At 41.9% G+C, this 288,358-nt stretch overlaps 7 protein-coding genes and 1 long non-coding RNA gene across 19 annotated transcripts; 3 read left to right on the top strand and 5 right to left on the bottom strand.

Annotated features, from left to right (window-relative positions):
• Positions 1–7,272: 7,272 nt before the first annotated feature.
• Positions 7,273–38,339, bottom strand: CRISPLD2 (cysteine rich secretory protein LCCL domain containing 2). Its single transcript, XM_074881758.1, has 15 exons — positions 38,184–38,339; positions 33,843–34,168; positions 28,433–28,551; positions 26,295–26,427; positions 26,055–26,170; positions 23,966–24,066; positions 22,223–22,381; positions 21,312–21,372; positions 20,646–20,712; positions 19,541–19,671; positions 19,349–19,392; positions 18,363–18,435; positions 17,592–17,667; positions 12,755–12,888; positions 7,273–10,698 (listed from the first exon to the last, which is right to left on the bottom strand). The coding sequence occupies exons 2-15, from the start codon at positions 34,083–34,085 to the stop codon at positions 10,644–10,646; spliced, it is 1,512 nt and encodes a 503-aa protein (XP_074737859.1). The 5' UTR covers positions 34,086–34,168; positions 38,184–38,339; the 3' UTR covers positions 7,273–10,643.
• An 8,036-nt stretch (positions 38,340–46,375) lies between these two features.
• On the bottom strand, positions 46,376–101,061 carry USP10 (ubiquitin specific peptidase 10). 2 transcript variants are annotated; one of them, XM_074881141.1, is made up of 14 exons: positions 100,932–101,061; positions 80,101–80,169; positions 76,978–77,023; positions 71,150–72,175; positions 65,233–65,324; positions 63,616–63,725; positions 63,096–63,151; positions 61,568–61,671; positions 60,704–60,803; positions 59,250–59,430; positions 55,501–55,666; positions 51,006–51,150; positions 49,770–49,835; positions 46,376–47,460 (listed from the first exon to the last, which is right to left on the bottom strand). In XM_074881141.1, exons 1-14 carry the CDS (start codon positions 100,950–100,952, stop codon positions 47,273–47,275), a joined length of 2,370 nt encoding a protein of 789 aa, XP_074737242.1. In that variant the 5' UTR covers positions 100,953–101,061; the 3' UTR covers positions 46,376–47,272. The 2 variants fall into 2 exon arrangements, with proteins under 2 accessions (XP_074737242.1, XP_074737243.1); XM_074881142.1 differs by lacking the exon at positions 49,770–49,835.
• A 5,529-nt stretch (positions 101,062–106,590) lies between these two features.
• On the bottom strand, positions 106,591–206,629 carry KLHL36 (kelch like family member 36). Of its 4 annotated transcripts, XM_074881310.1 has the most exons (8): positions 206,528–206,629; positions 188,804–188,897; positions 145,388–145,477; positions 127,195–127,320; positions 122,321–122,402; positions 117,427–118,500; positions 116,425–116,582; positions 106,591–110,003 (listed from the first exon to the last, which is right to left on the bottom strand). In XM_074881310.1, the coding sequence occupies exons 5-8, from the start codon at positions 122,378–122,380 to the stop codon at positions 109,448–109,450; spliced, it is 1,848 nt and encodes a 615-aa protein (XP_074737411.1). In that variant the 5' UTR covers positions 122,381–122,402; positions 127,195–127,320; positions 145,388–145,477; positions 188,804–188,897; positions 206,528–206,629; the 3' UTR covers positions 106,591–109,447. The 4 variants fall into 4 exon arrangements, with proteins under 4 accessions (XP_074737411.1, XP_074737413.1, XP_074737412.1 ...); XM_074881312.1 differs by lacking the exon at positions 188,804–188,897 and having other exon boundaries at positions 206,528–206,594; XM_074881311.1 differs by lacking the exons at positions 145,388–145,477; positions 188,804–188,897; positions 206,528–206,629 and having other exon boundaries at positions 127,195–127,442.
• Positions 127,701–149,425, top strand: COTL1 (coactosin like F-actin binding protein 1). The gene is made up of 4 exons (XM_074881313.1): positions 127,701–127,886; positions 128,157–128,239; positions 138,257–138,414; positions 148,057–149,425. The coding sequence occupies exons 1-4, from the start codon at positions 127,810–127,812 to the stop codon at positions 148,165–148,167; spliced, it is 429 nt and encodes a 142-aa protein (XP_074737414.1). The 5' UTR covers positions 127,701–127,809; the 3' UTR covers positions 148,168–149,425.
• Positions 206,630–207,691: 1,062 nt separating the features above from the next.
• Positions 207,692–220,322, top strand: MEAK7 (MTOR associated protein, eak-7 homolog). Of its 4 annotated transcripts, none has more exons than XM_074881331.1 (9): positions 207,692–207,816; positions 208,133–208,229; positions 209,424–209,600; positions 212,448–212,678; positions 213,407–213,551; positions 214,180–214,620; positions 215,900–216,018; positions 217,224–217,403; positions 218,399–220,322. In XM_074881331.1, exons 3-9 carry the CDS (start codon positions 209,433–209,435, stop codon positions 218,525–218,527), a joined length of 1,413 nt encoding a protein of 470 aa, XP_074737432.1. In that variant the 5' UTR covers positions 207,692–207,816; positions 208,133–208,229; positions 209,424–209,432; the 3' UTR covers positions 218,528–220,322. The 4 variants fall into 4 exon arrangements, with proteins under 4 accessions (XP_074737432.1, XP_074737435.1, XP_074737434.1 ...); XM_074881333.1 differs by having other exon boundaries at positions 207,698–207,827; XM_074881334.1 differs by lacking the exon at positions 208,133–208,229 and having other exon boundaries at positions 207,694–207,816.
• A 1,298-nt stretch (positions 220,323–221,620) lies between these two features.
• ATP2C2 (ATPase secretory pathway Ca2+ transporting 2) lies at positions 221,621–250,604 on the bottom strand. Of its 2 annotated transcripts, none has more exons than XM_074881329.1 (27): positions 250,395–250,604; positions 243,660–243,770; positions 242,212–242,328; positions 239,658–239,747; positions 239,540–239,575; positions 239,386–239,447; positions 238,086–238,194; positions 237,857–238,006; positions 237,695–237,763; positions 236,556–236,631; positions 236,244–236,310; positions 234,870–234,994; positions 232,789–232,886; positions 231,960–232,061; positions 231,059–231,148; positions 229,519–229,620; positions 228,786–228,942; positions 227,220–227,390; positions 226,508–226,605; positions 226,377–226,427; positions 225,723–225,889; positions 224,999–225,067; positions 224,800–224,916; positions 223,956–224,103; positions 223,262–223,357; positions 222,817–222,958; positions 221,621–222,118 (listed from the first exon to the last, which is right to left on the bottom strand). In XM_074881329.1, exons 1-27 carry the CDS (start codon positions 250,491–250,493, stop codon positions 222,006–222,008), a joined length of 2,832 nt encoding a protein of 943 aa, XP_074737430.1. In that variant the 5' UTR covers positions 250,494–250,604; the 3' UTR covers positions 221,621–222,005. The 2 variants fall into 2 exon arrangements, with proteins under 2 accessions (XP_074737430.1, XP_074737431.1); XM_074881330.1 differs by lacking the exon at positions 250,395–250,604 and adding an exon at positions 244,533–244,649.
• Positions 250,605–252,246: 1,642 nt separating this feature from the next.
• Positions 252,247–274,925, top strand: LOC141948629 (uncharacterized). Its single transcript, XR_012630521.1, has 3 exons — positions 252,247–252,311; positions 253,685–253,898; positions 274,605–274,925. It is a non-coding gene; the product is annotated as an uncharacterized LOC141948629 (long non-coding RNA).
• Positions 255,243–270,487, bottom strand: WFDC1 (WAP four-disulfide core domain 1). Of its 4 annotated transcripts, XM_074881337.1 has the most exons (7): positions 270,007–270,487; positions 263,572–263,767; positions 262,895–262,978; positions 261,080–261,220; positions 259,828–259,869; positions 258,908–258,982; positions 255,243–257,986 (listed from the first exon to the last, which is right to left on the bottom strand). In XM_074881337.1, exons 1-6 carry the CDS (start codon positions 270,151–270,153, stop codon positions 258,924–258,926), a joined length of 669 nt encoding a protein of 222 aa, XP_074737438.1. In that variant the 5' UTR covers positions 270,154–270,487; the 3' UTR covers positions 255,243–257,986; positions 258,908–258,923. The 4 variants fall into 4 exon arrangements, with proteins under 4 accessions (XP_074737438.1, XP_074737437.1, XP_074737440.1 ...); XM_074881336.1 differs by lacking the exons at positions 255,243–257,986; positions 258,908–258,982 and having other exon boundaries at positions 259,836–261,220; XM_074881339.1 differs by lacking the exons at positions 255,243–257,986; positions 258,908–258,982 and having other exon boundaries at positions 259,836–261,220; positions 263,572–263,738; positions 270,007–270,142.
• Positions 274,926–288,358: the final 13,433 nt, after the last annotated feature.

Below are 288,358 nucleotides of genomic sequence, written 5' to 3'. Positions count from 1 at the left end.
TGCTTCCTCTTCTAATAGTTTTCTTGCCATCCTGCTCTCCCAGGAAAGATTTCCCCCACTGTTAACGTGACAGCGTACTCTGAGCACAGCCTGTGTCTACAGATTGCTGCCACTGCTGCCCTCCATGCTCGACACAGCCCTGCCTGCCCCTCTCTGCCACCGGGGAAGGGAGAGGCGGAGGGTGAAAGTCCCAGGGGTTTCTGGTCTGTTTTTAATTAAAGGTAGAGATCACAGACGACTAGACTGGTCGGTGTGATAATAAGAAGGGACGGGAGAGCTCAGCACAGAGCGAGGCTTTGATGAGAAATTCACATCTGCCAAGATTACTGTGCCCAGAGGGCTGGTAGGTAAAAGGTGTTGGTGGGAACAGGATTTCCCTCTGTTTTGCACACTCTCAGCTGTGGGAATGACTCCTTTACCCATCTACTAAAAACCAAGATGCTCCCACGGATGGGATGCAGTTTACCAAGACACAAAGCCTCGCTGCACCCCAGCAAGGGAGCAGAGTAGCATGCCTCAACACATGGATGCTTAAACCAGGCCTACAAAGGGAGTATTTACAAGGGACCATCCACTTGTCAGTGATCAAACACAAAAATAATGATATCTGTCACTAGTGTAACAGCAGAATTTGGGCTTTTGTCCAGCTTGTAATCCTCGGCAGTTTTCCAGATTGCATGTGCCATTTGACCAGCTGAGCTAGCTGTTCCACTTCATTTTCTCTGAGGAAGGCCCACTGGGAAGCCAGTGATATGAAGAGGTAAAAACAACAGCCGTGTTGTCTGCCCACCCACTGAACTGGAAAGCCACCCGTTAATTTCCAGAACGCCCAAACGTTAGCTCAGGAAAAGCTAGGCTGCTTGTGGCTGCCCCTTCCTAGTGAGAAATTTCCTTTACATTTCTTTTAGCTAGAAGAGTATCACAATCTGGTATCTCACAGAAGATGGATTTCCTGGAACAAGGCAAAGCCAATAGTGGTACTCTTCCACATGCTTTTGGGGGAAGGGTGAAGGATGTCCTCAGCATTTTTGGACAATTTCAGCATCATGTGAGAACTTCCAGTACAAACTGTCTTGAGCAGGTTTGCAAGACACGGATTTATCTCCTACACCCCTGAGACACTCAGGCTAAGAGGAAAGAGAACTGGCTCCATGTGTAATCTCAGTTTAGTAAGCAGTATTTTCCCTAGAGCCACAGTGTGCCTTTTCTCTTTGCATTGGATCAAATCCAGGGTTAAAAAGCAAAATTTGAAGAGGAACATCCATTCCCAGAAAGGGACTTCCACCTGCACTGACACACAGGACCAAAGAGCTACCACCGAGAGGTACAGACCTTCAAGCTAACGTGTGTGCTAATTAATGAATCAACTGCTCAATGCAAAAAGCTCTCACAGAGTCCTTGTAAAGTTGGGGTTTGGCTTAAAGGGGCTGAGGAACAAGAAGCAAGAAGTAATTTGGGACCACCTAAGTGGCAGCAAGCTCCCCACTGCTGCACTGGACCAGCCTCGGCAGGATGGGCTGCAGAGCCAGAGCACAACATCGTGAAATTAGGCACCGATGATGAAACTGAGTCTTTCATAACTGGCAGAATAAAATGCTTTTCTTTTGGGAGGAAGAGGAAAATGTGTTTGTGGTGGTTCAAAACATCGGGATCACCTCATATACTGACTTCCACTCACTTCCTGGTTTTTGGGGACTGGCTTTTGTTCAGTGTCCAAGGCAAAACTGCCTCAGATTTTAAAAAAATAAGGCATTAGACTCCAGTTTGAGTCTTTATCATAGCCCCTTTTGACTCCAGTTCAAGTCTTCATCATAGCCCCTTGCTCTTCACTCCTTTTGCTCCATTTCTCTGAGAAAAGCCTTTCTCCTTCACAGTTCTGACCAGAACATCCTTTTTTTTTTTTTTTTTCTCAGTTGACACTCCTTTTCAACTTTAAAAAAAAAAAAATTGCTCCCCTCTTCACCCAGGCAACACCTCAGTCCACCATGAGCCAGCAAATGCCGGTCATACACCATGGGTAGATAAAAAATAAAAAATACTGATTAAAATTTTCCATTAATGTTTTTCAGTGCCAACAAAATTTCAGAAATCATGCTTTCAAACATGAACAGAAATGACTGAAATAACTGCAATTTCACTTTTTAAAATGCTGATTTTTTTTTTTTTCATTTTGATCAACAAAACCACTTTTCACTTAAAACCATCTTGTTAGAAAAATGAAGGGTGGCTCTTGCTCCATTTTGCTCCTTAATGCGACAAAAGTGCTTTGGGGGATTGGGTGGTTGCATAAACTTTGCATAAATGTGGTTGGTTTGGGGTTGGTTTTTTTTTCCAGAGATCAGTCTGGTAATGAAAAAAGAAATCCTCGTTTATCTGTAATTTTCAAGAATGGAGTCAAACCCTCCAATTCCCCAGGAGTGCCCCACTACCAGACAAGGAACGCTGCTCAACACCCTCCCTGCATGGGTCCCTTCCAGGCAAGTTGCTCCTCTCGTGGGACTTAGACACCAACCAGCTTTGCTGACCCAAGACCTCGGAGTGGCTCCAAACCTGCATCTCAGACGTGAAAGGTTGGCACACACAAGACCAAAAAAAAAAAAAAAAAAAAAAAAAAAAGAGAAATTCATACCCAGTTCTGTAATATTGCACATAAAAAATGCCTTACAGATTCTGCTAATATTTCTGTTCCCAATATATGAATTATTAATATTTAGTATCTGTGACTCACTAATATTTGCTTTAGGAAGTATTTTTATAAAGTTTGACTGGTTTTCTCAACGTAGGAGCTAATGGAGGCTCCTGTTGTTAACGGCCAGGGAGCCCTCCCTGAACAAACTTTTCTGGTCACTGTTTAAACTGGGTTGCTGGGCTCTTTTATGGCCCTGAACCTCTAAAGCCCAGCACTGAGGCTGGCAAGGATCGCTGCCGATGGCTCTGCTGAGACACAGCTAATTTTAAATCTGGATCTCAAGGCAAAGGAAAAACCTCTTTTACTGGCAAAACTGTCACAGTCAAACGCAGTGTTCAGATTACGGGAAGAGGCTGCGAGAGCACACACAATCCCTTTTTTGGGTACTTGGCATTAATTTTATCTGAAGTCATGGATTATATAAGAGAAGAGCAGAGACCTCACACAAGTTTCTCCTGCGTCAGCGTGGGACACCCAGAGGGGGCGGGGACCCCCTCCTCACCAAGCCCTCACCATCACGCCGCGCTGTGCACATGGCCAAGGGGCCAAGGCTTGACCATTTTTCCAGTAACTCCTCAAAAGAGGATCACAAGCATTTTCTGGAACTGAATCCTGCACTGTCCACAATATCAACTAGAGTTGGCTCTTTAAGTTCTTTTCTTCATCTAGACTAGGGCATTTTGAGCTCATCAAAACTCAAGTGTTTTCATAATTTTATTGCTCTTGTTAAAATTGTTAGTGCCCAAACAAATTCCAGTTTAGTGCTTTGGATTGACAAAAATCATTGTTTTCTGATAAAGAAGCTGTTCCCCAGAAAAGCCTTGACCAGCAGTATGCTACTTCGCTCCGTGCATCTGTTTTGCTGTAACAGTTTAAGACAGCTTGACTTCACTCATGTATTTGGAAAGGCAAATGCAGCCTGCTGAGCTGGCCAGCTGCCCCCAGACGCCTGAGATTGTTTCATGACTCTGCAGATGAGAAAATTTCCATGGTCTCCATCTTCCCACCAAAAGCCTGTCCTCAGATGGTGCTACATGCCTGGCACTGGTATGAGATGCCTCCTCCGCATTTCAGTGGTCCGTGCTGCTCTCCAACAGCCAACACTCAGTTTATATTACTCTGCTCAGTGACATCCCTACAGGGATGCCCTAAATCAGCCCTTGCCAGCATTTCAGATCAGCATTTTTCTAGGGTTGTCTCCAGTACTTTACCTCAGACGCGGCAGGAGATCCACGGGTCCATCTGCAAATCCACCTCAGGATCCCACAGGATTCATTTGTCTCCCAGAAGATCTACAGGGGAAAAAAAAAAAAAGTCTGAACCACAGTTGGGAGAGCAGTGACTAGTTTTTGTTATCTCAATCCATACTGTCATGACGCTGAGCACCTTTGCCTAGGCCACTTCTACTAGAAGGTCATCATCTGTATCACCCAGGGGACAGTGCTGATCCGTGATTTTGCACCATCCTGGTCCAAATAGATGATAACACTTCCCATGTCATTTCATGTTTCCTTTAGCCTTGAAAATTACAGAAATTACAGCTGGGAGGGCCATCAAGACATTTTCTTTTCATTAACAGCATGAAGCAAAACTGAAAGGTTTCTCACATGTGTTGCAGACTGTGTCCCTCTCTGCACATCTGAAATGACATTTATCTCCTTGGCAATAATGTGATGTTTTTGACTTTTTTATCTCAGTTGGGCTGAGTTACTGCCTTACTGGTTGGTCTCCATCTTTTAGTATTCCTTGTATTTCTCTCTCCTGAGTGCTGGCTTATTTTTGCAGACTGTTTCTCCAGCTTTTAGAGTGATTTTTGTTTTCCAGCCTTACCTTTCAACATACATTCAGTCCTTCTCAGCTCTGTGCCATCCACCCCTGTGCAGATGTAATAAGCATATTCTCTGTTACACCACACAGATTATTAATAAAATTATTAGATTTAAATAGATGAAACAAAACAGATATTAGCTGTGAACAATTGAGAATTACTCTCCAGACATAGTTACTGATCCAGTTTTGGAGTACCCTTGCATTCATCTAAACCATATTTTGCTTAAAAGCACAGTAAGTGAGATGAAACAAAAAGCGCTCCTACAGTCAATCTGTATCAGGTTTTACTGTTGCTTTTTTTTTTTTTTTTTCCCTACTCACAAGGCCTGTTAAGCTGGTAGAGGACATTAGACTGCTTTTAAGATTTGTTTCTGACAAACTTGTTCTCTGGCCCCTTGGCACAGTTCACAGATTAAAGATGGATGTACAGAAATAAGCCTTGAAACAGCTACTGAAATAAAAACCTGAAGATCACTGTCAAGCACTTCTCAGGACAATGTGTGTGTTGCAGGTTCTCTCCTGGGGTCGTGGTCACCCACAGCCCCTAAACCAGAGGAGCCTGAAGCCTGTAAGAAGGAACACTTATAAGTAAGGCATTCTCAAGCACTGAATTTAATTTACAAGCTTGTGCTCCCATCTCCTTCAGCTTTCAGCTATAATATTCCACTCGAGGCTCCTGACTTTTAGCCTGCTATAAATAGCCTTGTATTCAATTTGACACTTAATAGCACTACGCTGTGCTGGGCTATGCAGTGGATGAGGGAAACTCTGTATAGCCCTTGCCTGCTCACATGGTACGAAAGGTGAGGAGCAAACACTGCAGAGAAGAGTGCTGCATAAGGGAGACCTTGTCTGTTGATTTAACTCCATAACCCTATTTTAACCACTGTCAACAAGATATAAGGGTGGTTTCTGAGGCTTCCTTACACTGCTCTGTCCACACCCTAAAGTGGCATAAATGTCTTCTAAGTGCCTTAAAGTAGGTCCTTAGTATAAATGAGAACCAACCCTGTCGTTTGCAAAATGGCTTTGAAAACATTACCCGGGTGCATCCTATAAATGAATGTGGGTTTTTGGAAGAACACCCATCCCAAGGTAAGCCCATGCTATACATAGCCTCTGATGAGCTCAGCATGGGATGAGGAGCAGGCAGCAGGAGGCAGAGCAACAAGCAACAAGACACCTGAAACAGCAAGAGGGAGAGCCCTGCATCCTGCTGATCCCAGAGGATTACCAGCAAAGTGAGAAAAAAGGGTTGTCAGGTCTGCTCCTTTTGTAGACTGCTACCTTCACTCAGATCCGCGTGGGTTTCTCTCTCCTTTCCACTCTATTTATATTCAGGCTTCCAGTTTTTACATCCTCTTCACTAAAACATGAACCTGAATCCCACACCTATCTGGGGGGAAAAAAAAAAAAATTTTTGCTCCTACCTCTTTGAGTTGCTCTAAGTCTTCACTCACCTGATTTGCACAGCTGCTGTATGGAAAGAAGACACAGCTTTTCCTGCAGCATTGCTCACACACAGCACTCCTGATAACACCATTTTTTTGGTTGCCAAGCTTAGGGTAAAGCACATGGCTTGAGCAGGAAGAGACAACAGTTGGCAAAACCAGAGCCAGAACCAAAGGGATGAAAGCTAACACAAAGGATGGGAATATCAGCCTTAAATTTTGGATATTATACTGTTTTCCTCCCTGTGACAACGCAGACCTAAATTTTGCAATGATATTTTGAGACAGTTTGTCGTGTTAGCAAATAGGAAGTCAAATAAGTGTTGCAATTAATAGAATGGTCTAAGCAGCCTCAGCATGACCATGAGCATTAGTCTCAATACCCTTCTCTGCTTACTTTTAAGCTCATTAAAATCTTCTCCAACATTTTCAGCAAGGGAGATATTCAAATGAGCAGTTTATAGCTGGAGAGCATGCAATAGCCATGAATCTTTCCTTCTGCAGAAATCATTGGCAGCTCAATACCCATGTTACCATGTCAGTCCTTGGTTTGGGTTTTACAAGTAAATACCATTCAACCATAACTGTATCAGACCAGCCTTGGAATAATGCAAACATCTCTGCATTTTATGTTGATCTTGTTGTATATGTAATGGAAAACATAAAATTTCATGGCTGCCTTGTCAATCAGGACTCCCTCCCGTGGCTCAGTCTGCATTTTTGGTCAAAAGCCATATGGTGCTCATTGCCTGGAGGCTGAGTTGTAAACCTCCTTGTCATGTTGCTCTTTAACCAAGATGGTGTTGAATTACCATGAAATAACTTGGTTTGATTTGTGATGCTGTCAGCAAGTATGAACTTGGAGAAAATTTTAAGGGGAATTTAAAAAAAAAAATCTGTATACTTTTCCCTTCAAAAAAACAAAGGTACGTTTAACAACAGCCTAGTCAGGTGAGGAGGAGTTCATCTCAGTCGTATTTTGCACCACTACTTCATAAAACACTTTTTCCAACCTATCAATCTACTTCAGCCCTTATATTGCAAGGGCTTAAGAGACAAACACTGATTTTCCCTTACTCTCAGGATGTTTCAGGGAAAGATACATCTTATTCTTGATGGGGTGAAGGTTGACTTTTAATGCTTCGGACCTGGGCAGTTCTATTTTTTGTTTGTGGAACAGACTCTGCACATCCCGATCTCACTGGGGCTCTCCAGGGGATACTCTAGTCCCCAGGAGTAATCCCAAATAGCACTTCTAAATACAACCCCAGCTCTGGCTGAGCATTAAAGACAAGGGAAGCATTCATTCTGGGAAGGTTTTATTTCACAAATAATTCAGAAATCAAAAGAAAATGGGGGGGGGGGGGGAGATATTTTACAATTCCGTATTTAGAAAAAAATTATAGTTTATAAACAAACACACAGCCCCTTGAAAAACATGCAAAGGCACACAAAAATTTACAAGAAACTTTTATACATAGGAAGTAAAATACATCATTTTTCATAGAAAAAAGCAACTCTATGAACTGGCCCTAAATATTTAGACTGCACAACCGACCAACTGGGGACTCCTCAATCAGCTGTTGGCTGAACATCTTAAAATGAAGAAATGAATGGAGCCAACAGACCCGACAGCACACCGGCAGCTGCGGAAGCGCCGTGCTTCAGCTTTCACACTGGTTGTGTTTTCTAGAGATTTGGCTATGCTGAGCCAGATGCTCTGCAATGGCAGTGTCTGCACTGGCAGGCTTGGTTTCAAAAATAAATTTATTGGGAAAGAACAACCAGGCAGCATCAGCTTTGCCAGGGGTTTAACCAAACGCTTCAGTAAGGCTACACTCAGGTGCTTCAAGTTGGCACATGGTTACTAATCTGCTGAGCTGGGGTGTAAGGAGAAAGGGATCTGGTGATATAAAGATGTGCTGCATCTTTAAGCTGCACTGAAATATATTAGGCTGAGAAATGTTTTGGTATCAGAAATAAAATCAGCAAATATTTGGCTAAAAACTGGTACTGTCCCACCTATATATGAATAGCTAGCACACATGATTGCAAGTACTTGATATATCATGACTGCCTTGGAGGACCTGATCGCCCCTAATTCTGGTGGAGGTATGTTTAAATTAATAGCACCCAGGACCTCGAATAATATTTGTGTAGTAAAGTCACAATTTCTCTTTTGTACAACAAATACAAAAATAAACAGATACAGACTTAAATTAACATCAGTTTCTAAAAATCCAAACCAGTTGGCTGAAGATAAAAATATGCAATTGTAACTTGAATTAAGCATTTTAGGATATTTCTGTTGGAATAATAATTCTTCCCTCGCTCCCTTTTCATCAGGTACATACATCCCAAGCTGTTTGGATTTTTATGTGCTCATGATAATCCCCTGGACTTTCCTCCATGAGCCTCACAATTTTTTCCATCATTTTACAGCGTATGTAATTATCATGGACAGCATATTAGAGGTGGGATTCTACGTTAGCATCGAGGCATTTTATGTGCTCTTGCAGTCCCCATACCTGATTGCATCTCTTACACTTTCCAATTCAATAAATAGCACTGTGGCTACCATTGGCCCACGGTGGTCATAGATTCATGCTGCAGTATTCAATGGGCTTGAACCAGACCATGTATAGCATAATTATTCACAGTGGGCAGAGACAGGGAAGCCTTATCTTACTGCCAAGATCTCTAGCACTTCCAACCACCAGCTTTTCTAAGATTTGTTCCAGCTGTTTTTAATATCAATTTACCTAGTAAGAAAAAAGTCATTCCATTTTCTTATCTAAAGCAAATACTGTACAGCTTGAAAGACAATACTATATCAACAACGGCAACACAGAGTCCTTTCTCTCTATCCACCCCAAAGGTAGGTTTGCTGTGCAGCACTTTTGGAGACCATGCAAAGCAGCTCCAATTTCATATTTTACAAAAGCTCTCTTACCAAATTCAGATTTCACAGAGAAAGAAGCCCCATTGGTGGGACAAACTGAGTGATAAAAGTTACTTGCTTGATGATTTCATGGTGTTTACAGAATTAAAGAAGTGCTTAATCATATAAACATTTTTGGTCTGTGTTTTGAAACAGCTTGAAGAGATGGCTTTTATATCTGTCTAGATTAAACCAAACATAGGCTGAGCATAAGAGCATCTATGAGACATCTGCCAATTTGAGGGAAATATTTTCCCATTTGTTACACAATATTACAATCAAGTTATTGAGCAGAAGGACTATGCATTTATAAGAACTGAAGAACTAGTTTACGTTGCCTTCTCATGACTAATGAAGTTACTGGATGTGTGTGCATCAAAAGACAACCAGATTTGTGTTTAGACCAATTCTAAAAGTTCACTTCCAATATAAAGCAGAAACTACTCTCCTGCCTTAAAAGAGCTGGACATGCTAGGCTCTTCTCTTGGCTTTGAAATGCCTTTGGATGCATGTTGAGACATAAATAACAAAATATTAAAACAAATCATTACAACACCTATGCATTTTGCAGAACATACCATCTGGGATACCAAATGCTCATGGGTACAGCATTTACACTGCAAGTGGGGATCTGTTAGTGTTCCAAATTGAACAGGAAAAAATTTGTCTACCCCAATTTATGCCATAGCTTTAAAGTCTCAGAACTACACACACCAAAGGGCTTCACAAAGGTGAATATGCTTCCTATGGATGCAATCATTCCTAGCAGAAATAAGATTAACTTTATCACTACTTAACTACTATAGATAAAACAACCAGCACTGCTGTATGAAACAATACACTGCATTTAACTGAAATTTTATTTGAAATGGCATGTAGTATAGGATGAGATGTGCCAGCACAGGAGCCCTGATTCATGGACTTCTCATAGGTTGCCAGATTTGCAAAATACCTGGAATGTTTGACCAGCAAACACTAAACCTGCTGTTTTGATTATCTGGTGGCCTCATTTTCTGCAGCAAGGATCTCTGCCACCATTTCACGCCCTACTCCAATCCCCAAAAAGTCCAACAAGAACATCCTCTCCCAAACGTGACACCATCATACAACGTAGCCTAGCATGATGCCCCAGCAGCCTTACACAGCAGTGCCACCTTGTTGGGAAAAGACCAAATTTTCTCTTCTTTTTCACAGAAAACATCAAACATACACAAAACCACTCTATCAAAGCCCAGCCTCTCCCCAAAAGATGCAACTTTTAGAACAGTTTCTCATTTCAAAGGGTCCAGTGCCTGGACAGTCGCTCACTTCTGAGTCTGCTCGGCAGTGCACGTCCTCACGCCCATGCTTCACACCCTAAAAATGCCATCCAGGGCCAGGCCGAGATCCCTACATCTGCTGTACATTGAGCCACCGCCGTTCTGTGTAGCACACCTCCCCCATAAATTGAAAGTTAGAACAGTTTATCATTGCTGAATGCCCCTAGAGAAACAAAAACATGAAACGAAAAGATACAACGCTGAACGGGTGCGATGAGATGCGAACAGCTGAGTCAGAACCTGGTGTCTTTTTTTCTTTTTTTTTTTTTTTTTTTTTTCCCTTTTCTTTTTTAATTCCCTGAAAGAGATCAGCAAGGAGGGTACAGTCAGAGCTGATGCTGTCAGAGGAGCTTTCCTGTCTCTGGACATCAACAGAGCATGCTCCCAAAGAAACCTGCACCTTCCCTGGGAATTTACTGCTTCACAGCAAAAATTCGGAAAGCGTTTCCATCTGAAGGATTCTTCAAGCTGAAGAAAAAAAAAAAAAGAAAGAAAAAACACATGTAATGAACCAAACGCAGTCACTGCAGGATTCAAATTGCAATAGACCTACAGGCAACTCCAAATCTCTTTGGAGTGCATTGCTTCAGCACACTGGCTCTGTGCTGATGAGGCCCTACCAGGAGCAGGAGAAAGATAAAGGATGAAAAAGAGGAGGCACAAATCCACTAGTTCACCTTTGGTTTATGTTTCTGGTCCAAATCTACAGTGCTAATGCCAATAAAAGGAGCTGGGAAGCAACAGCCTCGCTTACTGTGCTAGCTTTTATCCAAGGAACACTGTGCTCCTTTATGCAGAGATTCAGGCATAAAGAGGAACGTTTTCCTAAAAAACAGTTGTCAAACAGGCTGGCAGGTTCCCAGGGCCTGTCTGGCCTCTCTCCTAGTGCTAGCTATGGGAGTAGCCAGATCAGCTCATGTTAAATGACAATAACTATGGATGCTCATTTTCAACCTGCAGAGGTGTCCCCAACAGCTCTGACTCCAAGCTGCTGGGGGTGGCTGTGTGCATGGGGACAAGGGGCTGGTTTGGTTCCAAGCCCTTATTTCTTCAGTCCTGCTGGGCTGCAAAACCCAAGGAAAGAGGCAAAATTTCATATTCCTACAAAATAAACATTCCAACAAGGGTAAAGTCTCAGTAAATCTTAAAGGCAACCTTTTCCCATACCTGTTTGGGTATGTATCTTTACTGAAGGTTATTTCCAGTGTCCTAAAGGGTAAGGTTTTCATGTTAATGTTTGAAAAGTTATTTCACTGTCCAGTGGATCTCACAGCATGAAGGTGCTCCTTATTGCTAAGTGTAAATAACACTTTCTAAATCTTCACGCTCATCCCTGCTTGCGAGAACATCTTTGGTTTCCCTCACCTCCCAGAACAGCACCTGGTGCTCATATTGCATGTCACTGCTAGTGGTAGGGTTTATTCTTAGCTAGGGCAGAGTTTGCCATCCAAGGAAAAAGTTGTCTGTTAGCATAAAAGATAAGTGAAAGCAAGGCAGAGAAGAAAACGCATACAAACAGGAAGTTTGTGACCTAAATCCAATCTACCAAATTGCAAATCACACAATTACAAAGTGTTGTCCCTGATAGATCTATACTAAAAAAGCCCATATTTAATGCCTATAGCTTTCCTGTCTTAGTCTATTTTTATTTTCTGAGTTGCTCTACAGCACTCTGGGATATCTATTATTAGAATAAAGCCAGCAAATTTGTTTGGATTTCTTATCATAATTATAAAAGAAGAACTACATAGAGCAGACAGAGCCACATTAGTAGTGACAAAAAAGTCCCATAATAGTGGGAAATTCTATGTTTGCAAAGATAGCTCTGAGAAATCAGTACTATCACACCAATATCTGAAAAAATACATCACAGACTGAAACAGAAGATTCAAATTAGAAAGGACTGAGTGGCCTGCGACTTGATCATTGCGATCATCCAGAGGTGCAGGATTTTGGAAGTACTGATTTGCAATTGTTCACTGAAATCAGCAAGGTTGGCCTAAAAGAAACTACAAAAAAAATTTCAAGGGTGGCAAATCCATCTTTAAAAGCTGACCATCTCTCAAGAGGTTAATTTACTCATGCTTCTTTCCAAGAGAACTGAGGAAAATAGTTAACAAGTACAAATGCAAATGCATCCCACACACCAGAATTGAATGGAAATCCCAATTATAAGCCTCAAAGCACGACCCAGGCTGAAAGCTGCAGAAATAACCACGCTTAACTTCTAATGTGTTAAACACACACAACAAAACATTAATATGGACTCACACTGCAATAAAATAAAACAATCCTTAATAACAATATTTCATACCGTTCACACCAATCTGAAAGCAGCTCCTCACTTGTGGAAGGTAAGAGTAGGACAACACGCTCTATTTGTTTGGGTCTCAAAATTCCCAGTGACACTGTTAAGTCACATATTTCTAACCCACCAGCTTTTCTAGCTGATATCTGCTGACTTTGACATAAAGCTGAACACACAGTTAAGAACAAGAAGAAAGTACAAAGAAAAAAATCCCACCTCTCAGACTGAACTCCATTCTTTAAGGAGCCAACATAAGTTTTCTTCTTTTCTACAGGCATCACATCCACAAAACCACCACTTTCATCTGGAAGGACTCCTGCATGCACTGCAGTTTTGCAGATACTGGAGCTCTGAAAAATATTTAATTATTTTGACTTACAAACTGCCTGTGTTTTATATCTGGAGATTTACCATCTCCATAAGCATCAAGGAAAACCAGGGAATTAAAAAGAAAAAAAAAGAAGAGTGAAAAAGCTGTGAAACAATTCTGTCCCTCTTATGGACAGACCAGGGATAAAAGATGTCATGAACCAGATCTTGCAGGTTTGTCATAAGCCCCGGCTGTAAGAAGATCCACCACCTCTGCAGAGGACAAGAAGCCCTTCCACCACTCCTGTCTGCGGCAGAGCTGTGCCTGGGAGATTATCCAGGGCCAAAGCTGAATCAAGGACAACTTTCCAGCCAGTGCCTCTTGGGTCTGCACCAGAGAAACCGCTGTGGTAAAACTCTTTGCTAGTGACCAGCCACCTCAGCAAAGTTTATTCACCCAGTTGCTTGAAAAACAGACGCTTTTCCTGAATTAAGGTAAATGACCACCATTTATCCAGGACGGTTCATGTCCTTCTTTCTAGGAAAAGCGGGAGGACTGCATCCATTGAGCGGTGTAGTTTTTGGACAGGCACTACCCCATAAGACAACACCAAATATGGAGGGAGATTAACACTTCTAAAAAGACTAAAGTTTCCCTATTGCACGTTGCGCCGTTACCCTGCTCTCCAAGATGTGCAGAGTCAGAAGAGCTGGAGGAACACAAGACACTAACAACTGATGACTAAGCTCCCAAAGCATCCAGAAAACAGAGCAAAAGCAGAGAGGGCTTAGGCATAGTATAAACTTGGCCATCAGCTCTCTAGAGGATTTACATACAGCAAACTGGAATAACAAAAAGCAAAAACCAGCTTTGCAGAGGGAACTGCAGCAGGTGAAAATCCCAACCCCATAAACTCCCTGATCGCTAAAAATCAAAGCGCCACAAAACCACTGCCAAGGGCAAATATTCTCATCGCGTACGTACAACACGGACCGTGCTGTCTCATTCTCGCAGCCATATATGGGAGGTTTGCCTTGTGCCCTATATATTTATCACTTTGGATGGCCTATCTCTTGGCAGCTCTCAGAGTTTTGAGTGCCACTTTGGTATTTTGCTTCTATATATGGTCAAGGGAGCAAGGGAACGTCGCGTTTGGAAGACATGCTGTGAATTTGCCCTACTATGCGGTGGGAAATCTGTAAATCTAAAATTGGCTCATAAAATTAAGCTGTCCTGAATCAATTTGCAACATTCTCCGCTGGGAGACATCCTAAACAATGTTCTTTTCAAGGCATTCCTGGTTTTTTCCAGGACTTGCTGTTCTGCCGCTTACTCAAAGCTTTGACCAACAGACTTTTTATTGTCTCACCCCAAACCTCCTCTTATCACTCTGTTGGATTAGAGCCCTCTTACATCCCAAGCCAGGCTTCACTTTGATGAATTGATTGCAGAGCTTTTGGAAGATGACACATTATGAGAATAAGGCTTTCCCCCTCAAATTCAGAAATACAACAGCTGTATGGACAACACAACGGCTTTCCATAGGATGCCTGGGAGTATTTCCTAACAAAGGGGACTCTGAGGCATACACCATAAAATGACACTAGTTTTTATAGTGGGCTATTAGCAATAGTCTGTGACTATGAGTTTAATCACCCATAATTTCCTCATTAGTATGACTGGTTTAATCATTAAGTTTGTATCTCCTGAGAGCAGAGCAAACCAAGTTGGGTGGCTCTGGTGATAAACACCTGCCTCCTTATTTCAGTGATCTATCCTCCTCCAACTAACTGCTGCACAACTATGGATAAAAGACCTTATCTCAAGACCAGAGAGTTGTTTTCCCTCCCAGCTCCCGAGCAGGGATGGGGATGGGGTTTCCCTTGCAGCCTTGTGTCACACTAGGAGCCAGGCAGAGTGACAAATGTCAGTGTATCCTGAAACTTAGAAGCTCTTTTACAGTCTCGATAAAGACCCCTGGATGTTCACACAGTCCCTTATCACCCCAGAACTGGTCCTGTCCACATTTGCAAGAGCTGAGTTCTATTTCCTAGGCACAATCATGAGTTCATAGAATTATTTTTTTTTCTTCCCATTTACATGGCAGTGTAAAGAACTTTGCTGTAATGTGCCACCAGGGAAAAGAGGCAACAAATTTTCTGTTCCCCTGCCAGCTGCTTCTTGCTACTAATTTCAGCACTGGGAAGATGTTGGATATGTTCCCCCGTGTCCCCACGTGACACTTCAATCTGCAAACCCTGCATGCAGGCAGCAAGTCTCTCACCGAACAGTAATGCCGTTCAGTGGAAAGACCTGGGATTTGAGCATCAATTTTTCCTATAGCATATTTTCTATTTTGTTCATTCACCCCAAAATTTAAGGCTCCTCTATGTCCCTGTTCCACAGTCTTACTAATTTCACCAGGAACAATTTCTTGCACTGATTTTTCAAGCAAAGGCTGCCAATATCTCTTTGTACTTTAAGCCACCAGGAGTACCCAGGAGATAATCTTGCAAACACACAATCCAAGATAATTTTATAATGATGAGTAAAAAAACCCACCCAATCTGAATGCATCTAAAGCGGGTAAAAACTCCTTAACTCAAACTGAGATAGTGGCGCCTATGCCCCCTGAATAACAACCAGACTCATCTCATAAAAAGTGCCAATTCTTCATGTTACAGCTTTGTTCTTCATGGCAAAACAAATTTTCACATGCCTTCCTGGGATCGTGTACACGTGAACGCTATCTCAGGCCAAAAGCACAGCGAATCAGGTCGTTACACAGACTAGCTGAGCATTTTTGTCATCACAGCTTGGATTATCAACTCCTTGCCTGCCAGAGCATTTAGCAAATGGATGTTTTGGAGAAGGTGCTAAAAGGCCAGAGGGCACCTTGCAGGGAGTGCAGACTGGCAATGAGGCAAAATGCTTCATTTTCTTTTAGATAACTTATTTAAGAAGACACAGTTGGAGCACAATTCCCCCCAGGGCAACGAAGGTGCCACTCTAGAGGTGAAGCCAAAGAGCCCTCCCAGAAGAGCAGGACTTGTCTCATCCAGCTTTTTGCCTGCTTTAATTACTTCTCGGCCGCGGGCTCGGGTTAATTCACAGCATCCCCTCCTGGAGAGCACCCTGCACAGCCCACGCTCCCCGGGAAAAGCCTGTGCCCAATTCTCCCTGCTCGGCATGCCTGCTTCTCTTCACAGCTTTCCAGCCTGAGCATTTCTCGGCATCAACCCCTGTCCCTTTGTAGCATTTTCACAGCTGCCTCAAACTTTTTTCCCGAGCTGGTTTCACCTGCTTTTCTACCAACTCACACTCTCATAAAAACCTAAATGCTTTCCTTATGACACCCACACCACCCTCTAAGTACAGTAGTCCAGAAGAAGGTTAACTAAACCCTCTAGGAGTGGCCAAATACATTTTTTTTTTCTTCCTATTTTATTTCTCTCCCAAATCACAGTCCATGGCCCCATTTATGAAACAATACCCAGGGGGTACAGTAGGAAATGGAGTTTGCGATTCATTAAAGGACACTAATCCTTTTGCGTCAGTACCAATCAGGACACAATGCCAGCCTGGGATGCTGGTCCTCGCCTAATACCTTTGCAATCGCAGGCCCTGTTCGGGGGTAATCCGAGGTAGTTCTGCCCTCAGTAAATGAGAGAAAACTATTTCCCATTTCCTGCAGGTTGGAGCATGCACAGAGGCAGGTGTAGGGTGGCAGCTGCCCGATGAATTTGCATGTGAGCTAGTCTAGGCTAACCTGTTTGTGCAGCTCTACCTTTAAAAAAAAAGTAGTCTCAAGTAAAATAAATTAGGAATTTTTTTTATAAATTGCTTTCAGAATTGCCTGCTCCAAATTGTTGTATGATTTCTGCAGGATGTTTTTTCTCAGGAGTCTGCAAAACTCCACGGTGATCCCAAACTGCAGGTCGACAGTCTGCCAGCTGCTTCCCCTTGGCCTTCAAAAAGCACGTTTTTACAGGCTACACACCAGCCAGGAAGCTGGCATTTCCCAACACAATCTCCAATGAAAAAAAGAAAAAAGAAAAAAAAAAAGAAAAAAGAAAAAAAAAGAAAGAAAAAAGAAAAAAAGAGAAGAAAAAAAAGAAATAAGAAAAAAAAAAAAAAAGAGGCACCCGCAAAAGGAAAAACTTTGAAATCCAGGTTTTAGAGGCCTAATATTAAGAGATTTCAAAAAAATGACTCTGCCTACTTTTAGCATCAAGTCTCTGCTCATCCCCATAAGCAAAGTTTAGAAAAACAAACCAATAAAACCAACTTGCATGCTTTCTTTCCACTGCTCTGCACTGTGTCCCGACTGCTCAAAAATGCTGGTTTGCTCCCAGAAAGAGGACAGGGGAAGGAGGCCTATTTTTGCCAACTATATAGTGCGATAGTATTTAAGAAAAGCCCTTTGGTGCTCATTTGTAGATCCCAAAACACTTTGCAAAGGCAGATAAGCGCTACCATAGGGGCACGGAGTGGTTAAGTGACATGCCCAAGTACATAAGAATAAGTCAGTGTCAGAGAGTGGAAGGGCTCCCCAAGCCCATTGACCTCAACCTGCTGCCATAGCTGTTGGTGCTACTTCTTCCTCCATCCGCATTTACCCCATCCCCACATTGCAATGTTCATGGAGACTTTGACTGCCTTCTCTAAATCGCAGAGCATGGCCCCGGCTCTGCGATACAGCCAATGTGATACACGGGTCGTTGGGGAAAGGAGCATACTCACATCTGCATAAACGTTTGTGCCAAACACCGGTGCCCAGTACGATGGCTCATCTTTACAGTGGGCTGGGCAATAAATCCTAGAAAACAATGTATTCATATTTATTCTCTATATCAAGGCTCAACAGGAAAGCAAGCTGCATTCTTGGGAGATTTCAAGTGCCTGCATCTGGTCTACAGGTGGCAACAGTGAATTTAATTATTTGTTCCCCTCAGATGACATTTGATAGTTACTGCACAACTGCAGATAAAGGGGCTTAGACCTGTAAAAGGAGGATTGGTCTGTTACAATATTTTCAAAGGGGAGTACCTATATTTTTTGCACAACGTCGTGCACATAATTATTTACACATTTGTGCCTCCCTGCCCTGCCACGACTTACACCTGCACAAAGTAGCTTTCAAGAACACACTTCCTCCATGTTTTCAGGTGGAAAGGAAAAACCACATCCAAAACCCAGCAAGTGCAGGAGAATAAAGGCAGAGTGCGAAGGCACACGCTCATACGTAGGGGTGTGCTGAAACAGAATCACATAGCCTGACTTAGATGTTACTGAAGCGGTTCAAAAACTTAACATGAATTTTCTATCGTGATGCCAAGAAAAGCACGGTGGCAGGAGGAAACATGCCGTTCCCAACTCCCTCCTCCAGTTAATCTGGTAAAATCGGTTCCGTTCCTGCGAGCCCTCAGATTTGGGGACCTCAGCATCCTCCGTTAAGCTGTCCCTGCTCGGAGCAGAGCGGGTTTAAGCTGAACATAAGCAGGCTCGTGTTACCTGGGGCAATGGGTCGCCGGCTTTTTGAACTGGCACAGCTCAGCTACTGTAGTATAGCAATCCAACGTCTGTGCTGCGGAGATAAATACGGAAAGGCAAATTACCAGACCTAATAGCTCAGGCAGCTGCAGAAAACACAAGTCACAGTCACACAAAGCAGCTGGTGAGACCCACGTCCAGCTGAGGGCACCAGGAGGAAACCTGCTCGCTCCTTCACCAGCAGCATGCACCCAGGAGAGGGCTGACCCGCTCTCCAGCAGAAATCCTGCTACCATACTACAATGTGGCCTTAAAAAGGTCACAGCTTTCAAAAGAGAAAAGCAGCTGATCCACATGATGGTGTATTTTTGCTACAGTTTCAGATGTGGAGTCCAAATGACCTGACACCTATAGTTTTCCCTAAAAATGGCTCAAGTGGATTTAATCAAAATTATGATTATATGTAGGAGAAGAAAAAATATTCAGAAAATGGGGATTGTTTAAAAAGTAGAACTCCACAGTATTTATTTATATACTCATCATAAATATGATGACTGACTGTTATAAACTGATTTCGTATGTATTATGTGTTTCATTATACTATTGCACTATGATATTAGGTACCTTTTTTTTTTTTATAGTATTCACACTAGATTGAGGCTTTCATACAAGGATGGCTCATCTTCCATCACTTTACTATCAGCAGCTTGTGACACTGCATTGATGTTTGGACGGACTGTGATCCATCATTGGGAGATGCTGCTGGAAATGGCCCATTATCACCTTTTTCTGTACCTTCCTCTTAGATCTCCACAGAAAAATGAGGTGGTTGATGGTGGAATTGCCCATAGCGGGTGATGGATCACCACTCTAGGGTTTAGTTGTGGTACTGAACCATTTGACATGACCACTTAAAATGAAAAAGAGCACTGTAAGGAACGATGATGTTTTCAAGTATCCCATAAAACTCTAGCAACAATGGTTTCTTCCTGACTTTTAAAACTTACTTGTGACTTTGGAAACCATGAATGCATTTGAAGGCTTACTTTTCCTGCAAAACAAGCAAACAAAAACTTTTATTAAAAAAATAAGCATACTAGAATTACTTGAATCACTATGTCTACCTAGGAGTAACAAAGATGACTGAACATCTGCTTACATTTAAAGCAAATACAAAAACTTTTTCATGAAGGTAGTACCTAAAAGACTCCACACCGTTCCTGGTAGACTTCACAAAAACTGGTGTCCTCCCCTTCCTCGTGATATCAACCAGTCCTCCTTTATTGTCCAGGATGCCGTAATGAATCGCAGCACGACATATGCTTGATGACTGACAAGAGCACAAACACAAATAGTGTGTGAAGTAAATCTCATTCACAGAGCAACACCGACCAACCACTGTGCAAAAAATGAAGAAGAAATGAAACCGCCACCAAAGCTCCAAATGGAAAATAAGCTGAGTACACTCCTTTGGAATCTGGTTGTTAAATCTTACTCTCCCAACACAGCCGTATTCTTTTATTATTATTATTATTATTATTTTAAGCACTGCCTGGTTGAATGGCAATCTTTTTTTAAATAACAAAACCGTACATTTAGATACAATTTAGAAGAAAAACAGCATTGGAAATTAACAACCAGTATGAAATATTTCCAGTTCTCAACAAAATATTCAAACCCAAAATATTTCTGCTGAAACCACTTGGAGGAGGCGGCTGTCTGCAATCACAGAAGTTGCAGGGCAAATATGTATCATGGGCGATACAGTCATGCACAAACAGTGAGAATGGGGAAAGCAAACATGCTTTTACACAAAATCCCTTTTATCTTCAACCTTTCTTCACCCCAAAAGTAGTTTTGATGGGAAAACAGTGCCAGGCTTTCTTTATAAAATATCTTGCTAATTCAAGATCCAGCAAATCAGCCCAAAATATTTAGTTGCAACATTTAACAGTGTTTTTTGTATGAAGTTTCTGTTCAGCATGACAGCTGCCCACACTAAAGAAGAGATCTTTGTAAGAACTGTCTATTGATCCCCATCCCTCACTTTCCATGGTTTCATTGCACATCAAGGGCATTCATGATAAAATCATGTCTGGAATCACTTTGCCTTTCCAGACTGCTTCTCTTTTTTCATCACCAAGATGAGGAAAATATAGATAATCTTTATTAGCACCATTTTACAGCACCACAACTGGAGAATACGAAATGCCAAATTACACTAGAATTGTTGGCATTTCCCATTTCTGTTATTACCACTAACTCCCCACAAATTACATCTATGAGCTATTAAAAGGTACTTACACTCTCATAATAAAATGTTCCAAAGATCTTTCCCTTACTGTACAAGCAGCCAGCTGGGCACAAATACCTAATAAAGATATATATCTTTGAGGGTGGCGAAAAAACAATTCAAGAAAAACAGATTTTGACTCTATTTCATTTAATAGTCATTCCATTCATTTCACGTAACTCTTCCATTTAAAAACAAGATTGCAAAATAGCTACTTTTTAGAACAGTTTCTCCACCCTCCTTAAAAGCCTGACCAATATTTAGATTCTGTGGATTTGATTTTTTTCCAAGTGATAAACTGTCCTGTTCTTTGCAGAAACCTTAACCAGAAGTTCTTGACTGGCTGGGAGGGGACAAGCCATGAATTATTCGTCTGTCTTGGACAGCAGTGGAATGCATGAAAAAGGCTCAAAAATTACTCTGCCAAAATTTATTAAATAATTTTGGATACCTGAAACTGTGGGTCATCGTGGCTGAGTAAAATAAACTGAGTCATCTTATTGCTAGGCTTGGCTGAAGGGTTTGTATTAAGGCTTTTTTTTTTTTTAGAAAAAAAAAAGAGATCTACCTAGATAGTCACGAAAAATAGTGTAGCCTATACTACATTTGCAAGAACTAGGCAACTTTTAGGCCGTTTTTTTCCCACAGCGCTCCAAGAGATATCAATGAAACAGTACCTGTTGCACGTTGAGCCTCTGCATTTGTCTCTCATCTTGGTTTCACAGGTAATAACTTGTGCTGGGGAGAAAAAAGAAAATAAATAAATATTTTAAAAAGGAAAGAGACTGCCACAGCCTGCTCTCAAGCTACGGAGATGAGCAACCACTGTGCGTCTTTCCTGGAGGTCTTTGGTGCAGCAAGATAAAATCTTATCACAGACCAACCCAGCCTGGAGCAGTTCATGGCTCTTTAGCCCTTCACCTGAGACAGGTGTCTTTGGAAATAACTGCAAGGAAGAAACATCTGACAGCTGAAGGCTTTGATTTACAGCCCCAGGTCTGCAGCCAGAGCTCTCATTCTCCATTTAATTACAGACTCTCCAGATGCTGGTAGATAAACTTGAAAAGGATGCATTGGCTTGCCTCACCTTGTTTTCACAATAAGTCTCTTTTAATTAACAGTGATTAGAAAACAACTGAGGAAGTACTAACAGCTCCACAACTAACTGCAGAAATCTTCCCAGGCAAGAAATAAAAAGCAAATCATCTAAAAAACCCAGAAATGCTGCAAAGCAGGTAACTGCTGAGTGTGGAGTATTTTAAATGGGAAATAAACCAGTATTTCCTAAACTGATTACTCATCAGGGGACCTTTGGTTCATCTATACATCCTTGAGATGGTTTAAAAAACCCAATAACTATTGCAGATTGACACGCAGAAGGCACGAGTGGCTTTTGAAAGCTTTGTTCCCCATATCTGGCAGGCTTCTGCTATAATTAAGAGCGAATTTTCACACATATTATCTCCCCCTCCACTCAAACATCCTCCCAGTTGTTTTTTCCCCTGAGCCTTCTCATGGCTTTCCCCACCTTTTCCCATAGAGGTTCTTTAAAACTTATAGGAGCTGAAAAAGAAAGAGACCATCTTACTCATGTAGGAGTCTGGGATGATTTTCTTGGTCTTGATGGATTTGCTGGGCTTGCTTTCCGGAGGGTAGAACCGCACCGGCTTTTGCTCCGCCACCTGCGAAATCTCCACTTCGTTAGTCTCATCCGTCTCGGTGATGATGGGATCTTCATAACGATAATCTTGTTAGAAGAGGGGATTAAAAATAATTACAGCATGTTCACATTGATGGGGAAGTCGGACGGGTTCATATTTTGTGAGAAGGTGATTTAGTTTGACAAGGATCTGCTTTGTAATAGTTGGAAGCCCAGAAATGCTGGGGCTATTGCCAGGGCAGGTACAGCAGCGGGAGGGGACACTGCTCCTCTCCCACTCCTCTGTGCACGAAGTGGCATTTATAGCATCTTACAAAAAAATGTTTGAAATGATCCCCACTAATTAATGAAAAAAAGTGCTGACGTTTCTTCATCTGTTTCACGTACAGCTCTTTCTCTCTGGAGGAAAACACAAATTTGCTGAAGGGCACGTGCAAAAAGAGGGCCCTAGTGTTTGGGAAGGTGGCTGACACCTTTCCTCCTCCCACCTGGGTTTGCTTCTCCAAATCACCCCACGAGCACAGCTTCATCCCATCCTCTGATAAAGCACGGGTGCTGCTGCAGTGTGATCCCGGCTGTAGCACCTGCAGCGGGTTTATCCCTCGCTTTACCTCTGCTGGAGAACAAGCTGCCTGCTGTTGCAGCCAGGCAAAGGGATTTGGTGCCAGCAAATTTCATTCCTCTCACCCAGTCGTACCCAAAACGCTGCACCGCTCTTGTCCTCTGAGGAGAGGAACGATGGAAATAAAGGGATGATGGATGGTGGCTCTGAGAGGGCTTTTTCCCTCTTGCTGTACCACCGGGGCATCCCCTCCCCTCTCTCTTCTGCAGCCCACCTGCACCCTGGGGTCCTGCCCCCAAACCCCACAGGCTAAAAAATGATAAATGCAACGTTGCAGCAAGATAAGCCTCTGCTTTGGGCAAGTCTCCAGGGAACCTGCCTGTTTCTAAGAGCCCAGTTCTCTGTGAAGCAACACACATGGGAGAAGAAAAATGCCCTTAATACATGACCCCAGAAAATCCTGTGTGCCATGGGGATAGCACAGCTTTGCTGGAGGTTTCAGTATTAATAATATTTTTCACGCTATTGATCTCTATTCTGAGAAAACTCCACAGATCAGGAAAAACTGTCCACGATCCCCTCCTCTCCTCCAAGAGACACGAATCACTGTATTCATTTTGCAGCAGTGAAAACCAAGGTGGGGAGAGAGGGAAACGCTCCGTCCCTGGCCCCCGAAGGAGCGGGGCAGGCGGCCAAGCTCTGCCCACCCACGTCGCCTCTGCTAAGCGCTGGAGAACATTCCCTTCCCAAACAAACCCCGCGAGGACGGGATCGCTCCTGCCCGCAGCCTGCCAGCACTCAAAATCCCGCCGGAGTTCCCGAGCCAAACCCATGTAAGCTCAGAGCAGCTTCCCCCTGTCCAAGTGCTCACTCTTATTTTCACCAGGGAAAATGCGCCGAATCCGAGCTCCAGATTTTAAGCATTTCAGGGCTTTTTGGTTTCAGCAGCAGCCACTGATTTACCGCGTGTCATGATGTCGAAATATTAAGGATGACTAATTAGAAGGTGCATAATGCTGCGGCTGCTTCTAATTAGAAGTTTCCCAGCATAAGTTTGCTGCAGCCTTTTCCCCCACCCAGGACGGTGCCCCAAGCCCCCCACCACGTACCTTTGTAGCAGAGGTTGTTCTGGCAGCCTCCTCCGTAGCTCGGCGGGCACTCGGAGCAGGGGCGGCCGGTCTTGTATGGGGCTTCTCCTATCCAGTTGCCTCTGCGAGCACAGGAGCAACATGCACCCATCAGACACCCAAATACTCATCCAAACCCCAAGACTCCCTGGCACTAAGGGAGTGGGGAAAATGGGTGTTTCTGCTGCGCTCATCCTTGGATGGGGGGCTGTAAATGGGGAAAAGATGACCTGTCCCCACTCTTTCCATCCCCACTGTTGTTCTCCAGTGATAGCTCAACAGCTTTCTGCCCTCTGCCTCTATTTGCCTGACACTTGTCTTCACCTCTCTTGTTCATCAGAGTCACAAGTCTCCCACCATTTTCTGCAACACCCCCAGGAGCTGCCCGGGACAGGCTGAAGCGCAGCTCTTACCCTTTAAAAGCTGCTCCATTTTCCACCTGGAACCATTTCCAAACAGAAAAACACCAGACTCTCACTCATGCCCAATCATCTGGGAACTGGAGCAGCACTTTGCACTCTCTCCTCACCCAATCTGGCCATCCTCAAGTCCCCAATTTTGCCTCTGAGGATGCAGAACCACCATCCTGGCCCAGAGCAACCAAGCAAATACTAAACAACCAGTCTAGGAAAGCCTTTTAAGAAAAATGTTCCTCCTCATTTTACCTCCAAGATGACATTTTCAAGGTTTTACTTAAATAAATTGCGTACAATATCGCTTTTACATTAAACTCCAATATAAATACTGTGATCTTATATAAACAGAAGTAAGTCAATGGATTACTGCATTTTTCTCAAGAAACTACCCAGAAACAAAAGCCCTGTTTGGCGCTGTACGGCAAACTTTAGGGGCTGAGAAGGTTGAAGGGGCCGGAGTTCAGGCCATGGCTATGAACCCTTTGGTTATTGCTCTTTCAGCTGTCTCCACCTATAAGGCTAGATGAGGACAACGTGCACTGATGCCAGAGCAAAAAGATTAAGCAGAAACTGCAGAAATAGAGTATTTTTCCATCCAGCAACCCTGAATGGATGATGTGCAAATAGCCCAGCCTGCTGCAGGAGCTCCATGAGAGACAGTGCGATCCCATGCAGGAGCAGGTTATTAAATCCCACTAAACCACAAGCAGAACATGCTCAGTAGTTAATGTGGGGAGAGGGGTTTAGACAACCCCCCCGTAGGGCTCTGCCTGGATCATGCTATCAGCTGCCAGCTCTGTACCTGCACACCTTATCTCCCTGCATTATTCTGCCCTATGATCTCCAGAAGACAGATGCTTCCCAAGCCACTCCATTTATATATAGTGATTTCCCTATTTCACTTTGTTGTTAAGATTCAAATCACCAAGGACTGGGAACGTTTCTCCTATTAGCCATTAAAGCAGAAAATACTAATTGTCATTGCCAGGGAGGAAACTTCTCCTGGATGTAGTAGTCAAGAAATGGGATTTTCACTTTGAAATTTAATCCAACCATTAAGTTAACTGCATCAGTCAAGATTTAGCTATTTCTTTTCTTTTTTTTAAGAATGGGGAGCTCGCTGGGTCTGGGATTTATCTCTTCACAGCTCCTTGCAGCGGGCCTCAGCTCGCTTCGCTTCCACCAGCAACTGCTGCAGGGCTGGCTTTGCACGACGCAGTGGTGTGTTTAAACCAGCAGATTTAGCAGGGGGAGGATGAAGACATGTCGTGATACGGCAGCCTACCTGGCTGAGCACAGAAGCTGCTGCTGGAGCGGTGCTGAGCAGCATTAATCACCAGCCCATCCCCTCCCACCCTCCGAGCGGCAGAGAGCGAGCAAGCCTCGCTCGGCAGCCACGCCAGCTCTGTCCTGGCCATCTGCTCCTCCTTCCCATGGCAGCAACATCAAAGCTCCAGCCTGGCCCCAGCCCCTCATTCAGTTTTCCAGGCAATGCTCAGAAGTCTTGAACTAGCTCTGCGCTGCCGTCTAAAGAGAAAATTTAAAGCCACAACCACCAGTCTAGACTGCCTGAAATCTCTTCCCCAGATCCCGGGCTAGTTAAGCAACCTGCCAGTTTTAGGAAAGCTGGAGAGAGTCCAGCTCATCTGCCTTACTTCGGCGAGTAGTTGCAGACCAGGTAGACAGCATTCTCCCAGATTTCTCCCCAGACATTCATCTGCTTGCAGACGTTCACAGCACAGCCAATCTTGTTCGTCGTGGCCCAGACTATCTGCAAGTGCAACGCAGTTATTGAAAATAAGGAAACTACCCCACTGTGGGCACACGTTGCAGTGACAACCAGGACATGGGGGGATGCAGAGATTATAGGTACAGAAGCCCTTCATCTCCTTTACCTGGGTGTAATGTGTGCACATAGAGCCGGTGCATTTCTCTGGGCACCACGGGTTGCACTCGTGAGGATACGGGTATGTGTAATCTTTAACTTCATCATACCAAGACTGGACATGGAAAGCTGGAGACCGATACCTGAAGGAGGAAAGACAGTTTAAATCACAAAGTTCTGGTAGGAGTTTTCAAACAATACCTGTAGCGTCCTGCCATATTGGAAGCCCAGATTTTTTTAATACAGGTTTTGCTAATTTTTATATGTTTGTTAAGGCAAGTTCCATTCATTGAGAAGCTGTTGCTTAAAGAACCGAGTAACATGGTCTAACAAACAGGGAAAAAAAAAATCTAATTGGAAATGTTAAAGATTACTTTTTCCCTAAGATTCACAGCCTGGTCTGACTTTCTGTATTATTTATAGGTTTGACATGTCTTTCAAGCGCCGCTGACCTGAAATGTCCTCCTGACTTTTCCACACAGCTACAAAAAACTTCTAGTTTGGCGGAAAGTTGTATTTTGAAAGTAAACAGAAGTTAAGGTTTACCAAACATCTTAAACCAAAAGCCATCGTGTACCTATTTTACCACCAGGCAATTTGCTAAATCTGGAAGTACACTAGCAGTTAATACTGTAAGACCTTTGAAAGGCAGTGGGCTTCTTCACCCTCACATCACACCAAGAGTTAGTGCACTACACACGCCCCCCACCTTTTATTGCAGCAATTTCCCTCTGCACCAAGACCCCGCTGTGTGGACTTTGTGCAAACTGTGCACCAGATATTGCAGTCTGTGGCAGCCCTGATGCTACTTGTGCTGTTTGGGGGAACACGAAGGGTGATAAAACTACCTGTAGGAACTCAGATGCATTTTGCATGCTACGTACACAGAGAGCAAACAGAGCGATCTGCAAATTCTGTACCAAAGCAAAGCAGCGCTTCAAACCCACTACTTTTTATTGCTTTCAACAGCTCACATGAAGCAAGCAGCCAGAAATACAAATGATACCATTACCAACTGGAGTTTGTTCTTTCAGCCAACTCTTCATTTAGAATCATTCATTAGAGGTTATTTTAGAAACATTAATCTCATGATGTCATTAAGTGAATACTTTCCGAATCCTATTTTACAGGAGAGGAAATTGAGGCAATCAAGTTATGGCCCGTTCCTGAAAAAACTGAGATAAATGCGATTTCTTTTTCCTCTCGGTGACTGAAAAGGGAACGAGATTGGATCTACTTCCATCAGTAACCCATGGCCATCTTGAACACTTGTAGGAGAGCCAAGAACAGCACGATCTTTTGACTTTGTTTCCAATGGATTAACCATTCTACTTTCCAATCATTATTTAATCCTGCCAACAAAGATGGGCCCGATTTTTATATCGGGCTAATTTCACACCAGCAGATTTCCATTGCTTTCAACCAAGTTCTACCTGATTTACAACAAACATAACTGCATTTCCACCCATTAGGGCTCCTGAGCACGTACAAAAAGTTTACTGTACAAAGCAGGCTTAACTTATAACAGGTTTAACAATAAACAAATTTCACCATGAGATGGAGAGGGAAATCCATTTGGAAGCCTTAATGTCAGCTTTCCTAGCTGGGTTAACAGCTCTAGGTTGAAAGCCTTCCCCAGGAAGTTGAAAAAAAAAAAAATCTGCAAAGTGTTTTCAGTAAACAGAAATTAGGAGCTGGATAAATATTTATGAGAAATACAGCAAGAGATAATTAAGTTCTGAACTAGCAGCTGAGTCCAGACATTGTTCCTGAGAAACTTCAGCTTTTAGCCGGTTCTCAGCATGGTGCCAGAAATCCCCCTGAAACCACAGATTTAGGAGCTGGGGTTATGACTTCTATAACTGTTTCCTTAAGGAGTAAGGGTGACCTTGAGCACATTAAAGCTGCATTACCCAGAGATACCAATAAATGGAGCAACCCACATCAATGTTGGTTTGCTGGGAACAGTCAGCTGAAGGTGGCTGCAGATGTTCCCGCTATAACCGTTTCACCACAGCAATAGCAATTCAGCTTTTCTCCTGTCTCCCCAGTGCTCTAAGCATCAGCAAGACAAACCTTTCCAACTGGCTGTAAAGAAGGATCAGTGAATTGCTCTTTGCAATGAGTTTGTAGCACCTCAACTCTTACCTGCCCCAGTGAACCGCCAAGTTCTGTCCAATTGACCTGATGAGGGCGCTAGGCCCATGGTCCCAGATGCACTGCTGAGCCCAAGCGTGGGCTGATCTTTCCAGCTCATCATCCCAGGTCTTCAGGGTGTGGGGAGAGAAAAGAACAGGTTATTCATCATCTAATGCTTACTAGATCAAGAGACTCAACCAACAGCAGTTAGCAAAGAAAGATTAAATTGCAGCTCACCCCTGGTGTCTGGCCTGTCCTTGTGAAACCAGCACATCTCAATGATGTGCCCTAACCCAAAAGCAAGTTTCTCAAGATGTCCCCCTACCATGGAAATGCAGGGTACTAAAGGGTCTATTATTTTTCCTCCTTGATGCCATGGTTCTTAGGAGATGCTTTGCACAGGTCAGCAGAAAACATACCTGGGAGGATCTTAAGAACCCATCTAGACTATCCACCCTAAAGCACAAGATACTCTTAGCAAGTGCTTTTCTAATCTGTTCAAAAAAAAACAACCCAAAACAACCAAAAACATCAAGGGTGGAGATCCCAGCACTTCCTCATAACACCTATTTCAGAGATCCGGCATGCAGTCAATGCTCTGATGTAGTTCAGCATGATTTTCCATCCATTGTCCTTCCTATCAGGACACTTCCATCATGGGGAACTCCAGCAGTGGATGTGCTCCTGCTCTCCACTACCAACACATCTGGAGATTTTTTTGCCCAGCCTTTTAATCAAAGGGTGTGGGTCTGAGCCTCCTGGTCCCATCTCCCTCTCTCCTTCCAGAATAACTGTTGAGTCCACCAATGGATCCAGTCAAACTTAACAGAGGTGGCAAAGTCCCAGAGCTGTTAAGCCAATATCACTCTCACTGAAACACACATCAGGTTAGAAGTGACAAATCCCATTTATGTTTCCACTGAGGGAAGGACATTGGTGTGAGATCAGTCCTCATTGAATATCACTCAGCTGTAAGCCAAACAAGAGCTCAAACATGATACAAAGGCAAATAGGAAAGCAGGTTTCATTGGCTCCACTGCCCAGGAGTGTACTTGTTTGAAAGGCCAAACTTGTTGAACCCAGTAGACAGTGCCCTGAATTCATTGTGTAATTACTGACGGCTGGTCTATTCAGAACAGTCCTTAGAGAATAACTCGTTGGGATTAAAATATTATCGCACATTCCTACAAATAAAACCAAAAGGAAAAGAGGTCTTGTAATGTGTCTCCAGCCCATTCACGTGCCAGCGCAAGATTATATCCCCTTTGGACACTTACCATCACAACCAGCTGGTCTTTCCAAATACTGTCCTCTCCAGAAGAAAAGCAACTTCTGATCTCAAACATATCAAAGGACCTGTCAGAGCCCGTTTGGAGAACTAGAGGGCATTTAGGCTTTCAAACACATTTAAAAAACGTCATGGGCTCATTCTGAGTAAGTGTCTGAACACAGTCTCGGGCAGTTATAACTGGGATGGGGAGGGACTGCAGGTCCCTGGCTAAGACAACAGGAAAACGCAGATTCTCCTGGAACTTGGTGTGTCTACCCTATCTTCGTAAGGCAAACATGAGCTCATCTAACTGCGCTAACAGCGCAGACCTCCAAGAACAGCTTATCATCAAGCATGTTCAGCAACACAAATTCCAACATCCCAGACCTGCTCTGACCTCATCAGCTTGGCTTTGAACTGACCAGTGGCCAAGCAAATTCATGTCAGTCTGCAAAACCCCGTGCAGACACAGCTCTGACAGAGGGAATAAAACCATTTTCCGACTCAGCCCTCCAGCTCCTTGAAGGTGTATGGGATCTGACCCACCACACACACATTTCCAAACCTCTATTCAAGCAGACTATTGCAATTGTGCCTAGACACACAGCTTTTTGTGGTCTCCCACTTTCTGCACTAGGCAATGACCAGCCACAATCCTCCTTCTCATCCAACGCATAAGCCACAAAACCTCTCCCAAGACGTTATGCGCTGCTCGTACATCAGACTTCATAGCAGAGCATTATTCCCTGCAGCCTCAAAGGAAAAGATGTTCCAAATCTCCTAATTTAATGCAGAGATATTATGAGCAATAGACCATTAAATGAAAATTGATGTGAACATATGCATTATATCTTCCTTTGATGCCTACGGATAAAATAAATTAACTCGGACAAAAGATACTCAACAGGCAATTGGGAATGAGCTACATCTTTGCATGGCTTTGTGTTTGATGAGTAGAGAAGCTCATTTCTGCAGGTGTCAGATTACAAAGCCTTCCCATTTAAATTAGAGCAGTTATTTGCCTCTTGCTTCTCAGACATGAATGTGGTCAGGAGGCTGGAATTATTTCAGAGCAATAAACATATTAAAAAAAAAAGATATTTCGGACTTTCCCAGCTATGCTTGCAAGAATTCTTTATGCCAATATTCAAAGCAGTATTTAGGAAGACTACTGAAGCCAGAGAGACAGTGTACACCTATGCTCAGTTTCCTTCTCAAGCAGAGATTGAGAAGCCTTCAGGTATGTGGGATTCCAAGTGATTTAGCACATGGACTCTCTTTTTCACTCCTGCAAATTTGTAATGGCCTTTCAAACTACAGTATACACTGTGTATGTAAAATACATGCATGGATACACACACTATGCTACAATTTGTAGGTTCAGATTTAATAATAATATACCCCACAAGGAATCTACTTAGCCTAAATAGTTTGTAAACCTAACCCCAGACACCTGAACAGTGATCAGGTTACTCACTCATTTTTCTCCACAGCTTAGACTTTGTGCAATACTGGCAATTTACTTTTAAAAGCGGCATGAGAGTCTAGGACTGACATGTACTGGCAGAAGCTTGGCTATGCTTTGCTAACCCACACAGAAATACCATCCCATCCTGACAAGGAAAGTCACCACCTTGCAGTTTAGAGGAAGGATGCATACCTTATACATGAAAACTAACTATTTACCTTCCAGCAATCTGTACTGAGAACGACTTAGTTTTATCCAGCTGTCTTTGAGGCCTCCACAAGAAGAAAGATTTCTGCCTTTCATCTCTGCTGAAAGCCATCTGACTAAGCCATCTTAACAGGTCAAGATGTCTTAGGAACTAATATGTCATTTTTACTCTGGATTCATTAACAAAGAGTTTGTTTTGGTCTGGGCACCCATCCACTGCCATGACTGCTGATATGAAGTCCCAACACACAGTGAAAATGTCGGCCATAAAGCTGTTAGAGGGGTTAAGGTAATTCTGTATTTGACCAACTTTGTCAGGAAGATGTACACTGCTCACTCAGCTTCCATTAACACTGAATACCTGTGTTAACTTTCAATTATACAAACCCAGCAGCAAAACTCTTTGTTTCTTAATTTCTTCACTTTACCTTTATCCCATATGTTCCTAATTCTTTTGATCTCCAGATAAGTCATGGGACTTACTGTGTTATTGCTTTCCTATTAACAGCCTCCACCAACTGATGTTCATCCTGTAGTAGATAAATATCTTCCTTTCCTGGAATACATTAGATCACTTAAATATGTCAGATACGGAGCTGGGAGAAAGGACTTTCACAAGGCAGTGTTTGGAGATTGATGGGCAAGAACAACTTCTACCTACTTATCCACAGATTAGCACCACATGTTGCCTGTGACTCTCCACACCGGCACCAAAGGAAAAGAGAAAAGTTTATCTACAGTACTAAAGACAGACCATCCTCTTACACGAGTCCAAATGAGAAATGTCCTATGCAGAACAAAGGATTAAAGTGAAATTCACGTTCAGAATATACACAGCATTTCCAAGTAATACTGGGTAAACACGAATACATGAAAGACTGATTATAGCCTTTCCAAGTAGCACCATCTTATACTCAGCTTCTTTCTTCACAGCATATAAGGCCCTTTCATTTACCTTCAATCGCCCATAAAAACCACTAGAAAAGCACACTGAGCAAAGCAAATATAAAAGCATAACCACGCTGCAAGTGTAAACAGCAGTTGGCCAGTGGACAGTCCTCAACGGCAGCCCTCTCAGATCCTCAAGCCAGCCAAAACACATTTGGCTTTCTCAGGCTTTGTGTTTACTTTTCTGGAAATTAATCAAGTCACCTCTTCTCTGGCAGTACCTTGCCTGAAGGATGGAGTGAGAGCCCACTGAGAGATACACAAAGCACCGGTTCTTAGAAAGGCATGCCATTTCTGACAAAAGTGGGATGAAAGACCAGCACTGTGAATGCTCGTGGCAACCAAGTGATGGACACTTGTCCTTCCTTATGGTCTTCTGCCCTCTCTTTTCTTTTCCCTACAGTCACAAAAGGCAGGTTTTCCATTTGCAGCACTGATTTCAGCACAGCTGGCAAACAATTTTATACTACATTTAGCGTACTTTTCTTCTACCCTTTTAAACATGATCTTAACAAATCATTAATCGTTTAATCTGTCAGCAGGAGCACACAGTTGAAGTCAGACTAGTTTCAGTCATAACTATATTTGCACATTGGGAAAAGGCACACACACAAAAAATTATTTGCCTACACCATTTTCTGGCCCCGCAATATTTTGATGGCACATCAAAAATAGCTCGAAGTAGGGTCTCTGGCATCAGGTGAAAAAAAACTATTCATCTGAATTGTTGATGGTAAAGGCATTTTTCAAACTCATACTTTTAAATTCTCCCTCTGAAGTGGGAGAATACATTGACCAAACTTTTATTTTGGTTTCTTGAACTACAAAAAGCCAGTAACATTGACCCATCCACGCATGAACTCCCAAAGTTTTTCCAGCTATTTCCAGTGATTGAAATTCTTTGCAGATGGAGCCACATTCCTCAAGCCCTGTTTCTCTAAGGTCCTGAGCAGATTCCCAGCAGCATCAGGGATGCTAGGCTCGCATTGTTAATCTCTAGCAATCAGTGTATGACAAAAGGGCAGATGCTACCTCCAGCACTAGGTGGTAGCTGATGGCAACTCAAAGACCATTAGAAGTTTCTTGGAGCAGACTGTGGTGTCCCAAAACACCAGTCACAGCGGTCTGAAAGCTTTCACAGGGAGAACGTGGGTTAAACACTAGGGAAAATTTGATGCTTTTATGACATTAAGGTAATGGAAGAACCTGCTGAGGCAGACTGTGGAATTACCATCACTGGAGATGTGTCCAGGGCTGGGCCAGACGCTAGTTTATGAATAATGGAACCAGTCCTGAAACTATGCAGCGGATGGACTCAATGACCCATTAGTGGCCCTTTCCAACCAAAACAGTCCAATGATCTAAAGCATCATTCACTCTGGAATGAAACTGTTCCAGGAAACCTCTTGAGAAAAAATTACTTTAGAGGAAATTTGCTACAACTCTTACACCGTAAGGAAAATTAAAATAAAATTTGAACAAAAAAAAAAGTAATAATAAAGTTAGGTATCAGGAGCTAGACTCACCATGTATTCCATATTAGAGGCCACTGGGTACACCTGACCTCTCAGTTTATTGTGGAGCATCAGTATCTCCTGTCTGTCTGAGAATAAAATTGCTCTCTTGGATCTGGAGTGAGCTTCCCCGTCCTGATATTTACTCAGAATGCTCTCCAAGTGACTCGAGTTGGGCAAGATAAAGCATTCAGCTGCCTTTGTCAGGAGCAGTACACATCCAAGAGGAAGGATCCAAGGCAGGGCAGGATTCATGCCGCCTCCTCCACAGCCAGCAGAAGCGGAGATGAAGATGACTGTAGGTTTTCTTGCAGGGTCTCCTGTGGCTCAGCGCGGGTCTGGATTTTGGGGAGAAAAGGCAGTCGGATTAGTGCCAGAGAAGCTCTCAGCACGTATGTCCCCCAACAATGAAGCCACACAACCCAGATTTTTTGCTTGGAAAAGAGCGGTGCCTACAGTCTAAACAATTATCGTTCACCCCAATGACAGGAAGACCTGAACACCACCATAAGTGATGGGAACTCAGTTTACTACACCAGGGAACTCCACCGACATTGTGTCAGGAGTGAGCATTACCCAGGCACAGCAGTGGATGCCTTCTCCTCCAAAGATGCCAGGGTGCAAGTGTCATCCAGCAATGCCCGGCAGCTCTGAATAATCCCAGCTCCATCCCTTCACATGCAGGAAGGGGAGACATTTGAAGCTATTCACCCAAGGAGCATCTGGTAAAGTGGAGAACAGATAGGAATAAAAGGGAAAGTAAAATTCCCAGCAAGCTGGATCACAGAGGTCAGATATCAGCAAGAGCTATTTTGGAGGCCCCCGCTCTGCCAATAGACTCCAGCAGAGCAGCTGCCAGACTCTGTGAAAGCAGCTGTTTATTGGAAATGTCAGCGTAACGTCGAACAACCAAAATCCCCGCTGGTGAATGACGCACCGGGGTGTTCTCGCTGACGCATCGCTTTACGGCGGGCGGGAGCGCGGCCAGCAATATGAATTATGACAGATTAGGAGAGGAGCCGGAGCACCCGGCCTCCCCCAGCCAGAAGATTAGGTGTTCCCATGCACGCTCAGTAGCCATCAGCACTGAGGGCTTGGAGAGATGATCTTGATTTGGTCATTGCTGGGTTTGAATGGCTTCATTTAATCCCCGTCCCCTCCCCTGCTCCATGGATTGCCAAACTCTTCCTCCCTTCCTCTCCCCCCTGCCCTGACTTCTCCATCTAATGAGCCTTGCATGTCTTGGCTGATTTTATTTAGATCATGAGCTATTCAGGGAAGGAAATATGTGCTGCTGCATGGCTCTGCAGCACCTAGCGCTCTTCAGGTGGGGTCTAAGAGCCACTAGAGCAGAATAATCCATCGGGGCAATAAACATCGTACAGACGGTGCAAACACAGCATCCTCTCTCCTTAGAGCTAAACTTTGAAAGAAAGCTTCCTCATCTGTCTTCAGCACCAGGCAAGGATCTGGTTTTGACAGCACTGTTAAAAGACACGCTTGAAAGCGTTCTTACGCAGCGTCAGGAAACAAACCCCAGATTAGCAGGAACTATCCGAAAAGATTCAGACCAGTGACATGGGATTTGGGCACACCAAGACTGGACAAGTTGGAAACCATCCAAGGCAGGAAGCTCCCAGCTGGAAAAGCTACACTTGAGCACAAAGTCCCAAAACCCTGTTCCCCAGACTCAGCACAACAGCATCTGCAGAGGACAGCCAGCAATCACAAGGTGCTTTGCACAAGTGGAGACCCCCCAATAAAAATCTCTGAGGCCATTGAGAACCCCTGAAAACTTCTTTGCTCTCTACTCAAAAGAGACAAAGTCCCTATTTGAGGCTTCTTTCTCGTACTATATTAAGGCATATGAAAACCATCTGCCCCCAGCCTCTCTCCAGGCAGAGCAATAAGCCTTTGCCTCAGTAGAACAATGCAGAAATGTAATTTGCTCAGTTTAGGTAACAGCTTCTCATTATTTCCTGCTCTGCAGAGCAAGTCGAACACACACGCCTTGTCCCCAGCTTCAGGCTCACCTGAAAGACAGGACGTTCGGTGGCGTCTGGACAAATATTGTTTTAACCTCATCCTCTTCTCAGCCCTGTTTGTTGGCATTTGCCCCCCACCCACCCACTCCCCCCCGAAGTAGAAGCCCAACTTTCTAACCCAGCTAAAGAGTGGTAGGGGATGCAAAACGAGCTGTTGCTTTTGTAGACTGTCTGACCTAAATTCAGGGAACAATTCCTACTTTGAGGCACTTCCCTAAGAGTTTAAAAATAGATGCTCTGCCACAGCCGTTTACAATGTGACCATTTAGCACAGGCAATTTTAACTGCAGCCTGCCCTGTAGGTAGAGCAGGCAGGAACACACAGCTAATATACGCTGCAGTTGTACCCCTTCATTTGGCCGGGTGCCCTTTGCAAAATAGGAGACCGTATCCACCACCCATTTAAGGCAAACACTGAACTTACAGAAAGGGCAGCTTGAAAAAATCAGCTGTAACATCTGAAAGGCCAGAGGAGCTGCCCCACTCACGGCTACGCAATGAAGCCAACACGTCTGGCTTCGTGATCCAGCCAAAACCTTGCAACAGATGGTGCATTATTCCTCAGGATGTTCTTCCCTGTATCCCATTTGTGAGCGAGGGGATACTAGCACCTCTCTAAAATTAAGTCACTTTGGCACTGTCTTCTTTTTCACTTGGTGTGTGAAGGTCCCTTCCTCTGCTTTGGCTCGAGGTGGGGAGTGCTGAGCATCCAAAGGAAGGATGAAGTGATCAGAGGGGGACAGGGAGCAAAGAGCTCCCTGACCAGATTAATTGAGAGCAGCAGAAAGATGCTCACATTTCAGCAAGCACTCATTGATTTCAGATGTCCATCCATTAATGTCCTCGTGCCCAGGTGCAACAAAACACTCAGACATGTGTTAAAGCTCAGCCCAAGTGCCCTGCAGAGCTGGGGCAATGCCTCCAGGCTGCATCAGGAACTCCTCACCAGGGAAGATTGAAATGTTGCCTTTGAGTTGGGATTTATTTGGAGAAAATTATCAGCTGACAGTCAGCTGAGGAAGTCTCTGCTGTTGTTTTCAAGGGTTCAAGAGGAGCATTAGAACAGCCTCCCTTTAAACACATCAGGCCCTTGATACTGGTGCCAGGTAAACATCTGGGAGCAATCAGAAACAAGTGAGTCAGCAGAAACCAACCTCTTAATATGCTGTAAAGCCTGTCCAAACTGGGGACAAAGGGGAGGCCTTCTTCTGGGGTCTGAGGAAGTTAAAAAGCAGCACTGGACTTTGGAAAAGATTATTTTTAGAAAGCTATTTCCCCAGCTAATGGATGGTGTCTGCATTTCACAGAAAGCAGAAGAGCTGGTAGCATTTGAAGCCTGGCATGCAGCACTGCCTGCTAAAGCCACATGCAGGCAGACTTCTGTACTTCATTATGTCCTCACTTCACCTTATTCCTTATGGCTATTGATCTTTAACTGCCTCCCAGGTAAAATATACAAGTGGGTGTCTACTCCTTGATTATGGATGACATTTGCAGCTAAAACATCCCAGGACCTGCAGAGTTATACATGGAACAAGCTGACAAGGCAGGAAAATGCAAGACTTAGCAGGGGATACCAGCAAAGCATCTGAAACAGCAAAGCAGAAACAGCTTTTAACCTGTACAAAGAAATCCAGTGATAAAGCTACAACACACTTAATGCATTAAACACCAGGTCATCTGTTTAACCGAGATACACACGCTTCAAGCTTTGAAGAATCGTGTTGGCTTCAAAAGAAAAGTGGGATGACAAGTTCCTTGACACAGGACATAATGTTGTCTGCACAGAACACACTATGCATTCAGCCTCTTCGTGGGCCAAAACATCTGGATCTTCCATCACAATCCACTCCCACAGAACTGAAGTGGGTGAGTTTCTACGCAAAACCACATGGAAAACCCACTGGTAACAGACACAACATGTGGCAACACTGAAATTCCTTTTAGGCAGAACTTTAGAGCAGAGTTGCATAAACACAGGCTTCCTGGAGCAGACTAGGTGTGCCCATGGGTTGTCAGCTATTGGGGACTGCTACAGCATCCCTTGGATATTTTCTATTTGTGTGGAAATCCACCCTTGTACTTGCAAACTCCTCCCATTCATTCAAGATTAATGTTTATTAATCTTGCATTAACCTCTGCAAAGCATACCTAAGGGAAACTCAGACAGCATTGTGCTATTCTATACCATTCAGGCAACTTTTTGGAGAAGTTACTAAAATTGTGCCTTCTTAATAGAGACATTTCTTGCACACACCCCCACCCCTCAAACCACAGTTCAGAAGCAGGGACCAAAGCTTACACTTACCTCGTCGAGTATTTCCTGGGGACTTGGAAGTTGTAGCTCCTCCAAGCCTGCTTGTGGAAAATAAATTATATATCTGAAATATTTAAACTAGGAGGAGGGGAAAAAGGATGAAATAAGCCTTAGGAGGTGCGAGGAATGCAAGGTCTCAGCTCAGCAGCTCGTACCAACTGCAGTCTCACAGAGCTCCCCAGTGGTATTTATGCTCTCCAGGCAAAAAGGACAACCCTGGATCATCCTGTTTGGCAAGGGGCCTGTAGTTATAACAAAAAGAAGGGAGGGGGGGGGGGGACCAACACGAAAAGGAGGCAGGAGCAAGGAGGAGAGGGGTGTCGCTTGGGAGCTCAGCAGTTTGAAGATAGTCATTGGGACTCAGAAAATTAGGACCATCCTCCCAAAGGCTGTAACGCAACACCCAGGGAGGGGGAGAGGAGGAGGAGTGCAAGCAGATGATCATATAAAAGGTTTTGCTTTGCTTTCCCCTGCAGTCAGCTCTCAGGCAGAGCTCGCAGCCCGGCGGGGTCCCAGGGCCACAGGAGCATCCTCCCTGCTGCCAAGGGGGGACCGCGACACCTCAGTGAGGGGCTCTGGAGATGAGGGAGGGAGAATTCAAGAAAGGGGTTTTTCTGGAAGAGGCTAAAGCCAGCTGTTTCCTCTGAGCTGCCAGGTCAGACATTTCCCGCTCCCCCCAGGAAAACCCCACAGCGCGTCCCGCTGCTCCAGGGCTGAGACAGCTCCGCTGGACCCCACGGCAAAGCGGGGTCCCCAGCTCTGGCAGTGGTTGCTGAGCTGGGTTCCAGCTGTGGTCCAGCCCCTGGCAAACCCCATAGAATCCCCCTTTTTTCCAGAGCTGGGCGTTTGCTGGGAAACAGGAGATTTATCACTCTCTGCCATTTGTTCCCAAAGCTCTCCCAGTGCTGACATTCCCCAACTACATGCACGGTTCAGCCCTGCTGCTCTGGCGCCACAGCAGGAGTTTCAGAGAATAAAGAAAATAAAAAGTTAGTGAGACATCTCGGCAAGGCTCACCTCTGCCGCTGCACAACTGATGCCCAAAAAGCCCAGCTTTTGCATCAAGCTCCGTGCCGGAGTCCACTGTTGAAACACGGTTTTATTCACTGTGAAAGGAAACGATTGAGCAAAAGACAAGCTGAAAGTTCCTTTTTTTTTTTTTTTTTTAAGTAAACAAACAGGAAAAAATAAACCAGTATCATGAGTAACATAAGCGTACTACAGCACTTCTGCTGCAGCAGCCACCAGCCCGCAGCAGGATGCTGCGGTGCTGAGCGCCCGGAGTGAGCAGGTCCAGGCATCACCCCCCATGGCAGTCCCGTGGGGTCCCCAGCCGGCAGCGCTGTGGGGTCAGCACATCTGGTGGCACACACCTGGAGTGACCCAGCCCCAGCCCGGGGTGTCCCCCCATGGAGGGGGCACCAGCGATGGCCCAGCACGGAGGCGGGGGAGCACCCATCTGCTGGATTTGGCACATCCAAGCAAAGCAGTATGAGTTTTCAAAATCCACTGTCTAGTCCTCTCTCCAAAGTTATTGGGAAAATAGTCCTTCCATAAACAGTCAATATTTATTTTGTTGAGCAAAACACCATCCACTTTTATTTACTGTTTACAAGAAGGGAGCTTACAAGATATTCTGCAGCTGAGCAGCTTGTTTAAACCCCAGCAGTGCTCAAAAAGCAGAATGACATTTATCAAACTTGTTCAACAGCACGTGAGCAAAGCAGCAAATATTGGCAGTGAAGAGAGCAACTCCACTGAGCAAAGAAAACAACCCCTCTGAAGTCAGCTCCAAGACATTATCTACTGATTTAATCTCTTACGCCATTTTCCTAAGAGTTTTTCGAGAAGTAGCAGATTCTCATCGTTTGGGATGTATCTTCAGCACCATTTCTGGTCTGGGTCTTTTAAACTGAGTTGTAGCTGATCACGGGGGAGACAGTCCTCGCCAGTCAGCCCCAGTCCTGCAGTCTGGTACAGCCACGACACCCTTTCTGGCTGCTCTTCCCCCCTGGCCACGTTTCTCCCAGCTGTATTTACAAAGAGTTTCTATTTACTTCAAAACAAACTGTGTATGTGAACCGACAACATATGGGCCATCATTTGGACCTGGCACTTCTACCCTGCTAAGAGTGATTCAGTGCAATTTGGGCAGCTCGTGCCCAAAAAGGCTCCTGTGCTGCCACCAACATGAGCAATTCAGAGACCACACAGAGCTGGGCTGACAGGAGGTTCTGCACGGCTTTACTTTAAAATCACTGTATCCTCTTTTTTTTTCTTGCTCCTCTGATTCACTCTGGATCAATGAATTTGCTGTATTTACAAAAGGCTTATTTCATCAGCTGAAAGATGCTGCAGGCCCCAGCTTCCTAATTTCCCTGAATAACGAGGGCCAACAGTGGTGAACCATCGTGCCCCCACACAGGCTGCCACCCCAAAACCACGCAGCTCCACAGCCCTGACTCATGGCCCTCAGAAGGTGTTGTTCATTCCAATTACCAGAAAGTTGAATTAACTCATTTTAAATCTCATGAACCGACATACAGATGATTTCCAGATCTCAGAGAAATTCAGTATTCTGTAATCTCCACAAATGTTCCTATGGGAAATTAATCCCTGTAGGATGGTTTGGGCTGTCTGACTTCTCCATCAGCCCTGCTGCTTTACAAAGATTTGATTTATTTTCTTTTAATATACACCAGTACGGTGTGCTTAGGGATGAGCACAGTCTGGAAGGAGACTTTTTATCTACCTCATTTTGTTTCGAGTCAGCAGTTTCAGGTCATACATTTGACCAAAGCCAAAACAATCAGAAGTTACTTTTAATCATTCAGCGTTATTACCGCCTTGATTATAACGTCTCCATTTCATATGTGGTAAAAGCCACATAAAGCAGGCTGCATATATAAGTATATATTAGGAGAGAAGGCTTTTAATGTAATAGCCAGTGAATAGGAAGAAACACAGATTTCACTATGCCCTCCTAATTGAACAGGCAGACAGCATGTCTTGATTTTCAACTTCAACTGAATTCCCCTTTATTTCCTATTCAAATAGTAGCTCAGTAGTAACAGCACCAAATCTGAGCAGGGGCAGAGCGAAGAACAGGGCGAGAGACTCAAAGCCATAGTGCCAACTCCTGGTACTACCTGGTTTTGATTCCTGCTCCAGAACAGAGGGTGTACAAAGGGGATAATAGGGATGAAGCAAACTGGGTGGCAATAGGAAACACACGGAAACTTGGCTGTAATCACTTATGACGAGAGAGTGATGGAGACGACCAGCAGCCCATGAGCGACTCCAGACGGGCACCGGGCAGGCAGCGGCACGGCTCGAGTTTGGGGGCACCATCCTCTGCTTTGCTGTCTACTTACATTTCCCCTCCTGTCTGGGCTTTGTCTCTACTGGAGGATGATGCCACGGGGTAGAGGTGGCCAAGAAGCTGCTACTGTGTCTGTCGTGCCCTCCTGCAGGGACAAGACGAAGATGCCACGAGTCTCTTGACCGCAGGGCACGTTGCTGCCTTGGCATTGCACAGCGGCTGCTCCAGCAGATGAATTAACAGCATGGGGATCCTGAATCACTGGAGTGAAAGGCAGACATTTACAGATTTACTCCTCAACACAACTAATGTTTGGGCACTGTGAACCCCTGTTTATTCTTTCTTGCTTCTCTCCTTGGGGCAGCCTGGACTGTGACCACCCAGGTTCATTTGCAGCTTCTCTTCCTCCTTCTCGTAACAAAGAACATTTCCCCAAACGTTTAATCTGCTGATGATACGCAAGAAAACAACTCCCCACAAAACTTCCCAAAGCCTGCGCTGTTTCGTGAGTGCCCAGGTGAAAATTGAGGTACAACAAGGAAATAAGCACACAAGCAGGAGTAGTTTCAGAAAATGCTGGGGACACCACTGATGGCACTAAGTGAAACGTGAACCAAAAACTACAAAACCCCTCACCTTGTTATTGCAGCTCACCACATTTCCTGGTTACATCTGCAGCGAGAAATGTAGAAACACACTTTTTTAATACTAAAGCAAGCAGTACAGATGTGCAGACTGAAACAGTTAAGAAATATTAAGCCAACACTCATTTTTGAAGATTTCACTCCCGAACAGAGAAGGTGAATTGCAATCACAAGCTCTGCAGCTGTTACATCTGGTTATTTGCTAATACAGATTTTCAAAATCCTTTGGGTCAACAGAAATAGCCTGGAATAAAACCCACAGTTGCACGAAACTCTGAACATCTTGGTAACACCCACTGCATGTCAAAGGTGCACTCTTCATTCCTATTCAAACCCAGAGAGATTTAGAGTACATTTATGGAGATAAAGCCCTTGCCGACAGCCCGGGAGCTTTAGAGCTGTAACACCACAAAACTCGGGTGTGCTGCCACTGCCCTCTGCTGCAGCGCGTCCCCGGCCCAGCCCGCCTCGGGAGTGACATCATCTCGGGGGGATTTTGTGGAAAACAGTACACTTTCTTAACTAAAAAAACCACACAACCCCCACCCCACCCCAAATACCTTGTGCTTTTGATAATCTTTCTCCCCCACCCCATCAAATCATCCCCCATGCAGACCTGGCTTACGGTGTAAGATTTTTCTAACAGCCTTTTGGTCTTGCACATCCAAATTTTCTAGTTTTGAAAACTTTACGTCTTAATGTGCGTTTTTTAAAAAAACATTTCTTAAAACCTGATTTAAAACACCAGCAACCAACCACCAGATTTATGGTGTATTGGAGGGGGAGGATTGTCTTGGGTGCTGTTTTTTTTTTTCTTTTACATAATCACTCACAGACAAAGCAAATAATCAAAAGGCTGCAAAATCTTTGTTTTGCAACAATGGGAGGAGTTTAATATAGAAAATAAAAATTGTGGTTATGTGCTCACATCAGACTGTTGCCACATACTTTTTACTCTTCTCTCCTTTGAGTAATACACTGCAGAAGACAGATTTTGGCAACAAGTGCATTTGTAATATCCTTAGTGAAAAATCAAAAAATGAATACCATCTGAACAACTTCCATTTCAAACTAAGAGAGGATTTCAATACTTGCTTTTTAAACAGGCAATTACTCATTGCCATGTCTTTAAAATAACTAATAACACTTGTAACCTGTTCATGTTAAGCGAAATGTAGAACTCAATACACAGACTGAATTGCGTTTTTGCAGCAGGAACTCCTCTCATCTTCTCTGATCCTGACAACTTCTGTAAGATGTCTGTATAGGTCTTTTATGAACAGGAAAGGTCTAGGTTGTACACCAGAACTTGAATTGTGGTATAAACTAATTTTCTATTCTTTCACCTGAGGGGATAATGCTCAAGACATAGGAAAAGCCCTTGGAGCTCCCCTGGCTGCGAAGGAACACAGCACTGCTCAACACCAAACACACCTATAGCAAAAGATGTCAAATAGGATGTTCTTAGGACCAAGCCTAGATTAGGTAAAGCTGTATCAGGTGATTAAACTGTAATTTAAATACTGTAATATTAATCCATCACATATTCAGCAACTCTAAGCAAACCTCAGCAGAAGCGCAAGCACAGCTAAATGAAAGAATACTAAAATCTCATTAATTGTACACCAGTTCGTTCTTTCTCATCCTACTCTTCATTTCTTCCTCTCCTCCTCACTTTACCCTTCTTAAGCTGTTTCTGCTGTGCTGGACTCCACTCAAAACTGCCCACCACAGGAGGGTTCTGCTCCAGGTCGAACACTGTCATTTCTGAAGGTGACATGTCACCCATAACCAAGACGACTCGTTTTGTTATTCATAGGAAGACAGACTAACACAGTGTTTCCTTTCCAAAAAGATAATAAAATGCAAGATTTCAGATAGCAAAAAGTTAAACTTCATTTCAATGCACATTCCTAAGCCCCAGGAAATCCTTGCAGGGCTGCTTGCAAACAGCAACCATCCCCCAAAATAAAATGATTGTATTATACCTGTATTTTTAATACACCTGTATTACAAACCCATCCACAACTGGTTAAGACACCTGTAAAGAGCAAGAGCTTAGGAAATCCCTCGCCATTAGTGCAAGAGTAGACCAACAAGGGGTCCACTTTGTTTCTACTAAATATAATGTCCTACCTGCAAACTCAAACCTATAATTTTTGAGTAACGTGGGCCAAAACTCATCAGCCAAACATCTTGTCCAGTCAAAACCAAAGTTCATGGCAAGGACCCAATATCAAGTAACATATTGATTACTGATCACCTGCAATTTTATGGTAAGACTACACTACCAGCAACACACCTTTTCACAATTCACTGGAAGTACAGGTAAACAGTCAACACAGCCACAAGAGGGGAAAAAAACCCAAAAAAACCCGATTTCTGCAATACAGAAAATTACTTCAAGCAGGATGCAGAAACAGGACATGAATAATAACCAGTACAGAATAGTAATTTCAAAATCCGCTTTCCTATTTGGAACAACCCCCGCACCCTCCAGATTTCAAATTCAAAGCAAAACCAGTGTCTCACCAGCACTAGCTCTGGGGTAATTCCCAGCATGGGCGGCCCTGCATTGGGAAATGCTGGAAGCCCCGGCCCTTCGGCAGCCCCCTGGCACGTTGTCTTGGTAGCCCCAGCTTCAGGGCACCCTGCCCAGTGAGCAGCCAGGAGTTTTCCCTGCAACTGGCCAAAATCAAAACAAGTTTTGGATAGAAAATTGTTTTGGAGTTGGTGGAAAGTCACCAAAATCAAGAACAGTGTCTCAGTCACAATTTTCAGATCAGAAAATACTAATAAAATTTGCTGCTCACTGGAAAAGTAACTATACATTTGGATATCCAAACAACTGACAAAACACTCTAACATCTTCTCAGCATCAAGATCGTGGCATGATACAGTTAACACTGCCTTGTAATTCAAGAAGGAAACAGAAGATCATCCAGCTGAAGATCACCCAAGATTGAGCAGGAAATACAGGACCACCCCAAACAGCCTCACCCCAGCGGTGCACTCACTCCTGACACAGGAACAGCATCACCAGGAGCAATTCAGAGGCAGGAGAGGGCCAAATTCTCCACAATCTGATGAGAGGGTAGAAAAGTCAAGAGGGCAAACCAGGAGGACTTTCTGCAACAGGTCTTACTGCTCATCCAACACCCGGGCAAGTCGCAGGGATTTTGTTTCCGTTAGAGGAGCCGCGCATCCAGCACGAGCACCCCGCGCAATGAAATCAAGCAAACCGCAGTCATGACTTATCACCTCCACCTCTGCCTCCCCCCGGGAAGCAGCCACGAATGACCTTCCCATCTTCCGTGACGTGACTAACTGCTGACTGACTTGGGCAGAACACACAAGAGGGAAGCCCGTGCCAGTGGGCGCGTGCAGAAACCCGAGGCATTTACAGGGCTACTTCCTTCTCTTGAAAAAGCTAACACCGTTTCCCACCAAACACCTGCACCTGGACAGATGTTCACAGTAAAATGAAATCAGCAGTTTAAAGAAATTCTAAAGGAATTTATTGGAACACGGTACCTGTAAAATTAATGAGGCTAACTGTATTTCCACAGCTTTGCAGAGAAAAACTTTTTTTTCCCCTCCCTAAATGTCACCTTTAAACATTGACCAGTATTTGGTCACAGTACGTGCAGTTTAACCTTTTATTGACAATCTGTGCTAAAATTAGCCCTGTTTTTATAACACTTCTCCAATGATGCAATAAGCACATAGCACCACTATCATCAAATTAGGGATTAAACTAATAGGGGTTTTTTATCATCTGCAGCAGCAGGGAAGGCAACAAGAAGCTGATCAAGGGAATATTTTACCAAAGTTTTCAATGAAAATGTCAACCTGCTAAAGAAAGGAATGTTTCAGTCAAAGGCAAACTAAACAACATCCACCTCAAAGAACAACCGTGCAGGGATTTCACATAAGACAAGGGAGGGATCCGACTCCCCTTTCTGGCTGATGGGTGCTCAGCCCCACGACCACCGCGTCCCAGGTGCAGGCCCTTTCCCTCTCCCCTCAAAGTTCAGTTCCATTTCAACGCCAAATGGGAACACTTCTGAAGTTTCAAGAAATAGTAAAAGAAAAAAATCATCTGCCCGTCATCTGGGGAAGTCCATCTACACCTTGTCAAAGTGCTACATAGCAATTCTATGAGTTTCCAAGGGTAGAATTTACACTGGAGGGAAAACAAAACCCACACACACACCTTAAACCAACTTTGTGACTTTTATTGATGGGCGACAACTTTATACTTCTAGATATCACTAAACTGTGTACAATTAGGAACTCAACATTATAAGAGAGCAGACAGCAAAATTAAACAAAGCAGACTTAAAGAAATATCAATCTTAATTATTTTGCCCATTTTTTTAATTTCATGTACACAGAAGCATAAATGCAGCTTGAGATTTCTTAATAGCAATAAAGTTACAATCACCCATCTATATAGACTAACATCTTAACTCCAAGTATTTGATCTGCAATGTGTACTTAAGCAGTTTCTCATCGCACAATTATTAAAATGTGTCTTCCTATTAGGAACCAGCAACTCTGCATTTTGTACGTTTGTACATTTTTTGAAGCACATAGGACCATTTCCATCTCATACACATCGGCTCATATTTTACCACTTATCAAAAACTATTGGGGAAGCAGAGAGCGCTTTTTATTTTTTTTATTTTTTTATTTTTTTACTTAAGTAAAGATAAAACATTTTCACAGAAATCTACAAGTTCTGTTGCTGGTGCAGGGTTTTCTTCTACTATGCAATTAGAAAGTGGGAATCAAATGCAAATCCCCTTTTATTATCTTAGGATTCAGCATTAACTCAGATTAATTTTTTTTTTGTATTTTTGTGATTCGTGAGACAGTCTTTCAACCAAGTGACTTCATTCTGCAACGTCAAAAGTCAACACAAACTATGTTGTGCACAAACCCAAGGTAGTTTCCTTTATCACTCTATCCCATAGTTGCAAGGGAAAAAAAAAAAAAGGAAAAAGAAAAAAAGATTCACTCAAAAGAGCATTTACAGGAGAAGAAAGTTAGTGATAGTTGGCGTTCTACAAAGCAGGTATCTTGCACACACAGCGTAAAAGGGAGAAGTTTCACAGCAGGTCAACTCGGCGGTAGTACAGGAGGTAGGCTGTGCGTTCTGCAGACGGCTTCACCACCTGGTACTGATTGATCACTTTGACGGCCTGGTCATCGATGCGTAACCAGCCGTTTAGACCAATTTGGAAGACGTCCGTAGTGTAATGGCCACCAGTTGCGCTGTTTCCATGATGATAGACAACTGCAAAGAGAAATTCGTGATGCACATATACACTATGCATAGATCTATATCCACTGAAAAAGTAAATAAAGAAAAAATGTCACATATTGCTTTCTTCATAGCATGCTCGTGGTTAAGCCAGATGATGTGATCTGGCTTAAGCAAGAACCTTTAAGCGTTGAATGCTTGCTTGCTTACGTTTGTTGCTATGTAAAATTAGTAATGTTTCTCCAGCATACAAAATCTCACGATTCTAAAAGAAGGCTTAAGTAAATTAATAATCAAAATTGCTTTTTTACTTCACAGAGGATTTTCTGGGAAGGATTTGCCTCACAAAGGCCATCTGCAACGGTGCAGCACGTCCTTCAGAGCTTCCAACAGGTACTGCCATGCTTAGCGAGATACTCTAACCTACATTCGCTCCGTCTGCTGATGACAACCGTATTTTACTGAAACTATTAGCAAAAAAAAAAAAATCCAGTAAAGCTATGTAGTCTATAAAAAAAAAAAAAAAAGAGTCAGGCAAGACTTTTCAGACTGTATTGATTACAAATATTCCCCCTGTAACCTGTGACCATTGTTTTCATTTTGTCTTAACTATCATTTTATTCTGAAAATAGGTTCTATGGAAGTACCAATCCACAAGTTTCACATTTATTAGTGAATAAGATTTATTAGTGAATAAAAAAACCTTAAAATTGTGAACTTCTGATTCACTTCTAATCCTGCTACTTCCAAGAGAGAATCAAACTGGCTTCTTCCCTCAACCATCTCTGTTGTCGGAAGTGTTCAGCTCTCCTTGCAGAAACCAAACCCAAAGCTTAACGCTGAGCTCTCAGTGCTCGGTGTGACAACCGCCTCCAAACAGAAGAGATCTTTCATGTACGTAATGCTAGAGATGTATGTAAGAAATTGCATTTAACTCCTTCTAGGAATATATGAGTCCTAACCATATATTTAACAAGGACAAATGAAAAACAGAAGGAATTGCCTTATTTGACACAAGAGCAGAACTATATAATTATGGAATTGTGTACACTCTTTCAGACTAGAGTCACACTTCAAGATGACTCAGATTTTCTTCACACTTCTATGAAAACAAACATTTTAGAATAACTTAAGCAAAGCATAAAGGCAGAAAAAGTATATATATATCCCCATCTATACATTCTGGGGAATTTCAGAAAGAATTTTTTTACAGTGCTTAAACTTGAATTATTGATGTTCTAAAGTTTACTGTTAGATAGTTAGGCAAATCCTGGATATATGAGACTTAATTCTTCAAAAGCTTATTTTAGTAATTCAAAGTTCATCTAACAAGCTCAGTTTCTGTGGATGAGAAGTCCCAGACTGACAGAAGACTGAAGTATTGTACTTTTCCATAGGAGTTAGAAAAAATTACAGCTGTACTACATTTTTCTCAAGCCACCTTAAATACACTGCCTAAACTTGTCCCATGAAAACCACTATCAATTAAAAAAAATGTACACTGCCAGAAACAGTCCTGAAGTTCCACAAGAGACAGGTATGTTATTTCCTTCTGTAACCTCAGCGGTCACAAAACTGGATCCAAACCACCAAGTCACATAAGGCCACCAGTACTGGCAGAGATTTGGTAACGCAGAAGTTAAGATCTCCGGTCCTCCAGTTTATGATGTTCTCCTGACACCAACATAAATAAGCAGGTGCAAATCGTAAACTGCGTAGGAGTTTTAAAACTTCAGGAAGTTCATTACTGCCCAGACACTGTTTTGTTCAATATTAAAATGCTGATTCTGAATTCTTACATGAGCTTCCAATCTTAACTAGCAGTTTCAGTGTTTTGTATACATCACACACACTCTTAAAAACATCATTTCCTCACACACAAATCATCATCTCCTCCAAGTCAAACTTTTCCACCTACAATATGCCATTCATACCCTGCCAGCAATACTCATCTTGAGGGTTCAAAGGGATGCAAAGCCAGCAAGCAGCCATTTCAAAAGACATTTGAGACATTACTCTGAGAATATATGGTGTATTTTAGGAATAGTTATATTACAGCTGTATTGCAGCTTCTGCTGGTATTTTTCAGCATGGATCTGTTACAGAACTCTGTTTTTGCTCTAGCTTCAAGCTGGATCAAATATATAAAGATATAGCAATATATGTATACATACACATATGCAAGAAATCACTAAATACAAAAATTTGAAACCCACAGGTTACTTCAGTGTAATTTTAAAGAAAAATATTTTACATAATCCAGGAAACTCTAGTGTTTCTAGAATTCTATATGCAGAATTTGTATTTGCAATACAGGAACTAGAGGCATCTAGATAAAATACCTGCAAAGAGCCGGTAGGTTCTTTGGCCTTTAAAAATTTTACTTTTCACACCAGGAGATAGTAGCTCTGGAGGAGGGAAAAAAAGTCACAAAAGCAATAGTTAGAAAATTTAGAAATTCAATTTCAAAGGGATCAATTATTTCTAAGAGAAACTAACACTACCATAATTTAATTAAAATGTCTTCTGCAGCCTTTAGAGAATGGTCATGGTTCTCATACTTGGTTTGCTGACACTAACATTTACGGAAGGTTTAAAACTACCACAAAAAAAAAAACCTCAAGAAAAAAAAAGAGGAAAAAGATCAGATTACTTATTTCTCTTCCTTGCATCCCGCTGTCAATGACAAAAATCAGTATCAGATCCCATGTCATACTACAACCAGCTTTGTCAGTCAAAGCAAATTGAACTAGTTCTACAAATATCCATTCTTAAGAATCTTTAAAATAAAATACTAAGTAAAATAAAGGTGTACTGTCTGACAAAGTATGTATTTCACCTAAGACATGAGTAATCATTATTTTTTTTTTCCCATTTGAACTACTGGCTGGTTAACAGTCAATTTGTCAGATCAAAACAAAATGCATTTAATTTGGCAAACTTCAGATGCTGGATTATATGAAAGTTTTCACTCTTTGTAAAATCGGTATCTGTTAAGGTATTTGTTAAAAGAAACAACTTTGTTGTTTAACCTCTGAACTACAGCTTACTTGTCTGCCTTCAAGCTGCATTTTCTATAAAATGCACTTTCCTTTCATCAGCCATTGTTTATAACAATGATTTGCTACTTGTTTGAATGAAGTCTTGAGATAAAAAATCTAGTATTACTTGGCAACAGCCTTGTATAGGGACATACCCCTCATTCAATAGGATCACTTCCAGTATCTGTCCTCAGCTGTCTATAACCTTACTCCTTAAATGTGCAGGAAGTTCTTACTTGGCCAGCCCCATGTCTAGGATGTGCCAATTGCCATAATGTTCTTTGCAAAATGGATGCCCAAACTCACATACAAGCAATGTCAGGTTCGGCCAGACTGAAGCCAGAAACCCAAATATATTCTTTTTATGAAGGAGAAAAAAAAAAATACGCATACAAGATACTTATCCAAATTACTAAGTTTCCAGATGACACTGGAAAAGTCCTGTGCACAAGAAGAAAACTGAAATACAGATACCGCTGGGAAATACAGCATTATCGTTTCCCTAAAGAAGGGAAAATTCTGTTCTAAAATCTTTACCTTTACTAATTTCCAGATCAACAGGATACTCAATATTCTTAATAAGTTTCTGACATCCACCAGTCTTCTCATATACAAACCGCTTGAGGTGTAAAACAAGAACAGGGGGGAGTTCTTCTAGTGTCACTCTTCGACTGATCTCCACCTAAAACATACATAGAACAAAGATGAAGAAAAACTCTGATTTTTTGTTAACTGCTCAGAATTACTCCTCTAAAAGAGGAGTATTTCATTTTAAATACACTATCAGAAATAATACATATTTTAAAAATTAGTAGTATATAAAAACTGCAATTTATGACTTAAAGCACATTGGATCTTCAATCAAAATGTTGTCTTAAAGGAGAACACCAATACCTTCTAGTAGAATGCAACGTGTTAGAATGAGCAGATATTTAGGTACTGCAGTACTAAAACCAGCTTGCCGAGGATCCCCCAGGAGAAACTACTCATGACAGTTTAGTGATTAATCAATTCTTAGCAAGCTATTAGACTCTAAAGAAAGGTCAATAACTTGTAACGCATGTTGCTGAATTCAGAGAACTCTGAACAGTAGAACACAACAGCACACACCTCAATACCCGAGGCAAAAGTTTTCATTTCTAAAAGCAGACATGTTTTTACAAAAAAGCTGAATAGAAGGAAAAATAAGAACTAATTCAAATCACTTCTTAATTTTCAATTGGTAAATTAATTATAAGCAAAAAAGAATCCCTATAAAACAAAGGCAAACTACAAAAATAAAAGATTTTGGTGTAAACACCTAAAGCTACATTTATCTTGAGAAATTTCATTGAATGCTCCAGAAATACTGATTGAACTGCAAAAGCAGTATTGCAACTACTTTGCTAAAAAACTGGAATGCTGTGTTGTTTTAAAGAGTGTCCTGAGCATACCTCATAATTCCCCACTGAAATACCAGTTTCTACATCAGACATCTCCAGTTTTAACTGGTACTATCTTTATTCCCCCCCTTCTCACCAAAAAGAATCCTAAAAAACTGTTGAAAAACACCTTCTCACAATGGTATCATTAAAATACAAACCTATTCACAGGGAGGATAATAATGATTAATACATTAAAGAGATCAGTATTGCAACTGTTCAAAAGTTTTCTTGCATGAACTAGAAAATATTTGTCGTAGAAGTTGTTCCTCAAAAAAACAAAGTGAGCTGTTATGTAGGCTTGTCATCATGACAAGCTGTTATGGAAGAGTTTGGTAATTAAAGATTTTTCTTTTTAAAAACATATGGTGAGTTCTTTAAATGGTTCTGAAGAAAATTCAAAGAGAAAAACATGTGTTATAACCTGTTTCCTACCAAATATTGATTTTTATATAATTATAACCAATCTGCAAAGTTACTGTCTGAAAACCCGAAATTGAACTCAGAATTGCAGAAAAAAAGAGGTTTTGGCTTCCTAGAAATTATGACGTAAAAACATTTCTCCAAATAACTGCTTTACGTTTTTCTGAATTTTTTTACTGAGAAAAAACTCTTTTATTGTAAATCATCAGCATATTTTTTTTCAATACAGGGCCTCATTCTGCTGGAACCTATTAAGTGTGGAATAGAAATTCATGGGGAAAAGCTATTACCTCTTTCCAAGCTTGAAAAGTAAAACCTCTTAGGAGACCGAAGCAAGCAGATTTTGTAGGGTACTTGATTTCCTCATGGATGTGAGCTGATCCAATTTACAAGAAGTAATTCTACATTTGAAGCAGAAACAGTCTCTAAAACTATGTAAAACTTCACCTGCATCTTTAGGGTTCAAAATATGCCCCTTCTGCATCCAAAACCCATCATAGCCCTGGCAACAGCAGCAGCTTCACTGAGCACTGAGAGGAGATTTTAGTGGTTTTGGGGGGTTTTTTGTGTTTGTTTTTTTCTTAAAACCAGCAAGCCAAACAGGACCCTATTCTTTTCCATTCAACAAGTGCCTGCTGGTGCCTGCCTCCAGTATTTCCAGGAAGTAACATGCGGAATAAGAAGTTAGAAGGCAAACCCTGAAAGTAAAGGTGACAACACAAGGTTCACACAATTCTCCCATGAACTCATGAGAGAGTGGATCTCCCATGTATCTTATCACGGAACAGCTTCTGCTTTTAGGGAGCAAATCCAGAAAGGCTTTATATAGGGAAAAAAAAATATACTTGATTCACCCCATTACTACTATCTCAAGATTTTCCTCTATTGAGCCTTCTAAATCTCAAATCTGAAGTCTCTGAATTCAGAGTTTTGTGCAAAAAGAACTTAACAGCTCCCAGCCCAGACCAGGAATAGAGGATGCTGAAGAACATCATCAGAGTGGTTTAAGCAGCTGCCATTCCCCATCCTCAGTAACCGACCTGGCGTAGTGGTCCCTATGCCAGCATCTCAGCTGCACGGCTCCCTGTTTGCTTAAACCACAGATCAAAGCAGTTCTGTGTTACAGTGCCAGGCTGAAGAGCAGCAGCTGAGGAATAAGCACATGTTCTGCTGTCCTGTGTGAAGGGGCCCTGATTTCTGGCAGCAACATTACCGGCTAAAAGTGCCACAAATGTTTGTTTGGTGAACATGAGTCACAGTCCCAAGAAAATACTTGTAAGATCCTCAAGGAGCAGTTTGAGAACTCCAGGGGATGTGAAGACTCCTCCTAAGGAGCATGTGGAAGGTAACCTGGGAAAGTAAATGAGGTAAGGCTAGTTTTGTTACTCAGAGTCCACTCTTGTCAGAAAACATGAGCAGGTCTGCAAATAAGAACAAGAGACTGAAAAGAAAATCACTTTCGTGAGGACAGAAATTAAGCCCTTTTAAAAAAAAATTAACTGTTGAAATAGTCAAGATTTAACAAACTGATATGCAAGACCAGAAGGAACCAAACCAACTTTTTTCAAAATGCTAGGGAGAAAGTGAAATTGAGTCAGAAACAGGAAGAAAATGCCACTCCATTTTAAACACCTATTTTAACTTAAAATGCCTAATTATTTTAAACACTGCATGAAAATCTGACTGATATCCTGTTTATATTAATACAAATATAAAAGTCAAAATCAGCTCAAAGTCATAAAAAAAAAACTTTAAGAGAAATCATTCACATATATTTGGAAGATTATTTTTGTCATATCTATTGTTTATGCCCACAACTTGTAAAGAATACAATCCAGATTAAAACAACCTGAAGACGGTAATAATCTTTAATTATTATACAATTTTTAGCTTGATCAGTAGTCCTGAATTCCCCTTCTGTAAAATAGAGATGAAATAGTTCTTTGCAATACATTTTGAATATTACTATCTGCAAAGTCCTACGCTTGTTCTACAGTCAGTGTGTCCAGTGTTTTCACTACAATTTTAATACAAGAACAGCTATTTCAACGTGAATTTCTGTTGAAAAAAAGATCTAAAAGACACTGTGAATGCTCGTATTTCTATTGAGACTCTAAAATATAAGCCAGACCAAACATCCAGCACCTCATTTGAACACCCATTTCTTCCAAACCCCGTAATTGAACACTGGGTTGTCAGTGAAGAAGTTAAAACCATCTGCAGTAAAACCCAAAAAATGAATGACTAGCAAAACAAAATCTATGTGGTAAATCATGATGAGCTTGCACTGCAGATGTTTCTTTTACATGGAAGACAACTGGAGAAATAAATGTTCTCTAACATTCCTACTGGCTATACAAGGCAGACAAATTTCAGCTATCCACCTTTAGCTCTTCAAAGAAAAAGGTCCATCCTTTCTTTATCTAACCATATTCTCATTTGGGAGTATTTAGAAAACTTACAGATACAGAAATGAATGTCAGAGAGAACACCTACGGCTCAAGAGCCTCTTTCCATCCTGGCCTATTGAAAGAAGTTATGAACACTGTACACAAAATTTCCATCTGAGCAATCCATGCACACCAGAGATGATGTTCTTTACCAATGCACACCATAACAAGCAACGCAATACCTTAGTGTGGAAAAAGTTTAATTTGTTACCCTACATCACAAGTTCTCAAACCATAACGCCAAAAGCATGCTTTTCTTCCTATGAAGTATTTTTCTATTGCAATTATTACTATTATATATTGTGTTATTTGAAAAGTAAGATAAAAATATTTGTAGAGCTGCGTGAGAATACAGAATAAAATGTCCCAGCACTTAAAGTGACGGAGAATCAGTATGTAAAGACCAGCTAAAATCTATTTTACTCATAATAGTATGTATTATTACTACAGCTCATCCTGTTAATTTAATATACACGCCAGTAAAATCTCTAACCAATTACTACACCAACTCAGAAAGCAAATATTTACAGGCATGGTTTTAAGAGTTAGTTCTCTTCCTTTCAGTGTATGTGTTCAAGTGTAGTATGTTTTCTGCTGCAGGACACTTTGAAAAGGTTAGTACATCTCTTGTTAACATAAGTAATAATATTCAAGTAACTATTTGTAAAGCAAAAGCTGTATAAAAACCCTTTTAAAAAGTTTAGTATTTGACTGTAAAAAGGGGTCAACAGAACACACCTCTTGTTTGGTTTTTGTGGTATAACCCTGGACAGACTCTCTTGCCACCAAACTTTCCAAAGCATCCTGAACTGTGCGTATCTTGTCTGACTGGATATCCAGTTGCAGAGTGAAGAAAGGTTGCAGTGTAGCAGACTCCTTAGAACTCTGCTGGTAAACAACAGATCTATGGAAACACAGAAGTTAAAATGTAATAAAGCAGAGTGATTTTCAGCAATATAGAACCTTCAAGTAAGAAAGAACTGAAGTCTACTTTAGTAACTCAATTTATAGTTAATCCAAAACAACACAAACACAAAGGTTAGGCATAAGTTTCAACAATTTGCACTCACTTTACTGCAATTTAAATGATTTTCACCTCCACTTAGAGCATACCAAATGGGATTATATGTATTTTATTTATGCAGGGATTAAAACAGTTATTGGATAAGCATCAGAAGTTTAAAGAAAAATACTGAAATTTTTGATAATGCATTTAAAGATTCACCTCCGCACTCTTTGTATTAGAGTTTTGAAATTATGTTTTCCAAAAGATCTTCAGAAGTGCAAAATACTAGTGCTTATCTAACTGTACGTTCTACTGTAAAAGTTACAACTGATTCCAGATTCTCCAATAAAAATACACCGATTTTTTAGTCACTTCACTAAGACCAATTTCACAGTGATTTTAAACTGTTTGCTTAAATCTTGCCATAGGAAATATAAACTCTGCTCCATCCAAGACTGGCATTTCCTTTTCCTCCCATCATTTTCTGTGACCAGACTTTGTCCATGTACTCCTTTGTACATAAATTGGAGTCTTTCAGAAAACTGGCAGGAGTAATGACCTAGGGCAGGAGAACATGCTTCCTGGTTTTATTTTTGTTTGAAGTGTATTCAGTTGCAGACTTTAAGTAGCTAGGTTTGGTGATCATTGTTCAGTGCAATGAGACAGTACAATCTTCAGCCACAGCGTCACTGCACTAAGAGGACTCTTCCTGATTTTCATTTTTCTTAAACTTTGCTGAAAACTTAAAACCATCAAACATGGCACAAGAATTTTTTTTATTCTGAAAGCAGTATTTACATTAAAATGCTCTAGATGCTACAAAAATGTGGTTTTATACAGCCAAAGAAATAATTCACTTATTATATTGCTACACTTGTTGCAGTGCCTTACAAAGCTTGAAATTAGTAAGATAATTAACACAGTTCTAATCCACGTAGCCATGCTGAAATTTCTCTGGGTCATGTACGAAATGCCAATGCACAGGTTTAATGCCTGTACTGCAAGCTCCAAGAGTTCCTTTGACTCAGGCAAAGCCCTGAAGCACCAACAGAAAGCCAATGCAACTTTATATTGGCAAATATATATCCTTTAGAGGAAGTAGAGCGTATGAAAAACAGTAGCATCTTTATTTCATTTTAACACTTCCTCTTTGGCTATATTTAAGGACAAAACCCTCAACACATGGCAGGCGTAGTGTTTCAATAAACAAACCCTTCACTGTGTAAGTCCTGCTGCTTTTGGATCCACTTCCCAAACCCTTTTTAAGCTAACCATTATTTAGTGCAATAATCAACAGAAAAATGCTAACAACTCTAACTGTCTTCAAGTCCATGTATTAAAGATTTAATTAATAATACCAATTATATTCTGAAAAGATAACATATGGGAATTTTTTAATTATTAGAAATTAATGTGTAACATTTCTTCAAAACATTTTCTTCAAAAAGATATGCTTACATTGATTTGATAGCAAAACCTTTGCTGGACTATCATTTTCTAGAACTGTATCACTTAGTAGAATAATTACACATTTCAATTGGTTAAGGGAAAATGCAGCATTATCAATGAATAATTACTCCTGGGTCCTGTAACTCTAATCTTCTTACTCTACAGTAAGAATTTTTCAGGAAAATGGGCACTGCCCACTGCTACCCTGCCTAAACGACAACAATGTAATTGATGTATTTTCTTTTAAAATAACAGTGCACTTGAAGGGAAGTTCGTACTACTTACAGAAATATTTAGCAGACTTCTAACTGGCTTGTGAGCTAGCCTGCATAACAAATATCTGAAATCCACACAAGCTGAAAGTCAAAAGGGACTCTTGCACATGAACAAACCAGGTCCTAATAGAACTGTGTGTCTTTGTACTTATGCATTTAAGTCTCACATTGCTTAAGGAGGACTTTTTGGTATTTTTTTTTTCTTTTTTAAGCAGTTATGCCTAAATAGGCATTTAATAGACAATTAAAGCCTCAACAGGATAGCCTGAAGTTTCCCAAGCCAAAAGATGACCATTCAAACCACGTTTTCCTAGCTGCTTTTTCCATTTGATTTTTCCAATTTCTGATGCTTTCACTTAGTGGAATTCTACTGGCAATTCTGTATTCAATCCTTCCTATCTCCACCCTCAGAGGATGAAGCTTTCCAACATCACAACATGGGATACTGTTTCTGTGGTAAATTGTGTGACCTTGTTTGGAGGCTGAATAAAGTGGGTGTGGTGACAGCAGACAACAGATGTTGGATTGGACACTCTGGTTCTGCTGCTCAGCACATGTTTTTGCCTTTTTTCAGTATTACCTTTGCTTTATGTCATTTTCTGTGGACTTCCACATAAGACTATACTCTCTTGGTATTTTTAATTTAAAAACTAATGGAATCATGCAGAGGACTAAACAATTCTGACCACAATAAATATACTAATGGTATTAACAATACCTTGCGTACATGAACACAGAATTTCATCAATGCATACAAACATCTGTCTGACAATTTCTATGGAAAATATCTTTTTATTTGCCAGCTGTCTGACTCAAATCCCAGAAGAGTAATTTCAGTGCATGTCACAGGCAGAAGGCACTAGCCCACATTATTCACACCTCTAGACTGAATACCTGGCAACACAGGCAGTCAAGCACTAGCAATTAAGTGTCTGTCTCCAACTTAAAAATAATTCTTCAAGTCTAACATTTTTGTTTTGGAATATGTTTTTAGCAAGTGTTTACCTTGCTTTCATTTTAAATTACACATTTCTCCAAACAAGTCATGAGGCTTCCTTTCCAAAAAATATTCTTTCAGTATCTACTTTCTGCCTTCATCTGGTATCAGACCTGAATATAGGTAACATCCCACATTCTCTTCTTTCCTGTAACATCTTGCAGAATTTACATTTTCCAAACTTCTTTTGCCTTTAACATTTATTAACTATTATACATAACTTTCCTGCCTCTGGGAAGCATAAGTGTTTAAATAACAAAAAGTTTACAATTTGTTATTCTATTTCATTCTACTGACCAGATTTAACTCTTTGCAAATCTCACTATCCCTTAGCATCCTTATTTACAAAATGAGTCAAGAGTCCTCAGAGGTCACAAAAATAGGTAGTTCTAAAAGTTATTTGGAATTCTTCATACATTAATATACAAAGCACACATATTTCAAACACCTTCTCTATATGCAATTCAGGGCTTTTGTTCTCTAAACAGTCTATTCTTTTAAGATGTTTAAAAAGATTCAGACTCCACAATAAGTCACAGAATCATCTGATCGTTGATCAATCCCTAGATCATTCCAGTCCATCTTCTGAACTCTCTCTTGCATAACAAACGCTTCATGGTAGAATGTTCACCTGTCCTGGCCTGAACAAACTGTGTAACTGTCTCTTCCATCCAACCATCCAAAAATGGCAGAGGAAAAAGTTATCCGTAAAGGTAAAGCAGCCTACGGTCTCAGGAACTTTTATGGACAAGTACTATACCTTATATGACCACCAAAAATATCAGTAATTGGAGTCTGAACAAAGTCAGCCTGTCGAGTGACTGATGATTTGTTGCGAGGTCCCACTTGCTCCCATTCATCCTCACTGCCTTCCCCTTGTTCATCTTGCTCCTCTTCTTCATGAACAGTCTGAGCCTCTGGGCCATTGGAAACTGAGAGTTCTTAAAGTGAAGAAAAAAAAAAGGCATTGATTTTTTTACAAATAAAACATGTATACAGATAAAGAACTTGAAAAGAAAAAAACCCTATACAAATAATTTTCAGAGAAGTGTTTTCATAGATCATAGATTTGCGAAAGTAAATAAGAAAAAGTATACTCCAGGCTCACTCATAGTTGGACACATCCATGTATTAACAGAATGCAGCTGATGACTGTATGTAAACAGATGTAGTTTTCTAGCAAAGTTTGATATACTTTTAGTAGTAAATTTATGGGGTAGAAAAATTAGAAAGTCAAGAATTATTCCGGAAGCATAATTATGCCATTATTAAAAACAACTCCTTTTCTGCACAGGTATTTTACAGGGAACCCAAGGCTTAGCAAATATTTTCTTTGCAAGTGCCAGTCAGGAGGCTATAAACTGCACACAACTCAAGAACAAAATACGGAATTATCACTGTATCATAAAAAATTTACCCTACTAAAGAGAAATCAGATAACTAGTGATCTTGATTCTATACTTGGCTAAGACTAACAGTGTTTTGTTTCATTTTTAATAGGGGGCCCAAAGATAAAGCTAGTGTAAAATAAAGTTGCATTTACTCTGCATACAAATTCTAATACTTCTTCCAAAGAAAATTTTTCTCCAACTTCGTCAATACGAGTTTTAAAATAATTTAATATGTTCTGTTTTATATTAGATATAAATCAGCCATTAGCCTAGAAGTTTCCACTTCAAAAAAAGATCTTAACAGCGGTTTAAAGATCAGTGAAAAAACACATTGATGTATTTCTGAACTACCGTGGGGAGAGCCAAAACCCCAGTAAACAACTGACCTTGCAGGTATTATGAATGGCAGGCAAACATACCTACGCTTAAGACAAGACTAGTCAGCTTGAGTTAACCTGAAATAATGCTCAGATGAGCTCAATAAAAATTTGTAATACAGAAATTTGTTGTTTAGGAGGACCAGGTATATGACATTATTACTGTCATTCAGAGTATTTACAGAATGATAATGCTTTTCCAAATCACATCTAAATCCAAATACCCAGTAACACTTCAGATCCTATGTAAACTGACAGAATGGACTAATTTTATCCTTTGGATAGATTTTAACACAAGATTATTTGTTAAAAATTTGTTAAAAAGATGGCATTCTAACTCTACCTCAACATTATTCCAAACGTTACTCTGTATTGCAGAATCACCACAAGAAAATGAGAATATCTGAAAGAAATTAAGTTTGCTACCAAAAAAAAAATCCACTAACTTTCATTATGTGGAGAGAGAAGTTTCTTTAGGGTCAGCATTTCTTCATGTAGTCCATTAAGAATAAATCCCAAGTATTCTTCAGCATCCTCTTGCCTGCCCTGAATAAAATAGGTTTTTTTCAGTTACTTTATGACATTCTCATATTTTCATTTTATCAGAAGTTTTATAGTACTGAACATGTAGCTTTTTTCTATTAACTCAATTACAAACTACTCAGTCTAAGTTCTAAAGCTAAATAAAGTTTAAATTTTACTGTAACAACCCCTCATTTTTAACCAGTTCAAAAAGAGCCAACACATTAATTGGTAACCTGCTGTAAAGCAGCAAGTACACACATAAGCTTCACCTAGATACAGGCATTTCTGCATTCTTCTCAATACAAATTTGATGTATCATGTGAGTTGATTTTTTTTTTGCTATTTCTTTTAAAAGTAGTATTAAAAGTTGCTGTTAAACCACAGCCAAATCAAAATATGGTTTCAACAATTATATTTTCTTCAAACTGAAACTAAACCTGAAATAGTATTTTGAAGTATCAGTGCACAACCTTCGACCATTTCAAGCTGAATCCCAAGCAGAAATGAACTGCTCATTTCTTAAATATAAATCAGTAGGTATCTTTACAAAAAGAGATGTTCCATTCCAATTGTAATTTTTCCATTATTCTGACATATCAAACTGCCAAACTTAGAGAGATGTTAATTACAAGTCCCAAGACCATTTAGCTTCATTATAATGAGCTATCAACTGGCTGATTTTAGTGGTATTTAGGCACAGAACCTTATGTATGCCTTTACATTACTTTAACGACAGTGACTACCTTGCAATGCAATTATAAAAGTCAAAGATTTGTAAGTCACACCTTTTCTGACAGACTTGACTTTATAACCGTCAAAAGTCTATAAATGTATGTAGGTTCAAAGGCAGCTCCTGGTCGGATGTCTCTCACAATTTTATCACCTAAAGCTGCAAGGCAAAAGATAAGTACATATAATAACAATATATAGAAGCTTTTCTACACTATACCTTAACATTCTCTTCACACATCACTAGGATTTTGGAATCCAAAATTATTTTTTATTAATAGTTTTATTACAATTTTAGTGACTCAAGCTCAAAATTCATAAGATACAACTCTCCTATCCATAAACTTTTTTTCAAAACATCTTATGTCATCCTACATAGACTTACAGATTGGTCTGGAAAAGTTAGTACTTTTTATAGTCGGCACTCTGAAGCCTAACAAGAATACCCATAGCCATCATAAAAGAACAATTCTAGTTCTATTTAAATTTTTGTACTTCTTTTGTATTCAAAGAACACTTCCTTAAATCTTTTATATATTTGTAATTCTAGGAGATCATTTTTCCTCACTGCAGAATCAAAACCAAAAAAACAAACAAGAAACAGTTTGACTGAATATTCAACCTAATGGAAATACAAGGCCTCAGAAACTATATTTGAAAACTACACAATACAATAAAATGACCTAGAAGTATAATAAGTTGCATAAGACAGTAAGATTTGTTTTACAGAAACAAAACTTAGGCAGCAAACCACAGAAATGTCTGAACTGTTTGGAAATCACTGGAACAACCAGCTCCTCATGATATTTTCTTATAATGTTACATAAACACATTCCTGAAGCTGTTTTTTATTTCTATAAGTTTGTAATACAACAGATTTGGAGATTTAAAAAAAGAAAAAAGAAAAAATCAAAGCTACAAAATAATTTATTTGTATCAAAAAATGTTCTATTCCTCACTACAAAATCATCATTGATCCTAAATATATATTAGCAAGCATCATACACTTTTAAAGTTTTCACATGGAAATAGTGCCTAGGATGGGGAGGAATTAAAAGCAATGATAACATGCCTGCAGGCACTCTCTAACTGCTAGAGACACCTATTATGGCCCCATTTTGTTCTGAATGAATAAGTGTTTTGTATTTAAGGATGATAGAAACGAACAAGTTGACAAAACAAACGGCTGGAAATATGTAAGGAAGGAAGTGGAGTAAAATACAGTGAATATCAAATTATTTTGTTAGAAAGGGCATGTACTCAGAAGACATCTTGACGATTAAGCTAACCTTCAACAAAAACTATTCTTATTGCACTTGTACTTGGTCTAGCAAATAGAAGAAAAAGATATAAGGTGCAACACCTGTGATTTCTTGACATGAATCACTAATAAGGAAAAGCATAACGCTGACAGAAAAGCAAGAGCACACTTTTATTTATCAAGAAACCCCAGAAGTCCAGAGAGCCACGAAGGGGATCGAGCACTAGTATTTAAAGTCCTTAAGTACATCACACAAGGCAGATCCTTACCCCAAAGTCTTTTTATCATGGTTTTAAGACTTTTCTCCCCCTATTCCCACTCACCTTGTTTTGCTTTAGGAGGTACAGGCATATTAGTGAACTCATTCATTAAACGAACACTGAAACAGAATGGAAGGAACAACTAGACATGAGCAGCAAGTTAAGACTTTGAAGGACAAATCATAACATCAGATCACTGTCATTATCGACTGCCAATAAAAAAACAAAACTGAAGAATATCATAATGAAGTCTAAGTAATTTTCAGACATGAAAATTAACCCGATCATTGCTAATGAAACCAAGGTGTTAGGTTAGTTCCTGCAGCTGTCATGGTTCATTTTTGCATATTAAACACTATTTAAAACTGATATTCCTCAGGCAATGGGACGTATCTTCCTTGACTGGCAATTATAGAATACCAAGTTCATTATAAAAGCCATATATCACCAAAAACACACATTAAAAAAGACTTCTGGATACGTATCAGCTTTCAACAATTGCAGCAAACAAACCTTTGTTAGGTATTTCTGAATGAGCTTAAGTCAGATCACAGATTTTTATTACTTTTAACAAGCTACTTACAAACTGTCTATCATTGGTGTTGAGGTACACGGCCGCTGCGATTTTGAATACATTGGAATGGACTTCATTAAATGATACATTGGAGGGCAAGCAACCAAGGCTTGCAGGGTCTATGCAGTGGCATTAAGGAAATATTCAGAAAATGTAATTTGCATATTAACCAACTATTCAATTATATTTAAAATTATATGCAAAACAAAGCTAGCTCCTTATTATGTAGATCAATCCAATAACTAAATAGGAACAGATGAATGGACTTTTATCACATTAACTACTAATGCACAGAAGTTATACTAAAAAACCCCAGCATCTTGTAACATGCAGCAATTTCACTGACATTTTAATAATGTCAAAAACTAATTAAAACGGAAGGAAACAGTCTAGGTGCAGGAGAGAGAAAGAACTTTCATAGGAAAGACTATAAAATTAACAATTTGAAAGTTGGCAAGTGATAACATGCAACATGTTTTCTAAAGAGAACAGTAGTAGTCAGCTGACATGTCAAGTTAAAGGTGATGATTCACCCCCATAACCAAACCAAAAAACCCGCCATGATGTGAAACATTCTGCAATGTAAAGATGAGTTTGGAACAACCAGTAAAACTACAGTCTATGTTGGGAGAAAATACTTTAAAAACATTAAAAGCTGTGCTACTTGATGAGAACAATGAACAAAGTAAAAAGATTCTGGAGGGGCAGGGAAATGACAAAAAAGGCAGCGATCTCAACAGCTAGAGAGATATATTAACTTGACCCCTACAGTGTGCAAAACTTGAGTAACAAGTTTTAAGCCTGAAAAAAATCAGAGCTGATAACATACAATCAGATGAATGCAGAACTGGTTATTTAAGATAAAAGCTGAAGTTTAAAGCACAATCGCTGGTCTTAAAATAGGTTATTAGGTTCTGCAATGATCAGTCTTGAAACTGGTCTTAGTATTTTTTACTTGCAGTGAGCCACTACTAACAGAGGAGGTACAGATTAATAATAATTTTTAAATTAATATATAAAACTATCATAATACAGCAGTGAAGAAGGAAGATTTCTGTTACCCAAGATAAAAATTATTTTTACAGGGGAATACAATTCTAAAACATTAAAAGTGAGCTAATCTTCCATCCCGTTGTAAAGGATTAAACACTGCACTTACACAGATGATACAATAGCGACAGTCTGCTCAACAGAAAACCAAATGACCCACTTACCAAACTGCCAACAAAAAAGCCTAAGAGTAAGAATAGTTACTTCAAGTACAAAACAGAAATAACAACTTACGTTGATACAAAAAGAGTCGTGAGTAAACTTAACCAGAAATGACAAGAAGGTTTTTAGTCATGAGAAAGTTACAGTTCTGAAATATTTTGACAGAAGTAAGAGACAAATTGTGAACAGGATTGTACAACCAGCTGCAGGGAACCCTGGACACCGCGTTTAATGATCGTATAAATACCCCTGGATTCCTAAATGCCACCCTTAAACAATTTAACTACAGTAGTAGAATGTGGGAAGACAAACACTTTTATAAAATACTTACCAGAATAATCCAGAAAAACTTTTGACAGATATAACATACAAATTTTAACTTAAGTGTATTAATTTTTCCCAAGGTAAGGATACAGCATTGATGTAGCACCAGTTTCCTTTGTTGATCAGCCCTCGCGGTTGCAAAGACACTGGTTTATGTATTAGCCTTACATTTTCCAGTATTTCTGCAGAATGAGAAACAGTAAATTGAGCATCAACAAAATGCACATGTAGCCATCAAAACAAATATCTGTTGATGCATTACAAACGAATGAAAATCAATTAATAAGATTCCCAGAAACTTCAGCAAATCATTTTCGCCCCATTGAAACACTGCTCATACTTCAAAACAGGCACATTTCTTCAACTGAAGACATCCAGGAATTTCTATCAGGAAGATGCTGGTACAAGAACTATCATTGTAATTTCAAAACTGAGAAGACCTGTTTGTTTTTATGTTTTCCTAAAATCAGATACTTTTATTTATATACAGAAAGACATATATAAGTATAAAATCCCATTAGCTGCAATCCCTTGCCACCAATTTAGGAAGTATTTCCCAAATTATTCTGCTCTGAAGAGAGATGAAGTTGATGTAGCAATCTCAGCTTACAAGTTTCAACATGCACTATCTTACAACAAAAATATCTTAGTGCAAACACGACAGAGAGATGTTAACATGGTCTTCTGAACAGTGTGTTTTATTTACTGGTTTAAGACTTCCAAAATCTACAAGATAACAGGCTTACATAATATTATGCCTACTGTTTTCCTGCCTTTAAAAACTTCAGCAATGGCCCAAGTTTAAAAATTAGAAACCACTGCACATACATAAGTCTGTCTCAGTTATGAAACTGAGAGCAACAGGGGGAGTTTTTCCAGGAAGTCTGACCTGTTATTTAGGTACCTAAATGAAAACTGTTTAAGGAAAATATTGGATCTGGTATATTTTAAATTTGTGAATGAATGTCAAGACGTATACAAGACAGAATAAAAAGAATAAAAAATGCAAATAAACATAACAATTGTCTACCATGGAGACTACTTATTTTTATAATAAATGTGAGGGCCTCTAAAGCCCTTATATGCTACATTGCATAAACTTGAACAAGTCTGAGCTGTTGACTAGAAGGACTATCTAAACAGACAAAGTAACATGACAAGTGGAAAAGCAGAGGCCCAAAGCCATAACTAAGCAGAGGAAGTGGCAGAACTGCAAACAAAATCCATGTCCTTCTACTTCCAAACTTTACCTGTAAGATCCTATTTCCTGCTGACACCACCAGTTCTAACCAAATAAAAACATGCCAAAAAATATAAACTATTTAAATCAGTATTCTATTACATAAAAGAACCTGACACCTGAAAGGGCAGACAGCAAAAAGATGTAAAAGGGAAGACATTAACACCTAGCACAGATGCAGATGAAAATTATTTTGTGTTAAAATATGTGTTATTATATTATTAATGCTCAAACATTTCAGAATATATTGTTAAAGCAGCAAAGTTTGAAACATGTTCTGCACACATACAATCTTTCTGTTAACTAAGCACTGTTGAAAATTAGGATAAAAATAATGAAAAAAGTATTTATGTTTATGCCTGTCAGTAACTTTTTATGTTAACTGTATTTTTCCCCATTTTTGTTTCATACTAAAAAATATTATTAGGACCTTTAGCATCCTCTTGTGGTCATAAAACTGCTTTGTAAACAATGTCTAAAGCAATTACAGTGAGTTTTCTTTCTTTTAACATAATTAGTTTTGTGTACAGCAATTACATTCAATACCACATTTTCATCTAACATTTACAAAATAACTAAACGAACTTTTACAAGAGTACCAGAAAAAAAATGCACTTACAACCATGAGAAAACTTTCTTAAAATTTCAAAACCTGTTATAAAGCACACACCATTAACCAGAAATAGTTCACATTCCCTTTGGAAGATACTGACTTGTGAAACACAGCCTTGATTTCAAAACATACCTAGAACAGTATTATCATCTTTAGAAATTTCTGTTGGTAAACAGAAAACATTTTGCTGAAGTTCATTCACCAGGTGGTGTTATTACAAATTTTTAAAAAACGCAAACCAGTAACTGCCTAATCAATGCAAGTCCAAAGTTTATCACAAGAGAAACCATGTGGATATGGTCTCCAAGCAGAAGAGAGACGTGTTACAAGTTCACAATTTAACACTTCGCTTGAGACCATTATTTGGCAAATATTATTTATATCACTCAGATCTTTCTTCAAATCTGAACAATGATAAAAAAATGCCAGGACAACACTGCTGAATAACCCTACACAAAATCAGTTTCTGCAAGAATGCTGATAGCACAATGGGCTAAATTTCTGAAGTTTATAAAAAAACTCCAAACCTCACATGACTCCATTCCACAATTACTTGCTCCAGCACTTACCTAGTTTTATCAATAAGAAAAAATTTTCTACTATGTAACACTGAAACATCTTTGTTACAAATTAAATTACGTTGTTCTTGTCTTGTTGGCTAGTCTTGGGACAGCAGTGAATCGCCATTTTTTTTATGAATTTGTTTTACGTATCTGAAGTTACATCCATGATCACTCCAACAATCTCATCTGAGACAAAGTAAATCCAAAATCTCCACTTCCGCTGAAAAAGTATGGTTTTCAAATCTTCTGTTTTTGCTGCTGCACTATTACAACTTCCTTGAGAAGTAATGCCCAAAGACTGGCAACAACAACAGAATTATAGTTATCTTCCAACTCTTCCATGTATATTGGTACTAACACACACTGGAAAAAAACCTGTCTTCAGCTTTAGTAAGGACCCTTTACTACAACTTTACTAAGGACCTAGAACTTCCAGATCCTTTTATTCTCTAATATTATTACCAACCATTTGTTCTTCATACTGTATGCTTGCATTTGATTTCTGTTCTGGTATATCCTTCCATACTTGCATTTACTGGATTCCCTTCCTTCTAATTTAAAATCATTCCAGATTTAGTCAGACCTTAAATGTTTGCGTTCGATTCATCTGAAATCCTGCCTTTTGTAAGCAAATTTTACGTGCACTGTTAATTCCATCATCCACAATGAAAACGCTGCAGAAAAAAAAAAAAGATTCAGAAAACCTTTTTTAGACTCTTCCTTGAAATTCTTCCTAAAGTTACCAAGGACAGTTAAAAGACTACTCCGAATTGCTAGTATTCCAATTACTTATATCCCTCGCTTACTTAGAACATTACATAAGGCATTATTAACTATTATCAGGTTATGCATCAGAACATAACTGTGAAACGTGGCAAGTGAAGCCTGAAAGTCACTTTTTTACTAATATGGACCATTTGTAACCTTACTATCCCTTAGAAATTAATTACTAAAATGTTTGTCCTAGCATCTAAATTAGGCTAAGGTGTATAATTAGTACAGTTGTCCCTTTCTAAACATGCAAGTGCTGTAGCTGCGCTTCTCTACCATTCTGATGTTATCTGCCTCGAGTTTTGCAAAATAAATATCAATGGTTCCCAGTTTGCTTCAGAAGTTCCTTTAACTTGTTCACTAGTTTTGCCAGTAAAGCTTCTCAACCTTAGCCACTTGCTAAAATTAACTTCAGTATTTTTTTTCTCATCAAGATTAACATTAAATTTGTTTGTTTTCTTTATTTTCTACTCCTATCTTCATATTTCCTTATCTTGTGTAGCTTTCATTTAATTTGAGGACTAAGAAACCACAGACTTTTTTTGCAGGTTAAATCAAGTAGCATTAAACTATCTTCAAGGTTCCTGGGAATCATTAACCTCCCTTGTGAAATTAAGGCACAAACCAGCAAGTTGTCCCTGGAAAAGTAACTTCTCTTCTTGTGTCTTGAGCACCTGTTCTAAATAAAAACTGTACAGAAGGGGCTCAGAGCACCAACATTGTCAGGATATTTGCTAATTTTGCTTGCTAAACTTGAGATGCTTTAGGTCTAGATTTTACTTGTGTTTAGCACCCTATGGCACTTATGGTCAAAAATTCATTCTCATTGGCATGAGTTGAAACTGGTGAATTCCCAGCAAATCCAACAGGATCTCAACTTGGCCACACAGAAAAAAGGAACACAATCAGCAGCTACCTATGAAAAACATACAGGATTGCTACATACCCTTATTCAGTGATGTTCACCTTGGCAGAAGATTTGAAATGAAATACGTATGGACAGAGCAAATGATCTGACTGAAAATCATAAATTGAAACCCGTGTAATGTGTTTGAGTGTGAGTGTATGAACAAAGCACTAATGTATCTATTTTTCCAAACAGGACAGAGAACATTAAGAAAACAGACAGTGAAGAAAGTCACCTTATTCCACAGAGCAAAGCACTGACTACACGGCATTCAGATCTTCAGGTAAACATTTTATACCAAAATCAGCAGCATCTGAATTACAGGAATTGCATCAACAGAACTCCTACCTAAATCAGCTAAACTGAGAAGATTAATTCTTTTTCACTGGAAAAGGATCTATACTCAAGACTACTCCTCTGCAAAAATAGATAGCTGATAGTGAAGGTGCAGAAGAAAACTTTATCAAAATTATATTGCTATTTTAATGCACTAAGAGACAAAACAAAAAGCTCTGCTCCCACCTGGTGGCAAGAAATAGTACAGAAACAGTAAAAGTCTAGAAAGTTAACTTAAAAGCTGAAGCAACTAGGACAAGATTAAAAAAAACCTTTTGCACCTACAGCAAGCAGTTCCAGCTTTACAGTTGTCACAAAACAGTTTTAAATTAAAATTCATTATCAAACAATAGCTTAATTTCAGAGTACAACATACTCCACGTGGATGGGTTCATACAAACCATAATCACCTGCTTATATATATTTAATACAGTCAACTGCGTTTGTGACACCTAAGTGAAAAATACACAGAAATATAAATTATTCTGACAGTTATCTTCTCAACAGACAATTTTAAGTAATGAAACCATTACTGAGTAAGGAGGGGATGAGAGGAAGGCATATACTTCTAGGTATTCTGAACAGAAATGTCCATCAGCTTCTGGTTAGAGTAAAAAACTTGAAGCTGTCACATACAAAACAAAACACCACTGTACTTGCAAATTAGCCTGTAGCATACATAGCAGGATTTTGCATAAGTCTTTTCATATAGAGGCTACTTCTCAGATTTAAAGTAATTATTTTTGCTCCAACCCCCATGAGTCAGTGACACAAAATGTAACCAACTGGATATTTGTCTTCATGTTTTCTGACTGAATCTGCAAAAACAGTCTTAGACACACTCTAGTATTTCTCAGCAGAACCACAAATATGACAGGACCGACGGTCACAAAGCCTTTACATCAGGCACTGCCTTTCCTGATGGACCCGCTGGACAGTTTCTTATGGTTATTCTTGAACAGGCAATAGCTAGCATTGCTTCTGAATAAAATAGCACTGTTTTTAATGGTTAAGGATAATTCTTCAAAATTTGGAAGAGAGACCTCTTAAAGAGCAAATCAATAAAAACTATTTCCTAAATCAGAATTTCTGAAGCAAGACCTATTTAGATGTCAACTTACGCTACTGTAAGTGTCCAGGAATTTCAGCTACTTTGGCATAAATATATTAATACTCTTCCCTTCTTCTAACGGAATCCATTACAAGATTGTAAATACTGGATAATATAACACACCATTTTCAGAACAAACCTTTCTAATATATTCTCCTTATCACAACAGCACACCGGAATGCAAGCAGTCTATTTAAAATCACTGATCACTCAAACATACTGTTTGACAAGTAGCAATAGTTTTACCGCATCTGGGATAATGACATGGTAATGTCTCGTTGGAATGTTTACTCAGGGGGATACAAAACTAGCTTATTTAAACTACATCCTTCACAGCAGTGCTTGAACAGTCATCCTATTAAGAACATTAACAGAGGAATCTTCTCTATCGATACTGCACACTCCTGTTTACAAGCAGAGTTAATACCCTTCCAGTGTAACATCCACTCGTGTGTATTAACTATACCTGCAATCTTTATGGCTACAGGATCCTCTGAAACTGGAACAGGTCCCTCTTTGACTTCAACCTGTTTTTCAGGGACCAGAGTAGATGTGGCAGGAGGGGTATACTTAGTCTCAACATAGACCACAGATGTGGAAGCAGAGGGCTTGGAATTGTGAAAGAGACTAGCCCACGATTTTGCAGGCTGATTAACAGGGACTGATCCTGCAACCGGGACTGTTGCCTCAGTAGTAGGTGAAGCTTCCTCAGGCTTAGCTTGGTCTGAGTCAGTGCTTTCCACAGTGTGCAATTCTACCCCATTGGCAGCTGTGTCCTCACCAGAGGATTCAAGTGTTTGTCCATTAGTAACGCCAAGATTTTCAGTAGTATCAGTACCAGCATAAGACTGTACAACAGCTGTCCTTAAAGGGCTATCTCTGCCAGTCTCTGAGGGGATGCAAAACTGTTCAGAATTAGTAACACGGCATACCTCAGGCTGCCCTGCAGTCCTGGTATTGTCTAGTGCGCTAGAAACAGAATCATCAGAGACAGCTTCATTAATGAAGTCCACAGAGTTGTCCGGGCTGTTGCAAGTCCTTGGTGTGGCCAGGGAGGGTATGTCTCCCGTCAGTTCCGTATCCTCTGTGCTTATACTGTTCAGTCCCGATGAATTTGCATGGCCGTTCACAAGAGCTTCTGTGGGAGCGATGCCGTCACTGACATCTTCCAAGTAACTGTAGTATCCAGGGGGCCTTTTTTTCTTCTTTTTACGCTCCCTTTGTCCAAGGCCTCCAGACAAGCCATCGTTTTCAGCGTTAGAACCGCTGTCCAAAGCGAGGGTCGGATCAGTGAACTGGCAGTCAATGGAGTTGTAGTTTGTTTCACTGAGAGTATCATCAGGGGTTTTCTGAGCAGGTGCACAACTGAGAATGAATTCTGGAGCCTGAGGATTCAGAGTACTTGAAATACTGTAGTCGGTGTTATTTAGTACAGACGACTGTGTCTCAATAACTTCATTAACACCAAATTCAATTCTCTGATACTCTTCCCCTGGACAAGAGAAAGCAAACCTGAGTTAGTGAATGACATCTAATCAAAAAGCTACAAAATCAAGGAAAAAGCACCCACATTTTCCTGCAACTCAGAAAACAAACTACATCCCCTCAAACAAAATAATTCTTATTCTCTATCTCAATCCTGAAGACTATTTCAAAACATCATTTTCTTAAAGACAACAGAGTATGTAATTTTCCAAATCACTGCACAGTTCCTGCAAATAACACCTATTAAATTCACCTATTGAGAAAAACTATTAAAGCCCAGTGACTTTAGCAACAGTCTGCATTAAGTTAATTACTGGGTAATTGCATATAAAATATGGTGCAATATTTAACTCCACGCTTCTTCTAAAGCCAGTGTTTTCCACTGACAATTACAAAATCCAAGCCTTCACCTGTTTAACTTTTAAAAATAACCTCTACATGTGGAGGGGGGGTGGGGTGGGGTGGTGGTTTTCCTGGCATAGAAAGATTTATCATAATCCTTAATAACTGAAAAATATTTTCATTAATTCATTAATTGTATGGAAACACTACAATTACAGCTTTTGAAACTCTACTCATTAATATGTTATTTAATTTTATCACAGTTGAATTTATTACTATATGAGAATATGATACATAGGACTATATGATTTTATGACAAGAAATACAAGAGATACACCTCAACATAAGTAGGTGTTCAACTTGTACATACAAGCAATATTAACAAATTTATGAACAGGATTGGGTTTGGGGCTTCTTTTTGTTTTGAGTTTTGCTGGGTTTTATTTATTTATTTATCTTGGAACTTTGATATCCTCTTTAAAGAAACACTGAGAAATATTCTCATGGCAGGCTGCAGTATCACAAAACACTGTCAGTCGCAGAGTAATGCAATTCCATGGCACTTAATTTTATAATGTGTGCATTGTAACTAGTAACACCGAATACTTAGTTACAACTATTTCCGTAACTATCAAATAAAGAGATAAAATTAATGAAACTGAATCTCAGGAATGTTAAAGGTAAACTTAGATTTTAGTACTTGTAAGCCTTGTAGGTCTTTCTATATGTATGTTACTGTCTCAAAGACATTAACCTTTATATTTTCTGTTTCTTCAAAGATGAGGGGCTAAAAAAAAACCACATTTCAAATTTTTAAGACTGTTACTAGAGACCCAGACAACACTAGATACGATTTCCAAAGAAATATAAGTGGATACACCAAATTAAAAACTTTAAAGATTTTGTGCAACTTGCATTTGCTGACATGTGGTACATAATGTATCTTTTCAAGTATAACACAGACACTCACTAAAAATGAAGTGGTTCGTTGTTTTTTGTAAAAAAACACAACAAAAAGCAAGCAACAGTTCCTAAGGAAAGTAAGTTATTCACACACCTAAGGAAATAATCCTATAGGAGGACAGAGTCTAGTGGAGAATGTTTTGATACGTAACTGTCCACCTGTTTTGAAACTGTCCAAATACTGTCTAGAGAAGTCTGCTGACAAAAATTTTAGCTTTAGAAAAATGTGAAAGAAACAAGAATTTACACGGTATGTATTTTTTAACATCAAATGAAGAGTAACATTCAGTGTGTGTTGAGGTCTGACTTGCACATGCAATACCAACGTATTTGGAATTAATGAACAAAAGATATGTAATACAGATGTTAATTGCTTTTTCTGTTTTGATCAATTAACCAAACAAAATGAGAAGTAAACACATTTCAATCTTGCTACCAGTCAGACTAAAGGCAACTTAACAAAAAGAGAAAAAAGTCTCCATACACATCTAATTTCTCTCAATCATGTTAACAAGAGCCTGAATTTCAAGTTTTCTTCACCTCTCCCCTACACCCATGAGAAAGCATTTTATAACACCATGCCTGTCAATCCACCATTCACCAACTACTTCTGCAATCACTGACTAGCTATCACCAACCAGAAAAGAGGGCTTAAGTTTCTTTTAAAAAAAAAATCAGCAGCCTAGAGACAGGGAGGTGGAAAGCTGCTGCCTGATCCCCACTTAAAGAGGGAAGGGCTGGGAGATCTCAGGCATCACCTAACTGTTTAGCGGCAACACCAACTGGCTATCAGGGCTATACATGATGACCTGTCAGACACACACAGCTCAAAACCAGACACAGCTTGATTTGTTTGCAAATGTAGAGCATGGAGTTTTAAGGGATATGGGACACAAATCCACAACAAAACTACTCCTCGGTAGTTCATCTGCTTATGGAGCAACTTGTTAGTTCAAGCATGGACCAAGAGCTAGTTCTTTACCCTTTGTTACAACAGTAAAAAGCACAAGCGACAACTGGTAACATGTAATATTCCTCCAACCGTGATAAGAATGAATTATTGGGCACATTTCAAATCCCTACCAGTTCCAAATAATTGGAGACTTCTGCTTCTTTTCCAAAACCCCAGTTAAAAATAATAATTAGTTTGAAACAAAGAAGGTGGTTTCCCTTTGTGGGTGAGTTAAGTCTACCACAGCCAAAAGTGAGAGTTCTCACTTCTGCACTCCTGTCCTACTCCTCTACGCTCCAGCAAGCTTCCAGCACTTGTGTTACCAAAAGCTAACCTAGCCAAGAAAACCCAAAAATCCAAGCAAGTTGGGGTTTTTTTTCCTGATTTTTGGTGAACTTATCAGCTTACTGTACACCAGACAATCACAAGAGCCAACTGAGGGCAGATGGGGAGCAGAAAACAAAACACATCCCTTACAATTATGGCACAATGGTAATTTAGCTGAAGGTGCAACATGAACATTGTAGGCTAAAATCTTGCCGAGAGCATAACTGATATTCTAGCATTTAACAGACAAATCAGGAAGTTACAGCTGAGGAATTAAACTTTACACCTTACAGCAGGATTAGAATAATAAATACCAGTAGCTACTGTATAGTTAGTCTATGGAATGATTGGCAGAAGCTCATTTGCCATAAGATTGCATCAAGTTCATCTGAAAAAAAAAGAGAGATAATTTTTTCTATTTGTTTTGACTTCCCACTTTGCTTCTGGGCATCTTTGTTTCAATCTAGTTCACAGTGCTTTTTCTGAATGGATTGAAACAGATACATCTGTCATTAACAACATGACACGCATATTGAAACAAGTATCAACAGATGCTCCAAGGACAAAGTCTATGTACAGTAACAGAAGCTGTGAATACACAGTACTAATTAGTCTATACAGAGTTCTGCATATTAGAGCTTCAGCCATGATTTGATTATTCCTAGTAAGTATTAACAGGTCTTCTAATTTCGTAATAAAGTTAAATACTGAAGATAAGTATAGAAAAAAATTAGACTGTGGGGAGTGACAATATGGTCAGTGTACGTCATCTTATTATAATTATAAATATTCTGCATAAGCATAGCATTCCATTTTAGTTTCCACAGCTTCTTATGCAGCCATCACAGTGATCATATGCATGCACAGTACAGTGCAAGCTTGTTAAAGACATTTTTCAGGCAAAACCTAATTTGCTGTCATTACCTAATCTCAGGGCTGGGAGGGGTTCTCTCAGGGTCTAGGAATGATCTGAAAAACATTTGTACAAACCAACTTTCTGTATGGCTTGTGAACATTAAAATCTCAGTCTTAAAGAACAGAATTTAAATCCATAGTTAAGACAAAGCAATATATGACTGGACACCCCTGTCATCAACAACAGACAATTCATACCATATGGTCCTTTTAAGTAGGAGTTTGAAAAGTTTGTTAAAACTACTCAGGGACCTAAAACTGGTCTTGTACTAAATAAAGCTCCTGAATTTTCAGAAACGTTGCATATCTGCTTTCAAATGGGACCTGTTGTCCTTCTTTATGACTGGCTATCTTATCTACCTTTAAATGCAAGGCCAAAGTCGCTAAGCATAATGATCAGGTGTTCTTAAACATTAATATGTGCATTTTGGTCCTCTTAAGTACTTTTGAGAAATGTTCAGTCAGACACTTGCATTATTTTGAAGTAGATCTGGATATCATTTGTATCATTCTCATATACATCTGGGTAAGTCTCAGCTTCCTTGCTCTTCCCTGGTTCAGGGAAAAAAACAAACACTAATTTACCTGCTGCTTAAAATACTGTGAAAGTTCGCTTTAAACTATACAGAGTGAAGATCATGTGCAACTCCTACTTAACTGTCAACTTTATATAACTATGAAGTAAGGCCAGGTTATAATGTGCATGGGTTGAGACAGAGTAGACGTGTGACTGTTACAGCTTTTAAAACAGGAACCCTGTAATGCATTTTTACATCAAGAGTCATACTTTCACCAAGGGGGGGCGGGGGAAGGATTTTCCAAAAAATAGCTGAGCCAGAAACAAGAGTCAATGGGAACACTGAACAGAGCACTGCTTGCAGAGCTGTCTTCAGGTTGCAACTGCCAGAAAACACTTATGTAGTGGCTCTTACAGGAGGGCCTGCTGAACACCACACTAGCTACTTATTTCTTCCATACAAGTTCTCTAGCAAACTTGAGCCCCCCACACTTTTACAGCTACATCCTGCAATATTTCCGCAAGACATTAAGATTGTGTGGTAACACAATCAAGGAGTACGCATGTCCATGCTAATTAGCTGAAGTTGACTGCAGCGTTTTCTAACACTCTCCATGGATCTCATTCAATAAAGATGTTTAAAAAAACCAATCTGCCAGATATATGTATACACACCTGCTGAACGAGTTCTAAAGATTAAATTTAAACAGAAGTTGTAGTAAACCTAAGGAAAGTGTCACAACCTTTTAAGTTGAAAAATATGGATGTCAATTCTTACCATTGTGAAACTTACCTGTGGACTTAATACCACATGAAACTGTTTCATTGTATGGAGGGAGCTGTACAAAAAAGAAATGAAACTTATTTAAAGACAAAGCAACTCCATTAACATTCAGTACCAGTTTCATTTGAAACACCTGAATCCTTTAAAAATAACATCATTATTAAGGTTTGATTTTCTGAGAGTATGTCTTGAACTCACGCTTCTATATTTATCAAATCCCACCCTGTAGCTTCAAGTGTCCTTGCAGATTACCACAATTACTGAAAGATAATCTTGGTTACACACCATAGGCTCATCAACTTCTCAAGCAATTCACCTCACAGCATCAGGATCTTCCTTCATCAACAGTAACTCATCATGATTTTAAAATGAGGAACATACCCTCTTTTTAGACAAAAATGCAAGATAGACCAAACTACCTGTGAAAGGATGAAACAAAGTTTTGCACAGACAACAGTCACACCTAAATCTTTTGACTCTCACCCTGGTTCAGCTGTAGTGTTGCCCATGAAATGTTTAGCTGAGGTGTATTCTTAATCATATTTCACAAAAACATAAGGGTTGTTTTTTTTTTAACATTAGCGTAAGCATGATGGAACCACAGCATACAGTTTCCATCTGGATTGTAAGATGTCTGGTGTAAAACACTGCCATCATTTTATGGACTCTGGTTGACAGAACCCCTGCTATTGGGTAACCACAGGTGGGCAATTTCTAATCCCTCCTTGTCTGCCCCCAAACTCCCCCAGCAGCTGAAAGCCTTCTCGAACTGTGCCTGCATGAACTGGGAGCCATTGCTACACTGCAGTCCAGCAGCTGCCTGGAGAACACCTGAACTGTTTCTGCAGTGGGAGACAAAACATTGGGAGTATAGCCTAGTTTTGTAACACTAGTCTAAATATTAATCGCAATGGTGTAACAAGTATCAAAGACTTCTCCACTGAAGTCTTCAGTTCTCTAAAGCTACAGATACTTACATATTGCCTTCTTAAAGCACTGTAGACAACAGTGCGTCAGTGGCACAAAAAATATTCCTAAAATTCCATTATAAAAAAGTACATGAAAAGAACACATACTGTAAAATCCATTTACAAACCATAATACATCTTAATACATCAACTTTCCAGGTCAAAAATGAGAATCAATAGGTCAGAAAGAGGCTCCAGGCTGTTAAGAACCTATTATCCATATTAATATTGAACACAGATTTGATACAGTTTAATAGTTAGAGGTAAAAATGTTACTTTAAAAGTCTACAGTCAACAGTTTATGATAAAACTTGTAATTCTTGTTTTTCTCCAATTCAAAGGGCTTAAGAAAATACAAAGTGGGGGGGGGGGGGCGGAAGTAGTCCACCTATTGGTCCCCTACATATCTGGTTAATCAATAGCACCTTTGCAAAGTATAGATTTCTGAGTTGACCTGTTTTGTACAACTGGGTCATCTGAACCATCTCAGTCAACACGTGTCTGACAACATGTATTAAAGATCTCATGTATAAAGAGACATTCTAGACAGCTTTTAGCTTTAACCAGTGCCTTGCCTCAGTCCACCCTTCAGTCTATAGGTAAGGGACTTCAGAGGACACCAGCATCAACGTATGCTGGCACTCCCAGAACGGGCACTGCCCCCAGCAGAATGTGTGTCAAACACCACTGCAGTACTATCATCTCAGTCTCGTCCTTCTTGAATTTCACTGTTTTTTTTCAGACCACTTTTCTCTGAAATATCTGCACAGTGTAAAACTCATAAGCATAATTTTTATTTCATCATCCAGATAATTAAAAAACATTGAACTGAACCAGATCAAGGACAAACTTAAGGAACATCATTCAACACAGTTTTTTACTCCGACAGCTAACCAGTAAGTAGTACACTTGAGACAGTTATAAAATGAAGTAAGACTGGTTCTAATGCTGTACGTTCATGCTTCCTCAACATACCTTATGAGAATAGCTTTACAGAAGTCAAGATATGACATTTTCATCTTCCACAAGATAAGCATTAGGATAGCTGATGAAGGACACTTAAGGTGACAGTGCTTCTACTGCTTTTAATGGTGGGAAAACAGCAGTATCATCAGAAGAAACACGTATTACCTGAAGATCTATTCTGCATGATTTCCCACCTACCAGAGAAGATACAAAGCTACCCCTAAAGGCAAGTAGAAGCTATCTTTTTCTTTCTAAACTTCCCCCACTCCACCCCATTCCCTTCATGCACTTTTACTGTTTAGCAGTATACTATACTAATTATACTTGGAAAATTAAGTTACAGGAAACTAAGTTGCATTAACAATGGTCGTCAGATTTGTAAAATGTGACAAAAGGATTTCCCCATCTACAGTTGAAGTGTTCATTTCCTTTATGCTGAGGGGGGAGGACAGAAGCATGACTACAATATTTGAATGGAAATGTTTGGAGGAAAAACATGGAAATTGACCTAGAGGAAAATTATTTTGCAAGTCTGGAGATCAGGACAATGGCATAACTCTTTCCTACAAAGGAAAATGGTTTCCTCAATCTCTGTGAAGAACTACAGAAAATAAGAGTCTACAATACTATCAGTAGTAAATTATGAACTCAAACACACAAAGACAACTGTTTCCACTCTGTGGTTCTCACTGCCACTGTAATTAGTTCATTATTGATCCACTTCTTATTTCTCAGACCTGGCACACAGCCTTCCTTGTAAGCATAGCTTTGATGGTTAGCAGTGCTCCGCCTGTCAAAAAATACTAGGAATCCCTGTGCTTCAAAAGGTTCACAAGACTCAGAAGTCCACCTTATAACCAAGAACACTGCTGAAAAAGTTTTTTCTATATCCACCTCTAAAAGAGAAAAAGCAATCAAAGCTGCAGTAATAGGGCTGGACAACTCACTTTCAACATCCTATTACTACTATTCCAGCTCTGAAAGATGACAAGTAGAAGGTGGAATAATTAATTTATTTCTAAAAATTGACTTAACATCCACATACACAGGAAGAAGACTCTTCTTCAATATCTTCAGTTTGTAAATTAGCAAGCTAACAGAATAATTAAAAAAATAACTGTATTGTTATATTTCAAATACACAAAGAGATGACGCTTTAAAATGTTATTTCTAGAAGTAGTTTAAAGTAGATTCTTACCTCAACAGAGCATCGTGGAGTCACAAAGAACTGGTTAAATTCATCAGGGCTGAACTCCCCAAAAATATACTAAAAATAAAAAACAAGGTTCTTTGTTAAAGGAGGATTTCTATTCAATATAATTAATAAATTCATGATCAAATCTATTAAGATACTAACATTCAAGACGACCTGTATGTTGGGAGCCAGAAACTCACCTGTTTGCATCCCAACTCTCACCTTAATTCCTTCCCAAGTCCTTAGCAAAGCACTTTAGGCTCTAAAACTTTATACAATCCATTTTCCTTCAAATTCCCACTAGAGATGATCACAGCACAAACTGCAGCTCATCCCGTGACCAGTTTTAAACCAACATGTAGGGCAAGAAGTTGCATCAGAGTGTGCATAAGCCCTAGACACAAGCTGGTTTACCTTCTAAAACAACACAGATACCTACCCTTCACAACAGAAAAAACAATTACTTTTCCAGAGTTCTGCTAAACTAATGGGTTACACAAGACTAATGGTACCACACAAGCACAGAACTGAAACTGCCTAGGGTGTAGGAAAATACACAAGATCTAAATATCATCAATTTTGGTACAGCTGCTCTTATAAATTTTGTTACCCGTGTGCCTGAAAAACTGCATAACAAACCTAAGATGAAACATCTTTTCCCAGCATTAACTTCCTGCACCCTTTTAGGTATTTTGCATATGTATTTCTATGACAAAAAGACAAGTACCTAAAATGACTCCCAAAAAAACCCCACCCCACACTAAAATGAGAGTTTATATCCAGTTTACAGCAAATGAAACACTCCCAATAAAAAGACCTGGTGTGTTGGCATTTCCTAGCACCTGGAAGCTTCTATAAAATTCCACCGCCAGTTGCAATTAGCTGAATAGCACCTGAACATTCAGGACAGCAGAGAGATACTGGGACAGAAAAGCTGAACAAGGAGTTGAATAAACTGACAAAATAGACAAGAGAACTGGAAAATACCACTAATAACACATTCTTGGCATGTGGAAGGGATATTCACATTAAGAGTCACTAGTCACAAATATTATGGCTATGGATAAAAGCAGGTCGGTTTGGTCCAGCGCTTTACAGCTTATCACTCTCATTCATCTTCAGCATACTCTGATGAGCATTTAAGACAATTCTTTGCTATCCTCCACCCTTCCACGAGAAAACCGCATCAGACACCAGCTTTTCCATCAGGGCCAAGTCTTGCTCATGGTAAATCCTTAGCTTGGCTCAATCAAGATACAACTATTGGGAACTGAACCATAGAAAGAAGTTCTCAATTTGAAAAATCATCTCTAGTGAAGTACAGGCTTTTGCCACAAGCTGTAGATACAGTAATTCAATCACAGGTTGGGTTTTGGGTTTTTTTAGACTTTTAGGTGGTTTATTCCAATAAAACTCATATACTTGCTGTTTGTATGACTCACAGCCTTCTACATTCATAAATTTCAAAGCTTAAATTTAAGCTAAATTCCACAGCAGTTACAAAATGTAGTTTTCTTACACAGAAAGTGATTTATACGTATATCGCTTTGATCTGTGGAGTTTAACCATTTTAATGGCCTTCAGTGTTTTTAAACAAATATTAATATAATCTTGTTTAGTCAACAAACAATTCTAACAGTCAAAATAAACCAGAACATTTGTGATACAAATGTTTGAAGCACAGTGAACAGTCAATGCATTAAAAAAACCTTCACATAACCAACTGCCAACTACTAACTGCAACAAGTACAACACCTGAACAGAACAGGATCCCTAAATTGTACTTGAGTGAATGGCTTCACAGTTCTTGGCACAGGACTTAATCTTGGCTTATGCTCTCAATATAACCAAGTCATTTTTATTCAGTAACATAACAGCTTGAATTTATCATATTCCAAAAACACGCCTAAGAAAAACACTTGCTGAATCATAACTAAATTATCTTTTCAGGACATAATTTTTGATACAGTCATGCAACAAAACAAAACAATAATCTCAACTATAGGCTATTAAGTTATATAAATCGAACCCTAATTTCTCCATATAATAATACAGTCTTTTCATTTACCCATGTTTTTAACTGAGGTATCACAGGCCCGGTACTTCTTTCTGAAAAAAAGAAACTGCTTCCTTTTTAAATAGGGAGCACAAGATGAAAGTTAAACAAAGTGATCATTAATACTATCTTAATGGAACTCTTTTACTATAAAATGATGTATTCACATAAGGAAATGTTCCATGCAACTGTTTTCTTTATAATTTAAAACAGGACATTAAAAAATTTACCAGCATCTAATCCTAGTCAGACTTACAGCACAAAAAAACCCTATCCCATTTGGGCCTGATGAAACTAGAGTTTTATTTGATTTTATGAGGCTTTACTTAATAATGCTTTACACCTGCAAACACAAAGTAAACCAGTTAAAAGATCTCTGCATAATAAACTGAGAAAAATACTGTTTCAAAATAAACTTTTTAGGCCATGACTGATGACATTAAACCTACCCAATGTAACCGACCTTGCCGTCCTCTGCCTCATCTCTCAAGAAATATATTTCTGCAAGCTGCACACACAGTACCCTCTGCTAGCATGACAGAATTTTCCAACCTTTTTAAGGCACAACTATGTGCTGAAGTGAAAAAGAACCGAGATATCACATCATTTGGCAAGTATAACAATCTCTACAAAAAAGGATGCAGGGGGGAGGGGGGGGGGAAGCCATTGCATTTTAAGCAACTTGAAATACAGCACTAGCTCCAGCCTGCTGTCCATCCATCCTACATCCCAATGAATCAGTGTGCCTGGCGCTATACAAGTTATCTCTGTGTCAGAAAATACTTGTTTTAGCTGTGAAACAGCTTCAGAAAGACATCCCTGTAGTACTTACTCTGAACCATTAATTCAAATTTAAAAGGTTTGTCTGCAACTGAAATGCCTAAGTAATGCGCTCTTGCTTAAAAATGCTTACTAGGATTTCATAAAAGCACACACCCTTGCAAGAAATCATCTCATTATCAGCATGAGCTTTTTGGGGTCCTAGCTGGTACACTCTAAATTATTCCCCTTAATTTCAAAAGCCTCAAAGTTAGCTTTTTTCCAAATCTAATACTTGGAACAATCAAACAAAAGTTTACGTTATTGACAATTCCTACACAAGCTACTCACAATCAGGATTAATTTACCCCACACTCTGTAAACAACATTTAAAACACACAGCACAGATACTCTAGCATGTGCTATTAACTTTGCCAAAGCTGTTTCAGACTATTTTCATTCTGATTTTAGTATTTCCAGGTGTGCATTTGCATAAGAAACACACCCATTAGGACTACATCAAATTGATTCCTTTAAACTGCCAAACTCTAACCTGCCCTACACTATCCATCTCTAAACTTGTGTGTACATCAGGTACTTTGAGGTCCCAGTCGTGGATAATAGACTGAGACTTCACCATACAAGCTCTGAGGGAAGAGGGGGTTTCAGATACAGACTGCTTATGGTCAGCCCTAGTGCCGGCAAGAGACTGATTTGCTGGGAGGTAAGCTGCTTGTCACACTGACATTACCAACATGTCAGTGCATCAACAGCCTTTTACTTTACAGTAGCTACAACTGTACGTTACCTGAGCAAGGGACGAGCACAATCGCTATGACAATGCATATGAACAGACAGCTGAATTGGCCCAGCTGCCAAAATCCATACCTATTACCATCGGTAATACATAAACTGCAGTACGTATGGTGACACACAAACACAAAATATTAGAAGATATTACCAGTGAAAAGTTGAAGTTTAATTACTCAGAGCCTACGTAAATTTCAATGCAAAAAATCATGGCTTCTCCAAGCATGAATTCATTACACATGTAGCATTCAATTACACATTTAAAAAATTCATTTTGATGTATATCCTCAGACAACAACGCATCTGCTTGAAAAGCATGCTATATAGTAAGCAGTGGTGTAGGTGGTAACTCATAAGGTAGAGCAGGAACGATGCTTAGAAGAGAGAGTCCAGTCTCATACCAACACTGGATTTGGATGAAAGACTGGGAGAAGTTTTGAAAATTTCTGATTGAAATGTTACCCCTAGACTTACTTTTAAAGATACATAATCCCTAAGAGGCTTAATTCAGAGTCAGAGCTGATCTCTCTCTCCTTCTCAAACCATCTCTGCAACCTACATAGAAGCCTTCTGTTCTGGCTCCTGGGAAGGAATCCTCTTTCACTTTTTCAAAAGCACATATTTCACACCGCATTTCTCCCACTACTTCCCAGATTATTTAACTCTGCAGAGCAATCATTAACCTTGCATTAAGTGTATTCAAGGATGCCTTAAGATACCACAGTCTGATGAGCTTGATTTCTGCCACAGATTAAGAGCAATGTCAAAACAGTATTATAAAAATTTCAGCAATCTTCCACTTGCAGCTGTGTAAGAAAAGCAGAAGGAAAATAAGCCTCCTCTGGGGGGTGGCAGGGGTATAGGGGTGTGGAGGACAAGGGCTTTGTGGAATTCTTGGAGCAGGAGCAGGGTAATCTACCTCTACTACCTTTCCACTTGTCAGTGTTTCCAAACCTCTTCTCTGGAATGGAAAAACAAAATCGTAAACCTAAAACATACTATTCCATTCTACAATTCACAACTGTAACCCAATTTGACCACTGAGCAGAGATGTACATTATTAAACATATTAAAATTAACATGATTTTAACTGATGTGAGTAAACATATACCAACATAACAAAATGTCTTTCTTACACTGCATGATGACTAACTGATGTGGGTTTTTTTTTCCATCTAGTATCTTCCATACTGAGGTTTAATGACCAATCACTTTAAACAGAAAATTATTCACAAGGGTTGGTTTCTACCCTTTTTTAAAATGCTAGTTTCAAGATATACAAGTTTTAAACTTCTGGGAGTTTTCAAATGTGAATGCCTTCTTGCACACTCATATCTTGCTCACAAGACCAAGGATGAAAATAAAAGTAAACAATGCCTGAATAAACTTTAAAAATGAGGCGAGATGGTACACAACACACAGAAGATCTCTCCTTTCAGATGCTGACACTAACAACCAGCACATAAATTTAAAAAAAAAAAAAAAATCAATGCAAAATTGAATATACTTTGTGCAATTCTAAAATGGTATCTCTTTTCACATGAAGCTGCTTGTGGCATGGGTGCTTCAGTTCTTAATTAAACTTTATTATGTTACCAGTACGTCAGATTTATTTGCCTTATTTCCACCTATCAAGATTTTGCAAATAAAGTTCAGGAATTTAATTCAAAACATTCTCATACAGCTTTGGAGAGTACCAAAAGAAAAAAAAAGTATAACTAAATTCCTGAAAATGTTTGAAAGAACCGGACACAACTGTAGTTCTGAACTCCCTCCTGTGGGACCGAAGAGAGAACAACAAAAGACCTGTATCTTTGCCTTCTTCTTGAAGAACTTAAAACTGTGAGTTACAAACACCCTGCAGATAAGAAGTTTTTTTAAAAAGCGTATCACATTTGCAAGATATTTTCTCTATAATACAAGTTAACAATATTGAATGACTGAGACTGGTTCAGCAGCAAAGACTTTCAGCCTGTGTTTCCAAAACTCTCTAGTGAGCTGGTGTCACCAATTTTAGTGTCCAGTCTGACATGCTGGAAGGGATCAAATTCCTTGTGTCAAGTACCTGCCTCCCAACATTAGTTCTCTTTAAAAAAAACCCTCATGTTAAATACCTCTCTTACGGCAACATCCCAAACCACCCTGATTGTCAGTCACTGGTGTTTCCAGTTGCAACAAAACTGGAATCAGTTTCTAAGTTAATCTCTATAATATGATTACAATAGTGTAACACACACTTGCACTCCACCAGATTTTGCACCACTTTGAACAAAACATTTAATCAATGACATCACCTTTACATCTTCGAGATACTAACTGCATCTAGATTATAATAAAAATTACATAAAACAACCAAATAAATCTACAGCAGAAAATTTGTTCTCTGCCACACAGGAATGAAAGTAAGAATACTTTGTATTTGTACATTAACTCTGATTACTATAAGCGACCAAGTGGTATCTTAACTACGCAGACAAAAGCAGCAGCAACAGAATTAATTTCAAGAAGGTGGGGGGGGGGGGGGGGGCGGGAAGTTCTCCGACGACCCCAAAGTAATTAAAATGCCTGACCTGCAAGCTCTCCCCATGTCAACCGTTTTTTGCTGTGCTCTCCTTAACCACTTAAAAAAATGAGTGTTAACATTACCCCACTGCAATGAAATCTCCAGTGGTATTCCAGTCTAGCAACATGAATGCTCTCCTGGAGGAATACAAGGAGGAGGAGTACGTGTTACACAGCTGCTTGTCCTAGAAAAATGGGTAGAAATAGCACTGCTGATGCATCATCATCTCAGCATCACCTGTGCTGCAAGAAAGCTAGGAAAATGAAGTGCCAACTTCTGCTTTCAAGAAGCATTAACGTGGCTTTCATCTAATAACCAACAGCTTCAGATCTTCCAGTCAAATTAGTTTAAGCTGCAAATACTCCCACTTCAACTGCTTTTCCACAAACGAGTTAAAAATACAGCTTTTACTTAATGGTGGCAAGGAATAATTCAACTGTATCTAAGCAGAAGGCCTAACAAGTCAAAACTAGTTCACATAAACTATTTCATCATTTCAATTTATATGTATACTATAAGCTATACAATCTTGCTCACCGAGGTACTTCTACAAAGTGTACTTATTCTTAAAGCTGTAAGGATAGGCTGGAGTAGAGGAAGAAAATGAACTATTTGGACAGTAGTCTGTTTTCTGGCAAGGAAAAAAGGGCACATGCATATGACTGTGCTTGGGTTTTATTAGCAGAGAAAATGCTCTTACATTAGTCATCCCAGCAGCAAATAAGGTATGTCTCCCTCACCCTTCCTCTTCCATTTTGTCAAGATTTGTCAACTTTTTTTCTGGAAAGTGTAGGGAAAGACAACCTTCCCTCAGGTTCTCCTTCCTTTTAAGCTGAAACCCACCAAGTCTTAGTACACAGATGATTACTTAATTTGATACAACAAGGTTTTCTAAATTCCAAATCCAAAGAAACTTATTGGTAAAATGCTTATAAAAACACAGACAAAATTATGAGTCTGAAAACCAGGTTGGTTGGGGTTTTTTTTTTTTTTAGATTCTGAATTTGCAAGCAAAAACCCATAACCAGATGCTATGAAGACCACTGGCCAGGTATTTTCATCTGTATCACAGCCTAAATAGTGGTATTCTAGGCAAATCTATTTCTGAAAAAATCTTACGCTAATCTATCCTCTTTATGAAAAAATAAAGTCCATTTTTATAAATAAAAATGTGTGGAAACGAAGCTGTACTTTTAAGGCGGAATAGTTGCATATTGAAGTTTTTAACAGTTGAAAATGCAACGAATCATGAGCAAACCCTTAGCACAGCTTACAGTCCTTTATGACTAGCCTGCAGCTTAAAACTAGAACATTAACAAATCTACATAGTGCCTGGAGAAAGATCAGAGCTAGGTAAATGTAGGTCAGCTAAGCCCATGAGTCAGTGCAACTCTGCCTGCCTACCATTTAAGCAATCAAAGGCTCAAAAATATAGTGTGTGATTGTACCTTCCCTTTTTTTTTTTTCCCCTCCAGTTCAGAGTTTCTTGGGTGTTATTACAGAATTCTTATAGCTGAAAGTTAGTCATTTTCCACACATTTTACATGAATTAATCTAAGGGGAATTTATACCATTAAGAAAAAAAAAAAAAAGAACGATCATTCTTAAATGCTCATTTTCTGATCAGAGGAAAAACCAGATCCCTGGCTAGTATGAAAGCACAAGTTGGTGACATTTCAGTTGCAGCCACAGCATTACAGGAAGGACAGGCTGAATAAGAAAATGGCCCGACACTATCATGGAGGCACAACGTGGATCCGAGCAGTTTATCCTGAAGATTGCAATTCAAATATTCACAAGAGCAGAGCAGGTTGTGCTCTTTCACTATTATTAGTTTTCATCAATAATGTAACATATTTCAAATAAGAAAAGCAAACCGAAATAACGATACAAAACACAAGACAATTTCTTACACCCAAACAAATTCTGTTTATGTATTCTCTTCATTCCATTACCAAAAATGAGGTGCTTGGTGGCATTCTTCTATCTCAAACAAACAGCAGCTGCCACAAAGTGCAACCAGCCCAAAGAAGCCATCTATAAAGTGCTGACTGTAGGTAGTGGGGGGTGGGGGGGGAAGGGAGTGGAAGAATAAAAAAAACAACCCATCATCTTACACAGACACCACTGCACTATGATTACAGTGTACCTTCCCCAACTACAGAAAGACTTTTATCTCCTGGTCTCCAAAGCAGGACTGCTCCAGCAAAAAAACACTTTGCCGTTTCATATTTAAAGCTTCCCCCAATTGATTTTTTTTTAATCTGTTCTGCAAAACAACAAAAAAGCACTCTCAAAACCAGCCACAATTTTATTTTGTAAATAATACAGTATAAAGAGGGAATGTAGCTGTGTATCTCTTATATGTGATCATAAAGCAATGGCCCAGTGACAGGAGGATTGTATCGACATTTTATATACCTTTTAATTTGCATCCTACAAGAGAGCGTCGGGTATTCTTGCTAAGAAAATATCTTCCCTGTACCTTCCACTGGAACCCAAGGTAAGAATATACATTCACATGTTATACATACAAGAGCTGCAGCGATGAGCAGTCGTTTTGGGACTACAGCAGGAATACCTGGAAAGTACACTCTGGACATCAAGCAAGAGGGAAGATAACAACTGAATTGTCAGGGCTGATTACATCAATTCTTAGCTCTTTGGAGAGCGAAAGACGGAATTTCTGACACTTTTACACCAGCAGCTCCACCACTACAAGCCCACAGAACATCTGCCAGTGATTCAGAGAAGTAACATTTTCCAATCTATTTCCTTGCAATGTTAAATCAAAATAAAAGCCAAACAAAACTACTTTCCTATTAAATTCTCCACACAGGCAGTCCTTGCAAATATCAAAAGAAAAAGAAATACTTCCAAAACTGGTAGATAGGTCCCTCTTCAGTTTTGAATTCAAGAACAGTGGTTGGTAAAACACCTATTGTTAAACCTCTATCTTCACACCCTCAAAGAGTTTGAAAACACCAGCTTCAAGCTGGTTGCTCATAACTGAGCAAACACTTTTACTTCAAGCTCTGCAAGCTCTGCTTGCACTGAACTAGTTACTGAGTCTAATGGGCAAACTGTAAACTCTTCCTATAATGAAGAACAAAAATAATTAAGACTTGAATTATTCTGGTTTACTATAGCATGATAAGCACTGAAGAGAGAGAAGCTGAAACATGAAGTTACTCAAGAACACAGCCAGTTTAACTACTATTTTATTATAGGTGGGGCAGGCAAAACAATCTCTTATTAATTTTATCTAATACTTCCCAGAAGAAAAAACCCTTGGTATTAGCCATTTTTTTCTCTGCCAGACTAAAATCATTAGGGCTGCAACCTTTTGTGCCAGATACCTACCTACAGCAGAACAAGCTTCTAAGAACATGGTAGTAAAATCAGTTTTGCATCTGGAGAACACTGCTTTAGCCACATTAAGTAGCAAATTGTCTTTGAACACCTCACAGCAGTCCACCCAAATTCCAGACATGCTGTATAAATCAGCATTTTTTCTGAGGTTTACAAAATCTTTATTTAGCAGGTATTTTAGGAACTAAGATTTTGAAGGCTTACTTTCAACGAGCTTCTCAATTCCTCCAGGTGGAAAAATAGCACATGCACTATCTTTTCTACCATCCACATAGTTCATAGCATGGAGGAGCCAGTACATTCCTAACTCAGCAAGGCAGGATGCTCTGGGCTACCAGGACAAAGAGGCTTTCCCTGTAATGGCTTCCAGCTAGCAAGCTTCAGAGGTGCTTGGCAGTGCCCTGGCAGAGGAAAACCTTTCTTCTTCTGTGCTTACTATACCTGAATTTACCTCATAAGGAACTTTTATCCACCAAATCCATGATTTAAAACAGTAAAACTAACACATCTCGACTTGGATGAGGTTATGAGAAAGGAAAGACGAGGTAGAACTCTGGGAAGAAAAAGTACAATAAGACCCTGAGTTTTAAGAAAATAAACAAGTTTGACTATAAGCACATTTTTAAGTGGTTCAAGGAGATTACAATTGGCTTGATGAGGTCAAAGATGAGGAACAAGAGTTAGATGAAGAGATGACACAGGATCTGAAGTTATTGGTAGAGACAGCACAAGAAAAAGAAATGGAAAGAACTGGTCTGTGCCTGCCAGACCACTCTCCTCTTCAAAAGCTGAATTACCACCCCAAATTCTGGAATTGCATAATCATTCTACTGTTAGTCAGAAGGCTCTTTAATTCAGATACAGCAGCACGTATCTCAGCCTCTTTAATAATACTCCCTCTCTTGTGAATTGCTCCATGCGCTTGAATAGTAGACGCCCTTTCCATGTACATAAAGGTGCTAACCTTGCAGATACAGCATGAGACAATCAGGATGGCACCCTATTATTTAAGATAAGGATATTACATTAAAAATTATGCTTCTAAAATCAAGTAATCAAAAGCAAAGCTGCATAAAAATTAAGACTGCTTGTATTTTCATTTGATTCCCACTAGTTTGTGTATGTTCGATATTTTCTTTGCTTATTTGCACTACTCACGTCTTCACAGAGAACTAACACCTCAAGGATCAATACAGACCTGTCCCAGAGGACAATTCCACCCTGGGCAGTAAGGAGACTGTTGTTCCAGTTTGTCAAGCAAGCTGAAAAATACACCAGAAGATAAAAGTAGGAAAAGAATGGACAGCCTCTGAGTAACTGTAGCTCAACGTCGTGGAAAACTAAAAATCTATCCCTAACAGCACCACAGCTAGACAAGTCACCCACACAATGCTTTTCACAAGCAATTACTCAGGGGAGGAATTACAATGGCTAAAATTAGGTGAGGTAAAAATTAGCTATCTGGACTCCATCCTGACAAGAAATACATATCAGCACCTTCAGAAGGCAATGGAGCCCACCCACCCAGGACTGATATGCCCCTTTTGAAGGCCAAACCACATCTCAACCCTAAATTTCAGAAGTGCTGAATGCTTGAAACTACAGCTGAGTGAGATTTAACCTAGAAAGTTTAGTATTAATCTAAATGTGGTGCAAAGTCCTATCAAAACCACACTGGCCACCAAGAATAAAAAAAGACAAGGCAAAAGCTAATGATACCCAGAACTGGTACAGGGGTAACCACCCTGGCAAGGCACTACACATTTAAAAGCGACAGTAAAACACTGGCTGATCATTAAAAACAAGCACCACCAGCCTCCATTCACTAAGGCCACACAGGTTTTACTTGCCTTTTCATTTTGCTGGATTCACAATCCCACCTCTTTTGTGCCAGTTCTGGCACAAGCTGAATGATCAGCGAGATGACTATAATCAAACCGAGAGGAAAATAATCCAGATTTTTTTTTTTTTTTTCCTGCACTGGGGGAAGGAGGGTTAAGAAAAGATGAGGAACCAGCGTACAGCAAAAGATGCAAATGGCTAGGAGCAACAATGAATGAGACTTTCCCCTTTATGCGTTGTGACCTGCCAAAAATGGGTTATAAACTCATAAAGAAACAGCCAAAAATAAGACAGAAAACTTGCAAAAAACACAATGATTGGTACATGACTCAAGGGGATCACAGAAACGAAACACAATTACCACATAATAAAGTCTCCTGTATTTTAAGCTCTGTAACTGCTGGAGTTTGAGAGTAATCCTACAGAGGTTCTTACTTAGTTTCTCTCTGCAGGAACTCGAGTCACTTCCACTACTTCTCCACGTGACACACGTGTATGCTGTATGTCCCCCGGCAGACAGAAACTGAGGACCCCATCTATTGTTTTGACTCTCTGTACATACACAGCCGTCCATCTCCTCCACCAGCCTGACGTGTGGTAGGTGGCAGGTGGAAACCCAAGAGGATTTGGCACTGCCCCTGCCAGCAACTTTGTATTTTGAAGTGGTATGCAAGTTACAATGAAAATTGGGACACCACAAATGCCACCCTCTCCTGAGATAGTTTTAGAGCATAAGTATCAGTAACACAATTTTAAGTAGATGCAAGATAGCTGTTAAAACAAATGCACAGATTAATACTGCTGCAACTAAAACACAGAGAGTGAGCATATTAAACACCCATATTTTATAATGGCAGCATTAAAAACTGAGTACAAATATGGCACTAGGTTTACTGCATAACAATGCTGTAAATTAAGACTTTTTTTTAAGGTAGCTCATTTTAGAAGAGTAATACTGGTGCTACTTCATGTCTGTCTGCACACAAGATCTTCTGTTAGTGCTCAGATTTCTTTTGCACCTACAAATGAACAGAATGCAAAACAGAGCACTCAAGGTATTTCCCAACACACAATATTGAAGATAGTGAAATTCTGCTTTCTGAGGGGGAAAAAGGGACTAAACCAGAGTATACTCTGCCATACTATTACTGATAAAGCCCACAACACTATGAGATGAGAGCACACAACTGACAGCTCAGGGTCCCATGCAGAGAGGAGTTAAGAGTCACCACCTCTCTGGCCTGCCCACCCAGCCATCTCCAAACGGGAAGGGCTCTTCAGCTCACCCACTGCAAGGACAGAAGCAGCCGCTGCCTGCAGTGTCCCTGCTCACACCCCTCACCTCCACGGGCACGCCTGCAACTCCAGCACCTTCCACCCTCGCCATCATCCATCTACAGTACAAAGAACGGAAAGCATTTTAGGGGACCCCACGTAAATATGAGCAAATTGCCATCTAATCTGCAACGCAGATCTGCAAAGGTTGAGCAACAACAATGAAACCACACCCTCATATTTCAGCCTGCGTATTGTGAATTTATAATACTTTCCACTTTCAAACACCACCAATTTAGGCAGCTTTTGAAAGAACATGCTTTCTCATGTGGCTGTACGTTACCTCCTTTGGTCCCAAATCCAATTAAAAAATCTTGCAAATCATAAAAACATTCAGTAAACACGATCAGTCATTCATACTATTGTTCAAAATGGCTGTTTGCAAATAAAAGAGAAAATACAAACTAAACTAAGTTTCATATTAGTGATGTCTGCCATTTTCAAATATGGCAACCTCTGGCTACTCAGTAAACACACTGGATGCGTCAGACACTCATCTGACCGTCAAAGACGTATAGCAAGCAGTCGTTCACTAATTACAAGCTTTTTTTTAAAAAAAAAGGTGTCATAAAATAAATAAATTTGAAGCACAGACACAGCAGATTTGGCACGAAAACCAAACAGCTATAAAATACCTTAGCTCTTAGCTAAGCCCTAAGATTTTTGGCTAGAAAAAACTGTGAGAATTCAGACTAACTGTAAAGTCATGCTACAGTGAAAATATTGTCCATGCTCATGCTATGTAGCCCAGCACACAACTGAGCACTGCTTCTAGCAATGAGGGATCCCTCTAGCCCACTGCAACTTCTGGTCAGGTGCCCACCATTACCAGCAGCAGTACAAAGCAAAGCAAAAAAATGCCTCCGGGTTGAACACTGATGAGAACTAGGGGAAATCTCTATTTTAAGGATGCAATTACACCGAAGCAGAAAACCGTAATTGCCTTTATGTGACAAGGTGTAATACATATCCATCGCCTTCACCCTCCCCAATTAAGGAACCTCTGAGTCTTTGGCAACATCCAAAACCCCGCATGACAGCATCTGGTATTTACAGTCATTTTGACTCACAGCAACAAGAGTGACCACCACAAATCAGTGTTGTGTTTGAACAAAGGTAAAGTTCAAGAGACTGAGAATGCAAACCTGTTGATATAAGCAAACTCAACAGCTTTATTTCTTCTGCTCCAAAAGCTGACTACTCCTCTTTCACACTTTTATGATTCTGCTGCACTTACATTTTCTGTCGCTTGCAATGCCAGGATGATAATTTTATGTATCTCAGAAAGCATGTGAACAACATAAATCCTTTTTTTGTTGTCTTAAGTTTTGTTAGGGAGCTTTCACTATCTGTGATTTGTGGAAGCTTAAACTCAGCCTTTAGCTGAGAAGAAGAAAATGGGTATTGGGAACTGCCTAAATAAATTGTCTTTGACTTTTTTCCAACTTTGTATCAATTAACTACAGTGCTCCGCAGAAATTTTCAAACAGTGGCAGCTTTGGGTTTGTATCCCAAAAGTAGCAGAGGAACAGAAAGTGAGGTTTTCCATGCTTTAAGGACATAAGAGCATATTTTTTTTTACTTACTTTGGTAACAGCTAGCTATTATTAGAGACCATATGATTTAATGGGTAGACTGAAGTAGACTGGAACTCAAGAGAACTTGATTCTTCTAGCAATTCAGCTGTAACTTGTGCTGACAATGACTCTTTCTCCCTGCTTTATTTCCCTCTCCTTTTATCATACCTGGTCATACTTAAAATGGCAAGACCATCCCAGATTACGTACTGGTATAGCATCATTTTTAACCAAATACTCTCTTAAGTAGCACAGTCCAAAAGCATTATTTGAATACAATTAATCTAATTGCCTGTTGCTACCATTAAAATAAGCAACTGAACTTCCTACATTTCCCTCTCCATCCATCCTAATGCTTGCAGCAAGAATCAAAGGGATTATCAATATCTTGCCTCTATCTCCCCTTTTCTCCTGTCAGAGACATTTCTTTGTAAAGGTTAGCTTCAAATTAATTTCCCTTTTTAAAACTTACACCCAGCCTGTTCAAACAAGAGCCACGTGCAAGCAGGAACTCTGCTTCACCAGACAACTAGGAGCGAGAATACCCATGGTTTGATACCACATACAGCATTTGAAGTTGATACATTCACACAGTGAAAGTCAGCACATCTAAAGCCACTCTTGTCATCTGACACCTATAATCCCACCTGCATTGTAGGAGTTTTCAATGCTAATAACAGGTATCTTCAACTTAAAACACATATATATATTTTTGCAATACAGGCTAAAGAGCAAATCATAAACATGTTCCCGTCGAAACAGGTATGTGCATATGGCAAAGCTGTTTAGGTACTCATGAAGAGAAGAACATTACCTTGACACTACAAGAATCACTAATGGTAATATGTTGCTACACTACCTACAAAGGAATCCCACTCCAACAGGACAAAATATTTTAATGACAAAAGCCTTCACTTCTTTGTATGAATCATTTACAACTTCTGCATTTTAAGTTACACTGGTAAATCCATTGCCAGTCTGCAACATTCACGGGGAAGAATGAGGCAGGAAACCTGTGAATCACTACAGCAGGCTCTAAATGTTGTATGAAAAAACATGCCCACTGCACTGAGGGAATACAGAACTGCTATTTCTGCTGGTATGTTCAGTTTGATTCAAACAAAACAGAGAGAAGTCTTTCATACACAGAATTCTTTGAAGAAAACCTACTTTCTCGTATTTTTTTTAATGCATCTTTTCACACAACTTTTAGCGATATGTTCTTTGCAGTTTCTTACAGATAGGGCATTTTTCTCTTCCACCTCAAAGCTGAGCCCCAATTGGGGGGCTTACTTTTTTAACAAAGTTAAAAAAATTACAGAACCCTTAAGTGATTTTCCACTCACTTTGTGTTAACGTTACATTCAGTGGAAGCTGATCCATATCCCTTTCTTTCCTACTACAATTCCAATGCAAATAACATACAATGCTTCTTTTAAAACTTCCATACATGATACGAATTCACATACAATACCATAAGCAGCAAAATTCCCAAAAGCACTCTTGCACATTTCTATCAGTTTGTACAGCACTAACATTTGAAACTATCATAGGATCTCAAGAAGGCCTTTCTTAATTTTATGTTAAACATACTTCTCCATAAGGTGTCTGATTTAAATAAGCCTTAACATACACTCTGTTAGGGCTACTGTGATTTAAGCTACCTCCTGCCTAACTACAGGTGAAGAAAAACAGACCTTGTAGCACACACCAAAGATCAATAAATCCTATGCTGTCAAACAAGGAGGAAAAGTTCTTATATGTATTTAAATATCAAGAACATCTACAATTAAATTAGGTATTAGAGAGTCAAATACAAAATGAAAAAGACTAATGTACTTCAAAGTTTTACTCTATTAGAGTGTTAATGAATATATTAACATGAGTGCTAATCTAACAAAAACCTTTAAAGTGTTTTAAAAATAATCAACACAGAACCACTATTGGGAACACTTAAAACACTTAAACGCATACATTACAGTTTCATAAAATAAAAATAGGGTTTAGAATCCCAATTTTAAAATATCGGACTGCTCCATTATGGAGTGTTTGGGGGTGTGTATATATATATATCACACACACACATGTACACACACACTTTTTTCACCATGAAGCATAACTCTTTGTTCCATAATCCCCAGTTGTATGTTTAATGATCACACATAAAACACTTCCATCAGAAAGAAAAACCGCAGTTCTAGCATGTTTAATTCTTTGGAAATGAACATCTACATTGCTGAAATGGCATTAGAGTGACAAATGACTGTAATCCAATGGCCCAAGGCCAGCAACTTCTATTACAACAGATTTGGCTGTTTTGTACGACACAGCATGTTGCATGTATATCACTAAACAGAAATGAGACTGCTTAGTTTACCTATAAACAAAACCCCACTTAACTTGACAAGTATTTTAACAGCTACACAAATGCAAAAAGCAGTGTGTCTAGGCAACTGCCTACAAAAACTGGATTTATTAATAGGTAAATGGCTGGATCCATTCAAAGACGTCTTCAAATCAGTGCTATAGTCTAGAATGCACAGAATAAATAGCAGTGATTCACAAAACCTGTGGGTTTTATTCTATTATTTGCATGCTGCCATATAGTTCCAAATTTAAGTTCTATGTCAGTTTTCCCAGACTATTTTTTTTTTTTTTTTTAAGTTAACCAACCCACATTCACCCACTGTACTCTGCATGGATTCACCATTCACATTTTAGAAAGGCAAATGATACCTTCTGGCTACCTAAACTCACAGCTTCAGCTGCAGCCTGAATTCCTGAGACCACGGAAGCCTAAAACAACTACTCACTCCACAGGCAAAAGCTCTTGCAAAAGGACAAACCCAGGCCCTTCTGAGCAATGAAATCAAGACTCAGAAGAAAAAAAGGGGGGGGGAGACAAATCCAGATTCTTCACTGCTTTAAAGCACACAATAGCAACTGAGCAGGACAGGGGAGAAGCAGCAGCTACAGCACGATGATGCACTCCAACACCTCTCTCCAAATCCACCCATGGGCAGCCCTTGCCCAGAGCCACCTTTCATTATGTGGTCAGGGTGTCCCCCATAGTTTTCAGCATATTCCACAACCCTGACGGATAGAATCCGCACTGTCCTCTCTCCAAACACTTCTGGCTGTAAGGACACTGTAACATTAAACACATCTGCACGGATTCAAGCAAGCTAGCACAAGAAACTCATCCAGCTGCATAACAACCATTTTTTAAAGATTTTTTTTTTTTTGAGACAGATCAATTTCCTAATCAAGGTCACCCACAAACGTCAGGTAGTACGCTGCAAAGAAAGCATAGAACAAATGCCTACAGACTGCTGCCTTTTCATTTTATTTCTTTTTCTTCCAGAAACAGCACTGGCTTAAGGGAACATCAAACTACACCCTGCCAGGGAGCAACACTCCAAGCCAGCCATAAAAGAGGTAGTTTGCAGTGCAGTATTTCAGGGAGTCGGATTGCACGCCATGTTCCGAGTTCCAGTTATTCTGGTTGCCAGGCCAGACACAGGCTTGGGTGAGGATGAGCAGCTTATGAGCTCGTTCAGTTTTTTCTGAACTCAATACCTATTGGTTTTTACTTCAGCTGGGTTTGGGGGCAATACAGTACATTTAAAATGGCACTGAGTTAATTTGACACCACAGAAATGGTGAAAGAACAAAACAAGCATAAATGATTCATTCTGCTATGGTATCCTTTCTTCTGCTTAACTTGTTTTCACAAGATTTATAAGTGATGCGTTTGTATTAATTCTTTCCATGAAAAACAATAGGAAAAGTGGCTAAAACAACTGTTTATACAGTTCCTACACAGTATTACTCTTTTCAAACAGGGAAATAGTTTTTAAAATGTCTTTTTTTTTTTAATGAACATTTTTAGATGACCTTGATGACAAATGGTTCAACTATATCCAGTGCTAAATCAGCTCAACATCTGCACTGTCATACAAAACCTGTAGTGATACAGGTTTACTTGTAGCTCACCTTACTGAAAAAAAAATCTTACAGATTTTGAATATACTCAGAACACGCCCAGAAAACTGACAGCACACTTAAATATCTCATTAAACGATTATGAAATAATGACACAGAACACTGAGGTACAAACGACCAGTAGTATCTAAACTGTGTTACCATATACTCATGTGCCAGCTGACTAGCTGGCCATCCCAAATTAATGCCCCTTTGAAAATGTGCGATATGGTCATGTTTCATGATTCATTTGGTAGAATGTGCTACCTGACTGATGAAATATTTCTGCCCACTGTTACATGAATCCATTAATTGGCAGAAATCTGACTACGCATTTTAGCTATTAAAAGAGCGTGATTTTCTTGAAGATTTTTCTTCCCCGTGTGACAAAAAAAAAGTCTCAATTACAGTACATTCAAATTACAGTCATACGGAAAAACGAAGCACTTTTGCCTAGGATTCTGCATTATGACACAAACATGACTAAATAATGTTATTTAGTCTTGTGCTCAGAACAGACAACTTTTATCAAAACTCTCTAATTTTTCTACTGATCTGCAACACTACCACCCTAAAATAAAACGGAAACGTGTAAAATTGCATCCCTGAACTTATCTTCAGGTTCTCCATCCCAGAGAATGCAAAACATTGTTACCTTAGTTCAGTACTACAGGACTATATTGCTGTAGAATATGTATTCACATAAATCCCAGACAGCATTTAAATAAACTGTTTACAATAGAGAAAAAAAAAGACCACAAAAATAGGCTGTGTTTAATGACATGAACAAAGCATTAACTGAAAGGTATCTTACAGATTTGCTTCTGAATTATATATAAATTTAAGCAGCAATCCTCACGAGACCTAAATATCTACCTCTATCTATAGAGTTGATTTAAAATAGTCTATGTACAAGCTAGTACTAAAGATTAATTTACAGTGTAGTTTTAATTACAGCTATGCAATGCTTCACCAATAAATCGTCAGCTGAACTCTTCTTTTTGTTTCAAGGTACACCAACTTAATTAAGTACAGACACAAAAATGTCCTTAATTCTTCTAAAGCAAGAAAAAAGCTGCAATGTAAAACGGTCTTATCAAACCGACCACATGCACTGCTGTCTAGTGCTGAGGGGAGGGGAAAGCAGCGAGTAAACCAGCTTCCAAGTTGGACAACGAATCCTTCTGATGCATGTGCATTCTAACTATCATTCATTAGGGCAGTAAAAAAAAAGTCCAAAACTAAGTAAGTTTCCTCCACTTAAAAAGCAAAGTTGAAGGATACAAAATTTTAAAGCCATTGTAAATTTTAAACTCCAGAAGGTGCAACTGCCCTCAGAACACCCACATAAAATCACATCCCTCTCTCTCTCAAACATAAATAAATCAAGCTGAACAAGAAATGTCACGATAGTTCTCACCGATTACAAACTTTGCTTTATAGAAAAATCATTGTCAGTGCCTCTGCTGCACAACTTTTTTACATGTGTCCCTTAACTGCCCTTCAGAAGAAAAAACAAAACAGAATTCAGAATAAAGCATCGCCTTGTTTAAACCACTTAAATTTTATGAAATGTATTTTGTATCACAAAATACAGTTTCTTAATAAAATTAACACGATCAAATATTTCTAAACTTTATTATTTGCTAACGACAAAGTTGTATGAAGTCTGGCAAATATACACCTCGGTACACCACACACCTTGCCTGACATTTTTGCTTTAAAGCTTTTTGGGAGAAAAACTTACAGTGAAGAAATAGTGAAGTTAACCCATTCAATCATTTGCCCTAAGCACACACTAGATTAGACCAGGAATCGAGCTTTTAACTTCCAGTGAAAAACTACCACGATTGCAGTTTTTTTTTTTACTCCGTGCACAAATCTTCTGGCTGGTTTAGTTAGTGGGAGACAGGGAAACTGCACACGCATCCCCATGCATAGTAATCTTGCAACACTCAGCCCTTTGCACCCCAATGCATTGAGGTTTATTGAGTGTTTGGGCGGAGGGGGGGGGGGAAGGATTAGTTTACAAATCTCCTTATTCCGTTCTCATTATAGAATCGCTTCTGTCTCTCCCCCCTTTAAAAAAAAAAAAACAAAACAAAAAAAAACCCACAAAAAACCACCCAGCTATCGACTCTGTTCCAGCCATCCTCTCTTCGCAATAGCTCAGATGGGGGTACAGCACCGACTTCACCCCGCACGGGACTTCCGCAGGCCTCCTCCTCCCCTCCGCTGCTTCCCCCTCACCAAGGCGCGGTGACACCGGCGCGGCGTGGGGGCGAGCCCCAGCATGCTGGGCCCCTTCGCGGGGCAGGGCCGCCGCCGGGAGTGCGGGAAACCGCCGTTCCGGCCGGCAGCGAGGCCCCTCCACCGCCCTGAGGAGATTCAATGAAGCTGCAGAATCACCCTGGGCCTAGTCCCGGCCACCACGCTCCCCCCCTCGACGAGCCGCGCGGCGGGGCCCGGCTACCCCTCGGAGCCCGTCAGGGGCCCCCGCAGCGCCCCGGGCCGGCAGCGCGAGGACAGCCCGTACCTGGGCGCTGTTTACGGCCATGGCGCCCCGCGTCCGTGGGGAGCTCGGCGTCTCCCAGGCGCCTCACGCTGCTGCCCCCGCCGCCGCCATCTTCTCTCTCGCACGCACCAGCCGGGCGGGCAGGCGGCGCGCACTGCGCCTGCGCAGAGCGCCGGCGGGAGGGGCGGGGCCGGGCGCGCGCGCCTCTGCGCCTGCGCGCGGGCCGGGCGGCGGCGGCGGGCGGTGGCGGCGCAGGCGCGGTGGCGGCCGAGCAGGGGGCGGGGCGGCCCTGAGGAAGGGGCCCGGCGGCGGGGAGCAGCGGGCGCTGCAGGGCGGGCGCCACCCGCGGGGCTGCCTCCGTCGGGGGGGAGAGGGGCAGCCCGAGGCGGGAAGGTGGGCGAGGCTGCTAAAAAACTTCGTCCTTCGGCCCATAGGCATCGGCTGGGGCCGGGGAGCTGCCGTGAGGTGGGCAGCCATGAGGCGGGCCCGGGCTGAGGCGAGCCCGGGCTGAGGCGAGCCTGCCGCCTCCAGAGCCGGTGGCGGGAGCCTGGTCCCACATCGCCGGAGCTGCAGCCGTGGGCCCGAACGAGTAACCTGGGCGAGGTAGCACGGCCGGCCCTGTGCCACTGGAGGAAGGTGGTGCGGTGCAGGAGAAACGCGGCTGAAAAAATGCAAGTGTGCAAGGAGCCAGGCTGCCCCCAAGGAGTTCATCGAGGGTTCACCTCGAAAGGCTGTACAAGGCCGCCTGCCAGGGGTTACTCCGGCGGGTGAGAGGTCGGCTGCCTGCCCGTGCGGTGGCAGAGCGAAGCTGTCCCGTGTCCCAAATAACGAGAATGGGAATGGGTTCAGCGTTTGTATCTGGAAAAAAGAAAATTAAGTGATTAAGCCAATCTCATGATTTTGAGAGGACTGAGTCATAACTGAACGCTGAAAGCCCCAGGCAAGAATGCATTAAAAGAATCGCTAATTTACTCCATATTTTTTTCCTTAAACAACCTACTAAATCCTGCAAAAGTCTACTTCAGTTGGGAAGCAAGCGTTAGGGAAAGCTTAACGTTACTGCGAAAGTTGCAGAGAAGAGCAGGAAATAAAGAACTTTGTGTCTGGCTGTTCAGGGAGGAGGTTCACTGGAAGTGGAAAGAAAATTCATCCACCTCTGTATAAGGACATTTCCCTCTCCTTTTATGAAGTGCAACACTTAATGTGTGCTCATGACAGTAAATGATTTTCTGTATCGGCTTCTGTCCTTCTAGTTGACACACCCTGCTGCCGCTCCCTTTCTTTTGTTTCTAGCAAGTGTTGCTCTTCTGTCCTAAGGCAGAGAGAGAACTAGCAGTGAAAATGGCTGTTTAATATTAAAAGAGAGAAACAAAAAAGGGAGACAAATGTATAGGCTTTTTGCATACAGCATTTCAAACATCAAGCTCCCTCTCCCCTCGGGAGTCTAATTTACAAGGTAAATGATGGAGTGAAAACCCTTACGTAGCTCATCTAGTTGAAGACAAAATTCCCTTCTGCCCACAATACTGCCTAAGTAAACTGACTCTTTTTGCTGGAAAGACTGCTCCTTCGAATGGCCAAAAATACAAACGAGCACGGTGCCTCCCGCCTGAAAACTAGTTCATTCAAATAGCAATACTGTTAAAAGCTGTAGCTGATGGTGAAAATTGATGTGGGCTGGAAGGTTGTCACTGTCTTGACATCCAGCAACATTTAAAACACCTTCAGTTGTATCCCATCTTAATACAGTTTCATTGTAAAGTCTGTTAACGTTTTACCACAGTATTTTGTACTAATATAAGTTTTGTAAGCTTTACTGTAATAGCATGCTTTGAAGAAACTTACCTGTACCTCAGTTCTGTCATTCATTTTTTGCCATTTTTAGTGGTCTCTTACTGCATTAGTGCTTACTGCACTGCACAAATCAATTTTATTTTCTTCTATCCTTTAGGCCAGAGGCTGTGAATTATAGCTCCCAAACAACATGTCGCTTTTCTGACTTCAGAAAAATGGTGCTGTATTTTTCTTTCTGCGTATCCATGTTCTTAAGATTCATGGAGTCGAGTAATGTTACTAACAACATGACTTAATTATTTTGTGAATTGATCACCAGCAGATGAGGTCCATGCCTATGGAAATAAAGGATTGTCTGACATTAGCTAGTGAGCTGAATAAACTACTCCCAAGTTAGCTGCCTCCCAGTAACTACTGTAATTGTTCTTATCCTACCATAAATGCAAAGTGCTTGGGAAGAGCTCACCCTCCCACACCACACTCCTCATGATTGCACTAGATCATAAGACCTGTGCTCATGACAGTGCCCAGTAGGTGAACGATTTATACCTGGGACTTTCCTGAAGCAACTGGGACCTGCACATCCATTCTTTCAGGGGCAGAAGGGAATATCTTCCTGTAATGTTGCAAGAACTGTTTGATGTCTGTGGGAGGTTACTGCTGTCCATGTAAAGCTTCCTCCTGGTGCCAAGAGCTTTAGGAGCTCTGAAGACTTAGATGCAAAACTTTTTATTTCGATAGTTTCTAGGTACAATAAGGGCTTTGCTACTTCTCCAGTCACTCTGGTAATGAGATTCAACTGGGAAAAAAAACCAAAACAAAACAAACAGTACTATACTGTGTTTTGGGAGGACCAAGATACAGAAAGCTAAAGTGGCTGCTGTGTAGAGAAAAAACAAAGATTTTTTAAAGCAGCAGGAGTCTAAGGGACTGTAGCAGTACCAGCCTTGTGCCCATAGTGGCACAGAAATAATGTTGGGAGGGACCTCTGGTCACTCCACCCACAGCGTTGCCTACCATAAAGTGTTTACAAGCAGCAGCCATCTTCCCTGGTTGGATCTCAGGGAGGGGCTTCTGCTCCTGGGTCAGCTGGCTCCTTGTATTTTAAGTTTTCAATAGAAAACCGGCCTGCTGTAGGCCAGCGTCCCCGGAGACGTCACTGGCAGAGGCAATCACAGGCAGCTGCGACCGCTCCTCCCGCGTGAGGTCCACAGACGCCGTGAACTTCGCCAGAGGTGAATCGAGCTGTTTTCACAGTGGGCATGGGGGCATGAAAGCTTTGGGTCATGTGGTGCCCATGGAGAAGGAACAGAAGTTGCTGCTGAAGGAGGTCCTTTTTGCTGCTCATGGTTATAAAAAACATTTTTACTACCCCGATAAAGTACTTCTTCCTTTGTAGAACTTGCTTAGGTCCTTCTTGTCAAACCTCTGTTTTGGACAGCTGTTCCTGCTGGAGAGTCACTCCTGAGGTTTTCCCAAAGCCTCATACTTCAGAGTACCCTGAGTGCTGAAACAAGCCTGCAGAACAAGTTTTGAACTTTCTGTGGCCTTGATTGCACAGGTCAGCAAGAGCCATCCTGGCGACTGCAAAGGGAAGTCGAGACAGCAGCAGCGCAGGAAGGGTGGTGCAGGTAGAAGCAATGAGCTGAGCAGCACGGGACACCAACAGGAGGGGTTTCGTTCTGAAAATGCATTAATGCAGACTTGACTTCAAACTCTGTATTCCTAAATTTGCTGAAAATTTGTAACAAATATATTTAATTTGTCAACGTAAGGAACTTAAGTGTAGACTAGTTCAAGTTAACCTGAAACAAATTTGAAGTCTGGACAAGCCTTTAGTAGATCACGTGGATACTTGACTCAATGTTCTCTTTCAGTTATCTATGCGGACCTTTTGGCTGAATTATTTGTGACTTACTCATCCTTATCTTAAATACAAGCATCCTCTCTTCTCATGCAATCTATTTTAGGACTCCAGTCTCAAAAGAACCTGCAAGTCTCTATCTCGCCTTCCTTTCATGTTCTGTCACCGAACCCATCATGATAAAAACAAAGGTACATTTTTTTCCCAGAGCTACTCTGAGTTGCAGAAAGAGCCTACGTGATGCTAAAAAATGTGTGTGGTATCAACAAACCCGCTGCTGGGCTGCGTGTCTCTCAGTAGCAGAGTTATCAGGAGGGAGAAGGAAACTGCAAGTAGCTGGAGCTCGTCCATGCTCTGCCTCGCAGCGCACAGTGACAGAACGTCTCCATCTGGACCAGGGGTGCATCTGCCTGACCTGGGCCCTAAGACAACTCGAAGCCGTAAGTTCGTGAAGGTGTAATTAGCTTCTCTCTATTATTCATGAGAACTGAAATATGATGAGAAACTGAAATAAATTCATATATAAAGCTTGGGATTTTTTTCCATAGAAATTCTTGCCGGTCAGAGCTTCATTAAGATATGTCAGCAAGGTAAGAATCACAATTAGTATCTAGAATCTTTTTCTGACAGTTAAACTATTTCTTTAAAGTCCCTAGACATGAGACACTTTCTTGCTGCCATTTCAGAATACTGAATCCTGACAGCACACAGAAAATCACCAGTATTTGGAAGAAAGCAGTCTGATCTTTATAGAGACACTCAGGCACATTTTTCTCAATTTAAGGTTTCAACTTGAGAACAAAAAATATTTCCAGCTTCTTTCTCAAGCCTTCAAAACAACTGCATCTCACACCACAGTGTAATTTTTCCGCAGGGTATCTCGAGGGATTTGTGTTATCTAACGTCAGCATTACAGGCAGCAGCTCCTTGACATGCTGATGCCAAGATACAGGCATGGAAGTGTGGGAAGGAGGTTTTTGGTAGCTGTTTTGTGTCAGGTAAAACGAGCTTTCCTCAGAATTTGGCAACAGGAGCCTTTTTAAAAATGAGGTAGAGCAGTAGTTATTTTTCCCCAGGGCAGGAAGAAAACCATGCTTCCTGACAAGAATTAAAATGTTTTACAAGGCTTAGAGATGAAGGTAGTGGCATGTACAGGTGCAGGAGCCAGGCTGATTCCCTAAGAGCACAGACGAGGATGATACCCCTTTTCTCTACCTTAATTACTTGCTGAGGGGGCTGCCCAGACCTTGCAAATTAAAGTAGAAATCCACTTGTGCCATACATGTTCTCCCTTTCACTTTTGCAGAATTCCAGCACGCTGATTTCAGAAAACAGTTCAGCACTGGGGAGCTCAGGTTATTTTCAAGCCTTGTTGCTTTTCACTAACACATCTCGAGTTATGATAAGCCACGTCTGGGTACACAACACACAAAATATAAAGGCACGCCCTCTCTGCCAGACTGTGCTTTTAGCAGTGCTTACTACCACGGGTCTCAGACTTGCAAATGGCAACCACTTGTTCCTTTAATAATGGAAAAATGCTCACAGCAACAACAGGTACAATACCCCAGTGACCTCTAGTAACATGAGAGATGGCCCAAACTCAACCTGTGATTTGGAAGGGGCGATAAATGGACCAGGAAAAATAAAGCTGACTTTGATGAGTACTGAGGTTATATTTTGCCTATGCAATTAAGTTTAATGTTATGAAGTCATAACTGTGTTTATCTACTCCCCATTAAACACTGTCTTTGAAACCACTATATAAACTGGATTGGATCTGCTGTCACAGCAGCAAAAAACATGAAAAGTAATTTCTGACTGTCTGGTTTGGAGCATGATGCAGAAAAGGTGGATTAGCCAACTCAGTTATATTTCTACTTCATATTGTTACATTTAGCTTCTGCCTATTAAAATGTTTCTACCATTATCAATGCCACCTAAAATAATTACTAAATTACTTCTTTCCAATTTGTCAAAAAGGAAAACCCCAATCCAATCAATACACAAGTCAGACTGTGATGAATACAATATTCTAAACTGGATTTATTGTTTCCAGACATTAATGTAATACATAAACACGTTAAAAGGGGGATATAGTAACAAGCAACCCATTACAGAAACAAAGGAAGTCTTTGAAATTTTTGTTCTATACTTACACATGAAAATGTCCCAAAAAGTTAAGTAGTTGTCAGTCAACATAGCAAGGATTTCAGATATAAAAAAAAACCCGAGCAACTCATTAATGAGTTTGTCATAACCAAAATGTTTGGTTTTGTTTTTGTTGGGTTTTTTTAATTTATTTTTTGGATAAAAAAGAATACCCATTACCTCATGCAGTGTACAAAGGCTTTAAAATAAATCCGTTAATGCAAATAAAAGACTAACCCCTGAGGTTTTTTTTTAAGACCAAAAAAACCTCAAGGAGTTTCACAAAATAAATTTTAACTAGTTTTCTTAAATCCTTTCTTAGTACTGAAGAAGAAACCTATAACTTCCTTGCACTCCAGAAATTTATTCAGAGGTACCTCTTTCAATACAAATATGTTCTTGTAATGTATCTAAGCGTTCTTTCATTTACAAGAGCTTCAAATGAAATTAGGTGCAAAAATGTTTTCTTAGTGTTTTCCAATTATTGAGGTAAATAGTTGGGGAAAAAAAAAAAAAGAAAAAAGGCAGGTAGCAGGATATCAACCGTACATATACCAGATAAAGAAAAGAAAAAGGCAAATCTGAAATACATGGATATGGTGCACAAGAGAGATGTGAAAGGACTGCAGAAGAAATAACAGCTACAATCAACAGTTCCCCAGCAGAACTTTAAAGCAAAGCCCCTGAAATCCACTCAGCAGATGACCGGTAGCTGACAATAAAGCATGTTTATTAGCATGTCTGGCGAGCTGGACTATCGGGGAAGAGGCCGTACAATAGTCACAGTTATAGCTGACTGCCTGACAATGCTGAGAATGTAAATGCTGCTCCAACAGCTGCATCGCATCCCCACCAACTACACAGACACTAAAAGATCCACCAAAGGATGAGTTCCTGACGGCAGCAACGGGGTCACAATTACAGAGCAGCAGCTTCTATAGTAAATAATATAATATATGGCAAACAAGAGACTGAATTAGCAAAATGTGTTATAAAAAAGTATAAAAGTTGTTTTTAAAAACTTTCTAAAAACGTCTTCTTTTGGGAAGGAGGAATATTAATCTGCGGCTTGGCATTACTACAATAACTGAAGTGGTTGTATCAGATTGCTGGTGATCGACTTCTTGCAAATCAGAGGTGCATTTGTAAAATGCCCCAGGGTGAATGCCTCAAAGCTGGCCAGACAGTCGGGGAATTTTAGTATCTGCAGCAGAATCAGCTGTGTTTGTAGAGGGTGGACTAACACTTGGGTCGGAAATCTCTTTACTTGGTATGCAGAGGATAATGTGACACAGAGGATCTAACAGACGATTTTCAGTTCAGTCCCACTGTCTGGATCCCAAACACAGTCCTGAGCATATTTTGGGTTTCTCCCTTTTGAACCCGTCTCGCTGGGGAAGGCATTCAGTTTCATGCCTGATAAGCCATGGCTTCGGTCCCTGCCAAATCCATCAGAAAAGGCCACTCTCATGAAAAGACATTTTGATCTTAAAAAAAAATAATCCCAAACCCCAAGAGGAAAGTGTCAGCTATTTGCTCAGGTACAAATCCAAGTTGCTGTTCTTCAGGATTACTGAACCCCAATTAATCATTGTGGGTTAATAAGCTTTTTGACAGCGGACAAGTCCAGTACAGGCCCCTGCTCACACGGGCTACTAGCTGTGACCACTGTGAGGCTGGAGTTCAGTGAAGTGGATCCCAGTTTCTACAGCCTGGTAGGGCTGCTGAGGGACATCTTCTTGCTTCCAGGTCACCTGAAGGCTCCTCCTGCCATCTCTCCCCACCGTTACTCTGTCCAGCAAACCCCAAACTCTCAGTGAGCTCTATCAGTTCCATCTGCTTTGAAACCCAAGGCAAATTGTACAGTTTCCATTCAAATCCTCAAATCTTTCGAGTTTTTGGACAGATTTTTTCCCTCACTCTGGGGCACGTTTTTAAAACCCAAGAAAAACTTGCTATTGTGTTTAGATATGAAAAGCGCCACAACAAGGGATGCAGAAGTCATCTTGCCTTTCCCAGATTTCAAAGTTCACACTGCTATCAATCCAAGCCCAAGTCAATCCCATCTATTCTTTAGCCACACAGTAAGGTCTTCTTAAGCTTAAGAGTACTGTGGAGTTATTTGCTCTTCAAGCTGATCTGACCTGCATTCACCAAAAGCAATATTCTCTTTGAACACTCACGTGTTCCAGAAATCTGATACTAAGAACTCAAGAACGTATTGTAAATGAAATTTAACGTTACAAAAATTCAAGATTTACAACATCGAACATCCATTTCATTTTTTCCTCAGCAGTTGCTTCTGAACTCCTTTGAACTGCTCTGTAACTTCAAACCAGACACTTACTCCTCTGCCTCTTCCCCCTTGACATTATCATCTCAGCCACAAATTCAACTTTATTTTAAAAACGTCAATATAATACGATGTATGTGGAAATGCCATGAACCACAGAAGACTAAGCCTTACATTCAGGAGAGCAGCATGACCTCTCTTGCCATATCTCCCCTTATATAGTAGGAGGGGGGTTTTTTGGTTTCTTTTGTTGTTTTTACCTTAAACATGATCTTAATCCAAAAACCACATTCAACTGTGTATTTTCTGAGGCTTCAGAAGATGCCTCCCCCCATTTAAAAAAAAAAAAAGAGGAACGAATCAAGGTTAGATAGAAATGATTAAATACAAGGTTTTTTTGGAGTCCACCATCAAAGGGTGGTTATCCAGAAGTAGTCATCTTCCTCGATCTTGATGTTTTTTTGTTTTCGTCTTTTTCTTTTTGTCCTCTGTTTTGGGTTTCAATGCACAGACACATGCAGACACACCAGCGATCGCTTTGGGTAAGTCAGTTCCTTTGTACCACTTATTCTTCTCCTTATCATAAACCTGGACTGTTTTGGAGAAGACTGTTTCTTCCCAGCTGTAGCCTCCAAGGATATAAATCTTGCCTTCCCAAACTGCCACCCCTGACTCACTGTTTGCTTGCAAGAGAGGAGCAACTCTGGTCCACTGGTTACACTGAGGGCTGTACGACTCCACACTCAGAATGTCAAACCGAGCCATGGTTTCGATGTTGTCATCGCTGCCACCAATGGAGTAGATATTGTCCTGTAAGGTGCACATGCTGTGCCACCCCCGGGCAGTGATCATTGGCCTCTTCTCCTCCCAAACATCTGTGCGGTAATCGTAACACAGCAGGTTTTTTCTGTAGGGGCCAATTTGGTAATCGTGGCCTCCTGAAATGTACACAAATTCCTTGTAGACTGTTCCAGCGTGGCCATAGGTAAACCTAGGACAGGCAAACAAAAAAGATCCAACTTAGTACTTACGGATTTTATCAAGATACACAAGCATTCAACAAGGACTGCTACTAAAGAAGAAAATAAACAGTAACTAAAGACAGAAAAATCCCTAATCCTGTTAGTTACCCAGTAACTATTCTTATTCATACCGCTTCACCCTGCGCTGCAGAGTGCTAAGGTACGACAATCACTTTTTAAGGCATCCTTTTCATACCTGGTCGCTACAGAGCGCTAAGGTATGACAATCACTTTTTAAGGCATCCTCTACAGTGTGTCATACAACAGAAGTAACCCATCCTGCTCTAGTTGGCATGGCCTTCACTCCCATTTTCCTGCTCCAGTGCTTGGGTTGGATCAGTCTGAGAGGGCAGAGAGGAAAAAATCCACATCTCAGCAAGGGTTTCTATGACAGAAAGAGGAAATAATCATGATACCTCTCAGACTTACCAGTCGTGATTAACCAAGAAAAACCAACAAGAACACTACTGCTGCCTTCCCCTTCCACAGCTTCAGGATCATGAATCACGTTTCTTACCCACTAGTGCTCACAGCCCAGTTTATTTGCAGTCATGATACACGTAGCGTTCTTTTCACGAGATATCCACCTGCTCTACCACTTCTGCTACACAGGTGGTAACTTCTTTGGTCACCCCAAGACAAGGCAACAGACCTCAGTCAATCATAGATCAGAGTCCATGTTTGAAATAAGACAAAATGAGATGGTAGAACCAACACCACGCATGCTGCTTCCACAGGGCAGAGAGAAAACCCCTTTGATCAGATATAACAAAGCCACTACTAACCTAGTTCTTAAGGCTGTTCTTAACTTCACACTAGGATATTCCTGACCAAACCCCTTTGAGCTCTTAGAATTGGAATGCTAAGGCAAGGGACAGCCTCAGTTTCTTTGAACGTACACTTCCTGCACACGCCTGTCTTTCTTTTTTCAGGTGTGGGGGGTGTCAAAAGGTGTAGCTGTGGCGGCAAACTGGCTCACACACTGGTACAAAAAGCTCAAACAATTTAATACCCATAGGGCTGCAGAGCAATATACTCATCATGCTGCACTCATGAGCCTCTGCTACCATCCTTTGTAGTCAAGGACACAAGACAACTCAACCTCTATGGCAGACAAACCTATGTTAGCATTACTTTAGCCTGGAATGCTTTTGAACCGTGCCTGAACACGCTCAAATCTCAACGTGGATAGAACCTTGAGCTGTTTTTATTTCGCATGGTAATAGTTTCTCTCAGCTACACAAACGGTACGGTAACTTCTTCCACACACCGAAGTGCCAAACACTTTTGTGCCAAGGGAATAGGTGGAATAGAAAAGAAAACCCACATTTACCCTGAAAGCACAACGCTTCTGAGAAAAGCTAGATGTTTATTAGTCTAGATGCCTACCGAAGCTTCTGATCCCTGACCAGTGTCTGAATCAGATATTTTAACAGGCTCCTGCTACAAGAAACAGAAAAATCCTTGACACACTTAGCCTAAGAATGCTGAGTGACCGGGACAGACCTTTCAACTTACAGGGGCTGAAGCACCATCCCTGAAGACCCTGCAGGGATGACTTCAGAACTGTACTGCTTCTTAGCCACTCAGGAAAAAGAAAGAAAGGAAAAAGAGAGGGCTAAGGCATAGCTATGAGACTTTATCCAAAAAGGCAACTCAGAAATTCCACAGCTCACAATCTGCATAACCATGGAAGCCCGTAACTCACGCTCAGTGCTTCTGTTTGACATGAAATCCCCTGAGCACAGGCACTCCAGCCTTCACACCTGCCAGAAATGCTACAGCAGGTGTAGTGTGAGCAGATGCTGCTCCACCTTCTTTGTGGTCTTTTACGGACAAGAACCGGGAGCATATCCCTCCAGTGGCACCCAGTCTGGTTGCTATCTCTGTATACACAGAGTCTTTGCTTCTCTGTATACACAGGAATGCGTCTTAAAATGTAGACTACCTGTCTGGGAAGTGGGATGGACAACTTGAATTCATTTCCTTTCTCAAACTGCACTGGATTTTAAACCCACATCTAACCAGCAAGCTACCTGGAGGACGTGCAGTGCACTCCACTGTAGAGGTAGTGTCAGGTAACAGCTGTGAGGAGTCAGAAGGAGAAGAGTGCAATGACACTGAATCCAACACAAAGCTCAGGGTTATTGTACTGCTGATAGCAATCCCATTACATTCAGCATTTGGAATTTAAAAAAAAATGACTAAGTTACGAAAAACTTGAGTGACCTTTGGAGAAGTAGGTTAAATGTTTTCCTACACTAACAGGAAAATGGAATTCTGTACAGGTAAGCAAGCAATAGATATTTTCTCTAAAGCACGTGCATGCAGTCTAGCATAGACAGCTACAGAAAAAGCACTGATGCTTTTCTTTTTGCCTCAATCAATGGCTATATCTAGTGAATAGCAATAGCTACAAAAGTAATCTGAAAGAGGCAATCATATCTGAAGCACCAAATCGACCATCAATTTATTTTTCAATACAGGAAGATTACCCGTTGAAATACACTAGAGGTGTTTCACTCTGCCTGACTTCAGAAGAGTTCATCCAAAATTGCACATACCCGGCTTCCCGTTAATAGAAAACTGCATGCAACACAATGCACAAATTGAAAACGATCAATAAGAATCCTTTCTGCAAGCCCTATGGTTTAAATAGAGGCATTTCTAAATAGGCAACAGAACAGGACACTTCAATACAGTGGGTCCAGACATCCTCCAACAGAAAGCATCAAGTGTTTTGGCAGCGTTATCTGTAACAGTGCCCGGAAAAAGATAGAGGCATTAAGGAGAAAGAAGTTTTGAGGCAGAACATCTGCTAGAGCCAGTTGTGGATTCTGAAGAACTTACCTAAATACAATGCTGCAAAAATGACAGTTTCTGACACAGTAACGCCATTCAGCAAATGCTAGAAAACCTACCATTTATTTTCTTAAACAGAAGAAGACTTAGCCTAACTCGAGAAAGTTTTGGGAATCCCCTGCTCCAACCAAAGTCCAGGCGAGCTGTGGTTGCTCTGAATCTCAGTGTCCACCTGCTGCAAACCCTGCAAGATTATTCATGACACAACTAGCAGAGCAGATACCATCATTCGTTAACCTGTTCCAACGTATTCCCTTATACAACTGCTTTCAGTTGTTCTGCCAAATTTTAACCTAGGGCCACTCAATTAATTTCACTGATGTCTGCAGCAGACTTTTTCATGCTCTATTCACGATGAGAACACATTGCACCAACTTCTGCTCTGCCAAGCTTGTCAGCTACCGCTGCTCCCTTCCGGGCTAGAAACTATGGCAGGAACTGCTCCCAGAGAGCCTGGGAAAAGGGTGAAAAATATAAAGGACCTCTCTGAAGAATGGGAAAGGTATCCCACAACCAAGGACCCGACTGAGAGTCAGGCAAAATTCACTTGTAGCAGACTTGGACCAGGTCCACCCTTTAGATAGCTTGGCTGAAGTTTTCCATGCTAAGCATCTGCCTCAAGTGGCTGTGTTTGCTTCTTCAGAAAAACAGCATTATTTCAGTCAAAACAGTTCAGCTCCTTCCAAGAAAGTGGTTAGGGAAAACAATGTGTTGTTTTGGCCATGTTGGGGTGAGGGAAAAAGAAGAGTGAAAAAAGAGCTTGCAAACTTCTTCCTCAGAGGAGCATGACCGTGCCTGTATACAGCAACATGGACAGAGGATTTGGCAGTGGACAGGAGGCGTGTGTATTCAAGGACACAACCATTGCCTTTCCCCTGAAAATCTCCACACACATGGCAAGCTATAACCCTTGGGGAGGAAAAAAAAAAAAAAACACAAAACATTTTCTGCATGTTCAGAGTAGAAGCTTTAACAAATACAACTTCTGAGAGTCCAACCCCACGCAGCTCAAACTGAACTACGCAAGCCTACACCCCCAAATGACCTCAACATGTGCCTGTCGCTCCAGGGAATAGTCTTCCAGGCAGCTGCTGGCCTAGAGCAGTCAGGAACACCACCAGAGCTGCGGGCAGGGAGCCTGCTTCTGGTGGCCATGCACCCAAGAGGACAAAAAACCTGCCCATTTTCTCTTCAGAGGGAACACGACAGAAAAATGCAGGGAACAAGACAGCCACATTGGGATGTGTTGCCTGATCAGGCAATCAGGAAGCAGAGGATTTCATGAGGAAAAAAAGACTTGCTGTTAGAATAGAGCTGGAGAAGATGTTAGCTGGGTAAAAACAGTAACTATAATCAGTTTGAGAAACAAAAGCATGTGGTAGGGAGGAAAACAGAGATCACATCAGAGTATGCTGAAGAGAAGACAGGAGTACACAGAAGGAACTGTAGCTAGCATGCTTTCTTCTCGTCTTGACTAGATGACAAAATTCTCTCTCATCCTTCCTCTGCTGCCAGCAAACCCATCTGAAGTAGATCAGGAAAGGACTGCCCGCGTCCCTTCCAGCAGCCACCCACACCTGCCAGAGCCACATATGTCTCTCTAGGCTCAAGCAGCATTCCCTTGTCCCTGCACCCAGGAGGTTTCTTCCTGCTGTCCACCTCTGCACTGAGTTTTGCCTTTTGCAACCTGCATAAAGCTCTTAACTTTATTCCTTCTGTGCAGAAAAGCAGTTCTTGCAAACAATATACTGCCCAATGCAAAAGTTCTCCAAAAGGAGAAAGAGGGCTGAGAAGACAGAAAAGCTGAAGATACTAAGTGTCCATTAAGATCTAACTAATGACATATTAACATGCATGGGAGCAGCTACATGGGAAAGTGGGAAAATATCTAGTTCACTACACAGCTGCACAAACACCCAAGCTGGCGCAAGGGACAGTTAGCATGGGACAAGGACAGAGCAGGCAGGAAGAGAGGATGCAGAATTATTTTTCTGGGATGCAGCAATAACTTAAAATAGTCGCTGTACTACAGCCTAACCCTGCAGCTTAGCAACCAGCTAAGTCAGTATAAGCAGGGTCTATCCCATAAGGGGGACTTTTGCCAGTCCAAGCGGATCAGCGAGGCAATCTCATAAAAAATTAACACCCCCCACGTCAAAGTTCATTTTTGCAGCTGCAAAATTCCCAAAGCCAACACACAGGTAGCAGTAGGAACATGCAGAAAAACTCCCCTTTTCAGACAGCTTACAGCCTGCAAGCTTCCCCAGGACCACTTACATGCTGGGAAAAACAGATCCATACTGGTTCTAAGGGGAGTGTTTTCCTAACAACATACAAGGCAGTCAGGTCACATCTAGGTTTCTTTGAAAAATGTTTAAAGAAAAAAAGGAAAGCTGTGCTACAATTTCTATGAGATGTTACTGGGATCTCACAGGTCACCCCAATTAACAGAAGGGCTTATGAACTGAAGATACTCTCCTACACAGCTTCCCAGGAAAGACTGTGGTGTTCAGCCTCAACTGCTAGATCTGCCTATGTGAGCAGAAATAAAATGGAAAAAAAGCATCCTGCTTCTGAAGAGCACTCGAGCCCAGCTGTTAGCCTGGATCAGACTCGCATTGCAGCACCTGCCCAAAATAGAATCGGGCAAGAGGCTTCTGTGCCTTCACTGGCTGCCTATAGCTCTGCAGCTAAGGGAATAAGGGAAAAAAAAAGCTGAACTCTCAAATCAAATTGCGAGTATCTTGTTCGCGATGCCACTAAGAAAACAAGCACTGCTGCTGAAGTTGCAGGTATCAGACATCGTGAAAATACCATCCATATAGCCAATACCCCTGTAATCTCCATGAATGTGAAATATTACTAAATCTGAATAGCTGTTTGCAAATGAAATGTTATTGTACTGTTCTTATGAAGTCACCACCCAAACGTTGATTCAAAATACTAGCAATGTCTTGTGCTGCTGTTACAAGAGCAGCTGCAGTACTAAAGCCTCTCAGAAGTAGAGCAGCTAAATTTTAACTCAGATTGAGAGAAAGAGAGGTCACATTTGCCAGGGTTATCTATTTGCAATGCAGGTAAACGTGGTTTATCTGCAACAGCCAACCTGAGCAGCCAGAGGGAAACACCTTACAAGGAAAACAATCAAACCAAAGTAAGGCCAAATAAATTATAGAAGCCTTTGATCAAGATCTAAATATTGCCTCTGAAAAGATTCTACTCCAAGTGACCTCAGTAAAATTATTTTAAGAATAGTAGAGTGAAATGGTAAGAGGTCTCCCTCCCATCCTTCAGACGTACCTCAGGACAAAAATTGAAACCAGTCAAGCTGACGTGAGGCACACTGCCTGGAAGAGATGATTGCTCAAATACCAAACGCTGATACGGTTTGTTACTTGTCGATAGCACGTTGGTTATACATCCCCCTGCCTCCCTTCTAGGGATACCCATTCATCAGCTAAAGTCACACAAGCTCCCTTTTACTACCGTTCTTCAAACACAGGATAACTTTCCAAACATCTCCATTACCTGGGCAAGCCTGCTATATAGGACCATGAATCCTTCTGAGGACTGTAGGTCTCAACTGAAGAAAGTGCCCCATTTTCATTCCTGCCACCAACAGCTACCAGCATGTCAGTAATAGCTCCCAGGTAGAAATCTACACGGCGTTGTCTCATGGAGGCAACCTGTCAAAAAAAAAAAAAATAACATGCTGACATCTTCAAACATCTGGTAAGCAAGCTGACTTAAGGTATATTCATGTCTGAGGATAAAAAAGTTGCTTCTTGCCATTTATTTGGAAAGGAGAGCTACTGGTTTCGACCATTATATATTCATAAAGTACTTTTGGTTTTCTGCAGTAGCACATTACATAGCATTCATTTTCAAAAAAGGGGACAATAGGCAGTATCCAAGAGACAGGTTATTCTATAAATGTTTGTGTTACATGGGCCTCCTTCCAAAACTCTGCAAGGAACATATATTGGAATCACTCAAAACCACAGCTGAACCACACAGGATGATCGGTTCCTATAGGAACCTGCACTGCCGCAGGGTTTTACAGCAGGACTGGAAGTGAATAGCTTGTTCTAAGAGACATTTAGCACAGAGACATTTCACAAGTGTCAGAGACATTCGCTTTTTACATCAGACCCATTTTTTATTTAGTTATAGGTGCTACTGCTCGAGAAAGATGAACTAAGCAATCACCTCTGTAAATCCATTCTAGCATTATTCCCAAAAGTAATCTAAAGAGTTGCAGGTGGATGCTGACCAGGAATTTCACAGATGAGCTGCCCAAATCCCACTTGAAGTCGAAAATCTGCCCCAGACTCTTTCGCTGTGTGTGTAACTTAAGCATTCCCACAAAGGATTCAAGTAGGTGCTTTTTCAACTTAAGTAACTTGAATTTCCATTTCTGAGTGGTGCTATGCTGGCTATTCTAATGAGCCCTGTCCTTCCACCTAAAAGAAGAAAACACTCTAAACATTAAGGACTTTAAACAGAGAAATAATACAGCTTAAGTCTCACCTTTATCCACTGGTTACAGCGGGGATCATACCTATATAGGAGATTTGAAGCTGCATCCCCTCCATTGTCTCTTGAAAAGCTGCCTCCGGCTATGAAGATGAAGCCTCCCAAGACTGCAACACAGTGGTGACTTCGTCTGGCTGGGAGAGGGGTTTCTGCTACCCACTGCCCCTTCCTGATGTCCAAGAAGCAGGTATCATCGCTCAGTTCCAGGCACCGTTCGGAAACCTCCCCGCCCACAAAGAGGAGCCTTTCCTCGCAGGTCCGCAGAGCCGTCCGTTTGTTTTGCAGCACTGGCTGAGCCGTGACGTTATTATGATAGTTCACCGCCTCCTCTATAAACCCCTCACAGTTTGCTTCTTTGGGAAGAAGAGAGCAGACAGCAGGCTTGACTCGATGGAGGAGATCACTTTTAGGTATCAAGGGAAAATGAATGTTGTCCAGAACCTGGTAAGCCTCGTTCTCCCTTTCTGGGTACTGGGTAAGCCACTGCAAGGCAGCCTGCAGCAAGTCGTGCTCACACTCCTGCTGCACGTTGCTGCTGTCCAGATATTGGCACAACTTCTGCAAGGAAATGTTCTGCAGGAAATCCGGGGTGAAAGAGAGCGTGCCGAAGTTCTGCAAGATGAAAGAATCAATGTAGGAGTCAAGGCGCTTCAGGTTGTAAATAGAGGCAAGCTCTTGCAGGTACAAATAGTTCTCCTCGCTGACTTCATTCTCCAGATACTCGCAACAGAAGTCGACCACCTTCCAGATCTGCAGCAGGTGAGCAGTTTCGAGCACATAGTCGATATTGCCTCCATCTAAAGACAGCTCACTGCCATACAGGAAATCCACCACAGCCTTGAGACCGATGTAAGAGGCTCCAAAAAGTTCAACCTCTTTTTGGTGGGCTTCTCGCATACCAATGGTGAACATCGAGTTGAAATAGTCACTGCAAACAGCGAGGAGGTTCCGATGGGCAGGGACTCTCTGTTCATCCACCACGAGGACAATGTCACAGAAGAGGCCTCGGTGCCTCTGCTCATTCAGGCTCTGAAGAACAAGGCTAGAGTGGTCATCCCACCTGTACACCTGGAACAAACAAAGAGTATCAGGCAGATGTTATCTTCACCAAGGTAAATTTCAGTGTGCACAAAGTGTTTTCCCATTGGATGTAGTCATACATGAGAGAAAGAACGCTTACTTGTGTTGCACATCTGTAATAAATTCTGACCTGAAACAGCTGGTAAGCAACATAGTATGAGCCCAAGCTCCTCACCTTCACTTTGAAAGGACTGTGCAGACTCTTACTGCTTCCCAATCCGCTTTTTTATAATTTAGTCCTACCTCCTCCACAACGCTGCATCCAAACCTCCTGCCTGATGATTTATACAGGCACAATTTTCTGAAACTCTTCCACTCTTTGTCTTCGAGACATCCTGCTGACATTTCCTTTCTTACTTGTCCCCCAAATGACTCCTTACAGAGTTCTTCTCAACTAAGCTACTCGCTAAATATTTGGAGTGGGAGACAGACATGCAGCAGTATGCCAAATTTTCATTCAGCCCATGTATTGTTTGGGTTAGTGCTTACTTGACAGCTACCCCCTCTTAAATCTTTTCAGAACTCTAAGCTCGTTAGGGTAAAATCCCTCTCTTTCTTTCCATATTATTCCAGGCACACACACTGCATTCAAAAATAATAGCTGTTTATTTATGTGCAAAGCCACACATGTGGATAACTTATTCCCATAAGACTTTGACTTGCTTCCAGAAGCCGAGGTAGTTTTTGTTTCAATGAATATGACTAAATATTTTTCTTTTAAAGAAAGGGGAAAATGCCCTCAGAACATGTCCATTAAGTGCCCTTCTGGGATCCCTCTGGTCCGGACATTCTTCCCACCAGCTCTGTACGTGCCACAGAGCTTTTCAGGCAAACACTGGTTGCCTCTTTCTCACAGACTCACGTTACCAGTCTTAAGAAGAACCAAAATGGAAACACTTTGTTGCCCCTTGAATGTCCTGCAGAAGACAGCTTTTAGGACCATCCTTCTGGAGGAATGGAATGATTGACGGTACAGTCAGTTACCTTGTGATCTCTCTTAATAAAAGCCAGGTTAAGTTAAATGCAAATACATAACTTTAATTACCAAATCCAAAACAGACAGAGTTGCAGAGCCTGTAAGAACATGTAAGAGAAACGAAAGGAGTGGGAAGGAAGCACATCTTTGTATCGTACCTAAGTTAGCTCTGAACAGTTCTGGCTGTAGGTCTTGCCCAGTGCTACACCCTCAGACTGCATTCCTTGACGCCCTGAAAAGGTGTCTCAGTCTGTATCTACATTGAGAACAGTCACACTGATGACCTGAGGTCTCTTCAGGCCTCTCAAGCATTCAACTTTTCCTTCACCAAGCTGTTGCTTCTCCTAGAAATCCCATCTGTGGCTTTCCTGCTTTCCCCAACAGAAAGCACATGATTATTGCTGTCTGGCTAAGCTATGAATGGGTTGGTTAAATTGTGGTGAGACAATCTCTCTACCCACCTGGATGGGAAAGGTTCAAGTCCTAGAGCCAAGTTTTTTCCCCCGTGCGCAACCCTCACTCTAGATACGCACCCTGTGTACATAATTTGGTAATTGTTCTTCTCTACGATGAGATAACCAGGATTAACGCATGCAGCTCACCACTGTCCAGACGTGATGGCAGCCAATCATCCTGAGCGAACACCAACACTGGGAGCCTGACCTCCCACGTCTGCCTTTTAGCAGTCAGTGGTATAGCAACAGGCAGGCTGCCAAAGATGAGACCCAAATTAATAACCAAATGTGCTGCTCTTAGTGTGATATCCCAGTGGTTTCTCTTTAGTTTTGCTTACCCTCTTTTCTAAACAATGGAGACTAAGCTGCCAAAAAGCCTTCTGTTGGAGTAACTTTGTACATACAAGTGTACAGAGTTAAACCAATCTAAGTCAAGAGGCCTCAATAATTACAAGTTTTCGAGGCCAAAACTCTTTAATTTGCCTTATACTCATTGCCTCATCATATCTCTGAACTTGAAAAGGGATCTATGGCATAGACAACAAAGTAACTTCTACTGAGGAACAGAACTGCCAGAGATCTGTAACAGAAAAAATTGTGCGGTTTAAGGACTGAAAAGTTTTTAATCTTCATTTTTCTGAGGTCAAGAAATGTTCGTATCATACAGGAGCCCAAGCAGATACCAGGGGATGGAGTAAGCAGGACAAAGAATAAATATGGCAAAGGACAAACCACACATTTGTGGCAACTATGATAAAGCACAGTGGATGAACAGACAATAACTAACATCTTACAGCACCCTCTTCTGAATCTGACTCATGGGGGTCAGTTATTGGATTAAAGCAAAAACACATTGCCTCTTGTCTCCGTAAATTAGCTGATCATTTCTCTCTAATATTCCCTAATACCACCACTGCGCATAACAAGATTACACCAGAATATAAGATTTGCCAGAGATCCCTATTTACTTAGCTGGCTGTCGAGTCAGCAGCATAATCCTGACCGCAAATACGCCTGACAAATTGCACTCCTAAAATCCTTGTTGCCATGTAGAACTGCTGCTACTTCAGAAATCAAGCATAAAATCATTACATATGGCATTGGATGGACTCAGAATACATTAACATATTTCAGCCACTTAGCAAGTTCATTCGTTCAGTAAGCCAGTAACAGAAGCTGATAGCTGCACATTTCAAAACCAAGACTAATTTTATACTAAACACGAACATCTTTCTCAAGCTATTTATATTCTGTAAAACAGCTTTAGCATTATCTAGTAATTCTAAGTTTAACAGATAGTGACAGCTGCTGTCTAAGCAAGAAAATAAAACAATGCTGTCAAGTTAATTAATTTTTAATGTGATGAATTATTATTACATTCAGACTAAACCATTTAAATGGCAGACAGGATCAGCACTCAGGGAAAGATTTTATTGGTAGGGATGCATTTAAAAATTAGTCCTATTTATCTTTTATCAATTGTATTAGAGCAGTATTTTATCTTCCTTCGGATTCAAAGATCTAATTTCTTTCAGATTGTTAATGCAGTACCACTACTCGTCAATGATGCAAAAGAAAATGGGATCTGTCTCGTTCAACTTTGATAAGACAGATACAGGCACTTAAAAGTTTCTCTTTTCTAGTTGTTGTTGGTAGCACAAGGTACTTGCTCTGCAGCATCTGTAACCTAGTTCTCGCACTAGAACAGAAAAGCAGTTTTCACTTGTATGAAACAAAGTGAACATACTAATTACAGCTGGTATTAACATAAATCTTAGGTCTTCATCCCGATGACCTGCATAAAGAGCCACCTAAGATGGACTTCCGTGGATTCCCAACTAAAATCAACGTATTTGTGCAGACAGAGATTCCACACAAAGAAACTTAACCTCACAAACCTAAGAAAATCTCTTGACTTCACTGGAATAACTACTGTTTGCAGGATCGAGACTCCCATCTTGTACAAAACAAAGAGTAAATCTAAAAAGTGATCTCAGCTTTACTTCTGCAATTAGCTTGGATTTTATGAGACGGATCAGTACGAAAAATTCCCAAAATAAACATAGAGCATTTAATGACTGAATTTTTGATGTAGGGAGAATACTGTGCTGCAATGATGTGGGTTTCTTTTTTAAGTTATGAGTCATGACGAGCAGATGCCCATTTGCTGCTGCTTTTTTTTTTTTTTTAAATCACTAGCAACTTCTTATATCAAAAATATTTGAGCAGGTAGACCACCGTTTTCATATCTCTTTTTAAAAGCTCAGAATATTCACATTCCTTGAAAACAGCCCATCCAGAGGAGAGCCTTTACCCCCCCGCCCCTTGTTATTTCCGTAACTTGCTTTTTTTGGTAGGCAACACAAAATGCACAAACCTTTGAGGATTCACTTATCTTGTGTGGACGACAAATCCTGGTTTGCCTGGTTCCCTCCATGACCGGCTGATCCGCAGTACTTCTAGAACAAAAGCAAAGATGTTAGCAGCATACCAATCCTTCCAGAGTGCGGAAAACCATATTGTGCTGAATAAATAACACAATTAAGAAGACCTGCACATGCTCATCTGCAGCTTGAAAATGCCAGAGTTAAACATTATTTTTTTTTTTCGCTCCCTGATGTCGGTTTCTCATGCTGTTAATGCCTGGTTGTGTCAACAAGTCGGGTATAATCCCAGACTAGCGCGTATATTACTGACGGGAAGTGATTTACTTACTGCTAGTCCTCGCTATCGCGGCCGGGGGTAAAATCATGTCCTTGTCGCCGCCAGCCCGGCCGCGCTGCGGGCCCCAGAGCCCCGGGGGCAGGGCCGGCCCGGGCGGCGGGGCTGCGCCCTGGGCCCGGCCGCTCTCCGGCGGCGGCTCATCCTCCGCCCGCCGCTTAGCCCGTCCTCCGGGAGCTACATCGGCTGCGCTTTCCCACAGCGGTTGTTTAGCCGGAAAACAAACCAAAAAAAAAAAAAAAAAGAGGGGAAAAAACGCAAAGCGACAACAAATACCAGGAGGCGGGGAAGCGCCCGCGGAAAGGGACCTCGCAGCCGCCCGCCCCGTCCCGTCCCCCGCGGCGGGAGCGGGAGTTACCACAGCGCGGTGTCCCTGCGGGCGGCGGGCGGCCTCGCCGGAGGCCCCGCAGCCGCCATGGCCGGCCCAGGAAATGCCGGCGGGAGGGAGCGGGGAGGGACCGAGGCGGGGCGGGAACCGGCGCCGGGCAAGCGGCGGGGCCGGGGGGAGGCGCCGCGGGGCAGGGCCAGGGCGCCCTCCGCTGACCTCGCCGAGAGGAAATGGCGGCCGGGGCCTCGCCGAGGGGCTGCGCCGGGGCTGGCAGCTATGGCGGTGCGGCCGCGTCTGGGTGTTTGTTACAGCGAGCGGCGGGGTCTTAGCGGAGTTATTCTGTAAAGCTGTGATAAACTCTGCGGAGCGGGAGGGTGTGCATTAAGGTACAGCGAGAAGCCCTGTCACCATCTCACCTTCCTTACCACAACGTGAGACTATCTGACCTCAGAAACGCCTAGCCTGCTACTGGCACCTCTTCAGCAACGCTGCTCTGGGGCTTCTTCTCATTGATTGGGCCCAGGAGGCTTAAAAGTTAATAAAAACCACCGTAGTGAACAGCAGGGCTGAGAGTACCCTTCCTTCAGCTGTGGAGTAAGAAGCAAGGATTTTGTATGCAGAGCCCGCCGAGTCCCCTTCCAGTGCAATGGTCTTCACTAAAGCGCTGAAAAAAACCCTTTGTTGATCCAGCACTCCTGGGTATCTTCCAGAGGTTATCGTCAGGACAGCACAAGCCAGCAAGATTGTGCATGTGTCCAAGCTCCATCTGCTCTCACCGAGGACAGTCCAGCCCGGACACGTGTCCTACGCAGTGGCGGGGCAGTTGTTACTGGCAGAAGATGATGTGTAGAGCGTGGAGCAGCCGCGTTTTAAACAAGGGGAGTGTACCAGGGCTGCCTGGGATGTTGGCACTGTCACCTACCCCAGCTGATGTCCGTCCCTCAGCTGCAGGTCACGGCTCCAGCACGGGGGCAGTAGCATCTGGGCAGCTGTGTCTGTTCTTCATAGAATCATAGAATGGTTTGGGTTGGAAGGACCTTTAAAGGTCATCTAGTCCAACCCCTCTGCAATGAGCAGGGACACCTTCAACTCGATCCAGTTGCTCAGAGCCCCATCCGACCTGGCCTTGAATGCTTCCAGGGATGGGGAATCTACCACCTCCCTGGGCAACCTGTTCCAGTATTTCACCACCCGCATCATAAAAATTTCTTCCTTATACCTAATCTAAATCTATTCTTTTTCAGTTTAAAACTGTTACCCCTTGTCCTATTGCAACAGGCCCTGCTAAAAAGTTTGTTCCTATTTTTCCTGTAGCCCCCTTTCAGTCCTGGGAGGTGGCTCTAAGGTCTCCCCAGAGCCTTCTCTTCTCCAGCTCAACACCCCCAACTCTCTCAGCCTGTCCTCACAGGGGAGGTGCTCCAGCCTCTGATCATCTTTGTGGCCTCCTCTGGCCCCGCTCAAGCAGGTCCGTGTCCTTCTGATGTTGGTGCCCCAGAGCTGGACACAGCACTGCAGGGGAGTCTCATGAGAGCAGAGTAGAGGGGGAGAGTCACCTCCCTCGACCTGCTGGCCACACTGCTCTGGGTGCAGCCCAGGACACGGTTGGCTTTCTGGGCTGTCAGCACACATTGCCAGCTCATGTCCAGCTTTTCATCCACCAGTACCTGCAAGTTCTTCTCTGCAGGGCTGCTCTTCATCAGCCAACCCAGAAAAAATGAGGATGATGATGGGTCTCTACTAATCTAATTGATTATTCAGTCCAAAGACGAGAAGCAGTTTTTGCTAGCTTCGGTCTCTTCTGTAGCCCTTGTGACCATGGGGACCCAGGATAAAGACCTGCAATTCCTGGACTGTTTGAGTAAAAAGCTACTTTGGTGACAACCCTAATGGTAACTGTGATCTGCAAATTCACAGCAGCCTTTTCCTGAGAGAGGGTATTATTCTCTCTGTTGCTGTTTCTGCCCTTGCATAGAAAATACAAGAGATGGAGAAGCAGGATTGGGGACAGCCACATAGAAAGATCAGAAAAGAAGCAAAAAGGTGTGACAGCAAAGAGCCCCAGGAGCAAGGCACTAGTGATATATTTTAGAACAGCTAAGCCTCCTGTAGGACCATCGCTCTGCAGAGCCATCCTGTTTGCTCAGCTCCCTCTACCCATTCTGAGGCCCTTCTTGAACTTCATTAGTACAGTCGAGACAGCTGAAGGTCAGTCCAGATATCCAACATTTTATTGAGGAAGTCCATAAGTCCTCTTTAAATCCTTTCACTTTCCCTGTTCTGCGCTTCCTCTGTGAGGACTCCTGTGAGACGGACAGACACTTCTGTCAGGCCAGTGACATCTTCCTGCACAGGATGAAAAGACCCATGTGTGGAAGATGGATGTCTCAAAACTCCCATATGAAAAGCAAATCAGAATTCACCAAAGCCAGACAAGTAGGTTTTCCCCTCTCCAATTACAGCCTGATAAAGCTGAGCACAATATTTATTCCTCCGTGCATTATAGGAAAAAATCCATGAAAATATGTCAAAGACAAGGCAGAGAAGCAAAGAGAAGGCGGCATGTATTTCTGAGATTTGAATCTGGCACTTAAAAGTGTGAGGCATGAAGTTCCTGATGAATATAATTCAAACACTCCAGCCACTGGGTCAGAGACCGAAACAAGGTTGAGATTTTCTCCCTCTAAGGGAAATGACATTTCAGCCACCCGCCTCTGCTCTAGGAGACATCAGAAGCTAAGGAACAATCTTGAAGAGACAAGGACAACCAGCAGCTGTTACAGGTATAAACAACAGCAGGGTAGTGCCAAAGGATGATAAATGCAGACTATTAAAAAAAATATGTTTATGAGTAGATAATGGTCAGCATAAAAGCTTTTAAAAAAGAAAAAGTGTTCCTAAAGACAGTTCCAAAAGAAAATCAATAGGAATTCAGAACTATTAATGTGTGATTATGTTATCATCTAGAGCCTGCAGTCTACAGATACTGAGCGTGATTGACCCAGATGCCGTGTCCTACACTTGGACTGACTTGAGAAATATTTCTCTCTTCCCTATGACCTCATCTAATCACAGAGATGCACTGCAGCAACACGCTCGCGTTTTGGGCCCTGATGCTACAGGGAACCTCATGTCACTCAGGGCTCTCTCTGGAAGAAGCTGCATGCAGGATTAGGGCTTCTTATTGTACAGCAGCAAATGATGTATCTTAAAATTAGCACATGCTCTGGTGATCTTGTTCCTTGAGATGTCTGAAAAGACCAAGTGTGTGGTAATGAGGTTTCAGACTTCACATTTACAACATATTGGCGTGAAATAAACGACAAACATCTCACTGCAAACTTTAAAAGAAACAAACTGTGATACCTTTTATCACGAAATGCAGTTTTTATTAAATTTGCAATATCCAGCCCCCCACGTTTAGGGCAGAAACCCACTAACATGTACAAGGACTGGTTTTTTAGAACTCTGGTCCTTGGGCACAACAACATCTGGTGACATTAATTTCAAGCCGCAAAGCAGAGGACCTGTCTCTATTTCCGTGGGCACGGGACTGAAGTGCAGTCTTAGAGACAACCCTTACCCTTTGGTCTAAACCCCAGCAGCTCTCACCAGCGCATAGCCTTGGCTTAGGCTCCGTTCTGAGCCGGCAGCGCCGCGGTGCAGCCCGGTAGAGGGAGATCGCTCCATCCGAAACGGGGTAAAACACGCTCCCGCACACGCCCCCGGGTACCCCGCGCCCGCAGACACCCCTGAAGCAGCACCGAGCTCTCACGACTCCCAGTCACCCTCCCAGATCCCCCCCTTCCCCCCCGATGGGGCGCTGGATGGAGACGGGAGCGGTGCCCAGCTCCCACCCGCGGCTCTGCGGGACGATGCTCTCCTCCCGCAGGCTCCCGAGCAGCGCTCGGAGCCGGCCCCTCGCCTTCCGCCAGCCCTCGCCAGCCTTCGCCTGCCCCTAGCCAGCCCCCCGACTGCCCCTCGCCAGCCCCTCGCCTGCCCTCACCAGCTCCTCGCCAGCCCCCCTACTGCCCCTCGCCAGCCCCTCGCCAGCTCCTCGCCAGCCCCTTGCCTGCTCTCGCCAGCCCTCGCCAGCTCCTCCCCAGCCCCTCGCCAGTCCCCCGACTGCCTCTCGCCAGCCCTCGCCAGCCCCTCGCCAGTCCCCCGACTGCCCCTCGCCAGCTCCTCGCCAGCCCCCCGCCTACCTGCTCTCAGTCCTGCCCGGCTCCCTCCCGTGCTCCGGGCCCGGCTCCCGGCCCCGCCGCGCAGGGCAGCGGCTGCTCCATCTTGCGCATCTCTGCTCCCTCCTTCCTCCTCCCGGCCGTCAGGGGCTGGAAAAACATCGGGGGGGCTGGAAAAATATCACCGGCCGAAAAAAAACCAAACAAACTCCGCATCACTGCGGGGGGTCCTCCGCGCCGGGACGAGCCCCTCGCCCCCCTGCCCGGGCAGCGCCCCGGCTTCGCATCCTCAACACAGGTGCCCCCCCCATCCCCACCCCCCCACCCCGTCCCCGGGCTATTGCATCACCCCGAAACCCCCGCGCCGGGGCCGGGCGGGGCGGGGGGGGGCCGGCCCAACGCCCGCCGCGGAGCCATTGGCAGCCCGGGGCGGAGGCGGGCCGCGGGCCGCGGGCGGCAGCGGGCTCGACACTGCGCGGCACTGCGCGGCGCTGCGCGGTGCGGGGCGGCAGCAGCGGCAGCAGCGGCAGCCCCGGCGGCGGTGGTGGTGGTGGTGGTGTGTCCCCCCCTCCCAGCTCCGCGCCGCTCTGCGCTCCCCACCCCCCCACCCCCCCCCCCTTTCCCGGCGCGGCCGCCCCCATGGCCACCAAAATCGACAAGGAGGCGTGCAGGGAGGCGTACAACCTCGTCAGGGACGATGCCACCGAGGTGAACTGGTAGGTGGCCCCCGGCATCTCCCGGACAGGCACCGGTGCTCTGTGATTCCCCTTCTTCTCTCCCCCTCCCGAAAGGCTGACTTTTATTATTCCCCTTCTCCTCTCCCCTCCTCCCCCTAAAGGATGTCTTCTTACAGTATATTCTTCCCCATCTCCTCTTTTCCCTTCCTAATGGCTGATTGTTCAATATATTATTCGCCTTCCCTTTCCTCCATCCCAAAGGACGACTTTTAAATGTATTCTTCCCCTTCTCTCTTTCCCCTCCCAAAGGGTGACTTTTAAATACAATGGCTCTACAATCGTCCCTGGAGACCAAGGGGTAGACTATGAAACCTTTAAAAGGAAGTGCACAGGTAAGCTCCTTGATTGCTTTGGCACCTTGCCGTGTTTCTTGCTGCTCGGTGCAAGGGGGGAAAGGATGGGAGAAAACTTGGGTAAACTGGAATTAGTGCTGCTGCTTCTCCGGGTCTGCCCGGTCCTGCATGATCAGGTTTCCACCCTCCAGAGTGCAACTCCCTGAAGTCCATAGTCCAGCCGCTCCTTTGTCTCACCCTTAGACTTAAGGTCCTTTGGGCTTTTTCCCCCCCTTTGCACAATTTTCCATTGCTTCTCGGTTATAAACAAGATACACTGCTTGATTAGCAATGGTCTCCTTGTTTAGTACTGCAGTTTCAAAGCAAAAAAGACTCAAATTTTTGCAGCTAAAAAGATGCAGTCATACAGATAATTTTGCAATAAAATTCTATAAATTGTATTCATAGCGCTAAAGTAGCTGCAGTTAGAAGGCTTGCTCGGATTTTTTAAGAACAGGAAACCCGAGAAGAGAGTGGTTATGCCAGAGATCGGCTTGAACAATACAGCACAGAAAACAATCCTATATGTGGGGTTGCACAACCGCAACAGTTGCAGCTCTAGGTTTAAACGTGGCAGTTGATTGTTGAACTGTTAGTTGTAGAACATTAACAAGAGAAACAAAGCCTGGGGAAAATGAAAATAAATTGAGGAATATTTAACTTCATCGGATCTTAACTTCTGATGTGTTTTAGAAATGTGGGCTTTGATTTTTCTCAAAATAACTTCTAGGGGGGAATTGTGTAGCTTTTCCTCCTACCTTGGCTGCTATTTAACAATATCACCAAGTGACACGAGGTACGAAGCATTTGTAACTAATACTGGACTATAACAAAGTCTTCCTCACTTACCTAGTTACTCTACAATCAGGTATGATGGTTAACCTGTACTTTTAGGATTCGGTATCTGTACTGTGAAGGAAGGGTGTATTGAGCAGTCACTCCCTTCTCCAGGTGGGGCGAGTCCCGAGGCGCTGTGCTCAGAGTCCCACAGCTATTGAAACACCAGTGCCTGTCCAGATTGGTCTGTCAAGCCCTAGGGCTTGGCTGTATTTTATTGAGCTGGAGGGGAGGACTTCCAGTAACTTAAATGAGGGCAGGACCGGACTGATATTTATCAGTCAATAAATATCATAGGAGAAAAGTACATTTTAGCCCTTGGAAAGCAGCCACTGAATCAAGATGGTTCGGACTGCTCTGCTATGACATTTGCAGGGAGGTCTTGCTAGACTTAACACAGCTACTTGTTTCCAGCTGTTCTTGAGACCTTTGCAGGGAAAATTCTCAAAACTGAAAAGGATCCTCTTGTAGGTGATGTCAGAAGAGCTGATACCCTGTACTGCAAGAACTCCTTCCCGCTCAACTCTTCTTAATGGGCAACATAAGGAAAAAAGCAATTACCTGGCACATGGGGAAACCCAGGGCTCGGTACTTTTGAAGTTCATGCCAACGTTATCTGAAGGGTTAGTAGTTTTCTTGGGAGGTCAACGGCTTCAGTATCTGAGTGCCATGTTCTCCGTCTCCCCTGGTGGCCAAGATAACTGAGCATCTCCAGGGTCTCCAGACATCTGGGGCTTGCAGAGGAACCCTCCCCATTCATTTTTTTAAGGAGTCAATGTCTTATTTTATCTGAACTGATTTTTAATGCTTTGTCTGGAGTGGCACCCTCTCAAGAAGAGTTCCTATCTTCCCTTCTGTAGCAAAGACAATACTTTTAGCCAGTGGCTAAGCAGGCAGGGAGGCTTTTGCAGAGAGCAGGCACCGGTTGGGCTGGGTAGGATGCGTATAACAACTAATGGAGGAACATATTGCACTTTGGAACATGGCCAGTTTTGTTTTCTTGCCATCATTTGCATGTGCCAAACCCTTATTTATAAACAGGGCATTAAAACAGACAGAGTTTAAGGAAACCTTGTTTTATACCAGCAAAGTGCCAAGCTGGCCCCACTACTGAAGCATTTTTACAGCAAAAAGGAAATTTTGCATATTTTAGGCATAAGTGTGGTAAGGGGAGAGTTAAATAAAGGGCATCTGTGGGGCAGACTGTGGCCTATTGTTAGCCTTTAATGTGGAGCTAAATCCCTTATAGCTGCTCCATTGCTCCCTTTCCCTCTTCCTTCCCATGCACCTGGTATGGGGCTGCTCCTCAAATCTACCTCTGGAGCACAGTTGTTGGAGGTTTAAAGAACTAGGGAAATTCAGGTACCGGGTTCTTGGCTAAGTGCTAGAAAGGATTTTCCTCCACCCACGAATTACAGTGCAGCAGTTGGGGAAGCAAGAGATGCAAGTTTCGGTGCCTCCATCTGTGCAGCAACCCTTCGCCTGGACCACTAGACGTAGTCAGAAAACAAGGCTCGTGCCAGCAGTGAAGTTAGAGCTTTCCTTCCCATCTGGAAGAAAGGTGCCAAATGTTACTATGAAGTAGAGGTGGTTGGAATATTTCTAGTGAAACAAAGTCAGTAAAAAAGAGTGTGAAGGGATGGGAAGAGCTGCTGAATTATTATTCCTTCCTATTGCTACATCTCTTCCCTCCTGGTCCACACGCCATCTCCTTCTACATTTTGCAGGAGGGGAGAAGAGCCACTATCAATGCAAACAGCTTCAGAAAATGTGATTAAAAGGTTAAAAAACCCTGGCATCAGAATAAACTTCCTTCCTTGTTTTGAATTCCTGTTTTGTGAAAAACACTGCCCTGAAAGCCACAAAGTACTGCAGCTGCCTCTGGTAGAAGCTGAGCATAATTTGGTGGTTGAAGGTGAGAGCGGGAGCTGGAATTGAAAACCTCAGCATGCAAAGCATCACCAAGCCCCTCCGTCAGAGCTTGTTCTGTTCTACTTTCTGCACCATCTATTTCAGTGCTGTTCTGAGTAGCAAACGTCTGCATTCCCTGCTTTCTTTAATAACCATTCTTATTAAAAGCACCTTCGGCATGCGGTACATATTGCTTCCCTCCAGGGCATTAAATTACAGAGCAGGCGGTGTCAGTGTGTGCTAATTCATGTGGCTCTGAGACCAAGAAGGTCTTTTGTACCAGTTTGGAAGACATTTGCCTGTGGTGGATATCCTGCCTTATGCAATGACAGAGGTTAGGAAGGGCTGGAGGGGGTTGTTGGTAGCATGGTTGTATTTTTGCTTTTTCTTCCCCCCATACATAACTCTTTTCATGCAGACCATGGCCCAACCCATTCCTGATTCTGCCAACCTCCTCGGGGAACGAGAGTGGTTGAGGACAAAGGGAAAAGCAAGAAACTGAAATTGCTTCTTTTAATGGAAGTAGCAGTTCAAAAAGACTGTTAGAAACCAGCTCTCTGCAAACCTGCAGCAACGCTCTGTGGGCTGCCATTGAAGGAACACATGACATAGTGGGGTGCTGAGCTCCTGGGCAGGCAAGGGCCGTGCCCTGAGCCAGGAACTGCTCTGCAGCCCCTCTACCTTGTGTGGGTTTCATTACTCTCACTGCTCTACTCTCAGATACACATTGAGCATCAGACCTACATGGCACATATCCTGGGGTGGAGGCTTTTCCTTCCTAAACTCTTTACTAAGCTTTGTGTACTAGCAGAGGAGTTAAGGAACTGCATAATCAAACTATCACCCTTTTCCCATCCCACTGTTTGAGAACAGCAATTGCCACTCTTAGAGGAAGAAAACATGGTAAGAAAAGCTTCAGTGCCCTTTTGTTCAGGGTCCCGGGGTTATGCTGCAAGCACAGCCTGAACCCTGGACTTTTGTGTATCAGTCACTGTCATGCTCTTTCTGTCAAGGTTTGTGTCAGGCCACAAGACGACTCAAACACTTTGGCTGGGAGGTTGTAGACTCTTCTATAGTCTCAGGCAGTAGTATTCTCTGTCCCCCAGATGTGTGAACACCTCTCCTCCAGCCTATCCCAAAGTCAAGTCAGGGGGTTGATTTAAACCACTGGCACAGTCAAGTCCTTACACGATTAGGAGGTGGCTGCTGGTGGCACTTCCTCTTGCAGTCCTGAGTAATGACCGACATATGGGGCTGCATTGGCCTTTGTCTGATCCAAAGAGTCTGGAGACCAAAGTTGAGGACATTAATTGTGTCAGGGTCATTAAACACACAGTGTAGACACCCCCTGTGTTTTCTGGCTAAGGACTGTTTTGGTTGGGCTTAACAGCACAGATTACGTCTGCATTAAACAAGGACTTAATTCAAGGCTTTTGATCCATTTTATTTCACAGTTATAGCTCTTCCCTCTGCAGATGGCATGAGTCCAGACATAGCATTAATTTGTTGTTTAGTAGTACGTGCCATCAGTACACTTTTTAAAAAAAAAGAAAGAGCTGAGCTGGTGGATTTGAAGCCAGAAACAGATAAGAGTTGAAGGTTATTGTACGGAAGGATGTGAGGACTCTTGGGGTTTTTTGTTGTTGTTTTTAATTGCAAAGTCTCATAACTGGGCTGGTGATGCTGTTGCTTCGAAGAGTAGAATGACATACAACTGAGATACTGAACTAAAAGTCTGGTCAAAAACATCCACATAAACTTTTGTGTGATACCTGACTGTACCAGACAGCTTGCCTCAGTTTCTGTACTATGAAGCAGCAGAGCATTGCATTGTCTCTGTCTGTGGGTTACTTTAATGTTTTTTAAAGTATGTATTCTGCCATTAAGTAACAGAGAGGTCAGGAGACTGTATTTCCCCCCATGCCACATGTGAACAGTTGTTTTTCAGTGCATCTCTGACAAAAGAAATAATGAGCCTTTTATTTGGAAAGCCCCAGTCCAGATAAATAATTGCAGTGACAGCATGAAATGGGATAGTTATTCATGTGTCTGCAAAGATCAAACCAAAACCATTCTGTGCATTCAGCACAAGGAAGAACTGAAAATCTTTGGTCTGAAATAAATACCCTATAAAATAATTTCTGGTTGACATAAAACAATAGGAAGGAAATAGAGATAGAACTGGCTCCTAAGACAAATGCAAGCTCTTTTGGGCTTACGACAACTGTCCTATAAAGCCTGGCCTGCATATAAAATTTAGGAGCTAAGAGTTGAGTGATCACCAAGAATATGTTGGCACCTTAAGTTGTAGGAAAGATTTGTAAAAATGCACGAGGACATATAATGAGGTAGGTGCTTATCTGTATTTGGCTACATCTTAGGTTGCTAAAACGGGCTTTGTAAATCAGTCTCCTACTGCTTTTGTTTTTCTTCTTTAATGTTCGGCTTGCCTCCTTTCCCTTAATATCTATTTAAAGGAAGACCTGGGGCCATGGGTGGCTTATGGGAATTTCACACTGTCTTTGCAGCATTTCCCTGCTCCTGGGCCCTCCCTGCTCGCTGTGAAAGTTGTGCTCGTGGGAGGGTCAGCTGAAGTGGCGTGTGTTTGACAGTGATCTCCTGGCTGCCAGCTGGAGCTGTGGCTTAGACTGTCCCTTGCAACGCACAGGAGGTTGTTTTAGGCAATATCCTCATTCATTTTTGTGGGAGTAACTCGTCAGGTTGAGTTCTGCACTGAAATAGTAACTCTTTGCATTCAGTTTAGTTTTGTGATGCTTAATTAAAATAGCATGGCTGTGGGTCCTGCGTTTTACCATCTTCTGCTAGGTATAAGAGCAGGTAAAGAAGAGTGCTGTATCTTTTGCATGTCCTTTGATTTGGGGCCTGCCTGGCCCTTACTTCTGGCTGACAAACGCAACTGTTCCTTTCTTCAGGGAAGGGGAACAAAGATTAGCTAGATCCCCTGTTTTCTCCCACTCTGCCCTCCAGTATATAACCAGATCAGGGGAGAGACCACTACTGGACCACTGACACTGGGGTAGCAGCAACTCATTCTGATGAAACACTGCCGGGGCTTTCACTGGACCAGAGAAAGCTGGAGAAGTCAGCGTGGGGTCATTGTCCCCATGCACTTGTGTCCTGAGTACCCTGTACCCGTGTCAGCCACCCTGTGTCACAGGGAGAAGGTTTGGTACCCCACTAAAGCATGCCCTGGGGGCCAAACTTTTTGTATTTGTCTTAGAGGACTTAATGACCATGTCTGCATGGTGCAAGGCAGCATTACATCAGACGTATGTCAGGGCTTCAGCACAGGGTTAAAGAGGGAAAAACCAGTGTTTTCTGTCTGCACTTCTAGTCACATGACTACAGGGGTGGAAAATTGACAAATTAATCTAAAATTAATCCAATTGAAACAAACAAAATAAATCCTTCATGAAACCTGTCACGTGCCATCAATAATTCATTGTTGGACAACACAAAAGCAGATCATTCCATCAGCTGCCTTGCTGTATGTGACCTTGATTTAGCAGGCAGGTGAAGCTGGGAGCAGTGGCCTTATCTTGGCATGTCTCTGGCTTGGCCATTCAGAGCCGTAAGACTCAGAACCGTGATGCTTTTCACAGTGTATTTCATTCCTGCAGCTATTATCTTTTACTGATGATTCAGTGCATTTTAATCTAATGGGGAATTTTTTAGTACAGCTGAACCAAAGGGTTTGAGTGGATGAAAAACAGGAGAATACCATCAAGGAAATCTCTGCAGCTTGGCATCGAGCTTTGTTGACAGCCAAGGGCAGCTTAATCAGTATATTTGGAAAATCCTGCCTACTGATAAGTAAGGGGTTTGGAGAAAAATACTAAGTGATGCTCATTAAGGCATTCATTGTACTTCTCATTGTTTGTATAGCCCTATTGTCATGCTGTACAACCATACTTAAAGGAGTAGTGATATTAGTAGGAATTAATGTTGTTAATTTCCGCTGTTTGTAACTTCTGAGATCTTCTCAAATAAGACTGCTATTTCTGTTCTACCCAGATCTATTATTTGCTTCTCTCTGCCCCAAAATTCATGGCTGAGTGACTAGGAAGGTGGTTGCATAGAGCTAGGCAGGATTTCCTCTTTCAGAGGAAATCTACTGTCTCTCTATGATTTGTTACACTCTCCCACACACCCAGCAAATTCCTAAACCCACTGTAAGCGTGAAGAGGCAGGGGCTGGGGGGTAGATATTAATGCCTTGAGATTTCTAGGGGAGTTGGCACTGCTGGCATTGATGACTTCCAGCACAGCGAGGTGATCTGGCAGGGTAGAACTGATTAACTGTGAAACAGGAAATCTGGGAGTATAAAAGAACTTGCGTTTTGATCCCATTATCACTCTGAACATGCTTCAGACTACTTGTGAAACTCAACCACTTCTGCTCAGGGGTTTTGGCCTGCACTTGGAGGGGATCATACCCAGGCTGAACTAGCGCTAAAAACCTCCACATCTGTCCCTGTTGCCCTTTTAGGAAAGGAGACATGTTAATTGCTCAGGGCTCCAATTCACGTTCCCTCTTGGCTTTTTCTGCAGCTGCTGAAATGCTCCTCAGCTGCTGCAATTCACAGACTGGCACATCAAGTTAAAGCCTCACATATGGGTAGTTTATATGAAATACACTGGACTGAAAATTGTGGCAGCTGAAGCGCCTGTTCTGCCTACTGTGGGGAGACAGGAGGAGGAAGCACGCAGCTGGGGTGTAACTGTTCAAGCCCCCACAAGTAAACCAACCCCAGGTAAATCCTGCCCAAGATGGTGACTCAGAGCCCCACATCCAACCTTAGTTGCTCATTAAACTTACTGGGACCTGACATGATGAAGTAAGAGTTGCTCATAGTCACTGAGTAGTAGGTGATCTAATAGATAAAAGCCCACATGGAATTGCTGGGTTTGGCTCTCTTCAGTGCCACTGATCAAGCTGCTTTCAGACAGGATGGGAAAACACTCCAACCTTTCTGCTGAGAAGCAAATCCTGCTGCTGCCAGTGATCTGTGGGTTCATGTCAAATTAAAGTTCATGCGACAGAAAAATTCCTTCAACCTGCTTGCTACATTGCTATGAAAAAGCACTGCAGAAAAACTTGGAATTCTTCACATTCATTATATTTTTGCGTTATTTTTATTATAAATGGGCATATTCCAAAGCAGTCTTCAGGATCTGTAGCAGCGTTTGGTAGAAGGGGCAGGGATGAAAAACCTACATAGTCAAGGTGGAAAGTGATGGGTCCATGGGAAAGGCTGCGACACGGTTACAGTATAGTAGGGGCCAGGACTTGATGACATTAAAGTGCCTTCCAGCACTGTGTTCCCATAGGAACCACAGTACAATTCTTAGCAGAGTGTGGCCTCCTTTCCTGTCAGATCTGGGAAAGCAAGTTTTTTTCATAGAACTGTTAATAGTAACGCTGGGGGATTTACTGTCTCTCTTCACCTTGGGTATTTCCTGGCTGTCGGTTCATTTATGGTTCTAATCAATCTTGGGAAGAGGATTTACTGTCAGAAACAGGAGTCTCTCTGTGCGTTTCTTGTACTTGCCAGTAATAGTGTATCTGAGAGAATTTTGTTTGCCTGCACTGTTGATACACAACTCTTACTCTCCTTCCAAAGATCCATGTGGATTTTTCTTCTGAGTAAGATCTCTTTCTTTCTCTTTGTTTCAAATTTGAAACCTTTAGAAGAGTTTGTTTCAAATGCTGTACTGGCTCACACACCCCCTCCATACTTTTTCCATTTTTCCCCAGTAGTCCTCTGTCAGTGGCAAAAAAGTACATAGAGAACAAAATAGGGAGAGCTTGGGTGGGGGTTTTTTTTCAGACTTTAAAACTTATCTTTTATAAGGGGACGTTGTCTTTACTCACACTTCAGCAAAACAAAGTGTTAAAGGAGCTCTGAGATCTGTCAGTTTTCAGAGAAATCCCACTTTTTTGCACTGATTCCTAGCAGCGTATTTTCCGGGGATGAGCAATTTAGAACTGCTTCTCCCCCGTCCCCAGAGCTCCTGGGGCTGTCCTGACCGTTCATGGAGCGTGCTGTAACGGATCCAGTGATGGGGATGTTGGCAAACGTTACTACACCTGGAGCCTACGTTTTCACCTGGCAGTAGTCAAGGCGGCGAATAACTATAAAACATGTTGAACTGGTCACAACAAGTGTAACCAGGATTAACATGATTCTTTTCAAACAGCAAGTTTGTTCTTTCGTTTTGAGTCATCTCATTTCATTTAAAAGGTCTTGAGTGACCTGTAACAGATGAAGTAGCTATGATTAGGTATATTCCACGATTGCACAACTGCCCATCTGCTCTGCTTTTCTGCACAATCCTGGTTGAAGGCTCCAGCATCGTGCATGCCACCGAGGCTGGGGATATGAGTGGATGGTATCACACGCTTTCTAAGTGCCTGTGATCATGAAGGCGTCCAACTGCCTCGGTTGATGAGTCACCCTGCAATGAAGGAACGAACTCTTCGAGACAAGGAGTTTACAAGGTTTTTATGCATATGGCCAGACTAAATAAGTAGTCTGGCGTGATATAGCAGAAACCAGCTGTGAAACAAAGATCAGAACTGTTCTAAAATCCAAGGCCTTTCTCTACAGGGCTTTGGAAGAAGTAGAAAAACACATCTGGGGAAGTAATTGCAGATTTTTATTTTGCTCCTTCTTCTCCCCTCCTTCTTATAAACTCGAACTACAGGTGAGCCAGAAACGTTGCTGAAGGGAAGGAGGGGAAAGGATCAGATTTGCACAATGGCCAGTTTCTGGGTATATGTTACAAAATGTGACCCTAATCCTGCTGTCCTGTAAGAAAGAGACACTGGGAAATCCTTTCTTCTCTTCTTGACCAGTGACCTACAGGTGACTGATCTGCCTGAACGTGTAACAGGGGTTAGCTTTGTGCTCTTGAAGTGCCCGTTGACTGTATTTTAGCCATTTCCAAACTCACTAGCAGCACACTAATGTAGCATGGGCTGGCCAGCACAGCCAGTTTCCTCCCAGTAACTGAGAGCACCCCAGGAAGAGGCAGGCCTAACACTGGCAAAGCACACCTTGCAAGCAAAGGGCATATAAGCAGCGCCCCTGTATTGCCCTGTTAATCCTGAACGATGGTGTTATAACACAGGATCAGTGCCTTGGCTTGGTCTTTAAGTTGCGAGCAATAGTCTCACTCTGAACAACGGCAAGGCAGGGATGTTTCTGGTTTTAATCATTTTATCCTTTTTGCTTTGTCTCTCCAGATGATGTTCGATTGTTTGGCTTTGTCCGATTCACCACCGGTGATGCCATGAGCAAGCGAGTCAAGTTTGCCCTCATCACTTGGATTGGAGAGGATGTCAGTGGCCTGCAGAGAGCCAAAACTGGGACCGACAAGACTCTGGTCAAAGAAGTAGTACAGGTAACCTCTTCCTTCTGCTTCTAACCGCCAGTTCTCATCGCTTTTAGCTCTACAGACACCAGCAGGAGAGAGGGGGAAGGATTGGATCATCCTTCAATTTAGTAGTTAATCCTTTAAAAAGAAGACAGTTTCCTATTGCCTGTCTTCCTACTAGGAAGACTTAACATCCGCCCTTTGAGCACTCAGGCATAAAGAAGCACGTTTGAGCTTAAGGCTCTCTTAACTATTTCATGAGGAGGAAATATATGCACTCCCCTCCTTGTCACCATTAAGATGTTTCCCATCTCCTTCCTTGATATGGAAATAATATAATATTGAATGGCAGAGAACAAGGCAGTATTAAGTTAAGCAGGTAACATTAAACAGAAAACCCCACGCCCTTGTTTAAACTTCTCTTGAGGCCTTTTGTCTCTGCACAGTGAATTCGTGGACCTAATCAACTGAAGTCTGAGGCCCCTATCAGTACCAATTAACTAACAGCTCTTAATAGATAACTAGATTTGAATAGTCTTATGTTTGTCCTTGGCGTGTCAGGGAAAAAGAGAAGTGTGCTTGGTACACACCTTGGAAGGGCTTCATTTGAATTTGTCTGCCCCAACTGAGCTTATCATTTGACTCAGCCAAGGCCTCCCAGCACACTCTGAGCCAGGCTTGCTCTGTTGGGCTCCAAGCTCAGTCCAAGTGAGTGAAAACAAGAAACAGCCACAAGAGAAGAGAATTGTGGAAGGCTGCAAGAACTGCTGCCGAAAAGCTGACTTTAATGGAAAAGATGCTAATGTTTAGCAAGTTTCCTCTGAAGAAGTATTTAAAGTAAGATTAGCTTTTTCATCTAAGCCTAGGGCCAGCTCTCCAATGCCTGAGAAACGGTATTTGTTATGCGCTTGGAGAACAGGCTGATTATTGAAATAATCTCTTAATAATTGTGTTCTTGCCTATGTAAAGAAATCTCCCAATAGGACAATATGAAGGATGAGAATGAAGTCCCTCTCAATTCATTGTTAGTTTGTATGATACAGAAGATTATTTTTAGATAAGAAGCATGAAGAATGTAATAGATTCATAAACTTCTGGAAGATAAGCACTGGTGCTAAATGTTTCAAAATGGGAACTACGCAGAGGGGTCCATTCTGAAAAGAAAGTTCAGTAATGACACCTGAGAGATAGGAAAGCAAATCTCTGTTCATGTGAAGGAGCTGAAACTGTAATTGTAGCTGAAGATGAAATTATAGAGTACGAGTGAATGACTCATATAGGAGTCACTAAGCCCAAGATTTTTTAAAAAATATGTTTAGACAATTTATTCCCGTTGAGTTGAATAGCATTCCTGAATGCTGTTCTAAGATCTGTCCCTCAGGTCTGTTACATATAATTTGCAATTTCATTTGTTTCATCTTTGATTCGTAGTCTGTATGAGTTAATAATCTGGTGGAACATTAACCTTTCTTGGCTGTTACTTAAAAGCTTTCACATTCCAATTAATCTGTACTAGAATATGAAAACAATACAACTTGGGCTTCATATACTTTTATTGAGCAACCATGTCTATAACCCTCTCCAAAGCATTTCTGAATGGAATGTCAGTGGTGATCTCCTTTCCATAAGAAATTATCTTGACAGCTATTTTGAATAGTTCTACATGTGCAACTGAGTGCCTCTGAGTGGAGTGGGATAAAAGCAGAACTATTTTCTTCTTTTTATGCATGTAACCTTGCAGATAATCCGTCAAAAAAAAAGAGGACAAGAAAGTCCGACTGAAATTTAGTGGAGGGAATTTATCCCAGAGCTATTTCACTCTTACTAGTTCTCTTGACCTTCAAGTACATTCCTAGTCACCCCACTGCTTCTGATTTTTACAGAGATTATTTGAGATGTGAGTTACACATAGAAGAATTCAGTTGGTTGTTTACTGTAATGATAAACGAGAAATCTGACTCAGTGTTGGTTCATCATTAGGAAAAAGTTTACCCTAAAGTGGGAATGTTTTTCTTTACTAATGCTGAATCTAGGCTATTGACACAGTTTGTTTCTCTGCAGTTTTACCTGCGTGCATGGCCCATAGGTGCACTTCCCCCATGCGACATGGCTCTCCTTCCAAGGAGGTGTGGCACAAGGAGGCTTCTTCTACAGCAGATAACAGCTTTGATTTTGTGAGATATATATAGAAGTGATTGGTTGGGATTCCAGAACAACAGCTCTTCAGTCTGAGAAGCCCTCAGTAAAACTTGAAGGGCTCTCACTATCTTGTAATATTTGCAAAAGCTAACTGTGGCTCTTTATTTAAGACCAAAGCTCCAGTGTGAGGGGAGGCCTGCTTTATATTCACTGCTATGTCGTAGATGCACTGAGGAGCTACGGTTGAGCTCTGCTCAGAGCTGAACAAACGCCAATAAACGTTGTTCTTCCGCTGAGACACTCAAAGTGAAAGACAGCTTGAATACCGCCTAGCAAGCAAAACCCACCACGTTGCATCTGTAGAATAAAGAGTGTCCACACATGGTGATTATTAATGGTCTCCTAGAAGCACCTGCCATAAGGAAAACGCAAGGGATATTAACTGTTGAAGAGTAGATTACGGGTTTGTGAACAAAAGGATGATATATTATAGAGCAAGGAGAGGAACTGGGTTGCCCTCACTTTTGTATTCCTGCCGTGGAAGGGGGAGCAGGTGCTCTGAAATCTATAGGGAGGTGGCTTGGGAAGCAATGCTGATAGTCAGCGGAGGAGGTTGCCAAAAAATCTCTCAGGAAGAAAGGACAATTGATTTTAGCTGTAATAACTGTAAAATTACAGGGATGGATCTCATCTGGTGCAAATAGCCATAGCTCTCCTGATCTGTACTAGCTGAGAATCAGGTCTTCTTGCTTATTTGGGACTATCCTTATTACCTCTTTAACACTGTTGGAAAATGGGTTTTGCATTTATTGTATTTGTTTTGGATTGAAGAAAAATTCATGTTGCATTTAAGGAACATTCAGTAGCTTTTTTTTCACAGCCATTTATTTTCCATCTTTTCCTCTTTACCTCAGCTGGAAATTTTGGATCACGTCTGTGACCTGGTCCAAGTAGTTCAGCTGAGAGCAGGTTAGAAGTAAGACCAGGATGGGGAACAAGTCTTTATCTGTATCTTCTTTAGGGTACAGCTAACGCGTGGAGACTTTCCTGTGTAAATGGAGACGTGGAGTAAGGTGATGCAGTATCCCACCTTTTCTCCATTAAGTTTCTGTCTAGGCCAAGGACAGACCTTGGGGTGGGGGGTGGTAGCATGCAACGTCCCGTGCTTTGCAGACTGTTGCTTAAGATGTTCGGGAGTTCATTTCTGGGGTACAGTCTAAACCTAAATCTAGAGTGATCTAAACTTAACAGCTGGGGAACTTTATGAAGCAGTACACCAGGATGACTTAAACTCCAAGGCGGCATGGACTGTGTCCTCAGCAGCAGCATGTCTCACCTTGTGCACGTGGGTGAGCTGGCAGATGAGCCACGCATGCAGCAGACCCCCCAGCATTTGTGTCTGCACAGCTGCAGTTCTATCACTAGCTGTCATGCCAAGGTTGTACCCAGCTGGCAGTAGATACCAGCTGAACGGAAAGGCTTTGGGCATATTTTCTACTTGGCTAAAAAGGAAATCATCCAAAGCTTGTCTTAAACTCATGCTTTATGTCCTTGGCAGTAAGGACGGTTCTGCCTTTTACCTCCTTTATATGCACAAGCTGTGGTTCATTCAGCCTCAGGACAAATCCGTCCAGGACACTCTCTGTGCTCTGAGGGCTGTTGTTTTGACCTCTTTTATGCCAGAGGCCCAGGAGAAACAGGTCGGTCAGCTTAAGCTGAGAAATCAAGGCTATTGTAAGCTGCTTGTCATGGTTAGGAACAGCTGCCCACATGGGGTTGGCTTCAGCCATAAAAATTCCTGCAAGGTGAAACCTGGCAGCTGTGGGTTTTAAGTACAGGAGTGTCAGACCTTCCAGTGAACAGCCCCCTTCACTTTGCAGAGAGGCAGAGGGATGATGTTGTGGTGCTTTTCTTCAAGTAAGGACAAGCTCAAGCACAACAGTTGTGGGGCTGGGAGCGGCAGCCGGTGCTGGAGTGGTCCGGTTTTGATGTAAATGCCGAAGAACTGAAAACAGGACTTGGTTTCCCTCTGAGTGTTGCTTCCTCTCTGTGAACTTGTTGCCCTTCATGACTGCATTTCCTACCAGGAGATTTTAACCCTTAGGCAGTGAGGAGGTCTTTTTCCTGACAGGACTGAATTCCCCTGCAGGGCTGTCTCAGCAAAGGGACTCCCCAACCTTTGCCAGTTATTTTTTTGCCAGTCTTATTTTCCATGAATTTTGACTCTTCTCTGTTTTTTTCAGCACTCCTGCCCCCACGAAGTCATGTGCTCTATTATTTGCTTAAATCATATTCAGGGTAAAACAGCTCTGTTTCTGTGAGCAAATATTTGTGGCATTTTATTCATTATTATTTTTGGTGAGGAATTTTTCTGACTTTAGTGATGTCAGCAAGTTTACTGAGTTCCTGCTTTGGTGCTCATGGCCACAACATTTTTTGTTCACCTTTTTCTTTTCCTCTGGATTCCTCACAGCACTGATGCTGGTACCTCATGAGGGAGGTTCCACTTACGGGGTTACTGTCCCTGGTCTTGGGACAGATACAGCCCATATAAACTCCATGTATGTGCATTAGGTTTCCCATATTAGTACAGGGGCCTAAACAGAAGATGGTTTAATAGCTTTGTTAGAGGCAGTCAGAAAATCAAACTCATACGGTAACGGCTATATGGCTTTGAGACAGTCTTTCTGAGGAGGGTGAGTGAGATCCTGCTGGGAAGACAAACAGAATTGTTCTTTTTGACTGTTTTTCATATTCTGTTTTACTGTGATGACCATACCAAATGGATATGGATTTACAAGAACTCCTAGTCCTAGTCTAGAGAAGGTGGTAACTTTATAAGCAACTTCTTCAGGCCAGAATAAGCAGCTTCTCATCACCCCACATCTGACACACAGCCCCGTGACTTTTCCAGTGGGATGCAGCACAGATAGGAAGAATTTGCAGATCAGCTGAAATGTAGTTCCCATTGCTGAGAGATGCGTTTGCCAGAGGTTTGGGCTGGCTTCTCCCAGTGGCTGGAACTGGTCCACGTAAAAATTGGCAAGGAGTAAATCTGAAGAGAGGGTTTTTACTGATAGCTTGGACTCTGACAGCTGATTGCTGGACCAGATTTGGTGTAGCCAGAGTGGAGGGCAATGCTACTGTATTGCTATAGCTGCTTGTTACTTTATAGCTCTCCTTGTATTCACAGAAGCCCTGCTAGAAAATATCTCTGCTGCAGCCATGGGACATGTCCTTTCTTCCCCATGACCCCAGGTCTAGGACTCATACCATGGTGGAAAAGAAACATGGGAGATGTCTTCTCCTCTGTGCTGCATCTGCGCTGAAAATAAGATGACCAGTGGATGGGAGTGGTGACATTAAGCACAGTGGAACTGAGGACTCTGAACATCAGTGGAGGCTGCTGCAAGCCCCAATGTAAATAAAAACAGCAAGAAGCTGCTCAGCTACCTGGCACTGTCCCTAGCTGCTAAGAACCCAAGTGTCTGTAGACGATACAAGGATTTTCCTTCTGGCTTCAGGCCTACCCATGCTGGGATTTATAAGGGTCTCTGCAGACCTATTTGGTACAGTATCTGCACCAGACAGATTTTCCCTTGGCCAGCTTAGGGAAATTTTATGGCCCCATATGCTAAACATTTAGGGCCTGGAATAGGAAGAAAATCTACTCCACCCTTTTTTTTCCTCCCATAAAGTTGTCTGGAAGAGAAAGGCTGGACTGAGCTTGCTGTAGAAATTTCAGGCATCCCAGGGAGAGATGCAGACTCACTCTTTGCAACCTGACCTGCATGGCTGGAGCCCTTTCTCTTTGTAGTGTTGCATGGAGGTTGACACTGGGATTGGATTGCAAAATTGTGACCCTCTGCTACTTGGGCACAAAGTGAAGCACGTGCTAGATAGGTGTATTGAAGGACCATGAGCAAACCTTACTTTTTACGTTGTGGTCAATGATTTGAGGGGCAAAGCAAAGAGACTATGGTCACTGTTGTGTCATGAGAGTGATAAAGATAAATGGCATCATTGTTTTTGTTATCTGTAGGCTGCTGGTGACTCTGGGGTGAATACAAAGGCTAGAATTCACTGGCAGGGCTTGCTGCAGTTGTAAAAAAGCTTGGGGATAGGGGGAGGAGATGAGAAAAGGAAGTGGAGGGTGTAAACTGAAGATGCATGTCAGCAAAGCGAGGGTCCAAGCATCAGAGTTATTCGCTGCGCCTTAGGCAGCTATAACTTCTGCAATTCTCTTGAAAGGCATTAGATATCGGTATGTGTGAGAGAAGAGAAAGCAGGGACTTTCCCCACCCCAATCTCTTAAGGGCAGAAAGAAAATCTGGTGGCAGAGCAGAAATCTGGCTGAAGTAGGATGCCTGTTGGCATTGCTGTTAGCCACTTGAAGCTAGGAGTTTTTCCAGTGCTTTGTGGAGCTGGTTTGCTGTGATCAGTTATTTCTAATTGCAGGTGACAGTCATGCCAAACAAGGACCATTGCCTGGTCTAGCTATCAGCCCCAATTAAATCAGTTGGGAGTAGTTTTACATTCTGGCAGTTTCAGTGGGGTCAAAAAAAGAGTGACCTCTGAATAAGCTGGCATTCAGCTGAAATGTGCTGCTGTTGATGATGGGTGCCCAATCTCCTGATCTGAGAGACAGAGTCCTTCCTGTCTTTCTGCCCTGATGACACAGGAGGCAGTTTCAACTGTCTCTAAAATACTTATATGCCTTTCTTCCCCTTATGATTTGCACCCTGAAAAAAAGCTCAACCCCAAAGAGCTCAAACAGTGAATTCAGAGTGTGGAGGGAGGCTATGGATGAAGAAGGGTCAAGCAGGATATTGGAATCAGAAGTTCCAGGCAGCAAACTCACCAGAAGTATCTTCTCCCCTTGGGGCCAGGCTGGATGAGACGTTGGGTGAGTAAAGCCAGTATGAAGAACCAAAGAAGCTGCTGACAGCACCTGCCAGCAGAAAGGAAGAAAGCAAAGTGTTATAAATAGCGGTGACCCAGACTGCACTCTGAGGGTAGAAATCTGGCACAAGAGGAGGCCCAGTCAGCTAAGAGGATATTTAAGAGTGGCCAGGAACAGAACCCATCTGGCCACTGCTAGGGGTAGATTGTTCAAACCTTGCAAGGTGTCTCGATGGCATTGACAAGAAATAGGGGCTGGTGCCCACAGATCATCACCCAGGAATCACCTGGCTAACTGTCTAGTTGACAAGACATTTGAGTAATTATAATTACTTCATGGTACATATAATTTAGTTCCTCTCTGTTCATGCATGAGTGCACTTGCAGTTTTCATTTCAGAATCAGCTGGATTCTGCAGAGTGGGCATTGAAGAAAACCCTCCCTACATTTATAAAATACATACACTTTTCATGGAATCCCTCTCAGAAATTATTTTATGGGCCTGCCTTAATTCTCACTAAAGTCAGGGCAAAGACTAGCACTGAAGTCGGGTAGTCCTGGACAATCTGCTCCCTGAGTTAAGGAAAATTTGCTAAACCTGTTAGCACAGCACATAGAAAAGAGATGCAAAGGCTCAGCTCAAAAATAATGTAGGTAGCACACCTCAGTGAGCATCAAATAGTTGAACTTGTTTGGTCTTAGCAAGAGCTGAGCTTTGGAGAGATCTCACACAGGAGATCTGGAAGTAGGACATTTGTGAACGTGACCAAATCTAATGTTTTGGGCAGTTTGCCTCTTCATTTCCCATCTCAAAAAAAAAAGGATTTTTTTCTTTAAACAATTTCTTTCCCATTTTCCCTGAACTCTGCTAAGGCGTGGATGAGTGCCTGTAATGTCTGTCTGTCCTCACACCAGAAAAGCTGACCATTGAAGCGTGGCGCAAACGGTGCTGTGAAGCCATTATTATTTCTTAGGACTTTGTTTAGCTGCTGATAAACTAAAGCAGAGCAGACAAGGCTTCTCATAGCTGCTATGAGCTTTTTTTCTCCCCGCCCCCCCAGCGACTCTTCGGTAGTGAGGATTTCCTACAGTGTGAAACAGGATCAGCTGCAGCCTGGGAGACTGGCATGGGGGAGGGAGCTGTTTTGCTCTCCCTTCCATTTCTTCCACCGCATGAAAGAGGTGCTGAGGCTCTTTCAAGCTGAATCCTTCTCCACCCCCTCCTTTACCCAACTCAGATCCCAAACTGAAACCCTTGAGATGCTGCCAAATAGAGAGCTCTCCCATAGCTTGGAGTCTGAAACCAATTAGAAATCCCCCCTTCATGGTTGTGCCGGGGCTGTTCCAGCGCCAGGGAGACCTGGACGAGATGACAGCTTCTCTCTCAAAGCATCTCCTCATTCTCCCAGGCAGCCTCCATCACCTTTCGGGGCGCTCGCCACCGAGGGAGCCAGGCATTGCAGCTTTCCTGAGACATTGCAGCAGGGCTGTTGGGGTTTTAATTCTTTTTTTTTTTGGTTGTCAGTTTGCCCCTGGCCCTGCAGAGTGCAATGGATGCTTGTGTTGTTCATGCTGTCTAAAACCTCTGTGGGTTGGGGGGAAGGGAAAAAGACACATGCAATGTTTGCAGTTGTGGTTAGGAAGGGAAAGAAAATGCTAAAGCAAGAAGGAAATGTGCATGTTTGGTGAAATGTCTGTGCACACACGTGCATGCCACCCTTGCTGTGGGGCAGGAGGGACAGCCCCCACAAAGGCACAGATCCCTGACTGTAGTGACACAGCCCGAAAGGCACCCTGGGGTCCCATTCACAGCGATCTGCTCGGAGAAAGGTTTCCTCTGTTCACAACCTCACATCACAGCATGCTGCCTAAGCCTTGCCCAGCCCCCGTACCTTGCAAAGAGCATTCAAGCAGCAAGATAGCTGCCCTGCCATACACAAGTGTATTAATAAAGCGTGTCCTTAAAGGTCGCTGTGGATCATTAGACCACAGAGCATAGTGGAGCCTATTAAAGACACCAGCAGCCTGTCTGGTACGGTTGTTTTTGGCCATGATGTGTATTAGATAGTTGAGAAGTCAGTAAATCTACTGAAGTAGACACATTTGCTCCTGATACCATCTGCGTGTTGCTCAATCTTTAATTGAAGCATCCTCCTATAGCTGGTGGGGTATGATACTGTAGTGGACTGCAGTGTAGCACTGTTCTTTTTTTAGGACAAGGGGTCCTAAAAAGGGCACAGATAGGATTAGTGGCTTGCCCAAGATTATGCTGAGGGTCAGTGGCAGTTAGAAGGTCAACAGTTTTGAGCTTTTTAGTTAGCAGACTACTTAGGAAACTTGACCTAACCTAGCCTGTCCATTTATCACTAGGAAGAGTTGTTGCATAGGGCAGGATTTGGTCTTGCAGCCAGTGACTGCAGAAGTAGATGCATAAAATTTTTCTAGGTTAAGTGTTGGATTTTGCCATCGCTAGTCTTCTGTCTCATCCACCACTTTCTATTTATCATTCCTAACACAATAGATAAGGGTATGCAGCTCATACAGCCAGGAAGCTGGATAACCCATCTTTATTCAGGTACTTGGACAAGTATCCCCTTTTTAAACAGGCTTTTTCTTTATCTCTTGCAGAACTTTGCCAAAGAATTTGTGATCAGTGACCACAAAGAGCTGGATGAGGATTACATCAAGAATGAGCTGAAGAAAGCAGGGGGGGCTAATTATGATGCACAGACTGAGTAAACGCACGAACCTCCTGGCACCATCACCTGGATCTCAAAGGGAGGGGAAAGGCACAACAAACTAACACAACCGAGAGATGAGGCAACTGAAATCCCCAGCTTTCTGTGTGCGCACCTAAGACCTCCCTTTCTTTGCATACAGTGGACTTTTATTTTCCATTCCATCTCATGAAACATCCCTCTCTGGGGTTCTGTTTTTCTTTTTTCTCCATTTTTTTACTTACAACTCTGTCCATGTTCTCGCATCTGTGGAATTTAGGTTTGGCTCTGCTTTGGTCCTATTCAGCATTGTGTTTGTAGAGGCTTGCCATTGAGTCCTTCTTCATATGTTTGCATGTCTGTGTGTTTTAGTTGGGTTCAACCTGGTCTCTGAGGGGAGAAAGTTTGGGGAGAGTTCTGAACATTGATTGTTTTAATTTTTTAAAAATTTGTTCTGAGTGATATTCTTGGGAATAATATTTTTTGCTGTTCTAGGCTCAGATCAACTTGAGTTGACTTCACTCAAACTTTGATTAAATTGTCTAAGCTTAAACGTCCAGCTGAGATGTCACCTAATTGCTTAAACAACAAAGCGAACAAAGAAAAAACTCTTCAACTCTTAATAAATGGGAATAAATTTGCCTTAAACATTGTTTGACAGTTGCTATGCTATGTGCTACATCTCTATCCCTCCCTCTTAAAAATAAGATCCAACATGATCCGAATGTGGGGGTTGTTTTGTTTTTTGGAGTCATCATGGCACAGTAAACTTGAGGGGTTTAGAAATGTCTGGACACTTGTTCACTATTTTGTGTACATTGGTCTCTGGGTTTGTATTTGACTTTCCTAATGCTGGGGCTCAGGAGGTGAAACTGAAATGCATAGATTTCCTTTTTAAATGATGTCTGCAAAAATAGCAGCCGCTGAATCCTAGCAGCCTTCTCTGCCCATGTCCCCCCTGGTTTTTTTGCAGTTAAACACATCATCAGTTATTTGGGGCCTTCAGGCAGTGAACCATCCTGCAGCTGCGACTGAGGGATGGAGCAGGGCAGCTCTGTCCCAGTCAGGATGAAACGTTCAGCAGCAGAGGCCCAGAGATAACATGGGCACAGTTTGTTTGGTACCAAATGGTTTGTTTGGGGGGCTTCTTTGTATGGCTTTTTTTCCCATCAAAGGTAATTGTCCCCAGAATTATGTGTAGGGGGAAACTGTGTTGTACTGGGGCTTGGGAGTCAGTGCTATATACCCATTACAGAAATAAATGTTTTTCAGGAACAGTTCTCAGTGACTCTGTTGTTCTTTTACCTTCCCTGCAACAACAAGCCTATATTTAAGAGGTCTCTTAATCCTGGGTGTAAGGCTTTGAGCTCTTGCAATCTTGGGGCTGTTACGAGAATTAAACACTGGTTTAAATGTAAAATGATCTCAGTGCCTGCAGCCCTTGTCTGCTCGTCTCCGCTCTGAAAGGCAGAGGTGACCACAGTGCATCTGACACACTTTTTATTCAGCAGCTCTACATCTAAATTTCCAGCACCAAAATGCCAAGTGGGAATTATAATTAGGTCAAAGAGAATTTCACACCCACGTAAAATAAATGTAGAGAGGTCAGGAACAGATTTGGGAGCAAGACAACACTTTCAGAGTGAAGTTTTGCAGCTTCCTGCACAGGGTTACATGGGTGTTACAATTCTGGACTGAATTTACTAAAACTTGAGAGAAATGGTTATTTTTTACAGGACTGACAGTAGGGACAGACATAACTAATGGGGAAGAGCTTTGCAGAGAGCTTGTGATGCTCTGAACCTTTGCCTTACTGGTTCAGTGACCACAGTAAACTTTTATTTGACAGCTTGTGGGGTAGTGAGACAACAATCTCAGTCTGGTCTTGAAGCCTGGCAGCAGTATCACAAGAAATTCATCAGCACCAGCTGTGATGTGGGGTTTGATGCACTGATCAAGAAAGAGCTCAGCACAGAGGTAAAACAGCTTTCTCAGCCGCTCAGGCATCTGAACAAGACAAAGCAGAGCACTTGTGCTGCCTTTGGCTGGCTGGCTCCAGGGATGGAGGAAGTGAAGGCATCACCCTGGCCTCCTTGGTTGCTTTGCTATCCTCAGTCAGCATATGCCTCCCACAGAGTATTTTTCTAAAGACTTTCTAAATATTTTATAAATATTTGTCCCCTCCAGGTAACTTCTCCAGGTGTGCCTGCTCCATGCCCTCTGACAGCTGCTGTTGGGGCCCAGTGCCCTGCATCCGGGGCTGACTCACTAGCAGCGACTGGGCATACTGGGAGGGGAGACACAGGGCTTGTCCCTCCCTTGGATTTTCTCCTGACTTCTGCAGTGGTTTGAAGTGGGACTCCGAAGTACTCACACAAGATAACCATCCCATTTGCCCTTAGTCCAGTTCGCAGAACGTAAAAGATCCCGTATTCCCTCTTTGAATCGCCTCCATGATGTACTGGCACATGTGGTCCCATTTTGACCACAGGAGTATCAAGCTTGTAGTCACTAGTACAACAATTGCATGAGCAACATTAGATAAACATGAGAAAAATGAGGAAGAGAAGGAATTACTCATTGTGGTAAGACATCAGGATAAATCCTTATGGAAAAAAGTAGCCTAATGAATGATACTAATAACAGAGTGGGGTTTTGTTTTGTTTCCAGCCTCAATTTCATCTGCTCACCTAGTGATACCATCTTGCTAGTGCTCTGAAGAACTTTGTGGGGAAAATACAGGATGAGATGTACAAAAGCACTGCTGCTGATCTGTCTCTGGCCTCACTGGAGCACGGTTGGGTCAGGTCTGAAAAACCCACCAGGGAGTTCTTGTTTGTACAGTCCTGTTCCTCTAACAACACTGCAACAGCCAAGTTAATCAAGTTCGTGCTTGTCAAACCCTCAGTCAAATATAAGATTATCTTTGTCACAAAGAATGTCTTAGAAACACACCCAGCCTTGACCCCAGCCTAAGTTGATGAATGTACATCCCACATGGCTGCCTAAACTCTTTGGGGCAAAATGTGTTTCCAGAATTCAATGCTTCCCTCCCTCTCTACTCATCACTCCTGTAAGAGTAATCTGAATTAAAAATTAAATGGCTTTGTTTTTAAAATGTTGATTATACTTCAGCATTACCAAATGGTCTTCATTTTCCTCAAGAGAGTGACTTTATTGGTATTATGTCAAACTTTTATGTTTGTAAGAGGAGCAACTCAGCTAGTCACAGGGGCTGTACATGCCTGGTGTAACTCATAATCTGCTCTGCAGGCGGAAACTTATCTCTGGAGTCTGCTGTTGCTTGGCTGGAAAATATTTACCCCACAGTGCTTGCATGCATTATCCTTCCTTGCTAATAATTAAGAACGCAAGAAACAATTGACAAAAATTGAGTAGAAGAAAGACTGGGACATGAAGAGTAAAAGTGTAAGACCAATTATTCGTGATGCATTTGGGAGCTCACACTTGGCATATCACAATAACACAACATAAATTGGAAACTGTCTCTATTTTAAGACTCCAGGCCTCCTCGGTATCATCCTTCGCAGCACATTAGTGTAGCTGGATATCTGTAAGTGGCTAATGCTCTGATCAGATATATTAGGGAGTCTCTTATGGACTGTATTTTGCAGCCGGAGTGGTGGAGACAAAGAAGGAATTAAGAATACCTTTTTTTTTCTGTAATACTTCTCATCAGGAGGTCTCAGAGCGTTTCAGAAAGATTAGTATAAACCAGACTGTACTGTCGTTCCTGGAGCACAATACCCTTGTGTAGAAAAGGGCTTTTTACCATGGAATTGAAGCAGAAATAGCAGCCCATGTGTTACAGGGCCCCACAGCCCAGCCTGGGGAGTCAGCCTCTTAAGATATGCATTCCTAACCTTATCAGAGCAATGCTGAGAACGCTCCATCCTGGGATTTATGCTAATGACCATATAAGACACGGGGTTTCTTTTTCATTTTTACTGTATTTTTTATACAGTTAGGTGCCTTGTTTTGTGACCAGTTAGTATTCAAAGCCTGGTTTTGCCTTATCAGCCCTTTCATCAGGCTTTAAAGTCCTGCTGCTGCACAAAGGCTTGTGGGCTGCGTTACTGGAGCCTGCAGTGTCCCTCGCTCCGCAGCTCAGCAGGGGCTTCGCCGTATGTCGGGGCTCGGGGCCAGGGAGACTCTGCTCTGCCTCTGACAAAGCGAGGGAGAGCATGAGCAGCGGCGACAGCACGCTGGGGGCTGTGTCTGGCAAGGAACAGATTGAAACGGTTCAACGGCTGCTTTATATTTGGTATCGCCAAAGGATTTTCTATTCCTCCACGTTACAAGCACAGCAGATACGAGGCAGCATCCACTTTTAACAGGGAGGGAGCAGCAAAGCTGAGCAAATTATCCTCCAAAATCTTCTTGATTAATACAGAGAGTCAGACACAGCAGATGACTTCATTTTAGCAAGCCCAGATTAGGGGGCTTTTATGCAGTGCATAAAATGGTAATAAGGGATGGGGTGAATGCGTGACCCCCCAAGAGATGTTTAGGAGGCCATGGTAGCCATCAGGGAGAAAAAGGCTCGGTACCCAGGGGCGAAGTTGTGGTTTAAGCATGGGAGACAGCAAGGCTGCTCTGAGTCATAGCAGGCTGCAACACATGAACAGCAAATTCTCACTCTGAAGAGTAAGTGGGCCTTTGCAGAATAGAAAATAGCTGAACCAGGCAACCCTGGCTGCATGGACTGGCCCATGGAAACCGCCCCACGGTTTTATAGACTGCTGTCCCAAATTGTGCATAATGCCAGATTACTGGCTGGTGTTAAATAGGCTCTGCTGCATGGACCCCTGGGGTGATCTAATCTCTCCAGCTTGAATTGTTGCAGTTATTTAGCAACAAGGCACTGGAGGAGCTGCAGAGAGGGGTGAAGAGGAGATGCAAGATATTTAGTGCATTACAGTATGAGTCTGGCTCAGTTCAGTGCTCCACGATGCAGCACAAAAAGGGACATTGTTTAATCGCCGTCAATACATGAGCTATAAGCTCTGTTCCAGGCGTGACGACAGCAGCTCATTTTCTTGCCTCGTCCTTGGCGGACGCGTTTCCGTTACTCCTGGCACTGCACCTCTTACAGTCGCAGTGGTGCTTGGGTGGGGGCTGAAAGTGGGGAACTGGGGGATCTCTCACAGATTTCCCCAGACTGGAACCACGGGCTTGTGGAATATATCTCTTACTGAGCTATGAAGTGAGGCCTCCTCTGCCCCCAAATCTCACACTTTCGGGACCTCTCTGGTGTATAATGGGAGCAATGCGTTAATGCAGTCCTCATCTAAGGCTTGGCTTTACGGCCGATGAGGCAAAACACTGAAAGAGATGGTTTAATTGCAGCATGATGAACTGCGTATTGCTCAGTGGGAATGAGTGCAATAAAAGACCATTCATAGCCCACTCAGGCCTTCATCCCTGGAGCGGTAGAGTCTTTCCTAGTGTGATTTGCACCTATGCTGGCAATCCATCTGCTAAAACCATGGTCTCTTCAGCTTTCACAGACATCTGTTTCTGGCCTGGAGTAGCTCACTTTTCTCATCTTACAACGACTGATTGATTTGTGTAAGTTTATCAGGGATGGGAAACAAAGAGAAACTTTCCAAGATATTTCACCTTTCTCCCTCCCTCCCCCATCAAAATGTCCAATAATGTTTTTCATTAACCTTAAGACATCTTCAGAATGAAGGCGCATTTCCATGTAAATGCAGCTGAAGGGGAACAAACAGCATCTGTTCTGTAAATATTAAATGCAGGCAGTAGATGAATAGACTTATCTCCTTTATCATGATTAGCCACATTTCTGCCTTGTAATTTTGGCCTATCACTCAACAGAAACTGTAATCAGGATGTAATACATCCTATTGGCAAATTACAGCAATGCAGCTGTTCCAGGCAGCAGCTGAACCCTTCAGCAATTTAAACTAGGCTTTATTACACCCAGGGCAAGACTCCAATAAGTATATTAGTGACATGATTTAAAAATAATAAGAGTTGAATCTTGTCCCACTGAAGTTAATTCTGACGTCGGTTTTCATGGGAGGAAGTGTTTTGCCAAAATCAGAAATCAAACAGGTCTCAGGGGTGTCCTCAGTGGAGTCAGAGACTCTAAGAGCAAAGGAACTGTGATGAGATCATCCCTATGCAAAGGTGCGAATGCTGCCTTCTCACACTGATTTCTAGGTTACTACGCACGAGGAGAAGTTTCATGTGAGGAAATTTATATGAAATGTGACTACAGAATACAGGGCCCAAATTAAACTTAAAGTGTGCTGTGACCAAGTCTGAATTTTCAGCTCTCTTCCACGTAGAATGTAACAACAAAGGGTGTGTTATACCAAACAGCACAAAAAGTGTATTTAACTTAAAATTTCACTATTTCAATTTTGCTGAGTTCCAAACCAAAATAAAAATAAAAGCTGTCACAATTCTTGAGAGCAGAAATCCTGCAAAACCCCTAAGGGTTTATGCAAAAATTACTAGCATTTTTTCAGAAAAAGAATCACAACTCTCTATTGCAAATTTATATTCATGTTATAAAGTGATATTCTGTTATCTGTAGGCTATTAAAAGCATTTGAAAATAACTAGTAAGAATAGAGAGAAGCACTCTACTGTTTTCCGGATGAAAAGTGACTCTTGTCTATTTTGCAGTGGAAGGGTTTCAGTATCCGTATCAATGTATCAGTATTCACTGTACTACCTAGACAAGCAGCTGTTTTCAATACCCTTGTGTTGGCTGTCATCAGATACCGTATTCTGTTTGAAAATGTTTTGACTTTTTTTTCCCCCAAACACCTTCAGTTCAGGTAGAGTTACAGGGTTAACAAAAAACATTTCAGGCAGAATCACAAAAAACTTTAAAAGTCTGAAATAAGCACTTCCTTTCTCTTTTAAGCTGTTTTCCAGGAAGCATCTTGCATCCAGCTATATCTTCCTTCTAACACACTTAGGCAAACTTTCTGCAGAATTTTTAAGTTTCCAGAATCACACTGTCACTGGGTTAATATGGATGCAAATACAGGGTGATCTGATAGAGAATCTTAATCATGATCTGTACAGAGCAGTATATCTTACATCAGAGCTGTAAATCAAAAACACTACAAAATTTATTACCTTCATCTTCCTTGTTTAAAAGCTAGAACCTGTCAGATGAAACCATAAATCTGCTAGATGGCCCTTCTTGAACCAAGCCTCTTAATATTCCAGTTCATGTTTTTTTCTGAAAACTCTCTGCCAACGCTTCATTTTCCTCTCATACTGATACTTAATGCCTTAAGTGCTTGGAAAGATAAACACTGTCTTTAAGCAGTACAATCTCCTGATCAGTTTATCTGAGGATTATTACACAAGTGCACGGAGGAGTCAGTCATAAATTGACCACATTTTTGCCCTAGCCGGTGATTTAATTGCAGTGAATGGGATGGTATATTCCAAGAATACCTGGTGCTGGGGGATGAAGAGAGAAGATGATGTTTTGCTGGGGGCTGAACTGATATCTTTTAGCTGAGCACAGCATGACAGAACAAGAATCAGACAAATTGAAACAACAAACTAGACATGCATTTTTATAAGAGAAGGTGATTAACCTCTGGAAGAAACAGTCAAGGCAATTTGACTGATTCACTATTTCTTCTACTACACAAAGCAAGAACACTCTCTTTCTGGAATAGATGCTTGAACAAAATCCCAATTATTGGGCTCAACAAATGGGGGAAATACAATTGTCTGCCGTGCATGGATGATTAGATTTGATCTCATTTCTCTTCTGATCTCCAAGCATCTTCACTGCCTCAGGTACAATAATACAAGAACTAATTCAAAGTGTTATCTTCACTCAGATGTATTTGCAGTCACAAGGCATAAATGAGCCAGCTCTACTCTAGACTCAGCGGAGGGACAAAGCAAACAGCTGAAATAGTAATGTCTTAAAGTGTTACAGCTGGATCCAAAGACAAAACTTGTCTCTCACAGCGGAAAAGTTCTCAGCCTTAGATAGGGATACACAAGCCTTTGTTTGTAACAGTGCTCTTTTTTCCTTTCAGCACCATTTTGAATAGATTAAGTTGTCTGAAGTAGGGTTTATGACTTATGCCAAATGCTACTTTCAGCACAGCCAAAAAAGCTGAAGCCTTCCAGTGGGAAAAGAACTTAAGAATTTATGTGGAATTAAATTAAACCAGCACAAGCTCATCCTCTTAAATGTAAACCAGGCAAGAAACCAAGAAAGTTTGGTTTTAGTGCATGTTGGACTGAAATTTAGAAGAGTCTGCATGATGTGCTAGGAAAGAGCTCCAATAGAAATGTAAGGACAGATTAAAACAAGGCATGGAACTGGTCACTGGCCCCCAGCCGCCTGCTCTGCCCTCCTGGCAAATGCTGCCATCCCAGACAACCGTCTCTGACTCTGCTTGCAGATCACTGAGTTTTCCTCTCAGCAAACTGAGAGAAACTGAAAGTCTCTGAACAGGGTAAAACAGCAAGAACACGCAAAGACTTCACTTAATCCAGAGGCACAAGACCGAGCAGCAACCCAAATGGTGCCTGTGGAGCTGGGTGGAGAGGTTCTGGTTGTACTCCTGCTATGGACACCGTAAAGTAGGATCCTTCAACTCAAGGAAGGAGGGCACAATGCTCAAAAAATTGAAGTAAAAGCAGTGAAATGTATGCTGAAGTTTCTGTCTTTTCCATTCAAGCATTTAAACTGCTCCCAGCAAGTCAATCTCACTGTCAGCTGAAAGAATGTTGCTTACCAAACCCTTATGCAGCATACAAGGAAAGGGGAGGAGGTTGCTCACTAGTTATTTCACATAGCGAACCCTGTGCAAAATGATAATGATTGAATCTTAAACTAAGGTCAGAAGAGTCGTGTTAGGGCAACTTCCAATTAATTATTGCCCTATTAATACAACTATCCCTAATATTACTGCACAGCTATAGCTTTTCATTCTGCAAGGATATTATTTTGGTGAGTTTTAAAATCTGGTTAGTGGAGAAAGTCCACATTCTGCATTCACCAGCTTGCAAACACCCCACACAGGCCAAAATTCTCCTGCGGTTTAGCTTTATTGGAAATGTAAATCACAACAAAAAAACAGCTTTCACTGTAAACTTCCTTTCCAAGCTTAACTGTTCCCAAGGTTGCTCCCTGGTGACACTTCTGTGCCAGTCTGCAATTTCTCTCTTTTATTTGGTTGCAACTTGTAAAACCAATCTGCAAGTGTGATCCAGCAATAATTATATTATTCCTTTATGCAGGGTTTAGTATTTGAATTGAGTACTGCTCTGCCTTTAAAAGCAGGTTGTCAGAATTACTACCCAGTTACAAGTTACCTTCTCAAATATACACAAATAATTCTTCTGAATTCACATTTTACTACATTATTTATATCCACACATGTCAGGGCAAGAACACACTTGAGTCCTTTCTGAAAACTGGTACTAATTTCAGTTTGGGAATACATTTTCCTAATGAAAAACACGTTAGATGCAAGGATGTTTTCAAAGCAACTGGTTTTGGCATGTTACACTTTGAAACTAAAGATATGCTTTTTTCTAAAAGGATTCCAGAAGATTCACACATACTTGGGAAAACAAAAGATCTTTTTGTGTGTGTGTGAAAATTGACCCATTGCTGGACCAAGAAATACAAGCTAACAAACAAATCTGCAATGGCAATAGATCATTTGGAGACTTCTTTACAATTTAGATTCTTGGACCATTCATAGCAGTGATTTTTGAAATTCTTTGCTTTTGAAAGGTTCTTTGTGAGGGAAATGTGGTTTAGATTGAACCGGGGATATGGGAGCTGGAATAGGGACAGAGTCCACTTTCTCATTAAACAGAGTACTTTTCATGTTACAAGCATGACGGACCAATACAAATCACAGATAGGCCTGAAACAGTATTTGAATCCACAGCCAGATTTGACCTTCCACTCCATTTCAAGGGAAGGGAGAAAGATACATCGTCAGTTTACGTTCAGATCCAGTCAGAAATCACTGAGCATTAAGAAGGGACCAGGGAGCTCCTGCTTCAGCAGCCTGGTGTACGAGATCGTTTGGTGCATGAGATCGATCCAGGATAAACCTCCATGGAGCCCTGAAAATATCGGAGAGTACTCAGACTCTCCCAGGGACCTCCAGTATTTTCCAGGACAGAACTGGTAAACTCTTATCTGTCTCCTCACACAATTACACCTCCCCTGTGGCTGGACACCCTGTAGGTTGCTGCAGTGATTAACTAATGTACTTCCACAATTGCTTTGTGCAAGTAAGTCACAGCAATGTCTCCTATCCTTGTGTCATCTGATACAAGCTCTGTTTGTTACCCCATAATTGAAATTGTACCTCACTATCCTCTTCTACAGAACCTTTTTCACTTTACCAGGCTTTCCGATCCAGATTATGTTTCAACAGTTACAAATGTGGTGTGGTAAAAGCATCACCAAAGAAAATGTCTTAGAAATAGTAATTGAGTACTGTGTTACCCTCTCACTTTTTCAGAGAGAAAGGTGATGTTCATTTCAGCAATGAAGTACAGAAAAAATGATAAAGACCTTTTGTTACAGGTCACCTGGTCCTTCTCTCTGTTCCTGTTAAGTGGAAAGGAAAAAACCAGACTCAGAACTGTGATTTTTTTTTTTTTACTGTGCATTCATAGTTTTATGTTGGATTTAACTACATGAATTATTTCTGAGCTACATCTGTTAAAGAACTGTCCAGGTGAAATCAGCATCTATTGGCTCCTGCTCAGCTGAAATCAATAGGCTTTTTGCCATCAATTTTTATAGGACCAGATACAGAGATACTGCTGTAATGTGTAAGGGTAAAAAATTCGGACAGGCAGACAGATACAATGTGTCTGTGTAAACTGAAGCCAAAGCTTTTCAGCCTTAATTAAGTACAAAAAAGAAGGATAATTTGATTCAGAAGTAACATTATCTTTCCTCTACCTCCACTCACACCAGAAGGTACATTTGGTTTCACCATAAATCAATCGCACAGAGCATCAAGCACACATCTGCGATGCTGCAGAGCTTCCCCACTATGCTGGTTAAAAACAAGATCAGATTAATCTAGAGCACAGGGCCAGGTGTCCTGAACTAGTTTTCAAGCAGTGAGTGCTACAGAAAAGATGACTGGAGGTTGGGCATCATGCTGGGTATCTATTAAATTTAAATGGTGTTTCTCAGCAAGATCACTGAGCCAAGATGTTCTGCTTGATGAGCTCAGGAAGAAACGATCACTAAAAGGAATGTATTATAGTGCTGTGACACTGACAGCTTCATCACTGCATCATGGTTGCATTTTTACGCCTTCCATTCAGTGTGACAGCTTCATATTGACAATGGGTCATCTCCACGGGTCTGATTTCTCTGGTAGCTGTAATCTCCTCTTTGATGTAGTTTCTTGAAAAGTATCTTACACAATGAAGTGTTTTTTCAGGATAACATACAAATGTAGAAGTGATAAGATTTTTTTTGTTTTCTTCAGTCATTGATCTTTGCAAAGCCTATGACAAAGGCTTTAAAGAAGAGCGATATTTTCCGTATTTGCTTGCTACCCAGTGATAAAGGGGAGAACATTGAGAGTTCCTGTACTTCCATCCTACCTGGGCACTTTCATAACACCAAACCAGTGAGAAAATGATGCAGATAAGTGATGGCAGAATCATCTGTACATCATCATAAAAGCAAATCAAACTCCTAGAAGCACACCTTCTTCAACATCACCACAGTAGACAAGCGTTGCCCTTGGACTCCAGCTGCCCAGTATATGCAGACACTTCTACCAGCTCACCTTGAATACCTTCGAGGTGCCAAGGCAAGGATTCAGTCATTAGTATGACATGAATCTACTGCAGCCTGCATTTAAAAGGGAAACTTCCATCCGCATTGAAGGAAGACTGTGACTACATAATCAGAAACTCATCTCTAGGTGTTGTATCTGACATCATATATTGTAAATTAGATTGTTAGGATTAGGCTGGGTGGATCAGGTTGAGGGTTGAACTGCTGATTGGGGGTTAGATCACAAATTCCTTGGTGGAGGGACTGCTTTTCTATGGCTGTACAATGCTTTAAACCACATAAGCTTCGCTCATGAGCAGACTTCAAGATGCTTCCACAACTGATGCATGAAAACTGACTCTGACCCAGCAATGTGCACTCACAGCCCAGAAAGCCAACTGTGTCCTGGGCTGCACCCAGAGCAGTGTGGCCAGCAGGTCAAGGGAGGGGATTCTCCCCCTCTACTCTGCTCTCATGAGACCCCCCCTGCAGTGCTGTGTCCAGCTCTGGGGGCACCAACATCAGAAGGACACGGACCTGCTCGAGTGGGTCCAGAGGAGGCCACGAAGATGCTCAGGGGGCTGGAGCACCTCCTCTGTGAGGACAGGCTGAGAGTTGGGGGGGTTCATCTGGAGAAAAGAAGGCTCTGGGGAGACCTAAGAATGGCCTCCCAGGACTTAAAGAGGGCTACAGGAAAGATGGGGACAAACTTTTTAGCAGGGCCTGTTACAATAGGACAAGGGGTAGCGGTTTTAAACTGAAAGAGAGTAGATTTAGATTAGATACAAGGAAGAAATTCTTTACTGTGAGGGTGAGGAGACACTAGAATAGGTTGCCCAGAGAAGCTGTGACTGTCCCCTCCCTGGAAGGCTTCAAGGCCAGGTTGAACAGGGCTTTGAGCAACCTGATCTAATGGAAGGTGTCCCTGCCTGTGGCAGGGGCGTTGGCATTAGATGATCTTTAAGGTCCCTTCCAACCCAAACCATTCTGTGATTGTATGTTTTCAATAGAAGACACAACAATGGTTACATGGGAACCAGCCTGACAAAGGAATGTCAAATGTGTTCAGAAAAAATAACTGACCCCAAAAGCATCACCAAATATGATAAAGCAGAAGATGAAAGGAATGTTGCTTTTCAGAGAGAAAATCTTCAGAAGGCCTTTGGAAACACAGATGAGTAGAGGAGACTATTTGGAGTTCACTAGAATATTTTTAGTAAGAAAATTAATTCGGTAGCCACAATTCTCTACATGTCCAACACTCTGGGAAATTTCACATTAACATTTATGAACAGACATGCATTTTCTCCCTCACTGAAGCATTTTCCCTCTTCTATTTTCAGAGCGCTCTGGAGTGCTCAGATAACCCAACTCTGTAACTCAATCCCAGCGGGAGACTATTTAATAAGAATCTTTTTAAGATAAAATTTTTCTACAAAGGTGGAAATAATGCAATACCCTACAGTCCTTTTCAAAAGGAACAGCATCAGAGAAGTTAGATGTGGAAAAACCCTTTTTGATCATCCTAGTCCCTTTCTCATTACTGCGGGATACAGGACTCCAGACTATCTGCCCAAAACACAAGAGACGGAGGTGCAGCTGTGGTGTGTGATATATGACCATGGCAATCACTGAGACTCATCTGGAGACCCTCCAATTCCGTTATTCTGTTCCACATCATTGCCACTGACCCTGTAATGTCCTTGCACCTACACAGATCTGTCTGAGGGTGGCTTCAACTTATTTTGGTTGCTAAAGGGCCACAAGAAGAGCTGGGGTCTGTGCTACAGCTACTGTGTTTGCCTTCCTGCACCTCTTGATGGTAATACCAAGGATAAGTAACAGAGGAACCTACTTTGTCTGCTCCAGTTTAACAGAAAATCCTCTCTACTGGTGTATCCTCACGTGTCCAAATATACTCATTGCTTGAGTGGGCCTGACTGTAATATAATTTGCCAATCTGTGTCTTGCTTTGGCAGAATCAGATGGTTTAATTTTGCTCAGCCACAGGCAATGGTAGTTGTGCTTGACTTCTCCAACTGATCGAGTTAGCATTTTCTGTCTCAGTATCTTGCTTTTGAACTGAATCAGCAATGGAATTGTGCATGTGCCAAACAGTTTGCAGCGTCTATATTGGTATGGGTTTGCATTTTATTCTGTACTGTGGAGAATTGTCCTTGTTCATGTAAGGCACTTTGGTAGTTGTGTTGTTTATTTGCTATCTTCATCTTATAATTGCTGAGCACGTTCTCTCCAGCCTTCAGAATTTCTTTTCTTAAACATCAAGAAGAAACATTTTGACACCTTCCCTCAGCAGGTGTGTCTGGGCAGGTATTTCTGGCCCTTGAGTGATATTAACATCCCACTTGTGTTCATATGTGCCTGTGGAAAGCCCAGCACACTGGGCTCTCCTGAGACTTGGTTCTGCCATCCTTTCTTCAGCTGTGACCTACATCAAGGAGAAACATCACTCCCCCATCAGATAAGCAATCTGTGTTTCAGACAGGAAATCTTCAGGCTTTCATGTCACCTCACAAGCAGGGAAGTCAACAGTGAAAAATGTGCAAGGTTTCATGTACTGTCCGACAGCCCAAATTGCCAGAAAACAGGAACTGAAAGTCTTTACAGATTATTCATTAGTCCCCCTCTTTCTCCCTCATACACCCCCAAGGTAACAGGATATAGGACATATCACAGAATCATTCAGGTTGGTAAAGACCCTTGGGATCATAGAGTCCAACCATCAGCTCTACTCTACAAAGTTCTCCCCTACACCACATCCCCCAACATCTCATCTAAACGACCCTTAAACACACCCAGGGATGGTGACTCCACCCCCTCCCTGGGCAGCCTATTCCACTGTCTGACCACTCTTTCTGTGAAAAATTTTTTCCTAATGTCCAGTCTAAACCTCCCCTGTTGCAGTTTAAAGCCATATATTCTGTTTCAATTTGACTGCATTTCAAATGATGAAAGTTTTTAAACACAGCCACAGCTTCAGAAAACACCCATTGTTTAATGAAATCACTACTGTCTCAAAGCGTGCAGCAAGTTGAAACCTTTGACTAGGCAGGGTGCTTAGTGTAGACACACCAATGTTTACAAGATACTTCCTCAGACGTACGGCCTTACATTTGCACAGTGTAAAGAAAGCCACTTCTGACTGCTGTATTTCCCAACCCTGCAGCTGCTACGTTTACCGAGTTTAATGAAAGTTGTGTTATGTCACTGGCTGCAAGCACAATTGCAGCAACTGCATTTTGCATCAAACCCCCAAGGAAACCTGCAAGCTGTTGTCTGCCTTTTATGATGTGCTCTGGTCTCCCATTTCAACCAGTTCTGAAATAATCTGAGAGCCCGGTCCTTCCCCACCTTTTCTTGTGTTAGGCAGTCACCTTTCCTCATGCACTCAGGAAACCATCTTAGTTGTGTCTTTATCTTCAGACACTAGGCACTTCCCTGGCTGTTAAGAGATTCACCCGGAGCTAAAAAAAATCGGGGAAAAGAATGCCACAGGTCTGCAGGAAATAAAAAACCTAACATTTCACATTGTTCACTTAAAATTGATCCAGATCCTTGGCAGAAGGGTAAAAGCCATTTTGGATTACAGTTTTCTGCACATTACAATCTGTCTCTGAAGTGATCTGCACTGATGAATGGCTGCTGAGATAAAGATTAACTCTGAAAGATGTTGATGATGAGGGAGGTAAAGATGGTGAAGGAACACTGGGCAGGGAGAATAAGAGAGAGCAGCTGAAAAACATGGACTTGGCAAGTGAGACACTGCCAGCGTTGGGCTGTTCGTCACCCTGCCTTTTTGCCTTTTTGGTGTGATAAGTATTTTTTTCTTTTCTTTTTCAGTTTCTTTTTCAGATGATACTTCACAGAAACAGTCAAAAAGCAAATCAACACCATTAGCTTCCTCATCACCACAACATCCTGCATTCCCCAGCCCTGCTGTTATGGCTGACTGACTTCATGGGCATAAACATGAATTTGAATTCCAGGATGCCTGGGCAGGAGAATCCTCCATGCTTATCCTTTTCCAACTCAACTTCCTGGCATGATGCTGTGCTGTGGTTTGAGAGGAGACGGTCACAAGTTACAAAAAAGGAAATTCTGATCAAATCTAAGGGGAGAAAAATCTTCACAAAGAGAGTAGTGAAGGACTGGAACAGGGTTCCAGAGAAGCTGTGGAAGCACAGTTCTTGCAAAATTTCAAAATTTATGAGGACAAGGTCCAGTCCTCTGCAACCTGATCTAACTCAGAAATTAGCTCTGCTTTGGACCTCCAGAGGTCCCTTCCAAACTCAGTTTTTCTATAAGGCCCTAATTCCCAATTTGCTTTGTTCCAAACTGAAGACCAAAAAGTTGTGATGCTTCTAGCAAAGCAACATTTTTTTTTGACAAAACCAAACTGGTTTTTGTTGATTTCAATACATATGTATATATATAAAGAGCCATAGAAATTGGCTCTTAATAGTGACATATAAGAATAGTGCCTTAAGAGTGACATTTCTTTTATTGTTATTTCTGCAAAAAGTAATAAATAAAAAAAATGTAAACAATTCAACTTATCTTTTTTTTTCAATACTAAATTGAATTGATGCATTCCTGTGGAAGGATTTAGTTTTGCAAAAACAGTATGTTCCAAGGAATTTTTGTCCCATAGGAAAATTTTTATCTACTTGCATCTGGTAATTGTTCTATTTTTCACTTCGAAAAGACCTCAGTTTGATCAGCTCAGCTTTTCTATTCTGGTTTACATTTATTTCCAACAGGAAGACATATCTGTCAACAACCGAGCATTCTGCTAGCAATCGGAAATCTAATGCAACATGCAATATCTTTTTCTTCTTCTAGCACATTGCAAGAATGGAAAAAGGGCGTTTTGGACAAATTAGAGGTATTAATATGAATGTGTTTCACATACTAGGCATTGCTGAATTGCCATGGCAATTATCTCCATGGAGATTTCTAAAATACCGATTCCTGGGTACAATGGTAAATGTTTCCACTATTGATCAGTGACTCATCTGGAGACCCCCAAATTTGTTGGTAATATGTGCATCTTAGGGGCCCTGGTTTCAAAGGAAGTAGAATTAGCTTGGATGCAATTTTGATTCTGCATTCCTGGGTTGGTTTAGGAACTGTTCAAAGTTCACTTTAATTCACTTTCACAGTTTTCATTCAGCATGAAAATTTCAATTATTTCATTTACTTTACTCAAAAGAAGATGACAAGAAATTGGGTGGCACAGAATTTCTGCAGCTGTTAGTATTTAGTGTAAATATCCAAAAAATACTGAAGATCAAGAATGTATAAAGAGCCTTCTAAAACACAGGCTTTCAAATTGTAATTTGCAGACACCTGGGATTCCAAGGACTACTAAGAGATCCATGAAACACTACTAAGAAAAGCAATCCTATTGTTAGTAGGCTTAAATTCACTATTCAGGGACCACACGTCTACTGGAAAACCTACAGCTCAACAAATAGCTGAAAACCTCTGCATGGAATAGATTTGCAGTTAAGTATGTGAGTAGTATGTGTCTCATTTCTGCGAACAATGATTTATTTCACAACAATCAGTCAAGAAGGGAGTGAGGTCCCGTCACATCAGTGTGGGAAGAAGCTGGCTCCGGTTCTATTTTTGCTGCTGCCACTAAGCTATTGTCTGACTTGGGGCCTGTTGCTTCCTTTCTCTGAGCCTCTGTCCCTCCCCAGCCTCTCTGAGTCTTGCCTTTCAGAATATAATTTCTCCAGTCTAGGGGCTGCATCTTATTATGTATTTATATAAGACTGAGCAAAACAAAGCCTCACTCCTGACTAGAATCTTAATCACCTGAATGTTTCTGTAATCTTTCCCATCATCATAATCCTAGCTGTCTTGCTTAAAAAACAAACAAATCTTGATTGTGATTATTTTACATGTCCAGGTATCATTCTCTCTTTTTTTCTGCTTCTCTGATTTTGCTTTAGTGCCAGGAATCCATCCATTCCAGGAGTTCTGCAACTTTTATGGACTCCAAGAGACTGAACTAGTATCTTTCCTTGCACGCCTTCATTCTGTTTGCTTTTGAAGAGGTTTTTTTATTATTAAAAAAAGAGTCAACAATAATAACTGACTGGACACTTTGCCTCGCAGCAGAGCAAAATACTCTGCGTAGTTCAGAGCATCAGTGTTATGACATGGGAAAGTCCTGTCTCTGGATCTCTCCCCCATGGGTTGCTGCAGTGGGTAAGGCCTTGGGGCTGCCTTATGTTGTGTGCTCTGTACACAAACTGTGCAAGAAAACAATGGTCATTATCACTAATGAATTAATTCTCATTTTTCCCTTTCAGCAGAGATTATCTTTAACAGCTATAAAGTCAAAAGAGCTGTACTGAGGGACAAATAACACCATAGTTCAGAAAGGACTCTGTCCCTAAATAGATCAGTCAAAACCTTCAGATTTGTAAACACTGTAAACATCCATGTTCACTCTCCATCGGGGATGACCTGCAGGAGTGCTACAATAAACTGCTTCAATTCTCTATGGCTCATGATGGACTGAGCTCAGTGTGAAATGACTCTTTCTGGGAAGCCTCTCCCTTGTTTACTGCAATTCCTTGTTTTCTGGAAGAGACTGCAGGATTGTTCTGGCTACTGTGAATGTGACCTCAGATGTCTTAGTTATTATTCTATCACTGTGAGGATTTAGGAGTATGGTCAAGGGACCCCAAAGAAATGTCCCCAGTTAGTGTGAAACATTCACCTGGCACCTGTGTTGCACAATGAAGTTACTCCTTGAGTCAAAGTACCCAAATGGAAATGGGTAATAAAACCTCATTACACAATAACATGTCTCCCAGAGAAAAGGTGTCTTGTTGAAATACTGAAAGCAAATGCACAGATGGCTTTGGGCCACAAAAAAAATCCAGAAAAACTCAAGCAAATTTGCAATCAGGGATCAATTATTTTTCTCAATAGGAACTCGGTTTGGAACTGCTACTTGCCTTCCATGAAAGTATAATTTATTTCCTTAAAATCAGATGCTATTAGCCAAAGAAATTTATTAAACTAATCACCTTGATTTACTAAGCTTTTCCTTGCTGCGACAAAATATTCAAACTATTTCAGGCCTGACCGCTTCAGTCATTTACCACCAGCGAACGTTCGGCAGGGGCCAGCCTAGGAAATCTTCACGTGATGGACTGGGGAGGAACAGCTCTCCATTCCAGCCACAGCTGGAACGTTCCACAGCTGCTTTCCCATTTGGCAATATCTCCCTGGACTCTTAAGTCTTTCCAATACTTAAGGAAGAATTCTTTACAGTGATTTGCCTGTACAGCTTTGCTCGCTTCCCTGATGAAAGGACCAGGAGAAATGGCTACCCTGATCTTCTCTGAGTGTCTCTGAAAAAAGCACTGTTTCTTTTTTCAAGCATCTTCCCACGCTTTTGGACTGATGCCCTGGTTCTGTGATCATTAATACCAGACCTCTGCACTGCTGATCTGCCAGAAATACACATTTGATGTGGATCAGACATTGGCACACGATCATATTTCTGATGAAGTAGCTGGAATGCAGAACACAGGGTTTACACTAATTTTCCCCTACCTAGAAGGGGACAGACAATTTCTGATAGAGTAAAATGTTGCAGCAGTAGCTGCAGAAGATGCCTCATCTAGGAGTGAAACTTCTGGTCCAACATAAACTTGTCGTTAGTTTTTAATACATTTGAATAGGCAAGTTTGCTTACTTTGGATCAGTGCACTGTGTGATGTGATTCTGTGTCACAACTTTTCTGATCCAACACAAGGAGCCCTTAAGCTGGATTTATTGTATTGTTGAATCATGACCTCAGGGATTTGTAAGAGAAATGAGCTGCAGCCAAGTGCCAAAGATTTTAAGGCAATTTACAAGTGGAATCTGGGCCATACTGAAGTCAACAGCAAAACTCTGTATTCTTTTCTGGGACAAAAACACTTGATTGCTGAAACATGAACTTTCTGTAGGAACATATAGACCAGGTTCAGCGTGGCTTGAATTTCTGAATTTCCAAGTCTCCAAGGAGAGGAATATCCATTCCCTCAGAATGATGGAGAGCCCATCCCACCCACCTTCTTTCACTGACAAAGCCGCTCTGCAGTATTTCTGCCCCACTACTGCAATTTATGGCTCCCACATTTACCCTGGTTCAAGCATTAGCTAGGAAACCCTAGAATGATCTTTGTTTTGGAGAAGGTGTTTAAGCCTCCTCTCTCTCTCACAGGTGTCCTTCCAGCCACTAAGTAGTCTGAGCTAGATAAAAGCCATTTCTCCCATCTCTCCCTCAGATTCTTCTCCTAGACATTTTGAAAGGCCCAAGATCCATTCCACTGCAGAATGGAAATATTTTGGAAGAGGAAATACAATGTGGCTTATATATAACTGCAGGATGCGGAAAGCACCCCCATTCAGATCCAACCAAAACTTTCATGAATATTGACATCCTTAGAAAATTTCCCACTGCCAAATTTTCAGAACCACTAAACCAGCTGGGTTACTTTTTAATGTTACTTTGATTAAAACATGAGTTTTCTTTCAACCAATAAATGATCTTAGCTAGAAAATGATTTGCATTAGTAGAGTGTACTGGTTGACTCAAAGACAAGTTAATTACAGAATACAATGCAGAAAACCTTTGCCTACTTGAAGGAGACTGCTACAAAAAGAAAAAAAAAAAAAATAGGCGTTATCTCTAATTAAATTGCCCGTTACAGGGGATGGTACTTTATTCAACACGAAACAGAGCATAGATGAAATAAGGCAGGAAAAGAGAAACCAAGACTAAGAAGACGCTGGGAGAAGAAAAAATAAAAACATACTAAACTAAATTAAAAGGCTAAAGGAGAGAATAAGCATTTTTTGCTGTATTCTTCAACAGGGTCCAGGCAGGACTATGGTAACACTGAGAAATGCAAGAAGGAAGAGGACAGAACTGAATTGGTGCTCTATACTCTGCTAGTCTAAGGGAATTTCTGATACAGTTGCAGCAACTAAATCACAGCTGGGCTCTGATTTATACCAAGAAAAGGAAGTTTTTAACCAAAACAATTTCTATGCAGCTACCACAGACTCCCTTGTAATTGTGCTTGGGAGCAAGGCAAAACCAAGGCCACAGCCTGAGCAGACTAGGCTGAGCCTTGCTTTCAACTCAGAAAATCTTCATGCAGAACATATAATTTCAAAAACTAGCTTTAAAAACTAGGCTGATCTAATTCTGCTCTGTGTTGATTCCTTCCAGATTATATATGTGGATATTAATTGTGTAAATACATTTATCATGGATTCAGTTAATTACATGAATTACACATGGTCCTGAATATAAACACGTGTGCCATGTCAAAGGCCTGGAAGAGGCCCCACTGAAATTCAGAACAAGACCTTCTGGGCCCACTTTAGTATGACAAGAGCCTCTTTGATAAGATCTCTGGAGAAGCCTTTCTGCAGATTAGAGCTACTTGTTCCAGTATCGGACCATTGAGAACTGAAAAGTATTCCCAGGCTTGACCTCTCAGGTCTGAAAACGTGGTATCAATAAAGGAATTCACCCAGAGAAGAAAAGATAAAAATTGCAAGATAACTTTTCCATAGCCATGTGTGCAGGGCGTGCTTACAAAGAGTCCAATAATTTTTAGGGTCCTTGTCTTCAATTTCAGTGCACAATCCACCTCAAACAAGCTACAGGATCTGAAAAAATCCATGCATGAATTCAGATCAATATAATGAATACCAGGTTGTCATCTGTGTTTCCTGACACTGCTCGTACAGGATAGAAAATTATAACATTACTGTTACAATTATGTTATCAAAAGCTAGCTAGATACCTGCACTTCGCTCTCTTACTGCTCTTTCCTCATTCAACTTTTCATTTATCCAATATCTGGAAAATGAATAACACATGAACCAAATGCCACTTCACATTTGATATTCCTCCAAAGCTCAGTCTAGTTTGATTCATTTTTGAATATACCTTCAGCTCTAGGTCAGACAACCTGTGGTAATGACAGCTTTTTAGAGTCATTTCGGCATCTCGCATAAAAAGGGATTTACTGTTTCTCACAGTATATCACTTTTACTGTCTGTATGGCAGGTCTGGACATGCCTGAAATCTCTGTCTCTCAGCCAGCCCTGCTCTAAACCACTATTTGATCGTAAGTAAAAAAGGAAACTGTTCCTGTAAATATCTGGAGATTTACAGAGGTCTAGGAGTGCAGTGGGTTCTTTTTTTTAACAGTGAATCAGTACATAGTTTATGGTCTAACCACCACACAAACACAACACTTTTAAAGCCTTTCCAAGGTGCATGCATTTTACACATTTGGATTGTCCTGTGTTTTGTAATGACAAGCTCTAAGAGAACCACTGAACACTAATTTCCACGTGTTTTCATGGCTGTAAAAGATTAATACATAATCCTATAATCCAAGTGATAGACAACATCTGTAGATGCATTTGCCTATTTAAACTTCATAGATCAGGAACGTCCTCACAATTAATTCTCTGAAAACAATAAAATGATTCAAAGATGTCATTAAAGACATAACTTAGTCTAATGAACCATCATTACAACATAAAACCTAGCTTGGCTCAGAAATTATTGCCAATTTGCACCTGAGTCTAGCCTTTCCTTGGGTGTATATTGGCAAGGCAGTATGTAGGTACAGGCCTGAGGCAATTTGGAGAGATTTCCCCGGCGAAGGGCAGGCCTGTGCTCTGCACTAATGTCTGTCCAAGGGGCTTTTATTTGCCTCAGTCGCAGTGGTACTGTGGGACATGAGGCTCTTTCTAAAAGCACCCTGACATGTCCCACAAGGATAGAGGGAGTTGTGTAAAGCTTGAGGAGCTGCGGGGCAAATGTTTGGTTTTTTCCAAGACCCAACTTATTCTAAAGGAATTCTGAACAAGAGCAAAATACCCAGCATATATAGACTCTAACCTAAAGCAGTGAGGTTCCTCACCCAAACAGTTCTCAGGTGTTTAACATCTGAGTGTTGACCTACTAAAACTTTACCCAAGAGCTGGTGACAGAATAGGGCTTTCAAAGCCAGTCTGGTGTCTAGCTGGGATGTGCTGGCTAGCATAAAACCAGCCATGCCTTAACTGGTGCCAGCGTTCCCATCAGTATGGAGGATGTTGGGGTGGATACAATGCCTGCCATGTTTACATACTCCCTTCACTTGTCACTGCTTAACACTGCCTAATTAGCAGCTTTACAGAATGCCTTTGGGACATTCTTATATCTGAGCAGTGCCATAGAAAAGCAGTGTTGGATAGGTCATGTATAGCATCAAAGTCAGAGCAGAGCTGAAGAAACAGAGCACTTTAACCTTAATTTGACACATTATTAAATTCAAAAAGGACAGGAAAAAAACATCCTCGTGAAAGGGGACCATGATGAGTCTTTTTTTCCACAACCCGCCAACAGTAAATTAGTATTCAGTGCTCTGTGAAGGAGGAATGCTTTTCTTGTGCTGTACCACTTCAAAAATGGTTCTTCAGAAAGTGTTTCTAAGCAGGCAGGGAATAGCTGGAGATCTTGAAAGGAAGGAGTGCATTCAAACCAGCAGTTGGCTCTTGCAAAGATTTTAGCTTTCTATGACTCCAGTCCTCCTATTCTTCTATAACTACCATCCAAAAAGAAATATTTTCATCCAACTGGCCTCCCCTGTAACAAAATAAGCCAGGATCTTTGTGAGAGGTACTGTGTTAATTTGTAAACTGGGCACTTCTCTGGGATTTGGGTGCTCCTAGCTCTAATTTATTCCTTCACGTGACATTTATTCCCAGAATAGTGACATTGGCAAGTCACAGAAGGGCTGTAGCAGGCCTGGCTCTGGCCGAGGCAAGGTAGGCAGTTACGAAGGAGAGCCATGAGCTTGCTGTCCTGGTGGAAGGACTCAAATGGCCACTGCAAGGGGCTGCAGGGAGAGCAGTTTTCTCCACCCAGCTATTGCCAGTCCTGCCCTCCTGCTGGCAATGAAAGCATGAGTCCTGTTCGCCAGGGATCTCAGCTCAGCCCTTCACATAGCTCTGTCCTTTCTCTCTTCCACCCTTTCCATGGACAAGGGCCTCCACACCTAGACCATAGTCTCAGAGTGGCAAAATTCACTTTTGCCTACTAGAAACCTTGGATAGATCCAAGTTCCAGCTAATTTCCACGGCTTTGATTTAGCTTGACAGCTGGTCTTTAATTCCCCTTAAGCTTTGAGTTATTTTACAAAATTAAATCATTTATTTGTCTGTTACTGACCATTTTCTTATTTTCCTTCCCTAAGAGATGAAGTGAGATAGTATCTCTAAGCAGTTTGAAGGTATAAATAGTGCTTATTACTGTATTTGGAAAGTCAACAGAATCATGAAGTTATAGTGTACAAATACTTAACCCCAGACACCACCTCCTGTCTCACCAATGCTGCTGGATGCTGGGTCCTTCTGACCCTGAATTATGTGCTGCTGTTTATCTCACAAATAGCATCGACTGTCCAGATGAGGACGAAAAGAGCCAGCATCGAATTTGGGATCTCAGTTCATTCCTAAAGATATCCTCTGGGATCCTAAACTTCCTTTTCCCTGAAGCAGAAAGGGAATTTTACATCACCAGTTTCTGGCCTTGCGTACGTAAGTAAACAGCTCTGGTTTCATGACTTGAATATCATGGCCTACGAATTACAGCATGATTCAGGATACTGCTTCATATGCGATTCATCCGTCCCTTCTACGAGATTATTAATTGCTGGGAGCTAGACAGGGCAGACTGCTGGCACTTGGAACTTCAATTTAATTTGTTAGTGCCTGGGAGCCAACACCCTGAGGGAATGGAAAGGAGGTGCAAGGTGAAGCCTTTTCAAATTTAGGTCAGGAAGAGTCATAAGAGTCATCAGACACAGAGCACCTGACAGATGGATTTCCTTGTTCTCCAGCCTACAGTAACTGAATTGGGCAATTAGTGACAAAATAATATAGAGCAGAAAATAGATTCAGGGAAGATGTTAAAATTGAGGAGGGGATATTGAAGGTGCAAAAAGGTGGACCATGATGTCACTTGGTTATGTTCCTTTATCTCCTGGACATAATTAATCCTGGGGGAAGGAATAGACTGGAACAGGGACCTTGCCTTCAATCAGCATTTTTTGCAGCCAGGCCTTTGAGGGCTCCTGTAATATGAATCCTCAGTCACCTGAACTGTACTGACCTCCCTGTATATTTTAAAAACTTGTTTTCTTCTTAAAGGTCTCCCTGTTGGCTTTTCCTGAGCTTATCCTCAGACTTGTCATCTTGGAAAGATTTCAGCCAAACCAACCAGAAAAAGAAAGAAGCCTCAATTAGAATTGTTTTTCATTGCTCGTATGTGACGTGTCTTGCCTACCTTTCAGTGAATCTATTAACCTTGGTCACCGTGACACTAAATTCCCCAAATAGCAAGGAGAAATTAACAGCCAAAGGGCCTCGGCTGCAAAGCTTTCCAGCACTGGGCAATGAGGTTGCAGCTAGAATGTGTGATTGCACTCCGTGAGCTACTGGAGTACAAGGTTCATCCCCGATCCACATCGCAGCAGCATCCAGAACGCATCACTTCGCCTCCAAACGCAGGAAAACAGCATCTGTTTAAGTGGTAGGAGCTAACAAGTATCAGGACCCTTTTCTAGACCTTAGAGAAGTGCAGAGAATATAGCAAAGGAACAGCAATATCCGCAGAACTTTGATTCAGGTATTTAGTACCTTCTTTACAAAGCTTACAGAGCTTTTCTAGGGTAGTAACTGTCTCCAGAGCACTTTCTGATTCTCTGACGCAAACCCAAGTCCACTCAGCTAATGCTTTTACAATCCAAAGAATTTATTTTATCTGATTACTTTTTGGACACTTGAAATTAGGTTTTCAAACTGCTCTTACAAATGAGCCATCTGAACTGATAAGAATGTGAAAAATTAACTCAAGTGCTTTTCAGAGAAATACCCTGACAATCAGCTGCTGCTGTGGAAGAAACTACTGTACTAAGCCTAGAACAGGAAACATCAAGATCTCTTTAGCTCCTTTTCTGTGTCTAAACAGGAAATTGTGTGAGCATGGTTTAAGGAACAAAGCGGAGAGCTCTGAGATCTGAACTCTGCTCAACCCCAGAGATGGTGGGACTGAGTCTGCATTCTTGATTTTCAGCAGCTTGGAGTATGCAAGAAAAGGCTGTTCCACTGATCTTACACACAAGGATACGGCCAATAATTCAGCACCTTGTCTATGTGCAACAGAAGCAAAAAGAATTTAACAAGAATATAAAAGGTGTTGGTTTTAATTCTAGATCAGTGATAAGGAATAAGGAAAACAGTTCTTTTAATGTGCTGTCTCTATGGTAACTCTGTAACAGGGCACTGACTACAGGTGTTTGCTCACTGCTTCTTGCGTTGCACAGGAAACATACATATATCTTCTATATGAACTCCAACATATGCTGATTTTATTAACTAATCACACAAAAGACCAGAAAATGTGCAAAAAAAATGAAATTATCTAATTTCAGATGTCCATTTTGGAGCTAGACAGCCCAAACCCCCTTATTTTAACTAACCATTTTTTTTTATCAGTGGCAAAGCAATGAGTAGGAGGGAAATACTCCCTCCAGTGAAAAAGTCTTGACCTTTGTGGGCAGGAGAAGAAATTTTTTTTGCCTGTGCCAGAGCTGTGCCTGCTTCCTCTTTCCTATGCCCACTGTGTCTCAAGCATGGATGTAAGGAGGAGGTGTAGATTTTGTTCCTCTGAACAATGATTTCTTCCTGGTAATACACAAAGGCAGAGTGCCTTTTGCTAGATCTATCCGCAGCTTGGGGTTGAATGCATGGTGTGATAGGACCACATGACAAGCTTTGAGGGAGTGGATGGGACAGCCTTCCTTTAAAGCCATCTCCTTCTCTGAAGACAAAAAACATCAAGCAAGCATTCACAGCTGAGTTTTCACTGGATCTTTCTGAAATTCATGGGACTTGTCTGGACTTCCATAGTCTCTAGATCTGGCCCTAAGGGAAAACTTTTTATCTGCAGATATATCAGCACTTCAGCTTTTTTCCTAAGTGTGGTATTTGACATCATTTCAGAGTGACAGAGATGGAAGGAGAGGGTGAGAACAAAATCATAGATAAAAGCAGTGATACAGATAGACACACCTGTAAGGATGAAAGGAAGAAAACAGCTCAGGATGACGAGAACCTCTTTGGCTGTGTCTGACTTTTGATGACAAAGTATATGACCTGGGGTATCGCCACAATGACCAGAAAGAACTCCTCAATCTAAAATCTTGACATTTTCTTTAAATGTCAGACAATTTTCTGTGGCTAAAGCACATTCCAGCATAAACAAAGCCTCACCATATAAGAATATTATTTTTACTGTGAGGCAAATAAATTGAGGTAAGAAGCAAGTGACTCCAATCTCATTAACTATTCTCCCTACTGAAACAAAGAAATTAACTCAACAGTCAGAATCCAGTATAACTGTTAAGCAGGTATTCTTTTATTTGCAGCCCTGGGGATTCTCCACCATAAGAGCTCCCAAGAATTAGCAAGGGACATCAGTTTATAGACACACAGATCATACATATTCATTAGATTTCCTAGAAAGGGGTGTCTTATGATAATGAGTTCCCAGAATTCATTTGCATAATCCAAGCATGCATAGTGAAAATAGGGTGAGGGTCTTCAGTGGTCGGGGGAAGAAGTAAGTAGTCTTCTTCACAGTGTTTGCTAGCTGACCCTCTTTCCAGAGCAGGTACTGTGAAGTAAAGTCCAGGTGTCTCCCTCCTACGTCAGCAAAATCAGTTTCCCTATAATAGCGTCTCTGTGTCTCTTTGTTAGAGCCCCCCTTATCTCATTCTAGGAGTTGCCCAAGTGTCCACTGAAGGCCTTGAGTCTGCTATCAGTGATTTACATAGGGAGCCTACAAGTGTTTCAATCTTACCTAAACAAAGGGACCTAAGGAAACAGCTGAGAAGTCAGGAGTCCTTGAGAAACAAACGAAGCAAAACACAAGCAAAGCTTTGAAAGAAATGAAGCAAAGCACAAGCAAAGCTTTCATACATCACATCACAGTTTTAGTCTTATAATTGTTGGAAATTCATTTGTTTGAGCCCTTTCATTCCCTTTCACTATTACAGTCATCTACTCCAGGGTAGTGCTATAAAGTTTAACAGTGAACATGTGTGTGACATGCTTTCAGCTCAAAGATAAAAGGCTGGAGAAAGACAGTGTCATTGTGGTAGTGGTTATAATCATTAACCATTTAATGATGATGTAGTTCTGAAAATAGTACTGTGAAAGTTTTCTTCTATACCACACTCAACAGCAGCAGTAACACTGGGGGCTTTTGACCGTGTTTTTGTTATATGCTTCAGTATGCACTTCCCATTAAAGAAAGTTTCTCTCCTTTCTCAGTTCCCCTCAGAAACTGTTGCCTATCTCAGGCTGCCTGTGTCATTTCAAGTCTGTGCTTACACAGAAAGGGGCTTTACGCAACATGTATCCTGGGAGACCAAAGGTCTCTATCGCTAAAGCTTCCCAAGACTGCAGCGTGAATGTAGCCCAGAGACAAAAGTGAAAAGGAACAAAAAATGATAATGATAAGAAACAGAGTTCCAGGCAGATTAATTTGCAAGGGGATTTCCTACTTTTCTTTCAGTTGAAGTACAAGGAAATTAAAAAACAATTAACCTGCTTAATTTACTCACATCCTGAAATCAGTAACAAAATCATTTTGGAAGCCAACTGAAAGTGAGTGTATAATCTCTTCTTAATTCTTGTAACTTCTCTGGCAAATATCACAGTGAGCTCTGCTCTGGGTTCAGACACTCACAGAGTGGCTGCAGGAACACAGCACAGTAACTACCAAGTCCTCTCCAAAATCCCAGGAGTGCTTTATTCAAGATATTAAGCTATGGACTGCAATCATTCTTGTGCTTATTGCAAGTGGTTTTAAGTATATAATGTCCTTATTTCAAGGAATCAGTGGCCCCAGCTGGCTCCAGCACTCGTAACTCAAACTTTTGCTAGTGACAGAGAGAAGTAAATGTGATTTAAAAAGATTTTGGGTCAAGTTCATCCATGTTTAATGCATCAGGGAATGATCTGGCCCATTTTGTGCATCTCAATTTGTTTGACTGTTTAAAACAGCAGCTGTGCCTGTATCTGAGCAAAGAACAAGACTTATATAGTCAAACATGTATAATTCATTTATTTTACTGCACTAATGAAAATGCAATGGCTTCATGGCCGTGACCTGACATCAAACAATGTGTTTTTACTGTGAATGGCTGCAGCTCACTTTAAGTGTTACACGGAAAGGAGTGAGAGCAGGAATGTCAGCATGGCTGGGGTGCTGATGAGACTGGATTTTTGCCGACTTCCTCTTGGCAGTGGCTTTGTGCTATTTCCTGTTTCCAGTCCCAGGCCTTCTCCTTTCTGCTCATGGCTCCATCCCCTATGCTCTCTTCTTTCATTCACCGACACTCCACCTTGACACTTTCCGCTGCAGAGCTTTATCATACTCTACTGCCACGTCCTTTAGTAGCAGCAGCTTTTCTCTTCCTCTCCAGCCACCCTCCTACCTCCTGTCCCATCCTTCTTCAAATCTGGGGTTTTGACACTGAATTCCCTTCTGATCCCTTCCTATACACATTTCTTGTTTCTTGTACTTATCCCTGAAATGTTGGTCCCACCTTGCTGTTTTCCTGCGCTTGCCTGAGTGGTGAAGGGAGCCTGCCCCGGGTATGTGCCAGGAGCTCAGGTCATATGGAAGATCTAACAAATCACAGCGTGTGAAAAAGGGCAGGTAAGGGCCAAGCACTGGCGAAGGATGAGGTTTAGTAAAATGTTTTCCATAAAAACACAAAACAGATAGCACAACAGTGACAGTAAGTGCATATTTCACACTCAGAGCAGACTGAAAATAAGATGTGGAAGAAAGTCTAGTAAATTTAGCTAATGTTGATTCAGCTGATGTCCCCAGGGTGATCCACTAGATCTGCCTTATCCTCTGCAGTCTCCTTAAGCCACTGCCTCATCTTGGAATCTTCATAAAAAAAAAAAAAAAACAACACACACAACCCTTCCCACCACCAAAAAAACCCCAAAACCAAACAGGACTTATATGCATGAATGTTTCAGTCTGTGCTCTGTGTACTGGTCTGTGCTGAGCCTTCCTGGAGGACATGCAGTTCAGGAACCACTGGTGTGTTTCAGGTACTGGCTGACCAGCTAGAATCAGGAAAACAAGCTGGAAACGTTCAAATTTTCATTACCAAGTGTTTGGCAGAATTATGAGCATTCATTCTCTCAAGTCAGTGATAAATGCCAAGAAATTCTGAAGTTCTAGGACTGCCTATTAAAGTGCCTACAATGACCGCATCACAGAGGATGTATGTGTGCTAAAATATCTGATTTCATCTAATACATATCTGATATGTATCAATAAAAACGTTTTAAAGTGATGCTATAAAATGTAAATGAAATTTACCAGTTCCTCTCCCACTTTATCCCTACAAAGGGATTTTTAAGTTTATAAACATACCGTAATGTACCCAAGACACGCTGTGTATCCAGTGATACAAAGCTAACTTGGATGAAGCACAGAAAGCCTTTAAGAGTGCTCATAACAGCAACTGCTCATTTAGGATATCAGACCAAGAATAGTATCCATTTGAAACACCAAGAAGAATTTAGGTCAGGAGAACATAATTACTCAAATTGGAGTTTGTCCAGGTTATCTGGATTACAACTGCTAAAAAAAGCAGAATAGGACCATCAGTGAGCACAAGTGATTAGGATCTGTGTTTAGCAAGAGCTTTTAAAGATCCTAATGTGAATTAAGCATCCCATTCCAAACAACTTTTGGTATGAGTTGTGCATCCATTTCGTTAAAATCTCCCCTTTATGCTGTGGCATTCAGCTGCTGCTTTCTGACTAGTCACAGCAGTAAATGTAATCTCTTTCTCCCTAAAGATTAAACGCAAAAAATTACACATCATTGAGGTCTTCCGCATTATATAAATAAGAACAAAAGTACTAAATGATAAACAACTGACAGCTAGTCATCTCTTTTTTTCATTTTGTTTTGGGCTCTAGATGGTCTCAGTCCTGCAAGGAACCTTCAGATTGAACAGGATTAAGGGCTGTCCTTCCTATGAGCCTTAAATTGGTATCTCCAGCTCTAAACCTATTAGAAAGTCAATCAGTTCCCCCAAACCTACTGCAATATACATCTGTAAAGCATAATATATTTCCAAATGTAGGTTAAGAGGGTAAACTGGGTAGCAGACTTTGCACAACAGGTGATTTGGTAGAACATCCTTGTGCACAGTTCATTTCTGTGCTCATGCCAACTCAGTCAGGCTGACCTGCTTTATTATAATCTGTCGCAAACCAACACTTCTCTTTGCCTTCTGTGCACTTAGCTTTCAAAGAAATTAAAAATAACAAGCCTCTCATTCCCAGAACAACAGTTATTGCTAAAGGAAACAGAGGCAGACTTAGGCATGTTCAGGGTTGAATAATTCCTGACAATTTTGCTTTCTGTGCTGGCCTGTCCCTTGCAGACCTATTTGCTGACTCACAAATCCTTCCATGTGGCAGACTGAAAAGACTTTATTATAAATACACTAATAATCTGAGCTCTCACTACTGCTAGCTGCTAAGATCCTGCTTGGGGCACTGGTAATAATGAGTTCTTATATTCCTTTATTTTCCATGAGGGAGAGCTAAACTGAATGGATTTGTTATCAGACATCTGCCCTGTAGGATTCCACAGCTACTTATTCCTACTTCCACGTTCTGGGGAAGGGATGGATTGCCTTGGTTATTTTGCTGGCAGACAGAAAAAAAGCAGCTAATGCTCCCTCCTTTGTCTGTGTGAATTGTGTTATTCAGCAAGAACTGTTGCAGTTATTTATTCTGGAGGGTTGTTGTACTTAACACAAGAGCCAGGGAACACATATCTGTGACTCCACAGCTTGTCAAGAAGCAGAGCAGTCATTTCTCCATGACTTTTAACATGAGCAATGAGAACAGGACTGTACATGCTGCCTTGTGTCCTGGAGACAGACCACAACTTCAGTTCAGGAAGGAGGCTGTGACTGGAGTTTTGCCATAAACAGGGGAAGAGGAACATGCTAAGCCTCTAACCAGCAAAAGTTCATTACCAACTGTTATATCTGCAAGGCTTCGCTGCCCACCCCTCAGCCTTTCTCTGCTCCTTCCAGCTCCTCAACCTAGAGGCTGGCAGAGTAGAATAGCTCCCCCATTCATATTTTTATTCTATGATGCTAATCAAGTAGGCTAATTATATAGATATGCCAGGGTTGACATTGGCAGGAATCATGAAATTAGAACCACATCCCACCTCCTCACACTTCTCTTCTGTTCAGACATGGACTATTATTAATCCCCTAACACCAATTCAGTTTAATTCTGTTCTTACAGTCATGGCAAACACATGTGCAAATTAGACTTTTGCCCTTAATTTGCACATGCACCTGAGTTTTGAACATTACACCTCTATAGATCCCCTTGGGAAAATGGGTCAAAATTCGATGACAAAATATTCTGCTGCTACAAAGGACTGTTTCTGCAAAAACTCTTCCTTTGAGAACATGTTGATTTTCATGTGTTAGCATGTAAAAAAGTCCCCAAAACATGAAATACTTTGATGTGGTTAAATTATTCTGCCTTGGCTTCATACCAAGGAAATATTGTGGGATTTTGTACACATAGTTCTCTTGTGCATTTTCATTCAGAAGTAATTGCTAGATTGCTATGCCCTGCAAGCATTTGCTGTGTTGTATGCTTGAGACAGAGAGGGGGCAATCACTTCTGAACTATTTGTGTTGGAGAGTCTTCATGCTGCACCAGTCATTTCATATGCACTGCAGTTTATTAATTGTCAGAAATATCACTTGAGAGAGTACAGCTGCTCAGACCTGGGATCAAAACAAAAAGGAGATCTTCCCACAGAAGGCACCAAGGGCATTACTGAACCAACCTCTCTATTTAACAAATATATTCATAGAACACAATCATATAAGATTGTATGATTAAATACTGTACATTCTGTTCATTAAAGCTCAATCAGACAATAACAACATGACCCCTCACATCACCTTTACTTTCTTTTAGTATTTAGCAATTCCTCAGATTGTTCCTGTTCACTTTCGGCCATGCTGATCTGCTACTTCTGTTTAAACATAATAATAATAAAACAACAAAGATATCTCTTTTCCTTATATTAAGTAAGAAAGAGACAATCAAAGCCAGATTTGTATGGAAGCTCACTGAAACATGTTCTTTAGAGAATTGAAAAAGTCTTTTTGGCTGAATTTTCCCTATTTCCTGTTTTAACTGCTGTGATCCAGGAAATCCCCCCACTCATATAGCTGGTTCCCCTTTCAGCCAAAGGATGCAAGTGCAAATGTGTTTTTCTGTAAGTTGTGCACACCACATCCATTTGTGTAAGATCTTGGATGGACTTGGAGGGAGTTGTTCCAGCAAATGGTCAGAATCAGCTGAGATAAATCAGGGAAATTCAGGTTCATACCTATAAAGGTCCTCCAGTTTCTGTCAATTGATAATCTTGTAGATTCTAGGCAAGTAGCAGAAGGGTGAATTGTGTAATCATGGAGCCACTGATAACATCCAATGTGACTCAGAGCAAATAAAGAAGTTTCTCTCAGAAGCTGAGAAAATATTAGTTGTGTAGGAATTCCTTCTGTCCTCCAAGGGCAAGGACATGAAGGTCAGCTGGTTGAGCAGAATTGCTTTTCACATTTCAGTTTGGCAGAAGATGGTTCTGAAGTTCATTCAGCATATAGAGAATAAAATATGTAGAGAGATTTCCTGCCACCCCCCCCCCCCCCCTCTATTCTGCTACAGTGTAGGCAAGCAAAGGAATTCCTCAAATCTCCTGTTCATCACAAAGCTCATCCGATGGACGGAGCTTTGTGTAAATATGTTATTTGCATAAGTAGGATAAGGATAGAAAAATTAAAGGTGTGATTATGCCACTGTAAAGAGATATCCAAAGATGGGAGCAAGCAAGCAGCTAGAGACACAAAACCATCACAGTCCAAGAGGTAGCCAGCTAAATTCCCACCCACAGAAGCTCACAGTACTCTTCTAAGCTGAGGCTAAAGGTGTGCATGTAGTTAATGAGCAATTGTTTCTGCAATCAAGTCAGTAACTTTTTGGAGCAGGGTGTAAGGAATAGATGAGGCAATAATCTCTTACACCACTCCTACAAGATTTAACAGAGCTCATCTCCCAGGGCCCTAAAATTTTGGCACACAGAAAATGCACCAAAGCTTTTATGGGTGTAGTAAGGGAGAGTCTTTCCAAACAGAGCAGTGCAAGACCAGCAGTTACTGACCTCCCCCTACCAAGATATTCTGGAACTGAAAAGAGTCACTGGACTGGGTGATTTCATTGCAAGGATCCTCCTGATCTGAGTAACTGGAAAACAAACACCTGATATTCCCACCGACTCCAAGAGCAGCTGCATTTGCTCAGCCTCAGCAAACCAGGGAACAAAGGGCTCCAAGTACACAAAAGGTCCATGATAAAGCTGCTATAGGCCCATCTGCTCAGAAGTGATTTCTGTGATGGAGAAAATAAGAAAGAGGGAGAGAAAGAAAAGCCCTTAAAGTGTGAGCCTTTTTGGGTTTTAGCATGAATCCTTTACAGTTTGTGACTGGGGTTGCCATAGCAATCCTGAGCCTTTCTGAATAAAGGTAGATCTGAAGCAACATACAAGTAGGCAGTGTTTGTGCCCTCTCTGGTGTCTGCACACATTCAGAGCAGCCCTCCCGTAGCTGTCCAGGCACCTGCAACTGCCTAAAATATCACCAAGCAGATGCTTGAATCACAGACTTTGGGTAAAGATTAGTACAATTAATTAGCACAACGAAAAAGTGCCTTTTAAATACAAATTCTTACTTCAAAGCCTGTTCCCAAGGCATGATAAGCCACCTTCTTTCTTTGGAGAGGGACAGGCAATAGAGGTTGCTGGGCACTGGCAAAGCTGGGCTTTTAGAGCAGGTTTTCAGGGTCTCATGGAGTGGTCTGGCTGGGGAGATTCAGGGCACAGAAAACCTGGGATCGAGACACTTGCACAGTGAAATCACTGAAAGTCTGAAGCTACCTTCAGAGAGCAGGACTGAATCCTGGATGGGGGAAAAAAAAAAATAGATACTAAACTGCCCCTCCTGCCCCACAACACACCAAAGTTTTTCTGCAATACAGAACAACCAGCACCCACTTGCTTGGTAGAGCACACTTGGAATCCCAAAGGGGACCTTTAGCTCCCAGGATAGATGGAAGGTGAGCACATAATCCTTCACCCAGTTTCTCTGGGGCCATATACAAAAGACAGCCTGTAGCTCTGCACTGTTATAAAGGAGGTAAAGATCCCATAACAACTTTTATTCTGCAACTTTCAAACAAACTCTTACAGCAGGGAGAAGGAGGGCATGGGAGGCGGGTGTAAAACCACAGCCATGACACATCTCTCTCCAGGGTATTTGTGTTTTGCTCACATTTCTTGGCTCCTGGTTTTATTGTTATTTGTAGAGGAGCTGAAGCCAACACTTCTGCAAGTCTTTCTGATCACTAGAGAAGGCACTAGCAGCTACAGTTCCAGCTCAGAACCAAAGAGAAGCAGCTGTATGTTAAACCAAAAATAGAAAAGGTCAAATCAGCCAGCTCCACAGAGCTGTGAGGCCCACTGGCATTAAGAGGAAAGATTTGCAAGGTTGCTGGTATAGACCTGTTCTTCTTGGGCATCTTCTTTAATAGACTGAGACCTGGCATTTGTTAACACAGCCTTGTATGTCCCAGGGGTTACCCCCTCTCTAAGAAAAGCTGAGCACTGAGATAAGATGCAGGAAGTAGCCAGGTTACCCCAGCATCTTTGGAGAACTTTGCAATGCAGCAGCTTTTGGTGCAGAAGTTAGTGTTAATGGGCCAGGGTGGCAAACTCATTGACTTGTTTCTTCTCAGGTAGGGTTTCTGCACCTGACAGTCTGGTTTATGTGGGTGTTCTCAACTCATTGCTATTTGGAAAGGTTTTCCAGAGAACACATTTCTGAAGAACTCCTGGGAGTTTAGTGAGATTGCAGTAATAGTTACACAGTGGGTAACACAGCAAGAACAAGCTAAATGTGATCTAGAACCATCTCTTCCATTGTGCCAGAAGAAGCATCTGTCTGGATAAGCTAAGTGAAGGAAGAGAGGAGGCTATATGGGAGGGGGGGACAAAACAAAGTTTTTTAAGTAGTAAATTTTCAGCCTAATCAGTTCCACAGTTCAGGACACTGGATGGTCAGAGCACTGCATAAGCTGGCATTGCCGCTAAGACAAAAACACATGTCAAACTTCCTCTCTGGCCCTTGCCTAGTTACTAGATCTTTGACCCATCACAAGTCATGACAGGCCTCCTGGAGAGTGAAATCCACAGCCCTTCTTTAAGCTTTGGTACTTAATTTGTATAAGATTATACAAGATCTACTTCCGGGATATGAATGTTAAAGAAGCAAATTATGATTGCTGTGAAAACTCACAGTGCAACCGGGACTGGCTTTTGTCTTTCTTCACCAAGTACTTGGGAGGTAACGTTCTCAGTGACAATGTCAGAACTTTTCACGATGCTAGGAAGGGGAAAGAGTTTGCCTCTATTAGCCAAAAAACTCTGCAGTAACCTTGATTGAGAGATCAGCATAGTGTGGCCATTCAGGAGAAGCTGGAAGACAGTGAGGCTGAGTACTAGAACTTCTAACACTTGAGACAATGTTGATCCTTTATGTGGATCACAGAATGTGTTTTCTTCTACAGACTTACATGTGTTTTTATTCTGTTGCCATAGAGTTCACCTACTTTTGACTCAAAAGCCAAATAGCCTGTGTTGTTAAACCTCCAGCTACAAGAAGAACAGCTTTTTTAACCAAGCTCTTGTTTAATGTTAACTCTGGTATAGTGGCTTTTTAATAACCCCCTGGATTCAGTATGCTTCGTGTGGCTGCATACTCTGAAAGGGCAGTTATTGTGCACATTATATGGGTACTGCATTAAACATCTGCTGTGTGAAATCAGCAAACTCTCCAGCTGAGCAAATTACTGGGTGTTGTTGGGACTGTGCTTGGTGCTGTGGTCATTTACTTGACTAGAAAAAAATCCACCTCTCATGTGAGCCTTAACAAGGGACTCCTGTGAGTGCCAGCTGTCAAGATGGGAAAAGACTGTAATTGGAGTGATTAAAAGCTCACAATGGCAACAGACATGCTTCTCCATTTAAGGTGGAGTGAAACTGTCTTATAATAGTGACATGGCTGCTCTTGTAAAGCCTGCAAAATTGTATGTCATCTTTGCACCAGTATTTTTAATTCTGCAAAGCTGACCCCCACGAGTTGACATCTACATAAACACCTTCAATAAATACTGGGGAACTGAAGCATAAAGGGGTCTGCTAACCTCCAAGCTGTACTATGAATCTGTGTTTTAAAAATATCCTACACTGATATATTATTACAATAGTGGCAATTTTGGTACCTAATGAGCAAGGTAAACACAGGAGGGCTCTTATTATTACAAACAGTGTAGGAGCAGTGGTCTGGGAAGGAGAAACTTCCACATGTATTTGATAAGACTCAGTAAGATCTCAGAGGTAAGGATCCAGAATCTCAGTAGAAATTAGTGCCACTCAAAGCACTGGAATTACGGTTGACTTGAATTGACTACATCAGTGGGCTTTTGCAATTCAATCTGCCTCTTTGTCCCTCAAAGAGTGCTGCAGTGTCAGTGTGCAGAATATCTGAATATTATCTAGAGTTTCTGGTAAATAGTTTCACCTGTCCCAAGCAAAAAGGAGACCTTGAGGAAAACCAAACAGTGTTGTTCTCCATCTCTGAATGCCTTCTCTCCACATACATTTCATGCTGGATAAAAATAGCTTTAAACCCTGGGTTAGGTAAGCTTCTTATATTTGAAAAAACCTGTTTCAGGTGGACAAAGGAGGCACAACTGAGACACCATAAAGAGACCTTTGGTTTCAGTGTCTGCAACTTGAAATGCCATTCTGGTATCATTTTATGTGTCCAAGAGGGAACAAACTAACATTGAGACACTGATTGCAAATAGCAGAGTAAGCATGAATTCAGAGATGTGTGGAAACAGGGTGTGGCTGTCTAGTTCTCCTTCCTACATTTCTCTCTCAAGATCAGACTAAGTTCCCTTTCAAGACTAACTGGAAGCTGTGTGAAAAGTTACTCACAGGGAAAAGACAAAAAATCTATTCTGCATATCTCAGCAATACATCTGGAAAAGATAGTAAACTTACAAGTCGGTCAAGATCTTGGCTACAGAAGAATCATCCGCAATCAGGCCATTTCCATAGCTTATAATTGAAACTCTTACAAATACTGAAGTATTTCTAGAGCCACACACTTTGCTTATTTCTGCTGTAATTATTTCAGAAAATAGTTCACAGGAAAGTTGAGGAAAATCAGAGAACAGGATATAAGATTGCTTGGTACATTTTTAAACAGTAATGCATGAAGCACTAGAGATCTGTAGATTGAACGGACTGAGAAGGGAACAAAGAACAGCAAACCCATTGTCTTGCTAAATTTATTAATCAAGGGTCCATGAACAAAAAAGGGTGAGAGAAAAAAAAAAAAGAGCTAAGCAAGATCTTCAGAGACCTGATTCTTTTGCTCAGTTCTATTAGGCTCCTAGCTGGCTACAACATTTCAGACAAGCTTGTTTGCTTCAGTATGTCTCAGTTTCCTCCCAAACACACCCCTCCACCCCCAAATGACCCACCAAAAGTCAGAAGACTAATCATCTCTTGCAGTTACTCACACTAAGATCACCTTGGAGAATTATGCCCCAAGTCCTGGAAATTGTTCTTTGCAAGACTAGGAACTAAAGCATTCTCATTATTTCTTATTATTACTATTCCCCTAAGAACCCTTTTGACCAAAACCAAGGTAGAAGCAGGACAGGTAGCTAGCTGATGGAGGGGACTCATAACCATCCTAGAGTACACCTTTCGCACATCTGAATCAGGGCCTTTTGGGATGGCATCCAGCTTAAATGTGGAGAACTCTGTTGGATCCCACACCACACCCACTTAATTCTAGGTACTACAGCTTGCAGAGGCCATGCTCCACCACTGGCCATGAATAGATCAAAGTCTAGAAAGGAGAAAAGTTGGAAATAGTAGCCAGAATTACTTCTACCTTTTTCCAGTTTTTAATGTATGGAACAAGCGAAAGTATTTCACATTAGCAGGTAAAATCTTTAAAATATAGATGTGTAGGAAACAAAGAGCAGATGCTGTATAAAGACATGAGAATGAGACAGAGGAGTTCTTAGTGGACAAAGAAAGAACTTAGTGCAGAAACTGGTCTCAAAGGACTGCAGAAGGGAATCTGCCCCAAAACCAGGGTTTTATGAACTTTCAAGATACAGCTTCCTTTGAGGGAGCAAGTCTGTGTTAGCAGTACCAAAGAAATCCCAAGTCAGATCCATAACCCACTCAGTCCAGAACTCAACGAGTATTCCAGTGCAACAGTCCAAACTGACAGTCCCTTACCAAACTTAAAGCAAAAGTCAGTGCACAATAAATTCACACAATCTATTTCTGAGAAGAGATGCTCCAAGACCCTCTCTCCCAGCATCACATGCACTTGGCATTGTTACAAATAGAGTCACAGCCCAAAAGAGCAGGAAGCTACATGAAAATAAGGTGGGTGGACAGAGCTTACATGTACTCTCTTCACAAAACAGAAATTGCTTCTCTAGATAGAGGTGCACCTTCCTAGCAAACAACCCTTCTTGGATTGATCTCGGGGTTGTGGCTTCCTTTTTGTAAGCGACTGTCCTCTTGGTCAGACTTTAACACAGCTTCCAGAAGACCTGCAATATTTTTAACCTGTTCAGTACTAAGAGCCCAGTTAACATCACAAACATGTCCCTTAGACTGGATTTGTGTGGCTAAAGACTTCACATCATGTCACCAGCTCATGGTAATATGACCCTTTTCTTCCTCATAGGTGCCCAAGAGGCCACAATATGAACCTGTTAGGAGACTGATCTGGCTTTTAAAATCAGATGATTAAGATGGATCAGTTCCCTGATCCACTTTGCTGTATAATAAATTCCTCTGACAAAACTGAGGGTAGGACAAAAGCAGGAACAAGTGACAATGGAGGAAAAAACTGGAAGGGCAGGAATACAGTAAACCATCATTACCACTGAATAAATTCATTCAAATCATAAAATCACTACAGAAATCATATTACTGTGCCTTAGGTAGATTTAGGTAATAATACTGATAATAAGTAGTTGTGGAAAAGTGCTTGTGCCCTCAGTCTCAGAAGACTTCAGCTTGAGAAACCCCCACTTGAGAGCTACTGAATGCTTTGAACCAGAACAAGCACATGCAGCCATTCTTTCTGAACATGACAGTGTTTAAAACAGCTTAACATACATAAAAGCCCCTTAACTTAGATTTTTTACATCCCAGCCTCATGTACAAGATGCACGTTAGCTCTGAAAACTCTCAGGTAGGGATTTCAGAGTACCATGTTTTTAATTCCTCCTCTTTCTCCTAAAGAGTTTAATGAGGAAATATCTCAGAAATCCTGGAAAAGGACAGGCCTCCTGTGCCTATTCAGTAATGAGTCATGGGCCAAGCTTGCTAGTTTGTTAGTACATGGAGAGGGATTTCTGCTCCTGTCATGCAGCCCAAGAGTAGATAATAAGGAATTATGGCTAATTTAACAACATACCTGAATAAGCCAGAAGTAAGCAATGCAAAACTGTAGATATGCTTTGAATTTTCTTGAGAACTTTCATGGGAGATTTTGCTGGCACAGAAGAATCCTTTGAAGAAAAGGAAAAAAATGTACAAGTCACTTAAAAATCTCTCCTTTTAAACAAAGAACTGAATTACCCACTCTAGTGGGGACAGGTATTAGGCTGAAAACCATAACTCTACTGCTTCAGTGTGTTAGTGTCTTGGAAGGTAATTTATTCCTGTTGTTCAGGCATGCTGGCAATGTCTAGAGAGCAGGGAAGCTGCCCATGCAATGCTTTACAGGACCTAAAACTGGAAGGAAGGGAAGTATGACATTACTAAAGAAGGAGAGGAAAAAAAAAATAAAAAAGAAATTGCACTTCCAGTCTTCATTTCTTTCAAAACATAGATGCACATTCAGTAGGATTACAACAGCTTTATAAAATAGATAGGACATGCCTCTTCCCTACAAAAATCAGCAATGATACTGAGCAAGTGAAGCCAGCTGAAGATTGTGAAAGTATTCAGCACATCATCACATAGCCAGTGACAAGCTGTACCTTTACTTGAGACAATGGCTTCTCAGCATGTTGCTTTGGGGATGCCAGCCTGCCTAGAACTGATAGAGTAGTGTACCAGCTCTGTACAACACAGACATGCCTACAATTACTAAAATACACCACCTGCTTGGGAAAACCAAAGAGTTTAAAGACACCTGTGTCAAGGGGAAAAAGAGGGAATGTACAGTCAGAGCATGATTCTTGGGCTTAATGCAAGAATTACTAGGTGAAACTTTGTGGCCCCCATTATGTAAGAGGCAGGTTAAAGCATTATAATGAACTCATTGGCCTAGAAAAATGAACATACTGCAAGGTAAATGAGGAAATAGACTGCTGAAAAAACACAAAAAAAGAGCACTAAATAGATTGAACAGCTATCACATTCAAGGTAATGCAAACAAATGATGCAGGCAGTGTTTCCACACACTACATTGATGCTTTCCTGAAAACAAAACAATTAAGTTCTCTCACTCAGACTAAACAGGACACAAGATCTGGTTTGGACTTGAGCTGCATAACATGCACAATGGAAAGATCATACTGGTGAATACATTTTGTACCAATTTCAAACCCTCAGTGTAAGACATAGATTGCTCATCTAATTTTTTTAGCAATTTCTTTTCTCACATATTAACAGATCTTTCATATAAGCTTTTAAACATTGCTCTCAGTGGGAATTTCACCTTCAAAAGCACATGGCACCAGGTCTTTAAGAATTAGTAGAACGATGTCTGCACGCTATGGCAATAAAAAGGCAGCCAAACAAAAGGCTAGGAAGCAGAAAATTTAGCACAGGAAAACATGGACTGAACAAGAAGTTCCTAGAAAAAGTATTTGATACGCCATCATTTAACATTTAAATCATCAGCCTTTCTATTTATTTCTAATGCATATCATAATACAGAAAACATTTCTACTTTTTCCTCCCCACTAACAATTGCAGGTGATGGTTCTCAGCTTTGAAAATTTTATCTGCAAAATTGTCACATATCTGCTTTCTTTTTACACAAGTGTTTTACTAGAGATAGTCAGAGAAAGCTAGTTTCCAACCTTGATTTTCACCTTTTGCATTTAAATGTATAACTAAGAACATGCCAGGTATTAGCTAGTTCTAGAAGCTATCCAGTCAAGAAATCTAAATACTGCAGTATTTGAGAAACTGCCACACCATCAGTTTATACATGCCTTACTCCCAACGAGGGCAGCCTACTAGCAACCTGGGATTTATTTATTCCCAAAATTTATGAATAATTTCTAACAACAAATCCATCAGAGAATTTTGCAATTTGTCAGCAAACAAAGAAAGTGGTAGAATTTCTCAGATAAATTAGTTTTAATGAATTATTCACCAAAGCTTCCTGTATAACAAAGTATAGAGCAATTCTACGTTGATAGACAGATCTAGGATAACAATCTAACAGATATTTTTTATCTTTTGTTTCTACAAAATGACAAAGGCTAGAATCATATGCATATCCTTCACCACTGCCTTTAGCACTACTATGACCCAAAGTAGATTTAACATAGAGCATATGATGGAATATTTACTCACATAGCATTACCTCACAAGTTTTTACTTTTTTTCTAATAGAGCAAAAAGGGATTCTCACAAATATAAAGACAAATTACAACAAAATACCTCTAAAATCTTTAAAAGATGTTGTCACAGACTAGTTTGTGAGAGAGTATTCCTTCTAGCAGCCTTACCCCAGGGCCTATTCAAAGACAATCAATCACTTTCTACCCTCATCCTCATCATTTCCTTTTAAGCAATAGCTGGAAATAGCCCCATCTGCTTTAAAAATCAAAGAGCAGCAGCTGGCGATCAGTCCTCTTTATAGAAGCCTGTGAGACTTAAGGATATTGTCCTGAGCAACTCAGTCAATATTAATTATAACCTAGATGGAATTAATTAGAGGCTATCTTTATTTCATCTCCATTGTTATGCAGACAATTGTTTAGCTACTCCTCACATGACTTAGTAATTACAGTAAGATGAAACCACTTAAAATGAAATGTCCTGAATAGGCTTTGATTTAGATTTATAAGAACGTTTGTGAAGGTGGGGGAGAAAGAATGCTGTTTGTTAAATATATAGTAGATCTACACACACAAAGATTTGTCAGTTCTTGTTATCACTCAGTTGTGACATCAAAACAGAAAAGTTACTTCAGAACAATACATTTCAGCAAATGTACATGAGAAAACCAAACAGCAGGTTATATAGTTGGGAGAACATAGGCCCATAAATACATGAGTGGTATAAATGACAAGGACTTTGATACAACTCAAATCATTCATATGGCTGAGGACTCTGTATATCTGTTCTGAAATTAATCCATCAACACAGCAAAAAAAAAAAAGAAGATTGCATTTATCCAGTGTATAAATATACACAGCTATAGGGGCATGCTCGAGTGTGTAGATATGTGCTTATAACATATATATTTATTTTACAGATACATTCACATATGTGTGCTAACTGGATAGCATGGGGTTATTTTCTGCCAGTAGGCATTCATTTGTTATTTATTAGGTGTTTTTATAACATGATGATCAGATGTTAAAATACTTTGCAGCTGGAGATGAGAAAGATGCTGGTAATTTGCCAGATTTAGTGAGAAGATGTCTTAAATTAGAGGAAAATCCAGTCTTATATTCAGAAGTGGCTTTTTTTGTTGTTAATTAAAAAGAAAAAAAAAGCTAGGAGCAAGTTATCACAGAGAAACTTTGATGGAATTCTGTTGTAAAATTTAGAAGACTTTAGATTCAGGAAACCTTCCTCTTATATTTGAAGGTGTAAGAAACCTCCTGAAATCTGTCACATGTGAAGAACTAATAGTTTTATCTTGCACTGTGGGAGTGACTTGCTCTAGGCACTTTAATACCAGTCCAGATCAAATGGCTCTAATCAGCATTTCCACAACCTACTATCAAGGCAGGCATGTGCCTACTAGTGATGCAGACGCTTCCCAGACATGGGTTCTGTGGATTTCAGAGACAGCTACAAGGAAAGAGTCTCATCAGGACTGAAAAGTGGCAGTTTTCTATTTGGTTAGTAAACACTGCTCTCGTTACTAACATCTTTGATCAGATTACAGGGATCAGATTCTCTAATTTGATAATATAAAAAACATTTGAGAACAGCAAAAAAAAACCCCTTGCATTTAAGAGAGATGAAAACCCACCCATCTAGTCATAATCTATTGAAGTGACTTCCCCCTGTAACACAGAAAAGCTAAACTGTTCTAAAATAATTTGGAACTAATAATGTCTCTTGCACATGGGCTTGTGGGAGGCTAAATGTGAGATGACTCTCCCAATGGACACAAGTGCTTCATGCTTTCAGGGGTAATAAAGAAAGTATTCCTTGTTGTAACTGGCAAATGCATGCTTGGCACTCCTGGGAATTAAGCTAAACTGAGTCTATAGCACAAAAGTGAAGGTGGAGCTGAATGCTTAATTTATGTGGTGCCTGCTACTAGGAAGACCCAGAGGCCCTAGGTCATGAAGACACTATTTTTAGAGAGTGAAATCCTATGAAATTATCATGAGTTTCAGATGTATAATACATGAGGAGGCAGGGAAGTCCAGGCTCAATCTGGCTTTTCTTACACACAGTGGTTCATGTCCAAATTTTTGCCTCATCAGTTACATGGCAACCTCAAGGGAAGGAAGGAAACAACAAAGAAAATTGCTTCTTCGTGATAGCAAGAAACTGTTCTAAGTGGTCAGCTTTCTCCTTTCTGAAAAACTCACACACAGGAGTAACATGTTCAGAAAGTGAAAAATCAGCTAGTTTTTGGGACAGGTTATAGTTACAGGTGGAGGCATTTCAGTGGGAGCCCTCCAAGGCATTCTAGATTAATCCAAAACTTTTCTAAGAGCAATTCAAGTTAAAATGGACTCTCTGCACCTGTGTAGCCATCTCTGGTACTATACTACTGATTTTCACATGGATGTGCAGAGTTATACATAATATTATGACTTCATGCACTAAATGTTGCCGGTTATACAAGACAAACACAAAATGTTCAGAAAACTATTAAACTGGAAAATTACATGAGTCTCTTATGGTTGTCACAAGTATGCAGGAACAACTAACTGTATCAGTAAATGAAATAAAATATGAAGATGCATAATTTCCTTAGACCCTGACAATCCTGTGACAATCTGATTAGATTTCAAAACATACAGATTTTTTCCCTTTTTTATCCTCTGGACAACAATTACTGTTTATTGAGTTGCTTCCCAGATACACTGCAGTAAAATATTGAAACTATTGTAAGCAGGAAAAGGTCATCAATTACATTATGCTCAGTAGAGCACAGAAGAACTTGATAATTGAAATAGATGTGGTTTTTAAAATTATATCTTCCCATTATGTAACTGGTTTAGTGAATAGGAATTTTAGTCTAAATCCAAACTGGCCACAAAAGATTCTCTATAAATTAGCAAAAAATCTGTGATTTATTTATATGTGCAAAATCCTAAATATTTCACACCATTGTTCAAAGATATCTTTCTGTGATACAAGTCTCATTTTAACCTTAACAGTGTAAGTCAGACTATTTACAGTTCCCCCTGCTCTAGAAGAGGATTAAAAAACCTTGTGTCCCAACCAGCCACACTATAATTTCCCACATTTAATTAGAAAATAGATGAGATCAGTTTATTTAAACTGGTACTTGAAGTAAGCAATTAAGTGCTTCACTTAATAGGACTATGTGCTGTAAATCAGGCCTTTCATTACATGTACAGTTCCTAGCACAATAGGTTTCTAGTACCAGACAGAAGCTTGCAGGCATTGCTTTAATAAAAATATGCTATTTAAGAATATTGTGATGTATTTCCACTGCCTCTGGGAGACTTACACTAATACAGCCTATTATCTGCCCTTATTACATAGAACAAAATATGCAATTAATTGCCAATCTGTAGTGGATTATGGAAACATTCCAGATGGATGGGGATTTACCACAATATTTTTCAGCAGCAGCTACTGTAATTTCCTAAATTTGGGACACTAAATTTACAAGAATTTATTTCTTTGTCAGGTAGGTCTTCTGACAAGAACTTCTATTTCCTTTTACATCAGAGGCAACAGCTCAAGATGTAGCACAAAGCATCTGTGAGATAACACAATATTGCTACAGCAGACAAGTCTTTGTGATCAGACACACAATAGGATGTGTGGGCTGAACGCTCCCTCAAGAAATGAAAATGCAATCAATTGACTTAGTTAATATTTTGCTCTGTGGGAAAAACTCCATCAGACAGTCTGGAGTTTCGTTAATCTGTGGCACTGGATGAGCTGCGGCAGCCTAAGCAAAAGGAGGTTGCTTTGTGTTTTATTCTCCCCTTCGTGTTTTACTCATCCTCCTTAGCAATTTGGGGGCAGGGGGGAGCTGTTAACCTTTCTAGCCTTGCCCTCCAGTGCCACTGTGGTTCGGTAATGCAGAATAAAACTGGGCTGACGGATCTGGAGCTCTGTCACAGGTGGCTCTGCTGTCACCGGGCCTGTGGCCGTCGGGAGGGAAAGCTCTCCTGGAAGCTGAATCCAGATGACATCCAGAGGAGGCCAGCAGACCTTGGCAATACATCACAGCCTTGCACATATCACTCTCTCAGGGACTGTTCTTTAAGACATTCAAATAAGATGTTATTGTTGTGCACAAAGCTTGTCAATGTAGTCTTTTTTTTTAGGGAGATAGACAGAAAATGTATGGAGAGCTGCTTCTGTTCTTGATTTTTTTCAGCCATTTTGAATCTATCAGAGCACGCGCTCCTGTTCCGATGCACAGTGTCTATGCAGCAGAGGGAGAGAGCGCAGGAATAACCCCTCCCATTGTATCACCCTTTGGGGCAAATTCAAACAGTTCCTTTTCTACAGTAGCAGTAAGTGTTGTCGTTCATTAGACAACCTAGGCTGGTGTAGATAAAAGGTCACCTTCAAATAGCACTCAAGTCATACAGCAGCTCTTACTCCGTGGTCTCAAGACTTCTGTTTTCTTCTCTCAGCATAAATATACAAGAAGGCTACTAAAATGCATGGACGAGAGTTATATTCTTGTTTGTCTAGATATACAGTTCCCTGATAGTGAATAGCTTACTGCTTTTTCTATACACTCAGCAAGTATCAAAATTCTTGTAAAGGTTTATAAATGCATATTTGCATGTTCAGCCAGGTAATCTAATACTGATGTGAACTACACGCTCTGCTTCAGGAATTTTCACTTTAATGTAAGTTAAGATATACATCTGACTGTAAAATAAACTCTTTTTATTCTTCCAGTTATACCTAAGCCTTCTGCTGATTCCACGTCCTCTTTGGCACTTACCACTCTCCTTTATTTTCAAATTGATAATTGCCCCCTTTACATTTCCATCAACAGACCCACACACACTCAGTGAATCTCCAAATTGCTTCTGCCATGTGTTAGCATTAATAATTAATGAAACCAGCTGATTGTTTCAAGTGACCCATTATCATGTCAGGGCAGAGATAAACCAGAGAGAAGACAGGATTAATTTCTGAACCTCCAATTTCAGTATCAAAGTTCAAAATCAAAACACCATCAGCAACATAAATCTATTTCTCTCAAGAGATCTATTTTTTCTGAGAGGTGGCCAGAACAGCCCCACAGCCCAAAAAGCAGATATGGCCATGCTTAGGGCTTTTTAGACATGAACTATTGTGTTCTACTCCAGTATGTGATATTTCTCAGGGCTTTTCTGACATTTAAATATCATCCAGGCATTTAATAACAATAAAGAAGAGAAAAAGAATGGGAAAGGGAAACATACATTATCATGAAAGATTAAGGGAAATGAATATGTATAGGACACAAAAAAGAAAAAAATGCTGGTATACAATGGGATGCCACAGAGCAGAGTGGGAGGGCTTCTGTTGATTAAGTGTTGATATAATGGATTTAAATAAAATTGAATAAAATCCAATTTAAATGCTGGAATAAAAAGACTTGAACGACCAGCTAGGGAACAGAATGGGTTTTTACCTCTCAGAGGTCAGATCAATTGTTGACCGACAACAGCTGCAGATGGTCTGACAGCAGAAGCCAGCAAAAATAAAAAATTACAGGGTTAGATCAAGTCTGCTGGCTCTTTTTAACCCCATTCTTTGCTGTTCTTCTAACATGAGTTATCCTCTAGCACAAAAAAAAGTACCTATCACAGATGTCTTAACAGAGTTGTTATCTTATTAATTTTTATCATGTCTCAAATTATGTTAGCTTCTATGCGTGTGATCCTAAGACAGTATTATTCAATTTTACAAGAATAATTGATACTTCAGCAACCAGACAGTAAATTCTCCTGCTGAGAAAAAGCAAACAAACAAATAAATGACAGCTCATAAATTTATTCCAAGTCATGAGAAAAGCCTTACTGGAGATAGCACTGAAGAGTTTATTATCAGCCTGCTGTTAATGTAGGGCTCCCTGCTTTAAGATTATTTAAGGATGACTAACTCATGTTACATTTATTTCCTCCAGACTTGCCCTGGGCTACATGAAAAGCAGGAATCAGTTAACTATTTGGAGGAACTTTCAGACAGTGCCACAAACAAAATTTAGAAATTCAACACAATACTTCTGTGGGGTGCAATGTTACATGAAGTTGTACCACAAGAAATGAAGACAAACCCAAACATGTAAAAATCATGTATTTTCAAATGCCCAAGGTTATAAAACCATGAAAGTGTTCTAAGTGTGATAGCGATTTAGAGAAGGAAAAGTTGGTATCTGGAAAGTTAAAAGTGCAATATTCAATTGCGTAGGTTTCACTGTTTCCAATTGTGTCTACTTTCTGTGTCCTTGCTTTAGTCAAAGCAAAAATTTATCACTCACCACTCTTATAATTAGCCTTCACAGAATGCAAGAGCTTTCTTAAGAGCCATCCTACTGCCACAGGATCAGTATGTTTTCCAGCAAATGACTCACTTTTTTAATCCCCTACACGTAACAGTAGGGCACAGAAAATGAGCCCGTTTATATTGTTTCTAGTTGGCTGTGCAGCTAGAAATTGTACTGCTATGACTTCATTCTCACCAAGGGACTTGCTGTTATGGCAGGCTGATCATCATGTTTTAGTCATGACAAAAGGGAAAACCTGTGCATGGTTATTTAAGGCAATCACTAAATCACTTTTGTGTTGTGTCTGATATTGATTCACTCTTAACTGTGCTTGGTGTTCAGTGATACTTATGTATGGTTGGCAATCTCATCCTCCCATGAGGTGCATTAGGTCCCATAGTTAGGGAGCACAAGTTCTTTGTTTAGGATTCAAAGATTAGCCTCTAAGGTAAATTTCTGATATAGTCTCTCTCTGCACAGGTTACAATAATTTGGATAAAACATGCCTAAATGAGATATTCATGCATTCTGTCTTAATGGAGAATACATCACCTGCACTTGGATCTTCTGCTCCAAAAGATGGGCTGGAATCTCCAGCATTCAGACCAAACACTTGGAGCCACCCTCAACTAGTTTGAGGAGCTGACAGATGATTTATCATGCTGCTCCCAGCAAAAATGCAAATGAGATTATAGTGCCACAATACAAGGGTTCCATAATGTCTTTTACTCTCATAAATTAAGAATAATTCTAAGGTAAGTAAAAGACAAGCACTCCATGTGCAACCTTAGTGGACTGCACATTTGAAGGTACTTATTACCCACAAAGATGTAGGTACATCGTGATTCTTCTCTGCAGGAAAAGGGAACCAAGACCCTCTTCAGGGATTTTCTGAGAAGTCTGCAAAACCCACCTCTTTATCATTTAGAACAGCAGTTACTAAATCACTTCAACCATGGAGTACTAGCAGCTGTCTATCTTCAATTTCCTGGAAATGTTAAAAGTGAGAAAACCCACTAGAAAGATCCTTGCAAAGCAGCTGTGGATTATTTATGATGCCTTTACTACCCACAGTCTCAAATACACTGTTTCACATTGAAGGGATATGGTTGACCCGTGAATGATCTATGAAGGAGACAGTCCTAGCAGTCCATTACTGCAAATGGGATCTACTGAGGGAAAAAAATATAGATAGTCAGAGTCTGTTTCAAACAATAACGTGCATTCAGTACTAATTCATCTATAAAGTTACAGTATGAACAGACTGGCTAGATCCTCTTTGTTTGGTTATTGTCCTACATGCCAACAGTGTTATTCAGGGCTACTGGATCAGTTTGTTAAGTCCATCACAGTGTGGTATATGACTAAATTTCCTGGGGTTACATATGCACTTGTCTGTCTGAGTACTAAAAATCTGACTCAAGCCTGTACTAGGTTTGTGATGCCATTCTCATGCATTTCTCACTTGTGTTTCAAAAAACTGGCTGAAGTTTCTGGTTTCAGGTCTGCAGATTTTCCTTCAGGCAATCATTTTGCTTGCTCATCGCAGTGTTACTGGAAGGGGACAGCAACTCTTTCCCACCCAAGATGAAGTAAGGGGAAGAAATAGCCTCAAAAATCAGGCCTGTTGTCATGGAAACCAGAACAAGGATTTTTGAGGCCAAACTGGATGCATTTGTAAATCAGAGATGAGGAAAATCCTACCCATTTATTACAATATATTAAGTGGAAAATGTTATTATAGGAAGTCTGATATTTACTAGCTCAACAAATGCTGCAGTGTAAAGCAGTACATGAGTAATTATTTTCTATAATACAATATGATCTCATCAGAACCAATGGTACGTGTGTTTGAGAGAAAGGCAGCAGTAGCCATAGAAACAGCCTGCTCTTCCTGAGTGGCATAGTGTATCGTGTAACACACAGTTTTGGTGGTGGCCTCACACTCCTGCCAGCTGAGTGGTTGCTTTTGAGTGTGAGGGGAGTTTTGGTGGACCTCAAGCCACTGGAACCAGCACGTTTTATTCTGCATAACTTCACCGCTTGGCAGGTGCTCTGGCTCTGAAAGGAGGGACCTAAGGGAGGGGGCCTCCTTCTGCAGGATGAGAATAAAAGGTGGCTCCAGGGGTACTTGTGACAACAATGCTATTTTTTCCCTGTGTTGTTAGAAAGCATATTGCTACAGCACTTGAGTAAAATCAGGGCCATTGTACCCTGCCCTCTTTCAATACTTGTATGGACAAGCTCTGCCACAGCATGCTTGCAGCATGACTACAACAAGCTAGGGATGTACAAGAGAAGAACTAATCTGCCTGAGGCCATAGAGCAAGACAAGGACAGACCTTGAAGAAAATGTTTTTTTCATTTTTCACTCAGAGTTTTCCCACTTCTTAGTTCAGGAGCTTATTTTTCCTCCCCAGTGGCTCCCAACCATTCACACAGAGCATTTCACTACTTCACCGTCTTTCCCCCCCCACCTTGAATCTCCTCTTCCTGTCAGCTGCCAGCAGAGAGCCCAACCTAAAGGCCTGGCAGAGTTTGTTGGTTTGGACTCTGCTCTGTGACATACCTCCTGTTTAATTGTTGGTAATCACCACTTTAAACTGCAACTTGAGCCCTCTCTGGGGACACACATGCTCTGAGTCACCTCTAGCAGCCCTTCAAAGCTATCACAGCTCTCTGTTATGATCTTGATCTCACTGCTACCTTACTCAGTATAAAAGCACATTATGTTCTTGCTTGTGCAATGCACAATAGGGCTCAAGCTGTAAAAAGCCAGTCTGACCTTCAAGACAGCTCAATATACTCTGGACAATAGTTGGATTTACAGTTTAAGACCATTTGTTGTTAATGACGGTTTCACTCTAATGTAATAAAGTAAAAACAGAAAATAAAGAGAAAGCTGGTATGTTCTGCTCTGGAAAGCATCCATGAGACACAGATCTGCCACACTTGTTTTGTGAAGGTACTGGACTGCCCACACATGGCATAAACACAGAGATTAAAGCAGTTTACTGCCCCACCTTCCCCTCAGAGCCGATGGCTCTGGTAGCCAGGACAGCTGGCCCACGCAGGAAGCTGCTCCAGAACCAGGCTTTTATAGCTCAAAGTCCGGAAAAAAAACCCCTGTAACTGACTGGAGTAACCAGGCGATGCTGAAATGCACAGGCACATGGATGCATACTACTGTTGCAGCCATGGAGGCAGCAACCTCTGGGAAAGGCATGAGGCAGGAACAGCTTCACCTCTCACACTTTCATCTGGTGCCTCACCTTTTACCAGATACTGTTGGAGCAGAGATCCTAGCACTGAGCAGTCGCAAACAATGGGGTACTCCATACTCTGCACTGGTTTGGCAAGTATTGCTTTGGGCAATAACCATCCCATCATGGGCACTTGTTTACTCAGCGAAAGGTAAACTAAGGACTTTGGACTCTGATAGTCACACTCTGCTTAACCTGGACAGAAACATGGGAAGCAGTCAAAAAGATGAGCTACGCTGAAAAATAAACTGCCCTGCACAAAAAGAAAATGGATAAAACCCAGCCCAGGTGGTAGGGAGGAAGCTAGTGATATGGGAAAAGAAGCTGCAAATAACAATTAAAGCAGTGCAATGCTAGTAGCACAGATACCCTAAAATTGCAAGAAAATTATTAATTTACTTAATAGCCCTTAAAATCACACAAGCCCTGATCATGTTTCCATCACTTCTTTTCAAAACCTAAGAGTTCACCATACAGCAGATGACAAAACGCTGGTTTCTTGTTACATGGTGGGTGTAAATACTGTACAGTGCCAAGAAACACAGCTGTCCTGCTGAAAAAGACTTCCTTTACTAGTAACTACAAATCTAAGATGTTTGTACGGGGTTTTCTCCCACTGTTTGGACAAAGAGAGAGAGTCTGTACGCATTAAAGAGGTGAACAAGGGTGAAAATGTGTTCAGGAATGTCACTGAGATTTTCCATCTCCTACTTTTTTATTTGCCAGATACAAGGCTCTAAAATTGATTTTTTCACTGTATTTCCACCTTATTGTCTTTGCTGGTGTTAACACTTCCAGGGTTTTGGATTGGTAGACCAAATAGTCTGACCACAAGAACACAATTGTGATAGCACACTGTGAGACTATGTTCATATCCAGTTCAAAAAACGTGGGCCACAGTGCTACTGTCGTAGTGTTGCCCACGTTACAATTGAAATAGATGAAATGCAGGCTGTGCTGTGAGGAAGTGAGACCTCCTGTTTCTGTCCGGAGCAAAAGGATCCTCTGCTTTCCATCCTGAAGTACTATGTATGGAAACAGCTAAGAATTGTCAGACTCTATGGAAAACTTCCTTATTAGAACAAATTCTAAAATTCCTTCATGGGAAGCAGCCTTTTTAAAAATCAAAACAAAAGTAAACAAAAAAGAAACAAAACCAAGGACTGTTGATATTCAGGGACAGAATTCTCCCATTTGACTCCTTTATTCAGTTACAGACTTGCTCTACTCCTCTACAGTTTTTACTAAACACAGATTACAAACCTTCACAAACAATACAGAAGAGTTAGATAATGCAGTAAGTAATCTGACATATTTAATTCAAACTAGGCCTGGGCTAAGCAGAAAATAAACAGAAGTGGTTGTGTACAGTTTCTAAGCATCACTGATGATTGCAAATTTCACGGAGAAGTTTCCCTTGTTAGGGATTATTTGCCTTGCTAAATTTACTCTAGTTTACATGAAGATTATAGCAGATGGTTTCTTAAAGTAAAAGATCTCATACTCCAACCTGGGCCATAAGCCTTGTTATGGAATAAGTTATGGAGTAAGTTATAAGTGCTCTATATCAAACTACTTTAAAAGCATGCTAAAATGGCCAACATAAGTATCCTAAAGTATCTCATAAGTGTCCCCAAACTGGGAAATGCCAGAGTTCAGGACAGTTTGTCAGCTAGTCTTATCACTGGATGAACCAGGAACTCTCCCGGTGACAGGTACAGTTGCAGAGCAGCACAAGCCTGACACCCGGGGCACGTGAAGGCCTTACAGCTTCCACCATACAGCCTGCAGAAGTGGAGAGGACTTTAGACGCGTGTCCTGGCTAAACTCTCTCTGCCAAGTGAATCCCCCTTCAGTTTGAAGTAGATGGATATTCTTCCAGTTTGATGCACAATCATATTTCTCAGTTGCATGAACAATCACAGTTGCATGCCCAGCAGGAGCAGCTATATAAACTATATAAGCTATACTGCTTACGCGTGTATCTTATCAACATCCGACCCAAACTATATTCTCTCATATTTCAGCTGCCCTGCACTTCCTACATTCAATAAACTGAAAGTAAGCCGACTTGTAAAAGACATTGGAATCAGCTTTTTCTTTATGTAAATTTCTTCTGAGAACAACAAAGTCCTAGTTCAATATTTTTAATTGTTAAACTATATAAGTATTTAGGCTAACTGATAATTTGCAGTGTTTTTTATGAAGAAAAATCTGAGTAACAGAAGAGTAATGTCTTCCTCCAAATTTTCCCAAAGTAGAAACAACAAAAGTATCTCTTCTCACTCCAGAGAGCTTGTTTTTAATTTGTTTTAGTTCTGTGGGGTCCAGAAGTCAACATGGTCAACATCTCATATCATCATTAGTGCTCCATACATAAGCCCTAAAATGTTTTCACACATGAATTATCCCACCTTTGGACTATTTGATCTAGCTATATAATAATTCCACATAGCTCTTCCCATGAAACAGCTCTGAATCATAGAATAACACAGGATGGAAAGGATCTTGGGTCCAACCCCCACTCAAAACACATGCTACAGTATTTCAAGGAAGACAAGGCTAGGGCAGCCTAGGAGAACTTCATACTCATATTCTCCCCTCACTATGGGTCGTGCATTTCTTCCAGTCACCAGGATCTAGCCCACAGCCCAGAGTAATCTTTATGATCTATATACATGCAGGACATACTACAATTTAATTTAGTAAATTTAGGCATTGCAGTTTTGCTGTAGACATAGAGGCTGCATCTTGGCAACAACATGTTTCCTCTCAGGTAATAGACTGCCAGGAGGCGTTTATCCCACCTGTAAGTACATTTTGTAAGATACCACATATTACCATCTTTACTCATAATCAGATTCACCCTTTCTTTCTCCTTTTATAGAAGGGAGTTGGTTACTAGCAGGCAGAGGTTTCTGTAAAGGGAAGTGCAAAGACTTGCAAAACCCAGAACTTCCTTTGTGACTACCTAAGGACGCGGTTCTGATTAGTCAGATTCTTTCTTTTAGCCATATATGGCAATCCCATAAAAGCCAGAAGACAAATCAGGTAAGTATGCAAGGTTATAGCTGTCACAGCAGCCAATTAAATGTAGAGTTGAATAAAACGTATATAAAAGGACATCAGTGTGTAGGTTTGGACTACACCTTTTAAAGTCAAAGGAGTTTTGTGCTGAGGTCACACTACAGGACGATCAGCAGGCTGAGCCTACAACTAGTTGCATCAGATATCAATATTTTTGCAGGATTCCACTTACTGTGACTGTAGACGCCTTGTAAAAATTCAAGTCTACACCAAAACAGGAAACACAGAACCTGATGGCACTAAAAGGGCGTACAATGACTTTTGTGTTCCCTAGAACCTAAAACAGCAATGAAGGGTCTTTTATAATTTAACTCCACTGTCAAGAGGTCACATTTGACCTCTTCTGCAAGGGCCAGATTTCTGCAATATAAGGTAACTAAAATGCTGAGTAATAACTGGGAAGTTAAAAAGTATCAAATGTGTTTCCTCCATGTGACTTAAGATACTGCTTATCTATACTACAAGCTGGAAGAGAGTTTTGAAGCCCAACAGCTTTTTTTGAAATATAGCCTCAATCGCCCCTTCCCAAAAGGGGAATATACCCCAAAAGGGGAATATACCCCCAAAATACCCTGCTGAAAAGCGCCATTGATGTGATATCACCATTCTTTGGATTTCACAAAATTCTCTGATGCCTGTGGCCCGAGAGGGCTGGTTTTCTGCTCATTGCATGTGTGAATGCAGCTAATTATAAGCTCTTTGGAATAGAAATCATCTGTATCTCTCTGTCTGCATAGTCTTTGGCACAGCAGGGTCCCGTTCTCAGCTGGCCTTTAATAAGAACACAGTGGAAGGTGTGTATCATATCAAAGGCGAATCAGAACGATTCTCTGCATCACTGCCACCAGAGGGTAACAACCTTAACATAGGTATACAAAACTGATGAGCAGCAAAATTTCTCTCTGTTCTAACTCAAGATAGGAAAAAAAAATAATTTTAAAGAAATTAAAAGATAATCTAAGTAAAACAGATGTGCTTGATATAAACACACAGCTGCTCAGCTCATCATTCACATTCTAGGTTGTTACCTTGCAATAATTCCCTTTAACTGAAAAAGAGCATTATTAGAATTACCTGGAAATAAGGCCATTTATATTTTCTATAATTTTGGCAAACTAATAAAACCAAAACTGCTCCATTTTATGCAAGTCAAAAATACACAGTGTTTTAAGTAAAATAGTTTGGGGCTTTGTGGGTTTGTTTTTTCACTCTGCAAACCAATACACATCTATCACTAGCTCACAAAATTAGCCACAACTGTTTCCAGAACCCTCTTGGGTCTTCTTCCTCTTTTTTTTTTTTTTATACAAGTATATTTTCGAATGTCCTTAAAAGGCTTATTAGCGTATTCTCGCTTTCTTACTGGCAGAAACAAAGTGATTTGAGATGCCTAACTACCTCAGCTAGAGCATGTGAAAATACACGTGAGGAAGCGACTAGTCATTTAAAGACTGTTGCAGAGTATTACCCTTATGGACCAGGTTTCTAGTTTGACTTTATACACACTCAGTACAATAAGGGTGTTAGCCTGTGACCTGGAAATTCCCTCACAGTAGGAGCATAATCTATGCGATTTAGTGTTAGTATCTTGTGGCTTTAAGAGTATGTCTACCCTGCAGATCACAGCTGAGTGTTACAGGCAGGTGTCAAAATGCCATCCAGTAGCAGCAGGGAGCTCGGTTTAGATTGACAGGCAGGGCAAATAAACCCACAGTTCCTTACAAATGGGCAGGACTTGAACGGAAGAGGGCAAAGCAGCACACGTCTTTGCAAAAGCGGCTGCTTGGAGCTAAAGAAGGCCAGGTACCCTTCAGTAGCTTTTGACTGGTTCTGAGCTCATTAGTTTGTTAGTTAGTTAGCTCATTAGTCATGAAGTCACCGTATGTTTGTAAAAATGATACCAGTCAGTCAGTGTGCCAGTCAGTCTTAGTGCAAGGTCACTTAGATTAAAATCTCTAGTCCTCTATTTTCAGACTGAAAAGATATCCTACAGACAGAGCTACAAGATAAATGCAATCCTTAAAAAAACCCCAAACAAATCCAATTGCATGTGAAAGAATACATCCACAGAAGCATTAGCCTTTAAAGCTAAATTAAAGAAGAAAAGCTTAACTTGAATTCAAAAGCTTTGTTTTTTTCATTCTGTATGTTTCATTTTTCTCCTTAGGCATCAGCTGGAAATTCATTAATACTGATATAAACCAAACCATCACAGCAGACTTTTTCCAGGACCTGCTTATGTAGCAGAGGGAGGGAGCTTCACCAAGAACAGCGTTTTGTCCTTATGGTCCATATTATGTTTGCGGAGTTAATGTGAAAGAGATGAAAATAATTTCATATAGGAGCTTCTGCTTCTACACACAGGCAGCCTATAAACGTGGGAACCTAAACACGCTTTCAACAGTGTTGAAGCACTCGGTGTAGGCTGCACAGCTAAGTTTCTAAACATACGATGCCACCGCGTGGACAAGTAAGTCTCAAGCAGTTTCTAGATGAGCTTTGCTGAATTTGTGCTCACATTACATGAACTACCCATTCATTTCCTCAGGTTTTACTTGCTATGTCCTGATCCTGCTGATACAAGCTGGTTAACTTCCGTGGCTCTAGTGATGACCATAACAAACCTGAATCAGTACCCATTTATTCAAATGTGACCATCTTGGAATACTGGTCAAAGTGTTTCTAACTGTGAGCTAGCAACAGAAAGAATATTATGAAGGTTTTTATGAAGTTTTGCATACCACGAAGATTTTTTTTAAAAAAAAGGTATTTTTGGAACTTTATCAGGATTTTTACTTGGTTCAAAAGAACAAAAAATATGGGAGTTCTGCCATGGCTTGCTTTCTTTTTTCATATAAAGGAACATAGAGGCTTTCTGTTGAAAACACACCGATCAGACTATAAATGAAAGTTAAATACCAAAGCTGCTAACCTGTTCCATGGTATCTGGTTGCAGGAACACAAAGAGCACCAGCTTTGTGGGAATCTGCACATCTTCCCCCTCACTGGAAGGAGGCTTAACTCTCAGCTCTGGCTGCAAACAAACCAACCAGAGTCAGATGAACCGCAGACAAACGAAGCATCACCGCTATGAAGGCACAGGCCTTGATATATTACAGGAACCAAACACTGTGGCTGAAAGTACGAGGGGAGGTCTGCTGAAGTAATGTAACTGAGATGGAAAGTTGTTGATTGGAAAAAAGTGAGTTCTGGGACTAGTTTTGCAACCACTGAGGCTATAATTTTTCTCACAAGTATTCACATCTTTGACTGAAGGTATGGCTGATCCCCAAACACTGTCCCTGTAACCTTGTGTTTGTCCCTCAGCCCTTGTACAGATTTTTTTCTCGTTATCCTGCAGACTGGCATGATTTTGCCACCCATGAGGTAACAGTTTAACCTATTCATTGAGAAGTTTTTATGTTTTCTCTCCACTCCCTATTGCCATGGAAATTCACCTGAGCCTGACTGTATACCTTGAAAATGACATCTATGTGCCTGCGTTATGTATTACACACAGGCACATCCTTCTCCTTCCCAAAAGCCAAGCGCTGTTTCCAGCACAGATCAGAGCCAACACCACCTTTTCCCACAGACCCCTCTGGGACTTGACACGGCACTTTTTAGAACCCAGGCTTTCCCTGACAGGGGCCACCTGGGGTAGTCAGTCTGCCCCAGATACAATTCTGAATTTTTACCTACTTTTTTGAACCACGTTTTAGGGGGAGGGGGCCTCAGGGAGAAAGGGCGGCCTCAGGGAGGAGAGTTACCTCAGGGAGGGGAGTAAGGGCCGCCTCAGGGAGGAGAGTTACCTCAGGGAGGGGAGCCACCTGAGGGAGGGGAGTAAGGGCCGCCTCAGGGCGGGGAGTCGCCTCAGGGAGAACGGGCCGCCTCAGCCTCGTCGGGCTCCGGAGCTCGCCGACCGCCGCCTCACCGCTTCCCGCAGCAAGCTGCGGCCCCGCCCGCTTCTCCCCTTCATGTGGCGGGGCCGAGGCCACCGGCCCCTCCCCGCCGCCTCCCGAGAGGCGGCCCCGCGCGGCGCCATCCCCCGCCGCGGCCCCGCGCCCGCCCCCGCCGCGCTCCGCCCCAGCCGGGCGGCCTTGCAGGCGCCGGGTGGCGCCGGCCCCGTCTGCCGGGGCCTCTGTCCAACTCCAGGGGCCGATCCAGGGGGGCGGAGAGGGGCCGCCGGTGCCCCGCCGGTGCCCCGCCGGTGCCCCGCCGGTGCCCTGCCGGTAAGCAGAGAAGTGGGCCCGCTGCGCCGCCCCGCACCGGGGCGGGGGTCTCCCGCCTCAGGCCCTGCCTCGTCGCCGGAGTGGGGCGGGGGGACACGCCAGGACTGATGCCGGCCGGGTGGGGAGGGGTGGACTACGCCTACCGGGAAATAAACCGGCCAAAGGGCAAACCGCGAAGCCTCTTGCCCGGCCCTGTCACGGCGGGAACCTCCCCCGGCTTATGCTTCCCCGGCCTGAGGGAGAAGGGTCGAGGGTCCCTTTCCTCCTGCGCTTAAATTACAGTGTCTTCACGGTTTGTCTTCCAGGTTACAGCCGTTTCCATTAGCCCTCTGGTGTTTACCCCACGATCGACATTTTCCTCCCAGGCAAGCTAGGCTTTTGGGCCTGTACTGTTCAGTGAAGGTAAAGAAGCCCTGCCCAGCCTCTTATGTACAGTTTTTTATCAAAGCCAGCATCAGTTAACGACAGAAAGATTGCATTAGGCTAAACAAAGAGTCCTTCTGAGGCCACTGAAGGGCTGTCTGACAGGCTTGTCTGCAAAAAGAGATGTCGGCAGAACTGGGAATCCCAAACCAAAAGTGAGGTGCCAGAAAGGACGTGGAATTTGTGGAAGGAAAACCACAGTTCTGCTTCTCATCTTTTTTATGTTGTCACCCCAGGAGTGTGTCTACACCAGACATTTACAGTGGTGACTGTCATTGTGGTCATGGTGGAATTTGGGATTTTAGGCCCTGCTGTGGCACTGTTAGGTCTGTGTCATGCTGCTCCAGGCAGAAAGCCGGAGCATGTGGCCCAGACAACACTAAAAAAATTAGTCTCTGTAATGCAGGTGTATCCTGGGACAGTGAGAGAAACGATAGTTGTATCATTAAATGTGTAAACCAACCAAACAAAAATATCCCAAACCAAACCCCGTCCCAGCCAACCTTAATTCTGTGGGTACCAGCTCTCAACAGTTTATTGACTTCATATGAATCCATGGGTTTTTGATAGGTCTAGAGTTGTCTTTCCAAATGTTTTTCTTACTGTGGTTTTTGGCAGCTTTTTGAATGATTTTTGTATTGCGTTCTTAGAAAAAACGTTCTCATGTCATCTTCAGAGACTTTACTGTGATTCTGTTTTAGTGCCACATATTACTGTCAGATACAGCTTCAGTCCATTAATGCATTAGAAAGATGCATAATCTGTGTAAATAATCCATAATCAGGCTATTCCCTTCATGTTATTGATGTATTCCAGTTGACAGACTCATGATCACTTTGTACAGGCTAATTTAATCATTAAATCGTATTGGTTTTTCCATTTGATAAGGTTTGAATGAGGTTTGAATTGGTAGACAGGGTGGTCTTAGCAAAGAGCTGACAGATTGTCATTGTTTAAAGCACAGTTACTGTTCACAGATGTTCTTCAAGTTCATTAAGTCGCAGTGACTACAGAGACTAAACAGTGGTTTTAATAACAGTTTCCTAGAAGGCTAATAATTTGCTCTTCTTCTAAAGCTTGCACTGGTATGTTAGTATGTTTGATATGACTTACATGGCCATTGTGATACCTTTCTGTGTTTACTGTTTGGGTTTTTTTATTGCTTTGTTTCAGATTGAAAAGATGGGAAATGCAGAAAGCAATGCCTATCGGAATCACCTTTCCAGATTTCTCCCTGAGGAGCAGTCTGACATTGATGGAGTATTTGATACTTTATCAGGACTGAGTGGCTCAGCTGGAGCAAAAAATGGCAAAGCTACAAAGAAAACTGTGACTCTGGCAGCACTACAGGCAAGACAATCTATTATTCCTGATATATCAGGGATGTGGTGCATTAAACATAATTCCAGAAATAAACTAAAGATGTGGCAATAGTTACTTTTTAAGGATTGCTCATCTCAATTTTAATTCTTAGTGTTCTGGGGCAGGATGGATATTTAACTTTTTCTTACAGTTTAACATGAGTAGTGACTTTCAGGTTTGTATTTATCTCTGTGCTGTTGGGTCAATTTGCAGCTTTCCTGATTCTGAAGCAAGTCGGGACATATGGAAATATTTTTACAGAAACCTGAAAAATAGGAAGAATATTCTTCCCCCTGGAGTCTATAGTGTGTGATTATTTACAGATTTCTTGAGAAGCTGTCAGAAAGTCAGTTTGTATTTGGTTATATCTTTCTCCCTCAGTTGCATCACATCTGTAATCGTTTCACTTGCATTAAAAGGAGAGAATTCAATTTTGCTTGATTAAGCTGTGGCTCCCTGTTTTAGCTAATTAACATACATTATGCTTTCTGATTAACTTTGCATTCATTTTCTAATCAAGAAAGGAGAGGAAAATGATTCGTTGCAATACTTGATAACTTCAGTTAGGCAGGAACCAAGTGGCCAAATGAATGTAGTATTACAAGTGCATTTTTATATATGTTACACAGTTAATGGAATCAAATTAAAACTCGATGAAAGGAGCAGATTATTTTAATGTATTTAGCAATGTGTCTTCATACAGACCAGCTTTAGCCTTCCTCCAGCCTGGCTGTTAATGAGCTGTCACCAGTTTAGAAACAGCATTGCTGCTGCCCAGCTTTTCAGCCTGTACTGGGTTTGTGTGGCCAGGTTTTGGTCTTGGGGGGGGGCTGCAGTGGTGGCTTCTGTGAGAAGCTGCTAGAAGCTTCCCCCATGTCCAACAGAGCCAAGGCCAGCCGGCTCCAGGATGGACCCGCCACTGGTCAAGGCCGAGTCCATCAGCGATGCTGGTAGTGCCTCTGGGATAATGTATTTAAGAAGGAGAAAAAAAACTGTGCAACTGCAGACAGGAGAGCTCTTCCTAGCTTTGCCCCTATATCAATGTGACGTTTGATGAATGTTTGTCTTTTCCCTTCCTGCCTTTTGTTTGCCAACTTACATCTTTTGAAAGACTGCCAGTAGGTGCCTGATTCCTTAGTGCTGGGACTATTGCAATGCCAGGCCTGCCTTGGAGGTGTCTGCTCATGCCTGAGCTAGATTGATACGCAGCGGATTTGATCTGGCAACAGTCTGGTAACATTGCCGAGGCCCCACGCATAACCTCATGTACTCTGCTTGAGCTCAATACTTTACTAGAGGGAAACTACATGCCTTCTGGACCAGAGCAGGCTGCACTGCGTAGCTTGGAAAGCAGGTAGAGCAGGTATCTCTATACTTTCTTGAAGCCATTTAAAACAAGGATTCTAAACTGTCAGGTGTGAGTTTGCTAGATGTTTATTAACGATTCCCTTTCTACAGTTCTTTCATGCACCCCAGCTCTACTCATTGGAAAAGCTATAAACGTAACAAAACAGCACAACAAAGGTAGTGGTAGGTGGGAAGGGGTAGGGAGTAGGTAGTTAATGCTGCAGTGTGAAGTAAAAAGCCCTTGAGTATAGTGTTTTTAATTATGTTCCCTGCTGCTTGCTCACTTCAGGCTTAGGTAGTAATTTTAGAAAGCCTCTTAAAGACAGCTGTACCCCTGTGACCATCCCTCCCTCAATATGAAGCACTAATGTGCACGACTGTGGCTGCGAGTTCTGCTTCTACTGAAATCAATGGGAGTTTTACCACTGACGTCAGCAAAAGCAGGGTAGAGCTTGGCATATTGGATCTCACCCTGTATACACAGCAACAACCATTAACAGCGAATAGGAACGGCCCTGCTGGCTTCGGTAGGAGTGGTGTTGAGCCAGCAATAGCTTGGTAATAGCAGCTCCACTGAGTAGAGCTGGAGTGCTTTTACGCAGGTGGAGCTCCAGTGATTGCAGCATAGTCCCCACTGGGCTACACCCCTCTAGATGAGTCAAGTCAGGGGTTCAGCGTGTTAAGCACGGTGCTTTGCGCAGTGAAGACACTGTGTAATCATGTCCTAGTGTATGGATGCATTTTTGATGATTTATTTTTAAACCATGTAATTATCTTGAACACTGTGAAAGTTTCTTGAATCCCGAGTCAGATCTTTCCCACTGTGTTGTGATGTAAGATGATGTATAGCAGTTAGATTCCAATTCAAATGCAATTCATGCAATTTAGATGAATAAGTTTTGATTTTGACTGTCTTAACATCAGGGGTGGCTTCTAAAAATCAGGTGATCTGAAATTTTTTCCATGCTTGAATTAGATGTTACTATGCAGAGGAAAACTCAGAATTGTTTCTACGTGTGCATGTAGGGTTAAACACAGTGCGTGCATTGTCTTACGACCAAAACTGAGATATGGAAAAAAATTATTTTTTCTTTGGTTTTAAGTGTCACTATCAAAAGCAGAGTTAAACCACAATTTTAAATGTTGGACTGGCAGAGTTGTAAACCTTAACACCAGTTATCATATAGAAATCCTTTGCTAATATCCTGTTAACACTATACAGTGTTAGTTTTTTAAAGCCCATGGCATTTGTAGAAAGCCAGGATCAACTTAAATCACTAAATAATACTGGAAAGGAGATACTATAAAAACAGATTTTTTTTTTTTTCTCTCGGAAAACCAGTCCTTTGACAAAAGTTCGTTGCTGATAGTAGATACTTGGTATTGAAATCCTTCATTCATAGTGGTATACCTCAGCACAGATTAGCTGGAATATATCAGTTATTCTTCATTTGTAAAATATGTTCTTTGCTATTTTTCTCACTGTAGGCGTATATGCGGGAGCCGTTACCAGAGCAAATGACTGTTCGGTTATACAATGGAATGAAAAGTATTGACCTGACTGGGAAGTCATCTGGGCTGAGTGAACAGATTGCCAAGGAGCAGTTTGTAATTTTTATGTCAAACCTTTTAAAAGGGAATGCAGATGAGAAGATTACCATAATAATGAGAATGATTTCCAAGGCAGAAGGGCCTGTGAAGGGCAAACAAATCCAAGAGGTAAACAGGCAGTTAAATGTGTGTTGGGGTAGGTAATTTGAAGGTAATCTTTAGAGCACAAGATTCAGAACAGCGATTCCTGATTTTTGTATTTTTTTTAATCTCTTTACCTCTAACTTGCTGATCTGGGACAAACAGTGTAGGCAAAGCAGGTTATGTGAGGTGACCGTTTCAGCTGCAGCCTTTCCACACTGACTTCCCTACTTTGAGAACCAGGATCTGGATTTTGCACTGGTTGTTTTGTCTGATGGTTCACAGGCTCATGCTGAAGAGTGCAGAGACTGGCTGTATTTAAGAGCCAGCAAGGGTTATGGTGTGGCTGGTGCTTCTGGGAACTGAGCAAAATGCTTTCTAGAGCTTTAGTTGCAGAATAGATGTGTGAATCAAATACGTAGCTTGAAAGGTGGAAGAATGGGATCTCACAAAACAGCAAGTCATTAGCAGCTCCCACCACTGCAAAATTGGACCTCCCCTCCCTCTTTCAATGCATGTTTTATGGAGATGCTTTGTGTAGTAACATCTACAAAATGTCTTGAAAAAGGATACTTTTCAAGACCTATGACACTGAAATAGCATTTCTGTTATTTCTGACTCATCAGGAGAAGAGATGTTTCTGCCATTGGGATTACAGCATCAGTACTACTTGACTTTATTTTCAGAAAGTCCTTTGATGCTCTTGGCAATTTTATTTAAGAAATGCCAAAATGGTGATGTTTTAACCTTTTAAGTTCACAGAGGATCTGATCATGTCTGTAGTCCATGTGCTGAGCTACAGGAAGGAACTGAAAGGTTGGAATTTGGAGAACACTAGGGATTCTGCAAGTGGAGTAAAGGCTCTGGCTTCTCAGCTGCTATCAGAATTGAAGCTTGCAGGTAAGCAGCACCGATGTAGTATAGCCCAGAACGGCACAGAGCTCATGTGGTCACTGATCTCACAAGATGTTTTCTCTTCAGGTCACATCTTTGAATTTAAATGGCAAGACCAGTATTTCAACCCTAGACTTAGGAATTTTATTTGTTTACCTTACTGTCTTTCTCCCCTAAATTCAGGAGAGCTTTGATTTGAGGTCCCAGATTAAGTGGACGTGCAAAACTATTTGTCATGGAACATATCTGTTTTACATACCTGACTTGCAGGTGACAGGCATTTAGATGTATGTGCATCTATTTACGACTATATGTCCTTTTATAAAGTGCAGGTTTATCTTTGCACTGTTGTAATAATAGATTTTTCTGTCTTGCGAGAACATCTCCTGAGTTGTAACTTGGAGTCCATGTTTCTTACCCATGACAGCCCAACCAATGGATGTCCCAAACAAATGTTTCTCAGCTCTGTGGATGCATCTGCTTAATGTCGTTGACACTTTACTGTCGCTGGCTCCTTTCATATGTGGTTTCATGTCCATTAAAATAGTGGAATACTGTGTTTACACTTAAAAATCAACTGATTATTTTCCAGACTGGGAGTCTTACTACTGTTCCTGTGTCTCTTATTATTTAGATGGGACAAAACCTGTGGGTCCTCAGCTGATGGAGACAAATTTTGATCGAAGTGTCATTGAGGATTGGGTGTACCGAGTTCCACAGATCTCAATTTTTCTCAGTGTTGTTATCAGGCAAGGCCTCCATGTTCTGCATTCTCTCCCAGACCAAACCAAAGACATACTCAACCTGGTTCCAGGCTGCAAAGGCATTAAGAGAAGAGGACTTGTCAGTCTCTTTGACATTCCAGCCATCATATACATCAACTCCCATCTGCCTGCAGAGCTACAGCACAAGTGGCAGCTTTTATTTTCTTCCAGGCTTCACGGAGAAAGCTTTTCACAGTTTTGTGGGCATATAGTGAACAAAGGTCCTTGCATAGTGATCTTACAGGACTTAGATGGTTATATCTTTGGTGGGTTTGCATCTCACTCCTGGGAGGTGAAGCCACAGTTTCAAGGTAAATTCACTTTTGTTTTTCTAGTATCTCATGGCTCAGGTAAACGTTGCCTATTCTGTACAGGTACAAGAATCCTGTCCACTTAATGGATACTGTCATTTTACTTTCATGACACACAGTATTTCTTATACTTCCAAGCATATTTTCCTGTGTCAAAAATAACACTAATCTTTGAAAAATATAAAATACATGCTAAGTTATTCCTGCTTTGTACCCAGACAGGCATATTACTGATTAATGTTTATAGTTTGTCTGTTATTTGATAAGGCTTAAAATTGCAGGACTTATTGATCATGGAACAAGTTTTCTTTTCAGTGAAATCTATCAACCCTGTAGCTGCATAGGTTGAAAATGAAATGAAAACGAAGGAAATAGAGCATAGAGGATGAATTAGCGTTTAAATAAGGTGTCCAGCAGATGGCAATCTTCCATCTCAGAACAGCTGAGCCAAACAGCGGGTTGAGCCCCCTGTTGCCATTTGTGCACGCTGTCTTTGTATTCCTTCTAAAATCCAGCAGCAAAAGAGTCCTTTGGGCAAGCTAAACTTTTTGTTCCCTTGAAACGTCTGGGGAGAAGAGGGATTTTTTGTAACTCTTTGGAAAGAACTTCTGTAATGTTTTTCTGAAAAAAAAATTACAGACTGGATCTTTCGTCCTGCTGGGAATCCTCATTTTTGCTACATTAAAAACACAGTTCCTATATTTAATTAGTATTTGATAATTACCACGTCAGTCAGTTAACATAACGTTATGTTATATTGATTTCACAACACTTTCCTTGTATTTTTCCCTCATAGAATAACACATGTAGCATACTAGACAATCACACCACACGTCCCTCTGAATACCAGACTGGGCTTAATGAAAATTGTACTCTAAATCATTGATCCTAAACTGATCTATATATCAACATAGTCAGAACTAAGGCTGTCTGCACTCATGTCAGTTTGTACCAGTGTAGTGGCTGGCCAGTTTTAGATGATACAATTCAAGCCTGTGATAGGTGTACCCTTACATAGTAATGTAATGTACTAGTCATGCCTCTGACTCTGCCCTTGGTCACAGCCGTATAATCACATTGATTTCTGTGATCCTGCACAGAGTTAACTGAGAATAAACAATAGGTCTAGATCTTGATGAGAGATAGGTATTGGCTTTCTGAGATTGCAGCTGCTGGTTTTGATTTATTTAGCTGTACTTCAATATTTTTTTCCTATCCTATTTGTAGGCAAGTTATTGCTTGGCCAGTTGTCTGACCTCAGATGCTTTTCTGTTTACAGGTGACAGCAGATGCTTTCTGTTTTCTGTTTTCCCCTCTCTTGCTGTATACACATACACAGGGTATAATGACCACTACATGTATTTGAACCACGGCCAACAAACAATGCCAAATGGACTTGTAAGTATTAAGAAATGAAATTTGGAAATTGGATTTGTGGCTCATGTTCGGAAGTGTTTCATGTTTTTCTCTTCTTTTACTGTGTGCAGATGTATTTCACTTATTCTCTGAGGAAGTTTTCATCCCTTCTCTGTGCTATTTGTGCCACACTTTTAGTAGGAGGATTTTTTTTTCTTTTTTTGCATTAAAGCATCAGTGTAAAGTGTGAACTATGGATAATGATGGAGAACTACTTACAGTACTGATAGAATCTATACTTGTCTTTACAGTTGATATGCATATTGAAGTACTGAATCAACTAAGATAGAATTTATTTGTGGCTGACCCAAGTAGGTGGGCTTTATGTAGGTTAGCTTAGATTTATGGAGGGTCCGGGAAGAAATCTTTTTGCCAAGTTTGGTTATCACGCAAGCCCTTGTAGCAGTCCTCCCTGTTGTCTGGAAGAATTGACTGCATGTATCCACATCACTGAAGCAGCAGAAGCTAGCTGATCTATGTAACTGAGGATCCTGCCACTGGCTATTCTCACTGCCACACTAACTGCTTTTTAAATTATGGAAGGCTGAGAAAGCCCAACAGAATTAGAGTACAAGAACTGCATGTCGGCTGGTGCTGTTGTGTAACTACAGTGGCAGAAGCTCCTTTTACTCAAGTCCACGAATGAGCTCTCCAGATGCAGAGGAGTTTCTACAGAGCTACAACACATTGCCTATTTTGAAAAGTGCCTTACGGTTTTGCGGCATTATGTGCCCATAACTTTGGGAATTGCAGCAGTCTGGAGTAAATTTGCTTGAAAGAAAGCAAACATCATTAAATTACATTATTTGTTTGTGTAGATACTTTTCTAAATGGAAAAGAGGCAGCAAAACCGAGTGCTTCCACCCTGTTTAAAATGGAACTGTTAGTCAGTAAACAAAAGCCAGTGAGCTAAATTTCTGGCACAAGATGCAGCTGAAGTGCTTGCAGATACTGGTATTCTATAAAGCGTAGAGGGAGGGCAGTATCACTCAGGTGAATTCTTGTTTGTCTTCAGGAATACTGGATGTTGGTACAGAAGCCCAGGTTCACTCAGAATACCTTTTTTCACCTACCCATGGAAGCGTGGCATAAATACTGCAAATTACAATTTATACTCTAGGTTTCATACCTTGCCCAGTCCGTTTTACATGTGCAGCAAGTGCTTAGTGTGGTGCTTTGGTTCACAGGGTATGGGTGGACAACATGGATACTTCGGACTCTGGATAGACAGTGACTATGGGAAGGGACACAGCAAAGCAAAACCTCGATGTACCACCTACAACAGTCCCCAGCTGTCAGCGAAAGAGGATTTTGCACTGGATGCCGTGGAAGTTTGGGCAGTGGGAGACCTCCCTGACGGTGCAGCAGTAGGTGAACCTATGAAATTGTGTCCTGATAGGAATGAGAGATGCGAATGCAAAACTTACAGTTGCAGTTTTCTGATTAAACACTGTCTCTCCACTTTAACTGGCCCTGTGGTGCCATATGTAGTGGAATTATTGAGGGTGCCAACAAGAACAAACATCAGGAGCCATGAGGTGATAGAGTCAGAAGAGCAGTACTTTATTCTGAATTTCAAAAGGCCTTTCTGATATTGAGGAATAGTCTCCAGGAGGAACCTCCTTGGAGGGGGTCAGTAAAACTCAGTGTTTGTAAAAGAGAGAGAAAGCACTGGAAGCTCACAAGTAGAGCCTAATCTATAGTTCAGGAAGAGAACCCAAAAGATTTCTTTAGCAGTAACTTTAAACTTACTATTGTTTTACAGTAAATTTATGTGAACAGATTTATGCTAGTCTTTCTGTACTTAGTTTATTTCTGGGAATGAGTAGGAGGCCTCTTTCCAGTCTCCTCTGTCCCTGTAATTTATTCTTTTATTAAACTGTCTGGTCTGCACAGTTTGGTGATGGTTTTTTTTAAATTTTTATTTCTTTTCTTACTAAATTCATGTGCCCTGTCTGTTCGCTAGACACATAGCTCTAAATGGAAACAGAACAAATTGTTTACGAAAGATGTTGAATGGTACTTGAAGCTCTTCTTTAAAAAAAAAGTTCACATCTGCACTTCAAACTGAGCTCAGGTTAACCAGGATGTTCTGGCTGCTTGTAACCTGAATAAACTTGAAGCAGTTCACTGTCATCTTAGGAAAAGTTTATGACTATTTTGTGTAATGGCAGCAGTAAAAATAATTTGCTGTATCCCAGTGAATCTTAAACGCCTTACTTGGAAAATATGTATGCTTCATTGTGTCAAGCTTGCAAACCACATTACTTGTGGACTTCTGGGTATGTCTCTTTCTTGTAGCTTGATATTGATTCTTTCATAATGACATTTTAAATTGACTATATTTTATTTTGTTTTGAAGACAAAAGGGAAGAAGAGTATCCTGGATGTAGATCCTGAGGCTCAGGCCTTATTAGAAATGGCTGGAAAAACTCGTCAGAGCGCAGGTCTACGAGAACCCATTGAAGAGGATGATGATGATGATTTCTAAAAGAATCACAGTAACATGAAAAACCTTTTTTTTTTTTTTTTTCCCCTGAGTGTTAATGTTCCTTGGACAGGATTTTTTTTCCGCTTTTTTTTCCTTACATTTACCTAATTATCTTGGACGAAGCTTAAGCCTTGTACTTATGCAATATTTAGGTCCAATACAATATCCTGCCTGAAGGGTTTTGTTTGGGAAGGACAGAAAAATTAACTAGGTACTTAATCATTAGACATCTCTAAGTTCTAGCTGAATATGAATTTGCTAGCATTCCCGATAGGTCCTCTCTGCACACAGAATTAAAACCAAAAGAAGTTATTGACAGTAGGGCTTACTGACTTGGAGAATTGATGTGTATTTATGTAAAGACTGTTCAGGACACTGATTAAGGCTCTTATACCTCAACATATTTATTTGCATGCAGTGAAATTAGTGAAGCTTGCAAATCGTAATGATGTCTTACATTGGTAAACATAGAATAATCCATGGGATTCCATATGAAGGATGCTGTTAATTTGCATTGCTCCAGTTAAAGCATTAAACTTCATGTTTTCCAAGTCAGATTTTCAGCAAGTGACTCTATATGGGCTGTAAGATGTCCAGAATGCTACATATACAGCATCCAGTTTTGTAATACTTCACTACACCTTAGTGCATTTCGTTTAAGATGTTTCTGCAGAAATTTGCCTATTGCTTTTTAAACTTAGTAGAACAGACCCGTTGGAGTCATTCAGCCATATTTATCCTAAGAATGGGCCATACCTCCAGCAGAAATGCTCTGGGGAAGGTACCTTCTTCAGTAGCCTCACTTGAGACTGGAGTAAAAGATCAGGCTTTAAAAAGGATTAAGTAAGAAGCGTCCACAGTTAATTGGGAATAGTATCTGCAGATACCTTGTAAAAAGAAAATAAAAATCAGGGTTATGCCTGTAACATGTTTAAAGACGACTGCTGTAAGCTTTATTTCCATATAATGAATCATTACTGTAGTATGGAAAAAAAATGCCCACAGTGTGAAATGTAACTAGTCAGTTGGGGTTTTTTCCTCTGTTTTGTTGGCTGTTCACCAGTCAACACCAGTTTTGTCAGGTCTCTTATACTCAGGGCTTTTTCTGCTTGAATCTGTTCACATCTATCAGTAAATATTAGTCCGACCTTGCTAATTCTATATGTAATTAACTTGTCAAAAATAACTCTGATTTCTACCAGGGACTGTCATTTCTAACTCAGCAAACTGTGTTTGGTTATTAGTATGTATGATTGTCAGTCTTCCTCCTCCTAAAGAAAAGGACTGTAGCAAATCCCTTTTGTCCTAGCATGAGTTCATCTTCCATGCAGCTTAGAGAAAAAAAGTGTTGTAACAGTCTATAAAACTACTGCAATTCCTGATCCTCTGGCTTTCCTTCAAATTCTTTCTCTTAGCATCTTCTTGTATGTGGTCTGGGTTTTTTTCCACCTGATGTTTTTCATAGGGAGCCAGATTTGAATATTCTGAATAATCTACACTTGTGCCTTAATGTAGATCCCGTTTTTTAAAATTTTATTAAACAATATGAATTTAGCCTTGAAAGGAGAGCATGAAGAAATCGTTCCAGCCAGACATCCTAGGACTCAACTCTGCATTTTGTATGCTACCTGCACTAATGATTTGGCATATATGCTGTCTGTTCCACTACGGAGTATGCTGTGAAAGGCCTGAACTAATGTCCTTTTATCTTCTATTTGCTTAAATAAACCAGATGATAGTCTCCCAAGTTTGTAACACATAGAAAAAAATGTGAGCATTAAAACAACTACACTGATACTTTTGTATAATTTTCTTCTCTGTATATTTTAATAAGAATTTTAAATGGTACAAAGTAGGGAGTGCTATATAGACAGCAAGTAAGTACACGATGCTCTCCCTAAGTGTGGTGATGCTGGCTTTTGTTTTAACATTCTCGAACTCCCACTGTAAGTCTTAGAGGTATTCTTCACTTAGGCTCTGACTAAGCATACTAAATACTTGAAGTGGATTGCATACAGGAATGAGAAATAGTTCAATATCTGCAGTTACACATAAAATAGACAACTAGACTTTCTTTTCCTTCCATTACAAGGCAGAGACTTTCCTCTGAGGACTGCAAGGATTTTAAAAAACTTAGTGAGCAGACACCTTTGCAGACTATATCTGGGGAGGGTGAATTACACAAAGCTACTCTTCACTAAAAATATTTCAGTAGCCAGGTTTTCTTTGATTTAAAATAAGTATCAGTATAGCTGGTTCTTTTTAGGCTGTGAATCCAAAATGTAATCCTGTTTAAACATCATCTTGTGAGGATCAGCATAGCATTTTGACCTCTGAAATTGTGGGTTTTTTCAAGTCTGTATCTGAGAGTCTTCATCTTCACTTTGAAGTGAAGGTGTTAAGCTGGGGCAAGAAGAAAACTGACACTATGGCACTTACAGCAAATGTATCAGTGAAGCATTATTTACTAGGACATTACTGATCCAACCAGCAGATGGGGTTATTCAGAATTGTTCTTTAAATGTAAAAGATTGCCCTGGAGGAGACTCAACATTTATTTTTTTTCCTGAACCTAATGATTAAGCAATCTGTGCTTCGTGTTCATGCATCTAAAAATGTCCAGAAAGTGTTTGTCAGCAGTGGGCTTAGCTATGATCTAACCAGCTCTCAATCACTTTCATGCAGCTGTTGATCCCAACTGCAAAGCTGAACATCCCTGCTATGTATGTGAGTCATCTGTGTTCTCATGTGCCTGTGAAAGTGATTCCCTTCCCCATTAAATCCATCCACTCCTGTGCACCAGATAGAATCCCTTCTGCTTTGCTCCTGTTAGTCACACAGGTACAAAAGTACCAGTGCAGTGTCCAGCAAAAGCTGACAGCCAAGGGTTGGCACTTTAGCTCTCTACTCTTTGTTTGACATCTCCTCCCAGTTTCCTTGAGTCTTGCTGACTCATGGCTCGATATCTGGGAATCTAGAAACACAGATTGGCTATAGGAAAAGAAGTGCTAGTGAAGGCAGGTCTTTTCCAGTTCTTCTAATTTAATAGAAAGGGATGGGCCAAATCAAGAGTCTCATTCAGATACTTGTCAGTAACATTTTAAAATGTGGATTTTATTAATAAAAATCATTTTGATTTAAATAAATAAAATTGCAGTTTATGCACAATAGATTTTTCTGTACAGGTGTGAAACTCTGTTACTTTTTCTGGGACTATCACAGCATTCTTGACATATGGATCAATGTTATAAAAATATACCTGATCTTGGTTTAAAACAGGAGCCGCTCCGGAGGTTTCTGTAGACAGCTCAGACAGCTTGGGTAGAGCATGTGGAGGGAACAGACTGGTGTGAGAAGGACTGTCGGTACAGATTCACTCGAGTGTCTTCAGAAGGGATGTGTGGTGTCGGAGAACGGTGCATTTGAATTATCCAGCATCACAGCTCCGTTCCAAGTATATCTTTAGAGGAAGTTTGCATCAGTTAGGACACGCCTTTGTGTGCTTCGGTCGGCAGCAGCGTTTTTCACAGAGTTTGACGAACTCAGACACAATGAAAACTGAGGAAGCCAGTCCAGTGAGAAACAGCAGGTCTGCCGAAAGGAAACAGAGTGGAGATGAACACAGTGACCAGCTGGGCTGCGGGCTGGGCAGGAACCCCCAGTTACGGGCCTTCCTGCAGGAGATATTTGTGCGGGTGTAGCTCTGTAGCCGTCTGGCCCAGCTATGCTTTTGCTAGCTGTACAATTAGAGAAATGACTGCGGTAGGCAAGGAACACCCATGGTTGGTGTAGTCCACTTGATGGGTGGAAATCTCTCCATTAATCATTTGGGATCACTGAACCCTGCTTCTAAAAACATGCCTAACGCAGCAGCAATACCATGTCATGTGGCAGCGTGCGTTTAGACTGATTCAGATGGTAAAATATGCATTGCCTTTCAGCTAGAACACGTTCACCCCGCTTGTTCAAAATGGAGTGACTGCATAATGATCCTAGATAGATTTATGTAGAGAAGTATCATAAAGAGCTCGTGAAAAATTTTGGCATGTCTCCATCTACATGCATTTATGTGCAGTAAATCAAAATTCAAAACCTAGGCTGGGATAATATCATTAAATGCTACTACTATTTGTGTATAGCTATGTGTATGTATAGGTATAGGAGCTGTTGATTGATCTCATCTACCAGCAATCTGTTGGGAGCTATCATGTAACAGTTTGGCAATCATCTTACCTGGCTTTTTAAAGTAGCTTTAATGAAAAAACAACATTATTTATGTTGCAACTTACCTAGCACTCCTAAATTCTCTGTCTGGAAAATCTTTTGTAATGGAGGGACGTATATAACAGCCAGCTGTCCCAAAAATGACCCAAGCACAGAATACAGGAACATGCGGTTTCGAAAAAAGCCGATTTCAAATATCAGCTTTGTCTAGAGAAGGAAAAAAAAAAAACCACAAGAGAAATGTGACACTTCCCAATCTCCTGTTTGTACTTGAATGTCACACCGTTTCTTTGCATGTAAATTCCATTACTTTTTGAAGTTACATGAATGCTAACTGAGGCAGAGCTATGTAGTTGTGAAAGCATAGTTGCAGTTGAACTGTGACGGATAACTTTATTTATAACGATGATAAAAATAATTCTGCTTTAAATTACATTAGAAAACCCTTCCTATGCAAAATACTAGTATTTGAATGTTTATGTTAGTGTTTTGCTGACAGAGCGATCTCACCTGAGAGCGGCATGTCAGGGCATTGAAGAGGTCAAAAAACACAAAACAGGTAAATGTCATTGTTGTGGTTCGAGGAGTTATGCCACTTTTTGGATTCTGAAAGCACAAGTAAAAATTCAGGGGTTAGTTAAGCCTTACAAAAATATGTCAATTCAACAGATGAATTAAATATTTCCTTTAATGACCCCAGTCAGTTCGAAGGATAGTAAACAAAGGAATAAAACTAGTTCTAGCCATTATAGATAGCATTAATTTCTCTCTGCTAATTGTTGAGTTTATGATCTTATCAACCGTGTTTTAAATTCTTAAACTGATGTAGAATTTGAAGAATATTCTAAATTAAGTTACTTAAACTGTTATAGTAACAGTCACTATTTACTAACAGCAATCCATAGTACTAATGTACTTGGTATTTTCTACTTACATGGATGTCTAGAGGTGAAAAGTACCTTAAAGCATTGATATCATAATAAGTAATAGTTTTCCCATTCTAGAGAGGAAGCTCCAAATTTGAGGCAACACAGGAAGGCAGAAGCAGAGCTAGGAGCTGACCCTGGTTTCATAATCCTCTGCCCATACTGATCCTTCCCCACTGGACGTATTTCAGAAAGTCCTTTATATGTACTTCAGAAATTGCCCTTCACTTTGTTCTCCACCCTGATGAAAACAAGATATGATTGCAGATTTGCCTTACCTCCTTCCAGAAGACAAAGAGGGTTCCACTGATGATAATTATAGCTGACATGAAGATTTTCAGGATCAAAGATTTGCTGAGTATAGTATCCGTGATACATCGGGGTGGCTGTTTGATAGTATCCTTGTCAACAGGTTCAACTCCCAAGCTGCCTCAAAGAGAAGCAGAGGGACATGTTTAGCTAATGCAGATAGTCCCAAAACAGTGTTGATAAAACAGGATGGATCTGGAGGATGAAATGCTTTGAAGTACGGCATGAGAGATATCAGTATTCTGGCAGGGTTACGTAAGGCCCCACATTTGTCTGTGACACCTATGACAAAGGCCTTTTTTGTATAACGAGCTGTGAAAATTATCTATTAGACTACCATGGTGCATCATACCGGTATCCCATCCCAGAGGGAGAGCTAGCTGTGAGATTGTGGCCAACGCCTCTTCCACATTGTGAAAGTAGTAATTCTAATCAGCAGCAGTTGTAATTAGCAGTTGGATGAGATTCCCAAGTCATGTGATTCTGGGGCATATACCCTCATACATACCCAATATTCCCTTGCCAGGCAGACCTGCAGGGCTACTATCAGGTGATGCACTCAGGATAACAGACCATTCCTAGTCAAAAAGTGGAATAGCTGTTAAGTGATTCTACCACAGAACAGAAACGTAAAACCTCAAGTCAACCTGAAGTAAATGCTTTTGGAGGGACCAGGAGGGAACAAAAGTACAACTTGTCTTATCTAACCACCAGATGATTGGCTCATTGATAAGAAATCATAACAGCTTGTGTTTCTAAGCCAAATTCAGACATTAAAACCAAGACTATTTTGCTCATTTGACCCTTCCATACCTCTGGGCTGGTGGCCCATCCATGATGATGTTGATCCATAAGATCTGCATAGCATTGAGTGGATTTGGTAGGTTGAGCACTGTTGACAGAGTAATTAGGCTCAAAGCTGAAATGCTCCTGCAAAGCACAGAAGAACATTACTCTGCATGGCCTCACCCAAAAGGTGCTTTCACTGCAATCAAAGAAAACAGGAACTTACGTGCTCAACTGGAACCGGACAAAATTTTTTATGTTGTAAAATATTCCCTTTCCCTCTTCTATTGCATTCCTGGAAGGAGAGGAAAGTTTATTAAATAACTAGTACCCACACTATTTTACATTGAGCTCTCTGTGACACTCAAAACACAAGTTGTCTTCTCTAGCACTTATTTCAGTTGAAATTCAGATCCCAGCTTAGGAGGAGGACATCAATGCAGCTTCTCAGTTAAAATTACTTTATCAGAACTAGTAGATCTGAAAACCTGGTTCAAATGGCCAGGTCTTGGTTCATAAAGCAGGTGTGTGACCTATTTATATCCTCACTCTACTCTGCCTGCTCTGTCCGTTGTTATGAACCAACAGAGCATTGCAAATGATGTCTTTCCTCTGAGCTTCCTGAGTGAGGCAGAGAGCACAAGTTATGATCTAGCCCAGACTTCTAGACGCTTTCAAATCCCTTGTAAGCTACAGCAATGAGAAACCAGGGCTTTCGGATGAAAGGTAGCTTTGTCACCACCACTTGAAACAAAAAAGTCATTGCCATGTATGCAACTGAAAATGAGCCAGACCCACACTAGGTATCTCCACTTACTGCCTGTTGACTTACGTGTCCTGCGTCTTGCGTCATTTCCAGGGCTAGGCACACAACAGGCTTGTTGCAACGGATAGCCAGAAAGTGTCTGAAGTAAGAAAGTGTCTGATAGTAAGAAAGTCACTAAACCTACATTACTGTTGAGAAGTCATCGTCCACGAGAATCATGTTGGCAGCCTCTTTGCTGACGTCTGTACCAGCTCGTCCCATTGCAATCCCGATATCGGCAGATTTAAGGGCCACAGCATCGTTAACACCATCTCCTGTCATTGACACAATGGCGCCAGCCCTCTGCAAAGCCTGTGAGAGTGGAGAGATGAGAGGCTCTGAAGTCAGGAGAAGATAAGTAAATCCTGTTGGCAATCACAGGATTTGCACGTAACATTGAAAGAGCAGAAGTGCTATGTGTCTTTGAGGGTAAAGCAGACTCAGCAGCCCATTGAAGACAAAACTCAGACCAAGAATTAAGAGACTGGATTTTCAGGAGTATGGAGAATCTCACAACGCCAGCAGGAGTTAGAAGAGGGGAGTAAAGTCCTCAGAAATTATTCTTCTGATATTACACTTGCTAATATCTCACTAGTGTCTTTCAAATGGCCCGGGCCAGATCTGTAAGAGAAATGCTAATACCTTCAATGTAAATAGTGTCAGTGCTCTAGCTGGGGTTTTATGGTCCTTTAGTTTGAGCTAATCCTGCCTTGGAAGACCAGATGGTCTAGAGAACTGAGCCCCACCCTTATATGTTGTTTTTGTGAGGCATACAATGGATTTGAGAGGCTCTTAGTACCTTTATGATTTTTAGTTTGTGCTTTGGACTTGTTCTGAAGAAAATGGAAACCTGAAAAACAAAAAATAGAATGTTGTAATTAGATGGATGTTACTGGAAATAGGCCTTGTTTTTGTAATCAAAACCATTACATTTTTGACAGTGGATGATAGCTCTGCCTCTGCCAATTGGTCCAGCTCTTCCCCAGACATGGCTTTCAGCTTCCCATTGCAGAGACCAATATTCTGTCCTGCAAAGAAAAGTCCAAAATGAGATCTGCCCATCAGCTCTGGAAAAAGCCAACTATTTCCTGACTGACAGAATAGGGGCAGCCATTAAAGAATTTCCTGGGAAATATATCTGAACCTAGGGCATCTGACAGGGCGCACAGCTCCCTGGCTCTGAGCTGGGCTGCTCACCCTGTCCCTACTCAACTGGAGTTACAGAAGCAATACAATACCCAGAACTGGAGCTGATACTGAATCTGTCGCTCTCTTCTCTCCTGCTTGCTCTGTGTAATTCTAACAGCAAACTGCAAAAATGGGAAACGCAGAGACACTCACACTCCAAACATGAGTGGATTCTATAATCCCAGCAATGCCATCTGTCTCATTTAAGGGTCTTACGCTGAGATTTTGCCATTTCTGGTGTTAAAAGAGTGGAATTAATTTACTGGAATTTGGCCCATAGTTCACAGCTACTCTATTACTGCACTTAATATGATTTGTTTAAATGGAAAAGCAAGAACTCAGTGGCATTTAAAACCTCTATTGCATGCACAAAGTTGATTATTAAGTGATTGTAACATTTGACTGATCTGACAGACATAATATAGACCCACAGAAAAGAAGTTAAGTTTGCTACCTATAGCCACAGCAGTTTCCAGGGCATCTCCAGTTATCATCTTTACTGATACACCAGACTCAAAAAGGACTTGAACAGCTTCTCTCACTCCAGCCCTCGGGGGATCAATTATTCCCACCAGACCTAAAAATGTGAGTTTGCCAAGTTCTGGACCTGAAGCCAAAGCAAGAACTAGAAACAAAGGCAGGGGAAAAAGAAGACAAGACAAAATTAATAATAATGTGTTTCCATACATTAAAATGAACATTTAGATGAGATATTAAATTTCCAGTTTTCCCACAGAAAAAGTCATTAAAACCAGATTTTTAGTCATTATATTCACATCTTATATAAATACAAAAATTTGGTCCACTCAAATAACACCAGTTTATCTGAATCAGAGCATTTCTGTTTCACATGTTTCTCTTGGGATTTATTTCTCTTTAATTTAAAGCTGTCTACCAAGTCTCCCCTAAATGCAGATGGATTAAATTGGGACAGTGCAGTTTTAGACCAGACACTATTAAACTACTATGTTAAGCAATAGCACTCCTGTAAAAACATAAACATTTTTCTTTTAATCTAAAAATGTGAAATGTAAATTCAGTTAAACCAGTGAAACTTCCATCTTATAAACACCAAGGCTCTGAACATTTTGTTTCTGTTCTTGGTGCCTAACCATATCATTCAGTCGTTCTTAAATCACTCAAGGATATTTTGCTAGGGGTTCATGTCAGTGTTGCTTTGATGATTGAATCACAAACTTGCAGCAGCTGCCTGAGCTAATCGCTCTTCTTCAGAGTGGTAATTTGCCATTCACAATGGCAGATGATTCAGATACTGTAAAGCAAGCTCCGTACATGAGTTACTAACCGCAAGACACAGGGCTGGAGAATATGTATGTTAACTACACCATCTTCCAGACCCGGCTGCCAAGACTTGTTCATCTACTTACAACCTGGGAACATGCACAGGAGATGGTGTCTTTGTTATTGTGTGAAAGTCTAAGACATTTCTGAAAGGATGTTTCTAGTGATGAAGGAAATGACACGTGTATAAAAACTTCTGTGGGCTGTGCACTGACATGCAGTCAGGATCAAAAGGAGATCATTAGATTTGGTCCTAATAAAGAATTGAACCAAACTTCAAATAAAAATCTTGGTTCCCAAATCCGTGTTTTGGACCCCTTTCAAAGTTGCTTTTTGTTGCTCTTGAAACAGCTTCTCCAAAAGCAAAACTTGGCAGAGCAGTGCTTAGATCGGGTTCAGCACAAAGCTTTCCAGTGCAACATTCAGACCGTATCCCAGGCAATCACAACGCTCCATGGAAGAAAAACATTCACCATTTCCAGTGCTTATTTTCAGCTCCTTCCAATCTCATTAATTTAAACACAACAGAAAAAAGATCAGTGAAAAGCAAGCAGCCAGCAGACCTAAGACATGGCCCTTGGCAAACTCTGGCATTATGAAGAGGTCATGCAAGTGATGCTAGGGACTGAGCTTCTGTCCATCCTAACCAAAACAGAGCAGGAAGGTATTAGGGCACGATAACCTGTAAGCTTAAGGGACACAGACAGTAATGACTGACCTCGTAGACCTGAGGAGCCCATTCGTTTTTCTTCCTGCTGGTAGAAGGCTCTTTGCTGGGGTGTAAGTGATAATGAGATGCCACCACTGTTATAAAGAGTGCAATATTGAATAACTTCTTCAAATGCTCCTTTCATGAAGTAAATATCTTCCTGGTCCTTTAAAGTAAGGAGATAATATACTTTATCAAGAAGAAGAGCACATTTTGAAAATACTGATAACACATAAGGCTTTACACCCTAGGTAATAAAGAGCTTTTGTTTGCTCTTTTACCTATTTTGTAAAATGTGCTGGTGCATGTATTATTTATAGGATGTGATATTTTTGCTCTAGCCATTTTCATGTTCAGCCACCACTGACAGAATGGTAATGAAAAGGTTGGTGAGTTTTTAAATCGGAGTACAATGTCAGCCAAAATCAGCTCCTTAACCCGATAAGGGAAAAATGGCCAACATTTTCCTCCAAACATCGTATCTTTCTTCCCCTGTCAGTTATCTCTGAAAAGCTTTTGTTTTCCTGCTTAAACCACTATGTAAAAAGTATTATCTTCTGCCATTCAAACACAGCTTTACAAGCTAAAATTACACCCAAGTTGGGAATTTTGAGGTTTGCAGTTTTCTCCTGATATAGTTAACTTCTGAAAACATTATTTGCTAAAGAGATACCATTTCATGCCCATTGTTGAGGTGCACAATTAGAAACACGACACCGGCCAACACCACTGTTTGCTTTACCTGAGTTTTCAGCGTGCATTTCACAGCCATCCACTTCTGCTCAGAGCTAAATGGAATTTCCTTCTTTCTTACATAAATATCTTTTATGTCAGCTAGTTGCATCTAAAGTAAGGTAAGACAAAAAGAACACTGTAATGCTGAATAATGCCAAAGCTTGTATATATTTTCTATATTACAAGCGCTGACTGTTGATCATGTACTTCCAGGCAGTCATATACCATAGAGCTCAAGAGAAAGCATGGGGAGAGTAAAGTCATATTTCAAACCTATCTTCTTCTTTTGGTGCCTGATATGGTATAAATTACACTAGAGTTTGAAGCTTGACTTTTGCAAGAGCTGGGGAGCTGCACTGCTGTCTTGGTTGGGCTTTGGGTCGAAGGAAGATCAAGTCCTTTCCCTAAACCTACGGCAAAGTAATGGGCAGAGCAGATTTCTTTCAGCCCAAGCTCAGGCTCCTCCACTTTGGTTATTTCCCATCCACCCTCCTTGGAAGAAAAAGGAAAATTTCAAATAACTGAATGGTCAATCATGGATGTGGTTTCAAATTATTTCCTGATGAATTAAACTCAAAAAACAATTCACCACAAGATGACCATTCAGCTATGAAGTACAACAGTCCACATCAATGCACTCCTGCTTTAGCAGCATGTGTGGGTGCTCTAGGTGAAGTGGTAGTGATCAGAAATAGCTTCCAGTCTCTCTCTCCCCCAGCTCCCACCAAACTAAAAAATAATTTAAAAAAAAAAAATAGAAGAGACAACCTCCCTTGTATTCTGCTATTGCTTGGCTACTGAATGGCAGAGCAGAAGGAAGATTTTAATTTAGCATTTAGGGAAATAAAATGTCATAGCTTAAAAAAAAAAATAATCATGGTTTCACTGTTAGAGTTACAAGCTTTAAAAATAAGAGGTAAGAACAGATGTTTGCAGGTGCATCATTTCCTCAGGCATCTTCTGTGCTTTCCAGTCCACCCGAGGTCTGTGGACCACAGGCTGTGTAATGCTGATTAGATGATACCTTGAGGTGTTGTACAGCCCTCTGCATATTTTTTCATGAATGCAATATTCATGAAAAAATATTGTTTTACATAATCAAGGCTAGAAAAAAGTAAAAGCTAGCAGATGACCCAAATTGAGGATGACCCTCTGCCATGCTTCCTAGTATGGTTTGTTCTTGATCATTTTTCACTCTCCTGTCTTACTCCTGAACCCTTAATTGACATGTGCAGAAAATAGAAAAAAGGTGGTCCAGTCTGAGCCTGAAAGAAATCCATTATGCAGCATAATTGCAGAGATTAACCAAGCAAAACAATTATTACTGTTAGCACAGAAGCTCAGGGAAGGTGTTTGTCTGTGACAAAGAGGTTTATATGGGAGAGGTGTACATCTGTGACCTTGGGGAGAAAAGACAAGGAAAGACTAAAACCAGTCTGGGGACTTTAAAGAAGCCTGATCACTGCTGTAAGAACTAACAATTCCAGCTCTTTTTTTTTTTTTTTTTTTTTTAATTTCTGGAAAATTTTAAATCTTAACAATCTTACCTTCATTGCAAGGGCAATGAGAGCTCCTTCTGTGGGCTGTCCCATTACACTATTTTTTCTGATAATGGCATTATTGACTACACAGCCAGCCTAGAGAAAGAGACATATTTACATGGGGTTTTTTTTTCATAAATAATTAATAGTTTTTTCATCTCTTTAAATGAAATAATGAAAGATTGGAGAATGAAAACAGCCACATCCCAAAAGATGTTCTATTCCCCATAGCAGCATCTCTTGAGATCAGTTCTTGTGCTTTCTAAACCCACTTAATCCATAGGATACACCAGTATTTTGGTAAAATATGTTTTGGGTAAATTAACATCAAGCAAAGCATAATATATGTCTAACAAGCTTGATAAATCACAAAAATGAAATCTTAGTCCCTCCTACTATTGTTTCTAATGTGCAGTATAGATAAAATAAGACCTAATCTCCATTTGAGATTCCAGCTCAGATCATTTCACTACCCAAACAATCTGCTTTAGCCTACAGTTGAATGTGCAAGATTTTATTTAATGCTAACACAAAACCCAGAGACCATCACAGTACATTATAAATTGACTGTGTAGATAAAGTCTAAAATCTGTTCCCATTAAAAACCTGAACATGGTAAAATTAATCGGTTTCTCCTCTGCCAGAACTGTATTTTTATCCAAAATGTCATTGACACTTTAAGCTGATGACTCTGGTCTCTCCTTACAAGTCTCATGATTACTACCTTTCAGCCATCAGCTTCAGGTATTATATCACAATTACTCAGAGCCTTTCCATGAGAATGCTCTAGCAAGACAGTTCAAAATAGTTACAAAAGTGGCTTTTTTTCACACTTATTACACAAAGTGATCTGTGCAAATGAAAACTGAATGTAAATAGGACAAGCTGGCTCATAGTTTAGACTTACCTCCACTAGTTTCCCAGCTGAGACGTTGGAAAATTCTTTAAGAATCTCCTTTGATGGCAGAAGATAAACGTTTCCTTCTCCATTGTAGCCCACCCCGCTGACCTGAGGAAGGGGGAGACAGAAAGAGCAAATTTCTCAGTGGCAGGCAGGACTATACTACATCTGTGTATGTTGGGGTCCAGATGAGCAAATTTTTGATTTTGAAGGCATGCTGGGATTCTTCTCTCCAGCTCAAAGCAATGCTTATAGGAAAGGCTGCAGGTAGTGAACGTATAATATTACAATAGCTCATATAGAAACAAAAAGAATCAGCTTGTCTTACACAGAACCTGTTTGCCATGATTTCAGAAGTCTCTTGCAGCCCTTTGGTAGCAGTGGGTTCACTGGTTTTGTTCAAGCCCTGCCCTACTGATGACTGGCCTATCTCTCCACTGCCTTACATTTTGCATGCCTACATTTTTCACCCACTTTGCACACAGGTAAATGAACAAAGCAGAAGGATCAAGTCACTCATATAATAAATATTTCTACAGAAGATGGACCCACAAGGGCCAGTGGCAGGTTTCAATATTTACAATTGCAGAGAACTGCAGATCATGTCAATGAACATCTTTGTTTATTGTATCTGAGCAGCTTTTGTACACTCAGCCCCACCTCTGACTGTCTCCAGCATTGCAAAAGTCCCTTCTCTTTAATGGAATTGGTAATGTGCAAGAAACTGCTTGTTCTGGGACCGATTCAACATCCCTCATTTGGGCCTAATTGAACTAAAAGCAAATCAGCCCCACTGAACTTGAACAGGAAAGTCCGTATTACACCTCAGCCATACCTCTGCCTGGAACCCATCCGAGGTCACAAGCCGAGTCACTGTCATCTCGTTGGCTGTCAGAGTGCCTGTCTTATCTGAGCAGATGACATTGCAGCAACCTGATGCAGGAAAGTTTTTAATCAGAACTAATAAATAATGCAACTGAACAGCAAGATTCAGGGCTCCAGAAGAGGGAGAACATGTTTTCCCAATGTTACTCAAACTGCACCAGTGAGAAAAGGGAGAAAATACCAAGAAATGGATGAGTTTCCTAATAGGGTGTTGAAAGGATCTGAGCACACATCAGGGTATGATGCACGTAATTTGGATATGAGATGTGGTAGGAGACATCTGAAGAGGGCTATGTTGTCTTGAGCATCATATGGTGGGCAGAGAAGGCACTGATCTCCAGGGAGTCGATCAATGCTGCCGAGCTGCAATATCACACAGCAAAACAGCTGTTCTATTCTGAAAAGACATATCAAATTCCCACTCTGCCACATGCTTCCTCAGATGGGCCATTTAACCCTTGCTTATCTAAATCAGGAATAACAGCCCTTCCCTGCCTCACCAAGGGACTGTGAGGGTAGATGTGTTAAAGACTGTTACCGAAAAATACTTTAAAATCTACAGGTAGGAGCAGAAGCTGCCCCACTCGTGCTCTGCTTTGTGACAATCCTGCTTCAGTAAAGCACATTTCTTCCAGGGCCCATTTACACCACAATACAGCAAAGGAGTGAATTAGCAGAGTCACCACATTCAGGCTAGTTTCCACTCCCAAGAAGGGGAAAAATGAATTTAATGCAAAAAAAGAATCAGAGTCCAGCTCCCTTCTAAGTCTGACTATCTTCCCTGGCTCTGGAGATGATCACACTGCTTAGGCACAGACCCCAGGAGCACGATGACCATCAGGTAAATGCTTGGAGAGAATAAAGCAGATTGGGCTGCAATTAAAGTAACTGCAGTTTTGAAGGATTAGCACAGACCAAAGCTATCACCTCCAATATTTCATTTTTAGTTACTATTAAAGAATCAGATAAAGAAGAAGGGTTATTTTTTCAGAAGTTAACAGACACGGCACAATTAATGTGTGGGAGAGTACAGTTTTCGCTGTGCTTCGACTATCTTGCAGTGTACCCGGGCATCTGGCAGTTACACCTATTTGGGTGCAGCCCTACCAGAATGACATTCTTCATGAGATAAGGCTGTTTCAGATGTCCTGGGTCAGGGTAGATACAATAAAAGAAGGGTGATAAGATTCCTTAACTGCAGAACAAACAAGGGCAATTCGAACAATAGCACCATTTCCAGGGAAGACAGATTTTAGCTGAAGGATCCGGTTGTGGAGTAGATATTTGTGACTGCATGGGCCAGGCTTGGCATTTAGTGTACTTTTTAATGAGTGGTACTAAATATACAACATATCTTCTCCTTCTTATAACTGCCACACTGACCAAGGTCAGAGTAGAAAAACCTGGAATACAGTGACCTGGGAATAAGGGCCAATTTGAAGGTAAGGGGAGGTGGAAGAATAATTTCATTACAGATCATTCCACCCTGCAGTTGTGAGGATGGGCTGGAAGCCTTCTCAGGGTCTGCTCTGTCCCTGTTTTCCATGACTCTTTGGATATCAGGCAGATGGCCACACAGGCTGCAGAAGGATAAGTGGTTTTATTTATGCCACCAGGCTCTGCTTAAGGGGCTGCAAAGTTTTTTAGCCAGCCACTGAAGAAGTGGACAGGATGGACCTGCAGGATGATTCCACAGAGTGGGGAGGAATTGGAAACGAAGTCTTTCAACCCCAGCAGGACATGCATGCCTGCAGAGGGGCTCTGCTCCCCATGGGTCAATGCCATGGCTTGGGTTGCACCATTCCTAGCACCTGTCTGTGTTATTATCACTAAAATAAGGGAAAAGGGTGAGAAACACAGGGTAGAAAAAGTACTGAAGTCTGAGTGGGTTGCTCTAGTGCAGTAAGCATATTCCATTTTTACTTTTTTTCTCTAATCAGACCAAGGCTTACTTGGCCAGCCCATTGCTATTCGGTTCAGATTTTGAAGCCTGGCTGATGACCAAGCTGTGTGACCCCTTTTCGGCCTTACCTAAGGTTTCTACTATGGGCAGCTTCTTCACAATCACCCTTTTCTTGGCCATCCGGAGAACGCCCAGCACCAGCGTGACGGTGACCACGATGGGAAGGCCCTCTGGGATGGCAGCCACCGCCAGGCTGGGGACAGCAGAGACACAACAGCTTCAACACAGGGGCCAAACTACAGGTACTGACCAAAACGTGTCAAAGGGATTTCCATGGGGTGAGTTTTCCTGCTTATATGTGCGTATCTGAATTAGAGAGTTTAGTGTTAAACACTGGGACTCCTCGTACACTGTAAATACAAAAGCAGGATATTTATCCAACCCTTCAACCTTTCTCTGGATGATTTAGACAGAACTATTACTTTTCTTCTTTACATTGCCAAAGAGCATTAATTTCTGGCTAAGCAGGGATTTAGGGGTTAGATTTAATTTCATATATTTAACTTTCTGAGGATGGAAGTTGAATATTCCTTGGCATCACAACTCACATGTTAGCTACTGGCTCCTGGCCACACGCAGCCCCTCATCTCTTCTCTTACATGTGGGTACAAACTATGGTGGGACAGAATCAGCTCCCCAGATGTCCCCATGCTGCATACATGAAGCAACAGCAAAATCTGAAACACTTGATGTGCTAGAAAAATCCAGACACAGTCTGTATCTGTCCCTTAGTTATTCCTTGGGTAACTCTGAACACTTCTAGGTATGTACAAAAAGTAATCAAGGAGGACTATTGAAACCATGGGCTGCTCTCCAAAACTCAGGCTTAACCACTTTTCTTTGCCACCACATCCCCCCAGGAGACAGGAAGGTGGGCACTGAGCCACCTTGGCTTCTCTTTTATCTCCTCAACTGTGGTTTTATTCTTAGGTCCATAGAAAACTTTTTTCTTTTTTTAAAGGATTGATTTTAGAGCCATGACAACACCAAACAACAGACTTTATGGGTACTACTGAAAATACATGCTTTATGATGTTTGATTAAGAGGCTGTGCATACTTTTTATGTCACATAAACTGTGCATTCCTATCTTTAGACGTAAATCCAGTAAGAACAACAAAGATTAATATTTGCTGTTGCTACACTCCCACTAAATTCATAGTACAGATAGGAAAGGACATTCACAGCAGGATGAGGTAGAAATGCCAGGGAAGACTTTCAAAATACCAATTTGCAAAATTAAATAAACCCTCAAATTTTTTTTTTTTTTTACCTAAACTCTGTTGTAAAGCTCATATTAATTTCACCAGTACAAGATCAGTAGATATTTATGAAGGGTCTTACTTAAGCTCTCTTTTGTGAAATGTCCGTTGTTTTGAACAGGGAATTCCCTGTGACAGGTTTCATTAGAAATCAAAGAGAAAGGTGCTCTCCAGTCCTCACCTAACTCCAATTGTGAACATGCTGAGGAGATGCTTCCCTTGTAACCAGCCAATGAGCATTATTAAACCTGGTGGGAGAAAACCATCTGATTAAAAAACTTCAAGAAATTAATAAACCTCTAACCTGCTTTAGCTGTTGCTGGAGAACTGAGTATGCAATGAGGCCCCCAGGTCTCTCATTCAGAGATGTCTCTGCTTGAATCCCCAAAGTCCAGGTAAGCCACATCAACAAGTACTTTTGGAAAAAGTGGCCCTGGAGCACAGAGGGCTTTCGCAGCTGACCATGCAAGTATAGGCATTGCGTCCAACTCACCAATTATGCCAAAGGAGAAAAGAGTGAGTTGCTTCCCCAGTCTGTCCATGCTTTTCTGGAGAGGTGTTTTGGGAGTCTGGAAACATTAGAGAATAGCTGGTTTTCTTTGCTTGTTGTATGAGATGAGATGATGGTCAGCCCAGAATGACTGACTCACACAGCCTGCAGTGGTCCCTACAGCTGCCTGCTCTACCCTAGTGCTTACCCACCCCAAACCCTCAGTGGGGTCTGCTGGGCACAGACTGTCCTGCAGGGAAAGAGTCTCTGCCTCAATGCACTCAAGACAGGCAAAATAGTGGGGGAAGAGATGAATTACATTTGCTTACAGCTGGGGAGCCAAGGTAGGGACAGACCAAGGGCTAAATCTGGAAAGAACCTTAGTGATTGACTCCAGGACTGGATAATGTGTATGCAGAGCCTCTGGGACAGGGATAAAAAGCCTGAACCTCCATCCTTCATGGTCTCTGCTCTCTAATCCAGACCAGGGTCATTGTCTGTGACCTGGCAGACCTGAGCAGACCCTTCTCCTCCACTGAACCAGCTCAGAGCAACCCCGAGCTGACACATAGGATGGACCCTGGGAGGTGGTAGGGTTTGGGAAGTCTGAGTTTCAGGCCAAGGAAGGTACCAGACTTGAGCTCCTATTCTGCAGCAGCACTTTTAAGCACTGCAGAGCATCACAGACCTGCATTAGCACTGCAGATGCATCACAACATCTCACATAGTGGCTGCTTCTGCTCTCCTGTGATTTCTTGCATTAATGGATCAAGAGTTAACTGGTTTACAGAGCCTCATCTGTGTTAGTTCAGAGATCTGGCCCATGAAATTTTTGCATGTGTAGAAGCAAAAAATTTATAGACCTAGTCGAAGGTGTGTGTGTGAAATAAAAAAAGAAGAAACCATGAGGTTTAGGTGACTACAAGGTTAGATATAAGCTAAATATCACAAGTCTGGATTTAGAAGCCTAAATCCTGTTTATAGCCTTCTTTTTTGGATATAACACTTTGGCATCCCTCAGTCACACAAATATGTTGTAGCAGAAACAGAAATGAACCCAGTGCATTAGCTCTTGGGACCACTCCTGCTCACAAACTTTCACCCAGGACATCCACCATTTCCACAGACATAGACTGCTTTACCTCTTCAGCTTGCATCATTTTGAACACCTCTCCAAACTGTGAATTTTCACCTGTCCCAATAACTACACCCTGAAAGAAAAAGAAAAAAGAGAGACAGAGATTAAAAAGTCTAGAGATTCTGTAACCAATGTCAAGGAAAAGACCAAAGATGAGAGGACTCACTTTTCCCTTCCCATACCGCACCAGGGTCCCCATGAAAACAACATTGCTCAGCGTCGTTATGTCCCCGGCTTCCAGTAATACACTGTCAGTCTTGTTGCAAGGCTCAGCTTCTCCAGTAAAACTGGATTCGTCCACCAGCAGATCGGTAACCTAATTAAAAAGATATATTTCTGGCACTGTTAAGACAAGAAATTTCCAAACAGGCTCTCATATTTATAGCTGTATTTACCTCTATCAGCCTGAGGTCTGCAGGAACCCTGTCACCAACAGACAGATATATGATATCTCCAGGCACAAGCTCTCGCGCTAGAAGATGCTGCAGTTTTCCTTCCCTTAGGCTACACGAGACAAATGGAAAAAGAAGAAAGGAAAGCAGGCTGTGAGGTTTTTATTCCTCCTGCAGGCCTGGGAATGTGACTGGCAAGAAAGCAAGAGTCCTGACCAAAAGAGCTTCCAATGTGAATAAGAACATAAAATCTTCATAACAATGAGGAGAAATGATTATGTTCACCTTGGGCTCAGTTTTAATTCATAAACAGATGGGCAGGCTATGGAAGACTTACATTTCATCAATAAGTGACTTAAACAGTACTTATACAGTAGATAGGAGTGACAAGGTGTGCTTCCCCATGACTCACTCTTTAAATAATGAAATCCAGATTCTTTAACCTAAAAAGAAGCATTTTAAAGCTAGAATTACCACTGGCATTTCACTATTGCATTAAAAGTACATCCTTTCAAGTGGTTAGATGCTTATGGTGTCATATCATAAACAAATAAAGAACGAACAGTCGCATTTGTAAGATCCAAACCTGGGTGAACTTTGGACCAGAAGAACACCCCACACTTCTTTTGCAGTGCAAGGTTTCTCTGAGCCTCACAGCTTATTTACGTTGGCCGTGACAAAGCTGATTTGCAAAGACATAAATAGGAAAAGTGTTTCCTGTAATCTAAAGCACTGGTACTAAACATCAAAGCAGTCAGGGAAGCGGGATCTGATACACCCTACAGCTGCTCCACAGGCGATGCTGTGACTGCACTCATACGTGGCCAATCTGCGCCAAAATGCCTGGTGTGTCCGTGCCCGACACGTACGGACAGCCACGGGCAGGCGTGGGTGAGGAAACCTAGCCCACATGCACCTCCAATCATAAGCCATTTTGTGCCAATTTCCCGGGGACAAAACTACCCTAAAGCCAAAAAAATACGCAAGTGAGGTTTTCCCTGCACAGGGAGTCAGCAACATAAAAGAGGCTGCAGGGACCCTTCTGCAGGGTGCAGAGCAGGACATTTCTGTGACCCTTCTGTCTCTCAGCATTTATTCAATTCCTCTGGGTGCCTACTTTAAAATTCAGAGTTATTTCATCCCCTTTCATCATGCCTTATAGCTGCACCCACGCATGGTGCCAGCTCTCTGGACAGCGGGTTCTCATTACGTGCATGACAACCAGAAGTAATTTTCTTCAGCCGTCAGTTCTGCCGTCATAACCCAAACCCTGCTAAAACCCACTGAAGCAGGCATTCCTCACCAGTTGCACTCAGGGGGCACCAGCTTGTTAAGTTCTTCCAGAGATTTTTCCGAGCGATATTCCTTTTAAATGAGAAAGGAGAAGAAAGCCAGGTTACACGAGAGGGCCCGCTCACGAGAGCCTCGGTCGCGGAGCCGAGCTCCGTCTGACGTACCTGGATGAAGGCCACGGTGACCACGATGAGCACCGCCTGCAAAGAAAGAGGCGTTAGAGGTGTGGGCACACCAGCTTCAGAGAACGAAGGGCTGGGTTGCAGGAGAGGTACCACTTACCATGGCGATGCTTGCAGCGTCCTCATATTCTTTCGTGATGACACTTACTAAAGCGGAAGCCAGCAACAAGAGAATGAGGGGATTTTTAAACTGAAAAAATAAAAACAAATTGCAATATAAAATGAAACATGGAGTTGCTGAAGCTGAGCTGGCCTCAGATCTCATCAGACATGATGGTTTTGCTGCAGGGACCCTCCTTGCTCATGACAACACCATCACGCTGCCTGGACAAGGAGGGTGCAGCACCTGTGGTCGGGCTGATGCTGGGTCCTGTCCCCATACAGGAGATGGATGGCGTCAGGGACCAGCTGGACAAAGGCTCATGCCAAAAGACATGAGTTTCTTCTCTTTTCCCCTGTTTGCACAGGCAAGGCACGCCTTTGCAGGCATACAGCGTAAGGCTGACTCTAAAAGCTCCTGGGAGGCAAAATAGGTACAAACAAAAACTTTATTGTCTTTTTAGAATTTGAAACCAAAAATCCTCTTTCTGGTTTTTTTTGTTGTTGTTGGGGGTTTTTTTTTAAATTTTAATTAATGTGCTAAACTCTGTGCTATACCCAGGGCTGCAGGAGTCAGATCCTCACTTTTTTCACTTTTAAGCACAGATTTTAAGGACCTTTCTCCTACCTGAGAAAGTTACAGCACTGTTTAGCTAATGTGGGGGTTGATATACGGGAATTAAGTCAGGCAAAGACAAGACTGCCTGTTTTGGGTAACAGGAGTGTGGCAATGCATGGTAGGAAAGCCAAGGATTAAATTTATTCCCTGCTGAAGCCAAAGGTGAAAGCCCCCTTTGTTTCTCTTTAGAAAGACTGGGCCAAAGGGGATGTTTTACAAAAACAGCAGCTGGAAGAAGCCATGTCAAGTGTCTGCTGAGGGACTGTGCTCAAGTGCAGAGGCATGAATGGTGTGGGACTGCAAGCAGCTCTTCCAGAGAGAATGACAGGTTATGGAGGGATCAGAGATGCACTAAATAGTTTGTTTGGTGTCCCTGTAGCAGAAACAGCTTGTTAAGAATGAGCAGAAAAAAAGCACAATCTCACTTTCTATTATGAATAAAAGAATCCTTGAAGAGACTTAGTGATGATTACAAAGTGCTTAAAGAATATTGATCACATAGGAAAAAAAGGATAATCCATGAAAGTCTTTCAAAGCAACTAAAATCTTCATAATTCAGCTAAGCAAGAAGAAAATCAGTTAAATTGCTGATTGAAAATTAAAAAAACCCACCCTCCTTATTTGGTTAAAAGCTCTAAAAGAGAAGTGAATGATGCATTAAATACTGATGAGAACCAGTCAATAAAAGCAAAACTCAGGGATAACTCAGCTGGGGAAAAACAAGATAGCAAATACCACCTTCTGCCTGACTTTTTGGGGCATCTGGTTTGAAATCGTGGTAACTGAAATCAGAAAGGCTTTCAGCTACTACTGGCTTTCCTCAAAACTTTCATGATTTTATCACTTGCCTTAAAGGGAATGAAGTTCAACAAAGTCAAGTGCAAGGTCCTGCACATGGGTTGTGTCAATCCCAAGCACAAATACAGGCTGGGCAATGAGTAGGTTAAGAACAGCTCTGAGGATAAGGACCTGGGGGTATTAGTGGATGGAAAACTGACTCTGAGTCAGCAATGTGCGCTCACAGACCAGAAAGCCAACTGTGTCCTGGGCTGCATCAAGAGAAGTGTGGCCAGCAGGTCGAGGGAGGGGATTCTCCCCCTCTACTCTGCTCTCGTGAGACCCTCCTGCAGTGCTGTGTCCAGCTCTGGGGGCACCAACATCAGAAGGACACGGACCTGCTCGAGCGGGGCCAGAGGAGGCCACGAAGATGATCAGGGGCTGGAGCACCTCCCCTGTGAGGACAGGCTGAGAGAGTTGGGGGTGTTCAGCTGGAGAAGAGAAGGCTCCGGGAGACCTTAGAGTGGCCTCCCAGGACTTAAAGGGGCTACAGGAAAGGGGGGAGGGACTCTTGATCAGGGGGTAGGGATAGGACAAGGGGTCACAGTGTTAAACTGAAAGAGGGGAGATTTAGATTAGATATAAAGAAGAAATTCTTTACTGTGTGAGGGTGGTGAGACACTGGCACAGGTTGCCCAGAGAAGCTGTGGCTGCCCCCTCCCTGGAAGGGTTCAAGGCCAGGTTGGACGGGGATTTGGGCAACCTGGGCTAGTGGAACGTGTCCCTGCCTGCGCAGAGGGGTTGGAACTAGATGGTCTTTTAAGGTCCCTTCCAACTCAAACAATTCTGTGATTCTATGAATAAACATGCTCCAGAAATCAGGTCACTGATCTATGTCTTTTGATTTGTGGGCTGTGTGGAGATAAAAATAATTTCTTTTTATTTTAAGATTTTTTTTTTCAAATTAAATGACCCCCCATCTGAATCTCACAATGGCTTTCCTGAGGAAACAGACAGTTTCTGTATCCGGGGCACTGCCTGTTCCAAGGCTGGATCTGTGGAAGTGGAAACCCTGAATATTTCAGTGTAGACACACTCTCAGGCCAACCCAGCCAGGGGTTTTTGCCAAGAAATGAGAATCTGTGCAGAAAATCCTTACCTGATCTAGATATTTCTTCCATATTGGTTCTGTATTCTCTACTGAAAATTCATTCCAGCCATGTTTTAATCTGCGCTGTAGCACAGAAAACTCAGAGAGTCCAGTTTGTAAGTCAACCTAGAGGGAAATTTAAAAAACCCACAAACAAACATTACATATTGTAGAATAGTTATAGAAAACTTCTTAAGGCAAATTTATGTTAAAAACTTATAAGTACACTGGGCAAGATGTTCATGGTTCAGTCCCCCCCAAAAAAAGAAATCTATCCACTATTTTTCTGTTTAGGTATTTATTTTTGTTAAACTATAAAACTTTACCACCAACCATCACAGAAAGCCATAAAGTAAACACAAGTTATTTTAAAAAAAACTTCCACATGTGAGAAACCATATAATAGATGACAAATTAGAAATCTAAAGTAGTAAAGGAAATAATTGATTTCCGCTTTCACTGTATATTTAAAGGAAAAATAAAAATACCCCGGCAAAATTCAAAGAGAACAAATGGAGAAAGAATAAAATGTATCTTGCCCGGATTTTAAAAAATAGCAAGGTCAGACATCAAAATATTGCTAAGCATTATAGCTTTCCCTGGTTGTGGGGACTCAGCTTTTCTAAATTTCCATGTTTTTCACAGATGGGGTTAAGCATGAGTTATAAAATGAGATTGTTTCTCTTCCCAAGGGTGAACTCCGGTGCAGACCAAGTAACTGGAGTTTCCTTCCTGAGCCCCGGAGTCCCTCCATCCCTCCGGCTACTCTGTTCTGCAGCTGCAGGGAAGCTCGAGTGGGGCCGGGGCAGAGCAACCCATCCTGCCACCACAAACATCCCTGCCAGGGCTGATCCCCCCACTCCACGTGGGCAAACGGGTCCCAGCATGAGCCGAACCAGGCAACGGCTACAGCTTTGCTCTTTGCTTGGGGTGGGGATGGCGAGGTGATTTTATATCTAACAATTCAAGCTGCAAGCAAGCCTTTGAGAAGTCATCTAGGACTATAAATGTGATGAGTTTTGCCTCTGAAATGAAGTCTGCTACAAAAAGCAGGGAAAAATTGCTGCATGCATTTGCACAACACTTTTCCAAGGAGCTGCTGATAACTGGGGTGGCTGAGCTGTGCAGCCTGTGCCCAAGGCTCCTCTGCCAGCCCTGGCAGAGCTCTGCGAGCGCTTCATTTTCCAGGCTGGACAATTGGACTCTTTCACCTGCAGCTCACAGAGCCACTCACTTCAGTGAAGTCCTACCCTGGGACAAAGTGAAGCACAAATGCCCAATGCTGAGCCTCGAAGGCAGACAACATGAGGATTTGTCCCACATAAAGGCAGAGGAATTGGGCACTCCAGGAGCTTGCATGTGAAACCAAAGACCAGTTTTGCTGCTCAGTCTCTTTCTCACAGTCCCATTACACGGACTGCATTGCTAGGTTCACAGAGACCTGTAAAAACTCTTACGTTTAAAGCTTTTGCCAAGTCTTCTTTATGGCATTTACATGCGTCCTTCGGGGGCAGAACTGTCACCTCCTTCTCCTGCTCAATTATTTTCAGCTCACACTCCTCATGGGTCTGAGCAAACGAGATAAAGCAATCGTTAGGTGAGAGCAGAGTTTGTAACAGCATTTCAACATCACTTTGCATCTTAATCCCATTCCCTTCCCTCACCTTGCCACCTGTGTGACTTCACAGTTAGCTAAAACACTTCCTAAATCACAGTGCTTTATGCCATTCACTAATTAATCCTCATTACAGCCTCAAAGCCAGGTGCACATTCTTGAAGTGGAATTAGGAGCTGGATTACCAAAAAGACAAACCCACGCCACCACTGTGGCCAGAAAAGCATGCCAGGCTCTGCTCTTTGCAGGTATCCTGCCCAAGGTGAGTATTTTTCCATGCCAGTGTCTCACAGCCCATTGCACGCTCAATGCTCAGAGCAAGGAAAAAACCTATTTTCCCTTGTTAAAGACATAATAAATGAACAGCAAACATGAGATAGAAAAATCTCTGAGCCAGCAGGAGAAAGTAAATGTTTCTCCGTCTCCACGGCTCTTTTCCTTCACCACTGGCTCTGCAAACACCTCTGAGCAGGACAAACCCTTCCTGCTCCATCCAGGCTGCCTGAGGGTTACACTGAGCTCCCAGCACCCCGACCTCTATTCCCTTTCAAGATCCCTTGTCTCCTTTTCCAAAAGGCTCTTTCCAGATCAGCAGCGTCCCCTGAAATCTCAGCCAGGCACATGACGGCGGCAGTGTGACTGCTATTGCAGGGTAAGTACGGAGAGGTAGAAATCTCACCCTTCCCAAGCGACAGGAAAATCCATTTCCATTTACCTTCATTCATAAAGCACAAATGTTCATTACAAGAGGGATCCCGAGAGACCGTGGTGCTCAGCCCCGCAGCAGGCTCTTGCTCGGCAGGGCAGGAGGAATTTGGCACCGGCTCCCTGCTACCAGCACACTGGAGTGTTTGCTGAGGGAAATGTTCAGGTCCAGCTCATAGCAACACCTGAGCAAGGGTTTGGAGGACTTCATGGCTGCCTGAAGTGGCATCTGGAGAATTGGCCCTTTATTAATATTCAGAAGGTTTCTAGGGACACCCAATGTTTTGCAATCCAGAGCTTGAGATAAATGCAGAAAATCTCTTTGGCTGTTTGCTCATGCTGGTACACAGAGCTGGCTTCTGTCTTGTGGCTTCTGGAGAGCTTGTAGCAGATGAGATAGGAACATCTTTAAGCCCTGCTTCTTAAAAAGGCTTTTGCCACTTCCATATGTTGCAGCCCCCTTTTTATCTCTGTTTACTAACCCACAGTACAGCTGCTAACACAGGAGATACCAGCACCAACTTGCTCCAAGCAGAATCACAGGAGAGTTTGCTGTGATCTCTTGGTCTGTGTAGTACTCATTTAGAAGCCATTTTGCCCCAGGAACAACCTGCCTTTCTAAAACCCCAGGAATTTGCCCAAGATTTCCAAGGATTTTCCTGCTTCCATATTTCCCTCATGCTGGTAACCACATTCTGCCCAAAGAAGCTGCAGTATTTCTCCACTATTTTGAGGCATAGTAGCACCGGACATTATCCTTATTTCAACATTCCCTTAACAGACATTCCTAGAAGGGACAAAATAGTCCTTCCATGTTTAAAACTGATGATTTATTCCTACTTGTGCAAATTCATCAGTTCCCTGAAACTTTGTTGACACCCAAATGCTGCAAGACCGAAAGCCACCCATGCATCCAGGGAGATGGAAAGACTTGCTAGGAAGAAAACACACAGCTGTCACATATAGACACATACCTTACATTCATTACTGTGCTGATTTGATTAACACGGTTTCTACAGGCCCCTCTGTGCTGCCAATGGCACATGCAGGTATCAAGGTACAGCCTCATCTTGAAGGAGTTTAAATTTTAATTAAAGGAGCTGGAGGGCCAGAAGAGACCCAGGCATGAGGGTAACATGCCTACGGTCCCCCAGTGCCAGCGGGGAAGCCATGGCCCAGCTCTATCACCAATATTTACTTTTGAAAAGGTGTGGAGGAAATGAATGACAAAAGCACATGGCGGGGATGTGTTGGAGCCCTGCGCAGCCAGTGCTGGCTATGGATCAATAGAAACACTGGCAGGCCTATGCCTCTTACACCAGGGGCTGGTGTGAAATGAACAGCTTTATTGGGATGAGTTAATTTGCATTGATTAGCTTACGCCTGTAAGTGATTTCCCCTAGACAAATGTGGCACAGCTTTTTCTACCAGCTGAACAGCCCCAGCAATGCACAAGCTGGAAATACATCAGTGGAGCCTCATCTCACTCCTCCTCTGCAAAATGCTGCTGGTGCAGAGCCCTTTTACCCCTAAATGCATCCCACCCCATGTCTGTTAGGCACCAGGCAGCGTCCTGAGCAAATCCCTTCATAAATGAACCTCTCTTTGTGCATTACTCTATTTACATTGTAAAACAAATATTGCCTATCAACATTATCCGTTTACATTTTTAACCTTTATGCTTTAGGCATAACTCAAGCTCAAGAGTGCACGACTCCATAGAGCAGGGCAGAAAGAAGTAAAAAAAAAAAAAAAATTAGTTTATCTATTGCTTTGCAAGATTAGGAGATATTGGAGGCTGTAAAGAGCTGCTGGTCATGGCGGGGAGCCATGCAGCAGCCTGCCCCAGCACACCTCAGAGCGTGCCTGGTGCTGTCAGTACCTACGCTGCTGCCTCCGCATCCCTCACCCCGAAACAACCCATCAATTGTTGCACAAGCAGCCCACGCGGGAAGGAAGGAAGCATGGGGCTTTCTGCAGAGTGCATAGCCCTGTCTGTATACTCTGGCAAACAGCCCAAAAGATCAGTTCTCGGGATTTCCCCCCACCTCTGCCTTTACTGAGGTTTTGCATATTCTTTTCCCCTCCATTTTAGATTATTTTGGATGAGCTAATGTACTGTAATACAGTCAAAAGTGGGCTGAGTTATTTAGTCTAACAAGAAGCCCTTTAAAACATTAAGCAGAAACCCTCTTATATATTCTTCATCCTGCTAAAAGAAATAAAACAAACCCTTCCCTCAAAAGCCCTTTGCTTTGCTTTTTTTGGTGCACATGGCAGGCAGAGGACCTGCATTTCAGGGGTGCAGGCAGCATGCAGAAACCAACCCAGAGCAAACCCCAGCCCTGCAAGTGAGTGGCTACCTTGCTGGGCTTCCATATCCGAGCCCCCAGCCCATTCCCACCCACCGCAGTGGTTTCAGCTCCTCTCACACACATCGCACGGCTATCACAGAATTGCAGACTTTCCACATGAAATAAAGCCTCTGGCATCCCTTCTTGCACATATAAACTTCAAAATAGACACCGTGATTGTTCAAAAAGCCAAGGGTTTTCCAGAAAAGCTGCTTTAAAACTATTCCTTGGATTTTAAATTGCTTCAGGTGTATGGGAGGGCTGACTCAGGCTGGGCGGGCAGTGCCCAAACCCTGGGCTCATTGCCCCCAGCTGCACATCCCACTCCCCTCACCCCACTGCTCCTTTGCGCCTGCTCAAACCTGGTCTTTTTTTTTTTTTCTCCCTCTTAATTAAAAAAAAAAAAAATCTTCCAGCTCCCTTTAATTTCAAGCAAAACCCCTTGAGCTGAAAGATGACACTGCCATTGCTGCAGGAAAACCCAGTCACTGCAGCTCCACAGCTGACAGTGATCCCAGCGGAGGAGCCTCCTCTCTCACCCAAACCACTCCCACACAGGCCAAAAAAAACCCCAAAACCCAAGAGTTTAAGGCAACTTCATATACAAGGTCTCTTGGGAGGGAGGTGCTGCAGTCCTCAGTCCAAAAACCTGTGGGAGCTGGAGGGAGGGAGTTAACTCCATGCCTGCTGGAAGTTTTTCAGATGCCAGAAATTAGGCTTGACATCTCTAAGGGACTGAAAACACATGTGTAAGTGAAGTCTGTGTCACTGCTGTGCTGAGGCAATCCCATGGTCTCCCGTTTTTTCCCTGGAAGAAAAGCTGCACTATTTGGTTTTATTTTGAGGGTACATAAAAAAATAGCTACCTGTGTGATATTAAAACTACTCTGATAAGGATGTTCTGCGTATCTGGAAGGATAGGGAGCCTGTGACACTCTCCAGGAGATAAATGTTCATTGGTGTGAAACCTGACATGGAAAAAAGCCTCGACCCAAACTGGAATAGTGATTTAGCCCTGAATGTAGGACAGGGCTGGGAAACACCTGTAGTCCATCTCATGGTTACCGAATCTTGAATGGATCAGGTGTTATGGAGGAAAGGATCAAAAGGGGTTCTGGTGAGGAGAAATGGAACAATTGCAAAGGAAAAGTCCTAGTAGCTCTGAAGGAACTCTAAGGAAGATCTTAATGAACTAAAATCTGCTACCCAGATGTGCCTTGGGTAGGAGCCAGCTCTTTCTAAAGCTAACAAGAGAAAAAGTCCCAAAATCACAGCAGGTCCCCAGTGGATTTGCAGTAGATCACCATGACAAACTCTTCTCCCAGTGGCACCATGTGTGGAAATGGAGGTCACCCCACAGTGCAGACATGGATAGGTTGCCCTGGACAGTGTTACAAAACCCACCCATCTCATCAGGTTAAAAACTATTGGGAGCAGAAGGCTGCATCCCCTCGGGAAATCTGCCCTTGACTGAATCCACTGGGTTCACTGGGTGCTATGGGCGTGACCCTGGGACATGGTCAAAGGGAAAAGGCTACGCAACCCACGCAGTGCACAGATTTTTCTCTCATTTGCTAACACACATACACACAGAGGTATGTGTGCTTGTGCACATGCACACATACACACACACTTGGATGGTCAGAAGAAAATTCTTTGGATGTTCTTCAGATTTCTGCAGGAAACACACGGTTCTCATAAACTGCAAATTGGCACCACAAAAATTCCCGGTGATTCTGAATGGGCCACTGTAGAGAAAGAGTTGAAACTGTATACAGCAGAGTCTAGACACAGGCTGTGCTTAGCTTTGATGTGCAAGTTAACTGTTCTACCCTCTTCAGATAACACCACCACCTCACAGTTACCAGCGCTCGGGCTTTTTCTTCACAACCCACAATCTGTGTATTTATCCTGGCTTGAGTCCCATCAGGTCACCTGGACTCACATCTTTAAGGCCCAGGACAACCCTTTGACCAAAATACATAAGATCTGTAAGACTGAAAGTGCTCTGCAACTATTTTCAAGTAAAGAAGCAAAATACCTTCCTTAGAGGAAATGTGAGTCATTTACCAGCCTAAATCATAACCTGAGAATACATTATTGATTTATCAAGTTCCTGTTGTCATTTCACTTTGCTGCCTAGTCCCTAGGCCAAAACCCCATTTCCCTGTCCTGTTATAAATGTATCACACTCTGCACTGACTAGAGCTAAAATTCAAGAAGTGTTTATATTTGGAAGGAAATATGTATCATTATTTATTTTGATGCAACAGAAATGGTACTGCCAAAGAACAAGCCAGACCATTTGCTGGTGGCCTCCTGCCTATGTACAATCAGAAATCTCAGCTTCCTGTCAAAGCGAGATTCCAGATACTTTCTGTAACCTCATCAAGATCTTCCTTTTCTGGTATTTTGAGCTGTGTTTGAGTAGTGTAGAGCAGCATCGCACAATGCACTGTGTGGTGCATAGGGTAAGAGTTCAATATCTTATTTTCTTCTCCCTGTAGCACTGACCAACCCCCATACTGGAAAGACAAGACTCAGAAGAGAGCAGAGGATTAGCTGAAATGACATCTGAGAAAAGACCTCAGTCAGGCAGTCACAGAAAAGAACATGAATATCTTGAAGTGTGTGGATGGTTCTTGTTGGGATGGGACTAAGGGCTAACCCCACATGCTGAAGGAATTACACAAATCAGGTTTATGTGGGAGGGCACCCAACCGATCTGTCATGTGGGAGAAAAAAATGGGGCTTGAGCAATGGAAATCCCTGTGCTGAGCAAACCTGATAATAAGATAATCCCAGAGCTGAAGGTTTTGTGGTGAAAAAACAAGAACAGCAAATGTGTCACCTAAACCACCACTGGCCACTCTTTGGCCCATCTGCACTGAGGGGAGGTACTAAAAGCAGGGAGGGGGAAATCAGTGTTCATACACCAATATTTTCCAAGAAAAGAAAGCATTATTTTGAAGCGGGCTTTGCAGGTCTGAGCTAAAGCTCTAGTCATGACTGCAGGAACAGCCCAGAGGACAGCCCGAGGGGTCACAGCCCATCCACCAGTGACCCGCACCGGTGGCAGGGTTTACCCCTGGGGACAGGGTTAGCCTCGCTCCTCATTTACCCTCTGCTGAGACAGACAGTGTTTGCATTTTGTGTGAGCACTCCAGAAAGCCTCACACAGCACCCATGGCCCGCACGGCAGTCTCCCTCCTACGCGTTTCGTTAGTTTTGAACCTCCTCAGTGCAGAGAGCAATGTTTCTGGCCGGGACTTTGGCCTGAGCTGTATGTCCTGGGAGTATCACATAGAAACAAGTATCCCCATCTCACCCCGCTGCCTTGTAAACATCATTAATCTCGTCCCCTGTTGTACAGGGAACGGCTCAGAGCAGAGAGAGGAGAGAACAGCGGCAGCAATATCAAGTTACCGGTGGGACAAAGCAGACAAAGCAGACAAAATTAACCCCAATTACACAAACTATTTCAGCAGGTCCAGGCAAGAGGCATAGGCAATCCTCACCTCCTCTTCCGGCTCGCCGCTTCCAAGGGGCTGATATTTCTGCATGAAGCGGAAAAACGACTTTTTCTGGAAGAGTTTGGCAAAACCTCCTTCTACCATCTTCACTGCACAGTGGTGGGAAGCTCCCCGGGAACCACCGGGATGGTGCCACCCGCTGCCGGCAGCACTGGCTCGAATTCCCCTGCAAGCACGGGGCTATGGTTACAGGCAGGGAGAGGCAGCCTTTACCTGCCGCCAAGTCACGCCTTCGGCCGCAGGTGCCGGAGGGAGGCTGCGCACCCTTCCAGCAGCAACGCAGGGTACTTCGCCCATAAAACCCTGCCAGGAGAAGCCTGTCAGTGTTTAAGACCGTGGCTGAGAGAGGAGTGAGGTGGCCCTACGTGTGTGCACGGCCGGCACCCGAAGAGCAGGTTGAGGTCTGGCAACTCTATCTTTTCCTCCGCCCTCTGAAAAATTGTTGCGGGAGGAGCGTCGGTGGGTGCCACATCTCGGGCAGGCAGATAGGGAGGTTGTTTTGCCAAGGCCGCTGCGTGCAGAGGCAAGACAGGTTACACACACTGCCGAGCCTGTTTGTAAACTTCCAGGCTGGGGAAATCCTCCTTGAGAAACGCTCCAGTCAGCATAATGCCGGTATTTATAAGTATTTACATCAGGGAGATGGCATAAATGCGTGATGTGTGAATTTATGACACTCATTTATTGAAACAATGCAGTCTTTCATTCGCTAGAGGGGAATGCTTTCATGGTGGATCTCAACATATGACTAAAGTTAACCAGTTACATCTTTTCTGAAGATTTATAGCCACCTGTCAGGGAGCATCATGCTCCGGTTTGTACCAGGACATCTACAGCCTCCCCCAAGCATCATGACTACAGGATTCACTTAGGCTTAAATTGTCTCTGAGGTGTAAACTGTGAGATTACCATCCTCCTTTGACAGTAAAAACTGCATTGAGGGAATAAATGTCATTCCCAGTCAGAGAAAAACATACGTGCAATTTTCTGCGGGAGAGTAGTTTTCTCCTAGGACATCCAGGTGCCAACTTCACAGCTCTGGAGAAGTGGGGGTGGTGACACCAGGACCATGATGGGGCAAGACCCCAGACTCTCACCTGTGTGACAGCCCACGATACCCAAAACCTGGCCAACTTCCATCAAACTGGTGTTTTCCCATAGAGCGTTTCAGTGTTGCCTATTTGCATCTGCCAGGTCCCACTAGCTCTAGCAAAAGCTGATGAGCCCTGTGGGACACCACCAGCACCATGTAGCAAGCAGCTACAGATAACACACGGTGTCCCACTGAAGTGGTGTGGAGGGAGGACTTCTTTGCGGACTGAGGAGAAAAAGAAACGATTGGGAAACACTGGCAAATAGCCAGGTTCTTGTAAAACACAGCTGGGGCTTCCTAACTCCCTTGGCTCCTGATTGAGAAACACTTTCTTAATGACCTAAACTGGATGCGTCAGGCAGATGAAGGAAGTTCCTGCATCGCTGCAACAGCCCTCCTTCCCATGGGAAAATATCCAGGGATAATGCTGGGCACTGATTTTCAGGCAGCTCACATCCAGGCCCTGCCCAGGGTTTAGATAAGGTGCTTAGCCAGGGCTCGAAGGCAGCCCAGGCTCCCAGAGGCATATAGAGATTTAGACCTTATCGAAATGTATGGGAATTAGGTGGCAAAACATCTCTGAGCTCACATATGCTTTCGAACCGGTCCCCTCCTTCAGTGGCTTTTGTAAGGCTCTGGAGCACAGCCAGCTGGCTCTGCCGCGTGCTGATAAGGCAAAGCAGGCGCCGCTTTGGGAATACATTCCTCTGTTCATCTGAGTGCGTTTGTAGTAGTCACAGCCTTGGGATCATACTGAATGTTCCTCGTGTCTCTGATAGAAAAGTGAAAAACATCTTCCTCCTCTCTAGGTAGGTAGGAAAAAAAATTTCTCTGGTTTTGTTCTTGCTTTTCTCATCCCCCAAACCTCACCCACTATCTGTGAAGCCGGGCATCCTTCTGGGGCTCTGCTGTGTGCAACGTGTGTGTGGCCTGTGCAGTCCCCAGTGTGGCTCTCATTAGCCAAGTGCTGCTGACAATACAGCTAATTGAGCAACAGGCTCTCGCTGACCATTTCCTTATTTAACTTCCTCCTCTTGGCTTGTGGAAGCACATGTAGCTCAGTGCTGTGTACACAATCCAGAGGAGAACCAAATCCAGAATCTGCGTGATGTGGAAAGGGGCCACAACACCACATCCCAGGTGCTGCTTTTGATTTCTGCCTGTTAGGAAATCTAATGGAAAATTCATGTATTTTGCTATCTCATAGCTCAGAAAGTGCTAGGAATAAACTGAATAAAGACTATAATGTAAAGAAGACAACACTAATACAAGTTGTATCTCTTCATTCTGGTATAAGACATAATGTTTGACACTATAAAATATAACTTACAGCCTTATTACAGTACCTTTATAGTATTTCCTATTTGATTGCATAACAAAGCTCAGGGTCAGACTACAGTTCTAAGTAGGCTATTTGGAAACCTTTTTTTTTTAAAAAATAGAAAATACCTGTTATGAAGACACATACAGCAAAGCTGCTGTAATCTTAGACTATGTGAGTCCAAAAGGTGGCCGCTGCGAAGACAGGGTGTTGCTTTCAGTTCAAAACTCACAGCTCCTTCACCTGCTTCCCTCGCTGTAACCAGGGCTTGTCACACTTTTGTTCCTCTTGTGCCACCTTGAGGGAAAAAACCTCTGGTGCATGGGTCGAATTTACTGAGTTTACTGCTACCTAAACCCCCAGATATTCTGCTTTCAGGTCGGGTTTTTCCCAGGCCCCTGGGCCGAACATCCACTGCTCCTAGTTGTAAGAGCAAAGAACAAAGTTTTGGGCCATGGATCCTTTCCATCTTGTCAATGCTACTGATAAAGGCCAGGTAAAATCCTTAGGTCTGTCCCTACGTGTGTCCCCAGGAAGGAAGGGGAATTTAATTAAATCTCTTGGTTTCTGTTTTCACAGTCTCCACTGCTTAAATTGAGAGACTCATCTGGTGGAACACCTCAGGCTGGGTAAAATAAGCCCCACCATCCACATCTCCATCTTGGAAACTGCCAAAAGGTCTTTTTTGTTTTGCACAGCTTCTCTCATGGTTCTTGCTACTTTGTCTACACAGAAGGTTAAAAAGAAGGAGAAAATAATGGGAAGAAATGGGACTTACCTCTGTAGACTCACCAGCAAAAGGTGTCTTTTTTATCTATCTTTAAAGGATGCTAAATGATGCTGTAAATCCTTTTGCCATAGACAGACAATTGATGTTCACCTGACACCACCTCCAGAGAAAAATCTAGCCTGCAAAGACAACATGAGGTGGGAGAAGTAAACAACCCCCTGTATGAACAAATCCCTGCTATGTAGTGGACAAAGAGAAATTGTCAGTCTCCAAAGATTTCTATGGATTGTCTCAACCTCGTAGGCTTCTTCACTGCTCATGAAACTATGGAACAGCTTCTTGAAGGTAACCAAAACACTTCTCCACCATAAAGCTTAATGGAGCTCTGAACTAGGCATGTCAAAATTACACCAATTTTTCTTTATTATTCTCATACTTACAACTTCTGCAGATTGCTGACCTAGAGATGCACGCTGTGGTTTTAATGCAGACTCCTGACTTCTTGAAGATCTATTATGTTTGTTCTTCTGTTGATTCTGGCTGTTGGGTTCATGGATGCACCAATAGCACTTCAGTGTCATCTGCAGATGATGCCTTAGGTCACACAGTGGTTTTTCCACAAAGACTGTCAGCCAGTTACATCAACAGAAACTACATTTGCTTGCATTAACATGGAAACAGGTTGAAACCAAAACATAATTTTGCGGTGTTCAACAAATAGATCCTTCTCTTGAAAGCCACAGCAGTTAGTCTACCTCACATTTCACAGCAGGAGGCACGAGTTATGTACACACATCCCATAATCTCCCCATCCAAACAGGCCATATGACCATTGCCATGAGAAGTCCAAGCGATCCCAAGGGCAACTTCAGTGTCAGACCAAAGAGCCGCCCTGACACCTAGTGCTAGCTAGCTGGCATCTTCTCAAAACCCACAGAAAACCTTTCCAAAGCAAGGAAACTCACTGCTATTCCCTCCTTGGCTAAATTACAGGCAGTTACTCTCTCCCTGACGCCTCTGTTATGGTTCAGGGCAGAAAGGAAGCAATACAGGACTCCTGCCCACTCCTGACGAGCAGGTAGAGCAAGACCAGTGTGGGTGGAGCTGGTGGGATGGTGAAGTCTTGCCTGCTCCTGGAAACATGGTGCTCAGCAGCCCAACCTCTCAGCTCCAAGCTCCTCTTTCAGCTCCAGTATCCTGCAGCAGGCACCAGCCCAGCGCTGGCCTCTGACTTGGTTTGCTTTTCCATGCTTCAAGTGAGCCTTGGCCTCCTGCAAAGCTGTCTCAGCAGCCTCTTGTGCAAACCGCCTGAGCTGGCAGGAGAAACCCATCCAACAGCTCTGAATCAACAGGGAAAATGCCTGGTCAAACAAAAGGGTCACCTCCTACTTGGGTCACCATCACTATCTTCTTTACAGTACTGTCCATCAGCACCTCTTTGGCCAATAGAAATGAAGGTGCCAAGAACTGAGTGAGCATCTGACCTGCAAAGGTGGCCCCTCTGAAAGGGAACACTGTTGGTAGATGTGTTTTGGGGCTCTGTCACCTCCCTTCCAGTGGACAAAATTACTTTTGTCTCCCTGTGCCTATGTTTCCTGAGCTCCCCCAACAACTAACATTTAAAAGATTTGTCCTTTTTTTCATAATTCGAAGCCAAGCGTATGTCAAGAACACACAACTGAAACTAGACAGAGTTGAAAAATATACTGGTCACTTTTTATTGAGCACCAAAGTGACAGAACCTGTACATGTCTAAGCACCAGGGGCATAAACCAGGAAGGGTCTGCCTGGGGTTGCCGCAGATCCTCGGCTGCTGCAAGGCAGAGCAGCTCCGCTGGCAGCACCGGCAGCGCTCGAGGATCTGGAAGGCCACGAGCATTGCTAGCACACAGTGATACACGTAAAGTTATTATAGCACCAAACATGCTTTAAAGTGTACATGGAAACATTAAAAACAACCTACATTAGTGATTTCCTACTGTGCTTCACAAGACTGTTGTTAAGCCATTTGTCTTTGGAGAGAAGACAAGCTGAGGACAACTTATTTGGTCTGTGTTTTCATTTCAACGTGTGATGGATGTCAGTGTTGAAAACACAGCATTTAGACAAGTCTCTTCTGTGGCTTTTGTTTCTGAGTTTGACAATTAATAACTTGAAAAGAATTAACTTAAAAAACCCCAAGCATTATAGCACCATGAGGAAGGGTGATGTCTTTGATAACACCCAGTAAACAGAAATTCATCAACAAATTATTAATTTGTCAATTTTCTTTTTTAAAAATTCCTTTTGCAAGTAGAAAATATCTTTACCATCCTATCCAGCAAAGTGGTCAGGTTATGTGCTTTTGCAGCTACAAAAAAGCAGCCACTGAAGTGAATGTGTCCACTCAATTTAAGCATATTTTTGGATGCTTTGCAAGATTAGGTTGAGATCTGAAGTTTTAATCTTGCAAATTTGTTAATGCTCAACAGAAGTTTTCAACAAGATCCTCACAGGTTTTTAGGCGCTGATTTTTTTTTTTTTATTTTAAAATAGAACAATTTGGCATTTAGTCTTTGGGGCTTAGCAGTAACAACTGAAGGGCTTTGCTCATTTAACCAGAATTTGATTTTTCTGCAAAAAGTAATGCTGAAAAAAATCATTCCATTTCACAGAGCAGCACCTAGGAGCAAGGTTGCATTAAGACTTCCGTTATGAGCTGTGTTGCTTTAAGCTGTCAAGAAATGCCAGTGGCAAAGCAGCAAGTTTCTGCCCTAAACTGAGATTGGAACTATAAAATATGGATGGACTCCTGTCTCTCAGCAGGAGTTAAGATATCATTGTATGAAGTTGTATATGATAAAATCGTAGAAATAGATCTGTTCGAATGTGGTGTTGCATTTAATACCTAGAACTTGGAACAAAGACACAAAGAAGTGAATGGAGTTCAACAAATGAAGATATTTAGGAAAATGTGGAGCCCTTCATCTGTTCCCTTGCTCTGTAAAGCATCGAGGAGTGTGCCTGTTTATGATAGGAAACAGAAGAGAACTTTGGCATCTTTCATCTCTCCAGCTGCAAATGTCATATGTAAAGTATCAAGTGTTTTATAGGCGTCTTAACTTTGGCTTAAACCAGTTGGTGAGTGGAAAAAAAATCCCATAGTTTGAGGGTGGAAGCAGGCACTTGTATTTTTGAATTGAGTATTTATATATAACGCTACTACTCTGCATATTAAAATGCTAATTTTATGCATGCAGATGGGTACATGTACTAAACAAGGGAGCAAACGTGGCTTCTTTTGCCTAGCAATTCTGGCAGATTTGTCAAAATGAAATGCAACTGTCCCTTTAGGACTGCCACAGAACAGGAAATAATTCATACAAAATGTGTTTTCCATTTTATAATGCTAAACAGCTAAAAGAAGCTGTAAGGCCCAAATACAAATAACTTGACTTTAAGGGTTTATGGAAGTCCATATAAAGGTACAGGACTTCTAAAGAATGCCAAACGATCCTTTTAATCACACAAATTTATCCTGCTTTTGCTTTTCTAATATCTGCCACAAATAATCCAGACTTCAGCTCTCTTGCTGAGGTTTTGCAGGTACAAAAACGCAGATGTACATTTTGGGAGTATTAACTGTGCTGGCTAAAAACAACTTAAAAAGACTGGCACGTCTGTGTGTCTGCTTAGATATTGTAGAAAGAAATCTATTCCATCATTAGATCTTGATCTGCTGCTCACCAGACTGAGAAGCTAAAGGAAAGTAACTTTAAAAAAAACATTTATAAAACCTGTTTTGCTCCTAGTTCAGAGTTCCTCAAATTCTTAAGATTTCAGGTTTAGGCTTGTAGACTGGGTGTCAAACCTGGTGAACCCTAGGTTTAAATAGGAAAAGAAGAAACCTGCAGGTTTCTTTGAACTTTAAGTTTATGAAAAGGCTTATTTAAAGTAGTTGTTCGAGATCAGCAGGCACTGGATTTGATCCAGAGAGCACCGTTAGTCTTACAGTCTTGCCTATTTTAATGCAACTTAGATATGATATTTAGGTACAATTCTGACGTCACTTCATTTTTATAATACTGAGTTATGATCATGAAATCTGAACCGGTTGCATAGCACGCACATAAAAGGCAGGCTCTGCTCCAGCAGCCTGATAATGGCACTTGTGGCTTATACGGATCCGCTTGGAGGTATTTGCATTTCATTGGTAGAAGGGCAGCTCAGAAATGGTGTGGTTTCTTTCAGGGGATCACATTTCTCCCCCTCCTGATAGGGTTAAAATCTAGACTCATCCTGTTCGATGAATAGTGAAGTCTTTTTATCACTGATGGGCAGGGATCAGGGTAATGCTGGAGATGTGCTCGTGGAGATTTGGGACCAGAGTTCTTCCAAAACACAAGACTGTTGGGTAAAGCATTCCTTGACAGCTGTTTAACAGAGTAGTCCAGCTGGGTGAAAATCAAACAAAGAAGAAGAATTAAAATATTTATCCTTCCTGGGATGTTTGCACAGAACTTGTCCTTAAGTAGCTGTGTAATCTTAACAGTCAGCCTGACGTAGGTTCATAAAAGACACACTGAACTGCTTTGTTTTCGTAACTGCCAGTTAAGCTAAAATTAGTTTTAAAGTGAAGCTGAAAGTGTTGAGAAAACCATCCTGGGAGAGAACCTTCGGTGTAATAAATATTTTCATTCTTGCCTAATTCAAAGCCTGATAAAATGATTGGAGCTTTTCCAGTTGGCTTTGCTCTGGCCAGATACATGTACATTCACTCACAGGAGTGCGTCACACTGTTCAGTGCAACCGATCACAGACATAAAGTTATCCCACAAAATCACCCATGCACCTAAGTATTTGCAAGACTGACCCTTACTGCAATCAGTCCAGAATAAAGAGCTTTTTAATTTGTCTTGCAGGGGCAGTTATACCTCCATTAGAAGAAGCCCCTAAACAAAAAGTTTAAAGTCTTAAGGCACACGAAGTTTTGAAGCATCTATTTTTCATCCTGAAAATCACTCGATCCTCTAAACACCCACAAGGCAAAGGTTACTCAAAGAAATCAGGTGCATCTTGTGAAATTAGAATAAAAAGTGGCAAGGGGAGAGAAAGAGTTGGGAAAGGCATTAACTTCTGCATGGACAGTTTGCAGAGCTCCATCTCCAGGGCCACAGCTCCTCGGGGTACTTCCACAGCACCATCTATTTGTTGGCATAGGTGTTTCATGGAGCCAGCACCATAGTTTTAAGGTGCTGTCCTTATACTGGCATTTTGATAAGAGGTAATCTCACCCTCAACCATTTCTTTAAATAATTGCACACTAAGCACCAACTATTTTCACCCAGCTTCCCCTTTACTCACAGGACACTTACCCAGGCACACCTCTGATTAGCCTAAATGCTTCTGCTGGTTTTTCACATAGCCAACCACATTGTTGGAATTGCTCCCTGTAAAACAAATTACCAGCAAAGTTAGATTTTAAGTTAGTGTGTGGCAAATGTTTTTTCAAGATTCTCTAATCAGTACAGCTTCACTGGTCTCATCATTAGCAGTTCTCTGGGAGAGCTGCGATAGCCCACTGGACAGAGGAAAGGAAATAATTTCACAGTTTTATCAGCTAAACTGGCCAAATTTGGCTGTTCATAAATCTCATCATATCAAAGATATCTAGCTATATCTGAGTATCACTTCCAATCTGATCTGTCCCCCACTAGATCCAAGAGTTAGCAGAAACCAGGAGCTTTGAAGCCATGAGAAAAGAGGTCTTCTGGAAGATCCTCCTCCTTTCTTTGAGACACGTATCCATCAATTTGTGCAAGGGACCTGACACCTCTTGTGGTTGCAGATAAGAACATGGGATTGATTATTGGACTCCAGTCATCGCTTATCACATACCACAATACAAGCTCTTGGCAAAAGACCCTGCTTTTGGCAGAGTTCTGTGTTCATCTGCAAGGAGTCCTGAGCCATGAGCAAAGCTCCAAAAATATACTTAAAAATAACAAAAGGTTATTGGATTGGGTGTTTCTCACCCCTTGGGTGGGAACCCCTGGTAGGAGGCTGCACCATTTAACATATTGTATCACAGCTGGAGATACTGATTCTCGAGAGTCCACAGTCAGGGCACTGCAGATCTTAAAACAAGATCTTTTGACCCAGCCATGGAGAACTGGGGCTAAAGAATCTCTTTTTGTTATGTACAAACCTTCATTTCATAAGCAGCAATTTCCCTGTAAGCAATGCAATAACTATAAAGCTTAATAATATCAAACACTTCGTGCGAGTGTCTTACCAAAATATTCCTTGTAATACTTATGCCTCAGGTTGCGTCCATCTGAAAAAGAAGGTACCTAATAAGAACATATCCAGTCAGCCTTCATTCTTTGTGTTAAACTCCAGTGTTCTGTCTACAGCACAGAGAAATTATAGACATGGAAATAATAACCTCACAAACAGAAAAATAAAGGATCTCTGTGGCTCAAGTACTGTAGGCTGCTATAAAACTTTTATAAAACTGTTTAGATTATTGAACTATGTGGACATAACTCACTTTCCCTGAGAGTGGTTAACTGCTGGCCACTAGCATGTTATGTTCTTTTCAGTACCTATGAGTCAAGGAATCACAGACTTTCTCAAATGAAAGAAAATTTGGGTAAAATTTCAGACCATCTATTAGTGTTTTACATAGTTCAAGTTCCAGCTAGGTTCTTCTGTTTACCATTTATATAATTATTTAAGCTCTTAGAAATACCTCGTGTCTAAGAGCCATACAGCTACACATTACATTAGTTACCACAGCTGTCATTAAAGTTATAAAAGAATAAAAAATATGATCAAAAAGCCTGGAAAAAAATCTTAGTCTTTTACAGAAGCAGTTCAGAGGCCTGGTTTGATGCTTCCCCTGGTTTTTACAGTGATCAGATGGCAAAACTTATGTCTCATGTCTCTACTCTGAGATGATTTGTAGCCCAGGGCAGACATACATATCCTACCATTCAATGAAGTTACACATACCTAGACATGTTATGAGCTTTCCTGGAAAATAGCTTGGCCTATATAAGTTCCTTTATTGGGCAAATGTGTCAGCAGAATAAAGGGAACAGTGTTTTGGATGCAGAAAGCAAAGTCAGAAGTCAAAACTGGAATTTGAAACTCATATTTCTTAAACTGTGTAGTAATATATAAGATTTCTATATTTTGTGCTGTGTAATAATGGCACATGCAGGTTACTATCTGCTCTGCTTACACAATCCCAGAGGACACCAGCATACAGACCAAACCAGAAGTGTGTCCCCTGCTTCTGGTATTTCACATTGCTCAGCCAACATCAAGGGTTTTAGAGACCAGAGGTTGGTGCAGAGTGGGGCCTGTCTCCCAGCCCAGCTGTCACACTGCCCTGGGGCCTTGGGCTGCCCAGGAAAACCAGGAAGCCCACGAGAGCAGATGTACCACCAGACCTCCTTCAAAGTCAGTGACAGCAGCATCTCTTAACTGGTGTTTGCACGACAGAATGAGAAAGGAAGGGAGTTTTCCAGTCAACTGGCCTGGATTTCCACGGAGCTTGATGCACTGGCCCCTGTTAGGGATTCCTTCAGCTGTGTTACCCGGGTTGATGATATGGCATTCATAGCCCGTGGGGCAATGCAGAGGCTCATCTCCATCCTCAGTGGTACTGCAGGCCTCAGCTGCAAAAGAAGCCTGCAGGTCATAAATCATGACTTTAACACCCACAGGTAACCAAAATAGGACAACACAGCCACCTTCCTCTGTATCTCCTCCCAAACAGGATCTCAGACCACTTCCCACGCAAGGATACCAAGGAGCTAACGCCTCCAAAGAGCCTGGGCAGAGCGGGCGATCCAGCTCACACCTTACACAAAACCTGATGTGTCTAGCTCGATACGGGGAGTGCAGGTCAGCCTGATTACCTGTAACAACACCCTTCCCACAGCCCGTTGTACAGAGTGTGAAGACACACCACCACTGCCCACCACACTCGTACTGAAGGGTGGTCCCTCCACGCAGCTATTCCCTCCAAGCAGCCGTATCAGTTCAAGCCAGTGTTTCGGGCTGGATGAGGAATCAGGGGAAACGTGACCAGGAAGCTGGCAGTTTGCCACTTTGTTCTTTGCTCCACACCCATTAACTTACTGATGAATTTAAACCTCAGATGTGACTCACTATGGAGTAAAGCAGTACCACCCCTGTTACAAATGGAGGCTTTAACTGGATATCCAGCAAGTGCAGAGCAGAATAAGAAAGTAAAGCAGGACTCACAGGCAGTGGTTGTGTACATTAAAAGTACAGACTATGCAGGGACACTCCACCCTTTATGTTTGCCAGGATTTTAATTTCAAGGACCTCTGCTGTAATTCTCATGTCATGACTGATGGTTCTTATTTCACTAATTACTCCCTCAAGTGGAGATGAAGGTGTTAAGATAAGAACAAACAACCATGACAAGGATGGATGGGGAGGAATCTATTTTATCTTATTTTTAGCAGTGCAACTCCACTGAGCTGGAGGCAGAATTTTCTCTTGAAGAACTAGGAGTTTCCATAATAGATGAGAGTCAAGGTTCGGCGAGTCTGATACCATCTGTGTAAAATCAAAGAGGGTAATTTATTGGCACTACCTGTGTCTGACTAAAGCTGATCAAAAGCTGGAATAGCCTTTCCATGAAGAAATTAAGAACTTCAGGCATGCATACATCTGGGAATGTCTCATAAAAGAAAACTTCTCTTCCCACCTGCCCACTCTCTCCTTGTTTCAATCTGAGGTATTGGAAAAAATTAATTAAAAGATCTTTCCCTATGGAATTAACCCGAGAAGCCAATCCATTAGCAGTCCCCAAGTTTAGATACTCCTAGCTCCGTGTCAGCTTGACACAGCTCTGCAGCAGTTTGCCAGGGCTCTTGTTCAAAGCAGCCTTCAGACCCAAGAGCCACAGCCCCAGCCCAAGGCATCTGTGCTATGAGGACACTCTGGATTAAAAGATCTCCTAATCCAAGTCCGCCCACAGTCTATCAGGAAGCTGGCAGAAAATACATGTATGCTGACAAATCCCTTTTCTAAAAAAATATATATTTCTACTTATTTCAAGAATGGATACAAATCCAGTTCCCTGGAGTATTCCCAGTGCTCTGCTGGATAAGCCATATCCATAAAAAGCCACTGATTTACTGCACCAGAAACTAACCCCCAACAGCACACAACGTTATTCCTACAGAAAGTCCAGGCAAATGCCAGCATTCCCAGCATTCCAACACCCCTGGGAAGCCCTGTGTATGATGAATATATTATTTAGTGCCTTTGTATAATTACCAATATCGCAGAGAAGACAGTGAAACATGCTGTACCTTGTAAGACTTCCTCTGGGCCATCTAAAAGCCACCCATTTCCTCCCAGCCAGCGGGGTTTGGGCTGAACCAACCAGTCTAAAACTGTAAAAGACAGAAACAAGAAACCACAGCGTCAAGGTGGAGCAGCCATAGGGCACACAGTTATGGAAAAATCATGGATTTCCTCTAACAGCCAGTGATGAGGCTGCCAGGCTCCTGAAGGATGGATTTGAGTTTTCAGCAATATACTTATATTCGGTGCCCTTGTTGTCTCAGTGGCAAAAGAGCCATGGATGTTATCCGGGGCCACAAGGACCTGGTGTCATAAAGTCAAAGCAGTTGCTGTTTCCCATCCTCCATTCCCATGGCATGGATCAGGTGAGATGGCTGCCTTGCTTCTGCGAGCACTAATTCAGATTGGGATTACTGCTTTTCCTAAATACATAGTTCCAGGAAAAGAAGCGGCCTCAAGTGATTTCTACTATTTGTGCTGGTGGAAATTTTGCAACACCAGCTGGCCTTAGATAATTTTTTGATTCAGCAATCACCCCAGAAATCAGAAGTATGAAACTGAAGCTATATCCTCAACCCACACTCAAATGATGCCTCCCACCCGAGACCCACTGCACGTGGGGATGACTACCATAATTTCTGCATGCTTCTCTCTACCAGTCTGATTTCTGGGTTCACTCTACCTGGCGGTGGCTGTACGGACTCCAGGCAGGCGTAGATGCACCCATTGTAGCAGCAGCGCTTGTGCCTTTCACACTCTGAATCCGAGCGGCAGCTGGGCACCTCACAGGCTCGCTCAGGCAAAGTCTGGGGTGGTGGGGGGCAGCGGTCATTCTTCTGGTAGTGGGAACTGTGAGAATGAAGAGGGTACTCATAATCCTTGCAAAGAAAAGAAAAGGAAACAAAGGTTTGGCATAAGGTGAATACCAAACATCCCATCATTTGAAACTGAAGAGGGATTTTCAAAGTGGTTTTCAAGTATTTATTAGAGAGAAGAATTAACTGTTCAGGTCCCCCAGCCCTGTCTTCAGCACATTGAAGAGAGAGCTATATGATCACCTTAGCACACTGCTTTGAAACACCAAACCACCAAATTATTGTGTGAAACTCATTTTATAATTAAGGTTATTGTAATGACAATGAGGAGGTAAAAAAAAAACAAACAAACAAAAAACCCACAACCCCAAAACCGTCAAAGTCTTTTACACTTCTCTGGGAAACAGAGAAAGACTCCAGGCATCCTCATGATGAGCACGCCAAAACACTTTGACAGTAAAGCAGTGGAAATGATGATACTGTATTCTTTTGAGGTTACATCCCCAAATGGGACCTGGAACAAATGTCCCAGGTAGCACCTGTCTCCTCAATAGGCTCCTTCTGCCTTCATCATCTTCTTCAGGACCAGAATTTATAGGGGAGTCTTTCAAGTTTATCCACTGTGGGGTCCTGGGTTGTTAAATAAGAGACCATTTCTAAAACGTGAGATGACCTGAGTGAGATCTATGTGGGTGTTGTTAGTCTAATCCCAAAGAAAATGAGGCTGTGTTTGACTATAGCAGAAAGGAGCCCAGCTGCTCATTGCATGCTGAAAGGACAAGGGAGATTTAAAGTGGATTAACAGGCACAGGATTTTACCAGAAACATTTATAAGAGGCAGCATTCAGATATTATTCACGCTGGTGGCATTTTAGCAAGAAGCCAACTCCCTCCGACAGAGAGGTGAATCACCCAAGCCCACACCTTTCTCACCTATGGCTAAACTATTCATCTCTGGGCTTGAGCTCAGCTCCCCAGAGCTGCAGAAAAGTACTCAGAAAGGGCAGTCAGTTCTCCAATTTATTAACAAACATTAATAAGCTCTAATCAAATCAAAAGATGGCTTCTGGATTTGCACTTTTAAAGCAGATCAGCATCTAGCCAGGGGTATGAAGTGAGCACTGCCATGCACTCGCTAGCAGGCTGTTGAGTTTGAATCCTATATGTACTTGGCCCGGTCACTCCTGTGTTATGAAATCAGTGACGAACAACTGGGGTTGTTATTCCAAGAAACAACATGGTGCAACTGTCCCTGAGGGGGTCTCCAGGAAATTTCACCATCGGGCTATGGAGAAATTTGAGGTGAGACTAATATCCCCGAATATCTTCATGCTGCTACATCCTCATTGTTGAAACCTCCCAATGGCTTCTGTGGAGCATGTGTTTTGCGAAATAGCATGTCCTCACATGTACTTTCCAAAAAAATGTCCTAGGAGAGGCTCCAGGAGGTCCATTGCCCTGGGGACTGACCACTGGCCCACACGGCCTCTGCTCTTACAATGTGACCAAGGAGCAATAAATTATCCATAACAATGAAAACAATATCATCTTCACTCCCTTGGGATAATTTGTAATGTAGAGAATGAAGGCAAGCCCAAGGGACACCCAAAGAAATAATGATGCACACTGTTTGTGGGACTGATGTGAGAAATTTTACTCCCATATTGTACATAGCGTAGAATCGCATTGATAAGGTGGTGGTTTTCACACCCAAGCTGACCTCCTTTCTTTAAGCCATAGCTAGGGGGAAACGGAGAGCGGCGGAGTGTCTCCACTGCCTGGTTGCACAACGATTGAGTGTCAGTATAGAGAAAAGTCAGGATGATTAAAAGTCTAATTTCTGTTACAAGGTGTACGTTAAGGAAAATCCATATCCTGGTGATATCTATAACTGGTTAAATAATGTGTGTGTGTGTCTGTGTGTGAGAGACAGAGAATTCCTAATATATCCATAAACAACAGCCTCCTGCCCTATTCTCGTTATCAGCCTGCCCTGTTCCAAATATCAATAAATAATTTTCTTCTGCTTTTCCTTAGTTGTTTCCACTCAGTGAACTGCTCAAAAACCCTTCCATGAGGTTGTTTTCCCATGAATTGATAGGCTGTTTGAACCACAAAATAGGTTTGAAAAAAATATTTCCTAATTTTGTTGCTGTTTTCAACGTTAAAGTGTAAAACAAGGTGTAAACTATCACATCATCCCATTCTTCAAAAGCTGAAAACACTCCAGCTTAGAAATAACGTGCATTTGAATTGAAGATATTGCAAGTTCAACTTTTTTTGCTGTTGTTGGATTTTAAATAGAGAAAATGCTTAGACCAAGTATAATTTTGTGACATAAGAGAGCATTTAACAGTAAATCTATGCAGTTCCAAACATTTAACAGGTCTCCTTGTTGGAGGGAGGATTCATTCTGGAAGGTCACAGTTTACTATTGTGTTATTTGAAATGTCAGCTGCAGACTGAAATGTGACCAAAATAATACTGGCCAATAACGGATACATAAAAAAAAAAACCAAACCCAAACCCCAAACAATTACTGCGGTTGCTTCACAGATGATTCAGAAACCGAGAAGCCAAAAGTGCAATGAACAGTTGGCTCAATGAATGAGATTTCCGTTTGGGAACAATATAATGTTTTCAGCCAAATAACTTTGTACTTCATGACCTCCCTGCCCATTTTCTCTGTTCACCTATTGCTCTGAATGCCTTTCTTTCAAAACCTCATGTTCAAAAAAGTATTTTTTGTGCATTTGATCTCATAAAACCATTGCCACTGGTATATGTATGCATAAACTATCCCAGTGGGAATCAGGATTCCCTCATTCCCAAAATAGCTTGGTTAAGGATACCTTCAGGTATGGGTTACAAGGTCTTTTTAAAAGCTCTCCCAGGATTCACAGCTTGGCTCTGAGCATAGCTCAGATTTATTATTTTTACAGATTGTGACAACAGTCAAAATTTCCTCCTTTAAGAATATTTCTCAATGCAGAAGGGAAACTGCTGTTTCCCATGGAGACTTATTAAATCATTTTAATGACAATATCTGCCTTAGAGATATCCAGAAACAACGTAGGGGGAACAGTTCAGAGTTCAGTTGAGGAACCCTGGAAGTCAGTAAAGGTGACTAGGAAAAAACAGAACGCAATCACTCACTTTCAACCCATATTTTCAATAGTAACTGTGTGATGCAGTCTGCCTCCAAAAAATCCCAGATCTGTTCTATGATTTGTGCCTGAAAATGAACCCCAGGCTTGTGACAAAGCACAATCCTCTGCTAATTCATATTCTGCATGGCCCCCACCGAGATCATGCGTGAGGTTTGTTCCCAGCTTCCAGTCACCAGTTCTGCCCTGGCAGGTATTTCCAAACACTGGCCATAAACCACCTTTTCTCTGAAATGATACACAGTCAGGAGGATTTAGAGCCCTCCAATATTTCTGTATTGGAAGATCTGTAAAAACACAGATCATCAGTGATCAAAGTTGCAAATACGAGACTGAGGGCTAACCAATCTGAAGGACAAAACCAAAACAGTAGGAATAATATTCTCCTGTTATTGTCCCTGGATTAGTAGTTTTGGTTCTGGTGTCTGCAGTACCGGAAGATTGTTGCAAAATTAGGGTGGGCTCAAGGAAGATGCACAATAGCGATTAGAGGACTGGAAAGCTGGGAATACAGTGCGAGACTTAAATGTGTGTGTGCAGGTTTCAAAGGGGAGGCTGAGGGCTGCTCTGCTCATATGTTACTCTGAGGCATATGTGGGACAGAAATCTCATGGGAGGTGTGCTAATCTGGTAAATGAAGAGGGTATCTCAGTGTTGATTTATGACAGCTAGCTGGAGGGTAAATTGTTTGAAGAACATTACAGCAGCTGTGAGGAATTCTTCATTTCTGGAAATCTTTAAAAGAAGGCTGGATTTTTCTTCTAAAATGCTCGATGCAGTTGATACTGCAACAAAATCAGGACTGCCCCAGTTTTCCCAATAGATATGTGGGTGTCCTGATAATGAATTGAAGCCCAGTGCCAGGTAGGTCCCTCCCTCTGCCCTTTGGGAACACTCCACAGACTGTGTGGGGGCTGCAGAATACCAGCTGCAAATCACTAGACAAGTGTCCCTTTGGCTGCAAAATACATGGATTTGCTAAAAGCTGGAAGCCCAGCTCGTCCATCCCACTGTGACTGCCAGTTTTTCCTTCTCACTGCACTCCCTCTCCTCTTTCTCCCTTCTCCGTTCCCAACCAACACCCGTCCTCAGACACCTCAGTGAAAACCTCCTGGCCAGACTTCAAGCCAGCTCCTCATCGTAACACCTGCTCGGCATTCTGTGGCCAGCAGTTTGGTGGATGCATTCCTCCTGCTTTAGACTCAGATTTTTTTGACTCAGACAACATAACTCTCAGTCAACTCCCTACCCCTCACCATCTCCTCCCCCACAGACCTTGCCCGTGTCCTCCTGGGGGTCCCACAGGGATGTCTTTGGCCATCTCCTGTACGGCTGCATGTTACCATAAGCACCTCCATCTGTTGTCCCTCTATCCAAGTGACTCACAAATCAGCTGTTCCACCCACAGCCTGATTGTTGAACTGTAGGGAACATACAGCATTTGGTAGAAAAGAAAGCATCTCTCTGAGAAAACAAGAGGGGCTGCCAAAACAGACTCTAGGTGGACAAGAGGATGGAGAGCAGATGCCTTCCTCCTTACAAGGCTTTGAGGAGAGGGAAAAAGAAAAGCATTTTCTGTTTTCCCTAGATAAGATGTTTCTGTCAATATGAGCAATTCTAGCTGAACTTGCCAGATCAGTAGCACCTGGATTCATAGCTGCCAGAAAAAACAGTCCTTTGAAGAACTGCAGATTGAAAGAAGAGGATATATCCTCAGGGGAGCAGGCTCTGTGCCTCCACAGAGCACATTATCTGAAGATCAACATGTAAATTCCTGTTGTACTTCTGTCCTATCTCTCTGGGTCATTTACTTCATAGCTCCTATTGAATTTGAGCTTTGCATTGAAATACGACAGAAGAACATACTAATACATACACTTTCCAGTGAGTGATTTTACAGGAAAGACAGCTCTTCATATCACCATTTTGCAATTAAAGTGCAGACCAGTTGATACCCTGTCCCAAGGGAGGCTACTGTGAAGAAAATTTCTTGTTGTAAAATACTGGGGTGCCTTTCAATGTTTTCTGCAAAATTTCATGGAGACAAGAGCACTGTATTTCAGTTCATTCAACACAAGCAAAAGACATGTGTCACAATTCTGAGTCGGCAATCACACAAACCAAATGCAGCTGTCCCCAAACATCACTCTAGCCTTGGGTCAGTGCTGGCTTCTAAGGGGACTTTAATGGAGTAAGTCAAAACTTCGATTTTTGTTCTTTCTAAACAGCAGGTCCTGAAAGTCGAGCTATCAAATTTTTTTCTTCCCCCCCCCAGTTTCCTCCATTTCTAACAGTCTTTTGGCCCAGACACACCAGAACAAGACCCAACACCATCGTTTTCTCCACTCACAATAACTTGTTGCTGCTTCAGTTTCAATTCCAGCGCTACTGCTCTAAGTACCATCGCAGATGTGGAAACAGCACTCTGTACCCCATGCAAGTCTGCCAAAAGCGGGCAGGGACAGACGGTGCCACTGAGCGGCTGCCAGGGTGTGGGCAGCAGAGGGGAGCTCTGCTCCCTGTGAACGTGCCAGGCAACTCACAGCCATGAAAATGGATTTCTCTGATCAGCTCCTTACGCCCGTTAAGGTGATCAGCACGTTACTCTCACACTATGGATCTGGAGATCTCCATGCTCCAGTAATTTATAAAACCCTAGGCAATGCCTCTAGTGTACATGCCTCTAGTACACATTATCACTAGGAGTTGGAGAGATTTACCCAAAGCTACCCCAAAAGGCAGTGGAGGAACTGCACAGGGAAACCTCCTCCCTGCTCTAAGCAATAAATCACATATTATCTTCTTTCCATTAAATCCATCCCCAGACATGTAGGTTTTGCATTCCCCTTCTCCCCATTCATGCTCCCCTTGCTGCCCTGTGAAGTTTCATGGAAACGGCTGCCGTACCAATCTCTTCTCACTGTTCCAAGTGTGCTTCACCAGCTTCCCATTGCAGCAGCTAGGTGGCAAAAGTTTAGTACAGCCTGGGAAACTTAATGAAACCCTTTTGTAAAGAGACAGCCTGCATATTCAAATACTTCTTATTCTAAAATGATACACACATGTAAAGAAAACTCCCCTTTCATGGTGAGCACACCCAGCTCCCCCAAAATCACCCCACCACACTTTACTCACATCATATTTCTCCGTCATTTTCAGATGTAGAGCACGCTTCCAGAGATTCCTTGCACAGCCCGAATCTGGCAGCAAAACTAAGACACACAAGGCTGCAGTGAAGATCTTTTTACAGAAATGCATCTCTGACAGCGCCCTGGAATCCATTTTCCCAAGGAGAGATCAAATAAGGAGCCCAGCTTTCAGGATCCAGACGATTCAGAGTCTTGGCAAGGAGGGAGGGAGACGGGGAGGGAGGGAGAGCAAGGGCTGATTGCTGGTGAGAGCCGCTTTTCGCTGCGCAGCTTCTGGGAAGGGAAAGGGGAAGGGGAAAAAAAAAAAAAAAAAAAAGGAGCCCACAAGCAGAAGCCAGGAGCTGCTGTTGAACTTCTTTACTCAAAGTTAGATCAGGTTCTCAGCTCACATGTTCACACGAAGCACATGCTCTCCTTGAATGATAGATGGGAAGATTATTCGGAAAGATTATTTTTAGACCTTTGTTCCCAACATCTGGCATCCTCAGAGAGCCCCATTCAAAGCCAAAGCGTGGGATCAGATGACAGCTGCCGCAGGGGGAAATAAAGGTCTTGGAGGGGTGGGCTCGGCAGCTTCTAGCAAACAGCTCACCCAAACTTTCCAAGCTACTTGGCTCTCCCTTTGTGTGCTTCCCACTGTGCCCTGAGCTGTGGTTTTGGATCGTGTTTTGACAAAGTGATAATCCCATATGAAGACTGCTTGAAGAAAATTATTTAAAGACATGATAAACATGCAGGGTCTTTAATTAAAACAAGTTGATGTTAGCTTTCTGCAAATGATTTTGAAGAAGGGGAAGATGTGGCCATTAGGGAGAAATAAATCCATATGCATGGGTGGGGAATAGGGAAGGAAGGTGGTTTAGAAATGACATGACCAAATGGAAAGCAAGGAAGGGGATGTGAGTCAGGCTGTGCCTGACAATGGGAGAGACGGAGACACTGGATGTGAGGTATTAGACACCTACATGGACATTCAAGCACCCAAGTGCCTGAAGGACAAGAATGAACTTATGAAGTCAGGCTGAAAGCATCCCAGCATCCTGCCTGGGACAGAGGAAGAGGCAGGTGCCAAAGAAAAAGTATGAGAACAGGGCAACTGTTACATGTACACAAGTATAGATACACATATATATATGTATATGCATGCATGCATATACTGTCACAGCCTTCAGTAATGTTATTCAGGGCTTCCCAGCAGCTTGTCCAGCCTCTACCTGGAATGAAGGAAGAAGTGGAACCACAAAGTTAGTCAAGATACGAGCACTAAGCCCTGCTTGCCTTCAGTTTACCCTGACTGGCTCTATAGCCTAGGCAGAGCAGAGTAGAGGCTTGCTGGATGCATTGAATTTATTTTACATCTGCTGTAAAATGGGTCTACACAGGAGTGTTAGATCCCAGACAAATACAAAAAAGTCTTCCAATTCTTCCTTATACCTGAAAGCTGTGGAATGTCACTTTGATCCATACCCAAGTGTCAATAGCTGCATGTAGGTGGTAGCCAAAGGATTTAATCTCCAAGTTTGCCAGAATATGGTGATGGGAATCTGAAGAACGAGTGAGGTGTGGGTTTTAAAAGCTCTGTATTTAATGGAATATAATCGATTTATTTAGAGATAAGGAGCTTACAGGGTTTCTAGCAGTAACTGTGCTTTGGGACAGTCCTGTCCATATCTCTACTGCTATAGAAAGCTTCTTAAGCAACAAAACCTGTTCAGTTCATGCCAAAGAATTTGATTGGTAAGAAAAGCCAAGCAGGAACTCCTGTTACAGGAGGAAAGTGCAGAAAGAAGGGTGGGGAAAGAGAAAGAAGAGTTAAACTGGGGACGCTCACCTCCCTCAGCTGCAGCAATATAAGGAGGCCCTCTGGGATGGCAGAGTAAGCTGCCTTGCCTCTGCATGGAGTCTGTGGACTCCCAAAGGAGCTCCGATGGCAAGCGTCTTGGAAGGGATCTCTGTGGAGATGCAATGACCACATATTGCTCTGGGTCTGTATAATCTTCATCACTGCTTGATCCATAGCTTGCTCGTGCAATAACATGACAGTCGCTCCCTAAGGCATGAGCGGGGCATAAGGGGCCTGACAGGATTTGGGGGGGACCCCAGGGTACAGTTGGTTCAGGCACAGACAGGGACAAGGAGTGTGCATTTGGGCTGAACAGCCTTTCATGGCACAGGAGCTTCATCACCTTCCACCAGGCTGCTGAGAAGACTCAGCAGAAAGAATGGCTCCAGGTCCCCTTCACCTGCTTTGCACCATCCTGCCAGTTCTCCTCTCTCCCAGAGCTGTAGTCACCCATTTAAAACAGTATTTATCCCAGTTTTCCTTTAAACAGGTCATTTCCCTCAGGCTGTCTTCTCTTCTGCATTTAATAAGGACAACTGTGGACAACTCATGTCCACAGGACGGTTTACGGCTACACAAAGTGACTCCCTAATGTGAAGTGTTATCTTCAGCTGAAGGCAGAGCTCAGCACCTACAGGTCACTGTCATCTCCTCCCAAATCTCATCCAAATGTCATCTGAAATCAGCAGTTGTGCTGGAGTTAGTGAAAAACACACTCAGACATCTTCAGTACATCCAGAGAGGAATATATCACTAACATAAGACTTCAACTTGTGGCTTTATTTTTTATTGCTCAGAGAACTTTGTCTGACACAAGAGGATGCCTCCAATTCCTTTTAAAAACAAATCTCCCCTGTTTGTTGCAATAATAATATCTGCACCTTGATAAAACACCTTTCAGGCACAACCAGGAGCTCCCACCAATGTCCTGACTCCTGTGTTGTAAGGTGACAAATGACATAGCTGGTTGCACAGAATAAATAAGATTTTTTCTTAGATTATTCCTACTTAATTTATGTCTTTGTGCTGATATTTCACTTGTCTGTGCTCTTGCTGAAACCCAAACCAGCGTGAAACAACAACTCTTCACAATAAATCTCCCTAATTTAATTTAATTTTTGCTGTTTGCTTCATATACTTGCAATCTGGACTTGAAGCAACTAATTCTAAAGATTAATAGGTACTTCAGACACCATTTACTGGCCTTTCTTTTGGCAGATATACAGCTTTGACATTTACCCAGGAGAAACTAGGGTCTGTGCATTACAGTTCATGGATTGTATGTCAAAAAAGTGAGAATTCTCCTGCAGGACTAAACTTCAAAAGCTGGTCATGGTCTTCACATAAAAATAAACGTTGATGTTTTAACACTTAGGCCTCCTGCACACAACCATTTCGCCTTAACTTCTCAAAGTACTGCATGCAATGCCTGGACTGGATTATCTCTACTATCAGCTGGAGAAACTGAGGCACAGGGTGGGTGATTGCTGAAATTAGACCTTCTTCCATCTGCATGACCAAACCGCTAGAGTTATAACAGGCCAGCCTAGGCCAGGGCCCTGTGCTTTGATGCTCAGTGCTCACATTCAATCGGGAATTCTTCATGCCACCAATTTCCATTCCTCACATGCTTCATCCTCCAGTCTACCTCAGAAACTAGGCAAGGCATTTTACATTTTTTATAACGTTAAGAAAAACTTCTTTAACTGGCAACATTGGAAAGAATATATTTCTTACCTTTTCTGGATATTCTTCTTCCTGGGAGTCCCTGGCAGGGCTGTGTTATCACAGGACAATTGCAGAACAGCTTTAGCTCATTTTGTATCCACATTGCCATCTCATTTGGAGCCCAGTGCACACCTAAACCAAGAGAGACTTTAGTCCACTCAGTTATGGAGGCTCCATGCTCCCACTGCAGAGCAGTTCATGTCTCATCAAGTTGACTTTTGAATGACACATTCAGGGGAAAATAGAGGTTAAAAAAAAAAAAAAAAAAGCAGCAGCTTTGACTTTCTGAAGAATTTCTTAACAGAGCAGTTCTCGGCAGGTTTATGGCTCTAACTATTAGTATAAAGCCTTCTTAGCAGCTTGTGAAGTAATTATAGGAATCAGGCACAAATCCTTAGCAAACACAGCCACTGGCAATAATTAGAAATTTAAAATTTACTGCTAAGTAGATTTCTGAGTTGTGTTACTCTAAATGCTAGGTATTTGATGACGTATGATGTTTTTAAAACTGTTATTACAAGAAAGAGAGAAAATTTAACTGCCATTTTCTCTTAAACTACATCTTATCTACACACAACAGTTGGGCCCCAGACATTTACTCTAAGTGGAGCAACTCCCTCTGGTGATGGTTACATCCATATAAAGTTGCTGTATGGCTATCCTATGCAAAGTGGAATAAGTGATGCTGGTATAAGACATCCTTGTATTATTATAATGCCTTGGCTAGATTTGGCTCCTGCGTGTCTGAAATCTTGGGCATTCAGCAGGCAGGCAGTTAGACTGACAGCTGGAGAAAGGCAACAACTATAGTAACATATATAGCTGTATCCATGCTGAGGCATTAGCCCAGGGAAAACATTACAGTGAAAAGCCACACATCTAACCAGCACGTCTGGCCCAGTGCAAAATGTGTGTGAACCAAGCAGTAAGCAAATTTTCTACTAGTGAAAGTTTACAATGTGCTCAACTGTGTCATTCATAATAAAATTATCTTTTTCTATATGCTTGTCCAGGGAACACACAGAACATCACTAAGTCAAGACTTCTCTGCTTCAAGATTTGTGGTGCAGTTCCTCACACAAAATTCCCACTGCCTTAGAGAATGTTAAATGAGATCGCTTCATACATCATCACTAAGCAAAGAGTCATCTTCTGTGCATGAATTTGTGCAAATTTCCATTCCACAAATGGTTTCAATAAGGCAAATTCTGCAGTAACATAAATTGCTGTCAGATGACAGTGGGAGAACGTGGCCGAGACTTGAGCATCATCCCAGGACCTGCGAAACCTTCAGCATCATTTGTTACAGGGAGGAAGATGTATCTGAATAAAAGTACGGGCATTTTATCAGGCTGGGAGAATAAAATCACTTTTGGAACCAGGATTTGTGCTGCCTCATTAGAATGAATTAAATAACGGTTTTTAAAAACGTTCTCAGGGAGGTTCTAAGTGAAAGTCACAGGGTGTTTGTGCAGTCAAGGAAAAATGTCTTTCTTCAGCCAAAACCAAGTGAGGTAGGTCAGCCTAAGCCAAGACTTCCTCTTTCCCAGAGGAAAGATCTGACTTTTAAGGGAAGATTATGTCAAAGAGAGAGTTTCCTCAGAGCACACAACTCCAGCAGCATGAGGTGACTCATTTTAGCTTGATATAATCACAGTACCTTCATGCCAGGGGTTGCTGCAATTCCTTATCCATGGCGCTTACAGACCTGCTGTTTCCTTGCCAGCTCTGTATAGGTTTTGTTGCCAATAGCAAAGGGCAGTGGTTTTCAGAGATTGTTGATATTATCTGATCCGGTGGGAAGGCGAGGTTACAGCTGCTCTGCCTCCCCCCATGTCCTGCACGCCCAGCTGCTGGTGGCCAGCCCGGGGGTCCTGCCTGACGTACCACTCAGGAATGGGGTTTATGTGGCCTGGGGACAACCTGCAGGTGTGTGCTGGGATCAGCAAAGGGTGATAGAGCACTTCCCGGGGCTTCTTATGGCTCAGATACATCAGGAGAACAACTCCACTGATCACAGTGACAAAAAACCAAGTTAATGCATCTTCCTGCTACTCCCAGCTGCCTTGTGGAAGCTCAGCCCTGAGGGCTTACCAGACTTCCACTCAGTTTCAGAAAATCCGCAAAACCAAGTAAATCCAGAGTGATTTTGTTGTGAATATGAGCAGAGAAAAACCATTACCCTGATTCAGCTTCCCTCAACTAAACCTGCCACGTGAAATTCCAGGAAACCTGCAGGAAGTGCCTGGCTCCCCAGCGACGATAGATGGCATCACTTTTATCTGTATGGTCACCCCTCCAACCTGTGCTTTGTGTAAGATATCCTAAAGCAGTAATGTTGTAATTGTTACCTTTGTTTCTTGCCTAAGAGCCCAGCCAGTGATTGGGATTGTTCCCTGCATGGACTAGCAGGAAAAGGAGTCCCTTATGTGCACCCACCCAGGGGGGCGAATGTGATAATCCATAAATACAAGAAACTGCTGCATCTCTTGAGGGGTGACACTGAATGCAGGTGATACACCCCTTCACCCAGGGGGTCATTTTACAGCCAGCACTACAGGAAGACACCAAATCTGCTAGGTTAATGGTTGGACTAGATGATCTTCAAGGTCCTTTCCAACCTAGATGATTCTGTGATGATTCATTCCTTCTCTGAGCAGGAAAAGCTGGCTATTGTGTCCGTGCCAGATGTTTGCTACCAGTGAACTCCACTGGGAATTTATAGGATAAAATAAAAGATCAAAAGCAATTCAAAACACGGACAGGTGATTCTCTTCAAGCATCTGGCCTCAAGCCCCCACAAAGCCTGGCAGAGGTCAATGTTAAGTGGCCCCTAACCATTTGGAAAGGCCTATAAAGAAGAATATAAAGTGTCTCCACCTTTAACTAGCTTTATTGCATACAAGATATAAATTAAGCAGATGAATGTTATTAGAGAAGCACTCTCATGAGTGCTGCATCCCACTAACAAAATTAGCAGGAAGTCTTCAAATATATGATCACAACATCGTATTAATTACGAGGCAGAAAGGTACGTAGTCTGGGGTGAGGCTTGCCTTTGGGGCGCAGCGTGCAGCCGTGCCTCCGCTGTGATGGCGTGTGCCCCGGGGAGACCACTGTGAATCCCGAACAATTCCTCTGGGTGGGACCACCAGAGCTGCGGTTCTTGCCCACACAGTCCCTTGTGCCAGTTCCCTCTGGGGCATTGTTGTCCCGAAGTCTTTTGTCTCCAAAGAGACCTCTGTGAGCAGTTAGTGCCCCTGCAGGGAGGCAGGAGAGGAGGCTGGAGGGGCTGGGGGGGAGTGGGAACCCTTTCCCTCTCCAGCTGGTGGGGATTGCTGCATGTTTTGGATGGGGGGGGGAACCCAGGAAGCTCTCACACTGCGACTGCCAAGAGAAGCCAAGTCACAGACTGGAAACCTCAGAGAAATCTCCTTGGAGAACAGATTTCACCCTAAAATGAAGGACATGGGGAGTTTGTCTGTGGATTTGCATGTATTTTACAGGAAATCTGCAGCCCTTTACTATGCTCTGCACAGCAGCCAGATTGAATTCCCTGGGGGTAGCAAGGCTGCACTCAGGGACCCCTGGCCCTAAAAGAAGCAGAACTGCTCTGGGAGCTCCAAAGCAGCATGGGGAACATGATATCTTGCTTGGACCACGATAAGGCACAAGTCAGAGCCAGCAGTCACGTCAGCATGGACACTAATAAAACCATCTAAAAGGCACGTGTGATTAACAGATTCACAATTTTATACATGACATTGAAACAGGGGTCATTTGGTGGCTGATTCCCTGCGCTGACCCCCAAAGGCTTGGCCAGGGCCAAGCAGTTTGGTTTTGGGGCAGCATCTCTCTGAGTTTGAAATCTGCCTGCCCGCAGCCCCGGAGACAGGTGGTTTCCCATAACAAAGTGTCTTGCCTACATCCAGAAATAGCAATTTAATAGATAAAGTGCCTGTCAGCGGCACCTGCAAACACTGAACAAGGCAGATGAAAGGCCAGATATATATCAGCATTGTGCTTGCATATGATTTCCTTTATGAAATCTTTAACCTCCACATCCCACATACTATTACAAGTGAACTCCCCCACTCTTTGCTGTGGCTGCTCTGAGGCAATGAGTACTTTGGCAAGGACACCAAGTGATTTCCCAGGTTCAACCACAAGGCAAATGTCTTAAGAGCTCTGAAAAAACTGTCAATGCTCTCCAGAATAGCTGGTGATTAAGACTTACAGTCAATAATGTTGCTTCAGAATTTCTTAGAAGAGATCCAAGGATTTTGGAGCCCAAGAGTCACATTTGCTGTATCATCTCATTGCTCTTAAGGAGTTTGCTATAAGAATATGTTGCTATGAGATAGTTTTTCTTGTCTTCTCTTAACCAAGGACCAGAGTTAAAGAAGCTATAGAAAATCCCACTTGTCTTTGACCTTTTGATAAAAGTCTTATCTAAAGCTGGTTGAAGTTAGACAGCAGTATTTTAAACTGTTGCAGACTGGGCTTATCTGGGAATGTTCCCTTTTATGTCCTTCAGCAGAGTGTCTGGAAGTCAGTACATATGTTTCCATCATCTACCTGGTCTGAAGGGGACATGCAGAATCTCTCCTATCCAACAGCTCTGTTAAGTGGGCCGGATCTCATTCATCACTGACTCCTGGTGCCCAGATGAAGCTCGGTCTCTGGCTTCCGTCATTGCACTCTCCCTAGGCATTGTTTTGATTCTTCTCTTGGCTTGGGCAATAAATATAATTAGATATCACTTGAAAACCAGAAATCAAGAGATGCAAAAACTTCCTGCAAGAAAGTTCTGAAAACTGTTTGCTGACATCCACATGTGCCCTTGAACACCTGGGGCTGAGCCCTCTCCAAAAGTCTTCTGGGCAGACAGACAGCTTGTACAAGCTTCAGTGTGTCAGGAAAACACAAGAGAGCTCAGGTAGTGTCCTTTTTTGATGTATGTATCCCTCATTCAGAGGATGCTTCTCACAGCTTATATCTTGGCCAATTTCATTCCTCATCTGAGCAAGGGACTTTTTTTAGCAGTCAGACATAGTTTAATTTTTTGAAGGTGCTGGAAGTATATTAGAAGGGGTTTCCTCCCTTTGTGTCTCCGTGTGAGGTCCTCAACAGCAAGGTTTAGTATTCCAGCTGAATTCCTTATGAATCGTTCATCAGGCTGGGAAAGACACATGAAGAGTTTCCACCTTATATCTCAGCACAAAACATTCCATCTGAATAGAGTCTCTTTAATGGGAAAGTTATTGTCCTCTAGTGAGCCACTCATTTTTAGGATGACAGTAACTTGCATTTTGCCACAGATGTTGCCTATTACAACGTTTCCCATTCCTGACATAAAAGGGAAACATGAAGGTACTTTGGACGCACTGTGCCTCAGCCGCAGTCAATCGATGCTTTGCATTCCCTGCCACGTTCAGTTCACTTCCACGCTCCGCTCTCGTGCAGCTGCAGTAAACCATTTGGGCAAGGCAGGGAAAGGAGAACAGAGGAGGACGTTTATGTTATGGGAGAACAACAGCATGAGAAATGGTGACATCTCTATTACAAAGACAACGTTTTGAATATTGCACGGCAACCTCAGCAATGGGTGTCCCTAATTCTGCAGCAAAACAATCTGGACATTGTTAGCTAAGCACAAAGCAAAAACACTCTAAACACCCTGTTAGCACCAGGCAGAGATTAAAAGCACTGCTAAAAACCAGACTGTATTACAGACCTGGGTTCTGTCATTATTTAGCGCTGAATGTGGCTACAGAAGTTGGTCACATCTCTAACTCTCATGAGAATACACTCCCAGCTCTGCAAGACACAGCTGCTTTTGCCATTCACCATGTGAATTTTATATGCTGGAAAATGTTTATTTCAGTTTTGGTTCAATGTTCTAGTTAAATATTATATAAGTATATATGTTATATAAAGATAAATTTTACATATTTCTATATATGTTTACATATACATAAACTTTAATCCTCAGCATGTTTCTTGTTTGTTCATGCCCCCCCTAGCCTGACCGCTCAAAAAGTAATGGAGAAACATCATCAACTCTCTCTGTTTGATACATTAGAGCTCTTCCTAATACAGGCTACTTAGTACCTGCAGAGTGGGTACAGGACTTGCCAGAGTTTGGGTTCAGAATTACACTCAAGTTTTGCCCTACTTGGCAACTTTTTTGCTTCTTCAGAGTTCATTTATCTGAGATTTCCAGTGCCCAGCAATTCTGGACATGTTCCAATGCAAACCATTTCTACAGAGAAAGTAGTTTTATATTTTTGTCCAGCCTGACACATGGCCACCTAAGTCCTCTGTGAATAGGTATTTAATTAGTAGGAGCAGGAGAACATTCTCAAAGTATTGTAGATATCACTGAACACACTAGTCCCATGGGCCAGTTAGTTTTTGGTGGAATTTGTGCTGATTTTGCCAGTGGTTTTTGGTGGAATTTGTGCTGATTTTGCCAGTGGACTCATAAATGTTTTGCCAGTCTACGCCAAATGATCTGACATAGACATTGAGGTGAGGGGCCTGCCCCCTGCATTAGGCTATGAGGCATGTCTACGTGTGGAGTCATATGAAGAGTGACACTCAAACCCCACTGTTCATTCAGGCATAAAACAATCCAAGGTCTCTGCTTCCTCCTTGTTTGCCAGAGTTCCCACTGTTGTGCCTCAAAATGGGAAGCAAAGGAAAATGCTATATCCTAGGCAAAAGAGAAGGAAAAATCAAGACCCTCCAAATTACTATCAGGACACTCCAGAAGTGTCCGGGTCAGACTAGAACATCTGGTTTGTTTGGACCATTCTTTCAGCACGTCTTCATAGTATGGGATAAACATTTGCAGTTGATTTGGCATGAGTTCCAGATCCCTTTCCACGTCTACCTGTCTTTCAAATCCATTAACCTATTCTTGAGTATAACCAGCCCTAACAAATCACTTTTTTTTCTGCCTAGTCTTCCCAAAGTAGCTGCATTATTTCATCATGCATGTTTTCTGCATTCTGAGAGTGTTAAGAGAACTGGAGGAAGTGAATATTCAAATACTTTTTCACAATATCTCTCCAACTTCTCTTAAAAGTCTTGAATTTGAATTTTTTGCCAACTTACAACCAGCAAGCTCTTTGGCAAGAGAAAGCTCAGATGAGGCTTGAGTCCTTAATTACATTATTGGCAGACTGTGGCATTCCTTTGTTACTTTCTTGTTCTAATTCCCCCAAAGAGCTGCAAAAAGGAGAATGGTGGATTAATTTAATCATAGCTTCTTGTGTGGTTAAACAGCAGCTCCTTTATTGTCTACATACATTTGGGTGCTCTGAACTTCATCTCTGCCACTCAGAGTGAAAGCCTCTTCCTCTTACATTTTTTCCCTTCAGACTTTATGTCAAAGGAGCGATGTAGACTAAAGTCCATGTGTTGGGAGTAAGTAGAGACTCAGTAGCTGGAGTAGAGGATTCAAAGCATTTCTTGTTCCATCAAGTCCTTCAGGGACAAAGCAGCCAGGCTAATTCAGCTGATGGCTGAAGGACACCTCCCACAGATCCTTGGAGCAGCTGCAGGCATGGGAAGGGTCCTTGTGAGGAGAATGCATTGCAATGTCAAAAGTCAGTGTTGGAGCAATGCATCTGCTTGAGGGTTTTGGGGCACTGAGGTTTGCAAGACTCAAGTTCACGTTTTGCTGAGCAATTATGCATATATAGAGGGAAAATCCTTCTCATGACAAGGTAATGGAGACAACTGCTGTAAACCCCCTTTCATCTGGGGCTTTATTTCAGCAGAAACTGCAGTTATTACAAACTTTCTGTCTCAATTAACTCAACACTTCTGCCAAAGGAACCCAGGACATGCTGTTTGCAGCAGGGCAGATTTACTTTTCTGTGCAGATTTAAACAGCTGTTTCAGACTGTGACTGAAAAGTTATGGCATTTACAGCTGAGCTTTTCCAGACTCTTAACTGAAATGCAATAGCGGAAGTGTTAGCTGTGTCTCTTCATCTCTGGATGCATGTCCCTCAGATGTGAGGCCTCCTGTCTTTGTCTCAAGGGGAGAAATCATACCAAAATAGCTTTGTAGAAAACCTATCTAGCTCCATCTAGGTTCCCATTCCTCTAGCTCCTTCTTTTGGGAGCTTGTTGCCAGCACTAAGTCCAAGGCAGCCTTTGCAAATCAAAGTATCATTTAATTTGAACGCAAGACTCTAAGAGTGAGCAACAATTAGCACCCTCTGCACAGCTATTTATTGGATGATTACCAGCAGGATCACTGGATAGTCCTGCTTCTAGATAGCTTCTGGATAGTCCTACCTCTTTCAAACATCTTCCCAACAATTGCTTGAGCAGAGGGCCTGTCATTCTCCATTGTCAACTCTGTGTCAGTGTTGACAAAGCAAGCTGCAAAACTGGGCTGAAGGAGGTTCTTCCCAACTAATAGCTTAGGATTTGTTGCTGAGCTGCCTCAAGGAGGGGTCTTGTTTGGAGCTGTGGTCTTGAATTCCCATATAGGTAGCTTTTCACACTGCTGTTATTAACCTAAACTGGCATATTTAAGCATGTCAATAATCAGCTTATATACAGTAATTGTGAATTACTACAAAGCAATTCCTCATCTTCAAAGAACTATCAAGGAAAACAGATTTAAACATTGTTTGGATCAGCAAAAGGAAGTTACTCATATCAAGGGAGGATGAAGACTAATAAACCACTCCTGCAGTCTATGCTATTGGAAGGCACCATTATATCCATGAGAAAACACTGGAATTTGGGTCAGAAATTCTGTAACAGGTCACACATGACCTGGCACAGCAGACAAGCTCCTACAGTCTTCCTCTCTCTCTTAGGAAGAAAACGTGCTACTCTCCTTCCTCTACACCATCTTAGATTTATAATTACATGTAACACGGTATCATCCTGGTTGCTTTGCAAGTGTTTGCTAAGAGATTAGAACAGATAATAATTGAGAATATAAGCAACTTCCTTCAAGTGAATATTTGCAAGATCAGCCCATTAGTGACAGTCACAGTCAGCAATTTTCAAGCAGCTGCTGGGACAAATGTGAAGTCTCAGGAATGCATAAGCAAATGCATTAGACACAATACATCCACTGGAGCAGGGATTCATTAACAAAGCAGCTTCTGGAAACATGGAAAAAACATGTTCAACACAGGAATAATGAATGGCTTTTCCCCCCAAAAGGGGAGTAATTATTGTAAATCATCACTACTTATAAAGTGACCACCTAAACATGTATACTTTAGGTAGTAGTACTCAGTCTTAATAAAAATCTTTTTGCCAGGTATATCACAAACCCAAATGCCAATATGTTACATTGGTTTCCAAATGTTCAGGAAAAAAAACCCTATGGACTTCAACTCTTTGCGTGGAATGGGAATTTCAAATAGAAAGGCTGAGAGTGTGCCGACCAGTTTCATCTAGAGACATTTCAGCCAGTTTCACCTTCTCCTCGTTATATACTAGCTCAAAGTGGTTTAAATTTCCATACGCCGTGGAGAACAGATGCAGAGAATAATTTCTGGTTTCTCTGAAACATGAGCAGCATATTTTTGATTGAGGGCTTTGTAAACCAGCTCCTTCCAGATCGGAGGTTTGGGGCCACCAAGAAAAGAGGGGCTTGCTGATCAGAGATTAGCGAGTGCCCTGATGCACTGCCCAGAAGATGAGGGGTTACTGGCAAAACCACTGAGACATGGAAAGGGCCCCAAGGAGCCCCACTGAGACTGCAGATCCACAAGAAATCTTGGCCTTAGCCCTGCATATCTTGGGACATGAGTAATGTCTGCAGTTCCGCTGCTGCTCTGGTCTAACAAATGCCAGGCTAAATGGCTAGATCATTACCCTTCCCAGTATGGGACTGATCCAGCTCCCACTGGAGCCAGCTGGAGCTTTTCCATCGAATGAAGTGGGGGTGGATCAGCCCCATTGCTGCTGCTGTTTGTCCTTGTATGGTGCATGCTGCCTCCCTCCCACCATGCTGGGAGGCAGTGGGAGACGAAGGTCGGGAGACGAGGGCAAATCTTGGAATCTGCAGCTATTCCTCAGAGGGGATGAAACTCCTATTTAAGGAAAGGAGAAAAACTGAGAGAGGGTTTTACGACTAGGTCTGGAACGAGGCAAGGAAAAACATTAATGCGAACCATTCAAATCAAAGCAGATGGTCTTTATGCTTCAGTCAGCCTGGACCTTGAGAATTAATGGATGGCAGTGCCAAGGTAGACCCCAAAATGTGTCCCCGTGAAAATGTTTTATCTGCTGACATTGCAAGTATGAGTGTTACACCAGGGAGGTCTCATTGCAGAGCAAGAGTTTGTTGTTTCAGCTACTGTACAAAATGAACACAATGATGGTCCCCACCCCAAAGCACAATTAACACTCAAAATTGCAATTATCCTGTGTTCCCCAGTCTGCAAGTTCTGACCCTTGCTGGGGTCATGGACCGGTAGAAAGGGAACAGTGAAAGGCTGGAAGAGCAGTGATGGTTGACAGCAGACTGGTGTTGACAGCAGATGAGTGTTTCCAAGATGCAGGGATGAGCAGGGGTTGTGTTTACAGGCTCTGAGGGCTTCTCTGGGTCAGGGCACTCTGAAATGTAATACAATCCCACCCAGGATAGGGAGTAAGGATTTACAGCAGAGTATGAGTGAAATTCTAGTTTATGGAAACCAAACTTCATTAGAGGACTCTATATTGATCCATCTGTGCTTGGCCTCTCTCTTCATACATGGAGAATATTTTGGGATTGATTCTCATTTATGACTGACTGCCCTTGCTGTTTGCAGAAAACAACAGAGAAAAGAAAAACCCTGACCCTATAAAGTAGGAATGTGGGGAGTGTAAAGTCAGGAAACTGACAACAGGAAGAGAATAACCTGAAACTATTTCTAATTCATTTTTCCAAGTGGCAAGATTTCAAGTTATGTCTCTCCTGCCTTAAATTTCCCACTTAGTAGCAGATCCTCAGCTGGGGTAAACTGCTCTGGGACCATTGTATTTTTGGATGAAATCCTGTTCCCATTTCAAGTGAAATTGCTATTGATTCTCACAGCGCTGGGATCGCAGCATCTGTGCTGAAATCTGTGGGTTTCACACTTTGCAGGGGGGAAAATATTGGCTTCAGATGCAGTTTTCATTGAGGATTTAATGCAAGGAAACATTCCAGTTGTTCAAAGGCTGCATAAAAAAAATGCTGGTTCTGCAACACTTCTAATTTGGAGCCAAATTTAAGTTAATACTTACCATTTCCCCATGCTAGAATCAGCAATATGGAAAAAAAGGGATAAAGGATTTCTTACTAAAATCTGAGAATTGGGGTCACAGGGTCAAGGAGCTCTGGAAAACAGAAATCCTTTAGATGCATGTCTGGTTAGTTTTGTCTGAATGGGAAAGTTGCTTTGTTTGAGCCTTTTAAGTGACAGGGTTTGCAGAATGGAAACAATGGCTACTGATAGAGATGAAGAAAAGCCCCACATCTGAGAACAAAAATGGAACTGAGACTCCACCTCAGGGCAGTGTCGATATTGAGTGCCTTTTGTTTTGGAGGAACTGACCCATAGGGATTCAAAAGTCAAATACTTGACCTCAAAGAACAATCATAAAGATGTTATTTCTTTTTTATTACTGCAAATATAAGGCCCATACATAAAAATGCAGATTCACATGGCTTTCTTGATGAGGAGACATAGTAGTCTGCCTATTGATGCTCTGCAAAAGCTTCTGTCAGTGTCAACACATGCAGGGAACTGTAGTCAAAGTGTTTCAAAACATGGAGGAGTGAGAGAAAATACCTTGCCTGCCTCCACAGGATGATGTGATTAGCTCCAAGACTCTGCCTCCTGAATTCTGTCCTTTCCCCGACATTCTGCTTTTTCCTTCTGCTTTTTGCCACTCTTTCTCCTCTCCCTTGAAAAAACAGCTTTCTTAATTCTACCTTCCCAGCCTGGGCTGCTCAAATTGCTGGTGCATCAGGATGGACAAGGATGCGGATGCGCCAGTTGTGAGAATTTCAAAGGCAGGAGCCCCTTGGGTGCTGATTTGGCAAAGGCATCAGGACCTCTTTCATGGCAATGACGTGGAGCTGGTGCATCAAATTCTTACCCAGATAGGGGACAAAAGTTTGCAGGCTGTTTCTTTTAAAGAATGATCCAATGTGCATTGCCCTTGGATTGCAAGTTAAAATATCTTTTGAGAAAAAAAGACATTGGTTGTTCTTATTTTCTCTAGGATATGTTGTGTAGGAGTATAATTACCTTGAATTAGACATAGACCATGAAGGAACAGATGCTTATTTCTTTTAGAGATTAGACAACCTTGCAGACTGCCCAATAGGAAACAGAGTAGAAAATAGGCAATGTATCTCATAAGCATCAAGCAAATTAGGACACTGCTCAGGAAATAAGTAGATTTTACGACTGACAGAAAAAAAAAAGTTTGTTTATTTTTAATGCAGGCTGTAGCAAGATTTCATTCATTTTCAAGTTGCCAGTCTCTCTAGCAATTGTATTTTGGCCAGCTACACCTTCTAGTTCTGCCTGGTAGTTTGGAAGAGGAGAAAAAAGGTTTTTTCCTGAAACCACACGCAGCATCTTTATCACAACAACCATCAGTCTTTCCTGAACTTGCCGTTTGAGGATTTCTGAGTTCAGGTTTTTTAAAGAGCTGCTGATCATCACTTGCATGGACTTCAAAGCCAAAGCACCTGTTCCCCAGACTGGATCAGTCCTAAAAGTAGCATTTTGCTTTCAGGGTTGACTGACTATCATAAGGCCAGCTTAGGAGAGGTAGGAACCTTAAAGCATCCTTCTGGCCTCTGCTTAGTAGAGATTTTCTGGTTCATTAAAGCCTTGATACATTAATGGCCTGTGCGTGATTTCAGAGACTGGTGCGCCGAACTCCTGCAGCTCATGCCTAGAGCTTGTTAGTGTAATTTTCTAAAGATTAGCAAGCATTGATTCCACTGGGAAGCCTTGGGGAAATGCCGTTAATCTCTTTTGACTGCTGCGGCAGTGCATGTTTATGGAGGGTGCCTACTGGGGTTCTCGCTGCTGCCGGGGAGATGTGATTCTTAAGGAAAGTTTTCCCTTTAGAAAAACTGCATCAATTGCAATTGAGAACCATTAGCTAATGGTAGCTTCACTGAGTCAGACACTTCATGTTACTTGTCCCAGGTTGTCTGAGCCCTGGAGGCCTTCCACAGAAGATAGATACTGACTCAATTCCGGCTTCAGTTTCACTAGCGTAACTGCTATTAACCTCAACAAGCTTGGACAGGTATGAATTAGGTGGAATTTTACCTGCTGGAAGGACATCATATATATTTTAACACAGAAGAGTTGTGTATTATTACATAGTGGAAAAAGAAAACCAACCAGGGTAATTCAATTTCCTAGCCAAAAGGTGGAAAGTACTAAAATTAAGTAGAGGAGATAATTCAATTTTTTGGTTACAAACCAGAACATTCTTGGTAGAATTAATGAATGAATGCCAGGTCCTGGGCCAGTATTTACAAATCCAGTCTCACAGTACACAGGTGGGAAGGGACAATAAAAAGCCTAATTTTAAATTAGGGCCACCAAAGGAGGAGCTTGGAAGCTGGCTTATCTTTTTAATAACTTTTTACCAATTCTCTATGAGCCACGGAGTTAGGGAGATGAATACTGCCCTTCATTATCCTGTTCCAAATGCAGAATTATTTTCACCAATTTTCAGTTTTACACTGGTATAAACATCAGCAGAGCCTTACCCCAGGGAAAGTATTATCAGTTGTACGTCAGCAATCTCCAAATCAGGGAAACAGTGAAACCTAGAAAGAGAAAAGCAAAGTGCCTAAAGAAAGACAAATTGTTTGGATAGTCCAGACATTGTTGTCTTATCTTTAGCTAAGCTGGGGAAGTAGATTTGTTGGTCTTGACAAAAAAGCCCTTTGTACATTGTAGGAGAAGGAGACCCTGGGGGATGGAGAACAATAGGCTTCCTTTGACACAGGGATTGATTACCTTCAGGAAGCGCATGTGGATTGCTCAGAGTGATTGAATTCCAGTATTGCTTTTTCAGGATCATCTAATTATATTACAGACTCTATCATAGTCCTTTAAATGACCACAAGCTCTTTTACCACAGTAATGAAATAACCACTGCTTAAAATAATGATTTTTTTTTTTTTAAATGGGCTTAGCAGCCAGCACGAGAGTATTTTCCTCTTTGACAGTGAAGAGAGCTACAGGGATGTGTTGCAACATCCATGCAGCAGTGTGGTGTGGATCTGTCCTTTCCATTCCCATATTTCAGAGCTGGCTAAATCATGTTTACAGGAGCCTGTGGGACTCAGACAGCTCCGTGGTGTTCCTCTCCACTCACAACCAGCAGTGAGACAGTTGCTGACAGACATACAAGAAGAAAGAAACAACGGGGTGGTGCTGGGGACCCATTGCATCAGCAGTTGCATGAGCTTTGAGGACGTTACGGCCATTCAGAGTTGGAGGAGACATAACTGGCATAAAACTTTTGGTAATGAGGTGAGACGTACCGGCAAATGCCACTGGCACGTGGGGAACCCGGTGGTTCAGCTGGCCCGTGCTGCTTTACAAACCAATGCAAACCTGTCTGAATTTGCCAGCAAAACACCAGGCTCACCGCTCATCCTCACAAACCAGGTTCTTGCAAACTCAAGACTTCTTTCTTAAACAATCTGGTTTAAGGAAGTTTGCCATTTCCCTTTTCCTCACAATATTTGTTTTTAGGGAGAG

Source organism: Strix uralensis, chromosome 12, assembly GCF_047716275.1.
Source record: "Strix uralensis isolate ZFMK-TIS-50842 chromosome 12, bStrUra1, whole genome shotgun sequence".
NCBI lineage: Eukaryota > Metazoa > Chordata > Aves > Strigiformes > Strigidae > Strix > Strix uralensis.
Note: the sequence above shows the minus strand (reverse complement) of the source record. Positions and strands in the feature narration are given on the sequence as shown.

What these genes read in the sequence shown, in the direction of transcription:
- CRISPLD2 (XM_074881758.1), bottom strand. Translation starts at nt 34,085, where the DNA reads ATGAATCCTGCCCTGCCTTGGATCCTTCCTCTTGGATGTGTACTGCTC. An exon ending in AACGGTGTGGAGTCTTTTAG is followed by an intron (nt 19,393 to 19,540) that starts GTACTACCTTCA and finishes CTTGTTTTGCAG; the next exon opens with GAAAAGTAAGCCTTCAAATG. An exon ending in AATGGAGTTCAGTCTGAGAG is followed by an intron (nt 10,699 to 12,754) that starts GTGGGATTTTTT and finishes TTTTTTCTTCAG; the next exon opens with CTTGAAGAATCCTTCAGATG.
- USP10 (XM_074881141.1), bottom strand. Translation starts at nt 100,952, where the DNA reads ATGGCCGTAAACAGCGCCCAG. An exon ending in TCTCTCTCCACATAATGAAA is followed by an intron (nt 59,431 to 60,703) that starts GTTAGTGGATTT and finishes CTTCACTTTAAG; the next exon opens with AACTCTCAGTTTCCAATGGC. An exon ending in CCACAAAAACCAAACAAGAG is followed by an intron (nt 51,151 to 55,500) that starts GTGTGTTCTGTT and finishes TGTATGTTTTAG; the next exon opens with GTGGAGATCAGTCGAAGAGT.
- KLHL36 (XM_074881310.1), bottom strand. Translation starts at nt 122,380, where the DNA reads ATGGAGGGAACCAGGCAAACCAGGATTTGTCGTCCACACAAGATAAGT. An exon ending in AGATAAGTGAATCCTCAAAG is followed by an intron (nt 118,501 to 122,320) that starts GTTTGTGCATTT and finishes TGTTTGTTCCAG; the next exon opens with GTGTACAGGTGGGATGACCA. An exon ending in TATATAGCAGGCTTGCCCAG is followed by an intron (nt 110,004 to 116,424) that starts GTAATGGAGATG and finishes TGCCTGTCCTAG; the next exon opens with GTTTACCTATGGCCACGCTG.
- COTL1 (XM_074881313.1), top strand. Translation starts at nt 127,810, where the DNA reads ATGGCCACCAAAATCGACAAGGAGGCGTGCAGGGAGGCGTACAACCTC. An exon ending in CTTTAAAAGGAAGTGCACAG is followed by an intron (nt 128,240 to 138,256) that starts GTAAGCTCCTTG and finishes TTGTCTCTCCAG; the next exon opens with ATGATGTTCGATTGTTTGGC. An exon ending in TGGTCAAAGAAGTAGTACAG is followed by an intron (nt 138,415 to 148,056) that starts GTAACCTCTTCC and finishes TATCTCTTGCAG; the next exon opens with AACTTTGCCAAAGAATTTGT.
- MEAK7 (XM_074881331.1), top strand. Translation starts at nt 209,433, where the DNA reads ATGGGAAATGCAGAAAGCAATGCCTATCGGAATCACCTTTCCAGATTT. An exon ending in TGACTCTGGCAGCACTACAG is followed by an intron (nt 209,601 to 212,447) that starts GCAAGACAATCT and finishes TTCTCACTGTAG; the next exon opens with GCGTATATGCGGGAGCCGTT. An exon ending in ACCTCCCTGACGGTGCAGCA is followed by an intron (nt 217,404 to 218,398) that starts GTAGGTGAACCT and finishes TTTGTTTTGAAG; the next exon opens with ACAAAAGGGAAGAAGAGTAT.
- ATP2C2 (XM_074881329.1), bottom strand. Translation starts at nt 250,493, where the DNA reads ATGGTAGAAGGAGGTTTTGCCAAACTCTTCCAGAAAAAGTCGTTTTTC. An exon ending in GGAAGAAATATCTAGATCAG is followed by an intron (nt 239,748 to 242,211) that starts GTAAGGATTTTC and finishes TTATTTTTTCAG; the next exon opens with TTTAAAAATCCCCTCATTCT. An exon ending in GGAAACTGCTGTGGCTATAG is followed by an intron (nt 226,606 to 227,219) that starts GTAGCAAACTTA and finishes TTTTCTTTGCAG; the next exon opens with GACAGAATATTGGTCTCTGC.
- WFDC1 (XM_074881336.1), bottom strand. Translation starts at nt 270,153, where the DNA reads ATGGATTCCAGGGCGCTGTCAGAGATGCATTTCTGTAAAAAGATCTTC. An exon ending in AAATGACGGAGAAATATGAT is followed by an intron (nt 263,768 to 270,006) that starts GTGAGTAAAGTG and finishes TTTCTTTGCAAG; the next exon opens with GATTATGAGTACCCTCTTCA. An exon ending in GTCCGTACAGCCACCGCCAG is followed by an intron (nt 262,979 to 263,571) that starts GTAGAGTGAACC and finishes TGTCTTTTACAG; the next exon opens with TTTTAGACTGGTTGGTTCAG.